General features: G+C 38.1%; 1 protein-coding gene across 1 annotated transcript; it reads left to right on the forward strand.

Annotated features, from left to right (window-relative positions):
- Nucleotides 1-25720: 25720 nt before the first annotated feature.
- Nucleotides 25721-231291, forward strand: RIT2 (Ras like without CAAX 2). Its single transcript, XM_075533236.1, is given in 5 exon segments — nucleotides 25721-25742; nucleotides 27436-27509; nucleotides 27512-27623; nucleotides 231045-231092; nucleotides 231095-231291. Coding segments are annotated over 5 exon segments (453 nt in total).
- Nucleotides 231292-288358: the final 57067 nt, after the last annotated feature.

Here is a 288358-nt window from a genome sequence, read left to right on the forward strand (position 1 = left end):
TAACTGGTGAACAGACATCTGATATTTTCTCTCCCTGGGACAACAAACCTGGAACCCTGGGGACATTGTGATTAGACAGGCTGCTAACCGGAAGGCCATCAGTTCGAAAGCACCAGCAGCTTGGTGGGAGAAGCCGAGGTTTTTCTCCTCCCATACGAAGTCAGAGTCTCAGAAACTCTCACGGCAGTTCCACCCTGTCATTCAGGGGCCCTGCCAGTCGGCATCGACTCCGTGACATTGCGTTTGGATTTTGGTTTAGGGATAGCAAAAGGAGCCCTCCTGGCAGAGGGGGCAGAGCGGGCAATACTTTGAGCTGTAGACTCACCAGTTGCTAAATGAGGCTTCCTGATTGCTTAAAGTTTTACAGCCCCAGAAACCCAAAGTGGCGGTTCTTCTCTGATATGTTACGTTGTTATGAGTTGGAATCACCGTGATGGTAGTGAGTTTTATTTTTTTGCTTTGAATGGAACAACAGAGAAGGTAAAAAGGAAAGCAAAATTAGATTGCTCAGCGCCTAATTTTATCTGTCAAAGTACAAATATGAAAATTGAAAAGCAAACAATTAATACTTGGCTTCCTTAGCATTCCATATAGGCAATCTCCAATAAATGGACACACCCACTGGCTCTTAAACATTATGAAAATTAGTCCTGAATCCCCTGTACTCACAACTAATGATTGGTTGTGATCACGTCACTCTCTGCACGAGGAGCTTTTAAATCATTGAGAAGACTTTGAGTCTCTCTCTCACTAAAGTAAAGCCTAAAGGAGAACCGTGCACGCTGGCTCCAACTCACCTCAGAATTCCACTTTCAGACACAGGAACACATCTTATTTGTAACCCAGGCGTGGCCTGTAGTTGAAGCAGCCCCTCTCAGACCTCCTTTAATCACTTTATCTCTTTTAGATAGCTTAATGGAGGTAGACATTCTAGAAGCGATATGATCTCTCCCTCAACATGGCTGGAATTCTAAATTGTACCTTTTCTTGGAAATGAGTGACCTAGCAAATGAGTCCTACGTTGATAGTTTGAGTGCTACATCTGAAGGATTCTTAACGTCTTGGAGGCTCAGAGAAGAGGACTTAGTGATGATTCCTGGTTAAACCCGGCCCTATAGACATGGTGTATTTTATTTGGAGAGCTAAGACAAAAGAAACACTTTGACTAGGAAATTTTAATATTAAAATTAGGAGATAAGTCATAAAAGAAGATTTCATGTTTCTCTTGAATTATGGTACTCTCTTTTATGTGGAGATCATGCTGAGAAAAAGTAGCCTAGTTAGAGGAGCCTGCACTCTCCAACTCACAAACATCTCTCCTTCGCTCCCACGGACTCTACATTGACCCTGCCAAGCTCAAAGGCGCTGCCATCCAGGAGATTCAGCCTCATAGTGACTATGGGAAAAGGTAGAATTGCCCCGGTGGAGTTCCAAGACTGTAACTCTTAACAAGAGTACTCCCCTAGCATGATTTATGGGCTAGGAAATGTAGTGTGGAATTTAAAGAGGCCCAGAAAGCGAAAAACAGGCATATGTGTTTTCTGCTGATTCAAGAATTACAGAATTGGGAACGAGGCCTGACAAGAGCAACTAGTGTGGGTGACAGAGAAACAGACCCTATGCCAAGAACACATCCTTACATTCCTATGGGATCAGGTGCTATGTCTAGGTTCTTCTTAAACCTCCCAAACTCACTTCTATTAAGTACATTCTGACTCACAAAGAAGATTTCTACTTAGAAAAGACAAAAGGCAATGCACATAAATATTTAATGTGATATAGTCACATTAAAATATTTAGATAATTTAGATGTCAACCAAAATTAAATGACTTGATCAGTTTTTTATATCGAATTGATACATCGAGTTCATACAAACTCATAGAGACCTTGTAGGACAATGGTTCTCAACTTTCCTAATATCACGACTCTTTAATACAGTTCCTCATGTTGTGGTACCCCCACTCATAAAATTATTTTCATTGCTACTTCATAACTGTAACTTTGCTACTGTTATGAATTATCTAGTAAACATCTAATATGCAGGAAGCATTTTCATTGTGTACAAATTGGATATAATGAAAGCATAGTGATTCACCACTAAAACAATATGTAATTATATTTTGTGAAATATTTATTTCTAATGACAAATAAGTGAAGTTTTGTCTTGAAGCATGCTGGAGCATGGGCCACAGTCTTTGCACCGGGCACTTGTATGTGGGCATGGACCTGCCTGGAGACAGATAGAGGAGTGGTGTCTCGGTTCCTAAGATAATTGGAAATAGGTGTTTTCCTCTGGTCTTCAGTGATCCCTGTGAAAGGGCTGTTCAACCCCTCAAAAAGGTTGCGACCCACAGGTTGAGATCCGCTGTTGTAGGACATGGTAGAACTGCCCCTGTGGGTTTCTGAGACTGTAACTTTTTACTAGAATGGAAAGCCCATCTTTCTCCTGCGGAATGACTGGTGTTTTTGAACTTCTGATTATGTAATTACCAGCCCAAATTATAACCAGAGTTTCTTTTGGGGGTGGGGATGGGGTGTGAATCTGAATACAAGGAGAAAAGAGTTAATTATCTGTAAACTGGTACACTGTAAATGGAGAGAAATAAAACAAACATGTATATTACAATAATCCTAGTTCTATTACCAACTAGATATGCAACCTTGGGCAAGTTATTCTTCCTATTTATTATTTCATTGCTTTGCTTACCAGTTCCTTCATCATGTAAGTATCAAATTAGAGATTAAACTGGATATTAGTATTATAAAGTAAATAATAATATACTGTATTACTGTAGCATTTTTTCTCCAAGAAAATTAGCATGAATTACCCTATGAAACTTTAGTTCTGTAAATGAAAAAGGGTAAAGACTAGGTCACTATTTCCATAATTCAAAAAAGTGGTATAAAGCAATAGTTTCTCTAGATTTGGCCTTTCTGGCCCTGGGTTTCTACTTATGCTAATGTGATTTTGCAGGCTTTGATTCTTCAAAAAATTTAGTCTGCTATGGAAATAAGGTGTATACACTCTGACAGAGATTTGTCAGTTACTATGGAAACTAGATGGTGTGGCTCACCAGTGGATTTGTGGTAGTTCCACAATTTCATGTCAACATGATAAAAGAATTCAGGGGTAGAGTCTAGCCTGTTAATCAGTTCACAGCTTGATGATAGCTTCATGTGGGCATAGCCTTCTCATGAGGATTATGAGAACTATCTCTTGATTCTGCCATCAGCAAACGCAGGCCTCTCTCTCTCTCTCTCTCTCTCTCTCTTTCTCTCTCTCCTTCACATTATTGTTGACAAGCCACATGGAGCCAGACTTTTGGCAGCCAGAGCCCTGAAGATGCTTCCACTGCCACTGGATCCGCTAGAGTTTTCATCCACCAGCTTGTGATCTTCCTGCATTCAGCAACATTCAATGTGCTGAAAAAGAATTTGCTGAAGAAGAATTTTATTTCCAACACTAACCACTTGTGATAAAGTAATTCTGACTCAGGGTGAATCTATTTGTCAGGATTGAACAGAGCACCAGGAGCGTTTCAATGGCTGATATTTCAGAAGTAGATCACAAAGCATTTAATTCTATCAACATATGGAATCGTAGCATCATAAGAATATTCTTCCAGTTCTGAATTTACAATAATTACTTCTATGGAGAAAGGACTAATGATTTATCGCACTGAACGGACTCCAACTCAGAGATCCCCTACATAGGGTTTCTAAGGCTATAAATCTTCATGGGAATGAAAACCTCTTTTTTCTCCATTTTTATAGGAATAGGTAGCCTCAATTTCTCCTGTGGTATAGCTGGTGAGTTTGATCTATTTAACTTGAGAACTATCTCCAACTTCTACACAACAGCACCACCAGATTTCCTTAATTTATAATTATAAAACAAAAACAAAACAAGAAAATGACCACCATCCAGTCCATTCTGACTCACGGTGATCTTATGGACAGCACCTGTAGGTTTCCAAGAATATAACTCTTCATGAAAGCAGTGAGCCTCTTCTTCCTCCCAAGGAATAACTGGTGGGTTCAAACTGCACCTCAAGGGGTTAGTAGGCCCAGTGGGTCATTCCCTAGGCTACCAGGGAAGTTATCTATAGGAACAATGAATTTTAAAGAGCATCTGTCTAGATATCCTAAATTGGATTACTAATATTATACTGAGAAATCCATTACACAAGTCACTTGCTAATTTGACCAACAAGCTTAACTTATATCAATGGCTTCAAATTATGAAAATTGATGTCTCCAAGAAAATAGATTTGCCAAAAATATAAACTTTTGATGTGCTAGCATAGAAAAAATAGCTAATACTGAGGTAGGGATACAGTAGAGGAAGAGTTTTTAGGCAAGGGAATGGACTTTAGTATCTCTCAAATCATACCAATTTGGCAGTTTCCTCTACAGATTATATGCTCCCCTAATTTATATTCTTCCCTGACAGGAGTTTTTGGCTCCAGTCATACAAATTGCTCAAAGTGATATACACAACTTTTTCATCTCTCTCCTGCTTCTCTAGTCTCAGTCCAGATACCCTTTTCCCATGCTCAATAACAAATTACTCCTTCTTACTTTTGCATGCTGTTTAAATTACCCATTTTCCTGAATAATTTCAGTAAGCCAAAGATAAGTGTTAGAGGACGGAGTGTCAAGTCTAAAAAAAATGAATGCAATCTTCTGGTAAAAGCTAGATAGAAATCAATGAAATGTGGTTTATGCTATCTAAGTCACCGCTTCCAAAGTTTTACACTGTTGGAATTTTGTTCCATAAAGCATTTTGTTCCAAAAAACATTATTGCTTTGAGGATCAAAATTTTGTGGGAAGGTTCTGAAACTTATATAAAAAGAAAGAAAAGTATAAAAAAGCCTTCACTACAGAATTCATTCTGACTTCTGGTGACCCCATATCCTGCAGACTAGAACTGTTTTGGGGCATCTTTTATGGCTATAATCTTTAAGGAAGTTAAGTGGTTGTTCTTTCTTCTAAGGTGACTCTGAGTTGATTTGAATGGTTCAACTTTAAGCTAGTAAACCGCACGCACTGCCATCAAGTTGATCCTGACACGCTGCAACCTTATGAGAGAGAGTAAAACTGCTTCATAAAGCCAAACGCATCACACAACATCCATCCAGTCGATTCAGGTTCAGATGCCCAGCAGCCCTCAAGGACGGAGGACAATTCTCCCAGAGGATGTTGGAGACTGTCAGTGTTGCAGAAATAGAAACCTTCATCTTCCTTTCTCCAGAGCGGCTGAGAGCGTCAAACTGTTGACCTTGAAGTTAGCAGCTCAACACATAAGGTTTCCTAAATCAAAAGACAAGCAACCGACTATCACAACTGACTGCCATGCAATGGAGTCCAACACATGGCGTCCCTGTGAACAGAATAAACATCCCCTTTGGGTTTACAAGGTTGTAGTCTTTATAGTAGCAGACAGCTTTACAGTTCTTCCATTGAGAAACTGGTGGGTTTGAACTGCTGGCCTTTCCGTTAGCACAGCACTGCTAACCCATTACACTATCAGGGCTTCTTTGGCTCATTGAGGTTTCAAGGCTATCAGTATTTTACGGAGGCACAGTTGGTGGCACAGAGGAGTAGTTGGTGGGTTTGAACCACTGACCTTGCAGTTAGCACTTCAATCCTTAACCCAGTGTGCCCTCAGTTCTTCTTCTAGGTTAATAGTGAAAACAAGTAAAACAAAAACAGAAAAAGGCAAATCACTGCTATAGAGTCAAATCTTGTTCATAGCTACTCGGGGGAAGAAGACGATAGCTTCAACTTGGACTTTGACTTGAATCATCAACCTTCCATAAGCAGTGGAAAATTTCTTCTACAGTGCCACTAGGATTCCTTTAAGCTGGTACATCCCAGCATGGATGATACCACCCCTCTGGAGTGAAAAAGCAGAGAGCTACACTTACTCTGCATGATGGAATATTGCACAGAAATATTCCCCTGCAATGGAGGTGTATGGGGAGGCTGAGTAGTTTGTTTTTCCTGAAAACGTGGCATAGGTCAAATAGGTTTGGGCACCGATGATAACTTTTAGGTGTGTCAAGCTCAAAGTATGGTCGGCAAGTCCATTACTACTTGTATCATTTGCCCCAGGGCCCTCCATTCCAGTCCTCCTTCTGCCACTCCCTACTGTGTGGCTTTGGTCAGAGAACTGGATGTGTCTGAGCTTCATTTTCCTAATCTAGACAGCGCGCCTCTTGATAGTCACATTGCAACACTGCTGGATTAAATCAGATACTCATCAAGTTCCTTTGTAGAAATGGAATTTTTGATTCCCTTTACAAAGAAAGTGGAGTTATCGAGGGCCTATGCCAGGCACAGCCCACTTCTGGTCCTGTGGTTTTTCAGGCAGATGACATACAGTGGCTGGCATTGCAGCTCACCCTGCAATGGGAAAGATCTAGGAAGCAAAGCTATGGATAGAGGAATAAACATCTGTGTATGCATATGTAAATATATTAATTGGTAAACATGGAGGTATTGGCCTATGTACGAATATTGATATGGAAAAACATGTAGGAAGTACACGGACTTTGGGCCTCGGCTCAAGCCCTCCCTCAGCGCAAGAGCACTTTGTTCTAAAAACTTGGCATTCTGTGATGCTCACCCTCCCAACGAGATTGCTGCTGACATGATTGCTGATGACAAAATGGGTGCATAAGCAAATGTGGTGAAGAAAGGTGATTTTTTCCTGGCTATCAAAAGATTTGGCATCTGGGGTCTTAAAGTCTTCAAGTTAAACAAGTGATCATCTAACAGAGAAACAACAAGGTCATATGCAAGAAGCATCCAGGTCTGTGGTATCATCAGGTGCTGACAATCAGGTAACAGGTATCAGAAGACTCAAAACAAAGCAAACAAACAAAAAAACAAAAAACAAACTTATTGTTGCGAATGGGAGGTCTGAGCAGAGACAATAGGACATCCCCTTTGCAGAGGGGATTATGTATTTAGTAAAGCTGTTTGTGGGAAAAATATGAGGCAACCAGAGCACACTATAGCATCAAGGAACACACAACATTCCTCTAGTTCTCTGAGGCTTCCTCAACCCCCTCTATCATGATCCCAATCTTGTATTACAGTTCTGGTTAGACCAGAGCATGTACACTGTTACTGATAAGAGCTCACAGCACACAGAATACCCGTCAGATAAACCCCTCAGTCGCAGAAATGGGAGTAGTAGAGATACCAGGAGGGTAATGGGAAGGTGGGGGGAGGAGGGGAAGAGGAAGAATGAATTATAAGGCGTGATGCATCCCTCCCCGCAACCCGGGGGGATGCACAACAGAAATGTGGGTGAAGGCAGACAGCATTCAGTATAAGATATGATAGCATTCAGTATATGATATATAATTTATCAAGGGGTCACAAGGTTGGAATGTGGGGTGGAGAGTAGCTGATACCAAGGCTCCATAGAAAGTAAATGTCTAGAAAATAGTGATGGCAACATATGTACAAATATGTTTGATACACTTTATCTATGGATTGTTATGAGTTGTAAAAGCCCCCAATAAAATGATCTTTAAAAAAAAGACATGAGGGAGTAGAGCAATGCAATGTGTCTGCATATGCATATATCTCTGCACATATGTCATGCTTCAGCTCTTCAGAAATCTGAAAGAGCATTTCTACTCTGCACAGGTGCTTGTGAAGGTGTGACCTGCAACATTTAACTTGAACCTTGAGGAATGAAAAGGGAGTTTAAGGGAAAAAGAGTTGAGTAAGCAAATATCTGGGCATTAAAATGTATCTCCTTAGGTCATTGTTATTCAGAATTAATACATTAGCCTGCACACATGTACTAAAACACCAGTGTTGCTTTCTTCTTAGGGTGGTAATCGCTATGATTTATACCTTGAAGACCTTTATTCACATAGACAAGCAATAGGGTGACTGTCAGATTAGGGCAAATTGTCTTGAATTTGTATGAAATCCTCTCAAGCAAATCCTTGTCTCTAGTCATTATCTTCAGACCATTGTACTTCAAAAAATAAAGCACCAAACAAATATTTTCATTTTGTTTTTCTATATTATATGCTAGAGCTCAACTCATCAAAGGCTATGTTCTTTTCAGCATAATGTGGGAGAGGAGAATTGTATTTGTGGCCAGACTTGCAGGTCAGTTGTGGGAAATGAATAATAATACCACTTTGGTGTTTTTTTTTAATATATAAAATACAAGGTACTTTATTTGTAACAAAATGACAAATCAAAGCAATGCGAAATGAAACAAATTTAAAATTTAAGACGAGAAAATACTGGATTATGTATTTAGTAAAGCTGTTTGTGGGGAAAACAAAATATCCTCCAGAAGGGAATTAACTGTGTCTTTAGGCTCATGTGTAATTCTGTCAGTCTAACAATAGGTGTTTAAAAGGAGCAAGTCCAAATGGAAAATTCTAAATCCCAATCCTGAGGGAATATGCCAAGTAGAGCCATTAGCTCTAGCTTGCATTGAGCAGAAGGTATAGTTCTAGTAGGACAAGCAGTTCCAAGAATAGCTGAAGCGCACAGGCCCTTACTCTACATCCGGTACTCTGGGAAGTTTATTTATTTGTTTATTTTACATAGAGGTAGCTTCAGCATTTAAGATATATTAATTCACGTGGTCCTCACACAACACGTATGTGGTAGAGCTATTATCAGTCCCATTTATCAGATGACAAAGCTGAGTCCCTGGTCACTATGTAGAGGTAGATCAAGATCAAATCCCAGAGGATTTGACTCCAGAGTCCCTCTACTCCATGCCACTTCTCTGACCTCTTGGTGGTTATGATTCTGTAACACTTTTCAGAGGCCTAAATCATGGGCTTTATTTTGAAAGGCCTTGAAGCCTATATTAGAAAAAATTCTATTAGTTAATTGCTTTATTTCATTTATTCCAAGTAAATCTGTTGTTTAATATGTGCTACTAAGTGACACATTAGGAAGCTAACCTCAAAGTCAGTAGTTTGAAATTACCAGTTATTCCATGGGAGAAAAACGAGATTTTATACTCCCATAAACTGTCACAGTCTGGGAAGTCCTGAGGGGCACACCTGTTGTATTGGGTCCCTATGAGTCAGAATTGACTCAATGTTTTGTGAGTTTGGATTGATGTTAAATTTTATGGAAATTTTGCCAAAATTCTAACACTAAATTGTGTTGGAATTTAGTCTGCTTCTTCTTCTTAGAAATGAAATCATCGTGTGTGTTTTGAAAGTTAAAACTTATCTTCAGCAACTTGGAAGGAGATTTAGGGGAAATCTAGAAAGGACGAGCCTGATGTTGAAGTACCTCACTAGGGTGTTAATCACTCCTGAATCTTGAAAATTAGAATAACTTGCTTTATAATGTCATTTTGATCTTCCCTATTCATGCCAGAATTTACAAAAAATATATTAGTTTCAACTTTTCCGTTTCCTTTGTAGACATTTCTGGAACCTTCAAGATTTCAGCTGCTGATGCTTAAAGTTTCTTGTATGGATTTGCCTCCTCCTTTATCCCACTCCCATTACGTCACGCCTTCCGACATGCACCACACTTTATCTGCTTTCGGATTTATGTCTCTCAAGTGTCAAACGTCAAACATCTACTGAATTAAGTGGACAATAATTGACCCTTTGCTGTTGTTGATTCTTTCCGTTTTTCCTCTAACATAAGTGATTCAGTCTCTCGGTGTTCAATACCCTTGGAATATCTGGAAGGCCGATATTTGAACACCTTTCTATTTATCTACTCGCTGCCTATCCCTGTACTTTCCTTCAGGGTGGGTCGTTTTCCACAGTTGCTGGAGTGTTCGGTAGTGAATTTGATCCTTTAATCTATTGACCTCTTTTTGCATTCGTCTTTCAAATAACCTCAGCCAATCCCTTGACAGTGAAAGACTTCTATTTATTTCGTTACCTCTTTAAATAGTCGTAATTATGATTTTCCACACTCTTTGGTGTCTTAAGATTGGGGTAGCATTTTATTTTTATTACAGTGCATTTCCCCCTCTATTATTTAAACTTTTGCATTGACTAACTTATTTTCTCTCATTCTTAGTGTACCTAGATTTGAGCAGCTTTGGCCTAACCTTGAGTTAATAGAAGAGGAAGTTTTGTGGCAAGTTAAGACCTAACATAGCATTCCACCACTTCTCTGTCAGTTTGATGCTAGCAGCTTTATCACTGGTATTGCAAATAACAGCAGGGCCACCCAAACGAACAGTGTGCCACAGAGTATCCAGATGAAGAAGAATAGCTTACAGAGAAGGAATAGGCTGTCTACTTCTGAGGAATTAGCCATTGGCTGGCGAGACTTCAACTTGGTCCTCTGGAAATGTTGTCAGGTGAGATTAGTGTCTGAAAAAGGACATCATGCTTAGTAAAGTCAAGGGGCAGCAAAAAAGAGGAAGGCGCTTGAGATGAGGGAATGACACTATGGTGCGACACTGGGTTCTGAGTTACTTTATTGTGCCGACCTAGCCTATAAACATATGTGGGGTTAACTGAAGGGATAAATGGCTCAGTAAGACTCACCTTTTGAGTTCTCAGGTCTCTTGCTTTGTGATGGTGGGAGCAGGATGCAACTGCATTATCCAGTTCCCTGTTCAACTGGCAAGGTTCACTTCCTGCAAGGCATCCCCAAGGAGAAGCCGCATGAACCTACTCCAATGCAGCCCTGGGTGCTGGAGCAGCCCAGTGGAGACCCCTGCCAGCGCTGAGATCCTTACACGTTCACTGATTTGGCTTTCCTCCTGCACTCAGCATCACACTGTGTGCTTTGCAAAATGGAGGAGGACTTTGTGGATTGGTGTTGGTCTTATGGGTTAATGTTGGACTTGTGGGCTTGGACAGCAATGGGTTGGGATGTTTTCTTGATGTACACTTACCCTTTCTTTAGATAAAACTCCCTCTTTTACATGAGTTTCTGTGGATTTGTTTCTCTAATGTACCCGAGCTAACACTGGTTCTGATAGAACAATTGTGAGGCTGACATAAACCGGCAGTGCTTTGTTCTGTTGTACACAAAGTCGCTATGAGTCAATATGGATTTGAGGGCAACTACCCACCACCACAACCATCTAGCAGGGTAGCTCGATTGGCTTGATGTTTTCCAGAGTACATATCCTGCATATTTTTCCAACTTACCTAATAATGAAGAAGCCCTGGTGGCAATTTAACGAGCCCTGGTAGTGTAGTCGTTATAAGTTGTGCTGCCAACCATAAGGTCAGCGATTCAAAATCACCAGCCACTTCTTGGGAGGAAGATGAGGCTTTCTACTCCAGTAAAGAATTGGTCTTAGAAACTCAGAGAGCAAGTTGTACCCTTTCCTAGAGGGTTTCTCTGAATCAGAATCAGTTTGAAGCCAGGGAGTTTGGTTTTCAATTGGCGACAGTTCAATCCCACCAGCCATGACGTGGAGAAAGGTGAGACTTTGGGCTTCTATAACCACTTGCCCCTGAGACATGCAGAGGGCAGGGCTGTGCTTTCCTGTCAGGGTTTCCAGGAGTCAGAACTGACTGTGGAGCAGTGAGTATAGGTTTGGACCTTTACGTTTGAATTCATTAGTCATTGTGCCATGCTATTGCTAATTGGCTCAGACGCTTACTAACCCTTTCCTCCATGTCTCTGATATACATTTCATATTTACCTACTGTAAAACATCTCTTCAGAATCACTCATAACACAATAGTCTCCAAATGGATACTGTGCATCCAAACATATTATGAATCATACATTAAAAACATGTGGCTGGATTATTTAGTAATAAACCTTGAAATCAGTCTTGATTTAATATGTTTATAAGTTCCATAAAAGGATGAAAACTGATGGAAGAAATATAACTAACATTTTTCAGTGACAAATTATTTCAGAGTGTTAGATGTTGTGATTAGTTTGAGTTGCCATCAAGCCGGTTGAGAATCATCGTGACCCTCTGCACAATAAAGCCTGACACTGCCTGGTCCTGAGCCATCCTCATAATTGTGCAATCAGAGCCCATTGTTGCCAACAGTGAAGTCAATCCTTTCGTTGAGGGTGTTTCTCTTTGTCTCCGAGCATCGGCTTGACCTGTCCCAGGAACTGATGACGGCTGATAGCACAGCCAAAGGAAACACTTCTTACTCCAAAGAGAAGTTTGACTGTCTTCTTCTAAGACAGATACAGCTGATCATCAGCAGTCCGTGGTGCTTTCAATATTCCTCACAATGTTTCAAATACATCAATTATTTAGTCTTGCCCAACTTTCAGATGTATATGGGGGAGTAGAGAAGACTGGCTTGAATCAGGTTCCTTTCAGGCTTCAAAGTTCACCAACTTCAACACTTGAAAGGGACCTTGTGCCACATATTTTCCCAACGCAATATGTTATTTGACTTCTCAACTCTACCTTCCCTGAGGCTTGACTGTGGATCCAAGCAAAATTAAATCCTTGAGAACTTTGATGTTTTCTACATTTCGCATGATGTTTTCTATTGGTCTACTGTAAGGATTTGGGTTCCTTTTACACTGAGTTGTAATCCATACTGAAGGTGGCAGTCCTTGATCTTCATCAGCAAATTCTTCAAGTCCTTCTAACTTCCAGCAAGCAAGGTTGTGTCATTTTCAAATCATACCCCACCAGAGGTACCTTGTAAGATGGAAGCAGATCGCCAGGCCTTGTCTTTTAAGGCTCCTGTAGTTGAATTTGAACTGCCAAACTTTCAGCTAGTATTTGAATGCTTAATCACTTGTCTCATGCAGGGATTCCAAAATTCTCACATTAATAATTTGAATTTTCTATCATTCAGATAAGAAAATTGATAGTCTGTTATGAAGAAACGTGCCCAGAGGATTCAAAGCACGTATATAGGACTTTCAATTCCATATTCTTCTTTTTTGTTTTAAACAATTTTATTGGCCCTTCTTTCACACATCATGAAATTCAGCAGTTCAATCATATCAAGAAGAGTTGTACAATTATCACTATAATCAGAACTTTTTTTTCTTCCTTTTACTCAATGTTATTAGTGTAATTATTACTTTTTAAATTGTGGCAAGAATATGCACACAAAGCATTCTCCAATTCAACAACTTCTACATGTATAATCCAGTGCCATTCACTATATTTTGTGTCATGAAACCATTATTGATATACTTTTCCAAATTATTCTACCACCATTAAAATAAACGCAATGCCCCTAAGCAAAACCTTTTTCTCCTTCACCCATTGTAAACAGTGGTTAAATTTGGTTTCTTCATTTAAAAGTGTGTGTGTGTGTATTTCACATATCATATACTTCCATAGTTAAGTCACTTTTTAAAAATAGTTGAATATACATCATCACACTCAGTTCTAGTGCTCCCTACTCACTCCAGCATCTATTGTTTGTTTCCCAGTTCCCCTTACCTTCTCTACTTCTCTACTCCCCTTACCTTCTCTAACCATCATATCAGTTGTTGTCTCTACACATCTACTCCAGAGTCCTTGTTATTATTGTTATCTCATATATGCTCTAACCTTGATGCACAATTGAAGCAACAATACCATCGAACACAATACTGGGACATCTGTTTAAGTGTTAAATTGCTGCTTTAAGTGTAATAGATCACAAAAGATGGAGATGATGAAGTCAAGAAAATTATTATTATTGGTACTGAGAAAAATGTATGTGTCTCTGACTTCCAAATAGAAGTTATAGATGCCATGACAATCTCACCAGTTAAATGGGAATTCACTTGGGAATATAATTTTCAACATAATTCTGAGGTTTATTTATTCAACCTATAATGATGATGTGACTAATTAGGAAACCTGATGACATGGTGGTTTAAGTGAGTTAACTAACAGCAGGTCCATTGATCCAAACCCTTAGCTATTCTACAGGATAAAGATGATTATATATATTGCAGTAAAGATTTATAGTCTCAGAAACTATAGAGCAGCAGTTCTCAACCTGTGAGTCACAACCCCTTTGGGGGAGTCAAATGACCCTTTCACAGGGGCTGCCCAATTCATAACTAGCAAAATGACAGTTATAAAGAAGCAGTGAAAACAATTTTATAGTTGGGGGTCATCACAACATGAGGAACACATGTTAAAGGGTCACAGCATTAGGAAGGTTGAGAACCACTGCTCTAGAGGATCACTATGCATTGGCAATGACTCAATAGCAGTTGGTTAAATATCATATGTTGGACTCTGTTGTGTGAAGGCCACTCATGGATGAACGCATTCAGTGCCTTGCCCTCATAGATCTTTAATCCAGACAGGGTACCAAAGGATACCAATAGAGAAAATAATTTAACCGAAAATGAAATATATCTGTGAATCATATTGCTGAGCTTTAATAAGGGATCCAACCACACAATTTAAAAGGATTTTAAGACTGAATTTTCTAACCTCACTATTTAATTATCTATTAGAACACAATGCCATGGTTGCTTTTCTGGACCCTGATTTCTTTATATGTCAAGTAAATGTGTTGTGGCCAATAATTCATTGATTCTCTATAAAGCAGGAATTCTATTATGGGAAGCCAGCAGAATGAAAGCATGGTGGTGAGAAGAGATAACAGATATGATCCCGTCCTATGAGACAGGTCTCTGTTAAGACAGGAAGTGCGTCTTTAGGATTTCATGGGGGAAAGAACTGGGTATATGACATGAGATCAAATTGCATGAGATCCTAGAATCAAGCAGCTGAGTAGAGATTTGATATGAAAAAAAATGTGTAACCATAGGATCTGTGAAAGGAGAAACCAGAGTCATGAGCACCATGAGTCACAGTTAGTTGGACAGGTGGGTGCATGCTGGGTTGATGGGAAGGGAATCCACAAAGCTGAAAAAGATCTGGAAGGGGTAGCGCATCCTGCATTTTATGTTCATCAGGGAGTTGTGATCACTTCCTGACATTATGGAGGAATTGGGCTAAGCTCACCTTTATCTTTTTTGGTATCATTTTCCTCATCTGTCTGGTGAGGAAGTACAAGCTACTCAATACAATATTGAGATTCTACAATTATCTAGATAAAACTGAATAAAAAAATCATAACATGGGAATTGGCTTTCACCGGGGAGTAACACAAAAATAATGTATTTTTCCTTTCAGCTAGTTGAAGTATAAACTGCTTTGTGTGATGGCAAGGCTTTTTAGAGCATTTCTTTTTTTATATATGTGGTATTTTGTTTTACATTTTATTTTCTTTGTTCATTGTGGAGTTCTTGTATGCACTCCGAAACAATTAGCAAGTGAACTGGATCGTGTGGGTTTCTTATTTCCTGTATTTTGGTTGGGCTCTTCCTTTCAGTAGCACGGTGGGAAGGATGAGCGGGCGGTGATGAAATCCTTTCTTAACACAGTTACACAGACTTCCTCCAAGACGAGGTCCTGTAGATTCCATCAGGGGGAACACACTCCTTTAAGAGTGACCTCCAGGATAAACAGGAAACCAGCTGGGATTAGAAATAGCTTTTAATGGATGTGTATCATCAGAGGCAATCATGCAACTTTCAGTCTTTGGGAAAGTATAAATCCAACCGAAGAAGAAAAAGAAAACATATTGCTATGGAGATTGTTTTTATTGTGACAAAACACACACACGCACGCACACACACACACACACACACAGGGGACTTCAAAATGTCAGGAGAAGAAAGTCATTATCTTTTAATTCCATTTCCATGAATCTCTGAAAGCATATGTATATATAATTAAATTAGACATGTCATTAAAATTATACATGAATAATATCAAATGGTATATATATTAAGTGCTAAAATACATTAAATATATAAATATATATTATTTGTATATATTTACCATTTTAGCATTCTTCATGCATAATTTAGTGACCTCATTTATGTGAAAGAAATGTTAGATCTAAAGTCTTCAAAAACAAAGCACTTACCTACCATTGAGTCAATGCATAGTGACCCCATGGGACGTGGTAGAACTGGCCCTGTGGGTTTCCAAGACTAACTCTTTAGGGGAGTAGATGTCTCCTCTTTCTTCCTCCAAGAGCTTGTAGTTTTAAACTACTTACCTCGCAGTTAGCAGCCTAAGGCATAGCGACTAAGCCACTAGGGCACCCAATCCAAAGATAGTAAGAGTCAGATTTCTTCTCTGTTCATTTCTAAAAAAATGCTTGAAGCTAGAGAATGACATAAGGAACATTAAGTTGCTTTTTAATTGAGGTGAATTTAAATGGGATCTAAGTTTACATAAATGTTCAACTACACCTGGCTTGAAAGTAAGAAGATGAATAAATAACTGAAGTGTTATCCATTTAGTATAAAGACTTTATCCTCTTTTCCTTTTATCTCCCTTCCTCCTTTTGATCCCCTGTTTGTAAATACGACTCTTTTTAAAATATAAATCACCCTGGGAATTGTAACATACTATAAAGACACTTAAGATAAGCAATTAACCACATGATAGTTTTATAATTATCTATTGGGCTCTCATCCAACCATCATCCCTGCTGCTTGGAGAAGAGAATGCTGTACAGTCCATATCTCAGATAGTGTGCAGTACTGCAAGGAGAATGAGAACAAAGTGCATGCAATTAATAGAAAAAGAATTATACTTGCCAAAAACTATGACCTGTTGTGTACAGAGCAAGTTTACTTGGCAAGAAGGAACATAACCTGAATACAGTTATCAAAATCATTTTCACAAAACCTGCTTAACGTTTTATGAAGATACTCTTAATTGAGCATAATTCTGAACCAAAAAAATAAACCTAGAATAAACATACACACACAAACAGCCCCTATGTCCAGAATGGCCCAGGCTAGTTAGATTTGGTCTCTAATTCCTAGTTCCCCATTCCATTCTGAAGATTTCCCCTTCAAATGTGGCTTTTATACCTGCACCACTATGTTAAGTCTACATTTAAGCCATGGTTCTTGCTTCCAATGAATAGTTCCATTTAGATATCTGGTGTCAATTCAAATTGTTGTTGCTGTCAGGTGAGTTCAAGTCAACTTGGACAGGTAGAAACTCATGTAACAGTAAAACTGTCCCACTGAGTTTTCTAGCCTATGCTGTGTTAGGGGAGGAGCCCCGCTAGTGCTGTGAGCACACATTGAACTGCTAACTACGGTATCAGTGGCTCCAACCCACCAGCTCCTCTGAGGGTGAAAGATGATGCTATCTACGACCATAAAGATTTTCAACTTTAAAATCCCTTAGGGGCTCACCATGCATAAGATTCCAGTTGGTATTCGTGAGTTTGGTTTGGGTTTATAATCTATTCTTCCACACATCTGGTTGGCTGGGAGTGAGCTCTCAATCCTTCTTTTAGCACGTGAGCACTCAGCCTTTGTGCCACCAACACTAGATCATGTTATTTTCAGGTCGCATTGAGTTTATTATGACTCAGATAGACATACATGGCAATGCAAAACTGACTTATAGAATTTTCTTGGCTCTCAACCTTCTAGAACAAGATTTTGATGGGGTTTTTTGGTCACCCTCACCCCCTACCCCATGGAGTTGCTGCATCAGTGTCAACTTCCTTTCTTTCGGATAGCCACTGACACTTAACCATTGTCACCCCAATCTCTTTGTAAAGGATATAAAATAAAACCAAACTCAGTGCATAGTCAATTCTAGCTCCCTGCAATCCTGTAGGAAAGATGGAGTAGAGCTTCTGCCAGGGGCTCTGAGGCAGGAAGCCTTTACAGGATCAGAAAATCCGAACGCTCTCCCACAGAGGATACCCTGCCTCTTACATTACTTACGTTTTCAAGCAATTTATTTCTTTCAGTACTACTGTGGGACCCAGACTCCAGGGGTACAAAAATTGGAATCATGTTTGTTTGTTTTTTCTTTCCATGGAGATACAGTGGGTTGATTTGTCTCTGACAACCTTCTTGGTAGCTGTATCTAGAGCTTGAGGAAAAAATCATTTAGTTACCCTATACTTTTCCACTTTGATTTCAAATGTCCATAATAAGAGAGAAGAAACACACACACACACACACACAATTAACTGCCATTGAGCTGATTCTGATTCATAGCAACAGTATAAGACAGGGTACAATTGCCCCTGTGAGTTTCCAAGAGTGTAACTCTTTTCAGGAGTAAAAAGTCCCATCTTCTTCCCACAGTGGGGCTGGTGAGACTTCAAACTGCAGCCCAACGTGTAGGCAACACTTCACCAGGGGGAGCACAGGGATAATAAAGTGGACCACAGAAGTAGGGCATGTGTAAAACCACAAGTTGGTATTAGTAACCTTGAATAGTAGCTCACTAGTCCCTCTCCCTCTTACAACTAAACTGTCACAAAGTCTTTCTCTTTTAAAATGTCTTCATTTCTCTTATTTTCCTCTGTTGAGAACGCTCATCCAAACATCCCCCCCCTGATTTTCCGCCCACCCTACCCTTGTGGAGTCTCACTTCAAGATTTATACAGAACTTTTAGAAATTGGGGACACATTCAACTGCCATTCACAAGCTCTACTTGGTGGGGAGTTTGAGTTTTGATTTCCAGTCTCTCAACCCTCCAGTGAACCTATTAGTTCCAGACCATTCTTATTGAATTAGGGATGCTTGTTACTTCTCTACTGGAACATTCTCTTGTGTTCTTAAATCCTTAGATCATCCAGTCCAAAGCATGTTTGCCAAGACCGTCCTAATGTGGCCACACTTGACCACAGAAGCATGTCACCTCTTTACAGGAGCATACGGATACTTCTCCCTGGAGTGTCTTTTCCCTTCTAAAATGGTTGTTCTATGTTCCCTTTCTACTTTCCTCTGTCTTCCCAAAACCTCACACCTCACTACATCTTGCAATTTTTTCACAGTCTGGTTCTGTGTGCCTCACGGAGGTCAAGGCGCTCTGAAATGACTTCAGTTCCTAGTGAAATGTCCATGCCTCCTTCCCTTGGGAGACTTGCCCAGACGATCTTTGTGGGTGTTCTCTATGTTATTAGCTGGGTTCAGCCACATGCAGTTGTGCAGTGTCTCACATTCAGTACACGCTGCACCTAGTTTAGTGTCCTCTGGTCTCTGTCTTAGCATTCTTTTTTTTTTTTTTTTTAACATTTTATTAGGGACTCATACAACTCTTTTTTTTTTGTTGTTGCCCTAATCATTTTCTTTTTTTACATTTTATTAGGGGCTCATACAACTCTTATCACAATCCATACATATACATACATCAATTGTATAAAACACATCTGTACATTCTTTGCCCTAATCATTTTCAAAGCATTTGCTCTCCACTTAAGCCCTTTGCATCAGGTCCTCTTTTTTTCCCCCTCCCTCCCCGTTCCCCTCTCCCTAACGAGTCCTTGATAATTGATAGATTGTTATTTTGCCATACCTTTCCCTATCCGTAGTCTCCCTTCACCTCCTTCTCTGTTGTCCGTCTCCCAGGGAGGAGGTCACATGTAGATCCTTGTAATCGGTTCCCCCTTTCTAACCCACTCACACTCTACTCTCCCAGTATTGCCCCTCACATTTCTTGTCCAGAAGGTATCATCCACCCCGGATTCCCTGTGCTTCCAGCTCCTATATGCACCAGTACACAACCTCTGCTCTATCCAGTCTTGCAAGGTAGAATTTGGATCATGGTAGTTGGGGGAGGAAGCATCCAGGTTCTGGGGGAAAGCTGTATTCTTCATCGGTACTACATCGCACCCTGACTGACTCATCTCCTCCCCTAAACCCCTCTGTGAGGGGATCTCCAGTGGCCAGCAAATGTGCTTTGGGTCTCCACTCTGCAATTCCCCCTTCATTCACTGTGGTCTATATTTTTTGGGGGGATGATGCCTTATAACTTGTCCCTTTGGCACCTCATGATTGCACAGACTGGTGTGCTTCTTCCATGTGGGCTTTGTTGCTTCTGAGTCAGATGGCCGCTTGTTTACCTTCAAGCCTTTAAGACCCCAGACACTATCTCTTTTGATAGGCAACACCATCAGCTTTCTTCGCCAAATTTGCTTATGCCCCCATTTGTCCTCGGCGATCATATCATGGAGGTGTGCAGCCAATGATATGGTTTTTTTTGTTCTTTGATGCCTGATAACTGATCCCTTTAGGACCACGTGATCACACAGGCTGGTATGTTCTTCCATGTGGGCTTTGTTGCGTCCTCCTGCCATACTACCATGCTCCGTCCCCACCTGGGTTAGAGCTACACCTCTTCTCTATGCAACCTTACCCTTGATCATTCCCTACCAGGCCTGCCATTCCCCCCTCACCACCACTTTGGGTCCCATGTTGTTCCCTCATCCCTGTGTTTGTTAACACCGCTTCCTTACCCCTTCACCTCCCCCTATCCCAAGTCCCAGGAACAGTTAGTCCCATTGTTTTTCCTCCAGATAGTTCATCCAGCCTGTCTTATTTAGACAGACATGTAGAGATAGTAACATGCACGAAAACAAGACAGAAGAAAATAAAGCAACATTATACAACCAGACAACAGAACAATAACAATGAACCACTGACAAAAAAAACAAAATAAAACACATCAAGAAAGAAAAGCTTGTAAATAGTTCAAGGATCATTTGTTGGCCCTTAGGCATGTTTTCCAGTCCAGTCTGCTTGGGCACCATGCCCTGGTCCCAAAGTCCACTTTCAGCATTCCCTGGGGACCTTGCCACTTCATTCCCTTGCTGTTCTGCTGCACTCCCCCAGTGCTTTGCCTCGGGGTGGTGGGATCAGGTCAGGTGAAATTCACACATTGTGTCTCCGGTGCTGTCCCCTGTATTGCCCTTGGTCACTGAGGGGCATCATGTCTCATAGTGGGGCCAGCCATGTTGTCCTCTCTGTGGACTGGCTGCTCTACTCAGGAACATCATCCTCATGGCCTGGTGGGCCAGGCTGTGCTCCACTATCTCCTCCTCCCCCTTCATCTGCTCCCGTGTGCTCTGATCAGACATGTCCATCTGCCGGAGCTACAGAATCAATGTCGTCCTTTGAAAAAAATTCTTCTCAGGGGAGGGGCAGGAATCCACTTAATTTTTGGTGCTGGGGCCAGCCTCCCAGACCTCTTCACTGGTTCCCTACTCCACGCCGGGATGTTGCTTCCATGACCCCACTCCTCTTTTCTTCCTTGTATTCATATCATTCTTAATTATTTTTTTTTATCCAGGGTTTCCGAAGTTCATTGTGCACTAGGACCTGCAAAGTAAGCTGTTGGTCATGAACTGCAGCCCCAGGTAATGGCTTTCCCATGAGTCATGTACAATAAAGACAGATTCTAGGTACCCTCTGGCCTCCCAGTGCTCAGTGCAAAATCAGAGTCAAAGACATTCCTCATTTGGGGGGCATTTTAATGAAAAGATATTAAGCATTATCTTTTACATTAAAATATCTTTTCACTGGCTACAGAACAACTCTTTCTCCTGTCTTACTGGTGTCTCCCAAAGTCTAAAAATGTTTGCTTATATTTAAATTTTAAAGTAATATGAAAAAGAGTCTTCAAAAATCTGTTAGTGCAGATTCTGTAAGGTTACAAATGAGGGTGGTGTGCCTAATCTACAACACTTCAAAGAAACTGCTTTCAGCCCCAATTTCTCATAGAACATGTTTACCAGCATTTCCATTAATATGCATTGGTAGGACCCAGAAATTAATATAACCAATTGTGTTTCTGTTGCAAATCTGGCCATCTATACGTTTGGATCTAGTTAAGAATCAGCCTCTCCCTTCATTCTATCTTCTTTTGCTGTTCAAATGACTACTCATTTTTAGGTTGCAAATCTATTAATATTTTGTTTTATTATGTTTATTCTTTTAGGCCATCTCGAAGTTTATGTGACTGTCACATAGAAAGTTTTCAGTAAATATTTGATGATTGAGTTCAACAACGTAGAAGCAGCAAGCCGTAACAAACGCATCCTTAGACTGGGTGAGTGTTTTGTATTGAAAGACTGATGATTGGTAAACCTACTATAATAGGGAACAGAGTGATGATCCCTAAAACCACAAACGTTTCTCAACTCCTGGTTTGTCCTTTGCCTTTTGGACAAAATCTTTAAGTTATACATTATCCAAAATAATAAGAGCTCATTGTTGTTATTTTTGTCTTTTTGTCTCATTTCAGCATAATTTAATTAAAGTGCTGAAGATATCTGATTAATACGATGGTATGCATTTTCTAGCGATTTCTTTATACAGTGGGTTCATATCAATCGCATGAGACTTGTGTGGTGCAGTGAGGTCCTCACAAGGCTGCTACCCACAGTCAGTCATTCAAAACCACCAGATTCTCCCTGGGGGAAAGGGGAGGCTCTATTCTCCTGTGGGGATTTCCAGCGTCACAAAGTCAATGGGCAGCTCGACTCTGTCCTGCAGGGCTGCTATGAGTTCAAATGGACTCAATGGCAGTGAGTTTTAATATGAGATTTACACTGATCAAAAATCCCTGGTGGAACAGTAATTAAACGTTCAAATGCTAACCCCAAAGTCTGTGGATTGAAGTCCTTAGCTGCTCTGAGGGAGAAATGAACGGTGGTTGGCAGCCATGGAGATTTACAGAGCCTTGGAAGCTCAAAGGGCAGTGCTAGGTGTTCTTCAGAGTGGTTCTGAGAAGGATTCAACCTCACAGCAGTGGATGCTCAGGGAGATAAATAAGGCATTTCTTACAGTGGGTTGTGGAGTCAGTTCTGACTCCACGTGAAAGCACACAGCAGAAAAGAACCTCTCCATTGAGCTTCCTCCACTGTAAGTTCACAGGAGAAGGTCACTGGGTCCCTTCTCTTGAGGAGCAGCTAGTGAGTTTGATCTGCTGATTTTTCTGCTGGCAAACAGAAGCTTCACTATAGGAGTGGTGTTTAAAGCAGAGATGGCATTGAGGCTTTCAGACAGAGGACAATGTTGTATGTATGTTGCACTCAACCATCATGTTCATTCCAACACAGGACAATCCTGCTCTCCGTAGGATCTTTATGACTGTGCCCTTTCTGAAGCAGATCACTCACATTCCCCACTCCTAAGTCCCCTTGGCACCTTCAAGTGGGTTAGAACAACTAACCTTCCTGTTACTGGCCAGCACTTCATAGTTGGTACCGACCAGGGACTCCTGGGAGAGCTGCAAAGCTACTCTTACTATAGTGTTTCTGCATTTTGTCAACAGTAAGGCATTCATATCCTATAGCTCCTTAGTTGCTAATCCTTCTCTAAGTTTCCTAGAACCTGCTCAGAGTACTAAAATAATCATGAAGGTGTGATGTGAGATTAATCAAAAAGCCTTTCTTCATTTTCGAAATGAAGAGTATCCTCCCTGTGTTTCAATACAAGAAAGTCTATCAAAGAGAACAGATCAGACTGCTGTGTTATGCTCAGAATTCAGCTTTGAAGATATTAGAAATGCTTATTTTCTTTGTAGCATTTTACACATTGGGCCCATGTCAGATATTTTGCTACTTGTGGAGAGCAAGTGGAGTCCAGTAATGTCTCTGAATAATTAACCAACAAGTTTCATTTATAGCAGGAAGCAAATGAGGGAGATATTAACATTCAGGATGCACAAAACACAGACCACACGGGCCTTTAATTCATGGCTGAATGGCGACAGAAGCAACAAGTTGAACATAGCATTTTCCCTTATAAAATGATTATGGTGTCATCTATCATTAAATGGACGCATAGTTGCTGAGCTTCCGCATGATTCTCTGGCCCATCCTCCTGTGTGTCTTTAAAAAAAAAAACACGTAGAGATGTTAAGTGAAGAACTGGTATGGAATAAGTCAGATGAAAGAAGCATTCTTCCTATCCGTTGCAAGCACTTAATTACTTTATTGGTAGAAAATGTCTCTTAAGGGGAAAAATTAAGCTTAAACACTTTCTTAAGAAGCATATTTGAGAGTCACTGCCACATCTCTCTCTAAGAGAGCTCAAAGAAGATTTCATGCACCATCATACAGTGAAGGCTCTGCTTGGTTGCATTTATACCAGAAATAATAGGCTTAATTTGTATTGTATTTTTAAACATTTATGAAAGCATTTTCAAACCTACTCTCTCATTTGCTCCCTTGACAATGCCTTAAGGGAGAGTCTTAGGCCCTGCCAGACAAAGGAGGAAATTGAGATGCCACAGGGTCATGTCAGATGATAGAAGGCATGCCCTCAGTCAGCAGCGGACCTAGATTTCAGGTAATATCATGCTCAGATTTCATACTTTCTAATCTTAAGGGTCATTTTGAAGCTACAGAGAGAGATACATATCCCACGTGCAGGAGCAAAGTGAAATTAAACAATGAGGTTTGTGTTGCTTTTATTGTTGTTGGGGTCTTCTTAAAATAAAAATATTTGGGCCTTATACTCAGAGATGCCCATTCAGATCAGATGCCAAGCCTGGTGTGCCTGCTTTAAATATGACACTTGTCTTTGGGTGTAAACAACAAGAACAGCAGAGAGTTTATTTCTTCATCCCTTATCATTCTTTAATGTTGCCTTTCTGTTCGTTGCCTGTCTTCCAAATAGAGGGTTGGATTTTTTCCATTTAGTTGATTGGGTTCTTATGTATTATATTGAAAGTCTCTTCTCCACTCTAAACAAATATATATTTAAAAATAAGGCTCTGAATTCTCTATCCCATTCCTTAAAACCAATATATATGTAGAAGAAAATGAATGTGAATGAATAATAAGCATAGATGCCCAGTATTACTTTTTTTTTACATTTTATTAGGGGATCATACAACTCTTATCACAATCCATACATATACATACATCAATTGTATAAAGCATATTGAACATTCTTTGCCCTAATCATTTTCAAAGCATTTGCTCTCCACTTAAGCCCTTTGCATCAGTTCCCAGTGTTACTTATAAATAAATTGATTCCGCTTTTTGAGAACAAGATTCATTTGTCACTGAAAATTTGTAAAGGCAGAAAAAATGGATGACAGGCAGCACTACTGATGAGAATGTGGGGAAAAACACATTTGTAAAATATTGGAGAGGGTTTTATTGGCACACTGTATTTCAGGTGATATTGGCACTATCTCTCACAATTACATGTGTAACTGAGATCTCAGTGTATATATTTCTAAGATAGGCATACATTTTCACAGTATGGATATTTATGAATACATATTGCAGCATTTTTGTACTAGGACTAAAAGGAAGCCATGTAAAGCCCTGTGCATAAGCAACTTGTTAAGTTATGGAACATGAATGAAATAAGCCATGATGCTCTCCTGCAAAGAAAAGGTCTCTTTATTTATGAGGAATGGTTTCAAACATATAACAAGCCTATTAAATTTTAACCAAAGTTAAAAGTTGCATACATTATGTTCCCATATGAATATGCAAAAAATATAAATGTAGACTATACACCAATGTGCTTTGTACACATACATTCTTTCTAGATTGTTGTGATTGTTTGGGGGAAGGAAAAGTGGGAGTTTGAGGTGGGAAGGAAGTGAAATTCATTGTATATAGTTCTCTAATATTTGAATATTTTTCAGGTTTTTAAATATTTTCACTGTCAAGTGACAAATGAAAAGGAAACCAAAGAATTTCAATATTTACAATTATACTTAGCAAATGTTGTCATTATGAATTATAAAATACATTTTCCGAGTTTTGTTTTATGATTTCACTCAAATAAAATTGATGTAAGAAGTTCATTTCTATTTTCTTCAAGATCATATATATTTCGTATTTCAAATGATCTCAAGAGACGTTATTTAGCATATTAAGTTTGTATTTCTCTATTTGATCCCAATCATATGTGAGGTTCCGATGAAGGCAAAAGATTTTCCAAAATCAAAGTACTTTCAACTAAGATGGACCCTGATGGACTTCAAGGTAATTTATGATCCAGTCTAACTTTAGAAATGAAGAAACTGATGTCTGGTAGGAGATTTCCCTCGCGTGTTAGTTGATTTCACTTACATGGTGAAATATAGACTTAATTTAAAGAAATAATAATAATGCTGAACAAGTTAATAAAATCAGGATCATTGAATAAGGATTACTTCAACCATGGACAAACCTTTCATCTTTGCACCCTAATTCTTAGCATTTTGAAAGCATCGATTGAGTCATATTTCATAGTTTGCATTGACTCCATAATGATTGGAAATTTTAAAGAGCTTTATCCATTAACCTAGAATACATTTTCAAAAGAAAAACTTTGTTCATCCAAATTAATCTTTGTTTCAATAGTTGCCCTACCCGGAGCTGGAGATTTTGGAAATCCTATGCTACTTGAAGTAAGCTGACTTTTCAAATACTTTCGATGTAGCCAAAGCTCACCTAATCCTTCTTTTCATCAGTCTCTTATATGCACCCATTGTCCAAATCCCAGTATATTCTGTTATTATTATTATTATTATTATTATTATTATTATTATTATTTTATGTGGTATGTTCCCCAGCCAGGAATTAAGCTATTTTATTTCCCATTGCTTTGATCTAATTAACTTTTCTTAAGTAATAAAAATGGGAGTTTAAATCAGCAGAGTGCTGTGTTTAATTTTAAAAGGTTGAATTTAAGAAAAGAGATGTTGAACATCAGATTTTATTGATGGACTTTTGGTTCTAGGATTTTAATGCATGTATCAGAATATGAGTAATAAGAAATATTTGCTTTAGATGTAATACAATTTCCAGATTGCAATTCATACCAAAAATGTTACTGTTTATTTGAGAGGAAGATGTGATTCATGTAAACTGCAACAATGGAGGGGAGTACAGAACTTTCCTTGGTTGGGGAATTGGCTCAATCTTGAAGACGATGTTGTCCTTCTCCATTGTGATGGAAAAGGACAGAGGAGCCATCAGAAGGTGAGAATTCATCCGTGACTCAGAAATCCATGTGCTTCTGCTGATGCCTTTCAGCAAAACAAATCCAAGAACATCCAAACATATAACTGGGTCTGGGATTATCTATTATAATAACCCATTCCATTCACAAGGATAATTAAAGTTTAACTCCAGGCTATTTTCATATTTTTAAATAGAAAATTAATTAGCTCTTTAAAATCCTTTTGACGTCCTATGGAAGTTTCTCTAGGCAAAATGAAATTTGCAAGGTTGAGCTAACTTCCTTAACTCATCTGTTTTTTTTCTTTACTGGGGGCTAGAAAAATTGGTTTTCCAGTGCAGGAAGTGAAGAAATGCCTGAAATAAGTAATTTAGATTATCACTAGCTTAGATTCAAATTATTTTATTACATGGAGTAAACAAATCTGGGTTTTGTTTTCTAAAATATGGTCATTAAATTAAATATACATGTATATATCTATATAATCCATGTGTATTCAAAAGCACACAAATGCTAAGGTGAACATTTTGTAGTTAAAGATAATCACGTTGATCATTTAAAATTCTGTCATTTTCTACATCTTTAAAGCCATCAAACATGGTTGTGAATATTCCTATTCAAACTACTCAGTGTCATCATTTGTCTATGTTGGATCTTTTGAAATAGATGGGTGCATTCTGTTGACTGTGCAGAATTAAATTGCATAAGCATATTGCTCTTTCCTGATGGCAGAATGCACAGCCATGAGGGTACAGGCTATCCGAGGTGGTAAGGGCATCATCATCAGCTTCTCTATCATGGACCGGACCATCAATCTTTCCAGGAAGCAGCCAAGTTGAAAGAGCTCACTTTTCAGGTTAGCCACACCTATGGAATTCCTTTGGTTCTAGTGGGCACCAAAATCAACCCGGAACATTTCCGCAAGAGAAGTGCCAGTTTTATGTTAGGGCCTATCTTGTCTTCTAAAGATATATAGGACCAGGGTCTTTGTTTTCCAAGATTCCTCATGAGAATTGTGAGAAAGAAATGACACACCTGATTTTTGAAGAGATCATTGTGGAGCTATGTTTCCACAATTGGTCACCTCAATAACTCCCATCCCAAAGAAGTTACTTGGCTTTGCCCTTACCACTCCCTCCCTCATCAGGGAATACCATTTATTTCCCCTCATCCCCTGGGAACCTGGCTGGCTGTGATTATTGTATCTAGGAGTGTGGAACTGAAGTGAAACTCTAACCACAGAGGTTGGGCCTAAAACCTTGTCCTTTATTACTTGAAATTCTTTTTCCTGGCATCGTCTCCGTGTAAAGAATCTCAACTTAAACTTGGAGAAGGTCAAGTGCAAAAGGCCAAAGAATGGCCCTACCCTCCCACTTGTCTCCATGAAGGCACCCCACCCACGGCTAATGTCATTTTGGATGCCCTTGTTCTAGCTACCATCTCAATGTCATCTCATGTGATACCTTAGCCAATGCCACATGGCTCAGATGGATCTCCTACTTGGATTTCTGACTGTGGGCAAATAAAACTATTCTTTTTCATGGCTACAATCTCATCACTGGCATGTTGGTTTATTGTACTGTGTGGCTTGCATGTTGCTTTGATTATAGGTATTTCCTATGGCGACAGGTCACCCAGAGAGACCAGGTCTCAGCGGACCTTCGATGTAGGTGAAAGTTGTCCTCTGAATAAGGAAGAGTTAGATGCATTTGAATGGTGGTGTTCAACTACCAGAGGAACGAACATGTTTGTGTGGAAGGAATTATACCCACAATGCTCTCAGGTATCTTGGACAGTTTATCGGGAGTAACCAATCCCTGGAAAAGGATGTCACACCTGGTAAAATAGAAGGTCTACAGTCCATCTCCTTGAGATGGACTGATACTAGGGCGGAAGCAATACAATGGAGCTTAAAAATAATTCTGAGGATGGTTCAGGAAGTGGAGATGCTTCATTCTGTTGTACATAGCATCACTGAGTATGAACTGACAAGCAACAGCAACGATAGATACTAAAATAAGTTCTGATACAACGAACTAAAGGTTCTGGAGGGGAAATTACCAGCTTTCTTGTAGGATAAACTATCTCGTGATCTATAATGATTATGAATGATAGCCTATAAAGGGTACAACCTCGGAAATCTATGGGCAGTGCATTCAGAAGTCCCGCTTATTATTCAAACAAGAGTCCCCCAGCACTCCTCTAAGGCCTTTGCTGTCCATAATTCCAACATACACCATTTTCCTTCCACTTATCCCCCTGGACCTTTATGCCACAATATGCTTTCTTGGGCCCTTATCATTTCATGAAGAAATGTTCAACTGGGTCCCTATCCCTCTCTAGTAAGTAGCTGTCTATTTCAGCTAAGTTAAAGGCAAACTGGTGGTCTGGTGGGTCAAAAACCCAGTTGCTAACTGAAAGGTCAGTGGGTTGACCCTCCCCTCCACTCCTCAGAAGAAAGATGAGACTGTGTGCGCTCTCTTAAAGATGTAAACTCACAGAAACTCTAAGGAGCAGTTCCACTCTATCTTATATAGGGTCTCGGTGGCTCAGAATCGATACAATGACAGTAGCTTTGTGTGCTGTTTTCTTCCTTTTGTTGTTCAGTGTCCACAGGTGTCCTGCCAGCACAGTGGGTAAGCAGAGTCTCTCAGTTCCCTCAGGAGGAAGGTTCAGTAGCTCTAGGGAGCAATGCTACTTTGTTAAGTCATAACGCAGTCAATAGTGGATGCCGATTATCACCGAGGTCAGTAGATAGCACTGCCAACATCCCTGAAACAAATATCACAAAGATTAAACTCATTCATTTTCCAGCTTCTAAGACTTTTCCTTTTAGGCAAAAGCAAATAAACAATATTTCAAGTAAACAAAGAGTGCAAAACCCATGAAAAATCAAATTGTAATCTTTGTAAAGTGATGCTGGACCAACATCTCCAATACTGAAGTGATGATGTGTAATGTTTCTCCTGGCTGTGGTGTTTGTGATGGAAATAATTATTCATGTAATTGTAGCTTGTTTTAGTCTTTTCAAAATGCTTTCAATTCACACATTATATTAATGTCATAACTGCCCTCTGTAGTTGTCAGATAAGCATTTTCAGGATGACGCTGATGATTGAATGTGCAAGTATTGACATAAATAGAATTTACTCAGTTATTAAGTGGCAAAATTAAAACTAAAACTCATATCACATATTTCATCACATCAATATTTGTTTCTTCATCTAAAAAACAGCGAAGATCTTTGTACCTAGAGCCTTGACTCTACAAAAGTTTTTAGAGAATATATTTAAAGTCATAAAGTTAAATTCCCAAAGACCTTGATGAAAGTTAAACAAAATTCTTTTGTTGAACCCTGAGAAAAGAAGAATTCTCCAGAAGTAGCTCTTTTTCCCTGTTCTATGCTGAAATAGTCTGAAAGGGAGTGGTAATTCAAGTTGTTTCTGATCTTATTTGGTAAATGTTTGCATTCATAATGCATTTGAATGCATGTATGCATTTTTGTGAATCTGAAGGTCATTTCTGTAAAAGAAAAAAATAATGCCTGAGGTTTTCATCATTATTAATCCCTTTGAGCTAAAAATATTGAAGACCTTCCTTTAAACATAATTATTCCTTTGTCTGTCAACTATACTCATTTTAATCTGGCAGAGATAGTGATGCACTTAGTATTTGCCAGAAACTGCCAGCATTATTTAATTGGCCCCTTACCATAAGTCTGAGAAGCAGACTCCTTTGTGATACCTTTGAAACCTATGATTCAACTGTAGCTTCTCTCTGTTCAGCACCTAGCTCAAGGTCACACAGCTGGATTTGATTTAAGAGACAAATCCTAGTCCTGATTATAAACATTGCAAGGTTCGACTGGTGGCCTGTGAACCATTGTTATTTTATCATCAATTACTTTTTTTATATCTGCTTCAGCATCTTAGCAGTTCCCCCAAGTCATGAAATGTTAGCAATTACATTTTATTGGCAAGTTGGATCATGAAAGATCACAACATGAAGGTATTAGGTGTGGGTGGACAGCTCCAGGTCATAGAGATGCCCCTGGATGATTCAGGGGGGGTCTCGATGAAGAGGAAAACCAAGGAAGGTGAGTTTACACTGAAAGACACTGTTTCCTAATCAGTCCGTCAAACAATTTCATCCTGAGTTCATCCAACCTGTTTAAAGCAATAATCAAATGCACTGCCATCAACGTAATCTGGACTTCTGGCAACCATCTATCAGGTGTCCAAGACTGTACATCTTTCAGGGAGCAGATAGTCTGCTCTGTCTCCCACTGAGTGAGTGCTTGGTACCTTTGAGTAGTGCAGGCTTTATCCTCAAGGACTTCTCATTCTTCTCAAAAAGACAATGTCTATGCTCATGAGAGAGGTAAAAAGGCTTTATTAAACAACAAAAATAAATGATAAATAATATGGTGTCCATAGTGCATTAGTTATAGGAAATCAGGAAAGGGTTTTGGCAGCATGCTTTTTGGAAGAGACTCGCTAAATGAAGACACGTCCTGAACAGGAAGCAGGAATCAAGACTAAATCTAGAATCAGTAGAATGAATCTGCTGAGCTGCAAATGAGCCTAAGCCATGGGATTGCTTGGTGAGGGACTAGGGACACCTGCGCATCTAGCACTCCAGGCATCAGGCATCCTAGGACTTGTTTCATAGATAGCACCTGCCACAAAGACCCATTTCATTAAAACATACATGCTGCATAGTAGAATATATTGGATAGGCTGCGGTGCAGTAATTAATTGCAAATGTTACTTAAATTGAAAAATAAAGGAGTAGCACTTCATCCATCTTTAATCATCAGTAAGTACATTACATAAGCTCTGTAAATACAATTTCCAAATGATGAGCATTTACTTTTTAAGGGAAAAGGGGTTTGGTAATTTACCCAATTGTAAAGGGATAGACATTCAAATTCCACTAATATTTATTTAGCTCTATTTATCCTTTCCACATAAAATCCCTGGTGATGCCACGCTTAAGCACTGGGCTGCTCTCTGTGAGGGCTGGCAGTGCCAGTCAACCGAAAGACTCCATGGGAAAAAGACTTAGCAAAATGCTTTGATAAACCTTAAAGTCAAGAAAATCGTATGGGGCTGTTTTTATGAGTCAAGATTGAGGTGACAGTATACACAATATGCTGTTTTTGGTATTACTGCCTTTAATTTAAATATTATAAATGCATTAATTAAAATCTATTACAAAACAGAGCTCAGAGTTTTAAGTATTTCACATAAACTTGTGGTTTGTGGAGCTAGATTTTGAGTCCATATGAATTGTCTTACTTTTATTTTTTTCTTTTTTACCTGTTTTTTCATTTCTTTACCAAATAGTTAATAACTCTTTAATGTGTAGAAAGTAAAATTTTTTTAGAAAGTGGGTATAAAGGGGTGATAATCAGTCACAGAGACAGAAGGAGATCATTGATTTGGGATAGTAAGCATGCAAAAATGCAGAAATGACCACTTGTATTTATTTATATATTAATCACAATGAAAATGAGTAATACATACAAAGAAACTCACTACCATCTAGCTGATTCCAACTCAAGATGACCCTGTAAGACAGAATAGAGCTGCCCTGGTGGCTTTCTGAGACTGTCACTCTTTACAGGAGTAGAAAGCTTTGTCTATCTCCTACAGAGCAACTGGTAGTTTTGAACTGCTGACCTCGTAGTTAGCATCTTAATGTGTAGCCACTATGCATACTGTGTAGAAAATTCAAGATCTTTACCTACCCATTCAGGTCTGACAATAAATTCGATACTATGGTTCAATTTTCAGCCAAATAATAGACAAGTCTACAAGGAAACAATAATTGGAGGTATAGATGCACACCTCAGAATGGTTTATATTGTATGAGTATGGTTGTGTGTGAGTGTCACTACATTTGTTTCTCTAGATGACTGGCCCTGTAACCTATACCCATCTTGCAATTTAAAAGTTTTTAAAAGTCAAAATAAATAAATGTGTGCAAAAACTAAAATTGCATCAGAAGGGACAGATAATTAAAAATTGAATGCATGTATATATTATACAATTATATATAATTATATATAATTATATATATATATATATATATATAGAGAGAGAGAGAGAGAGAGAGAGAGAGAGAGAGAGACTTATAACAAGGACGTGGGCCTCACACCATTGGAGAAGTAGGTAAGTCTGTGGGTCAGATGTTAAGTTGCAGGCTATTCCTGGTTTGTATAGCTACTGAGTGGGATGAACCCAGCAGGAACAGAAAGAAGAAAAGAAAGGTAATCAGGAAGATCGCAGCTGCCATATCCATGGGTGGGTAAGTCCAAAATGTGCATATCAAATTGCTCCTAGGTTCAGAAGGCAACATGCTTAGTCGTTGACTCCAGTCCAAAGAATAGAACACTGATGAGCCAAATACAAGTTCCAGATCAGTAAGAAGCAAAGAATTGCTCGCTAGGGTCTTTGATATGAAATAAGCAACACCACTGAAGAAACATTGACCTTAGTTGCGCTCCACCCCAGTCTTCCCACAACTGCTCCAATGTGCCCAACAGTTCCTATCATGGAGTGGATTTACATTGTGGGATCATATCACGGCCACACTTCTGAGAATCCTGTACCAGTCATTTTGATTATCATGTATATTACCTATTATCACATATAAAATTTATGCACAGCAAAATAATAGGAGGGGTCACCTCTCAAAAATGGATTTTTTCCAACTTATGCATTAAATTTTTTTTTTACAAAATCACCTCATCTCCTTCAAAGTACTCTCCATTACACTGAATACAATTGTCAAATCTGCTATTTCATTTTTGGAAACATTTTTCAAACTCATTTGTTTGCATGGCTGACAGCATCTCCCTCATTTATTTCTCCCCTTCTTCTACTTACTCACTCATGGACACAAAAAGAAGTCACAGGAAGTGTGATCAGGTCAGTAAGCTTTGTTGGGCAAGAGAGGAATGTTGTGTTTTGGGTTGTTTTTTTTTTTTTTTTCCAAAAACTGGCACACTGAGATGACTGCATAAGCAGGTGCATTGTCATGGTGGCAAAAACCAGTCCCCAGTCTGCTACAGTTCTGGCCTTTTTGTCACGCACCATTAATCTATCATTTCAGAATCTCTGACTAGAAAGTTTGATTAACAGTCTAACCTGGTAGAACAAACTCCAAAGGCACTGTCCGCCTCACAAGAAGGCACAGGGAGACATCAGACACTGTAATATATGACAAAATAATAATAATTTATGAGTGATGAAGGGTTCATGAGGTATAGGGGAGTGGGGAGGGAGGGGGAAATGAGCATCAGATATTAAGGGCTCAAGTAGAAGGCAAATGTTTTGAGAATGTGTTGCCAACAAATGTACATATGCGCTTGACACAATGGATTCTGTATGGATTGTGATAAGAATTGTATGAGCCCCCAATAAAATGATAAAAACAAACAAGCAAACAAACAAAAACCAAATGAGTATCATCTTCATCAGTGATTTCACTAAAATAGCTTTTTGGGGCGAGCTGACATTGGTGTCTTCCACTGGCTTGATTGATGTTTGTTTCCTTTCGGTTAAATTGCACTTGATCAAACCCCGCCAGGCATCTAAACTTGATGGCAATGAGGGCGTATGATGCCTGGATGCTCTTGTTGTTGGTCAGTAAGATCCAGAGACACACATTTCACAGTGATCCTTCTCATTCCCAGATGTTCCATTAAAATCAGCTGAACTGAGCTCCAAGATAATCCGGAGATTTTCGCCATCTCTTCAATGGTGTGTCTCTGGTCTTTGAGCACAAGTGCATGAATTTTGTCAACATTTTATATCTTTGAGAAGTTCACAGATGTCCAGAACACGGTTTGACCCCAATCCACATTTCACCTTTTTTGAAATGAGAAAACCGCTGGTACAGGAGATTTTCCTAGAGCGCTGGTTTTGTAAGCTGTGTTTAACATCACCACAGTTGCTGTGGCATTTTTCTAAAGGAGAAAGCAAAAGTTCACAGCCACACACTGTTCTCTTAAAATGACCATCACAAAAAGACGAGGTTCAAGAGAAACTGCTGTTATGGAAAAATTCACTGTGACCACAGAGAACCTTCTCAGGCAATGCCGCTGGGTGCACTAACTCAGAGCGAGCTGTTTGCTGCTTAGTTCGCGAGAAAAGTGCATACTATGAAAGTTCCATGCAGTGGAGCTTATTTCCAGTTGTTTATGGGGGGCACCCCCTGTTATAAAATCACATACACATCTTGAGTAGGAGCAAGACCTAAGCAAAAGAGTGACATAGGGGAAGGTGATGAAAGGTGAGATAGTTAAGTGCGTGGGATATTGTATGTCAAATAAAAACAAAATACTTCTCTTCAAAGGTGTCATTGAGTAGAAATCTGGAGATACGTCAATGTTTGAGGAATGAGCATTCAAGAAAAAGACAAAACTTTTGTAAAATCTTCCAGTTGGAATGTAGCTCTGTTTTTGACAGCCAATATGTCAAGTAAGAAAGTAGAGTAAGAATATAGTGATGAAGTTATCTGAATTTAAGTGTGAAGAGAAGTTATTTAACATAGTTGAGCTGGGTAATAGCATGACTAGATTTTTATTAATCAGTCTAGCTGCTATGGAATTGCCAGAATAGAAGCAAGTGGTCAATTAGGAGATTCTTCTGACAGTCAGGATGAGAAATAATGGTAGCTTGAGGAAAAGTGAAAGCACTGTGTTATGCATACAGTGATTCCATATTCAAACAGCACAGTGACAGCGTGATAGGTGAAAGGATTACAGAGGTTGGAAGACCTTTCACATGAAGACAAACTTTATTATGTTCTTCAGTGGAATCTGAGGTCATCAATTCATTATCAGACAGTAGAAGTCCATAATGAATTTCTCAAGGCATGGTTAAACAATATATTTAGTATATGTATGAGGAAAGTTTAAAAAAACAAATATGGTTACAAAGTCATGGAAATATTATTAAACAAATCATCAAAATTTGAAGCTATTGTTTCTCAACATATTTCCATCTAGATCTATACAGTTCTGAAAATGATAAATATTTTTTAAATTTTTCTAACCCTTCTCTAAAGAGTTCAGAGCTCTTCCTTTAACTCAGCATTCAAGCACCAATTTAATCATCATCACATGACTCAAACCATGCTTCTTCTAAATTTTTTTTGATGAACATGAAAGTCTGCAGGGACAAGATTGGATTGGGCTTTGAGAGGGCGAAGTAAGGCTCTCAGATAAGTACCCATAGTCTAGACCTTGCTATTTTCCAAGAAATGCAGGTATATGGTGATGGAAAAAAAACCCAGTAATAATTGGCATAATTATCCTGTCCTTTACCATACCAATGCAATTTTCCATTTCTTAAAGATTTTTTTCTTTCATAATCCTCCATGATTGTCCTGTGTCCTGCAGGAAAACAGATAAAGATGCCTCCATTGGAATTCTGGGAGCCTGGGTGGTGCAGTGATCACACATTGAGCTGTTATCCCCGGAACTGTCAGTCACACTGAGGTAGAAAGACTGGCCTTTCTACTCTCATATGGGATTATCGTCTGTCTTCCTGTGTGTGAAATCCACAGGGGAAGTTCTATCTTGCTCTATGATGTCTCCATGAATTAGAATTGACTTGATGACACTGAGTTTGGCTTGATTGGGAATTCCAAAAACAGACATGAGAGTTCTCTACACTTACTTCTCTGTTGTGAATGGCATTGCATCAGCAGAGCCCTTTGAAAAGCACTCTTGGCTTGTTCCTTGTTTTATATGGTACCATACAACAAGCATATTACAGAGAGAAAACTGTCTATAGCCTATTCGTGATCACAGAGACATTTGAGCATGTTTCTTTCTGGGGAAAAAATGGAAATCTGGGGAGCAATACTTTTTGACTGGTCCTAACATTATAGACAGCAACAAAACATATTTGCAAAAGAATCTGACTTTTTTTAAAGTTCAATCTTTACACCCAAAAAAACCCTGACACTTGTCAAGACCTTGGTTGTCAGACTCAGTTTCACTACTTCTCATTCTTTCATTTCTCATCTTTACTGAGGAAATCCAATTAGGTGTAGTAATCAAGACTCCACCCTATGAATACACTATGGGTCATCTCTTATAGTCACAGCTTTCCCTACAATCCTCTCTTGGTTGGGCAAGTCTTGGTGGAACTTACATTGTTGTTCAACTTTGCTCTGCCCAATCTGGATTCGTTTTATTTTCTTTCACATATGCTAATTTATAATAAACATCTCACACCCTAAACTCAGTTTCAGAATCTACTTCTGTGAACGAAGCATAATAATACCCCTCTGACATGCCTATTACATAGAGTAAATGAGATAACATCTGTAGATTATGAATCACTGTGCCTGAAAATGGTACAAGCAAACATTCTAGGCACTACTGTCCTGTCCTCATCCATCACTTGGATTGTGGCAATGGTCTTCATGTTATTGTGTGAAAATTAGAAGTCATTAAACTTGAGCGATGGCCTAGAGAGCTTTCTGTTGACAAAAATCAAACTGGAAATAAATGTCCTAATTTTCAGCTTTGAAGCATAGAATAAAAAGTCCAACATATCTGAATATCAAATAAAGGAACACTGGAGAGATTGCTGCTTTCTTCCATTAATTAATGCACTTATAAAACTGGCTAGACTATATATTGACAATACACAGATTTTAAAAATTATTAAGCTAATTTTGAAGTGAAGGAATAGATAAGGTGACAAAATAGATGAGCCGGGTCAACACAGTGTCTGTAGCAATGAGTTCAAGCACAGAGACAGTTGTGAGGATGGCAAAGGGCCAAGCAGGGCTTCTCTCTGTTGGGCACAGGGTTGTTATGTGTCAGTTGGCACTAACTCAATGACACCTAAGAGAAACATCAAGTATAGACTTACTTGTAGCGCAGATGTGCTTCTCAAAGTGCGGGCCTCAGATCAGAATGATTATCATCACCTGAGATCTATTATCAATACAAATTCTTCGACCTCCTTGTAGTCCTATTAAGCCTGGAACTCCAGGTTACAAAACAACAATACTCTCTCCTAGGGTCCAGAGCTGACAGTGTTTCCAGGTCTTAATTGACATATTTGAGACCTAAAAGAGGAGAAAGAGATGTTTATTTAAAGGAAAAATGTGATATTTCAAAGTTAAAAATTAATATTGAACAGCAATGCTGTTATCCTGCTTTATGTGAATAGGTTGGCAGCTATACTGCTATTGTACACTTGAAAGCTTGTGGTATAGTGTAATCTTAATGTACAAAAACAAACTTCTTATAGTAAATCAGATCACCGTTTTTGTATTCTGTAACATTAGCAATAGCTTGCCCCATCTCTCCCCTCACCCTACTTTTCCTTACCTTCCCTCTGTCCTTGATTATTATCCCCTTCAACAAGTTCAAACCAGTTAACTCTTACCAATTACTTTCCCATCCATCTTTCCCCCTTCCACCTCGGGTAATCATCAAAGTTTTATATTTTGATATGAAAACGCTTATCTTATTTTTTTCAGGCACACTGATCTGATACACTGTGTGTCCTCATGTCTTTGACTAACTTCACTCAGAATAATGTCTTCGAAACCCAGCCAGGTCAGGAGACCTATCACAGTTTCATCATTCCTCAGGTTCATAGTCTTCCATTGTTTGTGTGTATCAAAGTTTATGTATCCATTCTTTCACGATGGGCATTTTGATTGTTTCCATCTTATGGATAACTTTTATATGCATGCACCAGGAAAGAAAATATGTGTGAATCGTTTTATTTCAGCATTTATTGGGGTATTCTGAAATAGAACCTGAAAAGCCACCAAGGAAGGCCTGCACTTCTACCTACAGTTTGTCTGTCCACGTGATAGATGAAAACCTAGGTTAGTTAAGGTTATAAAAGGTTATTTTTTGAAGGAAAACTTTTTTTAATTAAGGAAAAATAATTAGTTGGTCCCCTGCCCTTTTTTTTCCTACTTAAACATACATTGATGGAGGTAGGAAAGAAAAATACCATTTTAGTTAATTGCCCCATTGTACATCACCACACTAAGAAAGGGCAATTCAGAAATGAATAAGTACCTACGCTCAAAGCCCCAGAGATTGGAAACGATGATGGAAGTGGTAAGGGACCACGATGGATAACTGGCAGGAAGTTTGGTCCAATGCAGTTCTTGAGTGCAGTGTAAGGAAACTCGAAATGATTGAGGGAAAGACAGTGCTTTCACAAAGGGGACCCGCCCTTCCTGGAAGAAACAATGCTATTTTCGTCACAGCCAGCCAAGATCTGGAGCAGGCAAGTCAGGTTTGGAAACGTAGTGTTCTGTGCACAGCTATTAATGATCCACGTCCTCTGTTTCTCATCTCTTACTATTGCCACAGCGCGAGAATAATCTGCAATTCAAATGATCATAAGCAGTAGCAGGACAGAGGATGGGAAGCATATTGTTTTCTCAAGGAAAACAATCAGCTCAGAAGCATAGTTGGATTTTTTAAGTATATCATCTTAATATTGGTTTAAATTAAGATTTATCCTTTTATCTTCTTCTACAACTTGTTTTAATTAGAAAGGATCAAAGAAGAAAGACCTCGTTCTTGTGATCAAAGGGGTATTTCTTACAAAGAAACTCACACAGCTGTAAATAACATTATTGTAATGTGATTATAGCAGTTTTATGAATCTATTTTGCTGCATATCAGTATTATAAGTGCATGTGCAGAGATGAGAAATTATGAGCGAGGCATTTGGTTTTTATCTTGAGAATTAAAGAAACCGTGTGCTATTTGTTTCCTGCCTGATGGCAGATAGAGCCAGAATAATGGTCAGGGCATATCACTGCATATGTAATGGGAGTTGAGAAAGGCCAGAGACACTCCAAACACAGACCACATGGTCTGCCTGCCTCATAACTGAAACATGGAATTCAATACCGCGGACTTACATTTTCATGCAAAGCAAGAGACAAGGCTGAAAAGTGAAATGCTCCCTGGAGAACATATATATAGGCAGTTATATATATGTGTGTGTTTGTGTGTGTGTGTGTGTGTATACACACACAAATTGCACCCGTTACTTTCGTTTAATAATAAACTATTGCTTATAAATGTAAGTTACCTGCTTCTAGTTTATACAATGCTCTCCTAGACCAGAGGAAGGCCCTTGTCTAGGTTCTGTTTTCTCTCATCATTTTTACTACAAGCCCTAGATTCTGGTTCTTTTACAGCAGAGAAAATAGAAATTATAAATGTGTTTTGTACTTGGACAAAATGTATATACATAGAAATAGTATGCATTGTTTTAACTATTTCTGAAAGCTCAATAAATTATCATAAGGAATATTTATATATCCGTGTGTAAAGATACTCACACATACTTGCTGATTTGACTATGCATATATCTTATACATCCACACATATATTTATATACATCCTAACTTTAGGCAATCAAAGTAGGTGTAGAATTACATGTCGGATCTTATATTTATCATTTTAACTATAGTTCTTAATATGCCTGTTTTCGATTTAGGTTTTTCTGTAAAGTATTTATTCACATGATTTTCTAGAATTCTGCTTAATTTTTTATCTTGTTGCTAAAGTTCAATTGCATTAAAATAGAACTTCTGTTCATCAAAGAAGCCATTCAGAATACAAATCACAAATTAAAAGACAGTATTTGCTGCATACCTACTCGTCTATGTCTACATTCACACAAACATGTTTTGGCTGTTGTTAGGTTCCATGGATTTAGCTCGGGCTGGTAGGGAACCTGCATACACAGGATGGCCCAGCCCCTGCATCATCCTCTACATCGTTCTCTACTGAGAACATACCTGTGGTACATGAGATGGTCTTCTCACTCTCATTTGTAAGGACTAGTCAGCCTGCCTGTGTGTTTGCAATATAGACTTCTGTGTTCTTCCGGCAGTCCACAGTATACGCAAGCTTCTGCACCAACAGTACTTAAGAGGCATCAGTATCTCAGTCTTCTTCGGTCATTACCCAGTTTTCCCAAGCAAGTGAGGTAATTGAATTTCTATAGTTATACACATATGCATATATTCACTGAGATACATATATGTTTGCATATATTCATTGATACACCTATATGTATACATCATTATATGTGTATATGTGTGCATATATTGACGATAACATATAGAATACATGGCTTTTAAAATTACATTTTTATTACAGAATTAATTATTTGTTTCTTCTTCCTTTAAAATGAATATTTCCCCAGATATATTGATGTCACGTGCCCTCCATTATATTGTCCTGTACATAGAATCCCCACTACTTCTGGGTTTTCATTCTTCCTTAATATGGTCCACCACATATTGCTGATGACAGAGGTGGCTGGTCTTTGTTTGCTTGTTTATTTATTTTCCAGTTTTCTTATCTATGAGAGTGTGGTTTGTTTTTTTCTTTAATAAGAATAAGGTTTGCTACAAATAATTTGCAGTATTTAAATTTTGGTATTTAGAAACACTCCCTTTATAGTGCCTTTTCCTAATGAACCTATTTTATCACACGCCCATGGACACATCTTTCCTGGATACAGTTCTCCTCGTTGATTCCATTGGCAGTCAGGACACTTATTTTTCCTAAAAGCTTTGCAACTTCACTGTGTAAGCATCTCTTGAGTCAGAGATGCTTATAGAGATGTTCCATCTCTCTGTCGTCTGCCTTCCCCTTCTCTCGATCTATTGACTCACATTTTTCTGTTCTTTGACATTTTTTCTTTTTTAATCTTAATGAGTCATTTTATTGGGAGCTCTTATAGATATCATAACATTCCATAGATGAATCACATTAAGCAATATTTTACGCTTGCTATCACAATCAATTTCAAAATGTCTTATTTCTTCTTGAACTCTTTGATATCAGCTATCCTTTATCCCCTCCCTCCCCACCCTACCCCTCAGGAACCCCCTTTTCCTCTATAATAATTTTGTTTTGTTTCCATATCTTACAGGATTCAATATAGCCTTCACATACAATTCTGCTGTTCAATCCCATTCAGTGGGGTTATACACTCATCAATGCTGCTTCTCCCTATTCCCCTTTCTCCGCCCCTTCTACTCCCATATCCCCAAGGAACTATTTCTCCTGTTATTGTTTCAGAAGGGTTATCTATCTGGACTTCCTTGTACCAAATACTCTTAAATATACAAATGAACATATGCAAATCTAACATAATTAGTGAGGTAAAACAAATAAAAATTATAGTAGTAAGGGGAGGAAATATACAGAACTAGAGGATAGGGATGTGGTTCAACACTGCTATACCGCAACCTGATTTTTCATCCCTTCTGTGTGGTCCATCTAAGAGGGACTGCCCAATTATCCTACAGGTGGGTTTTGGGTTTCCACTACACATGATGTACTTTTTTTGGGGGGGGGGGAGGTATATTGTTAGAGACTATTGCCAAGGATTTTGTTGATAAATTTTGCATCTATGTTCACGGGAAAATTTGGTCTGTAATTTTCTTTTTTAGTGATGTCAGCCGGGTTTAGATCAGGGTCATTCTCCATAAAATGATTTTGAAAACTGCTGTTCTGTTTTCTATACTCTAGACCAGTTTGAGTAGGATTGCTGTCAGTTTGTATTAGTTGATGGAGGCAGTGGGTTTCTAGAAATTTGTCCATTTATTCTAGATTTGGTATTTGGTCAAGTATAATTCTTCATAATAACAGTAGTCTGTGATTTTCCCTTTTATGACAGTTGAATCTATCACTCATTTCATTTCTTGTTCATGCTATTTGCATCTCCTACTCTGATCCTTTGCTAGAGCCTTAATTTTAGCCCTTTGTCAAATGTATTCATCCTTTGAAATAAGCAACGTCTTGTTATTCTTTCAAGTGTTTTTCTGTGTCATTTATGTCTACTCCAATCTTTATTATTCCTTTTCTTCTGGGGACTTTGACAGTTGTTTCATGCAATCATTTTTCAATCTTTGGCTATTTAGGGCTATCTTTCCTGTTTGACCTGTCTCTCTTTTGCAATCAAGTACTTAGGACTTTGGGCTTAACATTGTGTAATATAATTGCCTCTTAAGACAGTGGCAACTTATCCCAGGTGAGCATCTCTGTGGCCATACTCAGTTATGCCCACAGAAGTTAAGGTAGTAGTTAGTAGTTGAGGTTTGTACTTTCTTTTATAGGTTGGAGAACCCCGTCAACCTCTTTTTTACGCCTTTGATAAACACATGCCCACCTTTGTGTGTGTGCGTGTGTATGTGCGTGTGTGTGTGTGTGTAGTGTGTTTCACGTGATTACTTTTCTTATTCAACAGAAGAGGAATTTTCAATTGGCTGCTTCTTGTTTAATGCTGATATGGCCTGTCCTTGTAGTCATCCATCTGTACATCTTACATCAGAATGCTCATCTAGACTAGCTTCTGTTTTAATTATTATACTTCTCAAAGGTCAGTATTTGCTGGCTGTCTGGATAGCATTATTATCCTGGCCATCAGGATACTAATCAAGCAGATATGAAAAATTATCCAGCTTGGTTTTCCATTTCCTCTACCATTCTGGTGATTACTGCACATGCTTAGCTGTAATTCCTGGGGGCCTGAGATATATATCTTCTTAATATTGGTTCATTATTATTGAATGAATTAGTGTTGTATATTAAAAATAAGGATACAATGAACGGAGGGAAAACCACAGAAAAGCACAGAAAAGAATGAAAAAATAAAGGCACTCTTACCACTTAGGAGTTATTTTTTTGTGCTAGTAAGATAAATTTTTCATGTGCTTTTAAAGAGTGAGAATCAACATCTTATTTTAAGCCACTCCCTAATAATAGCTTCAATATAGATAGTACTTTTTATTCTCTAAGGAATTGTCTCATTTTATGAAGAAAATTGGAACCCTGATTATGTAGAGGCTCAAATGCAAAGCTAATTATGAAAGACCATCAGCTCAAGCCCACCAGGTTGTCGGTGAGAGACAGTCGTGGCATGGTCGACTTGGTCTCCGTCCATAAAGATTGCAGTCTGGAAACAACCTGGGGAAAGTTCCACGGTGCGCTGTAGAGAGTCACTGAGCTGGAAATGACTCAATAGAAACAGGGTTTAATTTTTTCTTTAAATAGTCTTTAAAATATATATATATATAGCACTAGGATCACTATTACAGGAACTGATTTTTATCCATCTATTTATATCTATCTAGCTATCATTTTAGCTAAAGTCAAGTAAATTCCCAGTTTAGTGTACAGGTCTTGTTTTTGTTTGTCTGTCTGTTCTCCAAACTGCATCCACTGGGTTTTTATGTTGGTGTCAGTATTACCCAGCACCTCTTCTAATTCCCAGGAACATGCAGTTCCTTTATTTTCAGTATTGATTTCAGTTCTATCTTGATGATATCTGTCACATATTTATCATTACCATAAAACATCTCTGTGCATTTAGCCGTATTGGTTGTGATACCCATGGTAATATCACTATCGTAGTAGAAGTAGAAATGCTGGTTGCTTTAGCAATAATAATGATTGCTTTCAAAGAGGAAATATATTATGCACTTAAGAAACTACTATTCTTTAAATTTGATGATAATGCCAACAAGTTGAGATTGTATACACCTTTTAACAACAACGTTGAGACATAATTCACATACTTTCTGTTCACCCTGGTAAAGTGCATGGTTCAAAGTTGAGTTGTTTGTATCCTCACAGGGTGTGGAGCCATCATTTTCATCATGACATATTCATACATCGTGTCAAAGCAAGATAAGGGCTGATACTCTTTGCTAATTCATAAGGGCCCTAAAGATCATTTCTTTTTCTAGGCCATATTGATTATCATTTATGTTATCATTTTCAGAATTAAAATGAAAAATTTTAATATATCATTATTATGTAGCTTGCTACTGAAAATACTGTTGACATTAATCTTAAAAAAAGAGAATTATGTTGTAGAATATGACTTTTACTTTTAGGGAAGTGTATTGCAAAGGATTCCTGGTAGTGTAGTGATTACCAGGTTGGCCTACTAAATGAAAAGTCCCCAGTTCAAAACCACCAGCTGCTCCCCAAGAGAAAGATGAAGCTGGCTCTTCCATAGGGAGTTAGAGTCTTGGAAACTCACAAGGGCAGTTCTAACCCTTGTCCTACAGAGCTGAGATGAGCTAGCATTGACTCGATGACAATGAGTTTGGGGTTTGTTGTGTTTGGTTTGGGGTTCTCTTGTGGAACTATGAAAAACGTATTGGCCGCTAACCACAAGGAGAGTGCTTCAAACCCATGAGTTTCTCCTCAGGAGACAGATGTGTCTATTTGTTGCTGTAAAGATAAAGAGTCTTAGAAAATCTAATGAGCAGTTCTACTTTGCCCTACACAGCCACTTTGAGTTGTAATTCACTTTATGGCAGTGGGTTTGGTGACGAATTTTTATTGTAGAATGTCCACTACCCATCTGCAGTTTGTCATATTGTGGTGGCTGTTGTGTTGCCTTGATGCTAGATGCTATGCCACATGGATTTCACAGGATCACCCATGGCAGACAGGTTTCAGTGGAGCTACTAAGACAAAGCAGACTAGCACGGAAGGTCTGGAATTCCAATTGCACACGTTTTCCCTCTCTGAATATAGTGCTGAAATACTAGCTCCCTAAATTGGAAAGCACTAAAAGCACATAGCTGAGACCATGGATTTGAGCCTTCCGGGGATCATGACGACAACACAGGAATCAGCAACCTTCATTCTTGTTAGGCATGAGGTCACCATGAGCGAGGGCCAACTGAATGAGAGCTATCAACAACATCAGTTGTTGTAGAACTTTGAACCGGGAAGGTTAGAGTATGATATATAGAGATACCTGATACCATCAAATAAGCCCTAGTGCCACTTTTGGTTTAGCTTGCGCTGCTACCTGCAAGGTCTGCATTTCAAGTCCACCAGTCTATCAGGGAAAAGATGAAGCCAACTTCTCCCATAATGCTTTATCACCTCAGAATCCTTCCATAGGATTGGTGTGAATCAGAATCCATTTAATTGCAGTGGGTTTGGTTAGTTTTTGATACCATAGAAAGAAAGCCATTCACTAAGAGAGATTTTCATTAGCATCTTTTCTACTGAAAGTTCAAGTATGAGGTGGTTATAAAATGTAACTTAACACTTTCTAAACTATTTTTTTTAATCTGGAATTTAGCTTAATTTCAATTCCTACTTATGTCTGCCTCTAACATGGCCTTGAAGACTAACCTGATTTTGCAGTTGGTTTTCAACTTAGAGGTAGATTTTATGAACAACCCCAGAGACATCATTTTAATTGAAAAAATCATTAAGTTACTATACAATGCCTGTCACATATGAGGTACTTTAATATCTTCCACCTAAAAGAAGCAGAACCCCCTCTTCTCAAATTATATAGCATTAACACTTCAAGAATAAAATATCTTATTAAAAATAAAATCATCTTAAGTTTCTTAATTATACATTTAATTTGAATTAATTAAGACATATATAGCAAGTTCAAGTGATAATTAATTATTAAATCTAATTATTGAATTTCAATATGAATGAACTAAATTGACTTGTGAATTTTCATTAATTGTCATGGAATCATGTTAGCTTCTTATATGTGTCATGAATGTTCTATGAGTCGTATATTACTTACATAGGCATGTTACACACAGGGAGATGTTGTATATGTTTTTGGAACCATAGGTCCATCAGCTTCGATTTAATGCTATACATTTTGAGTTGTATTTGAGTTCTACTATGTGTTTCTTCTTAACTTTTAGGACTAGCCTGTCAACTCATTCCTCTAGTTAAGACACTTGGTCCTTATTTATACACCCATTTCTCACTAACATGCTTATCCTTTGTCACTACCTTTGTATGTCCCTAAGGGTTCAGTTCCATGTTCATGGTCACCTGAATCTGTCATCGTGTCAGATGTCATTTATCGTTAAAACATCAGAAAATGGTACCCATATTTTCTTTTGAAAACATTTCATTAATGAGCATGCAGAATTAACTGCTATTGGGTCATATTTTATACTATTTTCTTCCAGTCAATAATCATGGTGTTGTTGGCTTCTTAACCTGTGCTGTAGATTCCTAAGAGATGCCTTTAGTCTTTTTCCGGTTCCTTACTTCCTATTATTATCTGTTTTATCTAGGGTAACTGACTTCCCTTGCTTACTCAAGACAATCACACTTTTTGCCTGATTTCCTGACTTCCATTGTGGTGTAGAATACTCCTGAAACTTCACTTTTTAAGTTATTTCAATTATGTTTTCTAAATTAATTTTTGAGTAAAAGTATTTTGTATATTTACCAAAATCATAGAGTAATTTGTCAATTATTAAATGCATATTTAATATAGTAATTTAGTAAATGATTATTAGTATATATTAAAATTACTGGAATAATATGTTTCTCTGCTGAATATAATATTTGAATTTCACATTTGTACAAACTGTCCATTTGCATTTTATAAGGTGTTTCTTTTTTAACTTAACCAAAAGCTATTTTAATGTTGCATTCTGCATCCAAATGCCCTTCTGCTCACAATCAATTTAAATGTGAAGATTGACAGAACATGGCATATCAATCTAAATATATCTTGAAAGTATTTCAATTAGAGCCCTTAGGATTATAATAAGCAGGAAATATAAATGTTTTATTTTAAAATAATTCTGAAACTAGAAAACATATTTCTTCTCAATGTCAGAAAATAATAGGAATGCTATAAAAATTATGTGATGACTTTAATTGCAGGTAATTGGCTAGGATCACAACAATCATACATGATAACAATGAGAGTTTAAGTATTGTAATACTACACAATGTAGTTTGTCAATATACAAAAAATAAATAAGAATAACATAAAAAATAATGTGTGGGGAGAAATATGTGAGAGAACGTTTTCATTCACATCCTATTGCTAACTACATGAGCTTGACATTTAGAAATGCTTTCATCATAAAAATTGATCCAAAGATTTCCTCATTGGGATAAAGTGGAAACATGTCTCTCCTTTCTCTGTTTATACCTGTGTCTTCTACTCTTAGATTAAGATAGTCATACCCAAGACCAGACCAGGTAAATATTTCATTTGTTTTCAGAATGACAAAACCAGAAAGAATGCATCTGTAGGCTCCACATTCTCTACTCTTAGAGAATTTATGGTCATGTCTGAACTTTTTTAAGGATAACTAGTTTCTACCAACTATTAAACACTGTATCTATGCAGGGAAATCTCTATCATAATCCAGGAAATATGATTACTATATTATAACAGGTGCATTTCTTATCCATAGTAAAGTATATATTCTATTGTAAATTCAATATAGTTTGGACTCAGATTATAAATTTAATATTATGTTTTTTACTCTACTAGCCCTGTTCATTCCATCTACTTTTTTAAAGAGCAGATTTCATAGTCTAACATATATTAAATCAGAAATACTCAACATCATTGCATTAACCTAATGCCCAAGACCTCTTCAGAATATTGAAAAGTAAAGATTTACTTTAAGAAATAAGGTGTCCCTAACTCAAGCCAGAGTGTTCTCAATCACCTCATATGGCTGTAAAAGGTGGCCCTTGAATAAGGAAGAGTTTAGAAGAATCCATGCATCTGAATTGTGGTGCGGTTGAAGAAGGTTGAAAATACCTTAGACTGCTAAAAGAACAAACACTTCTGTCTTAGAAGAAGTACAGCCAGAGAGCTCCCGAGAGGTGAGGATGGCAAGACTTTGTCCGACATACTTCAGACCTATTATCAGGAAAAACTAGTCCCGAAAGAAGGGTATCATGCTTGATCAGTGAGGGACCATGAACAGGAAGGCTCTCCATCGGGTGGATTAACACAGTGACTGCCACAGTGCATCAGGCATAGCAACAGCGGTGAGGATGGCCCAGAACTGAGCCAGGTTTTCTTGTCATGCAGCCGGTTGCTATGGTTTAGAACCGACTCCCTAGCACCTAACAACAACATATTTATGGATCAACTCTCTTCTGTTTTCTAGCTATATTTGTTTTCAATATAATAATGCTAATCCATGCTCATGGCTCTTAATTTTCTCCTTCCATCAAAACTGTGGATCTTTCAACCACACCATATACTAGTGAGATACATTTGTGTTCACTGAGGCTTGAAATCTTGCTGGTGACTAGGCTTCCATTGGTTTTCCCTGGATTTCTACTAGATTTTGCCCTCCAAGAAGTTCATTGTCTATGATACATTGGCTTTTGGATAGACATATTTTTGTCTAGCCAGATACCTTGCAAAGAACTCATTGTTTTTACTCTGCAGTTATCTCTACTTCGCCCCCTTGTCATGTGTCATGGATGCCACAGGGCACATAGAATAATGACAGGAGTGATGTACAGCTGCAAGGACTCGGATGAGCTGTGCTGTTTTTGCTGAGTGCCTTTAACCTTCTGACACAGACAAAACACTGTGTGAGAGCTGCTGTCCAAACACAGCTCACAAAGGTAGATGATTATTTATAAAATTTAGTCTCTCAGCTGGGAAAGTTTTATGAAGAGATTAATTCTATTGCTTATTCAAATGTTTGTGTCAATTATGTGAATTTGGGGATCTGATCCCCATTTGTGATGGAGATGATTGAAACTAGGAGGAAAAGGAGATCAAAGAGGAATACAGGGAGGAGCGGGACAGCAGTACTTGAAAGAATGAAGTTGATGTATCTGCTGTTGTTGACTTCCTCTTCCTCTTGTCACAGATTTTGTTACAGATATTTGGGCATTCCGTTCTAGCAGAACATATCAAAGCTTTATTTCAATGGCAGAATTTTTATTTCTAACATTTATTTATTTCATTTCCTAATATGACCAACTAGATGTCTATAAGATCCTGTAAACAACTTTTAAAAAGCCTAGTAGAAACCATAGGAGTCCTGATGGTACAATGAATCTGTATTCTACTAAGAACAGCAGTTGGAACCCACCAGTGGCTCTGAAGAAGACAAAATCTGTCACTCTGCCCCTGTAAAGAGTCCTGCCTAGGAAAGCCTGTAGGGCCATTTTACTCAGCCATAGATGGTCACTATGAGTCAAGATTAACAAGATGACACATGGCAACAGGTGAAAACCTTAAGTTTTTAAATGGACAGGCTCTCACTTGTACTAATAGAATCTCAAAGTATGAGGAAGAAAATGCCCCATACTTTACTGAAATAACTCCATCATTCTCCTTAGAAGCAGTTAGTGGGATTGAACCACTGACCTTTTAGTTAGTTGCCCAACATGTAATCCACAGTGCTGCCAGTGTTTAATGCTATCTCTATGCATACAATTTCAGTCAAGTCCATCCATTGTAGAACGTTAGGGAGCCTTGGGGGCGGAGTGGTTGTGCTGTGACTGCGAGGTCTGCAGTTCACCCAGCAGCTCCCTGCAAGAAAGACCAGGCTCTCTACTCTGGTAAAGAGTTACCGTCTCCAAAACCCACGGGGGCAATTCAACCCTAATAGTATTGCCTCGATGGCCGTGAGCTTTTGGAGAGAGAGAGAGAGAGACCGAGACAAAGACAGGGAGAGAAGAAGCCTACTAGGAGTCAAAGCTATATGTAAAGATGATCAGAATTTGCTCTTCTACTTTTTAACTACTCTTTTGACCACTTTGAAAATCAGCCTGCGAATGCTACATTGTGAATGCTCTATGCAGCTGCATTCTAAGTTCCGTGGAATAAATTAGTCTTCATATGACACGAAAATTCATGTAATTCCATTTAGCTGTTTATCTCTAGAAAAAAGGAGATATTCTTAGTTTTGTGTTTTACATGCTTTTGGTCACTAATGCATATTTTCAGTATATGATGGTAAAGTCACTTCATTTCCCATCAGATGTTCATTTATTTTTTATGGCAATTTCAAGTGTGATTTGTTTAGCTTTAAAACATCTCTAGATTCAACCATTAAAGGATGAGGCAGTACAAAGAAAAATAAAATTTCATGTGGATAAACTCTTTAGCAAAATGGATTTCAACCTCTTAAGTAGGATTGTTTTTTCTGAAGCAAGAGGATACTCTAAGAACAGCTTAGTTTTATTTTGATGAAGGGTGGGTGAGGGGAAAGCTTAATAATGATTGCATTTCAATGGTTCCAATTAAACTCATATTAAAATGTGTTCATGGACAGGAATTTCTTAACTACAATAGGTCCAGTCCTGAGATCTATATTTCAGAAAAAGAGCTTTTACAGCAGCTAAAGGAAATGGTGTATACACATGTGAATGTGTCTTTGACTATACTCGGTAGTATATACTAAGGTCTGAACTTGTGTCCCAGCTGAGATGTTCCCCAGGACTTCAGATATAAAAAACAAAACAAAAAACCTTACTATAGATTAGGGGGAAGAATAGCTGGTAGTAAGACATCAAGCCCTAGGCAGCTAATTGAAGGGTTGGCCATTTGAATTTGTCCAGTCGCTCTGCTAGAGATGTGCTCCCATAAAGATTACTGCCTTAAAAACCCTACTGGGGCAGTTCTGCTTGGTCACAGAGGGACCCTGTGTGTTGGAATTGAGTTCACAATACTTAACCACCATAGATCAAAGGAAGCCACCATCAGCTCTGGCAAGATGTAGCACTGATGAAAGCAACTCTAACTCGGGCCTTTTATTTTAGCTAGTCAATAAAAATAAGATACAGAAAATATTTTAAAATTAATTTAGCAATTTACTCAGAGACTATAATAGTCATGCTTTAGAAACTTGTCATATGGAGTTGAAGTACTTCATTACAATTCAATATGTATTGAAGAACGAATGTCTGGCCAGTGGGTTTGATATACCTTGAATTGGAATTGCTTTTAAATATATATCTATGAGTGCAGTCCTCATATAGGATAGAGGCTGAGTGAGCCATTGGCAAAGGCAAGGGAAGAGTATTAATTATTCTGTTCTTCAGCTTGGAGCCCAAACTTTGTATTTCAAATTACCTCAAAGCCATGCACCTAATTAGATCTTTTGTGATACTATTAAATAATTGTCTAATTTGATTTGAGTATGTATTCCTATGAGTCAGAGGACAATCTATGGCAATGGGTTATAATGATCGGGGTTTCAATTTTTTTCCCTTACCCAAGAAACATATTAAGCCATTCATTCCAAATATAAACGGAAAAGTCCCAGACTAGTGGTTTTGAGGTGCCAGCCTAAAATGCAGCTCAAGGCCATGCTGCACACACTACTAAGTCCTGAGCCTTCCTCACAAGTGTTCTCTTTGCACCCACCATTGCAGCCACTTTGTCAAACCAGCTTTTGGAAAGACCTTTTAATGACCTTCTCCATGAACAGGCATGATGGATATTTATCCCCCAAGGATTGGTCTCTCCTGATAAGATATTCCAAGTACATAAGATAAATTCTTGCCATCTTCATTTCTAAGGAGCATCTTGGCTGTACTTCTAAGGAGGATGCTTGCTCTTATGATACACCATGGCACATTCAATATTCTTTGAAAACATAGTATTCAAAAGCATCATGTATTCCTCCCTATTGGTTGTTAATTTGTCATATGCATATGAGGAATTTACAAATACCTTGGGTTGGGTCGGGCTCATCTTAGTCATCAAAGTGGTATATTTGCTCATGGGCACCATATAGAAGGCTTTTTGCAATAGATTTGCACAATGTAATATGTCATTTGATTTCTTGACTGCTGCTTCCATGAGGGAAATATGGATCCTAATAAAATGAAACCCTAGAGAACATCAATCTCCTCTTTGTTTATCTTGCTCTTAATTAGTGGTACAGGTGTGAGGATATTTGTTTATTTTACATTGACTTGGAATCCATATTTAAGGCCGTGGTCTTTGATATTCATCAATAAGAGCCTCTAGTCCTCTTCCATTTAGCATGTAATATTGGGTCATCTGACATGTAATATTGGGTCATCTGGTTATCTGTTTGTTGATGAGCCTCTTTCCAATCCAGACATCATGTCCTTCTTAATATAGTCTAATTTGTCATATTACTTGTTCAGCATATACATTGAGGATACAACACTGACACACATATTTCCTGATTTTAAATCATGTGGTTTTCCCTTGTTCTTCTCAAACAACTACCTCTTGGCGAGTACATGTTCCATGTGAACATATTTAAAGGTTCTTGAATTCTCATTCTTCAAAATGTTAACTAGAGTTTGTTTTGCTCAATTTAGGAGAGTGTCTTTGCATGGACAATAAACACAAGTAAACATTTTTTGTTATTCCCTGTTTTCTGTCAAGAGCCATATGCAGTTAGCAATAATAATATCCCTAATTACATGTCCTCTTTTAATCCTTTATTGCATGTTTTGCTTCTATTTTTATTTAATGATCTTCATAGCTTTAGGTTTTACTTTTGGATTTCCCTCAATAGTTTTACTGAGATATAATTCTTATATCATACACTTCCCTAGCTCAGTCATATTTTAAAAGAGTTGTATATGTGAGGGGGTATGCCCCAAAAGGGGGGAAAAAATCTCCACTAGGCGGAGCTTTCTTAGTACACATTTTTCCCACTAGGAGAGCATGCAGCAGCAACTAGCTGAGTTTCTGTATCCAGTAGTTTAGTCTGGGAAGGTCCTCTCTGGTCACAGTGAATTTTATTGTAAAAGCAGTTTCACTTGAACTTTGTTTTTTATGATGGCCAATTTAAGAGAACAACATGTGGCTATAAAATGTTGTTTCCTGCTCAGGGAAAAATCACACAGAAGCTGTTGTGATGTCAAACGCAATTTAAAAGGACAGCACTATGGGAAAAACTCAAGGTTCTTTTTTTCTTTTAAAAAACATATGAAATAATGTTATAAGAGCTGTAAGAGCCCCCAATACAATGTTGTTATTATTGTTCTTGTTTTTAATGATGAAATGTCGATTGATGACTGAGATAGTTAAGGTTTATTGTGCCAAACTAGTTGATAAACATATGTGGGATTAATTGAAGGGTGAAAAGATAAAGAGTATTGTCCTAGTTTTCAGGTCTCTTGCTTTCTGGACTGCAGCTGCCTTAGCCTGCTTAATCTGGCAAGGCTCACTTCTGGCAAGACATCCCTGAGGATAAGTCATGTGGACCTACCTTAATGCAGCCCTAGGCGCTGAAGCAGCTGTGTGGAGACCCCTGCCAGTGCTGAGATGCTTACATGCTCACTGATTTGGCTTTCCTCCAGCAGTTGGTATCATTGCATGTCTTTTGTGAAATGGAGGAGGACTTTGTAGAATGGTGCCAGATGTATGGACTAATGTTGGACTTAAGGGTTTGGGCAGCACTATACACTTACCCTATATATATAAAACTCTCTCTTACACACACTCTTTTTATCTTAAATATCCAAGTTTCTGTGGATTTGTTTCCCTAGTTTACCCAGACTAACGCAATGATTAACTTAATTCTGGATGTCCCTGAACTTCTAGAATGGATGAAAAATGTCGACTCAGTGCATTTGCAGTTTTTCCCACGAGGTCAGAGTGTTAATCAAGCTCTCTATATAGATGTTCTGAAAAGAACCATATGTAATAGTGTGCGACAAAAAAGTCCTGATTTGTGGCAGAAGGGGGACTGGTTTTGCCATCATGACAATGCACCTGCTCCCATAGCCTTCTCAGTGCACAAGCTTTTTGGAAAACAACAACAACAACAACAGTGTGTCTCTCTTGCCCCGCACCCCTGATTCAGCTGACCTTGCTCCATGCCACTTATTTTTGTTTCTGCTAATGAAGAATGGGACTAAAAGAATGCAATTTGACGACATAGAAGATGGGAAGGAAAATATGAGGGAGGTGCTGTCAGCTTTCCAAACAGATGAGTTTAAAAATAGAAAATTCTTAGAATAATTACAGATTTGACAAATGGGTTCAGTGTAATGGAGAGTATCTTGAAGGTGATAAGGCTGTTTTGTAAAATAATAATAATACATAGCTTTGAAAAAGGTCCCATTTTTCGGGGTACCCCTTCTACTTCACCATAATCAGTTCTAGTGTATTACCTCCCCTTCTGTGTTCATTATTTGCTCCCCAATTCCCTTCAACACCCACCATCCATTCCTGGAGAAGTTAGACATAAGAGAGATAACAGAGGAGATCAAATGACCAAGTATCGTATTACACCATAGTTCCATCCACCAGAATCAAGTTAACAGTAATCTCTGTCTGATAGTCAGCCTGCTTGATTCACTCAACTGTGGCCAGAGGGATCTGCTAGAGGCTTACTCTGAATAAGCTCTCTGCAGACGGATTTGGGGGTGCCACTGTAATCTGCAGCCTTCAAATTGGATGTTCACAATTTAAGTCCTGATACCTTTCCCTCCTTTGCATTTGAATTTGGTTATTTGTTGTGTTTTGATCAAAGAGGGTGATTTGACGTCCATGTTACTTAGTTGACCCCTCACTTAAATGGCTGCTTTTTTGAGTACAAGTCTTTAAGATTGTAGACACTAGTGTTTTTTTTTTATAATCTGAAATCATCAGTTTTTTTCACTAGCCTTTGCTGTGTCACCTAGATGTTCAATGATCCCTTCATGGGTCAAAACATACTAACTGTATTACTACTAGGAGTAGAATTAGGTGGGGACCCAGAATCCATTCATTTGTCCATGTATCATATGTAACTCTGGTTCAATTTAAAGATCTCTATATCCATTTGTGACAAAGAACACTATCAATCATCCCCCTGGAACATAAAGTAATCCCAACGATATCATCGTTCGTTTATCTAATTTCTTACAATTTAGCATACTGTTGAGAAAAAAATGGTAATGCAAGTATAGCCCAGCTCTGAACCACAATCTATGAGTTGTTGATTTGTACAGATTGAGTTCTAGAATGATTGAGCACTGTTTACATTGAACATGGGGATCGATGTTAGGGAAACATTTACAGTGACAGTAATTTACAAGGGCAGATTTTTGAATATCAAATTAATAATGCGATATTATATCAAGAAGGAGCGGTGGTGGTGTAGTGGATAGCATTTGGCTGTGCTCCACAATGTTGGCAGTTTGAAACCAACAGTGGCTCCTTCAGAGAAAGACTGCACTTTTTACTCTTGTCAACACTTACAATCTTAGAAATCCACATGGAGTCAGGAAGGCAGGGAGGTAGGTGAGAGTTATACTAAAGCAAAGAGGGCATTAAAATAATAAGTATAAGGTTTATCTGGGCCATCTTTCAGTGGACACCTGCTAAGCTAATTATCCTAACTAATGTGCAAAGACTTCTAAGTCTATTGTCTTGAAGTAGCCTTCATTTATTTCTTCTTCTTTAAAAAAAATCCTTTTATTGGAGGTTCTAACAGCTCCTATCACAATCCATGCATACAGCCATTGTGTCAAGCACATTTCACATTTGTATGTCCACTTTCCTGTTTTTCATCCCCCTGGGGGCATTATATAGAAATCATTGTGATTGGTTGGCCCTTTCTACCCCCACCTTCCCCTAATCTCCTGGAATTGCTACTCTCATTATTGGTCCTGAGGTGTTTTTCTGTCCTGGATTCCCTGTGTTTTGAGCTCTTATCTGTACCAGTGTACATGCTCTTGTCTAGCCAGATTTTTAAGGTAGATTTGAGGTCATGATAGTGAGGGGGAGGAAGCATTAATGAACTAGAGGGAAGTTGTATATTTTGTCAGTGCTATCCTGTAACCTGACAGGCTCCTCTCTTCCTTGTGACACTTCGTTGAGGGGATGTCCAAATGTCAATACAGATGGGCTTTGCATCTCCATACCGCCCTCTCCCTCACTCACATAGATATGACTTTTTGTTCTGAGTCTTTGATACCTGTTCCCATCGACACCTTATAATCACACAGGCTGGTGTGCTTCTTCCATGCGCTTCTTTGTTGCGTCTCAGCTAGATGGCCACTTGTTTATCTCCAAGTCTTTAAGATCCCAGACACCATATCTTTTGATAGTTGGGCCCTATCAGCTGTCTTCACTCATTTACTTATGCATCTGCTTTGTCTTCAGTGATTGTGTCTGGAAGGTGAGTAACAGAATACCAGATTATTAGAACCAAGTATTCTTGTGTTGAGGGAGTACTTGAGTCAAGGCCCAATGTCCATCTGCTACACTACTTAACATACAAATATTTTTACAAATATCTATTTCCCTAAAATTACATATAAATATATTTACATATGTATATGCCTGTATTTAGATCTCTATAAATGTTTTTTGCCTCCTAGTTCTTTATTCCATTTCCTTTTACTTTCCTCTTGTCCCACTATCATGTTTGACTTTCATTCAGCGTTCATTAATTCCTCTTGGTTACACTGCACTTGATCATGCCCCACCAGACATCCTATGCCCTCCTCACCATCAATTTTAGATCACTTGTTGCTCCCTTGGCCCTGGGTTTGTTGGGTCCCTTCTTTCTTTCCCCGACACCTCATCCCCCGTGTCCCCTAGAACCATTCTTCTGTTGTTTTCCTCTCTGAATTGTTTATACTGCCTATTTTACCTAGATAGACGTGTAAAAACAATAATAAAACAGTACAACAAAAAGAAAAGCATATAAATAGTTTCAGATTAGTTTGTTGATCTTATGAGTGTTTTCCAGTGAAGTCTGATGGGGTGCCACACCTTGCCTCCAAATCCTATTTTGTGGATTCCTAGGGGACTTCATTTCTTTGTTTCACTTGCTACTCTGTTGCAAGCCCTTAGTGTTTAGCCCTAGGTGTTTTGGGGATCAGATCAGGCCCAATTCCTGTGTGTGTCTCCAGTGTTGTCTCTCATAGCACTATATAGGTCAGGTAGGAACCTCATATCTTGTGGGGAGCAGGCCCTATGGTCCTCTCTGTACATTGGTTACTCTGAGCTTGCTGAGCCAGATGTGTTCCACTCTCTCTTCTCTCATTCTCTCCTTGCTTATTAGGTTACCCCTGTGTGCTCTGGTCTGATGCACCCCTCTCCGCAAGCTGTAGCTTCAGTGATGTCTATTGTAGTGCATTCTTCTGGATTTTTTTTTGTGGGGGAGTCCACATAGCTGGGATTGGGAACTGCCCCACAGACTTCTCTGTAGGTGCTCTGTTTCATACCAGTATATTGCATTCACATCTTAGTGCACTGGGTTGATCTCTGGCTCCTCTCTCCCTCTCCTGTGAAGAAATAAATAATGTCTTTCCCTTGGGTAGGTTAGTTCCCTGTTCCCCCACTACGCATGTCTTTTTTTGCCTCTTTCTTTTCTCTTCCTTTTTAGTTGGCTGCCATATGTATCCCTGCATTATATACTGCCCCTCCTTATATCTTCTTATGACTCACAACATGAAATCAATCTTGTCCAAGATTAGGATTTGAACCACTGCTCTTTTTGAATTGCTATTTGATAGGTATATTTTTCTCCAGCCTTTTATTCTCATCTTATTTTTGTCTGTAATCTTGAGATGCATCTCCTGTAGGCAGAGATCAATGGGCTGTGTTTTCTAAGCCAGTCTGATAGACTCCATTTCTTAATGCTTGAGTTTAATCCATTGATTCCAGGGTTATTACATCCTCCTGTTGACTCTGTGATGTCATCTTGTATCCTTTGTGTTGTTTTTTTCTTACCATCCTTTCTTATCAGTGTATTGTGTGTGTGTGTGTGTGTGTGTGTGTGTGTGTGTATGCCTCTTCCCATTGTTGAGCCACTGCTATCTTGGGGCTATTTTAAGTTTGCTGACCACTTGGTAAAGTTGTTCTATGAGGCAGTCTCTTACTTGTACTTGGTTAGTGTTGTTCTGCCCATACTGGGTCGGCAAGGATTTGTTGTAGAGCTGGGTTTCTTTTAACATATTCTTTGAGTTTTTCATTGACCAGGAATACCCTTATTTCTCCATATATCCTGATAGATAATTTAAAACGATAGAGTATTCTAAGGTTTGCATTATTTTCTTTCAACTTTTGGAATATGGTACTCTACTCTTTCCTTTTCTTTATAGTATCTGCTGGTAGGTCTGAGCATATTCTTATTTAAGTGCCTTTATAGGTGAATGCTTTTTTTATCCCTTTCTACTCTTATGATTTTCTCGTTTTCCTCAAAGCTGGATAGTTTAACTATCATGTGCCTTGGTGATTTCTTGATAATCAGACTAGCTGTTTTTTTTTTTCAGCCTCCTGAATAGTTTTCTGCTTTTCATTTACTAAGCTAGGGAATTTTTACTCTATGAATGCCTTCTCTATTTTTGCCATTGACATATCTGTTGTGTCTTCATTGTATCCAAGTATTCTACTGTTGTTCCTATTTACAGCATCAGATATGGTTCTCAGCGTTTCTTTGCCTTCTCTAATTATAGTGTTTTATTATTTTTCCCATTTGGTGAAGTCTGCCTGGTTATCCTGTAGATCACTGGTATAATTCTCTGCATCTTCAAGTCTGCTGGAGAAGTCTGTGAGTTTGCTATTGTCTTTTGTAACCTCTTCACTTTACTCTTGTATTTTCCTTTGGTTTTTATCACCTCTCTCATTTCATCCTGTTTTCTGTATTTCTTTGCTCATATCCTGTATCACTCTAAGCATAATTCTGAAGATTTCTTTCCATCGCAGGTCAATATCTGTCTGTTATTTGAATACCATTAGATTCAGGTTATACTCTGATATTTGATTTCGTTTTTCCTGTTTCCTTGTTGAGGCCGTTGAGGCAGCATGCTGTTTAAATGTCATTTTGGAAGAACTCAGTTCATTTTTTTCAGGAGTCAAGGAGCCCTTGGCTCTCTCTTTCAGAGGTTGGTATGAATGCTTCTGCAACTGCCTTTAGCCAATTGCCCTGGGGGTTGCACTTCACCTCTGTCCCACTGGGTTTTCCCTCTCACCTAGCCTCTAAGGTTGTTTGGAGGGATCTGTTGTTTGGAGGGAAGGATGGATGGCCCTCTCAGTTGTCAGGCCCTGAGGTCATCCTGTGTTTTGCCCTAGTAGCTCTCTGGTTCCGTAGGGACCCATTCACAACCTGTGTAGAACATGGTCTGAAGAAAAATGCTGGCCCCCCACGCAGGGGAGGGTAGTTTGAGGGTGGGGGTGGGGTGGGAGAGGGGTTGTCTGTTCCCTGCTAGAGGCACTGAGGACAGGAGGGCTAATGATAAGAAGGGCCCAGTCATGTCTGTTAGAGCGCAGAGTACTGAGGGTGGGGGATTGCATATGGACAAGGGTAGACAGGAGAATTCTGGCTCACCAATGGGCAGCAAGAGGGTTCTGTTCCACTTGGGTCCACAAACTGTACTTGTACGAGCCTCTTTTGTGTGGCTGGAAGGCCTGAGGTGCTGTGACCGGGTGCCAGCCTCTGCCTGGTATTTCTTCTTATACCGCGGAATTTTGGTCTTAAGTCTAATGACTACAACTAATTTTGAGATAGAGCCCAGTTTACTCAATGGGGTTTCAATAGAATCCTTCTAGAACGTATGCAATACCCTCTTTTAAATTTTACTGGGATTTCTGACAGCTACATATCAATTACTGATTCAATTAAAAATAATGTTTCCACCACAGTTTTATTTGCATTTGATAATGATGATATTGGTTGATAATGTCCCCATTCTGTTGTGTAACCTTTCTATGGAATAGACACAGGTGAATCTCTTCTAGGTGACTGGCCAAGTAGCTGTCTTCCAAATTGGGTGCATAGGGGAGTGAGAATTTCCAGAACTATAACAGTTTGTTGAAACATTTCAATTGATATTCCATAAATTCCAATAATCTTATATCCTTCCCATGCTTTCAACATCACTTGGGAAGCTTCTCCAAAATTTCTCCAGGTGGTTTTGGATCATACGTTGTCTCTTGAAATGATTTAATATTGAATTACTCTGTTTGGGTCAAATGACGGTATATTTCTTCCATCTTCTATTGATTTTTCCTGCATTTTCCACTAATTTGGCCATGGAATTGTCCAACATTGCAAACAGAGGCTTGAGTGTTTCCTTCAGTTCTTTCAAATTTTGAGCGTATCCTGCACTTTCGAGTCCCTGGTGTCTAGTTTCTGAACAAGGACCCCTGGTGGTATAGTGGACTATTCGTTGGCCTGGAAACTATAAGGTCCGTGATTTGAATCTACCAACTAATAAGCAGGGAAAAGATGTATAGTTTCATAAATTAACAGTGTCAATTTTTGTCCTATCGGGTTGTGTGAGTTGAAATTGATGCTATGACATTCAGTGTTTTGTTGTTATTGTCATTGCTTTGTTTTTGTCTTTGCATATATCATTATGCTTTACATTATCTTATGCAGGCTTTTTTAATCTTGTTTACAGTTATTTTACTTAATTCCCTCCATTCCCTTTCTTACTGAACAGTCAAGCGTAGCTTTGAAGTCTCTTTAGATATGTATTTGTCTTTTTCATTCTTTCTTGTCTTTTTAGTGACCTTTTGTCTTTTTCATGTACAATTGTTTTCATATGATCCACAACTTGTCTAGTCTTCAGTCAGTAGTGTTATATATGTCAAATTGGTTCTTGAGATTGTCTCAAAATCCAAATAGGATAGACTGAAAATTTTAACTTTCATCTGAACGTACAAATGAGCAGTTATGGTCTATTCTACAGTTGGCCCCAGGGTTTGTTTTGGCTAATGATATTGGAATTTATTTTCCCTTTAAGGAGTTATACCATATATACTTGAGTGTAAGCTAACGGGTATATTAGCCAAAGCACCTAATTGTACTACAAAAACTATATTAAACATGTGCTGAAAAACTAGTCTTATACAATAGTATATAAGGTAATCAATTTGATTAATTTGTTTTCCATCTGTTGAGGTCCATGTGCTAAGTTACCATTTATATTATTTAAAAATATTTTTTTGTCTTGAAAATTCAATCATGTTTTGTTTATATCACCGATGTTACATTTTCTAACTTCCAATCTTTCCTCTTTGTTTTGAATTTTCACATTCCAATCACCAGTAATTATGAATAAATGCATACTAGTTGCATGATTGATCAATCTGAAGAAGTTCACTGTACTTTTCAATTCATTATAAATACAAACTAAAAAGTTGACAACATAACTTATATTAAATATAATTTTTTTTCATTTTAGAATGCTCCCAGAAATATTTGTTTATCTCTCACCGAATTATATACCAGGAAATTGTTCAATGTATTAATCTAACGTGGTTATTGAAATTTAGCATGATACAGCTAAGGTGATTTATCTTAATATTATTTTTTTATTTGATGTCATTTAAGTTGACAGCATGGACAAGACAATGGGAACTACTTGAATGGGTCTATAGAACCAAGCTATATTAATATCCTTATCTATTATATAGGAAATACCTGAGGACTATGTTCTGGGCCATTTTTGTTGACTTTTAGGAAATTCTTCTTTCTTTCTTACCTTCCTCCTGGCCACTCTCTCTCACCTTGTTCCTTTCATCATCCTTCCTTTTCATTCTCTTTCAAACTAATACTACTGTTTTTCTCTTCCTTTCTGCCTCCCTTTCTGCCTCACTCCTCTCTCTCTCTCTCTCTGTCTCTCTTTAGTTATTTAAATAATAAAAACACTAAGTTCACTTTCAAAAAGGTTTCAAACTGTCTGGGAACACTAAATGGTTTTCAAAAATTGAAAGTAAAATTTTTTATTGTTTTTTATGCTTGTGTTTGCTTTTCATGCTACTTGTGAGTAAAATTTGTGAAAGTCAGAAGCTGTACACAGTGAAAACTTACAAACAAGGGAAAATTCAAATATGATCTACTAAAACAGGTGATAAAGAAGTGATAAGAGTGCACTGTACCAAAGGCAGACCAATTTTGAGAGCCAGTAAGATAAGTGAAGTGGTTTCACCCTAATAGGATGGTAATATCGAATCGTCGTTCTAATAATGAGCAACTATGCTTCTCACTACAGAACATAGACTCTTAGAATTAGAAGGCAATGTAGTGATAAACTATTGTGAAGCTTTTATTTTGTAATTGGAAACTACTAAAGTCAAATGATTGTCCTGAGGTAATCTCAGAGGTAGCCAGAAATGATGCCTGGATGACTCAATTTCTGGATACACATAAAACCCCAAAGAGCCTGATCATTTTGAGAAGATGGAAGGTGGGCTCATTGTTTCATGTCTTCAGGTATGTATCCTTTGTAGAAAACAAAACAAAACAAATTCATAGCATAAAGGCAAATATTTAACTGTGTCAAAATTCTTGTCCCTACTTAAGAGTATTCAAAGTATTAGAGTATTAATAGGAATTTCATGTTCTTTCTACATTTCTCTGTCCCTTTGTTGTCAGCATACGTTCCTGCTTATGTTACATGAGATACAGAATGCATGTTTATTTTCTGTAATTGTATGTATAAATGTTTGATAGCAGTATACATTTTTAAAGGGAAGCTTGTCAATAATGTGTATACTATTTATCTTTGGTTTTATAATACCTTTGTCATTCAGTATTATAAAAGAAACAGGTCACTGACATTCCAGTTGGAACGTTGAAAAACCATCATCTTTTTTTTTTGTGATCACCCACTTTAAAATAATGTCAAAAAATAAATATACATGGCATATTCAAAGGCAATTTGTTTTATTTATTTTCAAGAAAGCAGCAAAGAAAGTCATAGAAAAGACTTTTTGAAGTTATATAAATAATATAATACATTTAAGGTGGAGCCAAGAGAGGCAATATAAGTTAGATGTTTAATAGCTAACTGCAAGCTTGGCTAGTCTAACTCACCAAAATGCCTAAAGGCAAACATGAGGCTACCTGCTATTGTAAAGAGTTATGGTCTCAGGCATACTCTATATCATATCTATGAGTCAGAATAGAATCTCCAATTGTGGGTTTAACATTTTTGGTTTTAGGGAAAGTGCAGTGATCCCATACCATTGTGCATGTGGTCACCATGAGTCAAGGCAGACTCCATGGCAACTAGCAGCAGTAGGGTGGAGTGAAATTGGACATTTCATATCTGAAAATGTAAGGAATCCTAGTTATTTAAATGTACTGATATATTATAATTATCCTTTGATGACCACTGAGAAACGCTGGATTAGGATAATTTCTTCATATATGAATACACGAGGAAATCAGATCCCCTAGGTGGTTATGTATTTTGGAAGCAATGTCCATTAACTTATTCAAAAGAAACAAACAAAAGAACCCCAACTCAATGCTTTTGTGTCAATTTGAATTTATAGCAAACCTTTCTATAGTTAGAACTGTATTCATGGATTTCTGAGACAGTAACTCTTTATGAGAGTAGAAAGCCTCATCTTTCTCCCACTGGCCTTGCAGCTAGCAGTTCCACATATAATCCACTATGCCAGTAGGGCTCTAACATAAATAGTGCCCATTCTATTAATATTTCATTTTTTTTAAATTTAGTGTTTTCTCTCCCTTACCTCTAGAGTTTTCCAAATAAACTCCCCCCACGACCAGATGATGCAATAAATAATTTTTGAATGCCTATTATTGGCAAGATTGTTATTCAAGATGAAAATATATAACTTCTTAGTTTAAGCATTCACATTAGTTGTTTAAGAACTTTAATTGTATGGTAAGGGGATAATAAGATTGAAATTCAGATTTATAGCCTTCATTAACAATATTCTGAGATTGTCAATTGAATAAAAAGAAAAGACCTGCAAGGGAACTCAAGTTTTAAGGATAGCACACTTGGCAGCTAGTAAGTCAACCTGTTTTGTTGTGTTCCATAGGAGAATTTCAATCATCTCATTAATCTAATCTAAAAGTTCCGAATGCTTACTTGATTAACTGCAACTACCATCTGTGTTATACCTGTGACAAGCACAGTCCTCTCCAAGTTTTCCTATCCCATCTGGCTGTGACCTGGCACGAATTGGTGGAGATCCTAAATGAGAAGTCTTTCTTTCTTTCTTTCTGTCTGTCTGTCTTGTTATTTTCATTAGCAGCTGTCTGAGTTACCCAGTGATGCTATAACAAAAATACAAGTGGGTGGTTTTAACAACAGAAATTTATTTTCACGGACTTTAGGAGGCTAGAAGCCTGAACTTACATTCTCGGCAAATGCCCTCATTCTGCCTTTTCTGGAGGAAGGCCCTTGTTTCTTTTCTGTTTCCATTTTTAGTTCCCTCTTAAAAATTCAGAAGGGCCACTCTACAAAACCAGAACACTTGTGATTTTATATATGCATTGATATGTGACTATGTTTATACAGCGAGAAGGAGCATAACAATATAATGGTTAATTAGTCCACTTAGCGGTGTAGAGGACTCAGTTCAACTCACTTTATTGGAACAGATAAAATACTGAAGATCCTTCACCTCATGTGGGCTGCAGGTCCAAGATCAAGGGTGTATCCAAGAAACTGAACCATAACCTTTAGGTTAACAGCTGAACATGTAACCCAGTTGCACCACCCAAGGACTCTGGTTCTTGCTGTTAGATGACAACAAGGTATTTTCTATTCATAACTACCCTCTGTAGCACTTCCCCAGAGGGTTTCTCGGTTGTTTTCTATACAAAGATAGACAGACAAGTCTTACTCTCTGGGAGCTACTGACTGGGATTTGAACACTACTCTGGCTGCTGGCTGCCAAATGAATATCCATTTGTACCACCAAGGGGTTCTTTCTTTTTTTGATTTAATAAATCTTTTTATTGGGGCTCATACAACTTTTATCACAATCCATACATACATCAATTGAGTAAAGCACCCTTATACATTCGTTGCCCTCGTCATTCTCAAAATTCGCCTTCTACTTGGGTTCCTGGAATCAGCTCGTTTCCTTTTTCTCCCTCCTTCCTCCTTCTTGCTCCCCCTTCCCTCTGAACCCTTAATAGTTTCTAAATTATTATTTTAGCTTATCTTACACTGTCCGGCGTCTCCCCTCACCCACCTTCCCATTGCCCATCCCCCAGAGAGGAGGTTGCAGATAGATCCCCAAGATTGGTTCTCCCTTTCTACACCCACTTCCTTCCTGGTGTCGCCACTCTCACCGCTGGTCTTGAGGGGTTCATCCGTCCTAGATTCCCTGTGTTTCCAGATGCCTACTGCACCACTGTGCATCCTCTGGTCTAACCAGGTCCGCAAGGCAGAATTGGGATCATGATAATTGGGAAGGGAGGAATGGTTCAAGAACTAGAGGAAGGTTTTGAGTCTCATTGTTGCTACACTGAACCCTGAGTGACTCATCTCCTCCCCACTCCCCCTCTGCAAGGGATGTCCAGCTGTCTACAGATGGTCATTGGGTCCCCACATGCACTCCCCCTCATTCACGGTGATGTGATTCCCCCCCCCTGCCTTGGATTCTTATGGATGAGAAGAGAACTCACCAACTCTATTGAGGCAAGAAGTTATGAGAGAAAAGCACATTAGGCAGTTTATTACTTCATCAGTTCCTAGTACTTTGCTTTTTTTAACTACTTATTTCCTTTATATTGATTTGTAAGAGGATAACTTAACCTCCTCATTGATGTGGTCAGTTAAGGGTATCTTATTGTTGTTAAGTGCCATCAAGTTGGCTCTGAATCATAGCAACCTTACGAACAACAGGAAAACGTCATTGTGCAGACATGTGCCATCCTCATGACTATTGTCATGTTTGGGTCCACTGTTGCGGACACTGTGCCCATCCATCCCGTTAAGTGTTTTCTTTTCCCCCCATAAACTTCTACTTTATCAAAGGAGTTCTGGTGGTATAGACGGTTACCCATATGTTGGCTGACTGCAAAATAGGAAGTTTCATTCCAGGAGAAAGATACAGCATTTTGCTCGTAAAAAGATTTGCAGCTTTGGAAACTCCAAGAAGCAGTCGTGCTCTGTCCTCCTCCTGGGTCATTATAATGTGCAATTGACACAGTGGTGATAGACTTCACTAAGCATGCTGTCCATTTCCATGGGCTGGTCCATCCTCACATGGCCAAGGCACCTGAAATGAAGTCTCTCCATCTTCTCTTCTAAAGATTATTCTAGTTGCATTTCTTCCAAGGCAGATTTGTTTTCCCTGACAGTACATGGTACTTTCAGTATGTCTCTACAACACCAAAGTAGAAATTAATTTCTGCTTCTGATGTATTTCTTTGATATTGCATAGTTTTGATGCCCCAGACCAGATGCATAGTTTGTTTTGTTTTTGTTTGTGTTCTGAATGAAAGAAAGTTTTAACTTGAAAGAATATGCTTTCTTCATTGAATGTTGTATCTTAAACATTAAACATACTCTATTTCTTGGAGGCAGAAATGGACCATATTTTGGCAATAAAAATTGTCTCTTTGAACAATTGTCTTTTAACCATGAAACTGGATGGTATGCTATACAACCAACATTGAACATTCTTATCAGAGATTATAGAAAAGAGTCCAGATAAAAAGAAGAGAAAAATCAAAACAAAATAGTATCTCCAATGGTCTTCATCCCTCTGACTTTGTGGATTTTTAAACCTAATAAACTCCTAAAAATACTACCCCCAAATAATCTTTAAATCTTAAGCGAAGGTTTCTCAAGAGAAGCTGTTTTCTCTTTAAAAAACAAAACAGATGCATCAGGTCCTCTTTTTTTTCCCCCTCCCTCCCCATTCCCCCCTCCCTCATATGCCCTTGGTAATTTATACATCGTTATTTTGTCATATCTTGCCCTATCTGGAGTCTTCCTTCCCCACTTCTCTGCTGTCCCTCTCCCAGGGAAGAGGTCACATGTGGATCCTTGTAATCAGTTCCCCCTTTCCAACCCACTCACCCTCCACTCTCCCAGCATCGTCCCTCACACCCTTGGTCCTGAAGGTATCATCCACCCTGGATTCCCTGTACCTCCAACCCTCATATGCACCAGTGTACAGCCTCTGTCCTATCCAGCCCTGCAAGGATCTGGGGGAAAGCTGTGTTCTTCATCGATACTACCTCACACCCTAATTAACCCATCTCCTCTCCTAAATCCCTCTATGAGGGGATCTCCATTGGTCGACACTTGGGCCTTGGGTCTCCACTCTGCACTTCCCCCTTCATTTAATATGATATATATATATATATATATATAAATATATATATATATATATACACATACATATATACATATACACATACATACACACACTTATATCTTTTTTTTTTTTTGCATGATGCCTTATACCTGGTCCCTTGGGCACCTCGTGATTGCACTGGTCGGTGTGCTTCTTCCATGTGGGCTTATTTGCTTCTGAGCTTGATGGCCGCTTGTTCACCTTCAAGCCTTTAAGACCCCAGACACTATCTCTTTTGATAGCCGGGCACCATCAGCTTTCTTCACCACATTTGCTTATGCACCCAGTTGTCTTCAGCGATCCTATCATGGAGGTGTGCAGTCAATGATATGATTTTTTGTTCTTTGATGACTGGTAACTGATCCCTTTGGGACCACTCGATCACACAGGCTGGTGTGTTCTTCCATGTGGACTTTGTTTCTTCTGAGCTAGATGGCCGCTTGTTTATCTTCAAGCCTTTAAGACCCCAGTCACTATCTCTTTTGATAGCCAGGCACCATCAGCTTTCTTCACCACATTTACTTGTTCACCCACTTTGGCTCCAGCCGTTGTGTCGGGAGAGTGAGCATCATAGAGTTCCAATTTAATAAAAGAAGGTATTCATGCATTGAGGGAGTGTTTGAGTAGAGGCCCAAGGTCCTTCCGCCACCTTAATACTTGACCTATAAATATAGACACATAGATCTATTTCCCCATCCTCCTATATATATTTGCATGTACATGTCTTTGTCTAGACCTCCATGAATGCCCTTTGACTCCTAGCTCTTTCCTCCATCTCCCTTGACTTTCCTCCTGCCCTACTACCATGCTTCATCGCCACCTGGGCTAGAGTATACCTCTTCTCTAAGCAACCTTACCCTTGATCATTTCCCACCAGGCCTGCCACTCCCCCTTCTCTACCATTTGGGGTCCCATGTTTTTTCCTTGTCCCTGGGTTTGTTAACACCACTTCCTTACCCTCCCTACCCCCCACCCCAAGTCCCCCCAGAACTGTCGGTCCCGTTGTTTTTCCTCTAGATAGTTCATCCGGCCTGTCCTATTCAGACAGACCTGTGGAGTCACTAAGGGGCTTAAGTGGAGAGCAAATGCCTTGAGAATGATTGGGGTAGGGAATGTATGGATGTGCTTTATACAATTGATGTATGTATATGTATGGATTGTGGTAAGAGTTGTATGAGTCCCTAATAAAATGTAAAAGAAGAAAAGAGAAAAAAATGATTAGGGCAAAGACTGTACAGATGTGCTTTATACAATTGATGTATGTATATGTATGAACTGTGAAAAGAACTGTATGAGCCCCAATAAATTGTTAAAATAAAAAAATAAATTAAAAAAAAAGAAAAGTAAAAATAAAATTAAAAAAAAACAAAAACAGAGAAACCCTTTTTATGGTAAATTTGGTGAGTTTATAGAACAAATCTGTTTTGCCTTCAACAATTCACACATACTTGTTTCACATCATTGTGTAATTCCACAGTGTCACAGCACTTTCCCTGTGAATTCCCTTTCCATTTTCTTCTCTGACCTTTTCTCTTCTCTGAGATTTGTCCTTAGGAAAATGCCACTCTTTGATCTTCAATGAGTAATTGTTCTCAGGAGTGTGTGCTTCTCCTGTGTTCCTGTTATCTATATAGGTCTGTCTGCTGTTTGCCTGAAAATTGGCTCATTGGACCCTGAAGCTTTCTAAAACCCAAACAATAGTTTAACTAACCTAGTAAAATTTCCTAGCATAAGCTGTGTTGTCTTCTAAGAACTATCTCCATGGGCAATAAAATAAGAAGTGGCCCATAAGGTAGGCGAGTATACATGATTCCAAAGAAAAGTAGGAATGGATGTTTCAATGGGATGGTTTTATTGTGCCTATAGAGTCACTATCAGTTTTAATCATATAGTAGAAAAGCAGAAAAGAAGGAGTAGGTACAAATAAGTGATTTAACTCAGGTCATATGCGAGGGTGAGCTTTGGGTATACAAGAGGTATTTTGGAATTTTAGATATAGGATTCTTATTATGGTACATTTTAGGATTAATAACTTGAAATACTCATTAAGCAACAATATTAAATTAGTGTACATGTTATAGCAAACCCGTGACTGAGCCTTTTTAGCCTACTGCAGGTTTCTCATATGTTTAATGAAATTATGTGTTGCCCACCTATGAATCTTCATGAATTTAGCCATATGTTACCCTGGCCTCTGAAGACATGCTTGACCAAGTTCTTACATCATCAAATAAGCCTGAACAGGGAAACTTTCTATTTCATGCTAGTCAGATTTCAGGAGAGATTCACTATGTTATCACACATGCAAATTACAAACTATAAAAACCTCATTAAGATGATTAAAAAGAAGCCCTGGTTTTCAAAAGAAATCATGGTTCCTCTCTTAACATTCTTTATAAGATATTTGCTAATTAAATACTATATCTGCACACAGTTATTTTGAATAACTCCACTAAAAATCTTTAAAGTTTAGAATACTTTTATTTAACCTAATGTCTATTTAAGTATGATTGGTCTATTTGAAATTACATCTTTTCCACTTCAAAATAATAATTTAAAGTTAATGAAATGAAACAAAATAGCATTCTTAAAGAAATTTATAAGGAAATTCTGTGATTAAAATCTGTGATTAAAAATTTTACACCATAATTTTATAACATGTAACCTTAACAATTTCTAACTGTTCTGTAAAGTAGCGATGCTGGATCCCCCAGGTCTTGGATTTTGGATTTCAGCAGGAATCAACATGGCAGGTGGTCTTCCAAAAATGCAAAACATCGGCCCTACTAGTGGAGATAAATGATTTTTACCCAATGAAATCTGGAGTGTCTTCGTGGATACTTCTATTGCTTCCTAATTAAAAAGCAGCCAATGTTACAATGACCATTATTTGTAGTTTAATTTTCACCTTGCCCTCCTATTATTTTCAATGTTGATTCATTTCATTTGCTGCATTAATTCTCTGTACAAGTAATTCTTTTAGCATTCACTATATAGCTTATCATTATAAAACTTGGCAATTGACTCATTTGCCATATATATTTTCAGTATATCCAGAAATGGTAATAAAACCTAAGTGTCTAGTTAACTTCTCTAACTTCTAAAATTAATAACAATTTCCATAATATCCCAAGTGTTCTAGCACTATGACTTGGACATGAACGAGCGCAGTAGCAGAGATGGCAATTGACTCTCTCTCTTGCATTTACAACCAGTACCACCAGGACCGTTTCAAATCAGAGTGATCCTAGGTAAGATTTTCAAGGCTTATAAATCTTTGCAGAAGTAGACCGACTTATCTTTCCTTGGTGTGGCTGGTGGGTTTGAACCGCCAACCTTGTGATTAACAATGCAATGTTTACCGAACAGCAGCACCAAGATCCCTGTCTATTCTATTGTAGGAGCAAAGTATTGATGATATAAGTTCATAAAATCAGAGATCTCAATTTATTGTCTACATTTCCTACTTCTCTATTTAATATAAACTCAGTTTTGTAGTAGAGTCTACTGAGACTCCACTAATGGTTATTTAACAGCCTCTGTCGGTACGGTGACTATGGACTTGACTTCTAACTGTAAGTTGGTGTTCAGATTCTGCAGTCTTTCCAGGGGAAAAATATGTGGCTTTCCACATCTGGAAAGACTAAAGCCCTTTGAGTTTCTGAGATGATCACTCATTGTGGGAGTAGAAAGTCCATCTTTCTCCCGAGGAGCTGGCTGGCGGTTTCAAAGTGTTCACCTTCATTCGCAGCCAAATATGAAACCAGTACACCAACAGGACTCCTCTGTAACGATTGTAACCTTTTGGACAATATGGGGGCAGTTCTGCTCTCTCCTCTAGAGAAGTTATACGTTGGAGTCAATCCACTGGTACTTCATTTTAGTTCACTTACTATTAACTCAGCATTTTGTTTTGGTCCAAAATTCAATCATTAAAATCTGTTCTTAATATTAATCCATCTGCTTCAGCTGGGCAGTCTTCAAGATACATTTGATGGGAAACAACTGAAAGAAATTGAAATTCATTTTTGAATTTATCTTTTAAAATATATATACTGTAACCAACAGGATGTCATTTTCAAAAATCATATAATTAACAATGATGGAATAAACAAATTGATTAAAGGTAAAGTTGCATTGCCAATTATTGTAATTACTGTCAGTAAGTTACATACCTGTAAAAATTTGAATTGACTAAAGCGCTGAAATAGTTATAACAATCATAAAACAAAAGAGTAGTTGCTAAGGCTGCTTCTGAACAATTAAATACCATATAGGGTTCCGTCCCTTAGTTTCGATGTTTAGGGTCAAAATTTCATGAGACATTTCGTTTAATTAGCCTAATAACATGTTTAATACTGCTATTCCACCTTTAGCTTGTTGATTAGTACCTATTATCTTAACAGTTTGAAGGCAGTCATTCAAGGAGAACAATGGGTTTCCTTTTACTTGGAAATACAGAGGACAAAAAGAGTCAGGGGTAGGAGAAGGTGACATAGTGAGTTACAGGTTGGGCTGCTAATGACAAAGTCAGGAGTTCAAAACTTCCAGCTGCTCTCAGGTAGAAAGATAAGGTTTCCTATTCCCACCAAGAATTATAGTTTCAGAAACCCATACTGGCAGGTCTTCTCTGGCCTACAGGTTCACTATTATTAGGAACCATCTCGTGGAGTAATAGTGGTCTACAGGGTCACTATTATTAGGAACTAACTCGTGGAGTAAGTTAGGTCACTTTGAATTATGGAATGTATAGATAACTGCTTCATGAACAACTGCCTCTTTTGCATGGTACCAGAAAAAAAATTTATTGTTGGTTATCATTACTGAAAATTTGATCAAAGATCTTGTAGAGAAATCCTAAGTAAGCAAGGAAGGAATATAAAATTGTCTTTTTTCCAAATCCTCATAGTTTCAAGACTTTTTGAATAACAGAATATACCCTGAAATTATTGCCTTAGAAAATCTTCAAACTTAATCGATAGTATTTCCTAAAGTCATCTTAAAACGGAACAATAGTTTAGCTGATATAGTAAGAAAGTGTCTCTCTTGAGCATAAAACTCTGTTAAGAATGATCTCATTGGCATCAAATTGACAACAGGAATTCATAAATAGGATGAGAAATTTAAAAACCAGTGACTTTATATTAATAAGAGAGGAACACATCAGAGAAGGAGGGGAAAATAGTTGTATAACAAAGTCATTGAATTGTACATAAATAAAATCTTCAATTTATATATGTCTTGCTGTCTATATTTCAAACCACGTAAAAAAATTAAGGTATTTTAGGAAACTAAGAAGCCGTAGGTAGCACTAAGTATATAAATAAATAAATAAATAAATCGCCCAACTCAGTTTAAAGTAAAAATAAAAGAATTCATTATAAAGAAGAAAAACAATCCTGAATGAATATTTTGCACACCATAATTACTAATAAAGCATTTCCTAAGGTGGAGGCAAGGCAGAATGCCAAGAGAATTAATACAATCAATTGATTTACAGGACTAGTTTTTTACAAATCTATGAATTTTTCAAAACAATTAAATAAGAGAGATGGTACCATAAACCTCTAAATCCGTCATGAATTCCAAGAATTTATCAATTCAAATAAGAATTATCAAAAATCCTTACATGTAGTTTAATTGATTTTGATATTTGTTTTCAATACCCATATGGATAGTCTACAATAAGAAAATTAATGGGATGGTTTTGCCATTCCACCAGCCCTGTCCTATAATACGGTTTGCGGAACTGTATTTCTAATATACCTCAAGTATCTCCTATTGTGGCCTACACAGGTGCTGCTCTTCTTGTCTTATTTCCATCAATAATCTGTGATTTTTAGAGGTATAATTGAATCCAATCTGCCATCACCAAAGTGAATATCCCCTTTTTAAGCTATTTATGTTTTTCATTGTTTTCTGTTTTGATATCTGTGTGCTTCCTTATTTACTGCCAGCAACATGTTTGATAATCAACTGTCATCTAACCCTGCTTTTCAGATGAAGGATCACACCATCCCAATTGACTTTAGAGTCAGCCCAAAAGTTTGCTCATGGTGAGAAAAACCTCAGTGTGATGTTTTGAAAAAACTTTATTGTAACAGACTATGAGTGATCAAAGCAGAGGAAGTAAAAGCTTTGATGTCAGATAATCAGTGATTAACACAGTTCGCTGCTCTTTGAAATATTGAAAGTTTGCATCTACTGAAAAACATATCTGGAGAAAGACCTTTAAATCCATTTTGGGAAAATCCACCATTGAGAATTTTATGGAGCACAGTTCTTCTCTGACATATAGAGGTCATTATATGTCAAAGTTGACACCACAGCTACCGGTTGACCAAACTAGACTGTGAAGTGCAAGAAGGCTGTCTTTATATGATATTGTGATAGATGTGTGTCAATTTGGCTGGCCAAGGTGTCTCGGTGGTTTGACATGTGACCGAATATAACATAATAAGTCCATAATGGGATCTTCCCTGAACAATTAATAAGCTGTAAGATTAGGGTGGAGTGAAACCATCTTAATCAGGTTATGGCCCTGATACAATTGAAAGGACATTTGGAGCTGTGATTCATTGTTACATATTTACTCTGTGGAGAGCTTGCTTTCTTCTTGCTGGTGTGGATCCTACATTGACATCTGGCTCTATAAACTCTGGTTCTTTTAACTTGAACCAACACTCAGCCATATTGACTGCCAATTCTGGAAGTCACCAACAGGCTCCATTTGACCTGCTGACCTTGGATTCCTCAGGGTCTTTCTTTTGTATCAGACCTTGAGCCACTCTAATCAGAAAAATCTCCAGCTAAAATTTTGACCCAGGAATATGAATAGTATGAGTCCTTTTCTTGATACAAAATCTCTCTCTCTCTCTCATAAATATATAACAGCAAGTATATATACAAATGCTTCATAAGCTTTTCTGGGGATCCCAAGGTAACATAGAATTCTGCGGATTACATTATAACAGAAGGTCCACTTATTTTTCTCCAGTAGTAATCTTTTGTAATGTTACTTAACCAAATTTTTATCTCAGGCCATCAGTTGTCACTTTACCCCTCTGTACTTTAGGATAACAGCAGGGAACTCGATTGCTATTTTAGGTAACGTAAGGCCACACTATCAGAACTCTCCCAGAGAATGCCAGAGAATGAAAAAATACTTCTTGTAATAGGGGTGAGGTTGCCATGTAAATATTTGAGACCAAGGGAGGTATCAAGCACCTATGGAATGATACAATTGAGAAGCCTATTTCACATTAATGGCCATGAAAAAGAAGAAAATGTAGCATAAAACTATTAATGGGGGGGCAGACAACAGAAAAGTGGGGGAAGGAAGACGTTGAACAGTGTAAGGCATGACAAAATAATAATAATTTATAAAATAACAAGGGTTTATGAGGGAAGGGAAAGTGGGGAGAGAGCGGAAAAATGATAAGCTGATACCAAGGACTCAAGTAGAAAGCAAATATATTGAGAATGATGAGGGCAACAAATGTACAAATGTGCTTGACACACAATGGATGTGTGTATGGATTTTGATAAGAGTTGTATGAGCCACCAATAAAATGATTTTAAAAAATCCAAACTATTAATCCCGATAAGAGTTAGACCTTCAGTTCTTCGTATTTGTTCCATGGGCATGTATGATGATTTCCAAAGGGAACTTTTCTCAGCTGATGAGTATTATTTGTGGGCTTCCTGTGTTGAACCTTGGCTGTTGACATTAGAGAAGAAAAAGTGTGATTTCCTCAACTAGCACATTCTCCTTGCTTGAGAGAACTCAACTGATAATCCTGGGGGAGAGGCAACCTTAGAAGAGAAAGTTCAAAAGCTGTCAGTTCTCAGGAAGAACTGCTTAGATCTTAGTTTACCAATGTCTTCATAGAGATTCCTTTGAGATTAAACTGAGAAGAGTTTGAAGAATTTCTTTCTAAACTGTGAAATCTTAAAATATCTCAACTCAATGGTTTGAAGCCTATCAATTGGAATTATTTAGATCAGTACATAAAATCTGACGACCCTAGAGGTGTTGTTCATTGTAGGACCTAAGGTGATCCCAAAGGCACCACTCTGATCCGAATGAACATCACGTTTTAAAATTGCCTTTACACATTCTCGTTTCCTGAGGGCAAAATGATAGTATTTTAACTCAAAATCTTGATGCCTCCTGTTTTACTACTAATCTTTGAATTAAAGGGAATAAGTCAGTTTTCGGAGTCAAATACCTATGTATTTGGGATCACCCAAGATTTGAATAAAATATTCCCTCTTTATATGCCTTGAATGATAGACTACTCCTTTCCAGGAGTATTTGCATATTCACAACTCGCCCATTTCTGAAAATAGAATTGGGCTTCCACTGAGAAAATAGATTTTTTTCTTCCTCTCCTACGATGGAGAAAGCAAAAGGAAATTTGAGAAACCCAAGCATTCACATAGAGTATCCAATTTGCAAAAGTGCTATTTGGAATCTGTCTCCTGCTGAGGTTCTAATGTCCATTTTTTTAACAGGATTTACACATGAAGTATGATAATATTTGGCAAGGATATTAACATAGTCATAGATGGAACAGATACAGAATGCCTGAAATTAACTACAAAGCAATTACAATGGCATTATGCACTGTGCAGTAGCCCATTAGATCACTAGCTTCCTCCTTGCATGCCTTTATTATCAGAAGCAAAACTAACACAGCCTCAGGAGCATTCTGCAGAGCATTAAGGCATTTACTTATGGAATCATATGAGGCCTTCATGGGCTTAGGAAATACACTCATACAAACTTCAAATCCTAATGTGTCTTTTATTATTTTTTAAAACCACTAAATTGATAAGCCATAAATATATAATTTGTGTTATTTATATAGTTATATGTTCAGTAAGTATACAGTGAGAAAGTTTTATTCCTTAGGTAATTTTGTTATAGGTTTATGAAATGTACTTTAACATGCAATTTTGTATACTATTGAATATTCATATATGTGAATGTTAATTGTGTAAAATTTATGTAAAATTATGGAGCAATCTTATCGAGGAAGAATATGTCACGCTATGAAATACCTGGTATAACCCTCATTCCAAATAGGATTTTATCCAAATCATTTTAAATAACAATTTATTCAGTCTGAAAATGTTCTACGTAAAACATATTAACAAATTTCCTCTATGTATAATTCTAAACTAAAATAGGGAATATTTTCTACACCAAAAAATAATAAACTTTATGTAATTTCTCTCAGAGTAGTGGTTCTTATTCATTGCTCTTTCTTCATAGACATACACATCCAAACAGAAACAAATAAAGAAATATGATGAAGGATGTTGTGCAGTTCCTCACTGTTTTTAGTACCTAAAAGAATGCCTACTCTATATGTGGGCCTAATAAATATGTGTTAATATGGGGTGTATTTGGAAGCATGAAGAGTAGAAGCAGGTATGGCAATAAAGGTTGATTTTCAAAGCACATAAACTACCGTGACCTTTTTGATTACTAAGCTTCTAATTCACTGTCAAAAAATTGCTTTAGGGTGGAAGAAGCAGAAAAAATCTGAAAACATTCTTAATTTTGCATAAAAAGTAATCATCGAATAAATACAGACTCATAACAATCCTTTTAGGACAGAGTTTAAACTACTTTACAGGGTTTCCAGGACAAAATCGTTATGAGGGCAGAAGGCTTTATCTTTCTCCAAAAGTAGTGGTAAGTGGGATTGGGCCTCTAAACTATATGTTTAACCCATTGTACCATCAGGGGTCTTTAATTATTCATAGCATACTATACTATAATTGCAAGCCAGCATACCTATAGGCTGTTCTAGAAGGTCTGTGACCAGTGCTGATTGTATGAAGCTCAGTATTAGGCTGTGGACCTTCTCTGGTACAAACCCTCTCTTCCAAACTCTTTATTTGCTAGGAGCACAACTTGAAGCTCAGCTAAACAGTGCCAGGAGCAAGAAACAATCATTTTACTATTAACATGAATTCTCTTCATGATGTGAAAAATTTATCACCTTTGACCAATTGCTTAGTCAACTCTACCAACTAACCAGTACATTAATATAAAGCACTGTTGTGCATTAACTGGTAGGTGAACTGGATTGATGGTTTTTTCTAGTTCAAAGAAGATGAATCCTATGTCCACCATCCCAGATAAAAATATTGACCATCACTGAATTCAACAAATGTTCCTATACACGCAGTTTATTTTAAAATAGAAAACATGAAGGAAAGGACAATAGTCAATCACATAAGAAAGAATGCACTGCAATATAAGATAGAGATCCCTCCATTTCTGGCTCACAAGCATTTGCAAACAGATGTGAAGTGTAGAGAGAATGGAGCAGTACTGTCTCTAATTCATTAACTTCAATGGCTCAGTAGCTGGATGATTTCCCATCCTAGAATACTGGCCCATTATGCCTGTCTTTACTGCCCGCAATAAACTTGAATGACAGAAAACAAATAGTTAAAAACTAATCAAATGGAAGACAAGGGCCCAATGTGACATCATTTATCTGAACTAGGGAGGCATAAATGGCTGCTTGAAGTTAATTTGGAAAAATCATGAAATGCTTGCTTTTATAGCATAGAAGAAATTAGATATTTGTAGTCATGTGAAAGCAATGCTTGGCTGTAACTGGATAATGAGCTCTGGAATGGTCCATTCTTCTGCCTGGAAAACAATTAATAATTAAGAACTGTGGTTATATTATAAATAATCTAGACTAGAGTTTCAGCTAAGGAGGGAAAGCAGAATGGAAACTCATTGTGGACTTGAATGATAATACATGCAGAGTCTTATCTGACAAGATGTTTTAAAATTTCTTGGTGCATGTCAGACCTAGTCAATCGGACACTGGTGATTACAATGCATTACTGAAAATGGTAAATCAACAACTTTCTATCTGATTTAATAGACGTCATGCTGTAATCACCTGTATTAGAAAAAAATACTCTTTATTTTGTTAAACTCCAGACAGCTGAGTGCGAGAAGGAGATGGAGGCCATGTTCTTGCTCTCATCCCTCCTTTTCTCTCAATATTGCCCAATGGCTATTCAACAATCCATAATCATTACGTGGGAAAATACAACAAATGGGTTCATAATGACTTGTTCATTTGACCTCATATCTGTTTGTTTTACAATAAATCAAAAACAAAACTCACTGCTATGGAGTTGATGCTGACTCAGAGTGACCCTGTAGGACAGGGTAGACCTGCCTCTGTGAGTTTCTGAGGCTGTAACCCTTTAAGGGAGTAGAAAGCCCCAGCCTTCTCCCCAGGTTTGGCTATTGGTTCTGGTTGCTGACTTGCAGTTAGTCACTCCACCACCAGGGCTCCTTTGTCCCACAATAGTTCTTCATTAATCAAAGAGGCATTCTTTACCTTTTCCCCACCTAATGGTTAGTGGAAATACATAAGATATAGTGTTCATCCTTGGTAAGCACATGATCTAATAAGCACAGAGAGCATAACATTGAGACAGCCCACGACAAGTTACAAACAAGGAGAGCAGATAAAGAGGCATCCAACCAGTGGAATTATCTTAGATTTTTTTTACCAGAAAATATGGTAACTGACTTTAGAGTTTAAACATTAACTGATATTAATTAAATGAGCAAAGAGATATGGGATTTGAGTATGCTGCAAAGGGAAAGACCACGATCCATTTGAAGAATTTCAGATCTGTTATGACTGGGACAAAGCAGGAATATGGAAGAGAAAAGAGGTACAGATAGTAACTAGGCTAGCCAAGGCTCAAGAGCTGATCATGGAAAGTCTGCCATAGAGATTTACCCAAGAATTTACAATTTACATTTCTAACAAAGAAGTATTACTAGAAATAACTTATTTACATTTTAGGGAAGTTTAGTTATTTTGGAGATCAGAGAGATTCCATTGAAATGGTTAAACCAGAAACAAGAGTGGGCTGGCGCAACTAGAAACGCAAATATTGTGAGAAGTGAAGAATATTATGGCAATATAATCATTTTATGCATTGTGAAAGAAGGGGAGAGCAAGAGGGATTGCACTTCAAAGATATTGCGATAGCAGGGGCCAATGAGATTGATTGACCAATTGGATGTGGAAAACAAGTGAAATTTAGATGTTAAGCTAACTCCTATTTTTTCTTATTTATACATGTGTATTTAATTAGCCAGTTGGTTGATATTCTATTCATAATTAGATCCAAAAAATCAGAGTAATAGCAAGATTTATAAGAAGTGATGAGATAGTGTATTCTGTATAAACTCATATCTGCAGGTATAATCCCTGTTCTGAAGCACAGGAGTATAATCTGGTTTGGAGATTCTGATTTAGAAGTAAGACATCAGCATATCCAATTGTGGAAGTCGGATGAAATCACTGAGAAGGAAAATAGGACAGGCAGACAGAAAACTCTCAGAAACATGATTATTGTAGGAGGAAAAATGGAAACAGTTTCAGAAAGTAAAATGAGAAAAATAGTCATGAGAAAAGGTGAAGAACAAGGAAAGAAAAAAATAGTGCAGGTGGCATTGTCATATCTTAAAGAAGCCATAACAAAATACTACAAATATTCCTCTTTAACAGATGGCTATTTGATGGCTATCTTTCAATTCTGAGGGCTAGGATTCTCAATTTGTTGGATAGATGGAGCTATATTCCTGTTTTCTCTCTTTTGCTTCTAGGGAGAACATCTTTTGCTGACTCTTTCAGCTGCTGGCAGTCTCATATTTTCCTTAGTGTTCTTAACTTGTGGTTAATGCAGTCTTATGCACCCCCCACTGTGTGTCATTGTTTCCCTCTTTCTCCTCCACTTTTATTAAATACTACTCAGAAGTAATTATGACTAGGACCCATTCTACTACAATATGACTTAACTGCTAATATTGCAAGAGAAAATAGGTATGTAAACAAAGATATATTCAAATATGTAGGGGTTAGTTGGATGGATGGATGGATGGATGGAGTGATGGAGAGATAAAGAAACAGATAAACTCAAAACCAAGCCCACTGTCCTCAAGTCGATGCTGACTCCTAGCTAGCTACCCTACAGGCAAGGGTAGGACTAACATAGTGGGTTTCTAAGACTGTAACTCTTTAGGAGGATAGAAAACCCAGTCTTTTTCCTGAGGGTCCAGTATTCAGACCAGAATCTTGGCAAATAGTTGGCACTTAAAAAGTATTCATTGATGGAAAACTAACAATAGCAATAAGAAAAATAATGTTATTCTCATAGCAATATCTACAACAATGACAGTAAAAAACATTTAACCTTTCTGTCACCTTAAAAAAGCCCCTCTTGAGACAAAAGCAGAATAGGGATTAAGTATCCAACCAAAACCTAGAATGTTAGGAAAATAACATCAATCAAATGTATATGATCTACACCCGGGAAACCTTGTGGTCACTGTTGGCTCAGCATTGGACTGTTAATTTTAAAAGTCCATGATTCAAAAGCATCAGTTTCTGTGGGAAAAATGAGGAGGTCTCTGATAGACTTAGAAAATCCATTTTTGGGGACCGTGAGTTAGAAAAAACTTCATGGCACTTGGCATCGATGTAATTTGAGAAGACTTCAAAAAGTGGGTGGAAAATTGAATGAGAATTGATAGAATTTTTCCACAAATTTTTCTATGCTCTTCAAGAAACATGCAATCTGCAAGGACTTGCATTTTCCCTCACTCTTTCTAGTACTGGCATGCGCTTTATTAATCCACTTCTCTGAATTTCACATGACAAAGTTTAATGAATGGGATGTCAATTATGTTTTGCAAAATATTCATGTGTTTAGGTACAGAGAATTAAACATCTACACTCATCAAAACTAAGGTAGTGCTGTTGGACAAGCCCTGGACTGAAAACCAGACGGTGGTGGTTCGAGGCCAACTGCTGCTCTTTGGGAGACCAGTGAAGCTGTTTCCCTGTAAATAAGTTTACAGACTTAGAAACCCTTCGTAAGGATCACTACGAGTTGGAATCAATTGGGTGACAGTAGGTACCTGTAAAAACCACCAGAATAAAATACTGTCACTGAACACTGTTTTTCCCAGGTCATCGACTGTTACTGTTGGCCAAGAAATGTAGTCAAAACAAATATTTTATTTAAAATAAATGAACATGAAAGATGGATTTCTCAAAAATGACTTGGGACAGTGTTTTACAGTGATATTTATTCACTTTATAATATTAACAATAATGTTATTCAAGTTATTTTTTCTTTTCCTTGTGATTGCTTTTCTCACAAGTGGTAGAGAGCAGAAGAGCAAAGAGGCGTGAAATTGAAAACAAAGTTAATTTAAGACCTGATTCCTTCTGTGTCTCCTCCTAGATAGTCCATTCCTTCCATTTTCCTAAAAGGCACTAAGGTGCATGCACAATTGTTTTCAACCAATACGTGGATTTTCCTAAAATTAGTTAATTAATTAAAATGCCTCATACACAGTTAGCTTTATACACAGGCTAATTAATTATGATTTTTGAAATGCATTGTGCATATTTGCATATGTGGTAGAAGGGAGATAAACTGAGATTCAGAGGATCTAAATTATATATATAGGCAGACCGTGCTTGCTGACATGTTATTTAAGAAAAACTTACACTTGACCTTTTATGTGATGTAAATGTGTCCTCACTTTGAAAAGATTGAACTAATCCTAATCCCTACTCAAAATAAATCCTTCATCACAATCACCTTAATTTACTCCCAGTACAGCCTTTAAATCATGAAAACCATTTAGAGCATTTTCTGGCACTAAAGTCAATCCAAACCAACTGCCACTGAGTTGATTCTGACTCAGAATAAAACTGCTCTTTTGGATTTTTGAGACAATAAATCTTTCAAAGAACAAATAGCTTCATCTTTACTCAGATGAGTGTCTGCTGGGTTTGAAGTCCTTTCCTTGTAGATAGCAACACAGCTCCTAACACAGTGTGTCACAGGTCTCCTTCTGGTCCTAACTCTCACTGCCATTGAGTGGATGCTGACCCCAGTGACCATATATGACAAGGTCGAACTGTCCCTGTGGCTTTCTGAGACCATAACTGTTTACAGACTGGAAAGCCCAGTCTTTCTACCATGGAGTGGCTGGTGGTTTTAAACTGTTGACCTAGGGGATCCCAAACCAATGTGTAATCAACTAGGCCACCAAGGCTCCTTTGTGGCACTAAAGTCAGGCTAATTAAGAACTATATATAGTTGTTCTGACTTACCTACAGATGTAACTTTAACTTAAAAACACCATTAGAAACAGACAATGTTCATAACTTGGTAACTGTCTGTGTTTACAATCCTAACTTGTTTTGTTTTAGACTCGAGTTTTAGATATAGTTCAGTGGTTGAACTGACAATTGTGTTTGTATATCGTTTGAACTTGTGTTTTATAGATGTTTTAGGAGGTATACTAAGATACTCTTGCAATATTATCTCTTTCCTAAGGGCAACACTGATCATGACATCATCCGAGATTAAACATCTGGGATAAAAATATGGTTCCTTTTTTAAAAGAGGACCTGATGCAAGGGGCTTAAGTGGAGAGCAAATGCCTTGAGAATGATTGGGGCAGGGAATGTATGGATGTGCTTTATACAATTGATGTATGTATATGAATGGATTGTGGTAAGAGTTGTTGGAGTCCCTAATAAAATGTAAAAGAAGAAAAGAGAAAAAAATGATTAGGGCAAAGACTGTACAGATGTGCTTTATACAATTGATGTATGTATATGTATGAACTGTGAAAAGAATTGTATCAGCCCCAATAAATTGTTAAAAAAAATATGGTTCCTATCTCTTTCTTCTTTTTTCAAATGCAAATAGCACTCAAATAGTCCATGCTATTCCTAGAAGTCTGTTTTGGTTAGGTTGGCTAGATCACACTCTTCACCATGAGGTCAGACAGAACAGAAAGGCAGGCAGGCAGGCAGGAGAGGAATAAGAGAGGGAAGGAGAGAGGGAGTGTTTAAAGGAAGGACATTAATAAGGTCAAACTAGTGGGGGTAAGATAAATAACTGAGACCAAATTGGGTTATATCCGTAATTGGATCTATTATTTATTCATTTTCCCTGAAGCTATCAGTAACAGGAATAAAAATTAAACTCATCTCCAATTGTGTTTTTCCTTAAAACTTTAAAAATGTGATTTTAAACAATTTTGCAGCTTCATGAACTCAATATATTATATAAAATAGTATAGAAATGGCATCAATCAAACTTTTGCCTGCATACTCCAAGGCAGTCACATCTTTCCACATATTTAAATGCTTGGTATTCATGGAGAAATTACAAAAATATCATACAACACTTCTTATCAGTTCTTTACAATATAGAATGCTCTTTATTTTGCTGTCAGAAAACTCCACAATAATCCTATGTATATATATATATATATATATATATATATGTATTCTGTATATGTGTGTATGAATGTATGTATAATTTTAAGTAGAAAAGGCAGTTGGAGTTTAGGAAGAGAACATTAGCATGCCCCAAATGGAGATCTGAGAGAAGCACAATAGCTCCCTAGAGGATGAGAATGCCATGGTCAAGCGTCAGCGAGGATAGAGACCGTTATAGGATGAAGGAAAAAGACTAAAAGAGTGGAAGGATGGGAAGAGGAGATAGACCTCATTGGAAGAATAGCTGAAAGATAGAAGCAATGCCCAGGAATGGCAGTAGGCTTTAGAGTACAGCTATGCAGTTTCCAGTCACAGTGACATGCTGACGATTCAGCCTCTTAGATATGTTACGTATTTTGATTTTAAGTCACTGGGCTCATGGCTTGATCACTTTCCATTTCAGAGGAGTAACGTCCTTGCTCTCTGCTGTGATTCTCAGGCCTTGGGCAACCCTGGGTGAGTCCTCTCTGCTCTCCATATGGACTTTAATTCTTTCTTCCAACCGTGGTCCAACAGCATGTCACCAGAAATTCAGTCGACTGCCTTTGGTGCCTACGACAGTTAAATACTCTAGGGAAACTTTGATTTACATAATTTGGCCATAATGTCAGTAGATAACCATTCCATGGAGTAGGACATCATGTTTGGTAAAGTGAAGAGAGAGCAAAAAACAAAACAAAAAGGAAGGCCCTTCAGGAGATGGATTGATCCCATGGCTGAAGCATGAGAAGAGCTTTGAGGCTGTTGTCGGAGCGGGCAGTGTTTCGCTCTGCTGTGGATAAGGTCTCTAGGCAAAGGAACAGACTGTGACAACTGACAACATCAACAGTCAAATGTTATCACGGTTGTTCTCCTCATTCATCTCACAGTGTGATGAACCTCTCAGGTCAAGACCAAGTTCAAAGAAGTATAATACAAGTGTCCTCATGATTTTACAGCATCAAGTACCTGATACATGTCCTTGTCCTGAATATACATGAATAAGAAGAAAGCATTTGACCAGGCAAATTTCTTTTTCAGTTCATAAATATCTTCATATCGAAAGGTTTTAACAAAGCAAATGAGGACAAGGATTCTTCTAGTATAAAAATTCCCATTTTAGTCACATACAAATATTAGTTGTGATTATGCAAACCAGTTTGACTAAAACATGTATCCTCAACAAATCTGCAAGTCTAAATATGCAAAAAAATAGAGGAAAACTTCTTTTACATAGACCTCAATTAAATTACAATATTAAGTAGGCTGCAGCAGGAGTCCATTAAAGATTTAGTTACCTTCTGTGGCGAACATTAAGAAGCTATTACTCAAATTCTATTTAAACTGTTAAAAGGAATTAAAATGTGTAAGAAAGACCATTACATATCACGAGCTAATTTTCTAACGAAAGCTTAGCAGCTGATAGATTGTTTAAGTCTCTCCAAGGTTTCAGTTTCCCACTCAATAATTCAGAGGCGAGAGCAGGGTTATGTTGACTCATAATTTGCTCCTGTCCGTCTCTCAGCAGCATGATGCAGTGACGGGGCATCAGGCCTCGTTTCCCGTTCTCTATCTAAAACTATGCTCTGCACGTTTAATTCAGCTGTTTTACTCCCCAGGCCCACACATGGCTCACCTCATGCTTTCTGATTCCCAGTTCGGCAGCCGGCTGCCCTGTGCTATGAAGATGCTTCCTGCTGGAAAACCGTCGAGAAGGACAAAGAAGTTATGCTTCTTTTCTTGCCTAGAAAGTTCAACCTCCCTCCTTCCTAAAAACAAATTACTTGAGGAAGGCTGGGTTTCTTGGTCCTAATTACATTTTTTTGAGGAAGATATGTGCTTTTTTAAATTTTGCAATTTCTGCCTTCATGATCTTGAGTGTTTTTGCTGCAGCGCAAAGGGGGCGTGCTCTGTGCCTCCCTTCACTCTGTTCATACCGCATCTTGCCTCATTTAAGTCAAGGGCCAGCTTGCAAAGAACAAAAGAAATCCTTTATTATTTTTGTGTAAAATAAAAAGGAGGGACATTATGGAGAGTGAAACTATTCCCTATGTTGCCTCTTGACTCTGTATTCATGAAAGTTACTCTCACCCTCATAATCAATGATCCAATAATAACTCATTGAATGCCATCTACTACTTGATCCGCATTTCTTCATGTAGAGAATAGAATAAACTGATAAGAAGCATGCTATGAACTTAAGTATAACCATTCCAATAGTACGGAGGTTGCCTGCCCATAAAAGCTATATTACAATAAGAAAGAAACCGAACTAGATAGATGGACATCCTAACACCCCAGCAATATTCTGACATCTTTCTACAAAACAGCCCCTGAATTCCCATTACAAAACCATTTCCCCAACTCCCAGTCATATGGTGTCAGCCCCACCTTCAGCTCAAGGGCTGGGCTTCTTCTAAGCAGTAAGTACATCTTTTATGGAGGACCATGTTTCACAAATTGTGGGCCTTGGAATCGCAGATAGTTTCAAAGGAAATCCAGCAAATACTCAAAACTATATTACATTTGATTGCATATTTGTTGAACTGTTTTGTTTTTTTCCCAATGGTTGGCATTATACAAAATGTATTTTCAGCTAAAACCAATGTGCAACTCGAGATAAGAGTGAGGTGCCCAATATGATTCTAAGATCTGAGAAAGTGTGCATTAACCCCAGTCACATGCATCCCTTTAATAAACAAATGTCTTATCTTCAGAATAGTCATTAAGAGTCTTCCCCTTCAAATGTATACGCATATTTTTTGGAATAGCTACTACCAAGTAGCCAGTTGGTGCTGTCATGTCAATTCTAACTCTTGGAAAGGCTGCTCTGTGTCAATATGGAGCTGTGCTGCATGGGATTATGGGAAGCAGTTAACAGGCTTTTATTTAGAGTTGCCTCTGGGTGGACTAGAATCTTCAACCTTTCCATTAGCAGTCAAACATTACTATTCACACCTAGCAGGGATTTTACGACATGGTTGCACCCAACTGCTTAACTTTATAAATAGAACTATTGTCTCTATTATTAATATTATTATTATTATTATCGTTCTGAGGCATCATGGAAAAACTATGGAGAACAGAGTGTTGCAAACAGAAACGTTTGGGGTTCTCCTAGATAACAGTGAGTTATTGAGGAGCAGGCACCTCAGGTAACCCAACCAATGAGTTCTAGACCCAGGGTGTCTCCTCCATAATGTTGAGGAGAGTCTCTCTTTCTTCTGGCAGTAATTTTGTGTAAGTCCACTGAGTGCACATCAAAGATGAAGCCAACACATTGGACCTTAAGGAAGAGGTAGAATGTAATTTACTGTAACAAGGCATATATGTGAGTCTAGTTCAGTCTCTGGACCTTTAAGCTCTACGAACATACATGTTTCTGAGAAGTTGTAGCCAGCTTGAGCAGGTGTTCTGTCACAACTCAAGTGATATAAGAGGGGATACTAAAAGAAATAAATCCACCGAACATTGGATATGCTGTTTTGTTAATATAAAAAAATTTAAATGGAAGGACCATTGTTACGTGCTACCTGGAGACAACTATAGATGACCCTAATGTTTATTTTCTCATTTGTTTTGTAGCCTAGCAAGGAAAGTGTTTCCCTGGATTGAGTGAATCTGTGGGATAGGCCTTTAGCTAATGTCCATTTTCCTGACATATGAAATTGCTCCTAAGGCCTGGAATGTGCATGCCCTCGCATGGGTCCTTGTCCCACAGATTCCTAATAATAGTTTTGCTATTAAGGAAAATTAAGTGCACCGCAGCCACAGATAGGCTGACCTACAAATACTTTGCATGTTAAAAGTTTGAGGTCTGCAGTCTCTCTGGGAGAGTTCTGTTATAAATTCAGCCTGCCTCACAAAGCAGGCTGCTATATCTTTGAAAATGAGATAACCTGCACCTAGTGATGCATTTAGGGGATACAGTAATGATCTAGGGATGAATTAAGGGATTGCATTTTCTCTGCTACTTCTCTCTTGTATAACTCTTTCCCATTCATGACACACTGCTATCAATAGCCAGAAAAACACTCGGCACAGGGCCTAAATAGCTTTAGAACAGATATGATTTGTTCTTAGGTATAGGTATTGTTTTATTTAGAATAAATCAGATTATTTATGGATCCTATTTTATCTTTAGATTATAAAATATGAATGTACTTAATTAACCAACAAGTATTTGTGGATACACATCTTCCCATCATATATAGGTTCCTATTACTTTTCTTAAAAAGTGTAAAATGTATCTTAAAATGTAGTTTCCCACATTAAATTTAGGGCTAGGAATAATTGAGGACAGAGTAAATTCTAAAATGTATGTTACTGATTACTAATGTAAAAAGTTAAGAAATATTAAGAGGTAGATAAGAGCAGTAGATATCATAGAAGGCTCAAACTCAGAGGTGCTTTGCAAACATAACTATCTAATAATCTCCCAGTATGAGGTCATTATTGTAAGAGTGACTCATGGTGTGGTATAGACCATCAAGAGAATATCATATCTATTCAATAATTGGTAGCTGTGTGGTAACAATGATACAAGTCTTGTTTCTATTGATGAGAAAAATTAATCCTCAAAGATAGAATACTTAGTTGTTTAAAGAAGATTAGCCTTTCAGGGCTTAAAGAATTACTTGTCCACCATCATAAAGCAGTCTATTGACAAAAGAGTTGCAAGTTATCATCACTTAATTTAAGGCAAAATTTGTACCTTCCATGTCCTTGTCAATACATTATTTTCTCTCATGGTTGGACACCCAGGTTGCCACAGGGTCTCAATTTATAGCAATCTATTACAATCGGTGGAATGAGGTGTTCTTTCTTCTGGGTCTACCTATTGTTAAGTTTTTGGCCCAATATTTTCTCACATCTAAATTTTCAATTAGTAATATTTTAAGGTAAATCTTTGAATAAAAATATTTGATGCTTTTTGGAATTTTAAAATAATTCTTAATGAGCACAAGCCAGTCTTAGGGAAAATAAGACTTATAGATGTTAGAATGTTTTCATATAGCTGGGAAGACCTCTTGCTTGAATGGTTCAAATTATTAGCTTATTCAGCTGCTAATCACAAGATTGGAGTTCCACGCTCACGAAGTGTCACTTTGGGAGTGACGTCTGGTAATCTACTTCAGAAAATTCAACTATTGGAAGTCCTAAGAAGCATAATTTTAATATTATATGTATTTGGTTGCATGAGTAAAATCAGTTCAATAGCAACTGATAGTATTGTTATGTAGACTTCTAGTGATTACATTACTAAGAAGAATTCTGATTTTCTGTATTTGGTTTGCATATAAATCTATAGAAGAAGACCACTGTAAAGTAGCCCAAAAAGAAACAATACTTTATGACCATTAAGTATCAAGTTAAATAATCTCAAGCTATTATTAAAAAATCAAGTTTGGGTTGATATTATATGGAAAAGAGAATATTTGTTCATTAGGATTTAAGCAAGAAAAAATTTACACGAAACACACTTGGGATACTGTTTGAGGAAAGTTTGTCAATTCGAGTATATACTAGACTGCCCAGCAAAGAAATCAGAGCCCATCCATTCAAATTGTTCAAGTCAGGACCATCACACATATTTTATAATGTAATTACTCATTTGGAAGACTAGCTCAACAAGGTGGCCATTAACATTTCAATCAGATGTTGCCAATAATAAGTAAAAGCATGCCACCCTTCTGTGTGAAAACCTTTAAGTCATTTATGCACCTTTGCTGAACTAATTGTTCCTCTGGAAATTAGCAAAGGTAGAGCTATTGCCTCATGAATCATATATACATCCTCAACAAATATTTGTGATTTCTAGTATATAATTTAAGATCTTCTAAAAGTGCAGTCTAGTAAATAATAAATACAACTTAAACATTTTGATGAGATAAATTACAAATTAAAATAGATATTTAGATCTGTCACTTACTGAAAATAAGACTTAAGAAAATTGCCTACCAACTTTCACTCAGCCTCAGTTGCCTCAGTTTCTTTAAAATGGAATTTGAAAAAGTAACATGCAGTTATCTCATATTACTAATACATTAGTTAGGGCATGGAAATAAGAAGACAAGTATGGCAAAGTCTATCAAGGAAGCAAAGATTGAAAAAACAGGGATTCCTCAGTAAATTTCGCTTTACTCGAGTTTATTTTTAAGAGAGACTCTTTGGATGGAATCCTATGCATCGCTGAAAAACAGGATGAAACACCTCACCACATGGGGGGACCTGGAAACCATTATTCTGTGTGAAGTTTGTCCATCACAAAAGGACAATATTGTATGCGTCCACTATTAGGAGGCTAAGTGTCAGAATGAAGGTAAATTTGTGATTCCAGCTCATGCATTCATCTACTCGATTTCCCAAGCAATGAAATTGAGAGCCTGCCATGAACCACACACCATCTTTCACCCCTAAAAACCACTTTAATAGAGGAGACTTCACCTTAGCTGGGGTCAGTTTTGCTAGATGCAGGGAGAGGACAAACAACATTCAGCTGCTGCCATGCAACATCGTGCTCAGGTTAGCCCAAATCAACAGACACTTACACTAGAGAGATACATGATCTTTACTGTAAATTCAATCAAGGTGGAGGGAAGGGACATGTATGTCTTAGAGAAGGCTACTACATTTCTGTTGGTAGGTAAAAGGGAAGAAGCAACCTCCTATTGGAGGGAAAAATAAATAATACTTACATAAAAACCTAGGAGAGAATATGCCTCAAACTATATGCCTAATTGGACATTTTTATCTAGTTTTATCCAGTCTTCGGTAATCCAGGCTGTGTGCTATGGCCTACTGGGACCATAGACTATGCTCTTTTCTTTCTTATACTCTGTTCTTTTGAGGCAAATAATATCCTTCACAGTCCTTATCAGAAGGATCCAATGTGGAAATCCCACTATAAATGAACTGGGCTTTACCTCAAAATCACCTGTAGATCTTGGACTTAAGGCTGAAGAAGCAGGTGACTTCTATCCCATGTTTACATATCAGGTGGCCATTGGTCTTTGGTTTGCATCTATTGCCTTGTGTATGAGCAACGAATGATGGCTTTCAGCTACCAAATATTTACTTTTCAAATGCCCTCCTTGATTTATTATGACACGTATTAATCTAGTAGGAATGGTTCTTCCTTAGTGAGTGAGTACTATTGAAAATTTTGCCCTATCACCGACCCCAGGTGTTTGTGTCAGTAATGTTCTGTCATTTGAGAGTTTCATACGTACAAATCAACAATGATGTATTTTGGTTCAGAGCCAACCTAAACTCCTTTTCTCAACAGCATTTTAAATTCTACTCCATTGGCTAAATTGATGACTCCATCAACAGAATTACCTTATGCTCCAGGAGGATGACTGATGATGTTCTCTAACATAACATGATAATGATGTCTCTTAAGTGAGCCCAAGACCGACGTAAACTATAGTGATATAAATGGATTTGGGGCGTGCACATAATTCTAGCCCCAATGTAAAAACAACAAATTCTATGGCATGGTTATGTTTGATGCTTTCCCTCATGAAGATATCACTGAAGATATGGGTGCAATAGCAAAGTGTGGCAAAGAAATAAAAGGTTCCTGACTATTAAAAATAATGGTGTCTTGAGTCTTAACAGATAGTCTTAAGACAAGCAGTCATCTAATGGATGCATCAGCTTACTCCACATGGAAGAAGCAAACCAGCCTGTATAATCCACGAAATGTACATGATTAATAAAGCTGAAGGAGGGAATGTCATCGATTTTTAATTGGAAACATCTGGTTTGCAAAAAGCGACAGGTGACAGCAGAAGCCTAAAACCCATTTGCAGATGACACATATTAAGCTTCTGGTGCATCTTCTCTGACAGGAATCAAGGGATATGAATAGACTGGTGATCAGATAGAGAGCAATGTAAAGTCAATTATGACAGATATAGTTAGGTTAAAATTAACACCTTAACATTTGATGTCTCTTTGGGCCCACTTAAAGTTGTTTCAGTTTTAAAATAAAGTGAAGGGATAGAGAAGTGGATTAAGACATCCGTGAGTCCTTTCTGATCACAGCCCAGGGATATCAATAGCCTTGCTGTCATGCAGAGTGAATTGGAAACTGAGTTGTTGCAGATGTAGTTAAGTCAAAATTTAACACTATATCTTTTGACCTCCCTCTTGATTCATTTAAAATGTATTCTCATTTTTCATGTGTTTTGCTTTATTTCTATTGAAGTTTTCCTTCAGTTTTACTTTGTTGTTTTCATTGGTGTGTTTTGGGTATATGAAATATAGGATAGGTAAACTTTTAGAAACAGTAACTGAATCAATGATTTCTTGAGGGTATGGTCAGGGAGGTTGAAAGAAAATGGGGAGCTAGTAACGACTGCAAGGAATAAGAAAATGTTCTAAAATTGATTGTGCTGATGATTGTACAACTCTTGTTAATACAATAGCTGTGGTGATGATTGTCCAATTCTCCCTAAGACGATAGAAGAGTAAATTGTATGCTTTCTGAATTATATGCCAATAAATTTTCTACACACAGGCACACATATGAGGTGGTAAGCAAAATAAAAAAGCAATGTCACTGGGCAGACAGATGTTTTCCTGTTATGTATTTTTCCAGATAGGCAAGCACCCAGAAACTTGCTCTGAGTTAGTGCACCCAGTGGTATTTCCTGGGGAGTTTCTCCCTTGGCACAGTGAATTTTTTGGTAAAAGCAGTTTTCTTAATCTATTGTGTGTGTGTGTGTGTGTGTGTGTGTGTGTGTGATGGCTGATTTAAGAGAACAGCGTACAGCTGCGAAATTTTGTTTCCTGCTGGGGAGAAAGTGCAGCAAAAACTATTGTGATGTTGAACACAGATCATGAGGACAGTGCTCTGGAGGAAAACAAGTGTAAGAGTGATTTTGTCATTTGAAAAAAGGTCAAATGTAGATTGATGACAAACCTCCTTCTGGATATCAATCAACTTCCCCAAAATGTTGACTCTTAGTGTATTTGGAGTTTGTTCCACCAGATCAGATAGTTAATCAGGCTTTTATATTTAGAGGTGTTGAAGATATTTCATCATAGTGTATGACAACAAAGGACTTATTTGTGGCAGAAAGGGAACTGGTTTTGCCACCAAGACAATGCAAGATGGCTGCTCAAGTAGCCATCTCAGTTTTTGGCAAAAAAATCCTTGCCTCTCTTGCCCCATGCACCTGACTCACCTGACCTTGCTCCAGGCGGCTGATTTTTGATACCACGAATGAAGAGGAACATGAAAGGATAGCAATTTTACGAGGTAGAAGAGGTGAAGAAAAAAACAAGGAAGGTGCTGTCAGCCATAGAAACATGAGTTTGAGAAATGTGTCCAAGAATGGAATGGCAGATTTGGCAAAGGTATTCAGCATAATGGGGTGATAGGTTGTTTTTTGTTTGTTTGTTTGTTTGTTTGTTTTTAAACATTTTATTGGGGCTCATACAACTCTTATCACAATCCATACATACACATACATCAATTGTATAAAGCACATCCGTACATTCTTTGCCCTAATCATTTTCAAAGCATTTGCTCTCCACTTAAGCCCTTTGCATCAGGTCCTCTTTTTTTTCCCCTCACTCCCTGCTCCCCCCTCCCTCATGAGCCCTTGATAATTTATGGATTATTATTTTGTCATATCTTGCCCTATCTGGAGTATCCCTCTCCCCCTTTCTGCCATCCATCTCCCCGGGAGGAGGTCATATGTGGTTCCTTGTAATCAGTTTCCCCTTCCAATCCACTCACCGTCCACTCTCCCAGCATCCCCCCTCACAGCCCTGGTCCTGAAGGTATCCTCCACCCTGGATTCCCTGTGCCTCCAGCCCCCATATGCACCAGTGTACAACCTCTGCCCTATGCAGTCCTGCAAGGTAGAATTCGGATCATGGTAGTTGGGGGAGGAAGCATCCAGGATCTGGGGGAAAACTGTGTTCTTCATCCGTACTACATTGCACCCTGACTGTCCCATCTCCTCCCCTAAACCCCTCTATGAGGGGATCTCCAGTGGCCGACACATGGGCCTTTGGTCTCCATTCTGCACTTCCCCCTTCATTCACTATGGTATATATATATATATATATATATATATATATATATATATATATATTCTTTTTTTGCATGATGAGGCATCATGTTTTTGTTTTTTTAAATAAATCACATAGCTTTGAAAAAAATCCAGTTTGTGGGTAGATACCCTCTCATACACATACAGAAATACATGGCTAATAGAAAGTTGATGAGGAATTTTGCTTCACACACACACAGTTGAAAATCATAACTAGAGTTTAACATCTGTTTTGTATAAATTTTCAACTAGCAGTGGTCACACAGGCAGCAAGGCTGGCATCACCAAACTTTTGTCTCTATATTTATAGTTAATATCACAACATGAAGCCATTTTTAACTGTAGTTTTGAGTATTGTATGTCAATGTTATTTTAGAGTTCTTTTGTTGTTTGATGTGACTTGATAAGTTGGTGGGGATTTGGGAATGATAAAATTGCTTTACCATGTAAATGAATGGTATTTGAAAATCTGTGATTTGCACCTTTTACTGTTTTTCCATCATAGACCAAAAAACCAAACTCACTGCCATCAACTCCCCTTGTGAGTTTTCTGTGAAGATTGTAACTCTATTTGAGTAGAGAGCCCTGTCTTTCTCCTGAGGCGCATTGGTGATTTCACTCAGTAGACTCTGTGGTGAGAAACACAGGTGTAACCATGGTGCCGAGGCACCTTCAACTTTCAGGTAGTGAGGGAAACTGTAAACCACCAAATGGGCCCTTGGTTATAAATGCTTCTCTCTATGTGTGTGATTAGTCTAGAGAAATGACTTACTGACTTCGTGAGTGGCTAAAAAGCATGCATGGGAAACATTCATTTTGTTCATTCTATAGGTTGGTAAATCATGTTGTACAAACTGATAAGAAAGACTCTTATCTTGCCTCCAATTTTTGAACACTTACTTTTACTGTTCTTGTGAATAAGAATATACTCCAATTGCAGCAGTGCTTCTCAAAAATGCTACCCATTGGAACCACTGTCAGTTTTAGAAGTGATCAATGCCTGAGTCACCCCACCAGAAAGTTTGATTTTATTTACCTAGGGATCAGAAGCTTGCACAGCATCAGGATAATTCCAGTATGCATCCATTGTGGACAAGCAACTGCGGCAGTACAGACTTCGTTGTTGTTGAATCGCCTGAACTGGTATATTGATTGCCTATTGGATGAGGTGCTTAAGGGTAAAATCTAATTATATTGAATTCTATAAGACAGTGGTTTTCAAAGTTGGCCTCCATATGAGATACAACAGCTGTGAACTTGTTAGAAATACAACTTTTAGATCAACCTAGATTTATTGAATTAGAAATCTGGGTTCAGGGCCCAACACACTGTTTTAACAAGCCTTTTGGGTGATTCTAATGCATTCTGACTTGCAAGTCACTGTTAAAGGATGCATGAATTTTATAGAATCCCCACAAAGCCTGTTGTCAGGAGCCATGCTTAATTAATATTCACATGTTAGCAGGATTGACAGTGCCAAAAAAAACATAGACAAATCTGTGGGAGACTATACAAAAAGCATCGTCCTCTCAATTAAGGTTAAAAAATAGTCTTCTGAGTAGCCTTCAAGAATGTTTCAAGTTGAACAAGAAGTGGCGATTCTGACAAAATAAAATAGATATTTTTATACTTACTCAACATTTGAAGGTGCTGTATTAAACTTTTAAAGCAAGGAATGCAGTGAATAAGAGCCCTTCAAGGAACACAGAAGTAAGCATAAGAAAGCAAAATAAGACAAAAGAAGGATACAAAATGAATACCAGAAACATGACTTTACAGTAGAGAATTTCAAAACGGTCTCAAGATACTTGAAACCAAAAATGTTAGAGAGAACTTCTGAAATAGCTGGAATAATTTATTTCTCAACTGAAATGAATCACACTATAGATAAATATGATCCAAATAGAGTTGAAGCTTAAATTTAGAGAGAGCTATAACATTGTGTTCCTACTGCAGTGGGAAGGAGAGGGACCTCCGTGAAGAAAGGCATCCCTTTTCCTTCTCTTGCAGCACAAAGTAAATACTGTTGCACTGGTCATCTGGGATAGCACTGCGGATGAATTCCTCAGGAAGTGAGATCAATGACGTGGTGAAGAAGAAGTGCACTGTTCACAAGAGGACATGAAGGGGATGCGCTTGTCTGACGAGGGGGAGGATCAAAATGAAGAGGCGTCCGAACCCTGGTGTAACAGAGATTTTAATGCTAAATACAAATGATCTTGACTCTCCGGTGTAGACAGTTGACACACTCAGATGCTAACCAACTGGTTTCCGGTTCTAGCCCATCCAGAAACGCCTGAGAGGAATTGCTTGGTGATCTACTTTGTTAAAATCCTCCATTCACAATGTTATGGGGTGCAATTATACCTGATAGACCTGGGCCTTCAGCAGCTGGAGCTGATTCCACATAAGATTCTTGAAGGGAGAGGATTGTAAATGCTTCTTGCTTCTCTAAATGGTTTTTGCTAATTTTCACTCGGCCCTCTTACCAGGTGACTGACTGGGAGGGATCGGATTCGTGCTTGGTTTTGTCTTCCCCTTTGATGTGTTGTTTAATAAACTAAGTGACATTACAAGTCTATTTCCTCTACAATCATTAAATATTTCTTGAACAAGGACAGGAAAATAAGATGCCTGCCTTATTCCTAAGTGCAGAGCACTTGATGAGTGTTTCATGTAGCTGAACTCTACGGTGAGTTCAATTCAATTTGAAAGAGTCAGAAGAAGTTTGGTGGGAGCGCTGTCAAGCTAAGGGTCTGGGGTTAATGATCAGCTCTCTAGGGTCATAGGACCACAGAAATAGGTGGTTATTGACTAGACAGAAATTATGGGGAATGACTTTTGGGCAGAGGATGCAGTCTGAAGAAATTAATCAAACTGCCTCTTTATAGGAGATGTGTATGATCTTATTTTCCAAAAATGTATGACTCTTGTGTCTGGTGGCGGAGGAGTGGGGGGGCGGTGAGGGGGGACGCTGTGGTGGAAATTACAACATACTGCGTTTGGGAGAACGAAAAGGAAGTGTTTGAGCTTGGGTTCAAACTTTGTATAGTCTATGTGCAAATTTGTATAGCCTATATCAGTATTAGTCATAAGAAACCATCAAGAAAGCTTGTGACAAGCTCACAAGAAGCATTCATAAAGCTCGATGTCTCCTTTTTCTTATTAGCATTTTCATAATGTCATATTACAATTTTTAGTGACACAATATTCATTGTTACTGCTAAGTTCCAGCGAGTAGATTCTGACTCGAACCAATACCCAGGCTTATGCCATCCTCACAATTTTGTGCAGGTCTGAGCCCATTGCTGCACTCACTTTGTCACCCATCTTGTTGAGGATCTTCCTATTTTCACCGCCTCCCTACTTTGCCAAGCAAGACGTCCTTCTCCAGGGACTAATCTTTCTAAATGTCATGTCCAACGTCATTGAAACAAAAGTGAAGTGTTTCTCAGGGGCATTTGGTTGCACTTCTTCTGAGACAGACCTGTTTGTTATTTTATAATGTATGGCGCTTTCTATATTCGTCAGCAGCACGGTCATTCAAAGGCATCAGTTCTCTTTCGTCTTTCTTGTCATGGGTAAGGGAATGCCCCAATGCGCCATCAGCCAGCTTAAATATTTCACATGCTATTCCAACAATTCCTGGAGCTTGTTCTTCACGAATGCCTTCAGTGCAGTTCCTTCAACACGATCCATTCTTGAAATGAATGACTGTCTCATTCTTTCTGAACAACGACTCTATGCATTCCTTCTGTCTTCTCTTGATGTGTTTTGTATCATTCAATATTTTGCCCATCTACTCTTTCAATATCACATTCACTTCTTAAATGTTTTCTGCAATTCTTTCAGCTCAAGACATGTTCAGCGTGTTCTTCCCCTTTGGTTTCCTAAATTCAGGACATTGCTCATTTTATTATCATACAAGTGTTAATTAGCTCACAATTTTGCTATTTGTTGCTTGAAATGGACCTAGCACGTGTTCTTAAATGGGTGATTGAATGACATCTAGAATGTCTCACAGATGTGTGAAAGCATCTTCTGTCAAATTCAAAGTAATAGATTATCTCTGCCTATTCATCTGCAATGCTTGGAGACATCATGCCAAGGCAACATGGGAAATATTATGCTAGAGAATAATAATCATTCTCTGTGTGTTGATGATCTTGGTAAAGAACAAGATTGGTTCTTAGGCAAAAGAGGACTTCTGTAGCAAGTCCATGTGATGAGGAATGGACCAACCCCTGGTAATCCTTGCTTAGGTGAACATGGGGAAGTCCCTGAAGCAGCTGACTTGCTCTCCACAATATGTCTCCAGAGGTTGTACTGAATTAGAATCAATAGAAGCATAGGTCTTCCACCGTTGAATGGTAAGGGTTAACAAGAAGAACCTCTAAGTGTGAGCAGTAATGGTTAAGGCTCAAGTAGTCTACTCGATTGATAACAGAGCCATAACCAGCCTAGAGTATGAAGAATATAGTCTCACATTTGAAAGTGAGAACTGGAAATAAGGAGTCAAGCAGTCCAGATTTCCATCTTGTCAGAATAGCATATCCAGCACTCAGGTTAAGACGAGCAATTGATGATCCACCTAGGAAAGGAGCCAGTGTTTGGGACTTTGGAGTAAGCAGACTTTTCCATGAATCACCAAAGACTGTGGGTAAAAGATAAAATGGGGGTACTGGGTCTAAGGCAACATTCACCTACTAATGCATATGTAGGCTTATAACAAATGACTTGCCTCTCGAAGGCTTGGTAGAGGACTGAGAGAGCTTGTGCAATGAAGTCACTGGCATTCCTGGCATGGTGTGGGTAGAGAAGTAGCGTAGGGACAGCCACAGGAAACAATGAGCACAATTCTCTACAAGGCAGACATGAAATTCCAGCTTGAGTGGCATAAAGTAAATAGCACAGGATTCTTTCAACTGCCTCTGCCGCACCGCAACGAAAGACGCAGAATTTCATTGAGTCAATCTCTCTTAAAAGTGCCAGACTGATCGAAAAATGAACGTTTCATCCTTCTTGTGTGTCCTACATTCAAAGTGAGCATCCAGACCTCTGATTACTTCCTATGGCCTTAGTTCATAGTACTATATTTTCAAACAAAGAATGCACATGCTGTAAATATTTTTGGAAATCCAGGCAACCACGTCACATGCTAGATTTTGTGCAAGCAGGATGTGTTACATTCCAAAAATACAATATGCCACCATGCGGTGCATGAAGTGAAAATACTATTTACTCTATTCATGATAACAGGAGTTGAAAGGGTTGTATCGTTAAATGACTATCTTACACAGCAATTTCATGGGGATTTGTAATTTGTAGATTCCCCCACACCCCAATTATTCAGGGGCATAAGGTAGAAAAAGATGAAATCGGACAGCAAATAAAGTTTTGTTAATAGTATAGGTACCTAAAGTGTTGCTATAGCTTCTACTTCTGCTGCCAACCCTTTAGGCTATTTAAGAAAAAAGAGACAAGCATGATAGCGAACTGATGTGTAAAAGTTAGATTTCTCTCAAAGGTTATTTTGTGTGTTTTGGGGTCAGGGATTTATTGAAAGTGATGATTGATTCTGCTTCATAGTGTCATCTTTGTATAGTTTCCTCCCCCCCCCCCGAAATCCTTATAAATGGTTTTGTTATTTGATTTGTGTGTTAAGTTGCTAATTCTGAAGATCAGGGTTTTTTAAAATGATATATCATCAATAGATACTCTTTTATGATGGCATTAGTGTCTGATGTAATTAGTTTGCCTTCTGTCTTCCAATTCAGAGAGATCAATTATTTATTTGTACTTATCTAATTCATTTAGTTTTTTTCCTCTTGAAATATGGGTCCTTAGGTAGGTATTTGGAGAGGATTAGAGAATATTTTCTGTAACATAGTCACCAATTAGAATCAAGGCATCTTGCTGTACTCACAGTTTATAAATTAGGGAAGTAACTTTTGTAGGACTGTGGAAATAGGGAAGGAATTGAAAATAACTTATTTTCTTTTTTTTTTTCATTTCAAGGGACTGTGTTTGATTTCTATCTAAGTTTCCTAGTACTATAACAAAAATGTCATGAATGGAGGCTTTAAATAACAGTAATATATTTTCTCACTGTTCGGGAGGCTGAAAGTCCGGACCCGGGTCATGACTATGAGGATAGTTTCCTTTCCAGTAGACGTGGCTATTCCTGGATTCACTGGAGGTAAATCTCAGATGGCACCCATCTTCCCCCTTGTTAGCTGGTCTCTGTGTCTAATATGATAACGCCAGAATTGTTAGGTTGGGATTTCACCCTACATGTCTGTGGCCTCATTGGCATATTAAATACAAGCCTCTCTCCAAGCAAGATTAGACATATAGGTAGAGCTATACATTTTGAGGGTCATGATTTAATCCACAATAATATCCAAATGTAACCTGGAAGACAGGTTTCTTCTGTTTCAGAAGACATCCAGCACAGTTCTTTGTTACTGCCACCCAGATGATTTTTTATTTTCAAAAGAATTGCAAAATACTATAGGTGGCAGAGAGAGTTCTCTTCTCTTCACTAAAACCAAAAAGAAACACAAAATAAAGAATCAGAAGATTCAGGGATAGTATTACAAAGGGAGATTTGGGGATGGTAAATCCTGCTCTATTTAAACTATGACCACTGTGGGTGAAGAGTCTCCTGATGGTGTCAGGCTTCACAGAATGATCCTTTTAACTCCGTATACGTAACTCTTTGTTTATGACCAACAATTGGGTTGATGCTTCAAGTTAACTCTATAGTAAACTGATTCCATAATGGCCTGTTAGATACACCCAACAGCACATACAGTTGGAATTAGTGGTCTAGCAACTTCCCTTTGCCTAGCCATCACAATGAAGTGTTTTTGTTTCACTTTTTAATAACATCATATGCTTGTGAACGTTTAACATTGAATTGGACACCCTGGAGAAAAATCGATGTATTTAAACTATAAAGTTGGTGAAGAATATTGAAAGTATCATAGACTGCCATATGAACAAATAGATGTGTCTTAGAAAATCAGAATTTTCCTCAGAGGAAAAGATGGAGAGATTTTATCTCATATGCTTTGGACATGTTGTCAAAGGAGATTGTCCCTGGATAAGAACATCATGCTTCATAAAGAGCAAGGGTGGATGAAAGAGGAAGGCCATTGATGAAATGGATCGGAACAATGCCTATATCGAGGGCTAAAAGATGAGAATAATTGTGAGGATGGTGCAGGACCAGACAGTGTTTTGTTGTATATCATGTCACTATGAGTCAAAATCGACTTGCGGGGACCCGAAAACAACAACAATAAAAATTCTGCAGTCAGTCTGATTCAGTATATCTCTATTGGAACAAGGCATTTGCATTTCAAACAATCGCCTCCTGGGTATTCTGAAGTGGTTACACTTTGGACTGTAATCCGCATGGTTGGTAGTTCAAAACCTCCTCTGAGGGAAAGACTGGACTTTATCCATAATCTTGTAAACAGTTTCAGTCTCAAAATCCCACAGGGGGTCATTATGGGTCACCATTAACTCAGTGGCAATGAGTGGTACCATTGAATCAATTTTTGACTTCCATTTAAACTTCTTTGACACAGAATACCCATTACAATATTTTCTAGACTATAATCTTTTGTTTGGTTGGTTGGATTTTTAGACTATAATCTTGGTGGAAGCCGATGGCCAGGTCTCCAGCACAGAGCAGGTAGCATTTTAAGAAATAATCTTTTGAGGAGAAACAGGGTTACTTCCAAAACAGATACATAGACCAAAGGGCCTATGGCTATTACCAAGTCAAAACTAATATTTTTGAAGGGGGGCCGACAGAGACGCTTAAAAACAAAGCACTGTGCTGCCTGGTGCCTACTAGAAAGGCAAGGTGAGGGCTAGGTCATCAGTGAAGAGGCAGATGTGGTCATGGATGTGGTCAGCCATCCCAGTAACGTTGGGGGTCATTCCTTTGTGTTAAAAAATTCAAAATTGGTCTTTTGAATATCTGAAAGTCCAACACACACACACACATGACTCACAAAAATAAAGAAAGAAGAGTGTGTCAAAGGACCTGAAAATTTCAATTGCAAGTCAAACAACATTATTTCCTTGGGCTTTTCTGCTGCAAAAGGCCTTTAACGTGTTAGAAAACAAAGACGTTTACTTTGAGGATTATGATACATCTGACTCAAGCTATTTTTTTAATCAGCCCCCATGTCCGCAAAGCTAGACAATGAATAAGGAAGACCTGAAAATTGATGCCTTTGAATTAAGATGCTGGTGAGAAAATGTTGAATATACAATTGTATTCCAGCTATATCAACAAGCCTGTGTTGAGAGAAGTAGAGCCAGAGTGCTCTGTAAGGAAGCATGGTGAGAATTTGTTTCATATTTTGAATATGCTCTGTGGTACCACTCCCTGGAATGTCCTGCTTCATAAAATAGAGTGTCGGCAAAAGTCAGGAAGATTTTCCAGGAGAGGAACTGATACAGTGGCTAAAATGATGGGCTCAAATACAGCAATGACTGTAAGGACGATTGAGAACAGGGTGGAGTTAGATGCTGTGCATGATGAATTGGGACTCGCATGATGGCACCTAACAAAACAACAATAAAGGACTATTTCTCAATTGATATATTAACATAAATTCTGTACTCTGCTCAGGAGGTTATTGCAACATATAAATATATACAGGTATTTGAATTAAGGCTTCTGGTCAATTCATTGAATCAAAATGCTTCATCTTTTTTTCTTGTACTTTCCCTCAAAACATATAGAAAACAATAAGAAGGAAGTTTGTGAGCTCCAAACTGGCACTGGTTGGGATACATTAAAGACCCTTAGTACTAATAATTATTCAATAAATATTGTATGCCTTCCATCATGTACACAGATCTAATTATAGGTATTATGGAAAATACAATGAATTAGGGGGTTTTCCTCCTGCTCTAAGACATTTCATAATCTTTTTAGAGAGGTTGTATTATGTAAAATAAAGTGTTAAATTAGAGTGAAAAATGATACTCACACATGAGTTATTTTAGCCAAGGTTAGCTAGAGAAACAAATTCATAGACATTCATATGTGTATAAGAAACGGCTTTATATGAAAGAGTGCTTGTATATTAAGAAAACATACCCTCCAAGTTGAGATCAAGTCCATAAGTCCAATATTAACCCATATGGCCAACACCAGTCTGTAAATTCCTCTTCAGACTTACATAACACAGGAATGACACCAACTTCAGGAAAATTAAAGGCTAGTGGGTGTAAATTCTTATGGATCCAGTGGTGATGAAAGCATCTCAGTGCTGGCGTGGGTCTCCATCTGGCTCCTCCAGCCCCAGGGCTCTGGCTTCATTATTTTGTCTCCATGTGACTTGTCAACCTGAATGTGTAGCAGAGAACCAGTGTCTAGCTATTTTTCTCTGTTGCACCTACAAAAGAAGTCATCGAGCTGTTAACTGATTGACAGGCTGGACTCAACCCCTTTGCAAGCTTACAGATTATGTAATTGCCACAGCCCACCCCTTGTCAATTAGACTCTTTTACACAACTCTTTAGCCGTAAATAATTTTTAAATAAAACAATAATAAAATCATATCTGTACCTAACAGGATAAAACTAAAATGCATATAAGCCAATATGTGCCAGAGCCTCATTTAAGCATAATATTCTATAAGTGAACAGCACAATAATATTCTTTGCTTAACAATTGCAGTTAAGTAACGCCTACACTTTAATCCTCTGACTATATTCCCCCACCTATGAAAGTTTGTAAGTCAGCCACTCCATGACTTTTCATCTCAATTTGGGGTATCCAATTACTGTACTGCCCATTTACATCAACCTAGTGCTCTGAGGAGACTATCATATTATTTGATGTGAAGAATCTTCATTCCAGTTGGAAATTTGTGAAGTCCGCATCTATAAGCAAAGTCAAATTAGGACAGGTTGTCTATAAAGTCAGCAGCAGTATGCAGCAGTTCACAGGCTCAAAAATCTTCTCATCTGGTCAGGTTCTGGTCAGGTTTTGGTCAACTAAATCTGGGCTGCCTCATTTAGCCTCACCAAGGTGCCCATTGGCTGCCTTGCCTTTGGACCATGGGCCCATCACAGATTCTCAACAACCCAAGCCCCCTTGTGCTAGGTCATGAACTTCAGACCAGTCAACTCACTCTCATTTCCTCCTCTACTCCTGTGAACCAGTCCAAGGGTGTCAGAGGCCAGACCCAACCCGTCTCTTTATTGCTGCATGTCTTCCCCTTCCACACAACAACTGAATCCAGGTGGTCACAGAGCAAGCACTTCAGTCTGCCCACAGGCTCCCTTTAATGTTCAGGCAAAGAGAGACGTTTTCTTCATTTTCCAGCTTCTGACAAAAAAACACTAGTTCAAAATTCAAAAATCAAAATAAAGTTTAACTTCCAATACTTTTTCCAGAAAACAACCTGGTAAACTGCATGGCCACATCTGACCTCTGGCTAGCCGAAGAAGAAAAACTACCATGAGGCAGAGGTCAAACACGCACCCACTCTCCATCTTCATAATTTGTTTCTCTAGTACCCTACTCCCAATGCACCGTAATGTGTTAGTCTGGGTTGACTAGAGAAACAAATTCATGAAGCAACAATGTTGATAAACATAATTATGAGTTCAGACAGTTTGGTTATTGTACTGTAAAACACAGCACATGGTGCACAATACATAGCAAAGGATACAAATATAAGATGTATAAATGAAAAACCTGTGAAAATGTGGTCAAGTTTTAATGGATAGATGAAATGCACAATTGATATTACAATTTCACGAGTTATAATTGGAAATGTGATCTTGAATGGTCAATTCTTATTTTTTGATTAATACAACTGTAGTAGTTGCTTTTGTCATAATGAAAGGGGCTGACACATATTTGCTGTCATAAACTATACCATCTCTCATTCTTATTACTGATGTGTGTATAATGGTAATATTTTGAAAGGAGAAAACAGATTATTTTTTATACTTTTTTCCACACATACATGACATTTTCCATTATCAAGTCAAAGCATCCATCTGTCGGGGTGGAGAGTGGTGATGGAGAGTGGCATTGGGGCTGTGACATCAAGAATATAGACAAAGTCTGTGGTAATAGGATTAGTAGGATTGAAAGTAGGGCAAAGGTGAAAGAAAACATTTTTTCTATATTTCTGTTTAGCTTGCACCTAATGCCAAGGAGAAGTGGCATATCGAATACATTAAGGGTCAGAGTCAGACGAATTCTTGAAGGCCATACCTTTAGATGATGCAGAATGAGGCTACTCAGTAGCATCTTCCCATAATTTAAGTGAACTCAAAACCAACAGAGGGAGATGGTCACATGAAGAGGATGAAACAGCATGGCCAAGCAGAGAGAGAGTCGCTTTCATATTTCTCAGTTTTTGCCTGGTTGTCTGCCATGAGAATAAAGACTTTAGAATTAGCACACCAACTATGGGGGCTAATGTCCGGGCATACTGATAATTACCACAAGGACATGAATTATAGAATTTGAAGCAAACCCTGAATGAAACATGTCACAAAAATCAAAGCCATGACAGACAAGGGGAGGTTGAGTCAACTAGGAATCACTTACACAGTGCAAAACAAAATCAAACAAATTGGCCACTGAGCAGTAGAAGTCATCGACTGTCCTGAGATGAAATTCAGGTCAGGCACACATCAGCAGATGCTATCCTGTGCATACCTCAGCCTCGGAGGAGGATGGAGAACTTCCTTTTACCTTCTCACTGAGTTCTTCAATCCTCTTCCCTAAACTTGTACCCCATTTGAGAAAAAAATGACATACATAATTAGCACTCACTTTTAATTTAAAGAGATTTTTGGATTGATCAGCATCTTATGAGCTTTAAAAGAATCCTGATGGAAATGTGGTCAAGTCTAAGTTCTAACTGAAGGATCAGTGGTTGAGCCCACCAGGCTACTCTTCAAGAGAGAGCGAAGAAGAAGAAGAAGTAGGAGAAGAAGAAGAAGAAGAAGAAGAAGAAGAAGAAGAAGAAGAAGAAGAAGAAGAAGAAGAAGAAGAAGAAGAAGAAGAAGAAGAAGAAGAAGAAGGAGAGACTCCTATAATAATTGCAGTCTATGAGACCCTGTGGGCTTGTTCTCCTCTGTCCTATAGGGTTGCTATGAGCCAGAATAGACTCTACAGTATCAAAGGGCTTTGGGTGATGCAAATAGTTCATAAAACTGTTTATTTTATATTCTCATTGCCAATGGGCATGTTTTATGAATGAGATCATAGAAATTTTAGACTGATGTGTAGTGAATCACTTAATATGGTCCTTCTAGCAATAGTCTTTTTAATAATTACCAAACGACTGGGTAAGGACGTGTAAACATGAAGTGCTTGCAGCCCACCAAGCTTGCTATAGTGTAAGGAAGGTGCACGACACCCTCAGGGTCACACCAATAAGGTTCATAGAGCCCTTTCACGGGGATTCATTACTTGGCCATCCTCAAAACCAAACCAAAAACACTTCCATAGAGTCAATTCTCACTCACTGCCAATGCTGTAGGATAAGGTAGACCTGCCTGTGTCAGTTTTCAAGACTGCAACTCATTAAAGGAGCTTTTTCCCGTGAAGCTGCTGGTGGTTTTGAACTGCTGACCTTGCTGTTAGCAGACCAAATGCATTAATGTTTGCCACCCTGCTGTATATAGTGAGAAATCTCAGATGCACAAGAACAATCTCTTCACAATTAAATAAAAATTAAAAGCCAGAATTGGAATGTATCCTTTGGACCAGGGTTCTTTGCATTGAAAATACTCCTGATTAAGTAGACAGAGCTGGGATGCCACAGATGGTGAGATATAGCAAGAAGCAGAAATAAGGAAATTGCGGTTGCAGAGACAGCAGACAAAGAGACTAGCACAAGACCGAGCAATGGGCTTCTCAGCGCAGAGTATAAGAAAGCTATGACACATGAAGACAGGAAGCTTGTTTTGTAACAATCTTAAGAGCACAGAAGAAGCCCAAGGGCCATGGGACAGAGAATTGAAGGGCCCAAGAAAGGGGTATCTACTGGCACTATTGAGAAGAAGATGTTCTGTTCTGATTGAAGAACGATTTTCAGAGTCATGTATGATATTGATTTGTAATCTGCTATTGCCCTCATAAACCCTATAATTATTAGTTATGTCTTATGAGTTCTGTGCTGCCACTGAAATGAATTATCAAATCCAACAGAAAAATAGAGAATGACATGCTAGCATGGCAGTCAGAACTCGTAAAAAAAAAAAACACCCAAAAAATGTTGGAAGGTGAAGTCATGTCTGACTTCAAAGATGACCTTGTAAAATTAGAGGCAGTCCAATCTCTTACCATATCATTGATCCATTTAAAGAAATAATAAAACCAAAAACACTTGTATGTTTCTGTATTCTTGTGTATACCCATTGTCACAGAGTGGATGCTGACTTATAACGATCATTTAGGACAAAGGAAAACTGCTCCATGGGGCCCCAGTGCTGAAATCTTTACAGAAGCCAACTAAAGTGTGCTCTTTAACCACTGAACCATCAAGGGTACACATTTAAGCACCATTTGGCAAATGTGTGGCCTGGACATATGCACACACACACAGGTATGCACATGTTATTTCCAAATAAAAATATAAATTCTTACATAAAGAGATATTGAGGAGGGAAAATAATTTCCTTACACAGCACACAACCTGAACAGACACTCAACATTTTAGGATGATACGTACCTAGCTTTACAGAGTGGATAATTTTTTTTTTATTTTGGTTCATCTGTAGCCTAAAACCTCAGCCTAAAAGCTTGCCTACTGACATGAAGCCACCTACAATGCATTGGTCAAAGCCATCTCTGTCCACTGAGGGGAACACAGAGACAGGCAGAAATTGTTCTGCATCTTAGGTTAGTCTCTGTGACTAACGTGCTTCTAATCCTAAATGAGCTTGGGTGGCCAGGTAACAACATGGCTATTCATACAGAGGTAAGACCAGGCCCATCTCTGCATTCCGATGCTGCATGTATGTCACCACCTGGATGCCCAAAGCAGCTTGACTTGAGCTCAAACTTGTCAAGTCTTTCCTAAAAGATACTAGGTCAGCTTTGGGTTTCACTCCTGTAGCCAAAGGCTCTTTCTCAGTTGAAGGACCCAGAGTAGCAACACATGCCATGCATTTTTAAAAAAAATCCCTGCCATGGAGTCAGTGACCTTAAAGGATGTGTAGAACTGCCTCTGTGAGTGTTGAGGACGACAACTCTTAATAGGGGTAGAAACCTGGTCTTTCTCCCGCTGAGCATCTGGTGGTTTCAAACTGCTGACCTTGCAGTTAGCAGCACAACCATTATGCCACCACGATATCCCCCATAAATGCATATCCCCCATAAATCTGAGGCCTGAGGATGCAGCGGATCATGCATTTGTCTGTGAAGTCAACAGTTCTAGACCACTTTATGGGAGAAAGATGAGGCTTTCCATCCCCATAATGATTTCCATTCTCAGAAACCGACAGGGGCAGTGCTGATCTGCCCTACAGAGTCACTACAGAGACACTGGGAGTCTGAATTGACTGGGTAGCAATAAAGCTTTTAGTTTGTTTTCCAAGCATGGACGTGCCGCATCCTGTATCCCCGTTTACCAAAGCAAGCGCTGCAAGCAGACCTGTGCCTAGAAGCGTCTTAAGTGCGGCCGCTTCGGTGCAGCAGGTCTACTTACTGCTGTCTGCTACAGAGCTGGAACCTTTAGTCCACAGCTGCCTGGGACGGCTGTGGACTATTCCAGCAGCACTAGGCTCATATATTCAAAAATATCTGTTCTATAAGCATGCCACTTTTCCTATTATTTTGAATTGATTCATCCAACTCATGTGTGCTGAGGATTGTTTTTTACTAGCTTGAAAGAGAAGGTGTATAAAACCACCAATTACATAGAGCAATGGGAAGTCTTATGAAGAACCACTCCATCAGGCAGTTCACTGTCGTGGGAGACCACGTGGCTGAAGAACTCTGAAAATTGGAATGATCGGTGAGGTGCTTTCATCCAAAAGGTCGGATCTATAGTAACACTGACATTTCAGGTTGGATACATATTTGCTCTTGGTCGAGAACTTTTGCATTATAGGATGTTTGACAGCAACCTTGGCCTCTCCCTACTAAACACTTGTTGTTTTGTTTAAAGGTCTTTGGTAGAGTTGAGGAAAATTCCCTTTCCCCACGTATTGAGAACACATGTATTTTCATAAGGAAAATGGAAATGTAGTGTTTTAAGTGAATTGCTACTGTTGTGTGCCGTAGTCAATTCCTGCTCACAGCAGCTATATAGGTAGGGCAGAGTCGAAACGCCCATCGGATAGCCTAGGGTGACTTTTACAGGCGATGAGTGCCGAGTTTCTTCTCCCTGCAGAGTGCCTGTGAGTTCAAACCACTGAACTTTCACGTAGCACGACTTGCTTATCTAGTGTGCCATCAAGCACCTTGAATTGCTCCCAAACTAAAAGAAATAAAACCTCACTGCCACACAGTTGATTTTGACCCACAGTGACATATAGGACAGGACAGCACTGCCACTTTGAGTTTCCAAGACCATCAGGTCTTTATGTGGTTAGAAAGCATCATCTTTCTTCTGCAGAGGGCTCCAGTCAGTTTTCAACTGCTGACCTTGGGGTTCAAAAACAACAGTAACCCTTTGCGTGTCCAAGGGCCTTGTTGAAGTGTTCTGAAGGAATTTCAGTGCCCCCAGAACTAAATTACAAGGCTGTTGCATCACTGCTTGTCCGCCATTCCTCCTGATAGTTCCCTCCTCAAAGACAGAACGCTATAAGGAATCCTTAACAATTATTAAAAGTGTGCTAATCTTAGGATTTGATTAGAATAACCTACTATCTATAACTACCATCAAGTCAACGCTGACTCATAATGACCCCCTGTGGGTTTCCAACACCATAACTGCTTATGGGAGTAGAAAGCCCAGCCTCTCTCCTGAGGAGCTGCTGGTGGTTTCCATCTGCCGACCCTGTGGGTCTCAGCCCAAGGAATAACCACTATACCACCATGGCTCCTGCCTCTAATACGCATTTCAGTATTTATCAAGTATTTTTATATCATCTACTTTTTTCAATTTAATTATTAATTGAAATAAACAGGGTAATTATATGTTATAATTACCAGGAGACAGATCAGGATTCAAAATATTCTTCTGGGTTAAACTCTGTAAGTATCATCTAGACTGCTGACTAAATATTTGAAAACTGTTTAAAACGAGAAAGGAAGAACTTAGAAAGATTTACTGCTACGTAATCTAAGGAAAGCCAAGAAATGGCACCTGAATGGTGACTTTTAGAAGGTGTAACTCTGTAGAGACCTTACCTTTTCTACTTACATGGTGGGTCAATTGAATAGATGAATTTATTCCTTTTTTCTGTTCTCATTACGGGTTATGTCAGAAAAAAGTGAGTTATCACAGAATTTTATTGTGTGATACATTTGGTGAATTATAGCAGTGAACAGAAGATAGTTAACCTCTCTTATAATTGTATATCTTGAGTGACTATTCTGCCCTTTTCAAGTGCTTCTAGAATAAAAATTTACCTCTTAATATCTATATAAATTTCAAGATGTAAATGCTGAAATAAAACAATTTTTAATGGAGAAACTTTTCAATTCAATAATATAACCTGAAACAACAGCAAGCTCCCACCAGTCTTGCTAGTATAATAAATCCCAAAAAAAGTGAAACAATATTTGATATAAATATGTCTTAACTTTGTAAGTCAAACTGATGATTTTCAGAGAAGAGAAAAGTCAGTTTATTCTCCTGATATCTCTTTCTTAGCTACCCTAAAAGACTATTTAAATATAAGCTCTCCCAAATTACACACTATAATTTGGTTAATAAGTTAAATTAAGTTTTTTGTTTGTTTTCTACATCTACTATAGTAAAAGAGAACTCTAGATAGTGAACCCTTTTAAGTGTCTCAAGAGAAAGAATTGAAGGAGGATATTTACAGGTCTGGACTGCATGGGTTGAATTTTTCTTGCAAGCAGAAAAGAGGTAAAGGTTTGAAATTGTTCACTTTATGACTTATAGATTCAGATTGATGGATATAGAAATGTGAAGTTATTAAAGTAAGCTTGCTAAGAATGTGTGAATGTTTACTTCTGGAATTATGATGCTATGGACGCCTTCCCTTTTCCGTTTACAAGTTTGTCTTCATATGAAACTATGTTAGTTGGGTCGTAGGCACATCTTTCAGGAGCAAATCTTTCCTGGTCCCAGCAATTTAGTTCTCCTGCTGGTTTTCAGTGGTTTTTGTTTTTATTTTTGCTTTGAGTGTGCCAAGTCCTGCTGTCGTTTAATACGGGGCCAGGATAGAATGTCTGCTCCCAGAGAAGAAAAATCCTGGTGGTTTCATGTTCAAAGAGTATTCTGAATTCAGAGAGTTACAAGTAAGAGCCTAAAAGAAATAGGGAAAAAAAAAAGAAATAGGGAACAGAACACTCTGAACAGAGCAAGAAGTCCTAAAGAGCCCCACATGGCAATGCTCTACTTCTGTGCTTACTGGGAAATCGAGGGTGGGAGGAGGGTTGGAATTTTGTTCTCATTTACCTTCCTTGATTATCATGCGAGATTTTTCACATTCTCATCTCTTATTATATGCTTATTATGCTAAACAGCTTAGGCAAGGAGTTATAGGGATAAGATATGAATAATAAATAAAGCCTGCTAATTAAGCAAAAGTTATATCTAACAATATGAACTATTTATGGAGAATTGAGATGTGAATTAGGTCAGTTCCAGATACTAACTTTTTGGTTGACAACCTTAACCCTCTGTGTCAGCAGGGTTCCTTCAAAAAATCCCATAAAAATCCAAGCTCAATGCCACTGAGTTGATTCTGGCTGGTAGTGATCCAGTGTGGCCCCATAGTGTCCCTATAGCAGCCCTATAGTCTCTGAATCTACTCTATAGGATGACATTGCCCCCTGTGGATTTCAGAAGCCTATGGGAGCTTCACATATCTATGGAAGCAGAAAATCCTCATCTTTCGCTCTCTGAAAAGCTGGTGCATTTGAGCTGCCAACTCTGTAGTAAGCAGCCCAATGTGTAACCCACTGTGCAGTTTTGGGTAAAGCACTGGGTTGTTAATTATAAACCCACTAAGCTCTCTAAGGGACAAAAAAATACAGCCAGGCCAGGAACCCCTGTAGAGGATGGCTTTGAGTCAGAATGACATTGATATCAGGGGCTTTGGTTTTATTGGGGCAACTCCAGGGACTTTGGGGTTTACAAGTTGGACTTCTATCCACAGTTTGGCTCCACCAGCCACTTCCCTGGCAGATGATTAAGCTTTCTATTTACTTAAAGAGTGACATCTCAAGAACCCACTGGGGAAGTTCTACTCTCGTCTACAGGATTGCTATGAGTAAGAATCCATTCAACAACAAAGGTTAATAATGAGTAACCACTTTGTACTAAATCCAGGGACAGAAATCAGAGGAAAGAAAGTAGTTTAAGACATAGCTCTTGCAGTCAAGGGGTTCACAACTAATGACACAGATAGACCAGATATGCACAGAATAATTGGGCTTTTTTTGTTTTGTTTTCTAAGTCTATAAAATAAATCACTGAATTTCATGGTGCATATAAAGGGCCAAGGAACGAGTTCTCCATCATGTGAAATAATGGAAGGAGATAGAGAAGAGACAGGTTGTATCCTCAGTCTAATTTCAATAGCACCTCCATGAGTAAATTTACTCCTTCAATTATGTAAAAAAAACAGAGTTTCACTCTAAGATTTATTACAACCCATTCTGGTTTAATATCTTATACATACCCATCAGAAGTTTAGGAAGAAACAACTATTTTATTTTTGTAGAGATAAACAAACTAGAAAATCCATGCAGTCAATTGAATTATTGAACATGTACCGTGTCTGGCATCACTTGGGTCCATATCACCAAGCCTGGTAACTCACGGTGTCTGCCCTCCCACAGCCCACGTGGACCTTATCCTGTGCCAGAACCACGCAGAATCCTCAGTAATGTTTATGATGAAGTTTAATCATAGATGAGTGAGATGTAGTTTTACATTTCTTAAATGTATTGATTTTTGGATTATAAGAATACTAAAAACACAATTGCTCTGTTAACATTTTTCTACACTCGGTATGATATTAATATCATTAGCAACTGAGCAAAAGCTTTTGTATGTTTTTCTTCCTTTTTCTTTCGTTACTACTGCATTCTCAAAAACTGAAAACACGAGAGAATGAGACTTGTTCATAAGTGCTAATGAGCACCAGGTTGCTGCTGTGGCTGGCTGCCATCTAGTCGGCCCTGCTTCATCGCAGCCCTCTGTCCCACAAACACAGGACTGCCTACTCAGACAGCCCTTCTCCATTGCTTGTATGCCGAAGCCCAGTATCACAGCCCCTGTGGAAAGTCATCTCACTGCTGTCTTCGTCTGCTTCACTGCTCCTCCACTGTATCAAACATGCTACCTTTCTCCAAGGGATGATTTCTGCTCTATGTTTGACCTTTGGACAGTCCGTGGTACTTCCAATACTCTTCTCTAACACCATAGCTCACATGCATTCATTCTTCTCCTGGGGTGGAGGGGGCGGGTGGCCTTTTGTATAAACACTGGGAACTGTTGTTCTCTTGTCTTTCAATTTCACCCTTGCGGGGACTCTGTGTATGCTTCCAAGCGTGGCCCCATGGGGCCCAGCCTTGAAAGATGTTGGTGTCCGGACAGGTTTCCAATGACTTGGATCCTCATTATTCTACTTCCACTGTCTTGTGATACAACTGTTTGTCACGTCACCTCTCTGCCTCCCCAGTCTGCCGCTATGTGAGTTGGAAGAGGGTTCACACTTCCATCAGACTTCTGGATTTGAACTGGACTGGGTTGAGGTGTCTTGCTGATATAAATTGCTTCTTCATGTAAAGTTCTTTATTGTGCATAAAGGAGTGTCAGTAGATTTTTACCCTCAAAAACTTAGCCTAGCACAGAGTACCAACTTGGGTGGGGTCGGGGTTTATGAACAAAATGTGGTTTATTACATGCAAAGGAGACCTGTTGGTGTGTGGGGTTTGCTGCTAACTACAAGGTCAGCCATTGATCAGCTGATCTGCATGACAAAGATTAGGCTTTCTGTTTCCATAAAGAATTACAATCGTGGAAATCCACAAGGACATCTCTAGCCTGTTGTATAGGATATCTGTGAGTTAGAATCTACATGATGGCAGTGAGTTATTATAGGCAGAAGCGTCAATGAACTTGTGACAACCAAATGTCAACTCATTAAATCCTTCAAGAAGTTACCAGGTAGATTTATATGTTGCTCATTCTGATATCAACAGTGAAAATGCAAGTAGTTCACTTTAAATCTACACAAAAGATAGCTATCACCCAATTATACTGAGCCCATATAAAATTCTAAAATTAAAAAAAAATTCCCAAAGATAAGTAATAAAGTACCAATTAATACTTCAATTTGAGAGAGACATGCCTATTAAAGGGCAATTGTACACAGCTTTAAAGGACATGTGCTTTGGTTGTAGAGGGTGTGTGACAACGGCTCTCAGATGTAGTGCATTTGGAAATGGAAATCTAGTACCATTTAATTGAGCTCCACTCCTCTCTCTCCCACATTCCTGAGACAATTAATGGTGGGCGTGAGAATTACTATGAGGACACATGACTTAATCTCAACCACGTGTTTAGTCTATTCAATTAGACCCCGAAAACATTTAGTACTTGATCTTGTTTGTTGCTGCTTAGTATTTAACTGGGCCTTCAATTTTCTTTCATTTCAATCTAAACTTACCTTGTCTAACGTTTAGAACATACTCATGCATGTAAAAGCAACCTCCAGTAGACTAAAAAACAATACATCTGAAGTTATTGACTTTAAAGATGTACATTTCTCCATACATCTGAGAAAACTCACACCTGCTTTGAGCTCCCTTGCAGGGATGTTATAAAGATTGAGGTATTTGCTAACATCAAAGATATTTGGGTTTTTTTTCCATGTAACTTGCATTTTTGGTTCAAGTCATTGGGAGCCTGATACCTAATAGGAAATAGCTAAACTCTATACAGATTATCAATAGTTGCCTTTTCAAATTGTCTGCCTATGGATTCTCCCAACAAAGTTCTGCTATAAAATAGCCTTTCTGCTTACTCAGATCCCTCTGTCTTCTTATTCTAGATGGACTAAGTTTATCCACACCCCATTTGCCTTTTATTTCCCGTGATTCAGTCTGCCTCCTTTGTTTTCTATTTTATGGGATTTTCCTTCCTTGGTGAATGGTGCCAACAGGAGCTGGCCAAGTACAGGCTTGAGCTTACTGCACTGACTTCTGCTTGGCCATGGAGAACAGGGGTCCACACCTCTGCCAGAGTTCTACACATGGTGTTCCTACTACGGAATGAGCAGTTGTTAAAGGTTAACCAGGACGCTTCCAAATGGTTGTGGGGAAATTCCATCATCTTTTCATTCCATCTGTCCACGAACATTTTGAAACCCCCTCAGTTCTCATCCATCAGTGCCTGCCCTACCTGTCAGCTGAGTCTCAAATTGGTTAGGTAAATTATGTTGGATGGTCTTAAGGAGGAGTCATCAGCAAATGTGTGCTATACCTTGGTAATAGACACTGGCATGTTATGTTGCTTTGAGTTTTTCTGTTTTTGTTATTTTTTGCTTTATGATGCTGGATTTGTCATAACAAAATGTAGATTACTTTTTTAAGAGACCAAAAGCCAAGGCATAACTTATTCAGATGGTTGCCTTAAATGTGCCAGGCATTCAGAATAAACAAATTCCTTCCCCTCCCCCACAAAAAGGTATTGATTTCGATAATCTATAGATTTGTTAATCATGTTATCTTACATTCTTAGCTCACCTATCTAAATCTTAATTGTTCCTAGCTTTGTAGCCCTTGTTTATTAGTGAAAGCACCTAGCAGGCAGGCAATTTCCAGAGCATCTGAGTACGTAATCAGTTAGCAAACACTTACTGAGTACGTATGTACCTGTTGTGTGCAAGGTCCATGAAAAGGACAACAAGATGATTTGCACTCCAAGTCTGCAGATTTTTATGGTGTTTATACCATAGGGGAGTTAAATAATTACTGTTTAAGAAAGAAGTGTACAAAGGCACTAAAATTTAAAAAGAATACTGTACCATAATCTGTTACTATTTTCCTTTCTTACAGTACAATGTATTTTAATAGATGCCTTCAGGAGTTCATTTAAGAATAAATTTCCATGGCAGAGCATTGCAGGTTAAATGGAATATGACTATTTTATCTGTTTGTCATGTCCTGTGATCTCTTCTAATTCCCCTATCAGGGCTGTCTATAGCCAGGCAGAGATTAGGGGATGATTTTGTAAAGATACCTGAGATCGTATGTATCCTGCAGTGCCTTTCTTTGTGGCCACTTTCACAGAGCAAAAATGACCACCTAGGATTTAGAGTTCCCTGCAGTGAGCTTTCTCATCCCTCAAGGGTACAGAGAGGAAAATAACACTGAAAATAACTGATCTAACTATCCAGGCAAGGTCTGTACATGATTCTAATAGCAGGAATTCATAAATACTATTGAGCACAATTTTGGAGGTTTCTTTTGTTTGCATAATGTTGTTGGTGTCATTTATTTTATTTATTTTTAAACAAAATTTCGCTATGCCTTTTTATCTACCCCTCAAATTATAGAACAACTCACAGGATAAATGTGCTACTGTTAGGTGTCATCAAGTCAGTTGTGACTTCTGGGGACCCTAGGAATGACATAATTAATCACTGCCTAGTTCAATGTCATCCTCATGGTTGCCGTTAATGCCTCAGTCCATCATTGTAGACAATGTGTCGATTCATTTCAAAAGAAGGACTTCCTTTTTTGGACTGACATTTTACTTTCTCAAGCCTGACATCCTCTAGAGGGACTGGTCTTTCTGATATGTCCTAAACACTTGAGATGAGCTCATATTGTCTTTGCTTCCATGAATATTCCGACTATACAACTTTGAACACAGGTCTGTTTGTCCTGGCGGTCCATGCTACTTTCCATGTTCTTCGCCTTTATCCTAATTCAAATGAATCAATCTTATTCACTGTCTACGGTTCGCATGCATGAGACCTAGGTCAGGTGCACGTTGGTCCTTAAAGTGACATCTTTAGTCTTTAAAACTTTAAAGAGTTTCAACTTTACCACTTAAATCAGACATATTGATTGAGATTGTCTGATAGTTTCTGAATGATGTAGAAACACCTTTCTTTGGGGTGGGCACAAATAGGGATATCTATTAGTCACTTGGTCAGGCAGTTGCCTATAAATTCCTTGGCAAAGATGCATGACTGCTTCTAGTATTTAGTCAGTTTTAAAAAAATATTTCAACTGGTGTTACATTGATTTCTGGAATATTGGGGTTTGTGTGTGTGTGTGTGTGTGTTTTGCTAATACCCCCAGTGCAGACTTCTTTATTCAATATGATTGCTTCTCTATCATATTGTGGTAGACGGGTTCTCTAGAGAAAAGAAATCAGGACACTTGTGATTATATATATATATATATATATATATATATATATATATATATATATATATATATATATATATATAAACAAGAAGCTAATTAGTCCACAGATCAGTGCAGAGGGTTCAGTTCAACTCACTACTGTGAGATAGTTAATATACTGGCAGTCCTTCAACTCACATGGGCTGTGGAATGCAAGTCAAGGAAGCAGACATCTGAGTCTTCTGTAGAGCAGTACAGGCAGTCCACGCACAGGAAACAAACACCAGGGCAGGTCACCAACAGTCAGCCAGAGGACAAGGTCCTACAGTCCCCAGATCAAGTGATGTATACACCAGCTGTGTGATGAAGCAAGTCTTGAAGGAACCTCAAACTATAGTGACGTGATACACAGGTTGGTGCCCTACAGATAGTGTAGCTTGCCACTTGGTGCAGAGAACTAGCTAAAGCAGCCACACACTGGTCCTATCATCAGAAAGCAAGAGACAGAAAGGCGAGGCTGGTAGAGCCATTTATCTCCTTGCGCTTCAATTAAACTGCAACACTATTAATCCCACATATATTTATTGGCCAGGTTGGCACAATAAACCTACCTATCACACATATGCTACCTCTTAAAATTGTTGAAATCCAAGCTATTCTTTTTGTTATGCAGGATAAATTATGATTATAAAATACACTGCTGGCTTAGTGTCAAGATTAAGCAAATCTATGATGTTACTTAAAAAGCTAAACTATGTAACAGATTGACTGACAAAATTAAAGCTATCCCTTGTGAGTACTCTGCTTCTTCAAGAAGTAATCTATAAGAAACAAAATGGTAATCAATTACTTCAAAACAATTATGAGAAAATAAGGAAGGCATACAAAAATGAGCATGAAATGAAACTACATTAACGGAAGCAGTAAAAGCAAGGAAATGTTGGAAATGCTTATGCATTCATTCGAAACAATGTGTCTGATGCAATCAATAAGTAGAAGCTGTTGGTTTAATGGGAGCCTAAAATTCTGGGTAAACCCTAATGTAAAATAAAATAAAATATTTTAAAAATTAAACAAGATTCTCTGTCAAAAAGTAAATTTGACACTGGAACTGTCTAACAAATGGAAAGAATCCAGTGGTTCTGGAGAGGGAGGAATGACAGTGTTAGAGGCTATTAAGATGGCTTTTGACTTTGACTCAGAGTAACCCCATGTACAACGCTGTCCAGTCGTCCACCAGCCTCACAACAGTCCTTATTTTGAGACTTTTGTTGCAGGCAGTGTATCAATCCGTCCTGTTGCGGCTTTGGCTTCCTCACTGCCCGCTCTGCTTTACCAAACAGCATGGCTTCCTCCAGGGATTGTTCTTCCCAGGAACATGTCCGACGTACATGAGACAATGTTTTGCCATCATTGCCTCTAGGGAGCATTCTGGTTGTACTTCTTCCAACACAGATTCGTTTGTTCTTTTGGCAGCCCCTGATACTTTCAATATTCTCCATTGCACCATAATTCAAAGGCATCATTGATCCTTCTACAGGCTACCTTATTCAATGTCCAACTTTCACATGCATATACATACGTGGCAAATGAACAAAACATGGTTTAGTCAGACACGTAGTCATCAAAGTGACATTCTTGCTTTTCAACCCTTGAAAGAATTCTTGTACAGAAAACTTACACAATGAAATCTGTCATATGAGCTCTTGACTGCTGCTTATAAGACTATTGATTGTGGAGCCAAGCAAGAGAATAACCATTTCAAAATTGTCAGGGTATTTGAGTAACCGTACTCTCATTTGTCTGGGCTTTTGCTATCATCTGAGTAAAATAATGGAAGCAATTTAACAAGATGAGATAAAATGTTGGCTTGGCCATAGGTGCCACCTTTTAATCTATGAATTATTTTCATTTTGTCACTCATGGACACTTCTTAGGAATAAACTCCCAAATATGTGGAGACTTTAATGGAATGTACTATCGGGCTTCTGGTTTCTAAGAATTACAGGGTTGTTGAAGAAACAATGGGGGAGCTAAACACTCTGTTCCTAGCTAAAATGTTGTCAATCCACACACCAGCCACTCCATGGGATCACGATATGGCAGTTGGCTTCTGAAAACCTTAAAACCATACGAGGAAGCTCTACTCTGTCATTTAGGGTAATATGTGTTGGAACTGACTCCAAAGCAATGGTTTTTTTGTTGTTTTGTGTGGTGCTTAGAGTGAACAATACACACAGAGAACAACAGAATGCCTAATGGATCTTTAAGGCAATCAAAGCTAGATGACATACGTGAGGATAGGTTCTGGGCAGTGTCAGGAAGGAAAGGTACTGGCCCAAATGAAACTTATATTCTGTATGAAGGGTGCATAGAGGTGCTGGGCATGACTGGCTTTATCTCCTACACCAGTCAGAACAAAACCCCAAAAGCAGGTGACTTAAAGAACAAAGATTGATTTTCCAGATTTCTGGAGGCTAGAAGTTTAAATCCAGGCCTTGGCAGGTCTAGTCTCTTCATCTGTCTCGTTCTCTGCCTCACTCTCAATCTTTCTATATACTTCAAATAAAATCTGTTCTTTGTCTCTCTCTTCATTGGTGGTCTTTGGTGTTTCTTGGCATTTGTTGGCTTGTTGATGGATCATTAGATACTCTCTTCTCACTGTATGTGTGAGCCTTTCTATGTCTGATAACTGATAATATTTTCAAAGGAAAACTAGATTTCCCCAAACACATCACACTCACTGGTATAGGACTTGAAAGTCAAAAGAAAATTAAAATGTAAGCAATGAGTCTTATATACATTTCTTCTGTGAAAATATTTCCCTTTCATTTTTGCACATCTATCTACATCTTCAACTCTTTCTTTAAACATCTTTTTCACTAAAAATATGATAATGGAAGCACATTTCATCCATTCTCGATAAACTCCCCCACGCGTGTGAAATACCTCCAGCTTCTAGGACTATCTTTTCTAGTGACTGTTCTTCGTATAAAAAGACTTCATGCGTAAAGGCTATTAACACATTCATCATGGAATGTACTCTGCCACCAGATTTATGTCCAGACAAACCTTACTCTTTACAATACAATCCATTAACTGTGCATAAACATGTTGGAGCAATTTAGATAATGTGGGTAATGGTGAAACTGAGTGATAGCCCTGCCCAAGGGTAAAATGATTCAAAACTGGTGGCATTTTGAATTTCCTGGCCAGATGTTAACTGATTGTTTTTGATAGCAAATTAAACAGAGAGAGGTAAAAGGGGGAGCATTCCAAAGAATTACCATGGCCAGATATCTTTCATTCTGAAATGTCCCTGTGTGACCCCAAAGGGAATTCATTGTCATGACATTTATTATGTTTATTCACACACATGCACATGAATATGGGAACATTAGCTTAAAGAAAAATATGCATTTTCTGGAATATTTGCAGAATGGGAGGAAAGTGTACATTTGGCCTTAATTTTAGAATGCTTAGCATATGAATTATGAGCTGTCACGGGTCAAGGGAAATTAGAATTTATCAAATGCAGCCCTAACTACATAGATGAAGAAATTGAGGTCCACAGAAGTTAAATGGATCATACCAGGTGAGGGCAATATTACTGGTTGAGCTAAGAATCTAAAATACATTCTCCCTTCCTATGATTTCTCTAACTCCCCATGCTCAGCTGAGTGAGCAATATATAATAAATACTGTATAGAATTTTTTAATCCAGTTTTTTTGGGTTTGTTTGCTACCTCCATTTAAGCATAATTTCTTTTTCCAGGGACTGATCCATCCTGATAGCATTCCCAGAGTACATCAAATAAAATCACACCTATTTTGCTTCTAAAGATCGTTTCAGTTTTTCTTTTCCCAAATTAGATGTGTTCATTTCTGGGTTATCATGGGCCTTTACTAGATAAACCTGCCATGAAATGTTTCATGATTCAGAAAGCTCTACACAGTATTTTTCATGTTTTCCTAGTGGTTGAGAAGATAATTTATTGCTTTGGTAGTGCTAATGTAAATATGAATGATAATATATTTCTTGAGCACTACTTCCTACCTCACAAGCAGTGAGCACTTCTTGTTGTTAGATGCCGGCAAGTAGGTTTCAACTCATCGTGACTCTATGTACAATGGAACAAAACAACTGTCTTCAGCTTGAGCCCATTGGCATATCCACAGTGTCAATCCATCTTGTCAAGAAACTTCCCCTGTTTTAGTATTCCTCCACTTTACCAAGCATTAGGTCGCTTTCCAGGAATTGGTCTTTTCCTAATAGCATGTCCTAACTGTATAAGATAAAGTCTCCTCATCCAAGTTTCTAGGGAGCAATCTGCCTGTACTTCTTCAAAGACAGATCTGTTCCTTCTTTTGAGAGTCCATGATAATATCACTGTTCTTTCAATATGCCAGCACTAGAATTCAAATTCATTGATTGTTCTTCAGTTGTCTCTATTCAATGTTCAGCATTCACACTCAGGTGTGGTGACCAAAAATACCATGGCTTGGATCAAGCATAGCTTAGTCTTCAAAGGATCATCCTTGATTTTCATTATGTTAAAGAGATAAGCACTTAGCATGAATTATATCTTCATTGATGTTAATCCTCCCTGTGTGCCTATACAAACAAGAGCAAAGTTAACTCTTTTGAGTTCTCTTTCACTGATTGGGAAAACTAAGACTCACCATGCTGACTTAAAACTTGCCTAATGTCTTCAAGTTGACAAGTTGTTCTGCTAGGATTTGAATTTGGATAGTCTGACTTCAAAATAGATTTAGATGCACCAGCAAACACTTGCTGTCACTGGTAATCTCAAGAGTGAATGCTTTTGGCATCTTGTGAGAGAAGGCATAGAAATAATATTTCATTGAACATATTTGTTTTTGATAAATTATATTTATCTGTTATTTTGTTTTTCTTAAAATTCCCAGGCCTCCAAAATATCTTCAGTCATCAAGCCTTTTTAATTAATAGTATTATGGTTAGATGTCTTCAAGTTGTTTCCATGTCAGAGCAACCCTGTACATAGCTGGATCCTTTACCAGCCTCAAAGTAATTTCCGTGTTTGAAAACACTATTGCAACCATTTTTCTAATCCATGTCTTTGAGATTCATTCCTTTTTCTTCAAGCATAATGTGTTTCTCAAGGGAGTGCCCCCTCTCCTGCTAACACTTCCAAAGTATATGAAAAGAAGTCTTAACCATGCGTGCTTCTGAAGAGAATTCCAGTTGTGCTTTTCCCCACAAGGATTGCCTTTTGTTGTGTTGATGCACTCAATAATCTTTACTGATCCCATAATCCACACACTTCTTTAGCCTTCATTATGTATTGTCCAACTTTTCCATGCAGATGAGGCTTTTGAAAAGGCAGTGGCTTGTATAAAGAACAAACTTGGTCCTCAAATGATATCATTGCTTTTTAATCTTTTAAAAGACATCTTGCAGCACATTTATACAATGTAATATGTTCAAGGGTGTTGATTGTGGGTCTCAATAAAATGAAATTCTTGACAACTTCAATATTGTAATAGAGGGCAGGAGTGTCATATCTGACCTCCTTTGATTTCAGTTTTATCCCTCCTCTGATGAGGCAGGAGTAAAATGTGCCTCCATGCTTTATCCTCCTTGGGGAGAAGACTTAGTGAGAGCAGCCACATTAAGAAGTTATATGGCCAGACATTGAGGGTAGTGGATAGAGTTTCAACCTCTGCTCAAGCCCTGCCTCAATGCAAGGACACTGTCCTAACAATCTGGCATTCTGTGATGCTCACCCTTCCAGCACAATATCTTAAGACAAAGTAGGAACACAAGCAAATGTGGTGAAGAAAGCAGGTCGTGCCTGGCTATCAAAAATAGTGCACTTGGAGTCTAAAAGGATTGAAGTTAAACAAGAAACCATCTAGCAGAGAATCAAGAAGTCCACAGGGAAGAAGCACACCACCCTGTGTGATCATGACGTGTCAACGGGATCAGGTAACAGGCACCAGAAGACCCAAAACAAACAAACAAAAAACCATATTGTTGAGTATGAGAGGGGTTGGCACAGAGACCTCCCTCCAGAAGGATCACTGAAGGGATGAGTCAACAGGGGCAGTATAGCACCAATGAAACACACAATATTCCTCTGGTTCCTTGAGGCTTCCTCACAAACACTATCATGACCCCAGTCCTGCCTTTCACTTTGGGCTAGACTGGAGCTTGTACACAGGTACAGATAAGAGCTCCTGACTCACAGAATTTAGGTCAGATAAACCCCTCAGAAGCAGAAATGGGAATAGCAATACCAGGAGGGTAGGGGTAAGGAGGGAAGTAAGGGGGAACTAACCACAATGATTGACACATAACTGCACACACACACCAGTGCCCCCTGCCACCCCAGGATGAACAACAGAAACCATGGGGGAATGGAGACAGCAGTCAGTATAAGATATGAAATTTAAAATAATTTTATACTTTATCAGTGGGTCACAAGGGTGGGGAGGGTAAAATGAGGAGCTGATAACAAGGGCTCCAATAGAAAGTAAATGGTCAGAAAATAATGATGACAACATATTTATAAAAATGCTTGATATAATTGATATACAGATTGATGTACAGATTGTTATAAGAGCTGTAAGGGCCCCCAAGAAAATTTTTTAAATTGTCACACCACAAGAAATATGTTCTTCATTTATCATGAGATAGCTTAATTGTCTATGAAGATTTTTGTTCTCTAACTAAAAAGGTGTATTCCATAATGAAGACTGTAGTATTTTATCTTTATCTGTAAATGCTTTAAGTCCTTTTTATTTTCTTTCAGAAGCAAAGTAGTTTAAAGAGCTTTGGAGGTGCAAATGATTAAAAGCTCTATAGCTAACTGAAAGGCCGGCAATTCAAACCCACCTAGTGATTTTGAGAAAGGCCCAGATATTAGAGGGTGAGTTTCTCTAGGAGGTACAAGAAACACTGTGGGGTTGGCTCTTTTTTGTCACACAGGGTGACTTTGAGTCAGAATTGCCTGAATGCCACGCAAAAACAAGTGTTCTTAGCACAAAAGCTTGGTTGCTTGGTCAATTGATTGATTGATTACTTTTCATTTTTTAAAGACTATCTATTTTATTAAAAGGCTGGAGGCTCATGCAGCTCTTATAACAATCCATACCTCAATTGTATCAAGCATATTTTATACATATGTTGCCATCATTATTTCCCACACATTTACTTTCTATTAAGCCCTTAGTATCAGCTCCTCCTTTTTCTCCTCCCTCTCCCCCCAACCCTCATGACTCCTTGATAAATTATAAATTATTATTGTTTTCATATCTTGAACCTACCAGTTTCTCTTCCCCCATGGTTTCTGTTGTTTGTCCCTCTGGAGGGGACATGGGGGGGGGGGTATGGTTAAGTGTCCATTACTGCAATTGGTTCTCTTTTCCTCTCCCTCTCCCCACCTTCCCTCTACTCTCATGGTATCAATACTCCCATTCCTGTTCCTGGATTCTGCTCTTATCTTTTTTTTTCTCTTTATTTTATTTTATTTATTTATTTATTAGCAATTTATTGGGGCTCATACAATTCTTTTCACAGTTCATACATATACATACATCAATTGTATAAAGCACATCTGTACAGTCTTTGCCCTAATCATTTTTTTCTCTTTTCTTCTTTTACATTTTATTAGGGACTCATACAACTCTTATCACCATCCATACATATACATACATCAATTGTATAAAGCACATCCATACATTCCCTGCCCCAATCATTCTCAAGGCCTTTGCTCTCCACTTAAGCCCCTTGCATCAGGTCCTCTTTTTTTACCCCTCCCTCCCCATTCCTCCCTCCCTCATGTGCCCTTGGTAATTTATACATCGTTATTTTGTCATATCTTGCCCTATCCGGAGTCTCCCTTCCCCCCTTCTCTGCTGTCCCTCTCCCAGGGAAGAGGTCACATGTGGATCCTTGTAATCAGTTCCCCCTTTCCAACCCACTCACCCTCCACTCTCCCAGCATCGTCCCTCACACCCTTGGTCCTGAAGGTATCATCCACCCTGGATTCCCTGTACCTCCAGCCCTCATATGTACCAGTGTACAGCCTCTGTCCTATCCAGCCCTGCAAGGTAGAATTCGGATCATGGTAGTTGGGGGGAGGAAGCATCCAGGATCTGGGGGAAAGCTGTGTTCTTCATCGATACTACCTCACCCCCTAATTAACCCATCTCCTCTCCTAAACCCCTCTATGAGGGGATCTCCATTGGCCGACACTTGAGCCTTGGGTCTCCACTCTGCACTTCCCCTTCGCATGCTCTGGTCTGGCCCAAAGTGAAAGGCAGGACTGGAGTCATGATAGTTGAGGGAGAGGAAGCCTTAAGGAACAAAAGGAACATTGTGTGTTTCATCAGTGTTATGCTGCACACTGGGTTACTCATCCCTTCCTTGTGACACTTCATCGCAGGGATGTCCCATGGTCGACAGCTGGGTTTTGAGTCTCTGATCCAACCTCCCTCGTTCTCAAAAATATGGGGTTTGTTTGTTTGTTAGTTGGTTGTTTGTTTGGGGTTTTCTGATGCCTTTTACCTGATCGCATCAACACTTCATGATTGCACAGGCTGGTGTGCTTCTTTCATGTGGACTTCTTGCTTCCCTGGTAGACAGCCGCTTTTAAAACTTCAAGCCTTTAAGACCCCAGATGCCATATGTTTTGATAGCCATGCACCATATGCTTTCTCACCACAATTGCTTATGCACCCATTTTGTTTTCTGCGAGTGTATCAGGAGGATTAGCCTCACAGAATGCCAGGTTTTTAGAACAAAGTGTTCTCACATTGAGGGAGGGTATGAGCAGAGGCCCAAAGTCATCTACTACCTCAGTGTATTTCCTTATAAATATACGTACATTGGCCAAAACCTCTATTTTTATGCATTAATGTATTAACATATGTATTAACACCTATGCTTATACCTCTAATCATTGCTTTGCTTCCTAAATTGTTCCTCTGTTTCCTTTTATTTTACTGCTGCCTCACCATCACACTCACTCTTCCACCTCTTAGTGATTCCTCTCAAGTGAACTACTGATACTCCAACACCGCAGGATCTCTACGTCCTCCTCATTTTTTATTTTAGTTCCTTAGTTATTCCCTTGTCTGTGGCATTTTTTCCTCACTGCTCCCTTCCCCCACCTCCTTCTCCCCTCTCCCAGCAAGTCCCTCTGGTTGCTTTCTCCTCAGCTTTCTTCCCACACCTATGTAACAGAGACAAAACAAAAAGAAAACAAAATATTGAATAAATAGAGAAAAGCAAAAAAAAAAAAAAAGAAATAATAATAAATGTTAAGAAACAAAAAAGCACACATATATAATTCCAGGTCTGTCCACTGACCTTTATGACTATCTTCCCACTGGTCCTGGGGAAATTCCAGGAGCTCCCCCACATAGCCTGAAGTCAATTTTGGGGCTCCTCTGTGTCTTTGTGGCTTTGCCTTGCTCCCATTGCTGATCTGTTATGTTCCCTTCTTGGTTCGCTCTGCTGTGGGGTGCTCAGATTGAACAAGACTGAAACCAAGGAACTCCCCACATTGTGTCCCCAGTATTGTCCTCGGTCGCAGTGTGCTCCAGGAAGGGACATCATGCTTTCAGCTGTTGTGGGCCCCACAGTCCTGTCTGTGCCTTAGCAGATCTGTGCAGGAATGTCGTCTCTGGGCTTGGTGTGCAGATGTGGTGTCTGGACCATCTCTCTCTCTTTTTCCTTCCTGGTTTGCTTCCATGTGGGCATACAAGACAGCTTCTCCCCCTGATCTGTAATTTTAGTGCTGTCCTCTGTAGCACATACTTCTAGAGAGGGGGTGAGTCTGGCTCTTCCTGGGGCCGGCCCCGTTGCCCACTGTTTTCATGCATTGCTCCACTGGTTACATTGCCCTCAAGGTTTGTTGCACTGCGGTGGGGTCTGTATGCACACTCCTAATTCTGTGGAGACATAGCCATAGTCTCCCCCTTGGTGAATTAGTGCCCTGCTCCCCCTGTGATATCGTCTCCCTTCTCCTCCCCACTTGTCCCCTCCTTATTCCCCTTCTTTGTGTTGGAATAACATGTAGCTCTTTGAGTTTGGTCTGAATACCTGTACCTCAGTCCATGTGGTGTGAGATAAGTGGCTTTTCTTCTGTACCTCGTTTGCTAATTATACTTACCTTGGGGACCTCATGTACTTTTCCTTTTGTGATTGGCTAATTTTGCTTTGTATAATTTCATCCAACTCTTCCCATGGAACAATGTGCTTCATGTTATCATCAGTGCTTTTTAGTTTTCTATAGTAATCCATTGTGTGTATGTGCCAGAATTGTTTTATCCACTCATCAATCCATGGAAATTTAGGTTGTTTCCAGGTCTTTGTGATTGTGTATTGAGCATCAATAAACATTGGGGCACAGAGGACTAATCCTGGTTTATTTCTTACCTCTTCTGGGTATATGCCCAGTAGAATGATAGCTGGGTCATAAGGTAGCTCAATTTCCATTTTGTTTAAACACCACCATATCATTTCCACAGAGGCTGTATGTAGCTACATGACAACGAGAATTGGAGGAGAGATGCTATCTTGTCACATTCCCCCCAACATTTGTTGTTCCCTGGTTTTCAGATTTGGGCTAACCTCGGGGTCTTAGAGAGTATCTCGTGGTTGTTTTAATTTGCATTTCTCTGATGGTTAATGATTAGGAGCATTTTCCCATATGTTTAATGGCAATTTGGGTCTCCTCCCCAGTGAAACTTTGATTCCAATCTTCTGCCCACTTCTTCAGGGAGTTAACTGCTTTCCTCTTTTTACAGATTAGGAAGGTATTATAGATTTTCATAATAAACTATTTCTCTGTTCTGTCATTGCTAAAAGTCCTCTCCCAGTGAATGGGTTCTCTTGTTACTTGTTACATGTGTTTTATCCCTGGTATATCCTACTTGTCAATTTCAGGTTCGCTTGTGTGTATAACCATTCCAATGCAGTAGACCTATGTATTCCCTATGCCAAGGTTCTTAGGTTTGTCCTGATTCCTTCCTTGATGGTTCCGATATTTTTGTCTTTTACTTCTAGGTCTATGATCCACCGTGAGTTTGTTTTTGTTCATGGGGTGAAGTAAGAATCTTATTTCATTTTTCTACAGGTGGATATCCATTGTTTCCAGCACCACTTGTAAAAGCGGGCATCCACCTCCCACCCAATGCCTTTTGGACCCTTGTCAAAGATCAGCTGTCTATATGCTGATAGGATTATCTCTAGGTTTTCTGTTCTTTTCTATTGTTCTGAGTATCTGTCATTTATAAAGTGTGATGCTTTTTTGGTCACTATAGCTAGGTAGTAGGTGTTAAAGTTGGGTAAAACGAGCCTTCTGACTTTGTCCTTATTTTTTGAGGAGTTTTCTGCTAATTATGGGCTTCCTCTTTCTCCATATGAAATTGGTGATAAGTTTTTCCAATTCTTTGAAGAAGATTGTTTGAATCAGGATAGGTTTAAACTTATATAGAGCCTTGGATAAGATTCACATATTTACTATATATGGAATATTCTTCCATTTGTGGGGGGTGATTTTGGTTTCCTGTAGTAGGGTCCTGTAGTTTTCCTTGAATAAGTCTTTTGTTGTTTAATTAAATATATCCCTAGATATTTCCATCTTTTCTTGGCTAATGTGAAGGGTATTGGTTTCTTGGTCTCCTCTTCCATGGTCTTGTCTGATGTATATAGCAAACCAATAGACTTCTCTTTGTTGATTTTGTATCCTGCCACTCTTCTATATTCCTCTATCAGTGTCAGTACTCCTGTTGTGGAACTTCTTGGATTTGTTACCTGCGAATAGCAATAGTTTCATCTCCTATTATCCCAGTTGCATACATTTAATGTCCTTCCATTATCCTTTGTTGTTAGCTAGGACTTCCAGTAAGATGTTCAATAGATGTGGGGACAAGGGGCATCTTTGTCTGTTCCCCTTTTTCAGTGGGATTGTTTTCATCTTTATCCATTGAAAATGATGTTGGCTTTTGGTTTATAATAGCTTGTATCACTTGAGGAATTTTCCTTCCATTCCTTGGTTCTTGAGTGTCTTAATTGGAAATGGGTATTCGATGTTTTCAAATACTTTTTCTGCATTTATTGATAGTGTATTTATAGATATTTTCTTATCAATATAGTGAATAATATTGATGGATTTTTTATGTTAATCCATCCATGCATCCGTGGAATGAACCCCACCTAATCATGATGGCCTATCTATTTTATATACTTTTGTATTCTATTGGCTAATATTTTGCTAAGAATTTTTGCATCTATACTCATAAATCTGTTGTTCTCTATTCCTGTGGGATCCTTGCCCCGTTTGGGTATCAAAGTTATACTGGCTTTGTAAAATGAGTTTGGGAGTAAGCTATCTTATTCTATGCTCTAGAATAATTTGTGGAGGCTCAGTGTCAGCTCTTCCCTGAATACTTGGTAGAATTCATCTGTGAAGCCATCTGGACTGGGAGCAGCTTGTGTTGGTAGTTTCTTGATAGCCTTATATATTTCTTCCTTTGGTATGAGTCTGTTGAGGTTCTTGAGCTTTATCTGGGATAATCTAGGGAGGGTTAATTTCAAGTTTTTTCCATGTCTTGTATATTGTTGAATTTATTTGGAATACAGACTTCCATAATACTCTGTGATTTTCCTTTTAATTTCCTTGGGGTCTGTTGTGATTTTGCCTGTTTCTTCCCTCATTCTGGCCACTGATGTTTCTTCCTTCCTTTCCTTGCTTAGGATTGCCAGCAGTTTGTCGATTCTTTTCATGCTTTAAATAAGCCAGCAATTTACTGTATAGGTGTTTTGCATTGTTCATTTCATTTTTATTCTTGTGGTTCTTTTCATAATCATTCTCATCAGTTTCAAGAAACTTCCTATACTCCTCTCTAATCTGGCCCATTCATTACACGGAAGATCGTAATTCATCCTCCCAATGTTTGTCCTTTTTTTCCTGGTCATCAGTGTATTGATCACCAGCTTTATGTTGCGGTGATCCCAGAAGGACATCTCTATGTGTTTGAATTTGCTCAGACTTAGCTTGTGCCCCATGTAGTCTGTTTTTGAAAATGAGCCATGTGCACTTGAAAAGAATGTGATTTTACTTGCATTTGGATGGAAAAATCTATAAATGTCTGTCACGTTCAGTTGCCTAATTATAGTGTTTAGCTCTGTAGCCTCATTGCTGAGCTTGTTTTCTGGCATTCTATTTTTCTCTGATTGTGCTGTATTAAACTCACCCACTATGATCATTGAATTTTTGATTAATTCTATCATCTTTTGAATAGGTTGTTTGATGAATTTTGAAGATCTCTCATTAAGCATGTATATATATTTATAATATGTTATGGTATATATATGATATGTTATATATATATATGATATGTTATGGTATATATATATGATATGTTATGGTATATATATATATATATATATATATATATATATATATATATATATATATAATGGTCACTAGTCTACTGATCCTTTGAGCATTATATAGTGTCCCTCCCCCTTGTTTCTTGCTATGGTTTACACCTTGAGATCATTTTTTTCAGAGATTAGAATTTCAAGCCCTGCTTTGTTTTAAGGTGTCATTTGTCTGGTATATTTTTGGCCTGCATTTTATTCTTAGTCTATTTTTGTCTCAGAGCTTAAGATGTTTCTCTTGCTGGCAACAGATTGATGGGTTATGTGTTCTGAGCCAGTCTGCTAGCTATTAATGGATGAGTTGAGGCCATTGACATCCAGTTTTTATCATGACCTATAGATTCATTGCTGTCATCTCACATCTTTTGTGGTGAGTGTTTCCCTATCCCCTTTCATATCAGTGTGCTGCGTTTGTATTGGTATGAGGGCTTCATTCTTACCTTCTTTAACCTCTGATGCTGTTATCTTGGTAATTGTCATCAGCAAGTTGGCTTTTGGGTGAATTTAAGCTATTAGGTGGTCTCCTGATTGTGCTTGGTGGAGGTTGGTTTTCTGACCATAGTAAGTTGGCGTGGGTTTTCCACAGGCTTTAGTGTCTTCAGGTGTGTTCTTTGAGTTTTTCCTTGTCCTGGAAGACTCTTACTTTCAGTGTCTATCTTAATAAATAGTTTGTCAGGGTACAGGATAATTGGATCGGTGTATTTTCTTTCAGCTTTCAGAAGTTATTTCTCCACTCTCTTTTCCTCTTCATGGCATCTGCTGATAGATCTGAGCATAATCTTACCTGAGCACCTTTGTATGTGACCACCCTTTTTTCTATTGCTGCTCTTAAAATCTTCTCTTTTTCTTTGAAGTTGAATAGCTTATCTATTATATGCCTTGGTGAGTTCTTCCTGGGATTTAGACAAATTGGAGTCCACTCTGTATCCTGTATGAGTGTCTGCTTCTCATTTATTAGGTGGGGAGTTTGCTTCCAGAAATTCCTTCACTACATGAAGCTGTTTAACTCTTCATTCTGTCTTGTTCTGGCAGACTAATTCTTTGAACATTGTTGCTCTTCATAGTATCTGTCATTAATCTCGGGTTTTCTTTAGTCTCCTTAATTATCCTGTTTCACTCTCTTTCCCATTTGTGGAAGTCTGCATGATTGTCCTCAAGATTGCTTCTAAGATTCTCTGCCTGTTCTAGTCTTTGGATGAGATCTGTGATACTGTGTTTTGCTTCTGTTACCTCAACTATTAGCGATTCTAATTCCATTTAGTGTATCGCCTTTATCCCCCCCTAGCGTGCACTTCAACCCTCTATTATGTACTTCATCTCCTCTCTCATTTCGTCCTTCTTCTGTCTTGCTTCCCTCATATCCTGTATTATTACATCAAACAGTCTTGTGAAGATTTCTTTTCTTTTTTGGCAGGTTCATGTCTGATTTTTCTATGAGTATTAATAGCCTCACTGTTGTGCTCTGTTTTTCTTGTAAAAGGTGCTGAGGTATGTTGCTTTTTGCATCATTTTGGACTAACTGAGTGCCATGTTTCTGGGAGACCAGGGGCTTTGAGTTCTTTCTGTTTGTGACTTGTAAGAGTGTTTTTGAGGACTGTCTGTGGCCAACTATGTTGGATTGATATATAGGAAAGCTGCCATAACTCAGTGGCTAGCAGCAGTGGGACCCTCAGAGTTTGAGCTGAGGCTGGTGACTGTAGGTATGCCACTGGTTGGTTTGGGGGCAGGCCTGCAGCATGGTCATGGGGTCTGGTCTGTGTCCGGCCACTTTTGAAGCCATTCAAAGACACTCTGTGGTGTCTTTGTGCCCAAGACTGGTTGAGCCTCTTTTTTTTTTTTTAATGTTAAAAAACATAGGCTGAACTCTGGAGTTTAGCATTCTGGCTACTTTATCATGTTAATTAATGGTAATAGACAGAGTTCTTCAGGGTTACATTCAAAGATACACAAAGGACCATAGTCTGAGACTGAAAGCATTTTTATCTTTTAAAAAAGTTCCACTTTTAATAATGGGTTTTTGAGGTTCCTGGTATAAGAACTGTGTCATCATGTCACCCAGGAAAGGGGGACCAATTAGCGGAATGGTTCTGGGGTCAATTGGATCTCAATTTGACTCTGGTTGCCCTTCTGTGTCCCTCCTGTCAGCATTGCTGGTTGTTCTCTGTGTAACTGAATTCTGTCACCAGTAAATATCTTCAGCGGCTATTCAATTGCTACAAATTATTGTCTACCTACCTATCATTGTCCACACTGGCAAGCATGGAGCTAGGGCAAGACATGAAGGGGATTGCCAATGTAATCACTCCATTACTGGCTGAGGAGGGGATTTTGAAAGTTCTAGAATGCAGGTGCAGAGCAGCTAGCAATGTGGGGAAGACTGAGGATTTTGTCTGAGGACAAAAGGTGAGGTTTTGTGGTCAACTCTCAGAAGCCCTCTGTGAGCCTGGGATTATCATCCCTTTGAGATAGCAGTCTTTGGAAATTACTGCTTGCCACAGGACTAGGACACAGGAAAGGGTGGCAGACCTTGTCTTTCTGGACCTGGCAAAATATTAGTGGAGCCTACAGGCAGGTGCAGTGAACTTAAAGCGTTTCAGTGAATTGTGATGAAAATAAAAGGAGGGCGTGAGAACTGGATCCTAGTACAATGAATCTGTTTTTGGCACCCAGACTCCCATAATTGGCCTCCTTACCTCTTAATTTTCAGGTCTGACAGCAGGAATGCCAGGAGGGTGATTCTTCCGGGACACCATCCCATCTTGACTCTCCTCTCTGCTGGGATAGGTGCTATAGTGGTACAATGGAAGAATACTAAGCTGTCAACTTAAAGTGCTTGCAACCCATACGGTGGCTCTGAGAATAAAATACCTGGCTTATTTGCTTTTTGGTTCAGCAGGTTAACTTTATTCTATAGGCAATGAAGAATGATGCACGTTTTTAAAAGAAATTTTCCCCTTCTTCAAATATTTTTGTAGATTGGAGAAACTGAAAAGCATAGAGCAAAAATTAAGGTGGACACTAGGCATTCAAAACAGTGTTGATGATTTGATAGTTATAGTTTGACATGGATTTCTAGATCCGATGTAGATATATCAACAACCTACCCTATAGTTTTAGGTGACTGAGGTCACACTATATAGACTCATGATTTTTTTTCATGCATCATGAATATTTACCAATTTAAAGTTAAAACACATGGGTATTTTGACAAAAAATATTCAATATGCTGACTCAATTGGGAAAGGAAGCAAATTAACAAACAAAAATCCCCTTTTCAGGAGAAAAAACTCACAAAAGATAAAAAGTGGTAGCAGGGTTCTACATGAGAATATTGGTAGAGTTACAATTGAAGTATTGCATTCCCGGAATACTTAATTTAAAATGAAACACAAAGCCAGAGTACACTAAGAGCAATGCTCCTAAAAGAAATTACCAAGATGCTGTCACTGTATTTAATATATTGCTATAGTACAGCCAAGAGATGTATATGTACATCAATGGCTATCAACCAAAAGCAAATACCATCACACCATGCCTTGCCCATCTGGCTACCATCTGCCACCAACTTAACCAATCTTGATGTGTACTTCTCAGAGGTGATATCGTAATTCCATGTCCACGATGCTTTTCTAAATTATAACAAAAATATATAAATTGGTTAACTCACTAGCACAACTTGATTGATTTTTAAAGGAGTCCTGGAGGGAGCTCTGGTTTTAAAATGATTAAAACACTTGAAAGGTTTGGTGGTTCAAACCCACCAGTTGTTCCACAGGACAAACAACCAGACATTTGCCCCATCACAAGGTATACGCTTAGAAACCTTGTGGGGCCATTTTACTCTTACTCATGGGGTCATCATGGGTAAAAATTGAGTCAGAATCTCACTAAACTGCTGACAGAAGGTTGGTGAGTCTCAGCCATCCTGAGGGACCTTGAAAAATAGTCCTGGTGACCTGCGTTCCAAAGCCATTAACCTTGAAAACCCTATGGAACAGATCTAATGGGATTGGCCCAACTTGGAATAAATACAATGGTAAGTTTTAATGACCCTAAGCACCAAATCTGGCTTAGACATTGTTTTACATCAACAAATAGCAGAACTGGTCATATTGGGGGTGTTGTTTGTTTTGGATTGTTTTTATGGTTGAAAGGAGCTCTGGTGGCATAGTGGTTAAGCATTACACATGGTTGGCAGTTTGAAACCATGAACAGCTCTGAGGAAAACAGATTGAGCTTTCTACTCTCATCAAGAGTTACAGTGTCAGGAACCCAAGCTCTGAGGTAGCTTTGACTCGAAGGCAGTGAGGTGTTTCTTTTTGTTTTTCATTTTTTGTTGGGCGGTTTGTAGTACTTTTCAGCCATAGAAAACTAAGGCAGGTTATATCTAGTAGACATTCTATGTAGAAGTGATCAGGGACTCTACATGATGATTCTGAAAGAATATATGCCTCAGTCACTACTACTAAACATGATCCATGATCATCACCTCTGTAATTCTTATTTATCCCCATTCTAACCATATCATTCTTCCAAATGCCATGTTGACACCATCCTTCTCAGACATGCCATTAATATGTTTGTTGTGAAATTTAATATACTCTCTTCATTTAATACCTATTTTACTTCTTTACATCAATAGAAAGGGAGGTCTACCTCACCACCCACCCACACAAACCTTTTTCTCTTTGCCGGGTTTTCAACTTTATTTCCCCAGGGGTTTTATCCTGAAAAATCTTTGTTTTTTTTGTCCACACATGGTTTCTAAGCAATAGCTGAGATTCTCATAGTTATAAGTGTATATGTCATGGTAACGCCTATTAACTTTTTACTAAGAATATTTTTTAACTGAGCTAAAATTTATGAAGATAAATCACGTATTGTATAGGTCCCTTGGATTTAAGGCATTCAAACTTGAAATCATATTTTGTCTCAAACCTTCTTATATATCTACAGCAATAAACAACATGTCTTTGAAGATGCCCTAAAAGCTTAATATTATCCTTACCTGTTTTACCATTTCCCCCAAAATAAATGAGTCATTTTCATGACTCAAATCATTCAATATTAATATATTGAGTGCATGTCATAATTGCTAATTGTTTATATCTTTATCAGCCACAGGTATCATCTTACCATTTCCAAGATTTTTTTCCTTTTTTTTACTCAAGTAACCTTAATTGTCTTTCAGATGTTTCCTTAGACATCAATTCCTCTGAGAAGCTTAATCTCCTTTCTGAGATTTCCCCCTAAGCGCAGAGCCCTGTTCCATCACTATTACTGTAACCATTGCTTCAAAACTCAACAATTTTCTGATACTCAGTTCTCAGCTGCATAACTGCCGGCATTCTATAGAAATGGGTTACAATAACTTTTTAAATTGGGGAAACTCTGTAGTTGCTTTCTATATGCTACTGTCACTGAAGTTGACAAAATAATAAATGGTGAAAATTTGGCTTGACTCTGGAGCTTTGTATATATATATATATATATTCTTGTCCTTTATGATTCTGCATGTCTGTGTTCTCCACACTAAGCTTCCAGACTGGCAGTCATGTCCTGCAAGGGATCTTAACTTGAGCATCAAACATTTGTATGCAATCTGTTTGATCATGTTTGCATTATTATTTTGAGCTTAATATTTGTTTCTGTGTTTTGATATCTTATTAGAAAGAAGTTAGGAGAAGTTAATTAGAGGTCATGTCTGCTGCTGGAAAATTCTGAGAGTAGAAGTAGCGTATTTCAAAGTATGAGTTTTAAGTATGTACTTTTAAGGAATTGTCAGGGATGATATTTCTCACACATTGCTGTTTTCCTCCTCTTTCTCCAAGTAAAGCACAAATGGATTCTCTTATTGGAGTTCCTGTAGCCCTGAGCTGCCTCTACTGCTACACTCATCATGCCTTGAGTTACCTGTTGACATCAGTGTTTTAACTAGTGTTTTTGCTGTTAGTTGTGGTCTCATTAATTCTGGCTTATGGCAACCTCATTCAAAACTGCACTCCAGAAGGTTTTCAAAGTTGTACTTGTGGTAATAATTTATTTTGTTAGAATTAGTACCAGACTAGTCCAAATGAGATACAGATTAATGGTGTCCCAAAGGTCCAAGATGTTATTCAGCTCCATTTTCCTTGGCTCCTCCACTGTGTTCCCTCTTGTCCCTGAGTTCTGTGAATCACATAAAGATCCCCCAGAAACTCACTAAATGTTGAAGAAGTGTCTCACGTGGTATTAAGGACTGTCCAGTTCCAAAACAAAAGTTCTGAGACAGATGTTAGCCAAATGCAGGGTCCAGATTCAGAAGCCAAAAATATCCACAGGCCACAAGAGGTCTTCTTGCTTCTACCAAAATTCTGTTAGGAATATGAAGGCCTGGCTTCCCAGATGAGAGCATGTGTGTAAAGCTGCACAGTGGCACCATCATCGATCTAAGGTGAATGCAGGATGTAGTCTTATTCACACCCAGAATTCAGTTGGAGTTTTATGAATGTCCTCAAGTAAACAGAGTGTTGACTGATTCAGACCCAGTGCTAAAGTTGGGTCTTAAAGATACTGAACAGAAAACAAAGGATGTCGCTCAACCTACACCCTCCACCAAAGTCAGGACTCAAACCTGTCCATCAGCAAAGTTAAGAATGTCCTCCAAAATGTGACCATCGCCTTGTAAAGACCAGGCATAGAAAACCTGGGACCATATTATGCCATATAAGGAACCATGGCTGGAAGAGCCACATTAATTTACCTTACTATGAGAAGCACATCACCAAATCTGCCTTTGAGACTCTGACTGGGTTGGACTACTAACCTTTTGGTTAGTAGTACTGGACAACTTGTGCCTCCAGGGATTATTATTGGTTCATTCTTGCTGACATAGAGTGAATGCTGACTCATAGTGACCACCTGTGCACTTCTGACTCTATAATGGATTACAGGTGTAGAAATCCAGACTTTCTCCCACAGAGTTGCTGCTGGTTTCAAACTGGCAACCATGTGGATCACAGCCCAAATCATAACCACTACACTAACAAGGATCTTTATTATTAATCTATTGTTATTTGACTGCAAGAATTTAAAGCTATCTTCCATTATATCCTCAGTCTTTAGTGTATTTAGATGATAAGTATGTCTATAAACTTTACGTGATTCCAAGCAGACAAGAGAGTAGAAATACAAATGGCTCAGAACCCAATAGGGACTTGATACAGTCACTGAAATTCTTGGACTTCAGTTTTCCAATCCTTAGAACAATGTTAAGTATTATCAGTAGAGCATTTTTCTTCATGCCTGAAAGGTTATAATTTTCAGAGACAAATGAAATGATCGATAGAAAAAAACTTGTATTAGTGTTTACAGGGTCATGCTTATACCATTAGGACTCAATCATCTCCAACTCTTGACTTCACTTTCTTTGAAATTATTTCATTTTCAAACTCTCATTTCTTGATGTACTTCTCAAGATCTATGACAGTAGGAAAGAGGACTTTTCTTCCCAAGGAGTTTTGAATTTCAACAAAAGTATTATACTTGATTTTCATTTGTCTGAATGGGGTCCAGTGCATTGTCATTATTGCACAGAGAGACATAATTCACTGATTGGCTGAGGCCTGGGTCAAGTGCTCACTCCTAGCAGAAGTTAAGTCAACTTCATTCAAATATTACACATTGATATTAGAGTTACTGGTAGATTTGTTCATTATCCAGTCAGTTCCTACTCAAAGGCACTGTTGTACAATAGAAGGAAACATTTCCAAGTCCTGTTTCATCCTAAAAATTAGTCTATGTTTGAGCCCATTGTTGCAGCCACTGTATCAATAGATCCAATAAGGGTCTTCTTCTTTGTTGCTGCCCTTCTGTTTGGTCTAAGCATGCTGTTCTTTCCCACGAAGTGGCCTCTCCTGTTAACATGCCCAAAGTGCATCAGATGAAGTCTCACCATACTCATGTCTAAGGAACATTTTGTCTATGTTTATCTAAATGGCCCTACTTTGGCTGTTGTTCTTAATATACATCCTGAATATATTTAGAAGACATCCAGTCTCCCCATCTCCATCAGTATCTGAGAGCAAATTATAAAACATTGCTATAATAATCATTGAAACCTTTATTAAATGAAAACATGTACAAATTTGAAGCTATTGTTTCTCAACATATTCTTCTCCTAGGTCTATATATTTTGGAAGGTGGAGTTTCCAACTTTCTAAACTTTCCCCTAAAAATTCTTGCCTCTGACTCTTATCACAGTTTTGGAATTTTTATGATCTCAAATAATGATCGTCCTAATTTTTTAAGTTTTAGGATAAAAAGAGATCTGAAAGTCATGGTCAGGCTTATACAATGGGTGGTGTAGATTTTCTTTAAAAATATTTCTTCAAAGAATGAGCCCCTGCATTGACATTATGAAGATAAAAACTTTTTCTCACCAACAATGTCTCCCATTTTCTCAGTATTTCTGTGATTTTCCTGCGTCCTTCAAAAAAAATCAATCAGTATTACCCCTTAAAAGCCTACAAAATATTCACCATAACCTTCTGAGATGACCTCTCTGTCTTGAATTTAACTGCCTCAGCAGATCCCCTCAGAAGTCACTTTTTAATTGGACTTTTTTTAGGGCACTTTAATGAGAGTAAGGCAAGAATATTGCTGATAGAACTTGTCTACATCCATTCACCAAACTGAAGAGACTTGTTTAAATATATTGGGAATACTGGAACTCTAGAAGCAATGTTTTTTGCTTACCCTAGAAATATACATATCCATCCAATAGGGAGCTCTGTGGTGTAGCAGTTATGAGTTGGGCTGCAATAACATGTCCTGAGGTTCAAAACCACCAGCAGGTCTTCCTGAGAAAGACTGGACTTTCTATTCCCATGAGTCTCATTCAGAAACCCAAATAGGGTCACTACGAATCAGCATTGACTCCAAGGCAGTGAGAGGGAGTGCTATATATCTGATATATGCACATATATATGCCTTTGTGCTTAGTTATTATCAATAAAATTATATTTTTGAGAAAATATATTTATATTTGCATCACCTATTTCTGACTAGTTAATTTATATGTTTTTGTTAGAGGATGACAGACATTCATAATAGGGAACCCAAAGCAATTTTATTCCTAGACAGCTTAATAACATTCCTGTGCACTTTCCACCAGATGGAAACTGAGTTAAGTTGTGGATGATATATTTTAATGGATCAATGAATGCAAATAAACATAATAAATGGCCATCAGACCTGAATCACAGCCGAAGGTGACCATGGCAGATATTCCCTGAAGGAAGACTTCATTAATAGGTAAATTAGTTTCTTATCAGCTCCCAGCTAATAAGTGATTTTTACCTAGCTCAACTGGCTGGAAATTGCCAGGCCTGATGGGAAAAATCACAGAAATTAAGTTTAGTAGAACTAAATATGAACCCCTAAATTTTTTGTTTTAAGGAACTGATTACATGGATATAGGGTGTGTACAGTGTAGGATACTGGACGTGTATGAAAAATGCTAGCAAGTTGATTGAGAAGACAATTGAGTATAACCTGGTGATAGAATTCAGGTGATTCCAAGTTTTGCTAAAGAGCAGTTGCTTGTTCCCTGGGTCTATGCTTGTTCTATACAATTTAGAGTAGTTTTGTATTTATAAATTTAAGGGAAGGTTCTCCTATTTTTAATTATTATTTAGGGGAGTTCCCATCACAGAAGTAAATGTGTAATTTAGAATGGTAAAAATATATATCAGTTCACCAAGAGGATAGGGGATTATAAATCTGGCACAATTAAATTATACTTAGTCTGTTGGCCGAATGTAGTGATGAAATGGTAGGCATGGAAACAGAGAAAGAAGGGTATGTCCTGAAGGAAACTTCAGGTGTGCAGAGACCCAGTGTATAGACATTTTAAATTTGAATCTAATTTTTAGGTGTCAAGATATAAAGGGAGAAAATTATGGGTTATATATTGTTATCATTCAATGAAAGAAGCAAACTATCAGGAGCAAGACGTGTTTTCTAGAAATGAAATATCAACCAAATTCAACACATATTTATTTATAGACGACTAGAGAACAGTAAGATTTTTTAATCCACAATTTAAAAATGGCATATATTTCTAAAGAAACCTCAAGTTCTTATTGAGTCTAGGATTTATGGATGAGGAGCTGCTATAATGCCAACTGCAAGCTGTTTTTCTGCAGGTTTAAGATGAGGAAGTGAAATGAGAGAAAGGGAAATATATATGTCCTCTTGCCTGTATACTTGAATTTTTAAAATATTTTAATAAGATTTTTCAAGAAGATATTTATTAGCACTGGCTATTGACAACATTATTTATTGTATTGCCTGTTCTATACATTTAGAATAAACATATGCCAAGTTCTGCTTATTTTCTACTCACAGATTCACATCCAGGGCTTTTAAACAGAGATGATAAGTGGAATTCACTGCAGAAATGTCCGTTTGAAATTTGGGAAAGGGCTTAGGCTTCATCCTTTCACCCATAGGGTTTTGGTTTCCTTGTTTTAGAACTCAGACATATTGACTCATTTCTATAAAACTCACTTTCCCCATTTAGGACTGATGATCCCTCCTTCCAAGTGTATGGAGACTAAAAGAAAATACATGTGTGTCAATCTCTTATAACTGCGCATTTTGAATCACATAATCAGTAGGTTTGCCACCATAAAGCATCAGCAATAGAAACAATATGACCAATTTAATGCAAATTTCAAATAAACAACACTAATTTGAGTGAGGTGTACTAAATAGTGTATGGTGTTCTGTATTTTAATGGCAAACTTAATATTAAGTATTTGCTAAATGGTGGCTTTTGTGTGGCTAATGCTACATTGATAATACTTGATGTGTTCACCTCGTAAGGGTTTTACAAGCAAACTAATAAAGACACGGTACATTCATGTGATGAAATCAGTCGATTGTGATGTATTTTCAAACTATGGAATTTAATTGAGGGAACTTTTTATCTCAATCAAGACCTCAAACCACAGTGTTCTATTAATGGCCTATTATAAAGTCAATGCAGGCTAAGCCATAAGCTAGTTTAGGTGGAGGAAATAGTTTACACTTAGAAAGAGAGAAAACACTTGCTTCCCAAGTCCTGCCTTAACCTACTATTTCAGTGAAGTCAGACCTCTAACTGTATTTATCTGACTTTGTTCTCTCTAGCCTCCTTAATGTCTATTGATTCTGCTGCCTTTATCACTTTCCATCGATTGGTGGGTGTCTATAGTTATGCATTAGGGATATTGACCCTGAAGGACGAGCCCTCTAATGGGGGTCAGCTGAAGTCACACATGGAGCTTGCACCTCTTTGGATTTCGGTTAATTTGTTTATTGGAATTTTACTCTTATTGTCTAGTGTGCAAGAATTTGCTTGGGAATTAAGGATATTTTTTAATATATCTCCTAATATGTAATGGGAGCTGGGTGGCTTAGGTCATAGGAGCATCTCTCTTGTCATTCAGGGCTGGGGATGTTGATAAGTGTGGTCAGGAATTAATTGCCTGAAACAATGCTGAAAGTTGCACGGCTGGTCGAGGTGCACACCAACTATGGCAAATTTTTCCTACCTAAGTAACAGGAGGATGTGCGTGCTACTTTCAATACTTTATGCAACTCTCATGTTGCATATATTCAGTGCCTGCTCTTTGGGGTTACAATTAGACACTATGGACTTGAAAATATCTAAATAAACCAGGGCTTTGGACTGGTTCATTCCAGGTCTAACCTCCAGCTGAGAACCTACAGTTCTGCCACAGATATACAGAATCAGAATCTACATTTAACAAAATCTTCTGTTCATTTAGAGAAGAATTACCTGTTGGTCTTGCTCAAATTTAGATTCAAATTCATTATGTCTATGAAGGAAATTCAAATTTTTACCAGGGGTTTGAACCAGAATGAACCTTTTCAAACCCCTAAAATAAACCCACAATCTTTAGTTTTCAAATTCATATGTAGAGTAAATTTTAAATAGCAACAAAAATAAATGGAATTTGGAGGTAGATCTAGACGTTTTGCTATTTTTGCTGCAATAGTTAATTATTAGCCACGTTAGCATGGACAAGTTACTTGACCTCTTTGAATTTCAAATTTCAATTTTCTCAAAGATAACCCTTAAAGTAATGTCTCTTCATTGGTAGGGAGGGTAAATGATGATCCGTATGTAAAATAGATCTTACTTAGATATATTATTATCATAAGCACACATTTATATTACATGAAAATAAAATAACAGATATCATTACTATTTAGAAGATCAAGAAAAATGTCTAAAAGTCACTTCTAAAAAATAAACAGCTCAAGCACATCATGGAACTGTCAAGAAATTGTAATTGCTATTGAGATTGCTTGGCTCCACAATCAATGCTCATTGAAACAACAGTCAAGGGGTCAAACAGTGCATAGTGCTGGGTAAATATGTTGCCCAAGAATGCTTTGAAGAGTTGAAAAGCAAGGATGTTACTTTGAGGACTAAGATGGTCCTGACCTAAACCATATTTTCCATCATTGCATCTGCATGTGAAAGTTGGGGATGGAACAAGGAAGATTGAAGAACTGATGCTTTTGAAATGTGATGCTGGCAAAGAATATTGAAAAATACCATGGACTTCCAAAAGAACAAATGCACCTCTTAGGAGATGTACAGTCAAAATGCTCTCTAAAAGCAAGGATGGCGAGGCTTCGTTTTAGGTACTTTGGACATGTTATCAGAAGAGACACGTCCCAAGAGAAGGACAACATGCCTGGTAAAGTAGAAGAGCAGTGGAAAAGAGAAAGGCCCCCGACAAGATAATTGACACAGTGGCTGTAACAGTGGGCTCAAACTAAGGGCAATTTTGAGGATGGTGTAGGAGGACCAGGCAATTCTGTTTTCCAAGTCTGAAAAAATAAAAGGAACTTCCTAAAGCCTCATTTTTCATTGTACAACAGAACTCAATGAAGATTTGGGGAATAACAAAGAAAGATCTGGTCCTTTATCTGGCTTCTGGGGCTGGTGTCCCATGTGGCAGTATAACCCTGAGGGTTGTCCCTACCCTGCCAAGTTCCTGTAGACCTGTGATCTCCCAGCTTCCTACTTCATCCGCCAGTAGCTGCATGAGTCTGGAGGGGCCTCCACTAGCATCTGACCCACAGATATGAGTTGGCATGAACTGGATCTCTTCCTTGATAAAAAGTTATTTCGTGATATAAAGCTCTTCTTATACATGTGAATGTCACTGGTTTTGTTCCTCTAGAAACCCCAGCACCTCAGCTCTTCCTTTCTTGTGCTCTATTTCCCCTATCCAGGAGGATCTTCCTATTGAGTCAATGTTTGATTGCATCCTTATGCAGTTCACCTGAAATCTTTGAATAGAAATTCTAGTCCAAGCAGTCCATTTTACTAATTTCAGCACTCTATGTACATATGTACAGAGGGAAATAAAGAGTTTGAGACTAAATGTTTAGCAACTTTATAACAACTTCACATCACCATGATATGCAAAGGAATTGTCAGTTGAATTTTTTTCTTGGAAGATAGCATTTTCATGGATGATCAGTTGGGATGTCAATGAAATCATGTGGTGGACCACATATCTGGAGTAATATATGTCCATTTGGGACAAATTGTGGGTGGGTAGTTCCTTAGAAACTATATTACATTAGAAAACATTGAATTAGTAAACTTTAGTTGGCCCAACCAAATTTTCTTCCTTGTCCTGTGTTTATAATATACAGAGTCGAGTGGTACCCACGAGCATCATTTTTAAGATTCCTGACATTGAAAAAAGAGTCTAGTTAAATCTTTATGAAAATCACAGCATTAAAAAAAACAACTATGTGGAACTCAAATCCAAACTCTCCAAGGTCAATTTATGTAGTTGTCACTTTAAAACTCCACTGCCTTCGAGTCCTATTCACATGATGCTACATTGGATATCCGAGGCTGTATATCTGTACTGGAGCAAAAAAGTCCATATTTCTCTCACTGATTGACTGATGACTTTGAATTGTCCACCAAGCAGTTCAATGCTTACCATATAGCACCTATTACTCAGACCCAGGCGTAATAGAGCAAAATGCTCCTCAATCCTGAGCCATAAGCAGAACTAGTTGTAGATAAGACCATTGTAATGATAGGGCTCTCAATGGTTGATTTTTAGACACAGATCGTGAGACTAGCCCTCATAGTATGGATACCCTTCAAAAACATGCTCAATAACACAGCAACACAAAAAGTCTCCCCTGACAGACTTGGAGTTGTTGTGCCTGCAGTACATTGGCTGGGAATCTACTACTCATGAATGGTGAGTGTTTTATCTTTGAATGACCACTATCTTTGAATGTTGCATAAAGAATTAATTAGCAGACATCGAAAAGTTTGTGGGAGAATTCCACAATCTCTTCACTCCATTGTTTTCCCTTATGAACCTGTTGACACTTCCTGTATACTGTATGAGAAAATATTTTGGTAATCTGAAAGAAAGCAATAAGCTTCCATCACATTACTTTCTCTCTTCATAAACTAAGAAGGCTGTTGGCATTTCCCCTCGCTAATGCGTGCAGATCAGATCATGTAATTGTACAAGACCAGTGATTTCTTCATTACCTGTACCTTTTGCCAACAATGTGAAGTGCAACTATACACATGTACTTCACCTGATGATATACACAGAATCCAGCTCATTACATCATTGGGAAGAGGTGTTGGAAAATCTCAATATTATCAGACAAAAAAAACCTTGTGGTCATCTGTGAAACAAGCTATGTATTCCTCATAGAAAAGTTCAGGTTAAAGTTGAAGACAATTAAAACAAGCCCATGAGCAAAAAATAAGACATCGAGTATATCTCACTTGAATTTAGAGACCATTTCAAGAGCAGACTTGAGATACCACCACATGAGTTGTTGGATGATATCAAGAGCATCATACAGGAAGAAAGAAGAAAACCCACTGTCATCAAATCAATTAGAATTCATAATGAAGCAATATGACAGAGGAAAACTGTCCCCTTTGAGTTTCTGTCTCTGTCAATCTTTATGGGAGCATAAAACACCATCTCCGTCCAACAAGATTTGAACCACTGACATTGTGGTTAGCAGCCACCCAGACTTCTTACACGAAGAAAGAAAAACTCATTAAAAAGACAGCAATGAAAGAAAAGTCCACGGTGCATATCACAAGAGACTAAAATTTGCTCTTGAATATTGAATAACTAAAGGAAATGGAAGAAATGATGAAGCTAAAGGGACTTTTGCTTCACAAAAATTGAAGGATTCCATGTAAAAAATATTGAATGATGTAGGAAGCAACCAAAGAATATAGAAAGACTACACAGACTCATGGTACTAACAATGATTCATTGACATTCAACCATTTTAAGAGGTACCATTTGATCAAGAACCTATGGTATTGAAGGATGAAGTCCAATTCACTAAAAACATTAGGAAAAAATGAGGCTTCAAGAACTGATGGAATCCGGTGGAGAGGTCTGGGAGGCTGGCCCCAGCACCATAAATTAAGTGGATTCCTGCCCCTCCCCCGAAAAAAATTTTTTCCAAAGGACGACATTGACTCTGCAGCTCTGGGAGATGGACATATTTGATCAGAGCACACAGGAGCAGATGAAGGGGCAGGAGGAGAGAGTGGAGCACAGCCTGGCCCACCAGGCCGTGATGATGATGTTCCTGAGTAGAGCAGCCAGTCCACAGAGAGAACAACATGGCTGGCCCCACTATGAGACATGATGCCCCTCAGTGACTAAGGGCGATACAGGGGACAGCACCGGAGACACAGTGTGGGAATTGCACCTGACCTGATCCCACCACACCGAGGCAAATCACTGGGGGAGTGCGGCGGAACAGCAAGGGAATGGAGTGGCAAGGTCCCCAGGGAATGCTGAAAGTGGACTTCGGGGCCAGGGCGTGGTGCCCCAACAAACTGGACTGGAAAACGCTCCTAAGGGCCAGCAAACGATCCCTGAACTAACTACAAGCTTTTCTCTTGTGAACTGTTTTATTCTGTTCTTTGTCAGTGGTTTGTTTTTGTTGTTTTGTTGTCTGGTTGTATACTGTTGCTTTGTTTTCCTCTGTCTAGTTTTCGTGCATGTTAGTGACTCCACAGGTCTGTCTGAATAGGACAGGCTGGATGAACTATCTGGAGGAAAAACAACGGGACCGACAGTTTTGGGGGGATTTGGGGTGGGGGGGTAGTGGGGGTAAGGAAGTGGTGTTAACAAACCCAGGGACAAGGGAAAAACATGGGACCCCAAATGGTAGAGAAGTGGGAGTGGCAGGCCTGGTGGGAAATGATCAAGGGTAAGGTTGCTTAGAGAAGAGGTATACTCTAGCCCAGGTGGCGATGAAGCATGGTAGTAGGGCAGGAGGAAAGTCAAGGGAGATGGAGGAAAGAGCTAGGAGTCAAAGGGCATTCATGGAGGTCTAGACAAAGACATGTACATGCAAATATATATAGGAAGATGGGGAAATAGATCTATGTGTCTATATTTATAGGTCAAGTATTAAGGTGGCGGAAGGACCTTGGGCCTCTACTCAAATACTCCCTCAATGCATGAATACCTTCTTTTATTAAATTGGAACTCTATGATGCTCACTCTCCCGACACAACGGCTGGAGCCAAAGTGTGTGAACAAGTAAATGTGGTGAAGAAAGCTGATGGTGCCCGGCTATCAAAAGAGATAGTGACTGGGGTCTTAAAGGCTTGAAGATAAACAAGCGGCCATCTAGCTCAGAAGCAACAAAGTCCACATGGAAGAACACACCAGCCTGAGTGAGCGAGTGGTCCCAAAGGGATCAGTTACCAGGCATCAAAGAACAAAAAATCATATCATTGACTGCACACCTCCATGATAGGATCGCTGAAGACAAATGGGTGCATAAGCAAATATGGTGAAGAAAGCTGATGGTGCCCGGCTATCAAAAGAGATAGTGTCTGGGGTCTTAAAGGCTTGAAGGTGAACAAGCGGCCATCTAGCTCAGAAGCAAATAAGCCCACATGGAAGAAGCACACCGGCCAGTGCGATCACGAGGTGCCCAAGGGACCAGGTATAAGGCATCATGCAAAAAAAAAAAAGATATGTGTGTGTATGTATGTGTATATATGTGTATATGTATATATGTATGTATATATATATGTATTTATATCATATTAAATGAAGGGGGAAGTGCAGAGTGGAGACCCAAGGCCCAAGTGTCGACCAATGGAGATCCCCTCATAGAGGGGTTTAGGAGAGGAGATGGGTTAATTAGGGTGTGAGGTAGTATCGATGAAGAACACAGCTTTCCCCCGGATCCTGGATGCTTCCTCCCCCCAACTACCATGATCCGAATTCTACCTTGCAGGGCTGGATAGGACAGAGGCTGTACACTGGTGCATATGAGGGTTGGAGGTACAGGGAATCCAGGGTGGATGATACCTTCAGGACCAAGGGTGTGAGGGACGATGCTGGGAGAGTGGAGGGTGAGTGGGTTGGAAAGGGGGAACTGATTACAAGGATCCACATGTGACCTCTTCCCTGGGAGAGGGACAGCAGAGAAGGGGGGAAGGGAGACTCCGGATAGGGCAAGATATGACAAAACAACGATGTATAAATTACCAAGGGCATATGAGGGAGGGGGGAATGGGGAGGGAGGAGGGGAAAAAAAAGAGGACCTGATGCAAGGGGCTTAAGTGGAGAGCAAATGCCTTGAGAATGATTGGAGCAGGGAATGTATGGATGTGCTTTATACAATTGATGTATGTATATGTATGGATTGTAGTAAGAGTTGTATGAGTCCCTAATAAAATGTAAAAGAAGAAAAGAGAAAAAAATGATTAGGGCAAAGACTGTACAGATGTGCTTTATACAATTGATGTATGTATATATATGAACTGTGAAAAGAATTGTATGAGCCCCAATAAATTGTTAAAATTAAAAAAAAATTGAACTACTAAAAAGAAAAAAGTCATAAAATTAAAAAAAAAAATTCAACTATCATAAATGTGTAAGGTAAACCTAGTACTAAGCCAATTTTGTATGGAATTTATTTGCAAAAAGCAAATTTCAATTTTAAGATGTCAAATGGAATGTAAAATGATATACTATATTAAAGTGCTACAATGAAACGCAAAAAAAAAAGAACTGATGGAATATGAATTTTAATGCTTCAAAAGCTGATGTACTAGAAGTATTCACTAGTCTATGCAAAAAAAATTAGAAGATAGTTACCTGAAGGAGATACATATCAGTTTGCATTCAAAGAAATATAACCCAGAGAATGAAAAATTACTTAGCAATATCATTATATGATGAGCAAGTAAAATTTTCCTGAAGAAAACCCAACCACAGTTACAGCAGCCTATAGACATGGAACTGCCAGAAATGACGCTGAATTCAGAAGAGGACATGGAACAAGGATTATCATTGCTAATTTCAGATGGATCTTGGCTGAACGGATAGAATACCAGCCAGAAAGAGGTTTGCTTGTCTCTCATAGTTCTCCAACTATGCAAAGACATTCACCTCAGTGGATAAAAAAATAATAAGGATAAGATCAAGAATAAGAGGAATTCTAAACAACTTCAATGTGGTCATGCAGGACCTAGATCTATGCAGTACATAGATCAAGATGCAGTGGTTTGAAACAACAAGAGAGTACTGAATTGTTTAAAATCAAGAAAGATATGTTATCCTGGTTGTATCCTTTTACCATAGTTATTCAATATGTATAATCAATAAATAATCTGAGAAGCTGCATTATAAGAAGAAGAATGCAGCATCAGGATTAGAAGCTAATTAATAATATGCAATGTGCAAACTATACAACCATGCTTGCTGAAAGCCTAGAGGGCTTGGAGCACCTACTGATGAAGATTAACAACTGCAAACAGTTCCAATTACAACTCAATTCTAAGAAAACCCGAATCTTACAAGTCGACAATATTCAACATCATTGTAAATGGAGAAAAGATTGAATTTGTCAACAATTTCATTTTATTTGGATGCACAATCAAAGGTCCTGGAAGCATTGAAGATCCAAACAGTCACTTGGAAGTACTCGGGTGAGTCTGACCTAAACCATAATATTTCAAATTCCCTAATCTGCACATGAGTGTTGGATAACGAATAAGAAAGACCAGAGAATAACTAAGTCTCTTGAAATACGGTGTTGATGGAGAATATTGAAAACTACCATGGGCTTTCAGAAGAACAAAGATTCATCTAGGAGGAAATATAACTCAAGTATTTCTTAGAAGTGAGGATGGTGAGACTTTATCTGAGTACTTTGCACAGGTTACCAAGAGAGATTTGTGCTTGGAAAAGGGCATCATGGTTTGTAAAGTAGAGGATCCGTATAAAAGAGGAATGGCCTCAACAAAATGGATTTACACGGTGGTAACAACTATGGGCTCAAACATAAAAAACTATTGTAGGGATGATACCAGACGAGGCACTGTTTCTTTCTGTTGGACATAGAGCCACGATGAGTCACAGCTGACCCATGGACACCTAACAACATGTCATTTCTATTGGTTTCACTTCCTTTTTGGTGTTTATAAGCTCAACAGGAGTAAAAGAGAATTATAATCTCTAAAGTTTCATTTTAGAAACTTTCAGAGGCACATAACTGAAGAAAATCTACTTTTCTTCCTCACTTCCTGTTCAAATGCTGTCTGCTTCCTTTTAGACTTTCTGTGCCCAAGGCTCTCTTGTTGTCTCTGCTCTCTCTCTCTCTCTCTCTCTCTCTCTCTCTCTCTCTCTCTCTCTCTCTCTCTCTCTCTCTCTCTGTCTGTCTGTCTCTGTGGCTACTTCACAGACCTGGGCTCCTGAGTCAGAGCAGTGGATTTCAAGGACAATCCTAACCCATCCATTCTGCCCTGTGCAAATTTCTTTACCCTTGTTCAGACACTCATGAGTTTACCGGGCAAGACAAATATGTCACTATCATGACTAAAGTGCTAAACGAAGCCACATGACTTCTAATAACCTCATATACACATGAAAGGTATACAATTACAAAGCAATACTGTAGAAATGATTCATTTTCCTTATGGTGTTGGTGACAAATGTGGACTATACCATGGAGTGACAGGAGAACAAACAAATCTATCCTGGAGCAAGTTTAGTTAGAATGCTCTTTAGAAGCAAGCATGGTGAAAATCGTCTCACCAGGGGAGTCAAGGGTGTGTACTATACACACTGACACTGTCAGAGGAGTTGACATAAAAATGAAACATCAGGTTTCATAGTTGTAGCAATGATGATGGTCAATAGGGAGGGGGAGGGCAAGGGAAAATGCCATTAGGGTAGTGGCACTTGTCACTCAATGTCACTCAGTGCAGTAGTTTGGCGCGCACGCGCACACACACACACACACACACACACACACACACACACTCATCACCATTCAGTCAGGGAGGGGGTTGGATTGGTGCAGTGAGTAGGGTCTAGATCATGGCCAATGGAGAAGAGAAAGAGCTTCAGGGAGTCCTGGGAGATGGAGTCATTTTCCTGGAAGGGGGCATGGTTTTTTGGGCTGTCCTGACTGGGTTGAGGGACATGGGTGTTGGCACTATAACTTTCCACAATTGGTGACTGCAAGCCTTGTTACACCATTGGAGGGCAAATCATCATCTTGATTACTATGAACATTTTATCAGACTGACCTAAGCACTGGAGAAGGATACCATGCACGGTAAAGTAGAGCATCAACCCAACATAAAAAGACCATAGACAGAGTAGATTGACAGCGTGGCTGCAATGACAGGTTCAAACCTATCAGCCATTGTAAGGACAGTACAGGACCAGACATTTTCTGCTCTAACTTCTATGTAGCTTCCTTTGAGAATTCATCCTGGACCTAACCACAAGGGGGCCTTAGACCAGCTATGACTGGAAGGATCAGTTTCTTGGAAAAATTAAAAGGTCAAGGACAAGATGAAAATTTTCTTGTTTTAGTTTGACTGTTTTGTTTGGTGTAGTAGATGCCCTTGTGGATCATGACTGTCTTCAGTTCCTTTTAGGCGACAACTCTTAGTTGAGGATGGGCATCACTTGAGGAACAAGAACATTACACATGCAAAAATAAAGATACTTAGCAATCGGCTAACTATCCCGAGTCCTCATACAAATTAGACAATTAAAAGGCTGAGAAAGGAAATGACTTGATTAATTGTACTGTTAACAAATGCAATATTGTTAGTGCTTAAAAAAGGGAGGGATTCAATTTTAGATAATTATGTGTATTAATTTTATTTAATGGTATTACAGATTTTTAGACAGCATTTGAGAAGTATGAAACTATAGTGCGAAGATAAAGAAACAAACATAAAAATGGAACTCACTACCATCCAGTTATGGCTGACTCCCAGCCACCCGCTGTGGGTTTCCAGGGGTCTCTGAGTCTCACACTCTCACAGGAGCAGAAAGCCAGTCTTCCTCACCTTGAGCTGCCAGTAGTTTCCACCTGGAAACACATGACCACGACACTGCCAGGGTTCCAGAGAGTAGGATGAAAGATAAGGTATTGAATCATTCCCAGGCCTTGTGAAAGGACCTGCTACACTGACCTGAATCTCTTCATATTCATGGTCTATGTTTTAAAGGTTGTTGCATTAAAATGAAGTTATAAATTTGTGTGTCTTTCCATGCACATTTCCTTGCATCGTGTTGTTGTACCCAGTGAATTGTCAATAAAATCCTTTGAATGGGAGAGTAAAATCAGATTTTAAAAAGAGAATGTAAGCCATATATTGGACTAATGGAAGCTTGGAGGATTTGCCTCTTAAGTGTGTGTGGTAAATAAGGTCCATTGATTTTACTTGTATATTAAGGGTGATCAAACTGGTGGTGTGGTGGTTATGTGTTGGGCTGGGATCGGCATGTTCAGCAGTGCAAGACAACTAGCAGCTCATTGGGAGAAAGACTGGACTTTCTACTCCTGGAAACAGTCACCATCTCAGAAACCCACAAGAGGTCACTGTAAGTCAGCATTGACCATAGAGCAGTGAGAACAGTGGTCAATGCTGAGCATGGATTTCCAGAAGCTTCTTAGTCTGAAATTAAATCAAGTTACAAATTGTTACAAGTAGGGGACTTTAACTGGAAGCTGCATGAGTTACAATTACATATGAACCTGGAACAGAACGATTTGTCTTTTTTGTGAAATGGTAAAGTGAGGACAATTTGAGGACTTCTACTTGACCAGCTCATTCAGCAAAATTAAATGAATTTTGTTTTGTGCTTACATAACTTTGCAATTATGTCTGTTATAGCACTAATCTATGTCAAAAGTGTCAAAAAGCATTCTGAAAGACACAATAAATTAAATACGGCACCTATAGCTTCTAGCTTAATTTGCAGGTACATAATTAAGTGGGAAAATATTGAAGCTATCTTTATAAGTGTGACCTCTCTGGAAAAAATTACAGTACTCTATTATGTATTTAGCATCTTTTATTTTTTTAAATCTCTTTCTATAATCCAACTTCCTTTTTCTCTATTGCTTACTACAAATTCATTCACATACAAATAGTCTTGTTTTCACAGGGATAATATTTTAGAAAGCTATCCATAATTATTCTGGAAGATTAATTAGAAAAAAATCCACAACTTCTCCATTAAAAATAAATGATGCCGTTGTAAATATCCAGGTGTATGATTAAGTTTGACCCTCCAAACTCAGTTAAAGCATCATTTTACAAATATGAGCAAAACTGACCCTTACATTAATCTCACTGCCATTGAGTCAATTCTGATTCATTGATAGAAAAATTAAGGTCCAGTGATTTAATATCATTGCCTGAATCTACAAAATAAATTCAAGACAGGGAAAAGTCTTGAGTGCAAACATCTTGTGTCTCAAGCTAGAAAAATTTCAGCTTTATCATGAACGAAATCCTATGACCTTAAACAAAACAATCAGTCCCAAATAGATCTCCTATGAACTTCCTGAGAGGGTTTCCCCTTCATTTATCCACAATCCTGAAAAGGGGTCAAAGTACAGTGGTCAGAGAAGGCTTTGCAGCTGGCAAAGTTGACCCCACACGTTAGAAGATAGTAGGCAAGTTACGTTACTTCTTGATGTTTGAATTTTCTCTCTACTCAAGCAATATGTATTTTGAATGATTACTGGAAAGATTAATATTGATTTCACAAGAAAAATTACTTAACAGCCTACCTGACACACAGTCAGATGGGTAGACGATCCTTTCCTGTTTCTTTTCTCAAGTATATGCCATGTCACTACAACTATAATATACCTTAAGTTTAATACTTCCTTAAAGCAATGCTTTTCCAAAGCCAGAGAAAGAATCTGTGCTTAATAAACAACTGTTTATTATATCATATTAAATATGCTATGGAAATGTATTGTACTAATCAATAAGAATCCATTAGTGACTAACTACTCTAGTTTTATTTGCTGTTGAGAGAATTAGGGAATTTGACCCAGGAGAAGCAGATTGAGCCTCCATGTGACTTCCAAACCGCATGAAGGACTAGTTATTGTACTTATTTTAGTTACATGAGAGTAGTCCCTGGTTGTCACCAGGACTAAGCGCTCAATTATGAGCTGAAATGCGTTTTCGTGAAATCCACCTAGATGAGATTCCCGATGAGACTTCAGAGTCACAACCTTAAAAACCCTTTGGAGCAGTTCTGTCCTGCATTCATGTCATCACAGTGAGTCAGACTCAGTCAATCACAACTAACAGCAATGAATTACACGCGATCATGTATGTGAACACATATGAACAAGAAAATGGCATACGCACAAAGTAAAATCACTCTGTTACTGACAGTTTTTCTTCTCGTATAAAGGACATGATTTGCATTCACAGATTTTTACACAGCATTATGAGAACAAAGTGTATAATCCAAACCCAAAGATATTAAAAAAGGAACAAGGCTGGAATTGTAACCTGGCAGTCTCAGGCATTCTCAATCACACTTGTGCCAACTGTATTAAAGATACCACATAGGATCTTATATATGCAGTACTTGGCAAGAAGACTCGCTACATATTTACAGGGGAACATTTCCACTGCATTCTGACAACAGGAATGGCTTTAAAATCAGCTTCTAAGTAAAACAAACGAAGAAGGGGGGAAAATCCCTCTTTTTTTAATAACTGTTGGTGGGGCAAAGAAGTAATATTTATTTACATTTATTTCATTAACACTTCCCATTAGGTGTTGAGATGATTTGCTTTACCACATGTCTATTCCAATACCGACTGTGTCTGCTTCCAACGCAGGATTAGGCCTGGTGGTTGGGCTCCTTCTCATTGTGGTCAAATACTCGATGATTGTTTTATGTTACAAGAGAGACCCCAATCTCAAATGTAATTTAAGGAGCACACAGATAACAAAAATACACAAACACGTCATCTGGATGAGAGAGGTAATTAGCATGAGATAAAAATGGCTTCTAAGGATTCAAAGTCAAAATTCTAGATAAACAGTGATTGGAACAAAAGGAACTGTAACAAATTCATGATCGGTGGCAAATCAATACATTACAGTCATAGATGGAATTCGGAAGTAGGGCCGGGACCATAATTAAAAAGTACATTGTTGGATCACCTTCTTACAAGATTGGTCTAGAACCTTTTAACCAAGGCAGTTAGGGCAAAACTGCTAGGCCTTGACTCATGATCACGTACCCCACTGCACTGTCTCTAGTACAGTGGTCTCTATCAAGGGCACACCTAGGCAAGCCCTTAAGAAAGATTGCCCTTCCCTGGGCGAGCTGAAGAGGGGTGGAGCTAATCTACCATGCAAAGTACTCTTCCTGAGGGCAAGATTATCTATATCCTTGGTTAATCATCAGAAAAAAACTTGATGGAGACAATCTATATCAGGGCTCCGAAAATGCATTTTGAGATATTACTGCCATCCGTAGCCTTTGCAAACCAGGGTTCTAGGAATTTATGCTCAATTTTTCACCCAATCCACTGATTTCCCACTTTCTTCAGCAAGTCCTATTGAACTGTTGCTTTGATGAATGCCTGTTCTGAAGCTTTCTCCATCAAGTTTACATATAACCAAGGATGAGAAAGTCAAATGTGAAAATAGGAGGTCCATCAAGAACCCTTCTGCGGCATGGGCTTGTAGGGAACGTGGGTGGGATCAGAAGAAAATCAGCTAGTTTTCAAAGCTAGTCAGCCTAGTCTAGAAACCCAGAAATAAAAGCAAGGTCACTGCCTTTGCTGGGAAGGGATGAACCAAGAAGAGTTAAGAAAAGTAATTAATCATTCATGTTGTTTCCTGACCTTGATGCATATTGGAGGCTTGAGCATGGAGCGAAAGAAAAGCTGTAGTCAGCCCCCCTGGGACATTGCTGTTGGGGTTAGTTTGCATGTGATGTGAAGCTGTGCTCCATACCAGTGGTGGGATTCAGCCAGCTCCCACCACTTTGGCGGAACTGATAACTAATTTTTTTTGTTGAACTTGGAAAACCAGTTGTTGAAATGGAACTTATAATCAGGGTTCTTAAGTTAGTGGTTGGGGACCCACCAAGGTGGAAATCACAACTTTACATTTCTTGATCTTTTCTAAAGTTTATCTGCAAAAGATCTTTGTGTTAAGCCCCAAATGACCACAAGATAATATGAATGAAGTATGCCATTCCTGAAGTGTTCAAATGGCTGGAAATACTGTCAGAACCATTGCTGTAAGTTAAGCAGAAGTGGAAAGGGGTTTTTCAAAGATGAACATAATATGTTCAGGGAAGAGAAGTCACTCACGGTTTCTAATATAACAAACACAATGGCTATTGTCTAACTGGCCAACATCTAATGGAATGGGCTCTTATTCCTACAGAGAGTAGATGGTTCAGGATCAATCACAGCCAATGATGTTCAGATTAAAGCGAAGACCATTGTGAGGATGCCATGCAAGAAGCACTATGGAAATATATTAAATAATACTTTTATTGTTTTGTCAGGCACTATTTAACATTTTTTCATGAATATTTTAACACTGTTTTATTATAACAAAGTCTAGTTTTCTATAGCTCTTTTATTGGGCCCATAACTGTGTAAAACAATCCAATACTTTGGGTATGTCATTTTTACACTTAAAAAGGTCATCGGGGTAGCAAACTGAATGCTAAATTGTTTGAATCCCACCCCTGTCCATGTCTGCAAGGATTATTTCAAATGGAAGGCTCATTATCATCAACTGAAGTAAGAATAATGAGGGCTTTTTCTGCCTAGATGATCTTTCCTCCCGTTTGACCTCCCTTCACTTTTTTAGCTCTTTTATGCTTCCTTCTGAGCCATAACGATTTCCACTCCGACAATTCCACCTTTGCCTTTACAAAAGAAACACACCTTTGTCTCCGTATCATATAGGGAAAAGGGTCTGATGATCCATCTCTAAGCAAAAACAACCAAAACAGTTGCCACCGGCCCATTGATGTCAGAGTAGAACAGTGCTCCGTAAGGTTATCCTCGGCTACTTTTTCTGAAATAGACTGCTAGGACTTGGTTTTGGAGGTGCCTATGAATAACTTGAGCCTTTCAATGTTTTGTTTATTAGATGCATGTGTCACCTATTTGCAACACCCATGGTCTCCAAATCATCCCTATTAAGGCAAATGTGTCCCAATTACTAGCAGTTTAAATTTAAGAAAAGAAAACAAACAATTCTTAATCCAAAAGTAGGAATCTTGGGGGAAAAATAACAGCTAGTTTTATAGGGATTGGGCGTTTCCTATTGTTCTTCAAATCATTTTTTTCTTTGAAGGATATTTGATTATTGTTCTAAGGCCAGGTTTATGAGAAAATAATGGGGTTTTACTTGGGGATGGTCTTAAGCACCGATTATCTAATTTGATTTGAGAAACTATCCCTGCCTTCCAAAGTGTACACAAAGTGAAGACTCAACTATCAAGTGCATTCAATTACATAATCTGTTCACTTTTAAATGATGGCTAGTTTTAGGCAAGAATATGCAACTCAGCAGGCAAAACAGATTTTGAAATCATTACACTTAGGAATCATGGTCAAGGGTCAGCACACTTGAATGTCATTCTACAGTAAGGGAAGTACTTTCAGCTACCAAGTGTTTGTGCTCTGCCCTCATGCGGAAGAATAACCCGGGAGGACTATCAGAGAAAGAAGCCATTTCCACCAATCACTTTCAGAAAGAAGATAAACGTGGTGACTCCGCGTGTCAGTTTTTACGTAGAGACCTTGATTATATTCAGTTGATTTAAGGATCTTAGAAAGGAGTGATGAATGGAAACCAGCCCAGCCCTCAGACTCTCAAGAGCTATCACTTATAAACCCAGTATGAATTCTTCCTTCATACTTCTATTGTGTTCTACACACTTACAGGACTGTTACACAAGATGGCCGGAGCAAAGTGGGAACGGTTCTCAGTTTCACTCTTTGCCAATCATGTTCACAGCCTCAAATAATCAGGAACTGTTTGCCTTTAGCGGAAGAGTACTGGTTGCCCAGTGGAACTGCACTGACCTGCAGTCTGCAAGTAAGCAGTTTGAAAATGCCAGCTGCACAGCGGGAGAAAGACGCAATTTCTGCTCCCAGAAGGAGTTGCAGTCTTGGCTTGTCCTTCGGGGTCCCCATGAATCCGCGTGGATTCCATGGCAGTGGGCTTATTTTGTTTGTTTGGTTGTTTTGGTTTTGTCTTGGTTTTAGTTAGTCCTAGCAGAGCTTACATTCTACGTTTAAATTTTAATTTTCCTCCAGGAATCTCAGGGAATAGACTGTAAGTAATTTTTCCCAGAGGTGCTTCCTCTAAAGCAGCAGTTCTCAACCTGTGAGTTGCGAGCCATTTGGGGGTCAAACCACCCTTTCACAGGGGCACCGAAGACCATCGGAAAACACATACTTATTTCACAATATAGAATTACATATTGTTTTGTGATGAATCACTATACGTCAATTATGGTTAATTGTGGTATGCTCAATTTGTAACAATGAAAATACATCCTGCATATAAGATGTTTACATTATGATTACTAACAGTAGCAAAGTTTCAGTTATGAAGTAGCAACAAAAATCATTTTATGGTTGGAGGTCACCACAACCTGAGGAACATTATTAAAGGGTCGCGGCATGAGGAAGGTTGAGAACCACTGCTCTAAAGCATGCCTCAAAAACTGGTTGAGACCTTCATTGAGTGAGTTCTAGTGCGTGTTCAAGTATGAAAATCATACTAAATATATTCTATTTCAACCAATTTATAACAGAGCATTGTTCATTGTCATTTTAAATAATCATCACGAATATAAAGCAATTGTCTCCCAAACACACATCTAGGATACTTTGTTAGGCTAGATTGGCATCTCGCTTTGGTAACCCAAAACAATACCCATGCCTGTATATGTTCACTTTGGGAGAAAGTGTTCTATCAACTTGTCATTTAAGGATGAGTGACAGCTGGGTGGGTATAAAGGGCAAGTATCCACTAAATTATACCCATCAACATCACATGGTAGAGACAAGATACTTCTTAAGAATGATATCTGAATACAATTGAAATTACAGTTCTCATTCTTTGACAATTTCTAGTTATTTTCTTTTTTCTCTTTTTTTCTCACTTGTGTTTTTCATCTTTGAATCAATTGACTTATTGTTACTTAATTATGTCTTCCCTTAATCACTTTTAAGGAGCCCTGGTGGAGCTCTTGGACAAGTGAGGGACCCGCATTTTGGTGATTCAAACCCTCCAGCTGCTCTGAGGGAGAAAGATAACACTGCTTCGATCCCACCAGGATTTACCACCTCAGAAATGCTGTGGAGCAGCGCTTCTCAACCTGTGGTTCGCAACCCCTTAGGGGGTGGAACCACCCTTTCACAGGGGTTGCCTGATTCATAATAGTAGCAACATGACAGTGATGAAATAGCGAGGAAATCATTTTTAGGGTTGGGGCGGCCACAGCATGAACTGTGTGAACGGTAAGGTGGAGAAGCACTGCTGCAGAGGGTTGCTAGGTTTTTAAATAGATCCCATTCCAATGGCTTTGGCTGTGGGTTAATTGCGTTTAATTTTTATAATAATGTGACTTTTGCATTTTATCTTCTATCATTGCTCCTAATATCATCCAATTTTATTTTTAATTCATATTCAACAACTGATTTATTGAATGATAATTTAATATTCTAAATTATAGTTTATACTCTTTTTCATTTCTACTCTCTCCACTTTTGCTATTATTTGTTGTGGTTTGCATTATTTTTTTATCTATATCCACATGCAACATATATGGCTTCTTGTGTTAAATTTTTTCCATAAGTTTTCTGGTGTCTGCTCCTTTTGTGGATTTTTAAAAGCATGAAGAGAAAAGTGAAACAGTTGGTTTGAAAGGGGCCAATCTAATTCCACATAATTAAGATCTTCCGCCTTTTGAGTCTTCTTTCAGGATACCATCAAGAGTCCATTTTTGTTCCATGAAGGATTTGCCCCATCATCATCTAACCTGACTGATTGATTCTCCAACATTAACTGTACAAACTTAATTGCTTCAACAGCCAACAGGTCTTGCTGATTAATTTCTGCCTAAATGAAGGACCACATGTCAACTAGTCTGAAACCCAAGTTGTCACTTTAATTAGAAGCCTCTCATCATGTAACAGAATGGTAGTCAAGAAATTGACTGGTAAATTAAGCAATGTAGCTCCCTAAGCAGATTATATTTAAGGATGATTCACATATTGCTCATTGTGAAATAATTTACGTACCTGTGAGATTTAATTAATTCTGACGAATCCTGTGTTTGATAATAGCCACATTTAATAGTCGCTAACTATTTTAAAGATTAATGAATACATAAGTACAATACATTAAGTCTTGACCACTCACTCATATCTAATTTCAGCTGTGTCATTTTTCTTATTGTTTTGTGTGAAAATTCTTTACATCACTATGTTTGCCGCCCCCCTCTCCCTTTCAAATAGATTCTGTGTTCTGTTTTCTATGCTGCAAAGGTGCTCACCTCGTTTTTACTGGACTTTTCATTTTTACTTTTTTGGAGCCCTTTGTTGGAAAGAAGTATTTGATTTTTATTCAAATACATACACAATTTTATGTATTATATGTACAATTTATATATATATAAATGTTTGAATCTGATTTAGGAGATCCATACTACCCGAAGCTCATAGAATATATCTTCTATATTTCTTATTAATTGTCTTAATCATGTCAATTGCTTTTATCTTTTATGAGTCCATAAAGAAATTCAATTTTCTTGTGTGTCCTACAGAAAGGGAATAGTCTAGCATTGTTCACTAAACCGCTCTCATTTTTCTAAGAATTTCTAATATCTCCTCTAAAACTTGACATAATTCATGTGCTTGTTTTTCATCTAAACCCTGTATTTGATTGCATGTTCTTTGATTAATCACATCCTGGTCTAGATTTTAAAGACAAGTAAAATTGTATTTAATATTAAAATCATGAAGCGGTTTTCTTTCTGGGTTTTTGGTTTAAGAATTTCATTTTTGGACTCTTCTATATTAATTTGAAGACAAATAAAACATTAATTTAAGTATAATAACCGAACTTTGTTTGTTTTATGTTCTAAAAATATTTAGTCATTTTTCTCTATAAAAGCAAATAGTTTTGCCATATTTACTTCTAATTATATGGAAGGAGTTCAAAAGGTTCATTAGAATGATCCATTTTCTTTACATTTTCTTTTCCACTTTCTGAAGCTCCCTCACAGCCTATTTTATTTTACTAACATTATTTATTTTGTTTTATTTCTCTACCTGCATTTGTAACATATACAGGTGCTGTTGGGTTTTTAAACCCTTTATCTCATATCCAGCACATTTTCTGAACACTCTTTGTAGTTCTCACATCTGTTACCAGGAGGCAGTTCAAGGTCAAGGCCTCCTCAGTCAATTTTCTTGCCCTGCTCAGAAGAAAATTCAAATGCAGACAGCTTTCAGACCAGAGTCAGAAAATATTTTAATGAAACAAGTGAGTGTATGAAGGTTGTCGCTTATATGAGGATCGTGAGTAATGTGAACCTCCCTCCCCACACCCTTTCATTCTCTCTGTGTCCACTGGTAAGAAGTCTGTCTTATCTGCCCTTTACCTTCCTTAGTATTGTGGTGGTTTGGAGGAATTGTGTCTCTACCTCCTTATTGTGCTAGAAATCCTTTCATTGTTAACCTTTCCCCCATAAATAACATAACTTTTTTATAAAAATGGTGAGTGTGTTCTAAGTAGAATTTATTCTCTAATAAATAGTGTGTTTAATGCAACCCTTACATTTGTTCTTTCTTTCTTTCCTTACTACCCTTGAAAGAGGCTTCTGCATAGCGTCCTCGTGTGAGGAAAAGGATTTTTTGACACGTTTTCACTTTTATAAAACTAACTTGAATTCTCAACATTAAATATGATGACTGCTCCCAGTTTCTTTAATAGATTTTGCTTCTGGGTTTTGATATAGGATGTTATCAGGTAATGAAAAGGCTAGCAAGATGTTATAGCGCATGTATAAAAGAATAAAAGAGTATCAAGCAGGCAATCAATTATGCTGAAATGAATTCACAAAGAGAGATATCAAGAGGGTTTATTCACAGGATAGTATTAAATTGCATTCCACTAAACACAAAGTATTTGCATATCTATAATAAAGACATATTTGCATTATTGTCATTTTATCCCATCTTACAAAGTTGTAAAGTAGCTGAGACAGAGGAGGCACCTTGATCCCAGAGAAGCTCCTCTTGTAAGCTAGACAATCCCTTGAAAATCCTCATTTTCAATGAAACACACTCAATATCTTTTGTTCCCTTCCAAAGTATATAATAATTGTTCACGATACATTGTGTGGATTAAGATATATAAATTAGGTAGAACAATACCAGGCATAAAATAAAAACCATATGTGTTATATACTTCTAGATTTCATTTGTCATACTTTTATTAGTATTTGTATATCTATAAACATGATTAATATTTGGCACTAGTTTTCTGTTCCATATTTGTATGTGTGCATTTATATATATATATATTCTTTTTTTGTGTGTGACAGTATAGGAACGATGTCTTTTGAAAATGTTGTAGGGAACATCATTCCACGTGTTACTCCTTTAAGGAAAAAATATTTTTGATCCTAGCATTAAATATATGTGGTCTTCACTGAACAAACTAATAATTTCTATCTGAAATGCCTTAAATTATGTAGCTGGATATGAATGCATGTTACTCTGCCTTGTAAAAGTGTAGAGCTTAATTTATAATCTCCTTTGGTTTATCTTTAAGAATCTATGGTATGGATTTGGCACGTGGCATATATCTTACTGTTTTCTTTTCACCCCCTCTACCCTATTTTTTCCTTTATGTTCATTTAGTCTTACTGAATTATTTATACTTATCAAAATATTTTTGATTATTTTGTTTTAGAAAGTATGGAAGTGATCAATATATGTTATTAAATGGAGTTTCATAAGCTTGGATGGCCAAATCATCAAGTTCTTTAAACAGGTTGATGAATGCAGTAAAAAAAATGTAGAAATGGGTGTGTGTGCAGAGTGCCAGGTGTCTGCAATTAATGGAATGGATGAGAGCAATTTAATTCAATAATTTTACTTTTACCCTGGAACTGGAAGCTAATTCAGCTTTCAGTTCTCCACAAATGACCTTCTATCAGATGCAGACGTAACTTGCTGCAGTGGTAGAGATAAAGTCCTGATATTAAGCACACTGCTCCACGCGCCTCTCTTAGCATGTCCTCCTTGGTTCTTTCTCCCTGCAAAGAAAGACCAAACACAAAAGTCAAAACCAAACCAAACCAGAAGAAAAACCCAAAAGCTCAGGGTTTAAACTAGCTTTAGCTAGAATTTCACCTGGGAGAATAATTTGATATGAATATCATTATTAAAAAAATTCCAGTGCTTCAAATGGATTTTTAGATTAATATATCTGCTGAGATGTAAAATTACCTGATTTATAACTATGCATTATTAGATTTGAATGTCAGTTATTATCTCCTCAGCTTAATACTTAGATTACCATATAATTTTATGCATCTTTGAGGGGAAAAAGGTTAAAAAGTAGCATGGATATGAACCTTCTGCCTACTGTTACAAGGGGAAACACAGTATCCTGGGTAGCTGTGAATATTGCACAGCCTTATATTGATGAAAATCAAGCAAGAAGGGACTATGGTAATGAAAGTGACAGACATCTCCATAAGTCATTCCTATTTATGACTACTTTTTGTAACATTCTAAGTGACTTCCATGTGATGACCTTCCACCCATTCTTTTGCTTTTAAATTGTGAATGTGTGAAATTAAACTAAGGGAATTTATCAATTCAGCTGTCACTGTCTTCAGTGTATAAAATTCAAGGTTAACAATATGCTACATGCTAAAGGAGAGAGAAAGGGGGTTCTAATCTTTTTCATAAGCCCCTAAATTCCTGAATCTAGAATTCACTAAAGCAAAGCAAAAAAAAACCAAACAAACAAACAACTAGTTACTATGGAATTGATTCAGTGAATAGAGGCCCCATGGGTGTTGGGTCAAAACTGTACTCCACAGGGATTACAATGCCTGGTTTTTTCCGAAGCAGATCACGGGCCCTTTCATAAGAGTGAAGTTAAAGTCTTCTCATGACCCCTTTACCAGCACTGATTCCATCTTACATAAGCAAGCCAATACGAGGGGGCTGAATGGGGATGAGCTAAAGAACCCCTTTGAAAGGATGCTGTCTGCTGTGGAATTGCCCCTTATAGCTCCAGAGTTTCCCACATAGCGATACTCGTGTCAGACACACAGATGATCAGCAAACATGCTTGTGCGAGAGTGGGTAAGAGAAAGAGCAGAGCATTGCTTCCATCTGCCTTTTCCTTTTGCTCATTTTGCCCACTGGGTGCTGTGATTTGACACAGTTTCCTGATCCGTTAACATAAAAAAAAAAAGCCCAAAAAAACTACCTCATCCATTTGCTCTAAATAAGATGATGAATGCAAAAACTACTGGTCTTCTATTAATGCATAATGTGAACTCTATAAATCACAGTCCTTGTGTTGACTATTATTAGTTTTTATTCCAATCCAGTCTCATTTTACAATTTGGAACCTTCAGGGAACAGATGATAAATCTCAGCCTCAGGCACAAATATCAAGTGCACTAAAAGTAGCAACTTGACCTCTTAGCTATTTCCACCATAATATGCATTTTAATATTGGTAATTCTTTAATGTCCTAACACTGGGTGCCAGAGTTATTGTTTTGGTTTGTTTTAAACAAAGAGCTTATGCAAACACAAAAGCAAAAAGATTCCAACCCAGAGAAGACACCCTAAAGAACAGAGCAGAATTATGCCTTTGTGTCGCCGAGGCTGTATTCTTTATGGGAAAAAGCTTCTTTCTGCACCTGCAGAGTGACCGGTTGGTTGGAACGATGGCCCTTGCCATTAAGTAGCTCCACAGGCTATCCACTGTTACTCCAGGGCTGCTGGCCTATACAAGGTAGATATTTAATAACTGTATATGACACCAAAATGCAGAAAAATAACAAGCACATTTTCCTTTTGTTGATATTTTAGACAACTTGGTTAAGGGGAAAAAAAGCAACATTCAGACCCCTTGTCTTTGAGCTGATTTCAACTCATAATGACGGTAGGGCAGAGTCGAGCTTCTCTTGAAATCTTCCCAGGCTATACATCTTTACCAGAGTTGTACTATCAAACTTTCTGTTAGCAAACAGAGTGCTGATCTACTATGATTCCACGGCTCCATTGTGTAAAGGAACTGCCTAAATATTAGCCAGGATTAGTTGCCATTTTCATAATTTTGAGGCAAATATCAAAAGCATTTTTCTTATAAAGGTCCACACAGATGAAATGGGCAGCTCTAAAGCTTTATTTGGCAAAGTACTGCAGTTGGGGGAATGGGAGTGGAGCCTTTTATGTGATTGATTAGAGATGTGAGTAATTTTTGTTTTTACCTGTCCTAAGGCATGCGCTGGGGTTAACTGATTTGAGGTCATTAATACATTTGGCCCATTAATACATTTGGCCATTTACAGAGTTTGGATGTCACATTGGCACTTGCCTGATGTTGATGGTTTTATCAGTACCTCTGGGGAAGCTCCACTGATGGGCTTGGCGTCATAGCCTTTTCTGGTACAGTCTTAACACTGGATGTCATGTTTAAACTAAGCATCTCAGGATAAATGCTTGTTTTATAGACTACAACTCCAGTTGTTATTAGTTTTGGATGTTGGCCAATATTTTGCATTCAGAATTTCATGTGGAATTTTGGAAGCGATGAAATCCCAATACTTACTTTCAAATTGCTGCGTGTCTTTCATTTCTAGAACATTTTATGTGGTTTAATATAGCTTCAAGGCATGATGGCATTGTTTCTTGAAAAAATGTATTCATATTAGTAAACCTTTTTAAAAGAAAGAAACTTGGCACAGAACACTTGGAGACTTCATAAAATCCTAGAATAAGCAGGACAATCAGGGATGAGTAGGCAAAGGGGGGCTACATTGTGGACCCTATGTGTTTTGCATTGTCTTTACTAAATTATCTGCTGCAGTGAATTGGTGGATGCAATTGGACAGTGAATTCAGGCATACCTGAATTCTTCAGGTTCATGCAGCTACTGATTTTCTATGTGATACAAAAGAGGGATTAGCTCTTTAAAGACCCATAGATGATAACTGGAGCAGGATGAATGAGTTGATTATATATGTGGAGCATAATGTGTTATGAATGAAAAAGTATTTTATTTAAGTACAAAACCTAATAATACAACCTCACTGTGCTGAAAAAGACATCATCAAGACAGCGTAACTTGCTTCAGAGGAAGGGAAGGAAAACCATACCTGGAACAATAAGGTTTCAACAAGAACTATTTTGCAATTAAAATTTATTGGTCACAATATTGCCTATTTGACATTTTTTCTTACATAATATTCCAAACCTCTGGTGATTTTAGTGAAATGGAGTTAGGAAGCATCAGCATCTAGGTTTAGAATACAAATGTAAGGCGATTGTGACACTTGCATTGTTTTTTACATAATCCTATTTCTCGGTGAATGCAAATGTGGTATGCAATGATTTGGATGCTGCTACCCCCTCTGGCTTCCACTATATCATCACAGCACTCGCACCGAATGGAAGGAATACATGTTTTGAATAAAAGCATCTCATTTTTGTTCAAAGCCTGGATTTTTTCTCATCTCATTTGTATGTCATTTTCTCCAATAAATGATTTTCTGATCTCAATATTGGTATAACATTCATACGATTTTCTATCCACTTCTAAATTCTATATTTTTATCACACTTAATATTTAAATGGAAATGAGGAAAGCGAACAAAATATACTTTAAAGGCTTAAACTATATGAGCCCACTGGAGATTGCTCCACTAGCCCTCACTGTCTGGTACTGGGAATTACTCTGCTAGGGGAAGCTAGACCTTGCGTTTTCAAATCAGATCAGGGTTACCTATGGCAGATAGAAATCAATGAAGGTGGTTAAAACATGCTAAAAAGAATAGTCTGGTTATCTACTTCTGAAAATTAGCCTATGAAAACGCTTTGGTCCACAACAGGATCTTGTTGATGTGGTGCTGGACAATTAGTTCCCCAGTGGCTGCAAAAATGGTCTTGGATTGACCAGCTATTGGGAAGACAGTGCAGGATGAGGCAATGGTTTGTTCTGGTGTGCTGAGATGTTGGCCATTCTACTGCAGCCTTACTGTCATCTTGAGGCTACAGCAACTAGCAGCATGATAACAGATATATTCCTCCTATTCTTCACTTGTAAAACCATCATAATTGCTAAACGAATACATCATCTTGTGTCACTATTCTGCCATTTTGCTCCCAAATTTTCTGTATTCTAGTCCAGATGCTTTCATATCCTACCAACCAGGGTATGTGGACCATGTCTTCTCAGACACCAGTTCTCACTGCACTGATTTAATAATAGTGATTATTTTGAAAAAAAGCATCTCATCAAATATAAAAATGAGTAACATTACTCTAATATGAACTGTAAATAAATAAAAATGTTGTATGTAAATAAATAATCAGAATACATTATGCTATAAAAAGGTTTCAGATTAAGTAACATAATTTTATATGTGTCAAGATTATTTACTACAAATTACCACTTATTGGATGTGAGACTTATGTCATTTGTTAATATAATTTCTTACCCTCTCAGAATTTATAAAAAATAGGTATTATTATGTCTTTTTAAAAATAGACAGTCCTCAAGTGAGATACATCCTATTTAATGTACTGCTCACTTGTCATTAAGTATTATGTTAATTTGTCAGCACTATGAAATGATTGAACTAATCCCTACTCTCATACAGAAAAAAGAAAAAAAAGAAATTATTATCATAATCATAATCATTTTCACTTGCTTCTCATGTATCTTTTAAATGACTGAAAAGGCTCCAAGACTTTCTTCACTAAAATCCAAAATTTCACTGCAGGTCAACTCTGACTCATAGTAATCCTATAAGATGGAATAGAACTGCCCTTTGTTTTCCTAGGGCTCTCTCTCTTTTTTTTTTAGGAGCATACAGCCCATTCTCCCAGTGAGGAGTTCAGTGGTTCAAATTACTGCCCTTATGGTTAACACCCAACATGTAACCAACATGGTCAACATGGCTCCGTTTTTTGTACTACAGCAAAGCATAATCAAAACTGTATGCATACGTTCTGATTAACCTATGAATTTGACTCTAAGGCCCAGGATATTATTCATAATGAGAATTTTAAGGTTATATGACTTGTCTTGCACTACATGATTACTACTTTGTCAAGCAAAATTTGAAGCCCATATTATTTTTCCTCTTTTTTTTTAAGCCAGTGGTTCTCAACCTGTGGGTCATGACCCTTTCGGGAGTCAAACGTCTCTTTCACATGGTTGCTTGATTCATAACAGCTGCAAAACTACAATTATGAAGTAGAAACAAAAATAATTTTATGGTTGATGGAGCTTCACCACAATACGAGAAACTGTACTAAAGGGTCGAGGTATCAGGAAGGTTGAGTCTAAGCAAAGCTCCAGCTCTTGGTCCTCATTTACTGTTAAGGGGAAGTTATCAGAATCCCCACACAAAATGACTTGGATGTATAATCATTTCATTTCCATTATCATTTCAATTACCTTCAAAAGCCATGCTAATGTATTATTTTATTGGAATACATGTCATAATTATTATTAAAAGTAATAAAGGTTAATTTTTTGATGGAGGTAATTTCAAACCTACATAAATACCCAGTTAATTATTCAACCACATTGCTACATGATTGTGAAACCAATTATTACAGATTAAATTGTTATTATAATGGATTTTTTAATACTAAATCAACAAAACCGAAAAGCCCGATTCATAATCTTTTATTCTATGATACCATTTAACTAGAGATAGTTATAAAAGAGAATCAACTTTGAGTACACAGTCAATCAAAGGATCATTTCAGCTTCAACTGCATACTGAATGCTTTACCTACCAAAGTGACTTAAGACATAACAAAGGCTAATTGACACACATTTCCTCTCTCTAATTTTTGCATGTTGCCAATATAAATCCAAAAATGTCATTTTCCAATGAAATGATAATTTGTGCCCAGGCTGTGTCTGAACAGCTAATATCAGCTTGATCATGTATGAATCAGGAATTTAGTCAAGTTCTTTCATTCGATTTTCACAGAAACAGACAATATGTAAAATATTTGATAATTTTTAAAAAGAAGAATATTTGTTAATCTAAATCCAAGCCCAAAACCCACAGCCATGTAATCAAATCTAACTCATAGTGATCCCCACTCATAGTGGAGTTTCTGAGAGTGTGAATTTTTTTATGAGAGCAGACAACCTTATCACTGGGTTCTTTGAATCACAGTTTCCCACTGGGTGGTTGATGGGTTTTATTTTATTTTTTTGTTTCAGGAAAAAATTTATATGCACATGTTGCTATGGACAGGACAATATTTAGGCATGCAAACACTGGTTTATATCTCAAAGTTTATGGTATTTCTTTTTAAAAAATCATTTATTGGGGGCTCTTACAGATCTGATCACAATCCATTCATACATCCATTGTGTCAAGCACATTTGCATCATTGAACTTCCAGTGTTCAGGTGAAAAGTGCCACACCTAACCTACAGGGAGACCAAATTCCTTTGTCCATATTCTCAGTCTTGCTAATTAAAATAAGGACTTCAGATCAGCCTCATGTCATTCGCTGGGTGCTTATTGGCAATATGGTCTTTTAGACCTCATTTACAGACCCAGTTGATTCAAATGTACATTTTTACCAAAGACCACCAAGGTCTTTGGTGCACATTAACATATGTGAGGTGTGACGTGGCTGATAGGAGGCAAGCTGCTAGGATGGGAACTCTCTAGAACTGTCATTTCTCCAGGCTATCACAAGTTGACCGCCTTTGACAAAGTGCATTAACCATTGTCAATGGGTTATGTTAGTGAAAATGGTTGATTTTTTATCTCTGATAGCGTTTTGTCTTCCACAGTGGGTGGACTCCCCTGGTTTTACTTTCCACCTTTAGAGCGGGCTGATGGCGTGTGGACAGTGCAACTCAGGGAACATGTTTCTCTGCTTTTCTGAGTGCAAGCATTTTCCTTAAACGATTTCAGCCCAAGAGTTTCTCTCAATTTAGCACTGAATTTATAAAGTAATTTATATACATATGTGCTTCTCAAGATAATTGTGAGCATTGCTAGCTTAGAAGCAGAAGAGCGACACATCCTGCTTCCTATTGTGGTGTTTCTGTAGGAGTCAGGTGCCTTTATGGGTTAGTTCATTGGGCCACTGACCTCAAGGTCAGCACTTTGACCCTACTAGCCACTCCATGAGAGAAAGAGAGAGCATTCTGCTCCCTGAAAGATGTGCAGCCTTTGAAACCCACAGAAACCATTTTTACTATGAATTTAAGGGCACTAAGGGTCCAATTCAACATCAAAGCAGTGAGAAGAGTTAGATAGGAATTTGGATATTTGTAACTAATTATTCTCATTTTTTTTCATAGTACATCAGCCAAAGAAGGTCTCAAATGCTTTACTTTATCCTTGTCATAGAGATGGATGGTACTGTTAGGAACCAGCTCTACCTTGGTCATATTTTGAGTACCCAAGATCTTAAATTCAAGGCAGATTGAAAAGAGAATGGAGAATGAGAGATATCATAGATGTCAGGTGGATATTAGTATAAAGCAAAAATAAAAGTGAAAAAGTTATATGCATTTGTTGACTACACAAGACATTCTGCTCTATGAAGCTTAACATTAATTCAAGGAACAGAAATGTCCATCCCCTAATTGTGCCTCAAGTTGCAATACTGAAGGATTCCATGGAGGGCATAATGGTTCCATGTTGGGCTGTTAACCCCAATCATTCCAAACCACAGGAGAGTAATGGAATTCCAGCTCGAGTAAAGAGTTACAGTCTGGGAAACTCACACACAGTTCTGCCCTGTCCATAGGGTTGCTATGAGTAGCACTGACTAGATGGCTGTGAGTTTCGTTTGGTGTGGGATAAATATTGAAAGATGCAGGAAACATCAAAATATGAATGAAAGAATACATAGAGTCACTATATATATAAACTGGTCAACATTCAACCACTTCCAGAGATAGTTTAGAAAGGAAGAAGCCACAACCTTTACTGAAAACCTTAGTGAATAGCACGGCCCTAGAGGTTGACAACATACCAATAGAGATGTTTTGACAGACTGATGAAATACTGGAACAACTTCCTCATCGATTCCAAGAAATTTGGAAGGCCAACCAAATGGAATAGATCCATATTTGTACACATTTCAAAGAAAATTGATTTTACAGAAATCACTAACTGATTCTGTTAAGATCACATGCAAGTGATAAAGAATGTGCTGGAACTATTTCATCCATAGCTGCTGTAGTACATGGACTACTGCAGAAATGCCGGATTCAGTAGAAGATAGGGTACAGGGTGTAGATCTTTTCTGATCAGAAGGATCCTGTCTTCAAACAAAGAACACCAGAAGACATTTTCTTTTTCATTATTGATCATGTAAAATATTTGACTGTGCGGATAATAATGAACTATGGATAAGTTTGAGCAGAGTGGAATTTCCAGAGCACTTCATTGTACTCAAGTGGAATAGCTAAATGCACCAAGAGGGAACCATTGGATTCAAACAAGAAGAAACTACCTGGAATATGATCAAGAATGGTGTGTGCCAGGGATGTAACTTTTCAATTGAATACACATTTCGTTTTTGTTATTCAGAGTAGCTGGTCTACATGAAGAAGAAGTGAGCATCAGGATCAGAGGAAGACATCAATAACCTGCAATATGAGATGACACAGCCAAGCTCGCTGACATAGAAGAGGAATGGAAGCACTTGCTGATGACCATCAATCACTGCAGCTCTCAGTATGGTTTACAACTCAGCGTAAAGAAAACTAAAATTCTCACAAGTGAATCAATGGTGAGCAGCATGATAAAAGAAGAAAAGATTGAAGTTGTCAAGGATTTTCTTTTGCTTGGATCCTCAGGGAATCCCGTAAAAGAAGCAGTCCAGAGATCAAGTGATTTATTACATTGGACAAATATGCTGAACAAGACATTCCCAAAGTTTTGAGGAGCAAGGATATCACTTTTCAGACTAATATGCACCTGACCCAAGTGACCCATTCACCCAAATGACCCATTCACCTCATGCACATGGAAGTTGAATAATGAATTATGAAGATATCAGAATAATTGATTCATTTGAATTTCAGTATTGGTGAAAACTACTGGAAGTCTCATGGGCTGTCAGAAGAACCAGGACATCTGTTTTAGATGAAGTACATCAGAATTCTCCTTAGAAGTGAGGATGACAAGAATTTGTCTCAGACACTTTGGATGTGTTATCAAGAGAGACCAGTCCCTGGAACAGGACATTATGTTTGGTAAAGCGGAGGGTCAGAAAGATAGAGACAACCCCCCAATGAGCTGATCTGACTCTGTGGCTACAATGATGGATTCAGACATAATCAGTGGGAGCATGGCACATGGGCATGCGGTGTTCCCTTCTCTTTGGCATGAGGTTGTTATGTGTTACCACAAACTTGATGACACCTGGCAACATCAGCAATTGTGCTCACGGGAAACCTGGTCATAGATCAAGTGGCAGTCCTTTTATTAGAACAAAGGAAAACTGCTCTGTCAAAATTGGAAAATCTGGGCATTCAGGTAATATTATTTCACCATACTTATTCAATCTGTATGCAGTACACATAATATGAGCATCTAAACTAACAGGAATAGCAAAAATTTTAGTGTTGATTATACTTCAATATGGAGAGAGCAGAAATCTCCATAGGCAACAATATGACAAATGGAAAAATATTTGAAGTTGTCAAGGATTTAATTTTGCTTGAATTGAGAATCAATGCACATTAAAACTACAGTCAAAGAACTAAACACTGTATTATATTGGGTATATCCGCTACAAAAGAAATCGCTAAAAATGATGTTACTTTAAGGACTTGATCTAAGCTGTGGTATTTTCTGTCACCTCATACACATGGAAAATCAGATCAATGAACAGGAAAAATCAAACATGAATGAATGCACATAGATTACGGGATTGGCAGAGAGCACTTTAGGAGTGAGAATCTCAAGGCTTCGTCTCACTTACATTGACCATGTTATTAAAAGGGACAAATTCCAAGAGGACAGCATGCTTCATACAATCGAGGGCCAGCAAGTACACAGAGGACCCTCAGTGAGATGAGTTGATGAAGTAGCTTCAACAATAGCTTCAAACACAGTCATGATTGCGAGACTGCTGGAAGGAACGGTGCAAGAACAACAACAAACTTCGTGGTTTGTTGTCCACAGGGTCACTGTGGGTGGAACGAATCTATGGCCCCTACCAACAAGACAGGATTGTGGTGTTTTTAAACTGAAATAACTCGCAGTAACAATGTTAGTAAAGCTTTTTTTATTTACACTTAAGGAACTAAGGACTAAATATTGAGAAGATGATCTCAAAGTATCATAGTTAGCTATTCATACAGTCAGGGAAACTCAAATTCTTGTCCCTTCTCACTATTTCATTTTATTTTACTGTGTAAGACAATCACAATATTATGTGAACATAGGGATAATGCCTAATTTATTATTTGGTAGAAACTTCCAGGCAAATTAAGATACATGATTGTCTCTGATGCAATGGTGATAGACACCTGGCTCACATTGGCTCTGCCAACTCATGTCAATTTGGGAGAGTCAATCGTATACAATTCTTCCCAACAGCAAGTTGAGTAATATAATATTTATGCTTTCAAAATAGCCATGGCAGGAATATTCATGCCATGAAAATTGGCAAATTCCAAAAATTCTTTGTTTTTCTTTGAATTACCTACTTACTGACTTAGAACTTGTAGATTTATGTAGAATAACCTATCCTGGTACACAGACACTTCATGTTCCTTTAGTTTTCTGATGCTTGCTTGAAAAAGTGAAACAATGTCCATGCTTTCTTTGGATGCTTCATTTAATTTTTATGCCATTTGTTTATTTTCTTTATCCACCACTGTAGAAATATCCTGTCGATCATTTGTGCCTCTTCTTTGATGATCATATATTTAAAGTTTTAAATTGCAGTGAATAATTCAATTCCATTTAGATTTTTCAACTGAAATATAAGCCTGTAGTTTTTAATTAGGACTCATTTTCCGTATTAGGATTTAGAGCTTTTATCTGTTTAGTAATGTCTCTCTTTTACTAATAAAAAGTGAAAATTTCCCATTATTAAAGAGGAAATCACAGATTTAAGCATTCAATTGTCTAGACATTTCTGAACTGTCCCTGGATCTGGAGTCTGAGTGACATTCCTGTTTTCCTAACTATCGTCCTTTCTGGTTTCAGGTATTTGCAAGACCCATAAACCCTAGTCCAGCTCTTTCTGACTACTGTTCTGCCCAGAAATCCCTCCTTTGTATGTTCTTGCCTCCAAGAAGTAGTCCTTCAATGTGCAAAGTTTGTAAGTTTTTCACAATATCTTCTCTTTTTGATGATGTACTCTAATCATTTTATAATCAAGAGAAACCCATAGATAATGGAAAAACTACTCAAAAAACAAAACAAAAACAATGATAGCATTTACTGGCTTTGTTAAACACCATTGTCTTGTTCTTCTATTGATCATAATGGTAGCTTCATGCCAGCTGACAGTTCAAGGATTAATAAGAAAAAAATCAAGATACTAAAGAGGACTTGTGGCCATCCGCTCTGATTTCCCAGCACCTGAACTGTGCACATTCTTAAAGCTGCAGGAGGAGAGTCTAACATTTCAGACTGGGAGAACAGACGAGCAAAGGGAAAAAGCCAGAGGAGGCCAGGAAGCCTCTAGGAGAGCTAACAATGAGCTAGGGTTTCTGAAGCACAGGATTCAACCTAAGAGAGCAGACAAAGCCAGGAAACGGAAGCCTGACAGTGAGTTTGGTGACATATTGTGACAATTTTTGAAGGTTTGGCAAAATGAAGCCTTTACATTTCATTTTATAATGGTCTGGGGAATTCATATTGGAGGCAGTGAGTTGAAATTAATATGTTTTAAAAAATATTTTCATGTAAAGGAGTTGGTCTGAAATTCAGCATCCATTTTCTCTTAGATAAATCCATGAAAATGTTCCAGGAGTAAAGAGATTTACCATCATTGGAGGGCTGTTTAAAAAAGAAACCATCATTTATAGAGAGGTCCTTGAAATCCCTTGCTTGAGATTAATGGACTGGTCATTGCAAAGAATAACCTATTTCCAGGTAGTTGGATGAAGATGACCTAATAGTTCTCTTTCATCTTGGAATGTGATGGGACTGATTGCATTAATTAGGAAAAGATACTGTATAATGAAGCCTGTCAAGAAAAAAAATTAATAGGTTACTTTAATAAGTTTTTTCTGTGATTTGTGTTGCTGATATGAACAGCAATTATCCAGCTAAGTAATGAGCCACTAATGAGCATGTCTTTCTTAGATTATGTTGCTCGTGCACTGGAGGAGCTATACTGTAAAGGTGAGCAATGGTTTCTACAAGCAAATAATTTCTGCAAGATTCCAGATATATAACACAAGACCCTCAAAGAGTTCATGAAAAATGGAGTGAAAACATAATGGAAATTTTCCATGAATTTTATGAAATATATGTATATTTTAATATATATTATATATATCAAAATGTGTAGCTATGAGTTTGTCACTTATCCTCCATCTGGGCCTATATGCTTCTGAAACCAGTGTTTCCATTTCTGTAATCCTACCTGGGAGAATTTTTATGTTTTTCCACATACTTGTGTCGAAATAGCAGTTTTGGTACCCTCCAGGGACACCTGGTTGACCTTTTAAATATTCTTTGAGTTTCAGGAACAAAAAGAGTCAAGATTAGGGCTGACAGCTGATGAGGTTAGATTTTCCAACAACATTATCTTAGAACAGCTCTTGCTATCCTGAGAGAATCAAGAAGTATATTGTCATTACGGAAAAAATGTGCTTGCATAAATGAACTAGCTTTTTTCCTCACCAGCGTGCTTTTCATTTTTTGTTAAACTCTGTTATAATAAGTCTTGATGGTAGCCCTTTGTTGTTAGCTTTGGGGCATCCCACAAACTGCCAGCTTCTGAGATGACTTCTCTTCTTTGAATGTAACCGGCCAGGCAAATCCCACTGAGAAACATTGCTCGGATCAATAGTGTTTTCTGGCTAGTATTGGTGCCATCAAGACTCATCCTGGCTATGCTTTCTTCCAAAAAAATCTTCTTGCTTAAAAAATGATCAGTTCTTTTGGTTAGGCATTATTTAAGCAATACTATTTAATTATTTTAAATTTGCCATTTGCCTGTCAGTTCATAGTACTGTGGTGGCTTGTGTGTTGCTTTCCTACTGGAAGCTATGCTACTGGTATTTTGAAAACAAAACAAAACTAGAGTCTCCACATTTCAGTAAATCTTCCAGACTGAAACAGACTAGCAATAATGAAAAAAATTCATTCAGAAGCACTAGCCAATTCAATCTTTATGAATAGCCTCAGAATTAATTGTCTGATAATAGTGCTAGGAGGTGAGCCCTCAGGTTGGAAGACACTAGAAATGAAACGGAGGAAGGGTCACCTGCTCAAAAGTAGAGTTGACCTGAATGACCCAGATGGAGCAAAGTTTTGGTACCTTCCTTTGCTAGAGAGACATGACTCAAAGTGAGACTAAACAGATGCAAACATTCCTTCATGATCAGATTGTGGAATGTACAAAGTGCTCATCTAAGAAAACGGAAAGTCATTGAAAAGGAAATGGATCTATATCTAGGAATTAGAGAGCTGAAATAGACTTGTATTGATCATTTGAATTAAGTAATTTTATGGTCTGCTGTGCTGAGAATATTAAATCCATGCGGAATGGTATCACATCCGCTGTCAAAAGATTTCAAAATGCATCTAGAAGCACAATACTATATATGATAGGATAATATCCGTATACCTACAAAGAAGACCAGTTGATATAATTGTTATAGAAATTTATACACCAACTGCTAAAGATAAGGATGAAGAAATTAAGGAATTCTACTGATTTTTCAGTCTGAAAATGATCAAAGATGCAATAAACATTCACTGGTAATTATTGGTGATTGGAATTCCAAGTTGGAAACAAAGAAGAAGGATGGGTAGTTGGAAAATTTGCTGTTGATGAAATGAATTTTGGAACACCAACACTTTTTTCAGCAACATTAACATATGGACCATATAGCACACACAGGAAAATGAACTCCAACTTTAGCAAGAGACAATGGAGATACTCAACAGCAATAGCCTAAAGAAGGCCAGGAGTCAACTATGGAACAGATAATGAGTTTTATGTTTTTTTGTTTTATCAGTTGTTTTAATACACAACTTCAGGTTGAAGAAAACTCGAATTAAAACAAGTACTCAAGAGCCAAAATGATTGCCACAATTGAAAAATAGTAATTACAAGAAGAAGAATGAGTGCAAGGAAGAAGAAAATGTTCCACAATTGATTGTGGTAATAATTGTACAACACTTCTTGATGTGATTGAACTATTGAATTGTATGAGAAGTGGATGAAGTGCCAAAAAAAAAGTTAGAAACTCCACAGGAATTTAGGGATCATCTCAAGAGCAGATTTGACACATTGAACACTAGTGATCCAACACCAGATATGTTGAGATGATATCAAGACTATGATATTTGAAGAAATAAAAGGAAAAGTCATCCAATGGTGCCTTTGAATTTATGGAATCATTGCCTGTAGTTCACACAATATGACTTGGCAACCTCGTGGGGAAAACCTGCACTTGGTGTGTACTGACTCAAACCTATGGGGCAGTAGAACTACCTCCAAGGGTTTCTTAGTTCTAAACTTTTTTAAAGCTGACTGCTCTTTCTTTCTCTGAGCGAGTGACTGTTGGGTTCCAACTGCTGACCTTTTGGTCAGCAATCAAGCACTTTACCCACAGAGCCACCGGGGTGCCTTCACTGGGATTTGTAAGAACTGCGTTCACGTCTCTAAGTAGCTGTGGAAATTTATCCATCTGCTTACCTTTTCCCAATTTTTTTGTTGTTTTCATTAGCATAAATAATTTGCTGAGGATTTTCTCTTATTTCCCAACTCTAAAGTTTTAAAACTCCAATTTGATGGTTTCCAAATAGTAATATAATCAGAATTTTTCTTAAATTCAATATTTCTACTGTTTTTATTTCTAATTATATAATGCAATAAATACGTATGCTTTTACATTTTTGTTTGACCAATCCTACTTTAAAACTATCATAAAATTATTTGAAAATAGTCAAATGCAGTACAATTCTCCTTCTCTATTGTAAACACATCCTAAATTAAAGTGCTTTTTTTCCTTCATACTATTATTATTTTTTGATAGAATATTATTGGCAGAGGACAGATACACTTGGGAAATTCATATCTGTGCTGTAAAGCTAGACAGCATGTATGGGTCAATAGCAGTATTGCTTTCAGTTTACTAATTGGTACTAATAGATAAATTATATAAATAGAACAGTAGAATTATACCTAGTTATGGCTAGAACATATCCTGTATTTAGTGGATTTATATACAGGAATAATTTACATGAATAGATGATGTATTTTACCTTTCAGTTACTTACAAAACAGGTCAATGTAGTTTAAAAAGAGAAAAATCCTGAACTAGGCTGCTAATTTTCATTTTAATTTGGCTGTTGAGCTAATAGCTCCTCTTTTCACTACCCACATGAAAAGATACTATATTACGTTAGGTTTTTTCCTCTTTTTGTAAGTTTATCATCATTACTTCAAATGCTGTGTAAATCTGTTGCCACAGAGTTGTTTCTCTCTCAGCCTGACTCCATACGACGGCAGAACTACCACAGAAAGATTTTCAAGACAGTAAATGTCTAAAGAAGCGACTGTCACATCTTTCTCCCTCAGCACGGTGGATGGGTTCAAACCACTGAACTTTGGGTTAGCATCTACAGGCTTAAAAACTGTACCATTAGGGATCCTCTCCAAATGATGTACATGCACGTTTCTTTCAGTGTTGATGATTTGATCATGACACCCTAACTAAAACAAGATGTACCACTCTGATGTCCTACAGCTCTTCTCTTTAGAGTACTTCGGTCGCCACAGAAAATGACGGCTTCATAGGTTTCCAGTGTGTGTCCTTTGCATGAGTGAACATGCCCACTTTCTTGTGAAGTAAATCATTTTCCAGAGTCCCTTAATTATTTTCCCCTCGGAAATCAGACTTCAAGGTTTGTCAAAGAGCGTGTTAGTCTGGGATGCAGAATTTTTTTTGTTAATACTGGGTTCTCCAGGAATAATTCAGTCTTTCTAGTCAGTTTATAAAACTCTGAGAAACTAGAAGAGAGACTGAATGATTTTGCTTTTGCTCTATTAAGCAACATAACCTTGACAGATGCCATGCTAAGGCTTTCAGGAATTCATTAATCCTTTGTTCGCATTTCTCCCAGCAGACTAGGAATTCTGACTCTCTGGCCAACAGACAGCTCATTAGAGTCTGCTCGGTCCTTCTTCAATATCATTCACATATGCCAAAAACAAACCCAAAAACCTAGTCTTTAGTTGATTTTTTTTCCCTTTCCCTTCTTTTCATTTCTCTAGTGGTCAGAGTAATCAAACATCCTTTCTTAACACCTTTAGTATTAATAGCTATCTGCACCAATTCCTGCAGAAAATTTCCCAAACTCACAACTAATTTATCTCCTTTCAGAGGAGATATGTATTCACTTTGTATTAAAATAATCTTGTTTCCAGCCTTTGTGCTTCTCAGTCACTACTACTTCCTACAGAACAAAAACACAACATCTAGAAATATTGGTTTGGTTTAGTTTTTATTTGATTCAGGTTCTGTGATATGGTTTTCAGATATGCTGTTTTAAAATCTCAGTTGATTTAGCAGCACACAAGCAGTATATTCAAGGTTGTCTAAAGGAAATGGCATGCACGGCCTGTTGTCATAAAACAGCAACATCAAATCAAAACAAAACGAAACGAAACCCCAGGAGCGTAAGTTCTTTGTCTTGCTAAGAAAATCTTAAGATTAAAATGACCCACCAAGTGTAACATGGTTCTGTTTTTATTAAAATTACAAATTCATAAATTGAAAGACTCAGAGGCATGTGATTTAAAGGCCAGTCCTGTGGGGGTCATGAAATCAAAGCATAGAAGACACATGAGCAGCCACAACCAACACAAGGTTTTTAAAACTGCCACGCACCCCAGTGATCACATTAAAGGAATCATCCATCAAGGTTCCCATGATATAAACCTGTCTCCTGAATTTTATCAGGATTGTTTAATATGGATTGCACTAATCTATAATTCTAATTGTAAAATCTATAGTGGCAATATCATAACTATAATATTTACAAATGCAGAAGCCATTTGTTGCTAAAAGGCAAGCAAATTGCACATCATCCTTCTGCAAAATAGTAATCTAGACTTGTGGCTACTATGTAGAGCTGATTTAATTGTGACTCACAGTAACCTTACATATAAGAGTACAACTACTCCATAGGCTGGGTTAGGCTTTCATCTGTACAGTATCAGATCACTGCCTTTTTCCTTTCGAAGAGTCCTTACTGGGAGCAACCTTTTAAGTCGCAGCTAAGCACTGACGCAGGAAGACCCCCTGACTCCTTTAATCTGGAAAGATAGCACCCTGAATCCCACAGGTCTCTGAGAATGCCTGAAATCTTTTGAAGAGCTCACGACTATCCTAGTCACTGTTCCAAGTTGTTATTAGCCTTGGTTACACTGTTAAAATGTGTTCTGTTGACAGAATACTAAAGATGAGCAGAACTCCAGGCTTGATTGCAGAAACCAAAGCAGTGACACTTAAATGTACTTGTATTGGGGTGGTTCATCACAGCCAAGTAATTAAAAAGAAAAAAAGTCAGTGGGAATTAAGAATGTCAATGATGATGTAGTAAAATTTATTAATTGAATTAAATCCCCACCTTTGAGTGTTCAGCTCTTTAATATTCTGTTGGCAAAATGGGAATTCCACTTAAGGACCTGCAGTGGCCCACAGAAGGCCTGGTGGCATAGTGTGTTTAGTGAGTTCAGTGGTCTGAACCCACCAGCTGCGTCTAGCAGGAAAGTGGCACGTTCTACTCATAAAGATTTGCAATGTCGGAAACCCTCCAGGAGAGTTTTACCCTGTTCTAGAGGATTTCTGTGTGGGTGAAAGATATGGAAAGTCCCAGGGATGTCAAAAGCACAAGCACATTTGTTTTGGAAGAAGTATAGCCAAAGCGTTTCTTAGAAATCTTGGGATGGCGAAAGTTCACCCTAGGTACTTGGCACCTGTTGTCAGGAGAGACCAGTCTTTTCCCTGCTTTTATTCTTTACCCAGCTGATGGCCTTTTCCAGGGACTGGTCTCTTTTGGCGACAGGTGCCAAGTATGAGATGAAGTTTCTCAAAAGATGGATTGACTCAGTGACTTCAGTGATGGCCTCAAACATAAGAACAATTGTGAGGACGATGCCGGACCAGGTAATTTTTATTCTGTTGTAAATGGGTTTCTATGGGTCAGAACTTAGTAAATGAAACCTAATACCAACGTAAGGTCACTATGAGTTGGAATCAATGTGGTGGCAGTAGGGTTTTAGCTGAAATGGCACACATAAGGACATCAGTAGCTTTGAGTTCTCTTTGTGTCACAAGTGAAACCAGGAGGAGGTTTAATAGCACAATTTTATATTGAAATCATGACTGACAACCTGTGATTGTTTATCAGTTAGTATCTGTTAGAAACTTTCTGCAAAGTTAAATCCATCCTTCAAGGAAATTAACACTACTTATAATGAAGGATGTTTCATAAGTTATAGTGTATATTTTAATACATATATGAACATTGAAGAAACATGACCATGTGTACTAAAGCATTATCAATGTAAAGATATATATATGGATAATAATAATTTATTGATGCATGCTACAAAACAGGATCAGTTGATTATTTAAAATTTTTTTTTCCTAACCCTAATTCTAAACCTAACCCTAACTTTATTATTTTATATAGTATTATATGAAACATTTTATGTGCTAACATTTTTAATATAATGGACTTTATAGGAATGACTTCATACTGTACATTGCACTTCAGTCAGTTGTTCATAACCTGGGGACTGTATATATTGTGTAATCAAACATATAACAACTAGAAGATCAGCATAGCTGAATATTTTCCAAACAACCACTGCACGATGTTACAAAATCAGACATGGATAAAAGGGCCAAAGTGTAAGAGACAGAGGTGGATGTAAATGTAAGAGGGTATGAAGAGTTTATTCATATGGTTTCAGATAGAGCACTGCAAATCTCTGGTGGTATGACGGCAAAAAATATACACCATTATCTGAAAAGGCTATTGAAATACCCATCCATATATCTTCCAATATCATCCACGACTTCAACGAGACAGGATATTGAAACATATTAAAAGAAGAATCAGAAATCAGAATCTAGCTTTCTTCTATCTGGCCAACCATTATTGAGGTTTGAGACTAAGTAAAACAGGACCATTCTTCACACTAAGGGGAGAAGTGTATCATTTATCTTTCAGAAAGTACATTTGTACAACATCTAATAGGTTTTACACTATTTTAAATAGTTCATATGACAAAATTTTAACTTTTAATTTTGTATATATCAATAGTGCTAGTCCATGTTAATAAGATTTTAGTGGCTAATTCCTCAGAAGAGGACCATTTATTTCTTTTTACTCATCTGTTCGTCTGGAAACATAACTGCAGTCTTTTCACCATGGGCAACCCTACTGGTATCTAAAAGACACAATGAATAGCAACACACACACACACACACACACACAAACACACATCACAGCAACACACAAGCAACCACAGTACAACAAAGTAATAGAGGAGAGAACATTGGTGGAAAACAGGGAGATTTCTAACAAGATGGATGAACACAGGAGTGGCAGCAATGGGCGCAAACATAAAAGCACTCAGGAGGTTATGGCAGGACCCAGCAGGGCTTCACTCTATGACACGCGGGGTCACTGTGAGGGGAAGCCACACCACCACAACATACCCCACATAAGCAAGACTCCGTGAGAGTGTTAAGAACTCATAAAGCATAAAAGGATCCTATCCTCAAGAAACTAAGAACCATTGATCTAGAATCTTGGTCTTTAGTCCCATATTTTCATCTGCAGAGAAAGGTGGATAGCTTCTTCTGTTCCTGTTTTTGGTTTTTTATGAAATCTACAAGAACTTTATCTGGTGAATATCATCTTAAGAGCCCTCCACGCTCTCTGCCGCTAGCCCTCACCCTCATTTCCAGTGCCTTCCAAGGGCCTGGAATCCTGCCTACCCTAAATCACATATCCTTTCCTGATTAGCATGGATCAAGGAACATAGAAAGGGACAAATCCTGGGTTCTAAATTGCAACCCTATCTAGAATTAAAACATGCATCAGAAAAACTCAGCTTGGGTCAGTTTCTGCTGATAGAGAATCCTACATGATGAAGGAATACCAAGGGAGGTCACAATCGGTAAGGCATTCTTATCTGAGGACAGTCCAAGAGTTGATAATTCAGATTCCCTTAGGGATGAGTAAATGCTTGTGGATTTGCGAAACATATTTATCTTTCATGTTCAAAGAAGATAAGCATTACTTATTGGGGTGAATGTTCCTTCTTACACAGTTTATATATGATCTGTATTTTACTATCATTAAAAGGCTGCTGCGTCTATAAACAGTACCCTTGGGACAAGCTGCCTCTAAAGCTTGTACTCTTCTCCTATGATAACCCGCCATGTCTGACTCAATTCTTCAATTCACTTGTCAGCGACTTGTTCCCTTATAATTAAAACTGCATTGATATTCTTTGGCTCATGATTTCCTAGATTGTAACAAAAAGTGTTGTTAACTGACTCCTTTGTTTAAAAGCAACACAATAAATAAAAACCCACCTATGCTCTGTCCTGAGAACTGCCTAACTTTCTGCCACCAAATAGTCATAGACTCTTGTTCTTAAACTTGCAGCATCTCTGGATCAGTAATTAAACCCGAGTTCTAGATAAAATAAAAAAAAGTTAATGAATGTTCTCATTTTAATCAGAGCAATGTGTGTGCAAAATTCTGTATACATCTATGAATACTTTGGGCAGAAAATAACATCCACTTGAGATATACCAAAACTTGCATTAATTGCACCATAAAACATATTCTGTTGTGCCTTATTGCTTAAATTAGGTGAAGTTTCCAAGGCAACCTTTGTGTCCTATAATATCACAATGCCTAAGACTTGCATACTAAATCCCATGCCCCACTTACAGAAAGGCTAAGAGAAAAGCTTCACAGAATAAAGCGTGCTCACTGCTGACCCTCCAGTGCGATCCATGCAGTAGGCAGTAACAAATGATGTTACTATGAGAGCAAACCAGGTCAGGTACTGGTTATTTCCTGTGAAGTATTGACAGTATATCAAGGCCTTTCTGTGTGGACAATAAAGTTACTTCACGAGCGAGCATGAGGACATGACGTTTTTATTCCCCTATTGTAGAGGGAGAAAAATTATTCCTGATACACCTTGGAGCGTTTAGCTTGTTCCTTCATTGTTTCTTAATTAATTTTCCATGGTCTTTTGATAGATATCAAATGATTTACTGGTGGGTAAAATGTTTTCAAGCAAGGAGGTTAATTTGAGGACTAAAGGGCACCTGACCCAAGCCTTGGTATTTTCAATCACTTCATCTGCATGTGCTTGTGGGCATGGGAGTAAGGAAGACAAACTGAATTTGAATGGTGGAACTGGCAATGAATGTGGATAGGGCCATGGACTGCCAACAAAGCCAACACATGTGTCTTAGAAGGATGACGGCCAGAATACCCCATGGTGGCAACATCACAAGATTTCATTTTACATACATTGAACATGTCAGAAGAGAGTGGCTCCTGGAGAAGAAACCATTTTGGGTGTTGGTGAGGGACAGCAAAAATGGGAACTTCCCTCACCAAGATGGATGGACACAGTGGCTGCCACAATGTGCCCCAACATAAGAACAAATGTGAGGATGAGCAGCACTGGGCAGTTTCAGGTCGTTGTTCATGGAGTCACTATGAATCAAAGTTGACTCGATGCCAAACAAACAACAACAAATACAACATGGTGTCTTACTTCTTGATTCAAAAATCAAAATGTTCATAATGTATTGGATTAAGCACACCAATCATGACAATTCTTTCTAGCTGCTATTACAGCTAAAAACAAGCAAACAAAATGACTGGATTGTTGTTAGCAATGACTTGATAACAGCACATTTATTTATGTATATTACTATGAGGCTTTATTTATAGCTCTGACACTGGCGAACACTCCTGGGTTGCTCTGCCCCTGCCCCCCTCACCAAGGTATTCATGTTCATCTCGTGAAATTGCTATCCTCGCGCTATGCTCTCTACTCCTGCAAAGAGTTGCAGTCTCTGCAGCCCACAGGGGCGGTTCTTCCCTGACCTACAGGGGCATTGTGAATCAGAATCAACTCACTGGCAGTAGGGTTGGTTTTTGGACACTTACCATAGAAGTGTGGGTAATCATATACATGGAAAATAAATAATCATCATGTTTTAATCTGGTTTCTTATTATCTGGTGACCTAAACTCTAAAATTTCCACTTACTTTCATGTATAATGTTAGAACTGGGGACTGGAAAATGCAGTAGACGATCCCATTTAGAAAATTAAGCCAATGAAAAGATCGCTGTGGGGTTTAGGCACTACTAAGTCATTCCTCACAGAGCAGCCTCAAGTACAACAGAAGAAAACACAGCCAGGTTCTCCAGCCGCCTTAAGATCGTTACCAGGTGGGAGCCCATTGCTGTGTGTACTGGGTCAGGCCATCTTATGGGGGACTTTCTTCTATTTTGGTTGAACGTCTGCAAAACGAGATGTTTTTCTCCAGGCATTGGTTTCTCTTGAAAGTGTGTCCAATATCATACTTGCTTCTAAAGGATGTTCTAGGAAGACTTCCTCCAAGACAAGGTTTGTTGGCTTTTTTTGGTGTGTGTGTGTGTGTGTTTTCACTCCTTTACTCCTTAGACATTCTAAAATCCTGCTTAACAGCCTTCTGTTAGGAGTGGTGGAAGTCGCATTATTTACACACACACACACACAGACACACACACACACACACACACACACACACACACCAAAAACCCAACAGCTTCTGTTGATTCTACTCTGACTCATTAGAATTTCATCTCTATCTTGGTACAGTTGTGCTCTATAGTGTTTTATTTATCAGATAATTTAAAAAAAGATCAGCAGGTCTTTCTTCTGAGGCACCTCTAGGGAGACTTGAACTTATAATCTTTTAGTTAGCAGGCGAGGACATTAACCATATGCATCACTCAGGTATTCTATTCCATGATTGGAATAAGGTTTTTTTTTCCTTCAAATTTTTATGATTATTGACCATTTACTTTGCTTGTTGAGGGGCACGTTTTCTTCAGGCCTCACAGAGTGGAAAAGCTGCCCCCCCTTACATGGAAGGATGGGGAATAAGGGGTTGTTTTATGTGTTGCATATGCAGCCACATTCAGATTGAGATTAGGGAAGTAGATTTCTCTGAAAAAGGTGTTGCGTTTCTTCTGGTCATTTGTTTCCAGTCCAATCCATGAGCCAGTGATGACCTTCAGAACACTTTGGAAGCAAAGCTCCTCTTCAGGCTTCACATGTGGTTTGTCCCCTGTTCTAGGAGGCAGTCACTATGGAGCCCTCTAAAACAATCATTGAGAAAGCTCTACTTTAATTAGATCTTTCCCAGCAATACTTTATTCAAATGAGACGTCTTCCTAGTCCTCTGTTATTCAAAGGCTTTTACAGTCCTAACTCTCCATTTGATTTCCAGCCACGGAATCTGGTAGCCACCAGTCACCCACTTGGTTTTGTGTCCTTGAAATGTAGCTAACCTAAACTGACATGTGATGGGAGTGTGAAGTACACCTTGGATATGGCCCCTTAGTATGAAAAAATAGGTATCAAAAATGTGCTATTATATTGGTTACATTTTGAAATAATATTTGTAAACATTTACGTACAAGATCATATTAAAATTAACTCCATCGGTGTCTTTTCCCTTTTGTCGTGTCTTATTTTTGTTGTTGTGCTTGAGGGTGTGCACAGCAAACCATGCCATTCAATGCTTGTTATTTCTACCATTCAGGAACTTGGGTTCAGTTCTCTGAGTTGTTGTCATTCTTGCCCACCTCTCCTGAATTGCCCCTCCTCGTAAACTCACTATGGAGTCCCAGAGGAGAAGGGTTAGTCATTGCACTGTGGACTACCCGGTCACTTGGAAACCACCAGTGGCACCCCAGGAAAGTGATGGGGCGTTCCACCCCCACAAAGAGTTACAGGGGGAAACTCACAGGGACAGTCCCACCCTGTCCTATAGGGTCAGCATGAATAAGCATTTACAAACTCACTGCCCTCTAAGTTTTGACTGTAATATTTTTAGTTGAAATTCTCAATTTGATCACACGTTTAGATTTTAAATTAGAAAAATTTTCAAGGTAGATGTAGACACTTTGTGCTAGTTAAGTGAAATGGTTGTTTGGGTTTAAGAAGACGTCAGGGGATGCTTTTGGCTTGAAGTTTAAAGCTTATCTCAGGACAATCATTTCAGAGGTTCCAAGTCTCCACAAGAAAGTCTGGAGAATGGAGAATTTTAAATTCTAGTCTGCGTTTTCCACTTCCTTCTACAGAGCCAGAGATTAAGATATTTAGGAAGATTAGCCAGGCGTCATCCAATGTTCCTTGTCTCATGACAAAATAAGGGGTTCTTGATTGGCCAGTTGTGTGATAGACACATTCACAGCAATGACAGGGATAAACAAAAACAAACACAGCTTCTGGGAATGTTTACATACAGTCAAACATCTCCTAATATTTGGTGCTTTCAATTGGAGCTTTAGGGTCGGGATTCGTGGAATATTCCACTTAATTAGCCTAGTAACTTGTTTAAGGCAATGTTGCTTAAGACAGCATTTCTGTTATACATCCTAGTGCCTTGTCTAGTGTCTGGGGTGTTTACAATTTGCAAGCAGTCATGCAAGGGGTAGCAACTGGTCTCTGTTCACTTGGAACTCAGAGGACGGGAAGTCAGGAATAGGAGGAAGAAATCCAATGTGTGACTAGTTACCTCCCTGAACAACTGCTTAATTTGAATATTTTGGATGAAACTACTAGACATTTTTACAATTAGTTATATGGCTTGTGTTATAGTTCTATTATTGCATTGGTATAATAGTAACTCTCCTAGTAAGGTAAACATTGTCTGGATGCTTTCCTTTACCTTTCAAAGATATGTTGAAAACTCATCCATTATTAATTTCATTTACCTCTCTATGATAACCCAAGTACAGATACTGAAACCTAACACACACCTCTAAAATCTCTGACATGCTTCCAGTCTTGCCTTAGAACCACCAATTCCTTAGGCATATGAGTTCTCTTAAAAAATACTCAAGGATTTAAAAAGAAAATAATCAGTGGAAAATTCTTTATGTATCGGTTGAGATTTATTCTAGCATATTAACTATACACATAAAGAAAGTCTTATGTGATGTTAAATACCATCAAACACTAATAGTATATCCTGTCCCAGCTCACATCTTATTCCGAGAAATCAACATCATCTTACATTCAAACAACAACCTTAAAGAACAAGAATAAAACAAAACAACACACATTTAGAGTAGACACAGTGATGCTGACCACGGTAATCTCTATGTTTCTTTTTAAGAAAATTAGTATGTAAGGCACAGCTGGTTAAATCCACATATAGTTTTGCTCCATTAATTTGGCATCCAGAGAACACAATCAAGCAACATTGAGTTTACAGGGATTTGAGTGAATCAATACCTATTTTAACTCTAAAAATACATAAACATTTTATAGGTTCACTTTATTACATTGAACCTGAATATGTCTCAACTAACATGCTATGAACATATTATAATTAATAAGGCTATTACTAAAGCGATTGCTATGCTATGGGGTGATTTATAAATAATTAAAAAACACTTACCAAAACAATGTAAGATCTGCAGGAAAAAAAATATGGGTATTTCTACTTCAAGTGAGCTATTTTCTATTTTTCACACTTACTTAAAATGCAATATTATTAGGCTAGGAGAAAAGAACAAGATAAAATTACACAAAAAGCATATTGAATAAACATTAAAATGTAAACCAAGTGGTAACTTTTTATGTCTTGAATTGTCTTTACATTTAAATAACATGCATCTTATAGTCTTAAAATATTAAATTCAGGTGTCTGCATGTTGGCTTGATTTTCAGAGAAAGGCACATAAAGATATCTTATGTCTACCTTTCTATTCCTTCAGTTGTAAGATATGTACATAGATATATAGATGATATTGTTGATATCGATATAGATTATCCACATACATCATTTATATAGGCAGGTACCATTTCTCTAAAGGCAGCTTTAGTAAGTTGAGCTGCAATATTATTTTCCTTGACTTAAAAGTACTATAAGGATGTCAATACTAGAATAACCCATCCCCACCTCCCTGCTATCAAGACAATTCCAACTCATAATGCTCAGGGTTTCTGAGATGTCACGATATTAGAAAGCCTCATCTTTCTCCCGCAGAGTGGCTGGTGGTTTCAAACTTCTGAACTTATCATTAGGAGACCACTTTGTCACCCACTATGCCACCAGGGTTCTTTGCATAGAATTAACAAAATAATTGGAAGTTTTAGTTTTTCTGGTTGTATCCCCAGGGTTAAAAATTTGCTTCATATTGTGTCACGTTGTCAAAATATTCTTGTTGTCAAACTTTAAAAAGTACTACCATTGAGTCAATTCTGACTCATGGTGACCCTATAGGGCAGGGTAGAATCACCTCTGGCGGGTATTCAACATTGTAACTTTCATGGGAGTAGAAAACCTCAGAGGCCTGGTTAGCAGCCCTACTAGAAACCACTCAGCTACCAGTGCTCCTCTTCTTGTTGGTAACTCTTTATATAGTCCAGCTTCTCAAATTATTTGCGAAGTAAACATATTGACTAGATATGTTGAAACAATACAACCCTGACTTCAAGCCAGACAGTATCCTCTGTTGTGAAGAACTCATGGTCTGTTTCAGTTTCCTCATGAACACAATTAAGTATTCTAGAATCTCCAATCGTAAAAATTTTATCCATAAAATTTTATGATTCACACAATTGAATACGTTTACATAGTCAACAAAGTAGAAGTAAATTTGTTTAAGTATTCTCTACTTTTGGCCAAGAACCAGTATTGAACACCTATCTTCCACATCTTCTTTTCAATATGGCTTGAATTTTTCTGGTATTTCCCTGATTATGTATGTTTGTAATCACTTTTGAGTTATCTTCAGCAAAATTTTACTTGCATGTGATATTAATGGTATTGTCCAGTAATGTCCACATTCTCTTGCATCAACATCCCTTGGAATGAGCACAAATATGTATGAATCTCTTATAGTCCTTTGGTCAACGAGCTGTCTTCTAAATTTCTTGACATAGCCCAATGAGAGCTTCCTGGTTTGTATACATTGGTTGAAACCTCTCAGTGGGTATTGAGTTAACTTCTGGAGCATTGTTTTACACCAATGGCAGCAAGGCAGCTTGGAATTCCTCATTACTTTTGGTACTTTTGGTACCTACTGAAATTTATCAATATTGACCAATTATTTTGGAGCATTGAATCTGTGTTTCCCTCCCTTGTTTCTTGATACATCTAGCGTCATTCAATATTGTATTCATAGACTCCTTCAAATTTGTAACTCAAGGTTTGGATTGTTTTTCTTCAGTTCCTTAAACTTAAGGAATGACAGGTGTGTTCAGTTTTGGTCATCTAAGGCCTTGCCTTTTCTCATCTCATTAAACTCATTTTTGTTGTCTTCCAAAAACTACCCTTTGAAATCTGTTCAGTTTTATTATGTCGTCATGTCCTCTATTTGCTGTAACGACTCTGCATTCAACTGTAAGTTTCCGTGTTTATTCCAACATCTGTTTTGGTCTTTCCTTTCTTTATAATCTTTTTGATGTGCTTTTGCTTTCTTGATCTAATATGTCCTTGATATCATCCCAACTGGTCTGGACTTTGGTCATTAGTGTCCAGTATGTCAAATCTATTCTTAATAAGCTCTCTAAATTCAGGTGCTATTTATTTAAAGTCATACTTTGACAATTGGGACCTTGTTTCAATTTTTTCGACTTTCATTAGAATTTGCATCTCTGCAAATAATGGTCTATTCCATGGATATACCAGGATCTTGTTCTGATTGATAACGTTGTGCTATCTCATTGTCCTTTTCCCCAGATGCAGTTGATTTTAGTGGTATATATTCTACTGAACAAAGTTTGAATCATTGTATATGGGGCCGATATAAATATCTGTGAATTCAAATACTTTCCATTTCCATGCCTAAGTAATTTTAGTACTAAATTATTTGGATATCTCTTGTTTTTAGGGTTATAATATGAGATTGAGAATATTTGTAATAGCCAGTTTAATTCACCCAGAGTTGAAAATGTAAATAAATAAAGAATAATTTCAAGTTGTGAAATCATTGAAATTTACTAGTAATCATAAGAAGTTAAGATTTCCTGAATATTAAATATATGTGTAATGCCTAGAATTGACATTTATGGGATTTCTTTTGAAATATATCATTGAATAGAAGATAAATGAAACTACTATACAGATGCAGCATGTAAGATTTTTCATTGTTAGGTTCTGTTGGATCAATTTCTACTTACAATAATCCCATGAGAAAAAGAATCATGCTAGAATCTCCTAGGATCTTTAAACTTAGGGGAGAATACAGTCAGGCCTCTCTCCTGTGGAGACATCAGATAGTTTAAACTGGATGGTTGGCAGTCAAGTTCTAAACCACTTGTTGATACGTGCACTTGATACGTGACATCAGACCAAAACAATGTGTAGCAGAATGGACACGGCCTGGTCCTGTGCCATCCTCACAATTGTTAAAATTAAGCCCATTGTTTCAGCCACTGTTTGAGTCTAATTCCTTGAAGGGTTTTGTCTTTTTCACTAATCTTTTAACAAGCATGGTTTCTATTTCTAAGGATTGGTCACTCTTGCTAACATGTCCAAAGCATGTGAGATGAAGTCTCAAAGTTCTTGCTTCTAAGGGATATACTTGATGTATTTCTTCCAAAATAGATTTATTTGTTCTTCTAAAAATCTATGGTACATTTAAAATATTCTTCATTAACAGCACAGTCCAAAGGCAGCATTTCTTCTCATATTGTCCTTGCTCATTGTCTATCTTTCACATAAAAATGAGAGAATTGAAAATACTCAGATTTGGATCAGGACCCCCTTAGTCCTATAGCTAACATTTTTCCCCTTCAAAGATGTCTGTGCAACAGATTTGCCCAACACACCCCAACATGTGACTTCTTGACCGTTGATTCCACCAGTGTTGACTAGAGATGTAAATAAAATGAATACTTGATAATATCAATCTTTTCTCCCTTTATTATTATGTCCATGGGCCCTCCTGTGAGGACTTTTGTTTTCTATACATTGACTTTAATACATACTGAGGACTGTATGCTGTCTTTGATATTTATTAATACTTTGCCTAAGATCATATAAGGTTTGCAATGATTAATTACTTAGAAATGTGCTAATTGGTCCTTTTTCCTAGCTTGTTCTTCATCTCAAAGCTCTGCTATGACTTGTTTATCATGCTTGACCCTGCTGCTATTTCAAATACAGATACAGAGCTTCCAGCATCACAGAAACACACAAGCAGCAATAATGCAGCAAATTGCAGACAAGTGAAGGTTGTACCACCAGGGCTCCTACACTGCCAGAGAGGAGACAGGAGCAGCTCCCCCATGGGGCTTCCAAGGCTCTAAACCTGCACAGAAAAGGACCAGCACATCTCTCTCCTCTGGAACAGCTGGTTGGTTTGAGCCATTGCTCTCCCACTGTGTCATCAAGGACTAATCACAGCACCTCCAGAGTTCTTGACTAAGGCTTTTAAAATACCAAAATCAAACCCACTGCCATTGAGTGCATTCAAACTCATAACAACCCAATATAGGTCGGCAATCTGCATGGGCTCGGGGGCCTCATCTTTCTCCCACAACTAGCGCTTACCCGGGTCAAATATTTTGCCTGAGGTCACAGTGCAAGGAAAGGACGTAGCCATGATTCCTGGTGCATTATTGCACCTCACTGTTCATAATTTTAATTACTGTGCTATGCAGCCTCTTTTAAAACATCCTACACTGAATGTTTTAGCAGATTTTGTTTTGTTTTGTAAATAGACCAGGCTTAAGGTTTTAAATTGGCTTACCACAAAATCATTTAGGATTTTAGAATCCCCACAGAAAGATGAGGGGCCCAGGTGCCACAGTGGGTTGTCTTTCGACTTCAAACCAAATGCTGGGCAGTTCAAATTCACCAGCAGATCCACAGAAGAAAGATGAGTCTGCCTGTTCATGCAGAGATTTACAACTACAGCAAAACCTTATGGCACACTTCTAATCGATCCTATTATGTTACTCTAAATAAAATCCACTTGATAGCAGTGGACACGTAGAGATGTGACAGGGGAGAGATATCTATTTAAGCAGTCTCTTCATAAACAAAAATATCAGGAGAGTTAATTCAATAAGAGATGTCAGAAAATGAAGTTTCCCAAATGTGGTTTAAGGGACCACTACATGGTGACAAACCAATGAAAACACCAGGTCCTAAACCCAAGAAGAGTTTACAAAATAGTGAATAATTTTATCCTTTCAATCCTTTCTCTTTTGAACAGTGTTTTCTCATCCAAACAGAAAATTATAGTATACAATATTGCTCATTTTTCTTCCATCAGTGCATCCGTCCATAAGAATGATATCCAAGTCCACACACAAGAATATGGATAATATTATCTAACCAGTGCCAAGAGCACTAAGTTGCTAACATTATTTCCAGAGTTTTTCTATTCATTTAACCTAAATTTTTTTGTGAGTGATCATGTCATACTACCTGTCATACTGAATGTGTGGTCCCCTTTCATTCAACTGAATTGATTTTTAAATAAGTTCTCAGGCATTTTATATTTTAATAAGTTTTTGAACTGAAATACAGGACATAATATAGATCCTTATTTAAGTTTTAATTGAAATTCCTGCTTTCATGAGTGACCCTATTATCAAGTGTATCAAGTTCTGAATCTGATATTCTGTGTATTCAACATTCAGACCTCCCAATTCGTGTTTTTTGGAGGTTTCAAAGTCTTTTATTAATCAATTAAGTAAAGGAATAAAATTGGGCAGGGGCAGAACTGAAAGAGACCAAATCCCTGTAGCTCCTGGCCTTTAACATATCCAAAAGGATATTGAACAGCAGCCCAGTGCCACATCTGTAAGCACATTCCTTAACAAACTACATACAATTGTAATACCATCAGGAAGCCTTTCCCTTATTTTAAAAGAGACCATCTTAGGCACACGTTCATACCACTGTTTACATCCAGCTCTTTCCCTTGCAATTTAGGAGATGGGTCTCACAAAGAGAGGAAATGATCCGTGTTTGGTGCTGGTGAAATTGTGCCACTAGGAGAAGTCCTCAGAGCTACTGATGTCTTATGTGTGCCATTCCAGCTAAAAACCTACTGCCATCAAGTTGATTCCAACTCACAACGACCTTATGTTGTTATTAGGTGTCATATACGCAGTTCTGACCCATATGAAACTGTCCAAAGAAACCATTTAAAAGTTGCAGAATAGAGTGGAGCATAGGATTTTGGAACACAACATAGGGAGAGTTAATGCATATAACGGTCTAGCTACAAATCCTTAAAGAAATCAAGGAGTGTGGATTTATAGGAGAGTGGCTAGATGTTGAAAAACAATCCTGTAAATGTGGATAGAGTTGTTAGTAAAGGTTAGTTCACACAGGAGACAAATCAGGCACTGTGTTATTTTGATCCCTACAGCAGCAGTTGTCTATCGCCCCAAAGGCAAGGAGTAAGATGAATAAAGTCTGTTGTTACACTAAGGGAATGACCTGTTTTATAAACAAATGGTCACTAAGGATGTTCAAAATGGTTGTTATTTACTCATCTACTCTTTTGATTAATGCTTATTAAGACAGAACATACATAAGACACTCCACTGATGCCAACAGTAGAATGACAACTGGAACATGTACCTTCTTGAACTTTAGGGAGCTGATGCCCTAGTGGTAGAAAGTGACATGAAAAGCATATGAAGATACTTATTTACATTTTGATTATTATATTCAGGGAAATTCAAGTAAGAAAACCACCAGTGGCAGTGGGATCGTGGGGCTATTCTGGGAGAGTCTGGGGAGGTCACATCATGTGGAGCTGGAGGTCTAGGTGTGAAGATTGCCAATGAAGAGGTAAAGGAAGAAAGTGAGTGTGGTCATTTATGTTCCAAAGACATCTATTACAAATAAGGAACTAGAAGAGGTAAGGGAATGTGGGAACTGTATTCTTCGATGGAAGTAGATAGAAGGTTAGGCAGAAACCAGGTTATGCCAGGGTTTTGAGAAATTTTATTCATCAAGAAAAAAGGACGAACCTGTCAGGGTACGATGTAGCAATGATGAAAAACACAACTTTCCTATGCTTGCCCTCCGCCCCCCCGCACCCCCTCCTCCCGTCATGATCCGAATCCTACCTTGCAAGTCTGACTAGAACAGAGGATGTACACTGGTACAGATGGGAACTAGAAATGCAGGGAATCCAGGGCAGATGATCTCTTCAGGACCAGTGGTGTGAGGGGCAATACTGGGAGGGTATAGGGAAGGGGGGTTGGAAAGAGGGAACTGATCACAAGGATCTACATGTGACCTCCTCCCTGGGAGATGGACAACAGAAAAGTGAGTGAAGGGAGACGTTGGACAGAGTAAGATATGACAAAATAATAATGTATAAATTATCAAGGGTACATGAAGGAGGGGAAAAATGAGGACCTGATGTGATGCCAGGGGCTTAAGTGGAGATCAAATGTTTTGAGAATGATGAGGGCAATGAACGCAGAAATGTGCTTTACACAATTAATGTATGTATGGATTGTCAATTGATCTATGCATGGATTGTGATAAGAGTTGTGTGAGCCCCTAATAAAATGATTTTAAAATAATAATAATAATAAAACAAGGAATAAAGTCGTGAGGTCATCAAAAAAGAGTCCAGGAGAAAAGAAAATGCTCTAAAATTGATTGTAGTAAAGAATGTATAACTACTTGATTGGCTCAAACTATTGACTTATGTGATATACAAATGAAGTACCAATAGAAATAAAAAAAGAAAAACGATGTAATCATCAAAGAAAATACGTGTCATGATTGGATTTATTTTACAGAGCTCAATCAGCCACAGAGAATTCAAAAGCTAGCTTAGAGTGGCTGAAACAGGAAGAGGCAAAAACAATTAGGAGGATATTTCAATCATTCAACTGGGGGGAAAGGAAACTGAAGATTGTGATGAAGAGAGCGAAGAAGAAGAAGAAGGGACTTCAGTATATTTTTAAACTTATTTTGGTGTTTGAATAGATTTGAAGGATGACAATTTGCGAACGACGGGGAATGATGCATTTTTCTTAATACAAAGAGTTTCACTACGTAATTTCTGATGTGATTTCCATGAAAGCCGGTAATCTTATTATTCTGACCTACTTCTATTGTGATTCCATGAGAAGAAATTGCCCTTAATTCTATTATCTCAGCAACATAGGGAGGAGGGGGTGGGGAAAGAATTCCAATTGTTTATTTTGTACATTTCTGCCACCTCAGGAGGCCTGACAGAGCTACCCTACTAATTTATTTTTCAGAATCCTCACTTTCCTCCTGATAACTGTTGAAGTTAATATGTTGACAGTATGACAGTAGCAGAGGATAACAAGTAATTACAAACAAACACTAAAACTAAAATAAACAGTTTATGGAATGAGACTGACTGCATCACTCTTTGGGTTGATCATGATTAAAGACCTGTAAAAAGCTTCCCTGTTGATTCTCCAGCACGCTGAGATGCTAAGGGGAAGGTTCTTTACGACTCCATCTGCATCTGAGTTACCACCAGGCTCTCTGTGACAGTGGGACAGGAGATTTTCAATCACGCCTTTGTGAATAAAGACAAAAACATTTCTGAAGCAATTGTCTGGAAATCAGTGGCAACCCAGTTTTCAACATGCAGCCTGGGCCTTTGATTGGCCAGGTGCCAGGGGTTGGAAGGAGGGGCTGAGGAGAAAATATGGTAGAAATGACCATAAGTTTTTTGACATGTTCATTTTCCTATAGTCCCTTCTGAAGGGGCAATCAAATGGAAGGTCTGTAATTATCTTTCCAAGTTAGTATCTATGTGCTACACTCTATTTTTTTTAATACTTTATTTTAGCTCAACAGACCTTAGGGGATAACAGCCAACTTTATAATAAACTATTGGACTTTGAATGAAAGTAAATTAGCTTCCACGAATGATATATAATCTCAGACTTTTTAAAGATAGAAGGGAGAATGTTATTTTCCAGAAGTGGCTGCAGTTTCAACTTTATATGACTGTGGAGTGAAGTTGTCTGTGATATTAAGTTCACAAATCCTGCTTTATGTCCCCAGAAACAGTAGTGAATCTGAAATGAAAAATCTTGAGACAATTATTTAAGCCTTTCTGAATTCAGAGTAATTTCCTTCACATTGGAACTATTGAAAGATAAGTGCTAAATGACTGAAGATAACATAATAATCTTAAAAACATATATGATGGAAAGGGAAGCTAAAGTATTATTGAAATAATGGCACAAAATGTCAGCGTATAAAAGGCATATCTTCTACAATATTTTATAATTGCCTTTACATTCTCCAGGAATGGAAATTTCATGATATAGAATAACAAAATCTGTACGCCTGGAAGGAAATAACAGAGGTTGGCAAAAGCTCTACACATTTGGGGGAAAAGAGTGTAGAAAATCAGCTAATTAAATTATATAAACTAAAATGCTGGTTAGGGGTGGAGGTATAATTGTAATTCAAGTATATCTACTTGTATCTTGTGATATTTCACATTATTCAGTCACCATAATGATGGGGATTATGCCTTGCCATCTTGGTGTTTTCAAAAACCTTTCAGATTGGTGTTTCAATAATTAAAACCTTTACATTTTCCCACTAATATTCTGAATGCTGTTTTCCATTCTTACCTCCTATGTAAATTCACTATATCGAAAGGGAATAATTATGGAACTCAGCCAGCCAGGTAAATCTATTTTAAAATTCCCTGGGGCAGTATGTGTTTAGTTTCAAAGCAATGGTGCAAACATTACATTGAATCTACCTATGCTGATTACTTTTGAGTTTTAAAAGCAAAACCCATTACCATTGATTTCATTTAACCCATAGAGACCCTATATATAGAAAGAAATGGCCTCAACTTTTGCCCATGGAGTGAGTGGTGGGTTTGAACTACTGACCTTCTGAGTCGCAGTTCAATGCTTAGTCACATTGCCAGTGACCTTTGAGGTTATATGTTCCCATCAATATTTATAACCTTGGAAACCCCACATGGGATCGCTATGAATCAGAATCTGCTTGGTGGCAGTATGTTTGTATTTATAGGTTTATCTTAGAGTGTTGGGTGGTGCAAGTGAGTCAGCACTGGGCCACTAGCTGAAAGGTTGATGGTTCAAGTCCACTCAGGGGCACTTTGGAAGAAAGCCTAAGTACTACACTTCTGAAGAATCATCATTCATCATCCTCTGGAGCAAATCTGACTCTGGCACACATGGAAATGACTGGGTGGCAACTGGTGTTACATGCTTACCTCATTGAAATCCCTCAATGGCTTATTAGGCATCAATTATGATTCCATGTTACAAATGCATGACTTTAGATTTAGAGAGATAAAAAATAAGGTACCTGGTGAAGATTAAGAAAAATTGAATTGTAATTCACTTGACTTTTAATGACTGTCTATTCACTCTACTTTGTTGGGATTCTGAGATTATTCTTCACTTTAATCAAGGAAGCAGGAACCATGGTTGGATGCTTCACCCATTGTGTCTCAAATAACCTTTTCAATCTGCTGTATTGTGGCCATATATTGCAGCCGTAGCAACTGAGCTACCTGGAGATTGAACACACATTTGAGGGAATAGTTGATGAATTCTTTGTTTTGTTTTCTTTTTCACTGCAGTTTCAGTTAAAGTCTATGGTGAAAATTAGTTTTTGATTTAACAATGCATACATATTTTGTTTCATGACACTGTTACATCCATCATTCCTTCTTTCCAGGTCCCTCCTGCTTTCTGAGCTTGGTTTAGGGAGAGACAGAAAGAACACTGGCACTATTAACTAGATAGAGAAACAGGAAGAGAAGCGGATTGCAAGGAATTATGATAAGTTGAATGGAAAGAGGTTGAAAATAATTGTGTGTGAAAGAAAAAAGAGAAGATTGATATGTGTGGTAATCACATTTTAAGTTTTTCAAAAATGCATTAACACATAGATATCTTTAAGAATTACATTAAAATTGTGCCGCACCAGACTGTGTGAATTCCCTCTGTTTCTATGGAAAACAAATAAAGGCACTCTACCCCACAAAGATGACGAGTGAGAGACAGCACAATGAGAAGTCACAGGTCAGCCTCTGTGCCCAGCACCTGCTCACTGGTCACAGACTGAATATGGATTCCCTTCCCTGTCTCTCCTTTGACTCTCCGAGAAAGAGAGATGTTTAAAATGGTAATATCAATTTTATGACTGCCTTCGACATGTTAAAGGTTTTTCTATCAAAAATAAATGCCACAGGAAAACCTATGTGTGCCTCTCACCAGTGTCAACTTACTTGACAGTTATTTTCATCATTTTTATTATGCATTATTTCTCATAATGTTGAAAGAAATCGCCACTCCCCAGTTAGCAAGGCAGCCCTTGAAGATTTTTTATTCTTCTTTTGATAAATGACATGATATGAATCAGCTTTTATTACACAATAAGAACTGTTTCCGATAATAAGAATGCATCATACACCCATTCCATTGCCTTTATTAGATTTGGGTTTTTCAATTTTGACTGTTTGCCCTCAGACTTCCATGTGAAACTTCATTATTTTTTAATCAGAGGTAAAATCAGAGGTATAAACCATGTCTCTATGATCTAGTGACCTACTTTAGCAGCAACAACAAAAGACAACCCATGCGACTTTATATTTCCATTCTGTATTGTCAGGAGAATGTTTGTGAATGGAATAACATAGAAATTAATGAAAAACTGACTTTATTAAATCCATTATTTCATTTGAGGGTAGAAAACATAATGTTGTATATGTCATTTGTGATTTTATAGAAATAATCAATGTGATCTCCTCTTAACTGTCTGCCCTAGATAGGTTTTCCTGATTTAAAAATGAAGACTCTAAGAATTAAAAAGTTAATTACTTGCTCTTGTGAACAAGTCAATGTTAGAGCCAAGATGATTCCATTATTCTCCTTGAACCTGGTGTTCTCTGTCAAGTTCACATTGACTGTGTCTAAAAGCGGGGTTGCACCCTAACCAATACTGCACTCCAAACTCACTGCCATCAAGTCGATGCTGACTCATAGCTACCTGAGTGGAGAGGGGTGAATTGCCCCCATTGCTTTCTGAGTCTGTAACTCTTAACAGGAATAGACAGTCCTGTGTTTCCCCTGCACGTAGCTGGTGGTATTGAACTGTTGACCTCACTGATTGCAGCACAATACAAAGCCACTATGCTGCTAAGTGTCCTGGCAGATGCTATAGTAGGATTAAAAAGAGCAACAGGTGGCCCTACCCTCATTCCCAAGAGAAACTATTTTTCCTGGGGGTAAATAAAATGTAAGCTCACGAAATGATTCTATCATTTCTTGCTCACTACTTTAGGTCAAAACTGGGGAGCACAGAAAATTTGAGATGTTACTGACAGATAAATTGCTGTGTGTAAACAATTGATAACGCTCAACATTGTGAACACTATCATTAACTTATATGCTTCATATAACAAAGGAGGATGCCACTCTATCTTGAAACAACCTTACTTTAACTTGTTTTGGATGCTTATAGAAGAATAATAGTGGAATTGGCTTAAAATTTTTTAAAAAATAACTAAAAACAGAAAAATTCACCAAATATCTACTAATGATTACTGGGTACGTGGTCTCATAATTCTAAAAAAAAAAGGTAATTATAAACAAATCTCTTGAAAATAATTTTAAAATTAAAACACCAAGTGGCTAAAATCAAAACTCATCTGTAACAAATAGTGAAAAATATCAACTCTGCTAACATTATGCAAGTGAAAGGGAATTTGAAGTCAAATTTGCATAGAAAGCATCAGAAAAATGAAATACAGTGCAGTGTCTCAACCAGTTCCATAAAATTGTGTTTGATCATCTTAAAATGTTTCTACTTATAAGATAGTAAGGCCAAAATATAGTGATTAAGTTCACGTAAACTTGTTTCCTAAAATATAGATAAGGACGTATATTTTAGTACATCATATTTAATAAATATGTAGCAAACAGATTGCATTGGCATTGGGTTGATTCCAGCCCAAGTAATGCTAGAAAACAGAATATAATGGCTCCATAGTTTCCAAGAGATCTCTATCCACGCCAGCATAGGCCCTCTTCTTTTTCCCATGGAGCCACTGGAGGAATCCAGCTCCTGCCCATGTGGTTAGCAGCCAAACCAATAACTCCCTGTACCACCAGGACTCTGTATATTACTGGGAGATTGTCCTTCTAAAAATAAAATGTAAAATTAAATCTCATGAGTAAATATGTGACATATTTAATACTTCATTCGTACCTTCTCATTTGGAAATTTGGAATTTCGTTATGTTTGATCATTAATTAGACCACATCTAATTAACCAAAGTCAGGGAAGATCAGAGAAGGAATTCAACTTAGGCCTGTTTGAAAAGCAAGCACAATCTTTTGTTAGAAATCATGAAGCTAACATATTGTGATACTTTCTAAAAGTACTATGGTAATTCAAAGGATATTAATGGTTATAGAAATAGTTGAGAAAAATTTAATGGGAAGTATAAGATTTGAAATAAGTAAAGAGTGTGAGTTAAATTTTTTAAAATCATTTTATTAGAGACTCATATAATACTTATCGCAATCCATACACACTTCAATTGTGTAAAGCACATTTGTACATTCATTGCCCTCATCATTCTCAAAGCATTTGCTCTCCACTTAAGCCCCTGGCATCATCTCATTATTCCTGTCCCTCCCTGATCCTCTCTCCCCTCATGAACCCTTGATAATTTATAAATTATTATTTTGTAATATCCTTCCCTGTCCAATGTCTCCCTTCACCCACTTTTCTGTTGTCTGTCCCCCAGGGAGGAGGTTATATATAGATACTTGTAATTGGTTCCACCTTTTCACCTCACTCTCCCTCCACCCGCCTGGTATCGCCACTCTCACCACTGGTCCTGAAGGGATCATCCGCCCTGGATTCCCTGTGTTTCCAGTTCCCATCTGTACCAGTGTACATCCTCTGGTCTAGTCATATTTTTAAAGTAGAATTGGGATCATGATAGTGGGGGGTGGGGTGGGAGGAAGCATTTAGGAACTAGAGGAAAGCAGTAGGTTTCATCATTGCTACATCACACCCAGACTGGTTCATCTCTTCCCCGAGACATTTCTGTAAGGGGATGTCCAGTGGTCAACAAATGGCCTTTGGGTGTCCACACCCCGCTCCACCCCCTCATTCACAATGATATGATTTTTTGTTCTGATGATGCCTGATACCTGATCCCTTTGGCACATTGCGATCACATGGACTGGTGTGGTTCTTCCTTGTGGGCTTCGTTGCTTCTGAGCTAGATGGGCACTTGTTAACCTTCAGGCCTTTAAGACCCCAGACATTATATTTTTTGATAGCTGGGCACCATCAGCTTTCTTCACCACATTTGCTTATGCACTCATTTGTCTTCAGAGATCAGATTGTATCAGGAATGTGAGCAAACAATGATATGAATTTTTTGTTCATTGATGCCTGATAACTGATCCGTTCAACACCTCGTGATCACATAGGCTGCTGTGCTTCTTCCATGTGGGCTTTCTTGCTTCTCAGATAGATGGCTGCTTATTTACCTTCAAGCCTTTAAGACCCCAGACGCTATATCTTTTGATAGCCAGGCACCATCAGCTTTCTTCACCACATTTACTTGTTCACCCACTTTGTCTTCAGCAATTGTGTCAGGAAGGTGAGCATCATGGAATTAAAATTTAATAAAACAAAGTATTTTTGCATCGAGGGAGTACTTGAATGGAGGCCCAATGTCCATCTGCTACCTTAATACTATACCTGCAAATATATGCACATAGATCTATTTCCCCATTCTCATATATAAGTATATTTACCTATGTACATGCATTTATTTAGACCTGTATAGATGCTCTTTGTCTTGTAGCTCTTTCCTCTATTTCCTTTGACTTTCCTCTTGTCCCACTATCATGGTCAGTCTTCATTTGGGTTTCACTAATTCCTCTTGGTTGCATTACCCTTAATTAGTTCCCGTATTTTATCAGTTCATAAAATTCCCATGGTGTTCCATCAATTTTTGGAGCGTCGTTTTTGGCTAATACTTTCAGGTCAGCTGGGAATTATTCCTCAAGGACACATAACAAAAACAATGTGACGTCTGTATTGGGCTCTTTTTTTTTTCTATCTCATTCTTCAAAGTTGTCCCTGGCATGTTTCGGATGAATTTAAGTCATATTTAATGTAACTGTTCCCAGAGATGGAGGTTGGCAAAAGTATTAGAAAGTTAAAGTCGTGTTATGGCATTTATTCAAGAAAGATTTGCAGAAGAGACTTACAGGAGACACCATTCACAGCAGAGTCCCTTGAGTCTTATAAAGTAAGAGGTTTTTGTAGGGTTGATATTTTAGTCAAGAGTCCAGATGTATTTCTTGGGGCAAATTTTCTGCAAGTTTATGCAGGTGTGTGGCTTTTACTAGCTCTCATCTGCTCCCCCTTTTAAATGGGTGCATGCTTACCGTTGGATCACGTTGGAGTCGAAAATTCCAAATGTAGTTGGTAGCAAGGGCATGGAACATGTAGGACATTTAGGTGGACATGAGCACAACTCATTTCTTCTTTGCATCCGGGCTAGTGCTGAAGCCACGATTTTGAACCACATAGAAGTTTCGAGTGTCCTTGCTGTGGATCCCTCTTAAATCTGTTGAAACCAACCTTTTAGGTTGAGAATGTTTGTGGTATTAAAGACAAGTAAGTACAGACTTTATAGGTGTCACCAGTTATTTTACAATATCACATTGTCTTGCTCTTGTTTGGGTATATTATGCTCCTATCAAGGCATTGTTTCTGCAAGACATGGCTTCTCCATTTGTTTCCTATTTCCTTGGTTAATTTAATTTTTACCAACATTATTTCTTCTGTATACTTTCTCCTATCTTCAGCACAACTATGACCAGAGAAATTTAAATGCAGGCATCAGGCCTTCTGTTCCATTGTACCCATTGACTAACTTCTCAAAAAAATTGAAAATATTGTTTTAAAAAAACAACCAACAAATAAACAAACCTTGAAAGAATAGTGTTTTTTTAACTTTTTTATTTCTAGTAACACTTAAATATACAGTTGTGTTACCTTTGATTTAGTATTCATCAGTGAATTTTAAATACACAGGTCTAATATAATTGAACTACTCAACATTAAAAAAAACATTGTTTATACCTGTTTATCTTAACATCTCCTTAGTGTTTCTTCCACACCTTTCTTTATTTATACAATTATTTTGGTGGTTTCTCTCTGGACAATATCTGCTTACCCATTTCTTCCCACTTAGTAATGCCTGGTTCCATTTTCTATCTGTGGTCTTTTATTGTCATGTCAGTTCTATATTGGTCATTCATTTTCTTTAGCATTTCTAGTGATATGTAGTATATCAGGCACTTAATTCCATTCATAGGTTTAGAGTGTGCACATGCAGTTAGTTATCTGTGGATCGGCGAAGCACTAGATGTAGAACCAAACAAGTTAGACTTATAAATATTTCAAAGACAGCATCTTGAGACTTCATGGGGGTACACTGAATCCTGAAATAACTTGGATGGTCTATGGTTTGTGGTTGATTGATTGCACCAACAATACTTGCTCTTCTGGTTATCATTGGCAGTTATTGTCGCCTTGACATCATCACCTGTCCAGACTCCCTAGGTATTTTTTTCTTGTCGATCTCCATTTCCTTCCCATAAGATAGAAAATTCCACCTCCACTGTACCCTAAGTCTAGGTATCTCTATCTTGTATTTGGACATTTAGATGCTCTACCAGAGAAATCCGGGCCATAGTGCATTTAGGCTTAAATCTATACTTGCTGAAGCTAACCCACTTGTCAGTTGTAATTCTACTGATAGACATGGACCTCAAGAGATCTTAGATTATTCTTAGAATATGTCTTTTATAGATGATGTGGTGTTGTGTATGGTACAGCTCCCTTTGTCTGAATTAACTTAAACTTTTTAAGGCACTATTGCCTTATACTACATATGCATATATGAGTGTCTATATATCTATCTATATGCCAGCCAGATATAAATGTGAATACTTCAAAATCCCCCAATCAAATGATCTTTTAATATAAATAGATAGATAGATAGATAGATAGATAGATAGATAGATATAGAGTTAAAGGATCATGGATTTTTTCCATGAACTTTTTGAAGTCCTCTTATATATGAAATAAATATGAGTTTCAAAATAGGTTATCACAATCCTTATTAGGTACGGAAAACCTTTAGTTAAGGAGCTAGGAAGATTTGGGTGACATAGACATAAAAGTGTACTGAAATCATTAACAGGTATTTGTATTCAGAATTGTATCAGCGACCATTCCTAAAGAGTTGTGGTATTCATAACCAATAAAAATAAGGACTAAGTTTCTGATCTGCCCACTTTAAATACAAAACAAAATAATTTGCACATTTTGCCTATTATTTGAAAGATGTTAAATTAATGCTCTTCTGAAGCTTCAAGCTGTCATTTAGAATATTTTCAAATTGTTATTGCAATTATTTTATGTTTTACAGTTACCGAAATAAAACTTGTTCATGAGGGCAAGAAAAACACAAGGAAAGAAGAGAAAATGTTATGAATAAATCAATGGGAAACATAACAGGTGGGGATATATGCATAGTCCCACTACCCACATTCAAATGGAAGAAGTCAGTCTTTTTTGGTTCCACCCCTATTAGAATATTGTTTACAATGATAAACAAATGGTTTCATTTCAACTTGTATAACCCTCCTTGTCCTTGCTTGTCTTCCAGATTGTGTTTTAACAAATATAACATAAAATATATCAACTTATTACCATCAAATTGATTCCAAATCATATACTCCTGTAAAGAGTTACAGTCTCAGAAACCCCCAGGAACAGGTCTACCCTGTCCTATAGGGTCTCTATTAGTTAACAAATTTGAAAGTCATTAAAAAGCAATGAGCATGAGAGACAAGAGGCAAGTGAATTCAAATCCTGAGAAGTGAGAGCTAGATTATATCCACTATATATTTTTAAACACACAATTATTAGTATTTATCATTTGCTCAACTCAATTCTACTCTCCCTCTGAATTCAGAGTCTTGGAATCATGAGGAATATGGTGACAGATGTGTGGAGCACAGGCTTAACCTTTAGCAAGGCTGCTGCTGAGTCTCCCAGGGAGAGATCAGAGAGGCTGCTCTGGGCTGATGGCCAAGCTTTGTAAACAAAGGAATGGATCTTGTTCACAGGTTTTCTATCTCTGCTTTCAGTGGAGTGAAGGCACACATTTCCATCTGTCCTTCTCAACATTCTGAGGGAAAACATCCACCAAGAGAGTATGCTTCTGTTGTATGAATGCAGATATTTAAGCAGAGTATTCGAATAAGTGGAAACAAGGGAAACAGATTGGGGATCTTTCAGGATGCAATAACTGGAAAGACTGGAAAAATTATTTACTGAATTTATGGTTCTTACCCTTCACTTACCAAATGCAAAAATATCAGATATATTTCAGAATGAAATTGTGTTTTGTGTTGTTTTAGAGTGAACATTATTTTCCCTCATACTTAGGGTTTTGTTGTAATTTTGAAAGAACATGAAGTCTGTAGCAGAGCACAGCACTCAGGTTTTCATTTGAAGTCCATCCATAAAATTTGATCACCTTCGCCAAGGTACTGACTCTGTCATGACTTCAGTCTCCTCATGTGTCAACTAGGAGGAGTCACATGCTCCAAAACCTACTGCCAGCGGGTCAAGTCCACCTCATCCGACTAGATGAGACAGAGCAACATTTTCCTCTAGATTTTCTGAGATGGATAATCTTTAAGGAAGCTGATAGCCTTAGCTTTCTTCCTCAAGGTGGGCATGAATAACCTACCATGCAGGTTGAAACCCAATGCTTAAGTCATGGTGCCACTAAGGCACAAGTATCACCTACAAGTGCTGCATGAATCAAATCATTTAATGCTTGGAAAGCATTTCAAACAGTACACCGGGTACATCACAAATACTTAGTGCATGTTGACTATTTTTAAGTCGAATCACATATATAATTTATTTACCCTTCTCCCATTTAATGGATGAAGCATCGCGGTCAAATATGAATTAAATTCCTAAAGGTCAAAGAGTCGACAGCAGCAAAGTTAGAGTTGTTCTTTGTGCAAAATTGCAGTTGGATTCACATCAGTGTCGCTCTTGCGTATGGTCCATTTCTGAATCACATTGACCATTCTTTACGAAAACCTCCGTTATCTTATTTTATCACTATTTTCTGTGTGCTTTTATTTCTCTTCATTGCACAGAGCTATACATTGTAAGGGAAAGGATTATATTGATGTTTCTATTGTATCTTTATTGTGGCAATTAAAAACAAGGTGTCACCGTTACCTGTGGTGTATTTTAATCAAAAAAGATCTCAATCAAATTTATCTTTTGCAACATATTTGAGTGAAATTGAGTTCTTTTTGTAGGCAGAGAATACATAAAAAATAATTTAAAATATCAGAGTCACTGAATTTAATGAATGATAAACAGGTCATTATAGTGCCCCCACCCCTCTTGTGTACTCTCATTAGTTATTCCCTCTTGGAAATGTCCAACAGCATTCAAATGCTAACAAAATAACTAAGACAAATCCATGAGACAAGGAAGTGCTTTTCAGAGTTAAATAATTCTGATATCCAAATCTGCAATGAATCTATTGCATCCAGGCCACAACTATCAAATGGAGGGATATATCTGGCGATGGTGATTGGAGAGTCATTGGCATGATGCAAGTGGGGATGGTAGTCTGGTAGTCGTTATAGCTGTGTAGGAAATATATCTAGCTCTGTAGTTTTAAAGCACACATTAGATGTACCCTCTATGGTCTTGGCCAATAAATTTTAAATGAGGATGATTTCCCAGTCCAAAGCATTTAATTGCTACTTTGAGATTTCTCCTGAATTTTCATTCTCTCTATGTAGTAACAAGCATTATTAGCATTTTGGCTGTGTCCCTGACTACAATGAGCAGAGTCAATCTATGATAACACCTAGTATATACCAAAAAAATGTGTTGTATCCCTCGATTGTGAGTCGTGTTATTGCAAAATAATCTAATTGATCTTGATGTACATATGAGTATAATTTTCTCAACAAAAATGGCAATTGTGGCTTGCTTCTTTAGCAAGGAAAAATACATAAATGAGTGCATACGTGTGCTCAAAATACATAATGAACTTTGAAATCTCATTCTCTGCCACCAGATTTTGCATGTAAACTCTTAGTGGAGAACCTGCATATGGTCATGGTAGTACATGTGTTTCTCTCACAACACTTAGACGATTTTGACTTTTCATAATCTAGTCTAAATATCTCCTGCTTGGGCAAATAAAATCAGAGAAAACTGAAAAAGAATATGTACAACTAGCTAGAAATCTATTTTTCTCTCTAATTTCCTTCTAATAATGATCTTGAAATATAAATGAACAAATAAGTTAAGGCTATTTTACCATAATGACAAATGGTGCCTTTGGTCTGGAAAACAATAATGATAATGAAAATTTATTCAATGTTTACATCTGAGACATATTTGGTTAACAGTTTGAATTATGGGTCTGCATCAGAAGGCATAATCTGTTGTGGTAGTTGGATAATCTGGTGTCAATTTAAGGATTAAGAGTTTAGGGGTGGATTAAGAGTTTAGCCTGTCAATCCAGAGATAGCCAATGAGACCTCTGTACGGGCATGGTCTTCTCAGAATTCTAGGAACTGCTGTATTTTCCTCCTTAGAGGTGGGAGACACACTCTTTCTCTCTGCTCACTCCCTGGGAAACATTGCAGCTGACATGACACATGGAACTCTGCGAATCCCGGAGCTGGAGACGCCACATGTAGCTACCCTGATGCAACCAGACATCTGAAGTCAGAGAAGCTGTGGGAGACCCCTGCCAGGGCTGAAATGCTTACAACGCCACTGGATCCAAATTCTTCCTATCCACTTTCCTGTGATCATCCTGCATTTGGCTGGCATCATTGCATGTGTTATGTGAGTCTGAAGAGGCCTCCATAGATTGGCATCAGACATATGGGCTAATGTCAGACTGATGGACTTGGACTGGACTGGGTTGGGATGCTCTCTTAAGGTACAATTACCCTTTATAAAACTCTCTCTTATACACATATGAGTTTCTATGGATTTTTTCCTCTAGTTTACCCAGACTAACACATCTGGGAGACATTAATCACGTTTTTGTGCAGTATCTTACTTTTTAACTAAAGTAGAGGCTTTCCTAGGAAGTACCGTGATTCTGTTAATTTGTGGGCAGAAAGAGAGTATGCTATTCTCCAAAGGAAAAAGAGAAGAAATCTTTTTCTGTCTTTAGGGATTTTCCATATATAACCCAACTAATTACAAATTGTTTAAGAGACTAACCAAGCTATATTCCCTCATGCACGTAGCAGAGACAAAGGATTAAGTAATTAAGAGAAAACACAGGCAAGAAAAGGGGGATGAGCAGAGAAACAACAACTTTGGAGTCGATTACTTACATGTAGACCCTAAAACAAAATTGGTCTTGAATTGAACTTTGAGGTGAGAAACATTTTGTGCATTGTCTCCAGTCCTTTCTTTCTGTTAACTTTTATTGGTTTGGAAATATCTCTTTAACTGTGTTTAAAGGACCCGCTAACCTATTGGCTCCTAGTGACACTGATTAATTGCTTTTCACACCATTGGTAAAACCGCCTATACCATTACTCTCTTGTGCATGTGAGCGCCAACGTTTCTACATATTCTTTGTAACATGGAGAACTTATGAGACAAATCAAGTAAAATGAAAACAGGGACCTTGAAGTCTAAAATAAAAGCATTGTCAGCCTTTATGCTAAGGAGTGGCATACATCTAGGTACTTACCCTGTATAATCACTACAGTTTTATATAATTATCCTTCAAAACACTTAGCATAGTTGTAACGTTATATTCAATTAAATAATTAATTGATATGTTTTACCACTGAAATGTGAATTCCTTGAAGACGAAAACAATATTTGATTTTACTCAACCAGGACATACTACAGACCTGGCATACACTGAATTCTTAAAATAACTTTCCTGACCCAGCCCCAGCCCCAGTCCCAGCCACAGTGCTGCTGAGTCCCTTCAGACTAATTACAACCCCATAAAGGGTTTCCGAGGCTTTGTACACCTTCACAAGGGCAAGAAACGTCATCCTACCCCTCAGAAGGTGTGGGTTTGAATCACAGTCCGTGTGATTTTCAGCCCAATGCTTATCTGAAAGTACCAAGAGAAAATGAAGACATATTTTTGAGTCTGGTGATCTCTACACTAGCTAACCATTGAAGATGCCATTAGTATGACTACCTTGATGTAGCCTATTCAAGGTTTTATATAACTGCATAATATTGAAATCAAAAGTTGGTAGTTGTATTATTAAGAAACCATTAGTAATAACAGATCACCAAGTAAACTAATTTAATGATGACCCATAACAAACAGGCACACATCAAAAAATAATGCCTTAGTTCCATTAACTGTTGATGTGGTGAGTTATGCATTCAGTGGTTTGATGCCACCAGTCACTAGGTGGGAGAAAGATGAGCCTATGGACTTCTAGAAAGAATACATGCTTCAGAAACCTGAGGAGACAGCCGTGCTTGGTTCCACAGGGTTCTGGGACTCAGAATCCACTCAATGGCGATGTCCTTGGTGTAACTGGAAAACTCAATTTGGTTTGCATTAGGCATTACTAGAGTCAAATCCCCCAACAATACCATTGAATTTTTGTGTTTCCTTCTTTCTTTACGTTCCTATTCACTTACTCTTTGGTTGGCACTTCCATTCACCATTCTAGCCCTTTATACCAAAAAAGCATAACTATTTTCTAATAGTACTAGCAAGATTCTTATCCAGACTTACACTACTTGACTTAACTCACAAAAATTTTTTTGGCCAAAGAGATGAAGTTCTCTGACTAGGTTAGCACTAGTTGCTTAGCCTTCAAGTCAGAAATAGATTCAATTCTATCAACACAACTGGATTGAGAACTGGACAAGTAGAACTATCCCCAAAGGAAATTGAGATGATATTCACAAAAGGAAAGCTGGCCTTTTCAGCAAACGTCATGAGCAAGTAAACCAGGCACCTGAGAATTTCTGTTGCACGAAACAAGGAGTCAGTCAATGATAATAAAAAGAAAAAAAGGGGAGAAAAATGTTCAGGGTCATAAAATATCCTTTCTACTCTGTTCTGCAGTTTTAGGCATCATCCTTTTCTGTCCTTTAATTAAGGCAGGCTGTGGAAGTCATTCATGGAAACAGGACTCTCTCTAGTAACTAATTAGGCTAACCTCCACTGAACTCCAAGCCATCATGTTTGTGCAAAGAATGTCTAAGGAGCTATCATTTCACCTGTGGCCAAGATGTGATATCCACGGAAACCTTGAACTTCTGAGGATTGGTGATTGGTAGGCTCAGGCACCTAGAAGACTATTTATTGCTAGGCTACCTGGCATCCTGATTTCGATGATCTTTTTAATAGTAACTCTCTACCAAATCTATGCTGGGCTGATCCCTGTATCATAACAAACTCATCAGAAAAGAAACTTTACAAAAACAACTAGCTTAGTGCAGATGAGAAGCATAAATATCCAAGGAGGATGATTCAAGAGCATCGCCATGAACATAGCATTTTAAAAAATCATTATGATTATATGATCTCTATAGGATATATCACCCCCTACAGAGGTAAAAATACAGTGATTACACATACATACACACATGCCCATCCTAAATACTATATGCATATTCTAGGTGTATATCAATAACACATATAAGTCAACATGAAAGTGTGTATATATATATGTATATACAGATATATAAAAGAATAGTCTCTCCCGTAGGCTACTTCAGGAGATCACTAATGTCAGCACACTTTGTTCTTCCAGCCTCTCTGCTCTCCCTGAACCTTGTGTTTTGCTTTTATCCTCTCGGTATGGGAGGGCTGACCTTAGCAGTGAGCCGGCCGTCTTAAATATGGCAGGCCATCTATCAATGCCTCCCCAGGCTGTCGGAGTTCCTTTTAATCTCACTTGTAATTTTCCAGGGGAGGTTTGCAAAAGGCACAAACAGAATTTTAATGTTGTAAAGCAGCTTCGTAGACAGTAAATATTTCCTTGTTCATGAAGACAGACTGTACTTTAACTGGCCTCAGAGAAGACAAAGACGTTTTCCAAGTTAAGGCTTAGTGTACCTAAATTGTCCCGGAACTGGGTCATTTGCATTGCTCCTTGGAAATCATCCTCTCTACAGATAGTTACATCAGAGTCATAAACATATTTTTTATTATTGTTAGATTCTTGGTTCTGGAATTTTTTTCTTCTTCTGCCACAACCAAAGTATTAATTGCCTTCATAATTGCAAAATATTCAACTCACTAATTTTCAAATGATTTCATTATGCATTCCAAGCATCAGATTCAGAAACTAATGACAAAATTAATGGATAGTCTAAGCCCCCATTGAGAAGAAAATATAGGCCCAGGCAAGCTTACTGATGAAGTGTAGACTGAGTGCCCCTAAATAGTGAAGCTATAATGACTTCAAGATACAGCTAGATAAATGGATTCTCAAAGAGCTCAGATCAGCCAGCAAGTAAACACTATAAACTAAATAAGCTTGCATCACAAATTAGTTTAGTGAGAGCTTTTGTCTTAATTATTTATGCTAATATTTCATAGCTTTCTCAAAGATGGCATATACTCAGTGAAATAAGGTTAATAGAAAATCTTCGTAAAACAATTCCTTATACAAATCTATAGATGACGGAAAAATTAGGGATGCTGTGATTCTTTGACTTTAGTTATGACTCCAATTCTATCTATAAATATTTACTAAAGCTTTGATCTGGTGCTTTTCTGAGCACACAAAATGAAAAAAAAATAGTTTCTGACCCCAAGGTATGCAGCATAGGAAAGGAAGGGCATTTAACCCTTGAGCTATCTGGAAAGGTATCTGGGAGCAGTGGTGGAAGAGGGACGACGATAGTGTTTCATTTCAAAGATATACAACACAAGAGAATAGCACCTGCGGCACTGAGTCAAGTCCAACACAGAGTGACTGGCTAGGACAGAGAGAACAATGTGTTAGGTGTAATCGCATGGGAAGGGATGCCAGGTCTTTTCTCCTACTAAGGGACAGATGAGTTGAACTGATGTCCAGTTGCCACCAAGCACTTAACCATTACACCACCAGGTCCTAGAGGTTAAACTTTTATGAGATAAAATGCATTCCTGCTTTAAGGTATCTAGATAGATGAAATAAAACATTATTGAAAAACAAGTCATTTTTTAAATTCCCAAGTTATATATATATAAAGAGTGGTTAGCACCTGGATTAATATTAATTTTATTCTTTGAACTAGACCATAAAAAAGGAGATGTGAGGTTGATGCAGGAGGAGAGATACAAAGGCATGGGAGAATGGTGAGCAATTAGGAGGAGTTCAAGAAATCACTAACATTTTAGGGCAGAACTTTCCTTAGAGGCAATCTGGTCTTCTCCCGTGAGTATATTGAATAAAAATGGGGCCCTGATTAGTGTGGCTCCTGTGTGCTTTTTCAGGATACCATTTAGCTCATGTTTAACATGTTGATTATGTAGAAGTCGATTTGGTGGCCAAAATGTTCAGTTCTAGACAGCAGGGGGAAAAGAAAAGAGTCAAATTATGTATTGCATTGAGAAAATCTGATGACATGACCTCTTTCAGTGGCTGTCTGTCTGCTCCATGTTCAAGACTGTCTGCTCCCATAAAGATTTATAATCATGGAAACTACACATACTGTTACTATGAGTATGAATTGACTTAATGGCAGTGAGTTTGGTATTAAATTTTAAAAAAAGCATTATGGTAGGACATATATCTGAAGAAAGAGCACCAACAATGCAGTGGGTTACATGCTGGGACCATCACCATAAGTTCAGCAATCGGAAACAGTAGCTGCTTCAGGAGAAAGATAACAATTTCTACTCATAAGATGTGGAGTTCTTGGCAACCCAAAGAGGCACTTCTACTCTATCATACAGGATCTCTGAGTCTGAACTGACTTGCTGCCAATGAGGTTGTTGTTGTTGTTGTTGTGTGTGTGTGTGTGTTATTAACTCATACACACACATACATAAAGAATGGAATTCTCTAAAGAATAAGTTGAATAATATAAGTTGTTTTACTGGAGTAGTTAGAAACAATTGTTTGTTAGATTTAGGAAATAACAGTAGCTAGGTATCCAAGTCAGCTGGAAAATTATTTCAGTTACAGGAGCCATAGAAGTAAAAGGAACATGTTCATGCATCTCAAAATACTTACTTTTAGCAAAGAATGAGAAAAATACTAAACCATGATTATTAGAAATTGAATAATAAGAACTAAATGATTGGAGAGTTTAAAGGAAGAAGAAATCCTCTCAGTCTGTAGGATCAGCAGACCTTCAAGGGCTAAAGTGAATACTTAGTATTTCAAAGTCTTAGGGGTTAGTGGAAGGCCGGCTAGTGGGACAAAACAGGTGAGAAGAGCCGGGGCATAACCAAGTGGGACAGTGGAGGAAAACAAGGCAATTATAGAGATCTACAGGCTAAGGGAAAATCTTGCAGGGAGCACAGAAGCATCATCCCTGTTTCTCGACCAGTTGAGGCAAAAAATCGCCTTTCTCTGCACTGATTGAACATAACTGTAGTTATTTCAGCAATAAGAGACTTGTTATTTTACTGAAAGACTTTTATGATGCATTTGTTAATATATGCCCTAAAGAGGGCGCAACCATTCTGAAGATTGCTCTGGTAAGGAATGCAACTGCTATTTCAAAAAATAGCTCAGACGAGAACCACCCCACCACCAACACCCCATCCTCTGTCATTGGCCATAAAGTCTGGTAATAAAAATTGGCTCCCCTATTTCTGCATAAATAAGCAAACAAATAATCCCCAATAAAACCCAAACTTCCAAATAAATAGTGTATGTACCATTTATTAAACATAAGGCATGTTAAATAGACCATTTCATATTAAGCCCATTTTAAGATGAGTTCTACATTAGAGAGCCTGAGTAAATCAATTAAGATGACTCAACAAGTAATCACCTGATCTGGGAGCTAGAACATAGATGTCTTTTGATGTCAGAAATCATTCTTTAAGATAGGTTATTTCTTTTCCTTCAAATGTAGTAAGACCTGCTGCTTTGACTAACGTAGACCATATTCCCAGTTGCTTCTGCAGAGAACAGAGTGCCGACAGTGTCAGTGAGCTGACAAGCCACTGTAGTGATAATATTGTTTGCCACATGCTCTGACATGACCGGAATCTGGGAGAGAAAACAGGTGTCACTGACTAGAGATGCCAGCTCAGGCCGCTTGCTCCTTAACAGACTTGTCAAGAGTATGTACCTTCCTTGCCTGGGCATGCCATGAGTCCAGCTGTTGAAACCGGTCATGTTGTTCATCTGGGGGGGAACAGACCAACTGAGCTTGGGAAGTCTCAAGTAGAAAGAGTTTTAAGGTCACAGAAGGTTTTCCTGTAAAAGTGAAAAGCTGTCATCGGTGCAGCCATTTGAATCTAGATATAATATCTTCCTAATCCAAAGGGATGGGAACTGGCAGGGATGCATTCAGTGATATCAAACAGTGTTGTCTAATGGAACAAAGTGAAAGACAGGACCCCTCATGCCTAGGTAGCTCATCGGTACTCTGAACCTAAGGATAGCCATTCATCTCCTTTCTTTTTTCTCCCTTCTCCGTGGAGACCTGATGGCCCCCAGAAAATCTCTCTTCTTCCATTCTGTTCTACATTAAAAGGCACTTGTATCCTATCTTCAGGTGTACAGTCTGTGCCTCGATGAACCGAGAGATAATGTGGTAAATAAAACCCATAGGTTTAGTGCTCACTTTAATATTGAAGAATTGCTATCTTATAAATATAGATCTCCTCAAACTCAATATATATAAATGGTTTTATTGGCGTAAGTGTTATTCTGGGTAGACTAGAGAAAAAAAATTCATAGACACTCCTGGGTATGAGAAAGAACTTTATATACAAGAGCAAATGAATATTGAGAAAACACTCCAGCCCAGGCCAGATCAAAGTGAGGGGATTCTGCTTGGTTTTTAATGAAATATTTCAAAAGGAGGAGCAGGGAGCTCTGACCACCATCAAGAAAGAAGAGCTGGGAGTAAAGCAGACCTTCTGGACTCTAACTCCTCAGTTCAGGAGATACCATTGTGATATCAGGGCAGTGACAAAGGAGTGGTACCACAGAACCAAGGGCAGGAGCTTGCGGCAGAAATGTGGGCCTGAGAGAGCTAGAAAAATGAGTGTCTTCAGGCAGGATTCCCATTTTTGCAAAGGGGTTCCTCCAGGTTCTTAATTAGGGGAACTATATTTACTGATCTAAGAGCCAGAGCAAAGCACCTTTGGGGTGAAGCTTATAAAGTGGTCTGTGAGTATTTATGAGCAGTGCTAGAGGATCATGACCACACTTCCCTGAGGAGGACAGAAGTTAAAAGGCCTCATCTCACAGCTAAGAGGCCAGGGACCAGAAAGAGGCATGTCTGGGGGCATGGTTGAGAAGAGGTACTTCTGACCATAAGAACTATAATCTGAGCTTTTCTGTAAGTGAGTGATTACCTGTCAACTTTCTTAATAAAGTCCATCATCATGAACATGATCTATTAGTTCTGCTAAGCTACTGTAGTGAATTCCTGAACCAAGCAGAGAAGTAGTGTGTGCCTCTGGCGGACAACTGGTGTGAGCATTGCTAACAAGGTTGGAGAGTTCATGTGTGGCTGCCTCCCATCTCAAAGGAATAAGCGCTATCTGATAAGTATGATTCTCCTTTTCCCTAACGAAGTCAGATATCAGCCCCATGCCATTCTTACCCTCTTCCAAGTCACTTATTCACCCACCCAATGTATTCAAGAGAGAAAAGATGTTTAATGAAATGTCCTATGGACAAAACACCGAGGTATGGCCAGGAATATAAATTTTCATGGTTGCATGGCTTTATATTCTGCAAAGAACCCTGAAGTTTAGGTCATTACATAATGTATTGCTTAATCATAATTGTTGTACATATAACCAATATAATACATAAGTTTAATCTATTTTTGCCTCACTGAATTTATTAGTGCAAAAAAGTACAGTATTTTTGGTGCTTGAAGGATAACATTTTAGCCATTTAGAAAACCTAGCTGTCCATAATAATTTTCCCTAATAATTTAAGTGAGCTATTCATTTAATATACACAAGTAACACATTTGCTTAGTGCACATATGTAAACATATCCTTAGGAATGTCAACACATGTCTGTAGACTTAAGCCTATGGATACTTGCATATATATTACCTGGACTGTCTACATTTATTGTTTTAAAATTTTAATGAGAAAATAAAAGGGTAAAGTCCTTAGGAGAAAAATTCAAAAAGAAGCCAAGTATAGCTGTTAGCAAAATATTTACATTAACCTTCTCTCTTCCCCTTCATAGCAACTACTGGCTACCATGGCAACCTTGCCCCCCAGCCTGCCAGAGATTCTCAGATGAAAAGCAAGGGCCTTGGAGACTTCAAACATATCTTATACAAAGCACTCTAAACCCTTTACCCTGGAGCCATTACCATCTTCAGTGTCAGAACAACTGGTAGCACACACTTAATTTACTATGCCCCGCCATTCTCACCATTAATTTAGCATCTTTCCAGAGCAGCAAGAGAAACAACATCTATTGCATTTCCTTGTGCAGAGCATGCACTCAAAAATGTTTTCTTGTTGTTTTTATTACCTGATTTGATAGGCTTCACACAAAAGCTCATAGATTTAAGAATTTAGGTAACAAGCTCACTAATTCCTCTGGATTGTGCTCTTTGTCCTCTTTTTCCTCCTTCCAGCTGTAGTTTAAACCACATTAACTGCTGAAGATCCCACAAAAGCACCATCATCACCTCTGCAGCAGGCCTCTTCATTGCCTTTACTGAAAACTCCTCCCTGTACACCAAACCCTAACCCCCCCCCCCCGCCCCCCAACCAACCTGGTGGCCTCTGTGGTACTGCGTTCCATTAGAAAGCTGGGAAATTCTAGTGCTGGCTGAAACACCACTCTTAATACTTGAAGGCAAGACCTATGCACTTGACATACATAGAAATAACCTGTATATTACCAGCATGTATGTATGCAAGAGACCTGCAAAAGCAGAAACTCATTATTAAGGTTACCTAGTTGAACCTATGATCAATTGCAGACTTCTTTTTCACGGATTCAGAAAAGACAACTAGAGAAATTACAAAGCCAGAAAAAAGTATGTTGTGATAGAACATTCTAGAAGCCTACACTTTGGTCTGTCAAGTTTATTTTGTGGCTGTGACCCCAGCTAATGCACAGACATCTTTCCAGTGTTTGTTTTACTTTCTCCTTGCCTACCATTCTCTCTCTCTCTCTCTCTCTCTCTCTCTCTCTCTCTCTCTCTCTCTCTCTCTCTCTTTCATTCTGTGAGAACTTTGGCATGACCTATTAGCACTTACTTTCTTGTGGAAGATAATATATATATATATTATTATTATGATATATATATCAGATTAAATAAGATAGTATACAAAAGAAATGTTAAAAATGTTAAACACTCTTATTGTAACTGTGAATGAAAACTTGGAGGGTCATTCATAGAGTTATCGTTTATTAAAACTTATTACATAACAGAACAAAACCATGAAAGTCTAACAGCCTAAGTTTAGCAGTTCTTCCATTAAGTTAACAAATGTGTTAGTCCAAAATTTCCCAGGAAAATCTGCTATGAGACAAACTACCTTGATGATATAAATTGTATTTGTGTAATGAAAACGAGTAGCTCCACAGGAAAGAATGATGTGAGCCACAAACCAGGACACATTAAGAAAATATAAAACAACTCCCAAGTCATTTGCTCTGTACACTCTATGTATTAACAGTGCCCAGTAGGCTGACACATGAAGATTCTTTGCTTGCAAAGCTTCTCCTGAAAACAGTCAACCTTCTTTTTCTGCCAATCTTTCCTCACTCAAGGTTAGCAATTACAGCACAGCACTATCAGAGTTTCCTTTTGTGCCATTAAGAATGATATAGCTTACTAAGCAACCACCATTACCCTGACTACCTTTGCAATAATTTCATTTAATTTCACTTATTTTATTTTTATCGAGTTCAGGAAAAAGTTAAAAAGATGTAAAGGGGTAGGAATTTACTGAAGTCAGCAGACCATCAAGAATGGAGCTTTAATTGGCCAGCACACTGTGCAGCTCACTGGCAGCTGGGCCTGGCCTACAAGAAGCTAGTCTTGCACTGTGCCCCAGTTGTCTCATCAGCCCCCCAATGCAGCTGTGGCTGTGCTCTAATGCCTCCTCTGGCAGATGGGAAATGGCATTCCAGGGAGCACCCGCCACATTACATGGTGATCTTCTTCAATGAGAAAGGTCACATATATTAAAAGAATGGTTCCCCTGGGTTATAGAAATGTACTACTCATTTATGAAACATTTTTTTTATTCCCTCTGTTGTTTATTTTTTCCTACCATTGCTTTCTGAGACCTCCAGGTGGCACATTAAATTACAACCTTGACTCCTTTGCAATTGAAGGGCACTACATATTAGAATGGACTCTATGGCAATGAGCTGGATCTTTGGGGTGGGTGCTGGAGTCAGGCATTGCGATGCTAACTTCAAGATTAGCAGTTCAAACCCTACAGCTGCTCCACAAGAAAAAGTTTAGGCTATCTGCTCCCAATTATATTTAGAGTCCCAGAAACACTATAAGAGGTCATTGTTATTCAGAATCCACTTGCTAGTAGTGGGCTTAGTTTTCTAAGTTTTTGTGGTATGTTGAAAGGAGCCCTAGTAACCAAAAAGTAGGTCGATTGGACCCACCAACTGCTCAGCGGGATAAAGATCAGGCGATATGCTTCCATAAAGTACAGCCTGGGAACCCTCTGAGGTAGTTGTGCTCTGTCCTGTGAGATCGCTATACATCGGCATGGATGGCAGTGAAACGAGTGTAGTGGTTTGATGTTGCAAGAATGTCCGCATCAATTGCCAACGCCCACATCTTTCTGTAATGTTCTGTAATCTTGGTCATTATTTTTCTCATTTCTCCATATTATTTTAAATTTTTTGTGTTTATGTATATATGGTAAATCTATGTAAGTTGTTTGTCCTTTTAGAATAATCTTAGATTATAAAACTGTTTGTCAAATAATCAATCGTGTATATATACAAATTAGGAAAGGAAACTAGAAAGATCCAATGAGACAGCTAAGAAGGAATGGAAACCACACAGAAGGGTGGAGAGTCATCTGTGGGATTGATTTTTTTAATGAGGGGCATGACCTTAACTGAATTATTCACCCTTCTCAACCCAAACCTCTAAATATGGAAACAAGATCATGTAATTTCCTTCTAATTCTTCTCCTCTTTGCCCTTTTTCTGCACCTTCTTCTCTTTTTCCACTATGCTTATTTCCTAGTAGCTATTGAATTATGTGAATGAATACCAATAACTTAAAATATTTAATTTTTGGACTCTTTAGTACCAAATTCCAACAACAAAAATTTAATTTTGCTTGAGATTTGGAGATAGAAGGTATAATATGCTGAAGAAGTGCTCTGTTCTTGAATTCTGATCAAAGTAATTTTTCATACACAGTAATCATTATTTATTATGTCAGATGAAATTTATTTTAACATGAAAATATTTACTTGACTTCACAGTTTTATTTTAATAATTTTATCTAAGAAGTAAGTCACAGATCTAATATGATTTATTTAAAGAAATAGAAAGAAGATCAGCAGTAAAATATTTGAGTTTCGTTTTCATTTGGATCTTATTAATATCAATGTACAAATGACTAAGTTAGTATTCACTTAAATTATATTAAATTAATATTCTAATAAGGGGTCTGAGGATTATGCAAGTACATCTCTTGCATTGAAATACAGCATTTCCAAAATAATAAGCAACCAAAGAGTTAAATGCAATTCAATCTGTGACAGAGCATTAAATATTCAGTATGTCATGTATTTAAGTACTGTTTTGCTGTAGATGAATTGAATCAGAATCTTTGACTGCAATTGGTTTTCTAATTTTATCTCAATTTGAGCTTGATTTTTAAATTAAACTTTCAATTGAATTTTGGTGTCTAATAATTTACTTGTGACTTTTATATTTTAGGATGACACATTTCATGCATGTGTTTATGTGAAGATAAGTACATAGGCCAGGGGTAAGCCAATAAGTATTACACAAAGTCATAGAAACTTCTATTAAATAAAAATATGAAAATGTAAAATTATTGCATTAAACATCTCCAGCTATATATATTTTAAGGTGATGTTTCCATATCTCCAACAATTGCCTATAAAATTATGTACTCTGACTCACACTATCAAAATGATACTTTTAACTTCCTTGAAGGATTTAATTCACGTGCCTTTGAAATATTTTTAAGACAAAAAAAAATTGAAGGACAAAGACAGGGCTGCCTAATGGGTGGGAGAAAGTATCCCAAAAGAATGGAGGTACATCCCTACACACCATCAAAGAATAAGCAGGGACATTGTTGCGATCAGAAATTTAGAGCTCAATGCTTTCACCATACGTATCTGTTTTTCTGAGCACATGATCTGAAAAGCAGGACTATATGAAGATGAACACTGCATTAGGACTGAAAGAAGTCCAATTAACAATCTTCAATGTGCAGTCTTGCTTACTGGAAGCACTTGCAGATGAAAGCCAAAGACTGCATCCTTCCATCTGAATTGCAACTCAACATTAAGGAAACCAAAATACTCACAACTGGGCCAATGGGCAGCATCCTGATATAAGATGAAAAGATTGAAATGGTCAATAATTTATGACCACTTGCTAAGAACCATAATCGATATTCCTGGAGGCCATAGTCAAGGTTGCAATACATTGAGTAAATCTGGTGCTAAAGGCCTACTTGAGGTACTGAAAAATAAAGATGTTATTTGGTGGGTATAGGTGTGCCTGAAACAAACCACTGTAATTTCAATTGCCTTGCATGCATGAGAAAGTTGGATAATGAATAAAGAAGACTAAAAAGGGATGCCTTTTAATTATTATGTGTCAGTAAAGAGTATTGAAAGTTCTGTGGATTGCCTGAAGACAGACACATCTGTCTTGGAAGAAGTACAGCAAGAATGCTTCTTCAAAAAGAGGATGCTAAAACTTTGTCCTATGTACTTTGTACCGGCTATCAAGAGACCAGGCTTTGTAAAATAACACCATGATTGGTAGACTGGAGGAGCGTCAGCAAGTAGGAAAATCTTGGATGATATAGATCAAACAGTGGATGCCATAATTTGTTCAAATATAGCATTGATGTGAATGGTACAGGCCTGGGAAGTGTTTCATTCTGTTTCATTTAGGGTCACTAGGTATGTGTCTAATTATTTTTCCTTAGGTATTCATCTATGAATAAAATTGTTTAGAAAAGAACCAACTTGATGTCACATTATAAGAACAACAAGAAATGATGATAACATTTATGTAGCTCTCTTGCTTTTGCTATCACAGATCATCCTGTTTTGAAAATTTGTATATTTTGGTTATGTATGTGTCTAATTATTTTTCCTTAGGTATTCATCTATGAATAAAATTGTTTAGAAAAGAAAACACTATATAAACAATATACACTAGGTTAAAACATTTTTAAAAAGTAAATAAAATAAAAATTAGAAAATATTTGGAACTGAATGATAATGAAGCTACAATATACCAAACTGTGTGTAAGTATGTAAGATACTGTTTGGAAGGATACTTTCCAAACCAACCCACTGCCATTAAATAGACTAAGACTTCATAGCCACACTAGATAAGGGTTGAGTTTCTGAGTTCTTCTTATTCAAAAGGGCTGGTGAATCTAACTGCTACCCCTGCAGATTTTAGCCCAATGATAAATTCACAAAATTCCAAAGCTTCTTCATACATGCCTTAGAAACAGGGGAAAAAAGTAAATATCTAAGATAAGAATATGTATCTATTTTTTTGAAGCGCCGGTACCGAGGGCTCAATAGAAAGGAAATGTCTAGAAGAGAATGACAGCAACATATGTACAAACCTGCCTGATTCACCTGATGTGTGGATTTTTATCAGAGTTGTATGGGCTACCAATAAAATGATTAAACATATATGAATATAAAATCAAATAAATTTTAAAACCAACAAATAATATGTACCTCAAAAAATTACAAAAATAACTTCAGAGGAAACCTAAGGAATGTTATAGAAAACCCTGGCAAAGCAGATTAAAGGAGAGAGAGGGCAGAAGTAAACAAAATCATGAATGTGAAAGTTCATTTCCCTTCAGATCCTACAAGCATAAAATAGATAATAAGGAAATATTATGTACGCTTTGTGAGAAGAGGTCTGACAAGTCAGATAAAAATATACATACCTAAAAACACGTATGGAGCAGCTCACTAACAGAGAGGAGTGCAGGGCTGGCCCCAGCTCAAGATATGATGTCTCCTCCCTAGATGTCAGCTCTACAGAGGACAGCACTGAAGATAGAGTCCGGGAGAGTGAATTGTCTGTCCTGTCAACATGGGAACAAACTAAGAGAGAGTAGACCTCATTCTGGTGCACCTACCCTTGAGGGCAACATTCCTGCAGTGAGCAGCTAATTCACAGAGGGAAAACTTCTGACTTAGGGGGAGGTGGAGTGGGGGCAGCACATGGCACCTCATTTGAAATGGTTGGGGGATACTCACAAAGGTTGGTAGTTAGACTCGAAACTATTTGCATGGTCTCTCTCTCTCTCTTTTTAAAATGTCTGTCTATATAAGATAGGCAGGATAAGCTATCACAAGAATGCAGCGATTTGACAAATGGTTGGGGGTGTGTGGCATGGAGAGAAGGAGGTGGGGGGAGGGGAGTGGTGAGTCAATATCAGGGACAGGGGAATAACAAGGGATCCAAAATCTGCAGTGAGGAGGATGCAGCACTCCTGGTTGTGTTTGATCAATTATAATGTATACAAGAGGAATTACTGAGAGATGAACAGTGGGTTAACATGAAAGTGGGGCAGAAGGAAAGTTAAAAGAAATAAAGGGAAGCTCAAGGAAGTTAAAATTATATATAGGTATAAATATAGTTTTGTATACATAAAAATATAGCTGTATCGTGTGTGTGTGTGTGTGTGTGTGTGTGTGTGTGTGTGTAAATACAATAAGGAAGCAGATGGACTTTGGTCCACTACCTAAATCTTACATCAGTACAAGAAGAGTTCGTTCTAATATTGTGGCAATGTATGATACCCACCTTCCCAACACAATTGTTGGAGACAAAACGGGTGTGTAAGCAAATGTAGTGAAGAAAACTTAAGGTGCTAGGCTACAAAAAATGTAGCATCTGGAGTTTTAAAGCCTTGAAGTTAATCAAACGGTTATCTAGCAGGGAAGCAACAAAGCCCATATGGAAGAAACACACCAACCTATGTGATCATGAGTATCGATGAAATTAGGTATCCAAAATTCAAAAACAAGCAATCAATTGGTGTGAAGGAGCCTAGACAAAGTGGAGACCCAAAACCCACCTGTAGGATAACTGGACAGTACCTCACAGAAGGCCGCATGGAAGCGATGATATATATGGAATGCAACATAGCATTGATGAAACACCTACCTATCCTCTAATTCTTTAATATTTCCTCCCCCAACTATTATGGCCTTAGTTTTACCTCACTGATTTTGCTAAACCTGTATATGCTCATTGGTATAATTAAGGTCATTCAATGCATGAAATCCAAGACAAATAAGCCCCTCAGAAACAGTAATGGGAGTAATGATTCCCTGAAGGTAGGGGAAGAGAGGGGGAAAGGGGAGGAGGGGTAATGACAGTAATGATGACTGTATAACAACATTCGAGGGAAAAGAAAACAGAGTTGTAAGTGAATGGATACATTTGATGGTGTAACATATGACAATCATAATATGATGAATAGATTAAGGGTTCATGGAGGTGGTAGGGTGGGGAAAAGGGATAAATGGTAGCTGATATCAACGAGTTCAAGAAGAAAGAATATGTTTTGAAAATGATGGTGGCAGGAACTGTATAATTATGCTTGATCTGATGGCACTATGGATTGTTATAGTGTCTGTAAGAGCTCCTAATAAAATGATAAAAAACATATGTAATTTTACCAAAATCTATGGAAGAAAAAAATAGAAAACATGAATAATCCTATCCTTTAGAAATAAAATTAGATATGTCATTGAAACTTTCCCAATAAAATTGCCAGGATTACAAAAACCTTTTAAAAAACGTTTTACCTTTTTCACTTTTACTTTTCAAACTCAGTGTTACCAAGTTAGCAACCATCAGCACAGTCTAATAGTCTAATATTAATTTTTGAGTTAATGCCTACTTTCGCTGCTTTTAGTCTCACTATGTAAACTTTCTTTTAGTTATCAAATTTCACTCACCTTTCAATCTTTCCATGTGCGTCAAAATAAACTCAAAATCAAGTTACAACAACCACAATAAAGCTTTCTTTTATCTGTAAAGATTTTAACTGAAATTAATTAAAAGGGGAAACAAATCTGGTTTCTGTGTCTGGCAACCGTTATCTCTTTATATTAGAATGTGTACTATATGAACTGATTGCGACATATCTGTGTGCTTCATTCTATGATTTCTCTTAAATTAAGTGATCCTTCCCTACTTCCCATGCCTCATGTGAATGCAGTGTTCATCCCACATCATTGTTCTTTGGTCTTCTCCATATGGCTGACTTTGTCCACTGGGGAGTGGGCAAATGTCTCTTTGCCTCTCGCCCACTTCCCTTTTGTCATGGGAGCACCATTTTCAAGGTTAGGGTTGCTCTCCCAGTCAGAGTCCCGAAATAGGGAGATGAAAAACAAACTTGAAAACAGCCATCAATGTAGAGTTGAGCAAACACAACCTGTTTCCAAACTGATAACAGAAAAGATGGACAAGGTTGAACACTGTTTTGTAACTCAGACACTTTGAGGAAGTTTTAAAAATAAAGTATAATGTAATGAAAGCAGATTAATATAGAAAATGTATCCAACATTTGGTGTTGCTATCAAAAACCCAAAATTTGTAGCATTGACTTCTGAAAAGGGAAAATTGCTACATGAGAAAATAAATAAATGGCAGCCCATGTTATTCATCATACAAATATTTGCTACACCATAACCGGTGATAACTTAGAAACTGGAGACTTCATTCATGACTATTGAATTATTAAGAAACTGAAATGTTATTTCAGTTGATTCTTTATAACTGTATATCTTAAATTACTAATACAGATGAACTCTATAAAAAAGGACTAGATTTTTATTTCTACAAGAATGGAAAAGAAAGGAGAGGGTCCAGATTCCATTTGTCTTATGAAGTTAAAAATATACCAGTGACTCGTTTCTTTCTAACAGGTTAATATGTCACAAACAATTTTGAAGAAGTTGCTTTGAGAGTTATATAGAATCAATTATACATCCCAGCCCAGGCACTTATTAGACGTATGGAGTGGTGAAATAGTTCAGAAAAGGTGCATTATACTGTGATTATCAACAACTCCAACACAGCATTCGCTTGAAGAACAATAGTTCTTTCTTAGCTGCACCATATATTCAATATGGTCTTCACAGGGGCTCTGCTCTAGAGTCAGTCACAGTCACTTAGGTTCCCACAATGACAGAATGCCCATCCCACCATATGCTGCCACATAGCAGGAATAGAGAACACATGAATATGTAAATATGTCTGTAACATTCAGAAAATAGATGTGGCTTCGCCACGAGCCAGAATTGACTGGACAATAACTAACAACAAAAACATTGATTAAGATATCAATCACATCACACTAAGGAAAGACAGTCTTAATCTTATTTTCTAAGAATAAGCATAAATAATCTGAAGACAATGTACCTTCAATTTTGAGTAGGATTTTCTTACCACGCTACGGTGAGTGTTGTCTAATGCATGAATGCTGCATGTACTAACCTGTTCAGTAAAAGTTTGGAAGGTCAAGTCTACCGAAGTCATCACAGAAGAAAATTTGGCAATCTACTTAGAAAATGTCAGTCACTGTAAATATTATGCATCTATTTCGCATCAGCCGATTCTAACTATACACCACAAATAGAACCACGAAAAGCACTTGAGTGGCACTGGTGATGCTAGGAATGCTCCCATGAAGCAGGAAAATTATGACATTAAAATAATAAAAAGAAAAGGCCTGGGTTCCATGGTTGTAGTTATTCACCATTTCAAGGTAATTAATCCATTTTCAAAAAGGAAAAGGGGAACTTACGGTGACCTTGCTACAACTATATAAGTAGTGGGGAAACAGGCTTTTTGAAAAACACCCTTTGATCTCATATTGAAACTTATTCACTCCCATGGGTCAATTTCATCCAAAATATCTACAGATCTATCTAGGAAATATCAGTGCTATTAAGTAAGGTACAGACATTAGAATAATCAACCATTTGAGATCACAAGGGCAGCATTTTCTCAAGGGCAAAGTTCAGAAGGGTCAGAAAAGAAGAAAGCAGAAACATAAAGCAGAAAGAAAATAGTATGTGATGTTGCATTGAAGAGATTAAGAGATTGTAATAAATGAGATAAATGTGCATGAATTGTTTCATGTAAAACTGAGGCTATGATCTGCAAATCTTCACACCATTCACAATAAAAAAAAGGCACACCTATTTAGTGCACATGATTTGATAAAATTTGAAAGTCATTTCATGACAAATGAAAGCAAAAAGAAAGTGAATAATCTTCAGCTGGATAATTTAATGCAAGCAAAGGATGGTTTGATAATTTTAGTAACCAGAGAAGCAGCTTTGATAATTTAGTAACCAGAGAAGCAACTTCTGCTAATCAGAGGCAACAAAGAATTCTCAGGCATCATTAAGAAAATCATTAAAGAAAAATAGTATTTCCCTCAATATGATTTTAATACAGGCAAAAGTGCTTTACTCTGGAGGAAAGTGTCCCGAGTGCATTCATTATTAAGGAAAATAAATAGCTGAATTTAAGATAGGAAGGGATAGACTAATTCACCGTTCTGTGTACAGTTGGTCAAGATTGCCCATATCTATAAACCTGCTAACAACTGAGCCTTAAATGGAAATGATAAAAACCAGCTTCCAATCTTTTCTTTGCTCAAAAAGACTTCAACAAAGATAATAGTACTTTCAGTATTTGTTCCATCGACACTTTGTGCCTGAAGTCAGGAAATGCTTTCATCGAAAGTTCTTTTGCTACAGACTATGGCCTCTGGTCACACGGAACTCCACGAGTTCACAACAAATGTATTTCTATATAAACTTCTCCCGAACACGATGTCTCTAACTCAGTCTCTTGATTAGGGGATCATGTGGACTTTAATTCTCATTACACACCTACTCTGTGGAAAGACAAGCAAGCACCGTGGAAAAGAACTTTAATCATCATGAAAGGCTGGAAAGATTATGGTATTGAAGACTTTATCATCTTTGCACAAAATAAAAAAAAACACGAAAGGTATCAAACATGAAAAATAGATTCCTTAAAAAAAAAAAAGGTGTCCTGATGCTGTGCATGACACCACCAGAATCACGACAGAACCCATCAAGGGAATCATGGAAGCGATTGCAGATATAACACAAAAGATGGTGGGGAAAGGATTCAAGGTAGATAACTGAGCTTAACTCTAATAGGCACTACCGCAGGGCAGTGCACAGAAGAAAGCTTGATGGATATGAAGGATCTGAACCAGTGTCAGATGATGAGAAAGAAGACAGAGGGGTGTCAGACAACAAACTGACACGAAGAAACTGGCAGAAACGTTCCCAGTGTTCAAGGCTGCTTCTGAGTTATTTTATGATTTGGGCACAGCCTCTTAGGCAATTTAAAATGGAAGAAAGATTGATGCCATATAGAAACATTTTTAGAGAAATTTAAAATAAAAAAGTCAGACAGAAATTATTCTATATTCCCATAAAGTTCCGTGATGCTTGCCCACCTCCCGCTGCCTCCCTTTCCATCTCTCCCAGCTCTTTAGCTTCTGCCACCTCCAGACACACGTGCACAAGTGTTTTCTCATTCTTGTCCTTTTCATAGCAGCACTTTCTTTCTTTCTCTTACTACATTATAAGAATGCATTATGTAATGCATATAGCATGTGAAGTATATGCTAATAGACTGCTTATATTACTACTAAGACTTCCAGTCAACATTTGACTATTTGTAATTTTTATGGAGTCAAAAGATAGACGCAGATTTTCTACTTCATGGGTAGGGATTAGCGCCCCTAATTTCTGGGTTGTTCAAGGGTCAACTGTATACTAAAATATACATCTGTGTATTAAAAATATACAGTGGAGATAGGGGAAGAAGAATGCATTTATGGTTTCTTGATAACTTCATTCTGACTTATTCTTAATTTATATTATTGGACTAAATTTTAACCTTTTTGTCCCAATTTCTTCAGCATAGGATAAACCGGCGTGCATTGTTTTAGTTGAAATTAGCATTGAACATGTTAGAGGCATGTTTAAAAATACATAAGTGTTACTTATTCACAGTTATAGTTCAATACTTAAAACTTTAACGTACACTTCATTCTTGAACAGACATGCTCTGCACCCCTAGGGAGCACTTCTCCTCTGTCCTGTAGTGTCAATCAATAAGAATGGAAATCAACCTGAGGGGCCTGGCTGCATTTTTTGGAGGGTGCTTGGTTTGGGTTTGGGTTTTTAACAGGACTCTCATTTCTCATTTAATTTTTCAGGACAGATATTCTCAGAATGATATATTGAAATAAATTCTCACATTTTATAGTTTATTGTGTAACTACAGGTCATGTAGGGAATATCATTTTGACTAAAAAAAATCTCTCCTTTCTTGTTTTGAAATATGGTTTATTTCCCTGTCAGGTCTCTACAGAAGAAGGCTTGAGTCTGGCCCAAGGAGATAACTGTGCTTTACTGAGACTTCTGCAGCCCTCAGATCCTGCATCGATGATGCTTTTCATGGCTTAGTGAGAAAAATTCACAAAAAAGAGTCTATGACCTCTATGATGGAAAAGAAACTGAAGAGAAAAGACAGTTCGTGGAAGAAGTTAAAAGGTTCCCGGAAAAAGAAGAGAGAAAACATGCCATGCCATGCCTCTTTCTAACTCTCACATTCTCCTACTTTCTGTGAGGTTTATTTGATGAACAATTCCAGATGTTGTACTCTGCTTCAATATTGCTTCTCTCTCTCTCTCTCTCTCTCTCTCTCTCTCTCTCTCTCTCTCTCTCTCTCTCTCTCTCTCTCTCTAGTTTTGTTTTGCCTTTAACAGTTGGATGGATTTTGTCAATCAGCTGGATATGCTGTTTAGGTTTTACAATATATTACTAAATAAAATTGACATTCTAATTGCCTCATTTCCCTTTAAAGAGTCTAGCTTCATTTGGTATGCTGTCTGGTTATAGAGGAAATATTTAAAATTGCAGCCCGAATGATAAAAGGCTCCAGGGATCTGCCTTTGCCTGATAAGATTCTGGTTGTTTGCGTTTCAGGAATCTCAGTAAATAATGAGGAAGCTCAGGAAATAATTCAGAGCTGAAGTCTGCAGCCTGGTATTTTCCTTAAGTGAAGAGGCCATGATATTTCTTCTTGAATGTTCATGAGACAAACTATAGGTGAATTAATATCAGGAAGAACTGGTTGTGAGCCATTGGAGATGTCAAAAAACATGAAATATCTTCCTATTAACAATGCTCTGTGCCTGTTAAGCTTTGGCAAAGTTGTCCCATTTAAGTCACTGATCTGTGGCCAAAGGATATTGCCACAGAGCAGGATGAGAACGGTTCAGGGATTTGGTGACTTCCACGTCTATAAAGGTACACGCTATTTTCTCTCAGGGAAGAGGTCCTCTTGGGACTGACTGCTTTGTCTGCATTAGCAGTCTACAAGGCAAGAAGCTAGGTAACTCCAGGTGTCACACCCTCCCTCCCCTTACTCAAACCAGGAAAAGGCACCAGTTAAAGGGTTTGTTTGTTTGTTTGCTTGCTTGCTTGCTTGGTTTGCAATGGTGCTGTAGTATAAAATGGAGACGCTTATTCCCTCTCGGTCCCCATTATGTCAGTCGCCTTAATGAAATTTGAGCTTCAGAAAGAAGACTAACAGATAACAACATTCTGAGTCTTTAATAGGCAAATGTTAAGGGGGAAAGTATAAAAAAATAAAACAACAACAATAAACAGAGAGCTAAGCATGAAACGGAATCGATCCAATCAGTTTTCATGGAGTGGGAGAAAATCCCATCATCAATTAGAGCAAAAGAAGAATGAGGGTCATACAATTCAACATCCATCATGACTTCTAATTTTACTCACTGGGCCTCCCCCCTTTAATGAGCTGTAAGGATGCAGGAATGCATCAGATAGACCGAGGCAGGGGAGGTTCAGAGGAAGGACCTTGTGGGACAAAGGGTCATATGCACTCTCCACTGCTTAGGAGACACCAAGCATCTGTGAAGGGCGGGGGAGACCTTGAAAGCAGATCGTGGCAATGGCAATGGCTGCCTAACATGATAAATACAAGTGAGTCTCACAAGGGAAAAATGTTAAATTAGAAAATGTTTTGTTACACATGTATTTAATTTTTTTTACTTCTATTTACCACTCCCCCTACCCCTCTCAGAATTAATTTGATGAGCACTTAGATAAAGGAGACATGGTACTTGGTAACATAGATAAAGTTTCAAAGGTATTTGACATCACCATTTGCTTTTCTTTCTTTTTTTTTCTTACTCCCACGATTGAGGGGATGTATTAGTGGAGTTAACCAAACCAAACCAAACTGACATGGAGTCAGTTTTGACTCCTCGTGACACTACTGGGCAGAATAGAACTTTCTCTGTAACTCTTGAGACTGCAGCTGTTTGCCAGAGTACAAAGACCCACCTTTCCCCACAGAGCTGCAGATGGTTTTGAACTGCTGAGTTTGTGGGTACGTAACAGGTACCACCAGGGATTCCCTGGGGAGATCACAGACTACTAAAGGGAGGATCCCTAAAGAACAAGGTCCACAGCAGCTTCGCTCCTCAGCCTGGAGCCCAGGTGCCTCTTTCCAATTCTCAACTTCCTGACCATGGGGCCCCTGAGACCTATGCCTCCAGTGACCAGGACTCCTGTCTGTCACTCTGTCTCACAGTCTCATCGGTTCTTCTGCTCTGTTTCATGGTACCTTACCATGGTCTCTGGTCTCAGCCTGGCTCCTTTGCTCTATCTCATTGTCTCCATGATCCAGTGCCTGGTGCCTCAGTGATCATTATTTTCAAATGGTCAACTTAAATAGTCAGCCTTTCAGAAACTATAACTGTGGGTCCTTTTCCTGCCTGGGGCCAATACCCTTTCTCAAGCCTTTATTGATTTCATTGCTTTTGTTCCTACTAACATTGTGACCAAATTCACTGTTCTTACTTACAATCATTTCTTAGTAGCAGCTACCATTCTGTCCTTGAGGATATTTTTCAACTCACATGTCTTTATGGAGAGGATCATGGCTCACAACGTTCTCCTTTTGTACTTTCAGCTCCTGTGCTTTTGACTCCAGAATTTTCTGTCTCATTTTCTCTGTTCCTTCTCTTGCTTCACATTCCTCTAGTGACTAGTAACTCACTAGTAAGACTAGTAAGTGACTAGTCCCAGGAATTGATTTTTATGGTTTTGAATTTATCAGTAATGTGTGGATATGGGAGCTATGACTAAGGCCAACATTATTATGGACTGGAAAGGAGGTCATTAGAGCATCGCCCAGGGGCCTGAAAGATTATGAGATGGGTATCACTTGCACACACAGAGGCACACTTTAAGAGACTTTTGGACTAGTTTTTGTTCCCTAGTGTTGTAGTGCTTACATGTTGAGCTATGTGTAAGTCCGGGTAGACTAGAGAAACAAATCCATTGAAATTCATATGTGTATAAGAGAGTTTTATATAAAGGGTAATTGTACATTAAAAAAGCATTCTAACCCAGTCCGGTCCAAGTCCATATGTCCGATATTAGCCCAAATTTCCGATAACAATCTATAAAGTCTTCTTCAGACCCATGAAACACATGCAATGATGCTGAATGCAAGATCAAAGGCTAGTGGGTATGAAGTTTGTGTATTCAGTGGTGTTGTAAGCATCTCGGCGCTGTCAGGGGTCTCTACGTAGCTTTTCCCGTTCCCAGGGCACAGGGTCTATCGGTGAAGTGCCATGGGTCTTGTCAGTAGAGTGTCTACAAAGGAATAAGCAGTGAGAGAGAGTCTCTCCTACCTTCAAAGAGCAAAAACAGGATTCCCCAGAATTCTCAGGAGAAGGCCAAGCCCACACAGAGGCCTCATTGTCATTGGCTATGATCCAAGTGACAGATTAAACTCCACCCCTTCACTCTTAATCCTCCTCAAGTCCCTCAAACTGACACCAGTTATGTAACTACCACGAGATCCTAAACTAAAGGTCTGCAGTTCAAAACCAGCAGCCACTGTGGGGGAGATTTATGAGGCTCTCTACTTCCATAAACAGTTCACAATAGTGGACACTTACAAGATCACTTCTACCCTGTCCTATAGGGCTGTTATGAGCAATCATTGACTCCATGGCAGCGGGTTTGGTTTTATTTTACGGGACTGGACCTGACAAGTCATTCCAGAAGAATAAAAGCCAGGCATCTTTGTACAAAGGTTATTAATAACTTTCTTTAATATAAGTCAAAGAGCATAAACTCTAATTTCTGGTCACTATCTTTGACAAAACTCTAGAATATTTAAATTGCTCTTAAAATCTCAGAGAACCACAATATACACAAGACTACATGCCAAGCAAATGTCAAAAAACTACAGAACAAAAAGCATAAATGTATACCATTGACGAATTATTCTTTCAGCATTTTTATCTAATCCATATGCTCAGCAAATACGATGAAACTATCTGAAGAAGAATATAGCACTGGAATTGAAGGAAGACCCATAAAATCCCTGAGATATGTAGATGATATGCCTTTTTTTTGAAAGTAAAGAGCATTTGAAGACTTGCAGATTAATATCAAAGACTGCAATCTTCAGTATAAATTATACCTCTGTGAAAAGAAAATAAAGGTATGCAAAACTGAACCAATAGGCAACATCCAGATAAATGGATAAACATCATGATAAATATTTTAATTGCCACGAATTTTATTTTACTTGGATCCACAATCAACCCTCATGAAAGCAGCAGTCAAGAGATGTCAACTAAGTAATAATTTATAAACCATTAAGGGTTCATGAGGGAAAGGAGAGCAGGGAGGGAGAGGGAGGGACAAAAGGAAAACGAGGAGCTGATTCTAGGAACCCAAGCGCAAGGTCAATTTTGAGAATGATGAGGGCAACAAATGTATAAGTGTGCTTTGCACAATTGATGTATGTATAGATTGTGATAAGAGTTGCATGAGCCCCAATAAAATGGCTTTAAAAAGAGAGAGAGGAATGTCAACTAAGTGCCCATGGAAGAAGCACACCATCATCAGGTCCCAAAGATTATAAATCATATAAACCCATGTAGATTAAGGTTATGGATAGCAGTGGGAGCCCGAGATTGATTTTGGGGAATTACATAGAAAATAATCCTCCCTTGATCCATGGTTGAGAGATAGGAGCAAAGTGGTTACCAAAGAGAGTATTGGAGAGGTGACCATAGATGACCAAAGCATAAATCTGACTGGAACAGTTAAAACCTTGTCAGTTGATCACCCCTCTGTTTCTTGAAGGACCTGATTTGAGTTTCAACTCTGTCTGTGTTTTGTTGTTTTCTCTTTGTTTGTTCATATTATGGTGTCTCCCAGAGGTGTCATGCCACTGTAGTTCACCCTCTTGAAGGTGTGTTATACGCCATTCTATGTTTTAGGATATGAAACCCAGGATTGATGAACCTACAGGGACAGCAAATAGAATTAGGGTTTCATGGGAACTTGACGGGGGGCGGGGACACAGGGGGGAGGGGAATACAGTAGTGATAAAAGAGAAACAATGCCAAGAAGTCCAGGAAGAAAAATAAGGTTTGGAAACTGTTTATGGTAAAAAAGATTATATAATTCAGCTTGATGTGTTGAAGTACGGAATGATATATGTATGAACTCCCATTTAATAATAAATTGAAATAAATAAATACATATAATTAAGGCAAGAAAATGGAGGAAAAGAAAGCAAATGTTACATTGCATTGAACAAGCCTGTTGCAAAAGACCTCTTTAAATTTGGTGGGTGGGGAGGGGGTAACAAGAGACTACTTCGAAAACTAAGGTATGCCTGGCTCAAGCCTTAATATTTTCAATCACCTCATATGCATGAGACAGTTAGATTTAAAAAATAAAAACGGAAGAAGTGATGTCTTCAAATTATAGTGCTGGCAATGAATGCTGTCTGTACCATGCACTGCCAGAAGAATAAGCAAATCTATCTTGGAGAAGAACAGCCATTACGTTCCTTAGAAGAAAGGATATAAACCATTTTCTCACATATTTTGGTCAAGTTGTCTGGAAGAACCAGTCCCCAGAGAAGGACGTCATGCTTGGAAAAGCAGAGGATCTGTCCAAAAGAGTAAGATCTTTAATGAGCTGGGTTAACAGAGTGGTTGGTACCCTAGGCTGAAGCATGATAGTTACAAGAATGATCGGGGCAGGGAGCATATTGCTCTGATGCACATGATACCTCTAGGATTTGCAGTGGACTCCATGGCACCTAAAAAGAATAAGAGTTAAAATGTCAACATGTTGTTTAGTTTTGACAGCAAAGAAGAGAGTCTTGCGATGGGGAGGTCAAATCACAGTAAATTTCAATGGATACAAAAGAGGAGGTAAAACTTGCATTTTTATGTGAGGATAGTTAGCTTTAAGTACCATGTTGTACCCGGGAAACTGGGATATACAGAATAGAATAACCAGGGGACACGGGTTGGGCATCTTTCTTTTGAGGGTGAGAGGGAATGCTAATTTACCGTGCAGAGTATAAAGTCAGAACAGAACACTAAACTCACCTGGTGCTAATATATCCCAGGCCATGTATCTTTGTGCTTTTACTCAAGACCTACTTCTAATTGCCCATTAAATATATGACTTGGTGTCAATGTCTCCCTTCAAAAATACTGGTCCAAATCATTAAATTTTATAGAAGAAAAGCACTTCAATAAATCAGCTTTTTAGACCTGTAGAAAAGTAGTGCAAAGTTTTAATGATAATGTCAATGTGATTTGTAACTCATTTAAACAATTTCATGCCATCATCTTAGTATTCCCTTAGGTATTAAAAAAGTTAAATAAAATATTTTAAATGATTGAGCATCAAGCCAATCTGTAAATCCTGAGGACTCAGTTTCCTCCCACAGAGGAAGACTAAGGTCAGAGGAAAGGAAAAGTCCGGCTACATACTGTCCATGAAGTGAGGAACCAACCAAGTCTCCTCACCCTCCTTCAGTGTTCCTGTTGAACTTTAGAAACTTTAAAATCAGAAAACAATATAAAAGCCAGTGGTTTTTCTGTTTATCAGGCAGTTTTACTTTTGGATAAAGAAGAAAAGGAGAAGTAAGATGGCTTGTAACCATTGCAGTCTTGTTAGATATCAGTCACTTCAGACACCAGATTTTTGTGAGAATAATTTTAGGCTAATTTTTCTGGCACATCTAGCGTAGTCACTAACACCATGATTATAAAATGTACTGTGGACAGCCTGTGTTGCAATTTGGACATCCTTCAGCTTTCTCCCAAGGTGTAATTAAAACCAACTAATAAATGAAATGAAAATATGGACTCTCAAATGGAATCTATAGTGTCTCTTTAAAGAAGATAGAATATGAGGACCGTTTTCCTTTATTTCCAGGTTCCTGAAAGCAAAGCTAGCCCAAGCCAATCCCTCCAGGGTAGTGCATTAGACAAGGGAGGGAGGAGGGCAAGAGCAGCAATTAAGAGACATTTGCCAAATGATTTTAATTTATTGCCACTGAGAAGTGCTGTGCTTATTGCAATTAGACTGCATGTTTATGTAGAAGAGCTAAAGAGAGAAATAAAAGCACTGTCAGCAGGACTTTGCCCCAGAGATGCCCAGAAAGCTCAATACAAACATGAATTATAGGCTGAAGAGCTTTCTGTTTACATTGTCCCTGAATCACAAACGAAGTCTGTGACTTTGGGTCAGCCAAGCCCTTTGCCTTGCAGATCCCTAACCATTTTCCATATTAAATGAGGATAGGTTCAAGGACACAATGATAGACACTCTTGAATGGATTGTTTTGGCCTTTAGCATGCATTGTGTCATTTATGATATAGCATACCCCATTGGTTTATTTGTTTTTATAAGGATAATAAAAGTGTAACCATTCCACTATCAGTAGAAGAAAAGATTCCATATAGTAAATATATAACCAAGGAAATAAAATTAAAAACACAGATGATTCAGATGTTCATAAGCCCCTAATTCACCAATAGGTAATTGAATATTTATTATGCATACCATCATCTACTCAGAAACTTTGAGGATACATTGTGTAAAATACACTTCGATTGGTCTTTTTAAAAAATCTTTCCCTCCGTAGTTAAGACAATATATGTACATAAAGAACATATAATCTGAGCACCTAATATGTATCAAATATTACAGGATTCTGTTATATCAAAACAGCTGTGGTCCATTCTCTTTTGGAGCTTACAGTCTCACCAGTGAGCAAGATGACTTTAAAATATTTAAGGCTTTAATTATGAAATTGAGCTGCAACTAACACTATAGAGTTAAGATATAAAAATTTTGTCTGCGGTAAGATGATAAGACCTCGTTGAGGGATTCAGTGGCTTCCTGTGTTAGACAGAGTTCTCTAAAGGAAAAAAAAACCCAGAATGCTAATAATTTTATGTCTCTATATACAGATACATACATAACTTAAGAAACAAACAGTTAATTAAATTATAAAGCAGTACAAATGACTCAGTGCAACTCACTCCCATGAGACAGTTGTGAGACACTGGCAAACCTTCACATCTTGAGGGCCACTGGGTAGTCATCTGTAGAGCAATTCAGGCTATCTGGGCACAGGCAGCAAACAGCAAGAGATGTAAATGTCAATGGTGTGGCACAGCACATCCTGAATGAACCTCAATTTACAGTGACACAGTCCATAGATTAGTGTGAGGATAAAACAGAACATGGGGTGATGAGCCAGTAACGGTAAGAGATCATGTAGGGCTACATGGGTGAGGATTGATAGGATGAACTTTAATCCAAAGGTTATTAAAGTGACAATTTTAAAAGAAAGTCCAAAGATTATTAAGTGATTTTAAATATGGGGAAAGATAATGAATATTTGGTCTTTAAAATAGTATTTCTGAAAGAGAGGTACCAAGATGGTGTCCAGGTAAAATAACCTGCTGGTGCTCCTACTGTTAGATTAGAAAATGAAGAGGTAAGGAGGTCAATAGTGGGAGGCATGGTGTCAGAAATGCAGTTCAAGTGTACTAGGGCCTGTGGTGTAGATCTGGTCCTGTGGTTTGGACCCAACATGCTATTCAAGGGCTCACTGAAACACTCTAAATTCACCATCTCTGCCCACAGGCTCCACTACTGCCTCACCAGGTTTGACTGGACAGCATCTACAACCTCTCCTGCAACCAAGATCTGAGCCCCACAGCATGCAGTAGATTACTCAGACTGCTATCTAAAGGTGGCCATAACCTTGAGCTCATGGAGATTCTCAGAGAACTAACAACAAGGGCCATCCCTGGAGGTCTCCTCTCTGCAACCCTCCCAGCTCTTGAATTCACAGGATTGACATTTCTCACAGCCAGAGACAGAGGGACTGCATTAGCCATTCCCTTTCTCCCTCTCTTCAGCTCCCTGACTGCCAGTATGGATAAAAAGACAAAATTAGACACCAATTTGCTGTAATTGAGAACACTTAGGATATGTATCTGAGGTAGAGTGTAGATCCCCAGTGTACATGTGCAGAGCTGTGCAGGAGGGGCCAGAGTGACACAGGGGGGCAGCTGGGGCAATTCAGACCCAGTGACCTCCAGTCCCACTTGGCTATTCTGGCCCTTTTCCCCTGGGGACAGTATGGCACAGTCCCAATACCAGGGAATGCTACAAACCAATTATTTAAAAAAAAACACTTAAAAATTAAGGCTGAGCATGATAGTGGGCCAAGAGGAAAGTAAAAGGAAATAGAGGAAAGAACTAGGTGGCAAAGGGTATTTATAGAGATCCAAAGACTGGAATGTACATATGCATATATGTTTATATGAGTGCAGGGAAACAGATCTATGTGCATATATTTATAGGTTTAGTACTAAGGCAGCAGATGGACATTGGGCTTCCATTCAAGCACTTACTCAATGCAAGAACACTTTGTTCTATTAAATTGGCACTCCATGATGCACACCTCCTGACACGATGGCTGAAGAAAAATGTGTGCATAAGCAAATGTGGTGAAGAAAGCTGATGGTGCCCGGCCATCAAAAGATATAGCATCTGGGGTCTTAAAGGCTTGAAGACAAACAAGCGGCCATCTAGCTGAGAAGCATCAAAGCGCACAAGGAAGAAGCACACCAGCTTGGCTGACTACGAGGTGTAGAAAAGACTCATTATCAGACATCAAAGAACTAAAAATCATATCAGTGGGTTCCCACCTTCCTAACACGACCACTGAAGGCAAACGTGTGCATAAGCAAATGTGTTGAAAAAAGCTAATGGTGCCCGGCTATCAAAAGATATAGCATCTGGGGTCTTAAAGACTTGAAGATAAACAAATGGCCAGAAAGCTGAGAAGCATCAAAGTCCACATGGAAGAAGCAAACCAGCCTGTCTGACCACACGGTGCAGAAGGGACCAGTTATCAGACATCAAAGAACGAAAAATCATATAAATGGCTACCCACCTCCCTGATAAGATCAGTGTAGACAAACGTGTGCACAAGCAAATGTAGTGAAGAAAGCTGATGGTGCCCAGCTATCAAAAGATATAGTGTCTGGGGTCTTAAAGGCTCAAAGATAAACAAGTGGCCATCTAGCTCAGAAGCAACAAAGCCCACATGGAAGAAACACACCAGCCCGTGTGACCATGAGCTATTGAAGGGAACAGGTATCAAGCATCAAAAACAAAAAATCATATCATTGAAAATGTGAGTGCATGCAGAGTGGAGACTCAAAGCCCAATGGTAGCCAACTGGACACCCCTTACTGAAGGGTTGTGGGGAGGAGATGAACCAGGCAGGGTTCAGGGTAGCAATGATGAAACATAACTTTCCTCTAGTTCTTAAATACTTCCTCCACCCCACTATCATGATCCCAATTCTACTTTACAAATCTAGCTAGAACAGAGGATGTACATAGGTACAGATAACAACTGGAAAAACAGGAAATCCAGGACAGATGATGCCTTCAGGAGCAGTGGTGCGAGTGGCAATGCCTGGAGGGTGGAGAGAATGTGGGATAGAAAGTGGGAACTGATTACAAGAATCTACGTATGGCCTCCTCTGGGCGGATAGACAGCAGAAAAAAAGGTGGGGGGAGATGTCGGACAGTGTAATATATGACACAATAATAATAATTTATGAATGATGAAGGGTTCATGAGGTAAAGGGGAGTGGGGAGGGAGGGGGGAAATGAGCAGCAGATATTAAGGACTCAAGTAGAAGGCAAATATTTTGAGAATGATGATGGCAACAAATGTATATATGTTCTTGACACAATGGATGTATGTATGGATTGTGATTAGAATTGTATGAGTCCCCAATAAAATCATTTTTAAAAAGATATGAAAACAATAATAATTTATAATTTATCAAGGGTTCATGAAGTTGGGAGGGTTGGGAAGGGAGGAAAAATAGAGGACTTGAGACCAAAGTCACAAGTAGAAAGAAAATATTTTTTAAATGATGATGGCAACTTATGTTCAAATATGCTCAATACAATTGCTGTACGGATTGTTATAAGAATGGTAAGAACCCCAATAAAGCAATTTATTTAGACAAACAATATTACTTGCTATAGAGAATGAATTGGAAGAAGAATGCAATATATTGCCACACGTTCATTTTATCATCAGTTATATAATCTAATATTTATAATTATTTAATGCAGAATTTTTTCAAAAAGTTCACTCTAGAGAAATGTAACACTTTCATTTTTTATAGCATCTTTCTTCTTTTATTATACATTCCCTCCTCTTTACTGAAAATATTGACAAGCTCCTGTTCAAACAGAACAGGCTCATTCAGAGTGTCCAATAGACTCCTTTCAGTTGTACCTTGAAGAATAGGGCTACCCTAAGTCAAATTGCATTGATAGCCTCCATCTCCTCACTGTGTTTCCTACGATGCTGATATTCTACAAATCAGCCCTTTGCATTTTGTGATACCTTGCTTTCCAAATTACTCTCCAAACATAAGGTGCCTTTCTTATATTCTTAGACAATAATTGCAAAACTTGGTTCAGGTGAGATGATTTTATAGTGTTATGTTTTGTTTTGTAGTAGAGAAGCCAATCAAGTGGCAACAAGAGGAGGAAAAGAAAATCAAAGGTGAATATAACAAGTCTCATTAATAGAAAATATGAAGACAGTATTTTGAAGAAGAACACAAGGCTCAGTGCTAATCAAACTGTTCCAAGTACAAAAGAGGCTTGAAAAGCTGAAGTTTATATGGAAAATAAAAGGCAGTATGATCGAGGTCATGTGAATTCTTTGGAATACACCTTCAAGTGTGCCATGTTTTTACATTTTCTGATTATACAGGATTGAATAGAGAGTGAATGGCAACTATTGACCACCACAATGGGGGAGGAAGAGATATGTGTTGGAGAAACTGACCATGGAGCAGATTTTGAAAGTGTAACTAGGAATATGAACAATGATTGGTGTTAAAGTGATATCACAATTTCTAGATCTGGCAAAGTGATACCCACAAATTTTCAAGAAAGTAACAGAATGTCTCAGTATGGGGCAGAACACAGTAAAGAAAACCTGGGGTGGGTAGCACTTGAAGCTAAGAAGCTAAAAAGTGTCCCAGATGTTTGCAAGAAGTAAATTTATTTGACAACTAAATGCTCAATAAATTAAGATGATTAAAAAACAAAACAAGCAAACAAAGCACCTAGAAGACTATTCAGTAGACACCTCCTTTAACATGGATGTAACGTTTGGAAAGTCTATTCTAGAGGGACCACATGGAACTCAGTAATGTTCCCAGTAATAGCCTCTCCTCTGGGAAAAAAAGAGAGATGGCATAAATGCTCAAAACTTCAAAATCCACTGCCCTTGAGTCTGACTCATAGCGACACTATAGGACAGAAGAGAACTGTCCTCTAGGGGTTTCAAGCCTGTATCATCTTTATGGAAGTAAACTTGCACATGTTGTCCTTCCAGAGGCTTTCTGGTTAACAGCCCCAGTGCTTTCACTATGCATGATTGTGGCTCTTACATAAGTATAAAACAAACAAACTCAGCCAAACTTACTCCCTGGGAGTCCCTGCGGACTCATACAGTTCTAGGGAAAGGTGACTGTGAGATAAGTACTGGGCAAAATGATTGTGTTAATTTGGGTACTTTAGAGAAACAAATTCACAGAAACTCTTATGTATAAGAGAGAGTTTTATATAAAGGGTAAGTGCACATCAAGAAAATATCCCAACCTAGTGCTCCCCAAACCCACAAGTCCAACATTACCCCGTATGTCCAACACTAATCCACAAAGTCCTCCTCCATCTCAAAAATACTCATGCAATGACCTCGACTGCAGGAGGAATGCCGAATCAGTGAATGTGTCATCCTCTCAGCGCTGGCAGGGTTCTCTACACGGCTGCTCCAGCACCCAGGGCTGTGGGGTAGGTCCATGCGCCTTCTCCTTGGGGATGTCTTGCAGAAAGTGAGCTTTGCCAACTGAAGCAGGGAACTGGCTAAGGCAGCTGCACTCTGGTCTGACCATCACAAAGCAAGAGACCCAAGAACTAGAACGGTGAGGCTCACCAAGCCATTTATCTCTCTGCCCTTCAGTTAATCCCACATGTGTTTATCGGCCAGGTTGGTCCAATAAATTTTAATATCAATAATAAAACCGGGTCCTTGGGGAATTTTCTTTGTCCACTTAGTGTGTTAGCATGATTCTATTAATCCTCTTGAGTATATCCCATTCTTAAGACCCAGTGACTTAATTGTGTTCTTTAAAACTGTCTGAAACCTCACTAATTTCAGAATGAATAATCTAAAGCAATCAAGTAATTAGTATAATATTAGATAAGAACAAACAACTTGAGTGGTGAGTTTCAAGGACTTACTGTGTAACATCTAAGTGGTAAACATCAATTTCTTAAACTGTAAAAGGGAATGATAAACCTGTTTAATATGTTTAGCATAAAGAATCAATTAAAGTGCATGTATTAAAATCTATTCTAGAGTATTTTGCATAGTGACTGATAATTAAGTAGGTGTATAAATGTAGTTTGAGTTACAATGTAGTTTTGCTATTTTTCCATAGAGAGATGCAAAAGGCTTATTATAACTGTACAGGTATACACTGTGGCAGAAGATATACCAGTCTATGTTGGAAACAAGCAGTGACTTTCCACCTTTCCTTGGGTGCACAGTCAAGGGGCCTGAGGTAAAGCAAAGTTGCTTTGAAGCTCTGAAAATATGAAAATAAGGGGAATTATGTTAGGGGAAAAGTAGTCAAAGGGACAGTTAGTTCTTCGGCTATAACCTTAGCCTAGAAGATACCACTAAAGCTTCATGCACAGAAAGGGCAGAATGTTGCCTTCTAATAACAGCCAACACCATGGAAAGGCACATCATTGTTGCTCATGCTTTGGTTCTTTTTTTTAACATTTTATTAGGGGCTCATACAACTCTTATCACAATCCATACATATACATACATCAATTGTATAAAGCACATCTGTACATTCTTTGCCCTAATCATTTTCAAATCATTCGCTCTCCACTGAAGCCCTTTGCATCAGGTCGTCTTTTTATTCCCCTCCCTCCCCACTCCCCCTTCCCTCATGAGCGCTTGATAATTTATAGATTATTATTTTGTCTTATCTTACCCTATCAGACATCTCCCTTCATCCCCTTTTCTGTTGTCCATCCCCCAGGGAGGAGGTCATATGTAGATCCTTGTAATCAGTTCCCCCTTTCCAAACCACTCACCCTATACCCTCCCAGTATCGCCCCTCACACCCCTGGTCCTGAAGGTATCATCCACCCTGGATTCCCTGTGCCTCCAGCTCCTATATGCACCAGTGTACAACCTCTGCTCTATCCAGATTTGCAAGTAGAATTCGGACCATGGTAGTTGGGGGGAGGAGGGAGGAAGCCTTTAGGATCTGGGGGAAAGCTGTATTCTTCATTGGTGCTACATCGCACCCTGGATGACACATCTCCTCCCCTAAACCCCTCTGTGAGGGGATTTCCAGTGGCCGACAAATGGGGCTTTTGGATCTCCACTCTGCACTTCCCCCTTCATTCACTATGGTAAGATTTTTTTTTTTATGATGCCTTATACCTGATCCCTTTGGCACCTCGTGATCGCACAGACTGGTGTGCTTCTTTGCCACATTTGCTTATGTACCCGTTTGTCCTCGGCGATCGTATAAAAGAGGTGTGCAGCCAATGATATGATTTTTTGTTCTTTGATGCCTGATAACTGATCCCCTCGGGACCACGTGATCACACAGGCTGGTTCTTCCATGTCTGCTTTGTTGCTTCTGAGCTAGATGGCCGCTTGTTTATCTTCAAGCCTTTAAGACCCCAGACACTATCTCTTTTGATAGCCAGGCACCATCAGCTTTCTTCACCACATTTAGTTGTTCACTAGCTTTGGCTTCAGCAGTTGTGTGGGGAGGGTGAGCATCATAGTTCTTAGTCAAGTAACTGATCTTCAAATAACTCAATGTATTAATAAAAGAGAAAGTGGTTTTTACTGGTATTATAATATCGATAAACTTATTCCATGTGCTATAATTAAACAGATGTTCAAAAAAGCCATTTCTCACATTTGTAGAGTACCTAACACGTTTACAAATAATCTTCGTTATGGTGCACAAATCTGTTGTGTTCTGTTTTAATTACTCAAGAAAATGGACTTTAAAAGGACTTTGATGAATGTTGAATAAATGATTAGGCAAGCATATTCCCAAAGATCTGTAACAGTACACAACAAAAAAGGAAGACAGAAAAGTATATAAGAAAAACTATCTCATTACAAACACATGTATTTTATCCATGGTTCATATTCCACTCAACTACAAAAGTAGCATACTTCAATCTTCAGAGAAAACCCAAACGTTGAACATTTTGAAAGAAGGAATAAACAGTAAACATGGATATTATATAGATGGTTGTAGGTGGGCCTTCTAAAAAAAGTAAACACTAAGTATGATGATTTGTTATACTAGAAAAAATAATTCATGATTAATTATTTGCTATGCAAATGGATTCTTTAATTGCATTGGTATTTCATTAACCCTTACCCTGTGCATTTATAATAGCTTTATATTTGGAGAAAGTAAAAGCACCGCCAAGCATATCCAAAGATGAGAAGTCAGTAGAGGACAAAGCAGAAAAGCAAGGGGGTCAAAAGTCTCGAGCGAGATTAATAGCATTAATGCTAAAATTGAAAAAGACCAATAAGAAGACAAATGACTAAGGGAAAAAATAGGAAGCACATCTGCATTTCATATGAAAAAATTAAGATGCAATAATTTAGAGAGAGCAAAGGGAAACTCAAAAATTACAAATAGTTCTAATTAATCTTATTATTTCATGATTTATCATAACTTTGAATCTTTAATACAGATCCTAAATTCTTTCACGAACTGACCCATGACTGTTTCTCCTATCTAGTCTCACATTCCCTCATCCTTTGTGACTTTTTGCTAAACATAGACCTCATATAATACTGCAAAATGAATTCAATGTAAGAAACATCTATTCGATTTGGAATGCCTTCAACTTTGATTAAATGATAAACCAATTTAGAAGCAACTTCTCTAGACTTAACCTCACTTCTCAGTGAACAGAAGTGGATTACACATCATTGTTGAGGAGTTATTATTACCATGATAACTTAGACAAATCAAAAATCATCTAGTGGTCCAGAGATTCTTGAAGTGCAAAATGTTGGTCATAAAAAGCCTTTGCCACAGGTGACATTTAGGGTGGTTCCTGGTGAGTTATGTTGATATGACACTCACGCTATGGAGCACCCACATTCCTTTGAGCCTGTACTCTGGCGACCTAATATTTGAGTGGTTTCCTCATGGTTGCAAGTCATTATGATGTCACATCATCACATTGTTTTAGCTATTTTTTTTAAAGAAAAGAGGTTCACCCATTTTATTCATAGAGCCAACACCTCTTAAAGAAACAACTTCTCTAGACATACCTTACTTTTAATGAAATGGGATTGGATCACATGTCATTGAGCAAGGGAATGCTACTACCTTGATTAATGGATTTCAGACAAATTAAAATTGGCCTTCTATTCAAATTTTTTGGGAATGGTCTAGCCTTATGGAGAGAGGGATCTAATCTTGATGTTTGCCTTCTCATTTAACCTACACACCTACTTTAGAAGTATCTGACACATAGAGGGAATGACAAGCCGAGGTGGTGGCTTTTGAGCAGGCCACCACCTCTGGCTGTCATTCCCTCTATGTATCAGATACTTCATTTGAAATTATGTAATTTAACTAGTGGCATTTCTTATGTTAAACCTATTTCATTTGAGCATGAGTGTGAATGCATATCGTTAAGGAATGTAAATTACGATGGTTTTATACATTATGTGTTGTCTCTTGTTAGATCCAGACTTAACACTAAATATTTAAATAAATAAATATCCCACTGATCAAATAATTTATCTATAACCATTTGTTACTGATCTAAGTAAGCAATTACCAAAACAGAGAAAAAAGAAGTGTTTTCTCTCTATCTGACCTACTATTAAAGCAATAAAGAGAATTTATTATTTAATTTTTACCATCTCCAATATTCTGATTAGTCTGTATCATTATACTAAATATAATTTTGTGTTTTATATAAAATAATATATTTTTACAATATTAAAGACATATTTCACTTAATATAGTGGATAAGTCATTGAGAAGTGATGTGTATAACTTCATTTATATAAGCTTAGATGGTGAAATAAATATTTCAAGTACATTTGATATATAACTACATATACATTTTATATCATCAACATATTTATATGTAATTTAACATATAATGTCCTTCACTAATTTCTTTATAAACATGATTTAAAATTACTGCAAATCCGTCTATCACACACATATACTGCATATTACTTAATATGTCTTCTAATTTTGGACATTTAATTTATTTATGGATTTTTAATAGTTTGAGCATGACAGTTCAGTAATTTATACACAGGTTTTTTTTCTTTCTTTCAAATTATTTCCTCAAGATTTTAGAAGAAATGATTAAATGTACCCAATTATTTTCTGGTAAGATTAGGTTATAACAATTTATATTTCCTGAAAGGCAAGATGAACAGCAATAAGTACAGCTAGACTTGCTTGAAGGAAAGATACAAAGCATTGGCAAATTACTTTAAAGGTTTAATTTTGTTATAATTCTATTTGCATACTGGAGAGATTTTGATGCCTCTTTCCCCCCTTGTTCAAAGTCTGGTTTGTTCAAAAGTCTGAATTCACCTCACCACATGTTTGAGGAGTGATCGTGTGGCACAAACAGATGAGCACTGACTATTGGCCGAAAGATCGGCTTTTTACACTCACCCAAAGGCAGCTCACAAAGCTGGCCTGGTGGTCTGATTCCTAAAGGCTATAGCACTGAAAGTTATGTAACAGGATTGAGTCATCCTAAGTCAAAATCAAGACAATAACTATTAACAACAATCATAAAATGTCTAAGACCAAATGGACAGTGCAAAAGCCAAAGTGAACACTAATACAGGTGGCTAGCTTTCTGCTCAAAAACGGAGTTAGGTAGGGCTATACTTGGTAGTTGGAAAGACTTCAGACAGGAGAAAAAGCCATTTCCCATCCTGATAAACTGGATTGCAGCATCCTCCAGTTCTGGCAGGGTACATCCCCACACCATTCATTGTTGCTTCCTACACTTTTACAGACTAGTTTGTTTTAAATCTAGCCTAAGAAATACTGTGGGGCTTCAAAATAATCTGCTTCTTGGAGAAAAATGATGGCAACTCAAGTCATAAAACAGCCAGATCATTGGGAAATTACCTGAGCCTTGTCCTCAAACTTGTCATCTGGTAGCCCATGTATGTGTTACTTCTTCATCCATCTACCAAACATGATAATGCATCACTCCTCCTCATAATTTGTTCTTCTTTACTCCCTCTTTGAGCCATGTGAAAGAGAGATGGAAGAAGCTAGAGTGTGTCCGGACCTTCCTTCGCAATTGCACTTTATGCAAAAGTAAGCAGATTGGGTTATAGTTTTTAAAATATCAGGAACCTACAAGAAAGATACAAAAATTGAGAGAATTCATTAAAATGATGAAAACTAGGTGCAAGGAGTCTAGTGTGAAAACTTCTTCTGAGATAATAGGTAAACAATAGATACCAGAACAAAGCAAGAGATGGAAGAGGTAACAATGGGAAGAGTTGATGATAGATTAGAAGCGAGCATTCTTGGTCCTTCAATTCATCTGTTTTAAAGGAGTTCCTGATGGTAATTTGGTGTTCATTTCTCTTCGCACGGGCTATTTAACGTGGTGTTTTGAAAGGCTCCATATGAAATAATAACAGTTGTGTTTTTTGCTGTCACAAGGCAGAATGCTTATTTTATCGTCATTCATCCATCCCTGACATCATTTGGCATCGTGCCATGTGCAGAGGCCCGAACAACCCTCAGAGAGGCCTGCCAGCGTCAATGGCATTGGCACAATTCACAAGGAGTGTGTCACAAAGAGAAACAGTGTCAGCAGCTTAGAAGGCACTGGGGAAAGTGGGCATGTCAAAAGCCTGTCTGAGTCATTTAGTTAGGTTCATAGGAATGTAGGGTATAATGAGAACACTTCTGGTGCTGAAGAGGTCTCTGGCTAGCCTGGGGCCCATGTACTTGAGTTGGACTAGTCTCAACTGGAAAAACACTGAGATTTCTGGCCCAATCAACTTGACACAAAACCTAACTATTAAGTGCACAAAAGGATCTGGGAGAATCATCAAAAATCTGAGAAGTAACTGATGAAAGATCTGCCTGGTTTCAAGGTAGTCAGTGGAATAAAATATGTTACACTTCTTATAACAGAGTAGTTTTTAATCTTTCTTCAGTCTTACTCTATCTTGACAGTTCTGGGAAGACACAAAACTCACTGTCAATGAATGGATGGGGACGTATAACGACCCTATAGGACAGGATAGAACGGCCCCTTTCGAGTTTTAGACTATATCTCTTTGTGGGTTTACAAAGCCCCATCTTTTTCAGAGGAGGGGCTGGTGGTTTTGAACTAATCACCTAACCCTTAGCAATCCAACATGTAACTATGATACCATCGAGAATATTGGTGAAAGCTATGAGAACCCCAAAATATTAGATGCTGATTAAACAATGTGATGACTATAAATTAATTTATCTGAATTGCATATTAAAGAATGTTGATGTGGTACATAATTTGTTTTATATATATACACATATATATTTACTTTAATTAGAAAGGTAAAATCTATGTATAAATATGGTTACCTGCCTATACTGATATACCTAACCTTTAATCTATTCCTACAGAACTACAGCTACAAACATCTACACATAACTATTCGCAAAAGCACATAGACTTAAACAATACATATACACTTGCATGAACTTCAGAGCTACCCTGTAGTTGATCTACATGTAGTAAGTAAATGAATTTATATCTTTTCCAAGGATTAGGTAGCTTCAGTTTTTTATGATTGTGTATAACTTAACTAAGTAAAAGTGTAACTCATCTAAGTAAAAGCATGTCTCATCTAAGTAAACATATTGTAACAGAACACACTTATAATTCAATGGCATAACATATATAACTTAAAAATAGTTTGCCATATTTTTCAAACGTAGTTCTAAAGTACATGGACAAGTTGTTAGTAATTAGACCCATTTATTAAAGAGCACATCCCAGTCTACATTATAGTAAGTGTAATGAAAAATGTTTGTTTACGAAGGATATTTTTAAACTTCATACATACCTAAATATATCATACATATATAAATATAATATTTAAGTGTACTGCATTGAACATGAAATTGACTAAAAGGACAAAAAGGATGAAGTGAGAGATAAGCAAAGGGATGGCTTTTAAATATTGTTTCAAACTTAATTCTGTCATAGAAAGAAATAAATTATGTTGCACGTGCAAGTTTTCACTTTGTACCAAGAGTAAAGAGCTGTAGAATCATAAAGCCTAAATACCAAACTGAACAAGATACTCAGAAGCTAAGTAACCTCAGTCAAGTTATATTAGAACTGTCACTAGACATGAATAAGTAATGTGCAAGAAGTATTTAATAAAACATCTGTTGGTAAGTATGCATTAAGTTGGACTTTATTTCAAAACCAGCGGTAATCATACTATTCATTTTAAATGTTAATTCATGAAACAGAGAATGAACACGTTCAAGTTGTGATAACAAAAGTGCACCACCAAGATCTAGAGAAATTAGCCCTTCAATAGAGATGGCAGTGACTGTCTGAAAGATTCGTAATATTGCAACATGAGGCCCGTGACTTAAACTAGAAGTCATTTTACAAAAGCTTTTACCTGTTGGCCCCTGGGTAAGTGTGTTAGACTTTGGCCATTGTGACTACAGAGAATTACATAAGTTTCAGGAAGATAAGATGATTAGGTGGAAGGCATGATGATCAAGAGTCTTCAAATGGCTAATGGGACTTGACACTAACATTTTGAATTACTTTTAGAAAATAATTATGCCATTTGGCTTAAATTCCTTACATATCAGATACTACAAGCAAAGACTAACCTTCATATAGTGTTTCAATTCCTACAAAAATGAAAAGTTAATGCATTTGCATGATAAATCAATATATAATTTACTTTATGCCTTTGAAATATATGTTAATAACTTGGAAGAATTCCAGATTAGGTACTACTAGATAAACAATCTCCTATCTTTCTTCCAGGTCTCAAAATTTTATGATTTCAATATATTTGATCAATAGACCTGTGTGATTAGTGAACAGCACTATAGACTATTCACAAAAACTTTTTTCCTATGTCATTTAATATCTACAAATAAATTAGATATTCAAAACTACTTGCATAAATGAGACTAGGGTGTAAAATAAAACTTTACTACCTTTTAAAGGGCCATCCCTCCGCCCCCTACTTTTTTCTTAGGCCATCACATAAGCTTTCACTCTGCCTAAGAATCAGAACACACATAAAAGTAGCTTTTGTGTGATCACACCAGGGTTTTATCTATGTCATTAAATTCACATGTCAGATGGCTCATGTTGTAAAATCAAAGGAAGGAGATTGAATGGAGCACTTTTAAAAATCCATTTTATTTGGTCCACAAGGAAATTATTTTCTTTAATACACACCTGGATGGTACAATAGGACTAGAATACTAAAAAAGTCAATTTCTTTGTTTACCTATAAATTAAACTTAAGGGGAAAAAAACCATAGTTTATATGTAAGAAAAGTTTAGAGTATCAGAAGATAGAATTAAAAGGGAATTTAAGTATCTCAAGATAAAATGACAGATGAGGTAACATGTTCATATGATTTAGTCACAGTAATCAATGAGGCAGTACTAGAGTCTGAGAGAAAACCCAGGGGCTCATGCTCTTGGGTATCAATTGAAAAAATGTTCTATAGCAACATTAAGAACCTGAGGCAGTGGTTCTCAAACTTCATAATGCAGCGACCCTTTAATACAGTTTCTCATGCTATGGTGACCCCCCAACCATAAAATTATTTTCATCCATGCTTCATAACTGTAAGTTTGCTACTGTTATGAATCAGGTGATCCTTTTGAAAGGTCCATTCAACCCCCAAAGGGGTCGTGACCCACAGGTTGAGAACTGCTGACCTAAGGGGTCACTAAAGGCCAAAGTCTCTGGGGTTACACCAGTCTCTATCTGACCAGCAAGCCCAGTCTCTTCTATGTCGGTCTGCACCTCTCTGAAGTACCTTGTCCTGTGACACTGGTTGGGTGGGGTAGCTAGAAGGTGTTCTCTGATCCTTCTGATGCCAGGGTTAGAGACTGGTGTTTGTGATCAGCCTACTGGACAGATGGCATCCGTATGTTGTCGGGTTCTCATTATCCTCCTTTCCTCCAGACAAGGAAAGATCAATCGTTGGAATTTAGAGGAGGGTTCTCAAGCTTTTAAGACACCAGTCACTACCCTCAAACTCACCCCAGTGACTCAATTTTTAGCCAAACATAGGCTTATAAAAGGGACCAATAACTCTGGTGAGGTACTCACACATTAGTATAATGAACCATTATGATCCAAAGGGCATCATATCCTGCAGAGAAACGCAGGGAGGAAGTGAGGTGGGCACAGGGAGGGCGCTGCAATGAGTGAGATGGAACACGAATTTTAACAATTGTTTAATCTAAACTTGATGATCTGCTTTGTAAACCTTCATCCAATCATAAATTAAAAGTTCAATAAAAAAGGAAAAGAAGTGTTTAGAGTCCAGTAAACACCTATCTGTCTGGAAGGGTCTGGTTTTCATAGAGTCAAAATCATTAAAAATAAAAAAAAATCTTAAACTTAATTTGTTATACAACTCAATTCAGCAAACATATATGGAGTATTGCGACAGTTAAGATACTTCCAGAAAGAGATAATACTCTTACTTAAAGTGATAAGGAGGTTTAAGAAGAGGACTATCATAAGACCTCTTAAATGTAATTGCCACTGAGTCAATTCTGACTCATAGCTACCTTGTTAGACACAATAGAACTACCTCTGTGGCTTCATAAGACTGTACGTCTTTACAGGCATAGAAAATCCATCTTTCTCCCTCAATATATGCCTTTAGAGAAGACCAGCATCAACAACAGTGCAAACAAATATCAAAAGGCAAGCACTGCGTATAAATTTAAATAATCCTAAAAATCATCCACAGACCATGCAGAAGGGAACAACAACAATAAACGTAACGGCGTTTTTAAATAGTTGCATGCCAAGCAAGCATTGATAAGCATTTATGTGAACTTTATCATTTAATCTGCAGATTCACTCCTTGAGACAGGCAAGTATTAGGTCCCTTTTAAAAATGCAAGCATACAGGCCTTGTCCAGGATTCTCCCTTGCAATGAGCAGCGTCTGGATGGTATGCCTGCAATTCCACTGGAATCAAGCCAACGTATTTAAAAATCCAAGATATTCAGCAAGTGAGATGTGCTTTGAAATTCTGAATAATGCGATTGAGAGGAGCTTTTATTTAATCCTAGGGAAAACCACATTCGTAGCCTTGATAGCCTGAAAGCATAGTTCCAACAAAAGGTAATTTGGGTTGGATTGTACCCCTGGATATCTAGAGAAATACAGTATAGCATGGTTCAATCGATAAACTGAGATGAATTTTGGAGATCTGACACGGAGGTCTACACAGAGACACCAAATAAATGGATGGAAAGTACTTGTAAGAGGGAGCTTCATACAGTCACTTCTGAATTTTTATTGCTGCTAAAAAACATTACTCCAAAACTTGTACATATAACACTGAAACTCAAAATTGCAGTATTTTATGTAATGGAAAAGCTAACTACCCACTTCATATGGAGATGGAAGAGATTTAGGATAAGAAAATAACTTCTCAAATAAAAAGAGTTATAGTCATGGTTAAAAAAAGAACAACACCTTTTTTTTGCAGATGTGCTTTATACAATTGATGTATGTATATGTATGGATTGTGATAAGAGTTGTATGAGCCCCTAATAAAATGTTTTTTAAAAATTAAATTAAACTTTCCCCCACTAAAAAATAATTAATTTTTTTAAAGCAAAAACATAAGTGGTGTTCTCCTACGCAACCTGAAAACCCATGACAAATGCAGAAGTCAAGGACATACACAGGCCAAAGGAATAAGATAGAAGACCCATAAATAAATGCATCCAGCTACAGACAACTGATTTTTGACAGATGACCAAAGCACACTAAATGGCAAAAGGACACTCACTCTCCCCAACATTTCTGGGAAGTATGAAACAAGACTCATTCCTCACCCCATGAACAAAGATGAACTCAAGATGGATTAGAGACCTAAATGTAAATCCCACAGGCAGAGGATAATCAAGGGAAAAAATCAGGACAATCTTATGGGCCCTATTTCAAGGCATACCCGGGCTACCAAACATAATAAAATAAGCACACAGAGCAGAAAAAAAATGATGACTGGGGTCTATTAAAAATAAACAGGCACTTATACACATCGAAAGAGTAAAATGAGAGCTCACGGACTAGGAAAGTCTTTAACAATGACAACATTCATTAAGAGTATTACAGCATTTGTGGGCATGATATTAAAACAATACCTTTCATCTTTAGCTACCACTTTTAATAGTTTCCTTATTTATGAGCATTTAAACCTCCTGCTTTAAAATGTTAGACCATGTTTTTTCCTTTTACAAAAAAATATGAAAAAGATTCTACATACACTTTAGAAGTATTTCATGGTTTTAAAAAATAATAATTAAGTAACTTAGGTTCTTGTCCCTAGGATAAAAACATCCCAGAAAATCTAAGACATAGACATGTGACTTTGGAAAATTACATGAACCTTTTGTTCTCAATATGATTGCTTAAATAGTACCAACAAGCTATATGTAAATACTAGAGATTTTATAATCCCACTGTTTCATCCTATTGCTGAAGATACCAAAGTTCAAATATGGAGCATAGTTTATCCAACTTGCAGTACTGGTTGTCAACTTGATATTAAAACTCTATCTGTTTCTATTAATACTTCATCATACTGCTCTTGCATGTGCTTCCTAACTATCCATTTCCCTTCTCATTTTTCTCAATTTGAACCGAAATTCCCTTAACTTTACCTTATTGTTCTCATAATTTTTACTGTGACATTTTCAGAGAGTCTAGTGGCAGTCTGGAAACAGCTACATTTCTAGTGAAAATGATAGAGTGCCCGGTTTTTGATTGGAGACACAAATCTGCAGACATGATCTCAACATCAGTATCACAACTTGAATAACCTTTCATGGGAAGAGGGGAAAAAAAGAATCCAAAAGTGACTGTTAGTGTTAAAGGGTCTTTGTCCATCTCTCTCTGAATACAATGTAAAATAACCAGAGGCTTTTTAAAGGAAGAAATACGATCAAAACACAAAAGCAAAATTCATTTGCCAGTACTTACAAATTTAGGCCCTATGATTTCTAAAGAGATGTGATCTCTGGTACCAGTACTTTGTCCATAATGGAATAGAAGAGTTGTGGAGATTAGTCTAGGGGGAAAATTATTTTGGTTTGTTTTAAAATAAAGAATCTCCTTCCTCCTTTCTTGAGCCTAACTACTTCAAACCCTGTATAAAGACTAACAGCTGTCCAGTGGAAGACGAGATAAATATGAAGAATGTAATGACATACCTTTTCCTGGCCCTGCAAAGAGCAAATGAGTGATTACACTAGATGCACCTGTCAAACCCAGGCGCAGTTGCTCTGTGCATGAGAACCCACGCATCCTCTTCATCTAGCCCCCCCACCCTCCAATTCATGTTAGCAGTTCTGGAAAGAAATAGTGCAGGGGTGGAAAAGCAGGATGCATTATGGATTGTGTTTTCCTGACAGGTGCAAAAGTTGTGGGGAGTTCACTCCAAACCAGTATAATTAATCAAGGAAATGACAAAATTCAAGGAAGTATTAACTTTATTTCCTTCAAGTTGAATTCTGACAATTGTCCTATTTAGTTTCCAGATTACTATTTCTTCATTGAAACATGCTGTGCATGAGTGGACTAATTTTGCGCTGGAAAATCCTTATAAGGAAGTACGTCCTCTTGTTCATTGTTCTTTGCTGAGTTCACCACTGGGGATTCCATACTGAAGCAGAAGACACTTGCTCTGGGCTTGGAGTCCGGGATCTTTTGTGAAAAGAACAGCAGCAGCAGGGAGCAGGGAACCAATGCGAAAGCATTGACTCAAGTAGTCATTCAACGTCTGCTTTCTATACACAGCTACAAGATCGAGGAGACTTTCCAAAGTGGAAAGGTTACCAATCGCAATTAGAGCACTATAAATTATTTATCTTCGAAGGATATTTAACCATCTACTATACATGTACATATCAAATTCACAATAGTTAAGTGAGGAAAAGTAGGACATAAAACTATATATGTAGCGTGATCACAATTTAAATAATGTGTGAACTCAATTTGCATAAAATGCATAATTTAACTTAAAGTATGATGATAAGCAGACACGCCTGGTAGAGTTGTTTTGTGCCATTAAGTCTATTCCAACTCGTAACAATCCTGTGTGAGAAAGTACAATTATTTCATAAGACCTCTTTGGCGCTAATATACTCTGGAGCTCAATGGCTAGATCTTCTCTCCAGTGGAGAAGCTAGTGAGTTTCATCCATGACCTTTAAGGTTAGCAGTCAAGCACTTTAATCCGTGCACCATTGCATTTTTTTACGTATGCAACAATAGTATATACACTTATATGTTGTACACATATACAAAAAACGGCTTAACTAAATTACTGTATCTGAAAGTTTAGCTATAGATTGTAACCAAAGTTGAACATTATAGTATTAACACCAACCATTTGTAAATTTAAGGACCCCGGTGATGTAGGGGTTATGCATTGTGTTTCTATCTGCGTGGCCAGCAGTTCAACACCACCAGCTGTCAGGCAAATGATGGGTTGGTCAGGGAAAGAGTTGCAGTCTCAGAACCCCCCATGGGGGAGTTCTCCTTTGTTCTATAGCATTGCTCTGAGTCTCACCAGCTTGAGGGCAGTGAGGCGGTGTAGTAGTTATAAGTCAAGTTAGTAGCCATCATATCAGCAGTTTGAAATGACCATCTCATCCTGTGAAGGAAGATGAGATGTTTTGCACCCATAAAGATTTACAGCCTTGAAAACTCCTGCGTGTGGGAGTGGGAGGCAGCTCCCACTGTGAATTGGAATCTACTCAGGACAGTGAGTTGTGTGTTGCTGTTGTTTCTAAATTTGCTACAGTTGGCGTGTATATTAGTTTCTTGAGGCTGCTGAAACATAACATTCTCTCATAGTTCTGAGAGCTGAAAACTTGATCAAGAGGTCCCCATGGAGTTTGTAGAGGAGAATCCTTACTTACCTTTTCCAGTTTCTGTTAGCTGCAGATATTCTTTGACCTGCCTCCACATGAACTTCTGCATGTGTCTATGTGTATTTCCTTCTGATCCTTCTAAGAACACCCTCAGATTTGAGGCCCACCCAAAGCCTACAGTGACCTCATTTGGGTATTCTCATCTTAATTACATCTTCAAGGACCCTATTTCTAGGTAAGGTTATATTTATAAGTATGAGGGATTAAGACTTAGGACTTCTGGAGTAAACATAATCCAACTCACTGGAATAGTCCTTTTGTATTCAGGAGAAATTTTATTTTATATCTTTATGGTCCTGGTTACAATAAAGATGGAGATATAAATGGATTCAGGGAAATTTGGACAATACCAGGCTTCATCAGCTATACATTCTCCCACAAATTTTTTAAAACTAGGGTAAGCTCCATGACAGAGTACACAGCCATAAAAACACACCATTAAATCTGGTTTCACAGTGAACTAGGTCGAGATTATTTTATTAATACTTTTTAATCTCATTATGTCAGGAGAAACCAAAATCAGAATATGTATACACATTTCTAAGTACTATTTTTGTTTAATAGTGTTTTGGCTCATCCCAGGCTGCCTCAGATCTCAATCTATAATGCTAAACTCTACAAGATTCAAGTATTGCTTTCTGTTTATGAATTCTCCCTCTTGTCACCCTTTATTTATTTGTTATCACTCTCATTTAACATTTTGTCAGGTATTGTTTGTTTATTCTGTCTAACCTCAAGAGTTCAGATGAGGGGACAACACCATAATTATCAGCAAGGTTAGGAGATTGACAAAAGCTCTATTCCATGTCTTGTTGGAATGCTACACCTTCCAAAATGCTTCCTTCAATCCTCCAGGTAACCTCTCTTTTTCTCTGGTGATCTATCTGTGCTTCTCAAATAATACCCATTATATCAAGACCTTTGTTACTGCAATTTATATCCACTTTATGATGTAGAAAATACTCATGTAAGAGAGGGTTAAGAGTAGTGGTTGACAGGCAGATGACTTGGATTTTCAGTTAGGCTCTATAACCTACTAAATGTTGGGGAAGTTAGTAAGTCTAGAGCACCTTGGTTTATTGCACTAAACAGCACCAGAATTTGTTCTGCTTGATAATGAACACTGAACAACTTTGTAAACTACATACCACTTCAAGGCTTATGCAAAATGCTTATGTAACCATCCATGATTGATCAATAAAGTGTGGTATATTATCATTGTAATTTACAGAGCACATAAAACAAGACTTGGTACCTACTGCATAATTCACAAATAATTGGTATATTGGGCAACAATGACCAAGAGAAGACCTTGAGAATGATCCAGTCCTGAATGTCTGCTAAAGATCATTTCGTTTCACTTAAAAAACACATTTTACTGGGGGACTCATACAGCACTTATCACAATCCATACATGCATCCATTGTGTCCAGCACACTTGTAAATTTGTTGCCATCATCATTCTCAAAACATTTGCTTTCTACTTGAGTCCTTGGTATCAGCTCTTCATTTTCCCCCTACCTCTCCCACAATCTCACACTCACGAACCCTTCATAATTTATAAATTGTTGTTATTTTTCATGTCTTACACTGACCGGTCTCCCTTAACCCACTTTATTTTGATGTGTCTTCTGTTCCTTACATCCATCTCTTCTTGCAGCAAGTTGACAGTAACTTGCCTTATTATTGGGCAGATTTCCACCATTTACAACCCCGTTCACCTGCTGCCCTAGATGTCTTATTGACAGCTCTTTAAAAGCAAACCTGCCCCCATCGAAGCACAAGCACCACAATTCTTCTTGTGGATCTTGTTCATCTATTTACAAGGCAACAAAACATATATAAACATCATTGCACTGACTCACAGGAAAATATGGTTGTAACAATCTTGGTTTTAGGTCACGTCAAGAACAATGCATCTAAGTTTCAGAAGAAAGAACACTACAAATAATGCTAGCACCCAGCAAACATATAATAATGTACAAATTATCCTCATGAGAACTAGTAAAAATAATAATCTTGTGATTTTATTTGATATTGCAATGATGGCAGTAGTTAAGAGGATATTTGTTTGAGGAAAATTATACATTATGACTTCTGGGAAGTTGGCGATGGAGTGACACATACCAGAGGGACTCCAAAGAATTCATCCTAGGAGCGTTCATTAGAGGGAAATTCAACTCTGCTGGAATGCAGGAGGAGCATCATAAAGATAAGTAGGGACAGACCCACGGGGTTTTGAGGGAATGGCGGCTTTTGGCTTACCACAGTAGAGGCTAGCTGGGGCTTGACCTTGGACAAGCCACTGTCTCTGCTGGAGCTGGAACTATTTGGAGCCGGTAGCGGGGCTTGATCTCAACACAGCCACAGTTTGCTGCAGCCTTCCTCGGGGCAGGGACTGGACCCTTGCTGTTCCATGGGCAGGGATAGGGGTTCAGCTACATTGTTATTTTGTTTTCATCTCTTCTCTCTATACCCCCACTGCCTAGGAGGGCTGGGAAGGTTTTTTTTTCTCAACACAGCCATAGCCTGCTGCCACTGCCTCCTTGGGCTGGGACTAAACCTTTGCAGCTCCATGGGCAGGGATCTGGACTCAGCTACATTGTGGATTTTGTTTCCCTTTCCCTTTCTTCTCTATATCCCCGCCACCAACCCAACCCCCAACCAATCTCACCGAATTACTTTTTTTTTTCTCTTCTTTGTCTCTTTCCTCACACTCATACTCCTGAACTCCAGACCACTCCCCTTAGCCTAGGCATTTACGCTGGTGCCTCACCCAGCTAGGTGAGCTCCACCTTGTGCAGCTAGGCCAAGACTGGGGAGAGCCATGCTGACCTCCACCAGGGGATACCTTGCCCAACTTCTTACTGGGGAACACCTATCTGTGTACCTGGGGGAATAAGGTAGCTTGGCCAACACTCGGGAACATTTCAAGCTGCTGTAGGAACCTCTTTCCAACCTCTGCAACACCAAAGCAGGCAATCCACCACCCTTCTGGAGAAGTCCCCTGAGAGGGAAGCCATAGGAGTATAAAGTGGTAGGTCAATTCCTTAATGAAATTAGCTGTAGTCAGTTCAAAGAAGCATTCCTAAAAGTTACCAGCGAGAGCCAGTGCTCTTCAACTCCCTGGAAAATGGCATCTGGCTCCTCTTAAACATGCAACGCAAATATCCATCAGCCCCAATGACCTCAATGAAAAAACTGAAGAAACAAAGCACAATGGCAGAATATTTCCCGAACATAAAGACATGTATAGAAGAAGCAGGCATTGAGCTGCCAGAGAAAGAAAATTTCAGAATGCTGCTTGAAATCATGTAAGATATGAGGGTAACAATACATAAAAAGAATGACGTGAAAGAGGAGATAAAGGCCCTACACCAAAAGGAAATACAGGAGCATAGTGAGGAGAAAACAAAATCCAGTAGCAGAAACGCGGACTTTGAGGATCAACTGCAGGAAGCAGAGAACCGCATCAGTGACTTGGGGGACAGCCAAGCAGACTTAACAAACGCGAACAAAAATCTAGTAAGATCATTAGAGAACCTGACAAATACCTAAGAGCTATATCTGATGCTATGAAGCAGACAACATTAGAATTATTGGCTTACCGGTGGAAGACACACAAAGAGAAAACAGTCCCAAGATAGCATTGGCTTAAGGATGGAAAGAAGTCAAGAATCACACACATACACACACACACACACACACACGTACAACACACTAATCACAAAGGAAGGTAGGAAATCACTAAACACAAAAGGTATAAGATGACATCACAGTCTGCAGATGAAGATAATAGCCCTGAATCAACAACCTGAAGTCAGGCATTAAAACACTGAGACTAGCAGACTGGCTGAGAAAACACAAAGCTGTGTGTTGCCATGAAAGGGGACACTAAGGAGGATTTCTTAATCAAACCTTCAGCCCCCAGTCAAAGCGCTGTCATTCATCATCTCTAAGGTTGGAAGCATCATTATTGACAAGAAACATCAAGGCAACTATTCCGTGAATCGTTGCATTAATTCTTTTCCAGGACAGTTAAAACCCCTGTCTTATATAAATTTTATAAAGTCATGGGACAAATTATTATCTGTCACTTTAAATCTAAATCATATACATTTAAATAGACTTAAAATATACAAATAACTGAAAAAGCCAAGAAATTCATTAGTTAGCCATGTACTCCTTACTTATTTATTTCTAACAACAACAACATCAATAAATCTGCTTTATTTGTTCCTTCATGTACCTACCTCTAAAATATATATATACAAGACACAGATAAAGGGGATTAAAATCTTCTCTGAAGTCCTTTGTCATCAATTGTGGTATCTCTTTTCTCAAAAACTCATAACAAAGTTCTTCCGAGAGCAACACTGATAATGTCCAGATAATAAATGTTCTAAGGGTGTATGAAGTTATGTGTGTGCATAGCTATTCACAGCACAAAGTGTTTCATTCGGGAACAAGGTTAATTTCAGATTCTGTGCTGGCTCTTTGGAATCCTCCAACCAAGACCGAACTGACTACATTGTCAAACACACTCAGAGTGCCTTCACCAAGTACCTAAACCTTCGGCTCACTATCAATGAATCTGTCATTACCTTTCTCAAAAGCAAAGCTAAATGGGTTGCCATTAAGTCATCTCTACTGGTGGCACCTCCACATGTGCAGAGCCGAACTGCTCTTGGGTGAGCCTTTTTAAACATATCTTTAGGCATGTCTTCCACGGACCTCTAGCTGGGTTTGACCCACCAACCTCTTGTTTAATAATCAAGGGCTTAATGAACTCCACCATTGAGTGATTAATTATCCTGCTACAATTCATTGTTGTTGTGTTGGTGCTGTTAACTAAGTTGAAAGCCTACAAAGGAATACTTTCTCTGGGAATCATAACCCACTTTTCATGCTCCAAAAATGCCTTTTACTATGCCGTACGTAATACACATAGCGTAAAGATATCTGTCATTGTGATTAGGATGAATGATCATTGAAGGAATGCACCAAATCTTATTTATCTTGCCTTTTCTATAGTTTTGTGCTTTTTTGATGGATAGGACATACTTAAATATTTGTTGAGTTAAATGCAGGATATTTATTCTCATTGGGAATTCATAAAACATAAAACATCCAGACAACACAAGTTCAAGAGAACAGTAGGTCTAAGAGTAACAATAAATAATTAAAATAGTTTTATAACAGAATAGAGAGCTCTGACCTTTTATTTGCATTTTTTCTGTAGTTTGGGCTTGGAGAAAATTACCATGTTAAATTAGCTAGAAAATATGAGAAAGATGCTGAGAGGCTATGGAAGAGTAATGATTGCAAGATAGTATGTCTGGTCACACTGTCTAAAAACCTTCATTAATTCCATTAATTTTTCTTTTATTTTTTTTTCCTTTTAAAAAAAAGCATTATATTGGGGCTTGTACAACTCTTATCACAATCCATACATCAATTGAATCAGGCATGTTTGTACATACGTTGACTTCATTCTTTTCTAGACATTTACTCTTCTTTTTAGCCCAATAGGTCAAATTCAGAAGTGTAAGAAAGAAACAGAGGCACAATGCCTCTAGGTAACCTACAACTGCAGCTCAGAATGAATCTATTCAGGATTCAAGGTGCTTACCCATTGTAGTACGTGTTTTTCCCCCAAAGGGCAAGGCCGGTGAAGACAAAACTGCTTCATAGACAAAAAGGTTTGCCAAAGGCTCTTTTTGCTGCTCCCTGTAGATAAGAAAGGATTTGTATTAAATAAAACCTAGGTTGCTGGAAAATTCTGCACTGAGGTCATTAGCCCCAATTAGCTGAAATACAAGGAAGCTAAAATTCATGTTTCCAAGGTTTCCTTTTTTTTAAATCTATGAAGGTATTTTTTGTTGTTTTCATAAATTATAACTCTAGTTATGAGAATTTTTCTATCGTGATTTAAATACATGAAATATGTTAGACAACATGCCAGTCTACATGTATTTGATCCACTCACCAAGTTCTTAATAGTCCATTAAATACATTTCAAAAGCATTAACAACAAAAAATCAGTGAAAGGCAAGGATCCTCAATTAAGCACCCACAATATCTAGTATGAAGGGGATCAACAGAGGGTTTTCAACACTTAGTTCAAGACCGGCAAGGGGTAGGTAATTCAAGCATTGATAGGCTCTGCACAAAACACTTATTTTAATATTAAAGAGGCCCTAGGTGTGTAGTGGTTTTTCATTGGGATGGGATCTGCATAGTTGGCAGTTCAAAACCACCACCAGCTCCATGGGAGAAAGGCTGGGCTTTTTCAGTTATAGTCTCAAAACCTACAGGTGTTGCTTTGAGTCAGCATTGACTTGATGACAATGAGGTTTGTTTGGAGTGTACCATTAGAAAATAGGCCATGAAAGAACACTTCATTTTCCCCACTTTATCAATTTTCCTCTTTAGTTGTTCTTTAAAATGAACATGTAAATCCTTAAGAAGCCCCTCTATAGTATTAAAATTTTTTTTGAGTAGGAAACAATTATTAAAACATTATAGACAGAATCCTGTACATAACTCCTTTCCTAGTAAGTTTTTTTACCTGGCTATCTAGGTTTACCATGTTGGAATTTCAGATCTGCTACAAACTCCGGGGATTAGAGTCCCTGGTACATCTTTCTTTTTAGTGTGAGAACAGTGACAGTTTTGCTGGAAATGATTCACAAGTTTGCCATTAGTCGATCCAGAGGTCGTAATTTCTCTGAATGCAACTTGTTCCTATTTTTTTGTTTTATGACCCTTTTAATGTCTTAGTCTGGATTATCTAGAGAACCAAAACAAATGAGAGAGAGAGAGAGAGACAGGGGGGGGAGGGGAGAGAGAGAGAGAGATTTACTTCTAGGAAATGGCTCACACAATTGATGGGACTAAGAATTCCCAAATCTGTGAGTCAGATAGGAGGTTAAAGACTTCTATGGGGTACATGTTTTCAGGGGCTGATTAAACCAAAATCTGCACTTTATAAGACAGATTGGAGGTCCCTACTGATCTATGTCCTCCCAAATAAAGTCAGACACTGAGAAGATTACTGGGTTGTAAGAGCAAGAAGGAGCTTAACCAGGATGTCCATCATAAAGGGGCTACAAGCCACATCTTCAAAGAGATGCTTCACTCAATGATGGACTGTTCACATCAAGTCATAGACGGGAAGGTGCTTACATAGTTTCTGCAAAATAATGAAAAGCACAATTTAGGCAAGTAGTCAGGTAACATTAACTGCTAGAGTGTCTGCAATGTAGTGAGTTATTTTAAATGACTCTTGTCAATTCTGCTGGAGTGATTGAACTATGGAATGATATTATATATTATGTATATTAATAAAAGTAATAAATGTCCTATAGACAACATTAATTGTTCTTACATCTGTAACTTTTGTTACTGTCACCAAAGAGTTTTCATTTTCCTGATGGGTCTGGATAAGAAGGAAGGGATGAAGGGAGAGGACAATATTCATTCAATTATCATTCAGCTGTGAGTTACTTTTCACAGGATTAATTATGGTTGCCATTCTGCTGAATATAAAAGGAGCTATTTCAAAAGGAGGAGCTGGGGTTATGATTACCAGTGAGAACAAAGAACCAGGTGTGAAGCACATTGCTTGGACTCTGAAATCTCTGCATATTGAACCTCCTTGGTCCAGTAGACAACTTTGAAGGCAAGGAGTGGAAGAAGAGCAGCAGCAGCAGAACAAGGAGATAAAGCATGAAACAGGGCATCGGAATTCTCAGGCCAGAGCAAGGAAAGCTCAGTGCTCTAGTGTAAGATGCTGGGTGTGGCTTGTGGTGCCTCCAGTTACTGAACTGGGGAAACTGAGTTTGCTGACCATGGAAGGTAGAATGCCAGCTCTCTGCTCCCAATGTGCAGTGTTACAACATACTCAAGGGAGGCATTTCCATTACAAGTTAGAGGGGGTGCATAAAACGATAATAGGAAAAAAGCAAACCCCAAACCTAAGACAATAAAAGTTACTGGGCTTCAAAAGTGGGAATTAATCATATTTCCTCTCAGAACATCTAAGCAAACCCCATCCTCTAGATTCTGGTTATTGGCCAAAAACTCTGGGCCAAGCTCACCAATATGGTCACTCTGCGCCCTCAGCTTTGGGTGGTCCAATTTTCTGGAACTGAGATGATAAAACTCCAACTCTAAAGCCTAGCAGCCTGTGATACCATCCTTTGAAATCCAGGACCCTGTGGTCCCACCTTTTGAGATCAAGGCAACAATGCTTCCAGTGCTCATTCTAATAGTTTTGCTGACCTTTGAAATGTTCTAGATTTTTTCCTTTATTTCAATATGACAGACATTCCTTCATTGGCTAGTTTTCTACCCATAGAATACTAAGAGGGAGGCCTGGTTCTTTCCTTACTCTATATCTCTGTCTCCTTCAGTGTAAGCTGATGGATTGTCGGCCGTGGTCATTGGTTAGCGCCATCACTCATAGGCTTAATCTCTTGAACCCCAGATTGTGTAATCACCTCCTTGGTGAACATTCTAGAACAGGCATCTTCAGTTTATACAACATAGTTTTTCTATTCTTTAAGTTTTGTTTTAATTTTATAAAATTTCACTTTAAATCCATGTTTTCATTTACATTAGACTATGAAGATTTCGCTCAGAAACCTCAGCCAAATGCCCAAGTTCATCCTATACAAGTTCTTTTTTTCACCAAACAGTTGAACCTAATTCAGATAGCTCTTTGCCACTGCATAAAAACACATCACCATTTGGCCATTGTGCCATCGTTCATTGGGATTTTTTTCTCCAAAATCTCACTTGAAGCATGGTTAATGTTTGTATTTCTAGCAAGGTTTTGTTGCTGATGCTATATGTATGCTGTAACACAATGGAACCATTCCCTATAGCCCTCTTTACCTTCTTCTGAGCCATCACCAAAACTGTATTTTGACTTCATATTTCTATCAGCAGCCTTTTCAAGCTAATCTAGGCTTCTCTTTCAGACTTTACTCAGATCCAATTCCCAAATAGCATATATATATATGTATTAGAATAGCACATTCTGCTTATTACATCTATTTCCCCTGTATTTATACAGTATTGCTATAACAGAATGACACAGTATTAAATTTAATAACCCAAACATAGTCTAAATTCAGGGCACTGATACTAAATGAAAAATATCCTTCCCTATTGACTGCAGGGTAGGTCCTTGTCTTCTCAGAACTTTCCTATCTTAACGCTCTTCATAGGGCTTATAATTTCTCTTCCATGGCCATTACTACTTTTTCTGGTTTATTCTTTTTAATATCTTAGGAGAGACTTATTTAAGACATTTACTTAAGATACTTATTATTAAGACATCCTCTACTAATTATTTCTCATTAGCAGAACAAAGACAATCCATCCAAAAAGGGGATTGCAACCACAGACATAAAGGTAAGGGTTTACAACATGCATTACTGAGGTTTTAATACACGAAGCCATTAAATTAATGTTTACACATGATATAATAAATACCGAAAAAGAAGAGACACCTTCAACCAATGATCTCAGTTCTACTTTTTAAAAAAAATGGTCCCCATAAAAATTAAAAATTAATTCAACCCCAAATAAACCAAAGAAAGGAAAAATATAGATCATAGCAGAAATTAGTGGAACAGATATCATAAAAACCCCTTGCCACAGAGCCAATTCTGCTTCATAGGCCCTCTTCAAGGTCTGATCCATAAGGCTTACCAGTCTGTCCATGCTCACAGAAGCACACACTGCCACATCTTTCTCCAGCAGCTGATAGGTTGGCACTGCCAATCTTTGGTCAACTGTCCAATGCTTAACCACTGTGCTCTCAGGATTCCTCAGAGGAGGGGTACTATTGATAAAACCTACCGATGATTTAAGAATAACTTGTAAGTACTAAAAGAAAACAGAAATAACTTGTAAGCACCTAGCTGGCCAGGTGAACACTGATAACCCTCTGAATCCCTTTGTTGGAAAGTAAAGGATGGGGATTGCCATTTGTTTTCACCTCTCTCCCCCTGCTCCCCAGACCCTAAGGTGATTCTCAGCTACCCTTCATGGTGCTTCCACCATAACAAGCCACATCCGACCTGTTGTCATCAGCTCATGTATACCGCAGGCTCTATAGAGCAGGACTGCTTGACAGAGTTGACTTGGTTTTAATCATTACCAAAGAAACTCCCCAGAATGTATTCTGGGTGGGTCTTCATCTGTACTGCTTCTAAGTGGGCTTGAACCACGAACTTGTAGGTTTAGTGGGTAGATATAAACCATTTGCACATAGTGTTCTGTTCCTCCTAAAAACACTCTTACCCATTATACATGTCTCTGATATATGAAAACAACAACAACTCAAGAAACCAATATTTTCACCCTAGTCTGAAGTTACAATTTGTCTCTAATGAGAAAAATGAGGCAAATGAAGCCGAAGCATTGGCAGGCATTTATTTGAGCACAGATTTTTTTTTTTTTTAATCCTGCCTTAACGCAGCTTGGCCACAGATGGAGATGCTGGCACCGCCCCGGGAGGCACAGAGCCAGGCTCCATTCCATTTGCGCCTGAACAAATGTCTTCCCCTTCCTTCACTGGATAGTTATCATTATTGATTCTTTCCTTAGATGCTTCCCACTGCAACAGCAAAAGACAGGGATGAGTAATTGATAATTCCAGGAGGGTTACGTTCCAGTTGTCACTCCATTGACTTCTGTTGGCAAATTGACACTGTTTCCAGTCACAGAGCACCCTCCTTCCATCTAACCATGCTTTTCCCTAACTGCAAATAGGAAGTTATGAGAGGAGAGCCAAGAGAATTTATTTTGAGCAAACTGTTTTAATCTAATGTGATTGAGCACAGAGAGACTCAGAATGCACGTTGATTATATACATTGCTTATGCATGCGTACACAGAGTGTGTGAACAGTCTTTTATTTTGAAAAAGTTTTCCCCCCTCAGAATTCCATTCTTGCATTTCGCTAGAGCTCTTTTCAAATACAGAGAGCAACAAACCACACCCATATTTTAATGGAAACCAAGGCCTCTGTCCCTTTGTTTCTTCACAGAATGAGGGTTTTTACAAAGAAGCAGGGTCCAGAGGTTTGAGAAAGCACATACTCAAATAGGTCTGAATTGGACACCATGGGCATTGAAATCCCTAGTTTATTCAGAAACAATGGTTTTTGTGTCCTACTCTTTTCAAGGTCTGGATTTCCCAGAGAAGGCAGTTGGATTTCCACTTTGAGGAACAAGTAACTATTGGAAGATTGTCACTGAATGAGTGAAGAGGGACTTAGAGGTGAAGGTTTCTGAATAGGGCTTAAAATGTCCACAGAAGGTCATCTCTAGACGTCTCCATTCACTTACATTCTTTATCAGATCACGGATTGCCATTTATTAGATGTCTATAGTCTCTTCTATCCCACCCCCCAGACACATATAAAGGTATATCCCTCAAAAACATGCATCGCCATAAAGAATTAGGCTGAGAAAAATACACACAACTACATGCACGTATCTTCACATCATAATGCACTCCATCTGAAGGTGAGACTTTTATGGCATATGAAATGTATATTAGGTTACCTTTCAATGACAAATAGCACCGAGGTTGTCAAATAATTTAATACAAGATGTCCTCATTAATTCAGCCCTGTGAGACTGTGCACTGAGCAGATCAAAGCAGCTGAAGTGGTTTGGTGGCATTAATCATTTAACATTATTTTTCCCGGTATGGATATCCCTCCTGCACAAGGAACGTCTCTAAAGTGCTTCCAAAAATATGTTACTATGATCTCTGCCAACCCACTTACTCGCTGTATAATGATTTCCCCCTTAGTCATTTCCCTTCACTGTTTTGTTTTATTAGTTGAAGGAAGGTAACTTTTCAGTACACCCTTCGTGGATATGCTGAGGGCATGTGGAGGAGGAGGCTAGCTTCAAACTATGGTTAGTGTAACAGCAAAGGGAATTCCTTAACTGGGTCAACTAAAGCATTTAAAATGCTCTCCCACCATTACAATCCCTCAGCACTGGCAACTGAGTCAAGTTGATTTCACCCTGCATTGACTGTTGGAGTTCTTTTTGGCTAGTTCTTGTCATATGCTTACAATAAATATTGCATTGATAGTTGGTTATAAGGCACATTTCCCTCATAAATAAAGTTTAGTACATGACTATCTACGGATGAATGGATCAAATAAAATGTGGTACCTCCAGAAGTCAATGGTTGTAGCTATGGTTTCTGCTGTTAATTGTTGGTTCTCTTTAATCAGGTTAAGAACAAGATGAAATCATAACTTTATGTGGATGACCCATAGTTATGGGTTTCATCTTCAACTGTGGGTGAAACCAGCCCTTCAAAAACATATCAGGGGTCCAATAGGCACAATTGCATGGTTATGATATACAAAGATTGTAGTAAAGTCATAGAGAATACAAGAGATAGAACATAAGGTAAAATAAAGGAGTCAGACATATTTCATGGTAGCATGCTCACCTCCTGGATGGCCATGATCTCATAATACAGGTCCATGCACAGTGTGGATAGAGGAGAGGGGAGAAGAGAAAGAGAGATTTATTTCTAGCAAAGGCTTATATATCTTTGGGGGCATGTAAGGCCCCTAATTATAGGTAAAGGCATGCATCACAGGAAGGGGTTGTACTACAGGCAATACAGTAATGGGAGGGGACACTCTAAGAGTATACACGCTACAGGAATAGGAGGGAGTAAGGGTATGCATGTGACAAGATGGGTGGATCCTAGATTCATGATGGCGGTCTGCCTTGATTATCCTTGAGCTAGAGACTTCATTTGCTCCAAGCTTTCCAGAGAGAGCAGTCTACAGTCCTTAATAGTAGAGAGTGAGCCCCACCTATGGCAGGACCAACAATAGGGTCTGCTTGCTCCAGATGGCTGATGCCTGCAGGGAGAGAACTTTGACAATCTTAAACCATTAGTAGCAAGCTGCGCCTGAGGTCTGGCATAGATTTGGGGGAGAGAAGCTGGGGAAAACTCTTTTTTGTATCCCACATTCAACATCATCCTCTGAAGAAAGTTGACAATTCGTAAACTGCCAATTTCTTGGGGGATCTGTCCCCATAAACTTTTCTTAACACATCAATGATTTCACCATTTTTAAGCCTCACCATAAATTTCATGTTTTTCATGCTTCAATTTAATCAGCATTCATGATGTCTAGGAAGGGCTCTTTATACTCGACATCCTTCCTGGAGGAGGATGTTGCTACACTTGTCTTCATGATGCAACTATGAATCTCAAGCCAATGGCAAACTAGAGAGTCTTGAGTGGTATGCCTAACATGCAGCCTTTGAATCACAGTGCAGTTCTGTACCTAGTTTCCACAATGGTGAGAATGACTCTTTTTTTTCCAGTCAATGTACTTAAAAAATGTTCACAATGTCACTAAAGAGCATCTGTTTGAATCACATCAATCTAACTACTGAGAAGCAAATTCCACTATTAAAAATGTATTTCTCATGTACATCAAGTTAAGTAGTTCATCAAGTTAAATGAGTTGGCCAATATACATGGATATAATTGTTGCTAGAAGATGGATATATTCCATTTATTATAACACTCCTCCCTCCAATGTGGATTCTGAGTGCCAGCAAACATTCATGGGGCTGAAACATGTCCTTCCGAGTAGATGCACGAGAGAGCACCGTGTCCATGGTATAGTATTTTAAAATAATTTTAGATATTAAAAACGTGCTAACATAGATAAAAGATACTAGACTGGAATTGGATAGAAGAGGAATCTAGCCTGGAATTTGTTACAAGTGCTTTTGTGGTCTTAGAAAATCCTAATTCTTAGTGTCTGTCCTTCCTTCTCTCCTTTTCTGCCCAATTTCTGCACAGGTAATTGCATATTCTAGTTGTAAGACTAAGCGCCAAGCAACATTGCATAGCACATTGCACTCCATGGCACGTCAAACTGGTATAATCATTAGCATTTTACAGATGGAGATGAAGCTCGCAGAGGGAATGTCCTGGAACCTCTAATGGACCAAATATGGTTGGTATTCTGTGGCCAAAAGGAAAAAAAAAATTCGTTGTCTCTCATTTTTTTTCTTCCCCGTGATGTTCTGTTAGAGAGTTATTTCAATGTATAGCCTTCTTACTCTCTCATAACCAATTGAAATGTGACTAAAAATATTTTTCCATATGTTTTCTCATGGTTATATCTCCCTCCCCTTCTGATTTAACGATGCAGCCAGGAGGAGTCCCTAGGTGACACAATTGACTAGAAACTGAAAGACTGGTGCTGTAAACACCCTCAGAAGGTGCCTCAAGCCAAGCTCGGCAGTCTGCGTCTGAAAGGTCGTAGCTTTGAAAACTGAAGAAGTTCTACTTTGCACTATGCGTGAGAATTGACTCAGTGGCTCCAAATAGCATGAACCCAAGTTCACAATCAAGATGTGCACACAATATCTAAGGGCTAGTGTGGTACTGAGTCAATCTCTTATGCTTGATCATTCTCCTTATACTTGATCATTCTCTCCAGTTGATGTCACTTCAATGAACCTTCTAAATCCCTCAAGTAATAGCTAGTCATCCTGTGAATATACCCTACAAATTAGCCAAATTCAGAGAGCATCTATGAACATACCTGCCATTCACCCTAGCAATAGATATTTATACATAAATACAATGGCCCAGTTTTGTTTTTATAGAACAAAATCTGTTGGAAAGTGGAAACATTGGTTGTGTTATAACCTGATCAATATTTTTATATCATTTTATTGGGGGATCTTATACCTCTCAGAACAATCTGTACATCGATTGTATCAAGCATATTTGTACATATGTTGCCATCATCATGTTCTAAACATTTACTTTCTATTTGAGCCCTTGGTATTAGCTCCTCTTTTATCCTTCCTTCTCTCTCACCCTCCCTCCTTCATGACCCCTTGATAAATTATACATTTTTTTTCATATCTTATACCAACCGCTGTATCTTTACACCACATTGGTCATCCCTCGGCTGGATGGGGGGCATGTGTCCATCATTGCAATGGGTTACCCCTGCCTCCCCCTCCTCTCCTGGTATTGCTACTCCCATTTCTGTTCTTAATGGGTTTATTTGACCTAGATTTGGTGTGTTGTGAGCTCTTATCTGTACCAGTGTACAGGTTCCTGTTAGCTAGAACTGAAAGTCAGGATTGGGTCATGATAGTGGGGGCTGAGGAAGCCTCAAAGAAGCAGAGGAATGTTGTGTGTTTAATCGGTGCTATGATGTGCCCTGGTTGACCCATTCCTTCCTTGTGACCCTTCTGTGAGGGGAGGTCCTATCATCTACACATGGGTTTTGGTCTCTGTTCCAACCCTCTTTATTCTCAACAATATATGTAGGGTCTTCTGATTCCTATTACCTTATCCCATCAACATCTCATGATCATACAGGCTGGTGTGATTTTCCAGGTGGGCTTGTTGTTTCTCTACTAGATGGCCACTTATTTAACTTTAATCCTTTAGCCAAGTACCATCAGCTTCTTCACATTTGCTGATGCACCCATGTGTCTTCAGTAGTTGTGTTGGGAGGGTGAGCATCATGAAATGCCGGGTTGTTAGAACACCGTGTTCTTGTGCTGAGGGAGAGCTTGAGAAGAGGCCCAAAGTCTGTTCACTTCTTCCATGTACTGTCATATAAATATATGTACATAGGGCAATACCTCAATTTTTATGAATTAAGATATTTATGTATGTACATCTATGTTTATACCTCTATCAATAGCTTTGCTGCCTAGATCTTTCCCTTGTATCCTTTAACCTTCCTATTGCCCCACCATCATGCTCACCCTTCTAACTTGATCAGTCTTAAACTGTTCAAGTGACATTGGTGCCCAATATAAATGATACTCCACTATGAAGGAGGTTAACCCTTCCCCTCTTTGATATAGTAGTAGTTGTTTAAGTGCATTTAGATGATCAACATTACATCTCTAACCCATTGGTTTTAAAAACCACCCATTGTTATGATCATCCCCTAGATGATCCTCTAGTGGTGGCATCTCTGGTATTGTTATCTGTCTGTCATGTTTGAAGTGCATATTCAAAGGAGAAACACGCTCAAAACACATCATACATTGGGTTGAGGTCTATATATACTTCTGTGACTCAGCTCCAACTCAGCTCATCTTTTCTCTGACTCCACCTAAAATTGGACTCCATCATGGCTGGCATGCACTTATCATAAGGCTTCCATTAAGCAGAACAGCATGCTTTCTAGCATGCCAACGTTAGAAATCGTTTGCTCAATAAGAAGGGAGGGAATTTTGTTTTTAAAATTGGAAAAAGTCACACATCTAGGGAATCAAGGGAGAGAACCCAGTGAGTGTATTTACATGGACTTTTACTCTATATCAAATATAATTCCCAGACTGTATTTGCCAGTTTTCTCCAGTGCATTCAATCTTCTGTATGAAAGTCAGATAGCTCCTTTCTTAGAATCATCTTTCTCAGAGTGGCCTTTGATTATTTCATTGTGTTGTTGTCCAGGAACTAACAACAAGTGCAAGTAGTTATGGCCTTAGTAATAGTAGTTTGGTCACCATGGTGACCCTACTGACGCAAGTGGTAGGGATGCTCTGACTTCTTTTGTGTTTCTTCTGAAGCAAATAATAGAAAGTCCATGTTAAGCTGTATTGGTGATATACTCTCTGCGTTGCACCTCCACTGCAGGCAAAATAACATTAGATTTCTTTTCTACTTTATTTGGTGGACAAATAAATGGACACAAGTACACAACAATAGGTTAGGTAAGTGTACACTGTAAATGGAAATAAGCCACATTCCTAAAGTAAGAGACTTTAAGAAGGAGACACATATATGGTATTCATTCTCCCACAATCCACTTCAGGTACCTGATGGTAGATATACAGCCACTAGATACCAATGATGGAAATAATGTGTTGATTCTGCTCATGTAAGAAGGGAATGATGCTCCCATGGTTGAATCCGGGACACTCAGTCTTGAAAGGGGCCTTTCCCCCAAGAAATTCCCACACCACTGATTTCTCTGTCTCTATTTAAACTGATATCATTTTTCTACCTGAAATTTGATCTCCTCTGTGGCTGTGAGGGAGGGGATTATCATTTGCTTAGATATCAGTCACTTTGTCCTTTCCAGTGATGTTACTGTTCCGTTTGTAAATGATCTTTTTAGCTCTGCTTTGAAGCAGCATACTGTGGCTTAAGGCTCTCAGTAGCGCAGTCGTGGTCACATGTTAAGCTTAATTTTTCTCACTTCAATTTAGGCACATACACAATATAGTTTCTAGATTCTCACTCTTCTCCTTCACTTCCCAGTAGACATCATAATTCATTACCCGCCATGGCATTGTCAGTGGACACCAGGCATATTTGTTCCAGTGCTATTCAAGATTACATAATCAAATCTCTGGTATCAAAGATTGACATAAAACATAGCAGTGCAATACTAGTTTAATGTATGCCATCTAACTGATTGCCTCTTTGAAGTCAGCCATACGGTTTCAGGTCTTTCACCTAATGGAAGAGACCCTACTCACTATGATTCTCAATGGCCCTAACTTTCTTACAATGAGTTAATTTTGTTCAGCAGATGTGAACAATGAAAAGGATCAATGCTATGCTAAGCTTCAACACATAATATGCATCTTAGTCCGATAACACAACCAACCGCTGGTCAATTCTGTCTAGATTCATACCAGCGATGAAGCAAGTTGTAGAAGCCTTATAATGCCTAGAAATAAATGTCAATTTTGTGTTTCTCAAATATATCTATCCATCACCACTCTGCTGGTTTGTTGTTCTGTGGTGACTTGTGTGCTGCTATAGTGATGGAAGTTATGTCCCTGGTATTTCAAATGCCATCAGAGTCACCCAAACTGAACAGGTTTCAGTGGAACTTCCAGACTAAGAACAGACTGCAAAGAAGCAGCATGCTGTCCACTCCAAAGGAAGGAGGCACAGGGAACTTTATGGGAAGCTTAAGGATAGAACAAGACATCCAGTTCAATTTGCATTAGTATCGAAAAGAGCATTTCAAGACTTATCTTGAAGTAAAATACTGTCTGTGATAAGACATAGCTATCTTATATGTGTATAATAATAGCTATCCAAATACAAGGGAATAAGTGTTATTCAAATTTATGCACCAATCACTGAAGCTAGTGATGAAGAAACTAAAGAATCTTATCAAACTCTTCTGTTTGTAATTGGTCAAACATGCAATCAAGGTGAATTAATAATTGTTGGGATTGAAATACAAAAGTTGGAAACAAAGTATGGTAAGATTGCATGTCACATACTTTGGACATGTTGTGAAAATGACCAGTCCCTGGAATATCACATCATGCTTGGTTAAGTAGAGGGGCAGAAAAAAAGAGAAAAGATGTCCATGAGACGGACCAGCAGAGTGGCTGCCAACAATGAACTTAGGCAGAAAAATAAGTCAGAGAATGAACCAGGACCGGCCAGTGCCTCCTCTGTTGTACACAGTCTATGAGTGGGAATGAACTCCACAGCCCCTGATAACAACACTTAAGTCTATAATTTCCCATTCCACTTCCGTATTTTACAAAGCTCCTGTTCATAAAATCTGTAGGCTTTTTTTACCTATTTATATTTGCATTTATACATAGCTTTGAGACTCAGAAAGTTGTCCTTAGTAACAAACCAGACTTAGTAGAATTTATAACTACCATATATACCCATGTATAAGCCCATTTTTTCCAGCATATTTTAATGAAATTTTTGTGGTAGAATTAGGTGCCTCGGCTGATATTCTGGTCAGCTTATTCTCAAGTATATATGGTATCTTTCCTAGAAACTTAATAGAGAAGATCATTAATGTCTTCTGTGGTAACTGCTTGAGTTTCCATGCTGATTCCCAATAGGTTCAAAGGATAGAGGACCATATTTCTTTCTCGTGTATGGGATATACCTTCCTCACTCACTGCCATCAGGGCAATTCTGAATCTGAACCACAGGGTAGAATTGCCCCTGTGGGTTTCCAAGACTGTAACTCTTAATAAGAGTAGAAAACCTCATCTTCATGGAGCTGCTGCTGGTTTCAAACTATAACCTCAAGGTTAGCAGAACAAAGCATAATCCATTATGTTATCATGACTCCTGAATATTTTTAGATGCTCACTTTTGAAACTCGGTCCTCAGATTTCCAATAAAGGGCTAGTTCTGCGAGAATATCCCAGAGCACGCATAGAAGCATAAGTGGCTATTCAAGGCTACAGTTATTGATAGTTTTGGCCAGAAGTCATTGAAGAAATCTGCCCAATAGGTGTTTGTCCACAGTCAGGTTAATGCATTTCATACACTAAAACAAGCAAACAAAACTCAAATGTGCTCTATACTGGAGCCATTTGAGTACCATCTGAGTATATATTTATATCATATCAAAGTTTACATCAACTACCGCCATGCCTTGTGACTATTGAACATTTATGAATTGTTTTTCTAATAAGAATTCTATAACCTCAGTTACACCTAGGGTTTTCATATTTAGTAAATAAAAGTACAGGACATCCAGTTAAATCTGAATTTCCAATAAACAAGCAATATAACTATTTGATTGGGAGAACATTTAATCAAAGCTATCTTTTGCTTATTTGAAGTTTAAACGTAGGTGTGTCCTATCTTTGGTTTGACCACACTAGTTGGTACTCTCACTTTTTTTAGCATCATTTTATGTACCTCATCCCCAAAACATTGCCTTCAGTAACCAGCGGAACATTTGAAAGGATTTTGAAACGTTTGCTAATCATGAAGAATGACACGATTATTACTACTATTAATGCCATCACTGCCTATTTTTAACTTCTTGGGACCAATATTTATTTACATATGACTACATTTAATCTAGAAGCCTCTGTGGTATAATAGTTACACATTGGGCTTTGATCTACAATGTCAACTGTTCAAATCCATCTGCTACTACTAGGGAGAACGATGGGGATTTCTACTCCCATAAACAGTTACAGTGCCTTTCTGCCCTGCCCTAGAGGGACGCTGTGAGTTGGAATCGACTCAATGGCAGTGAGTTCTTTTTGCATTTCTGGTGTTTAATCTACTTCCAAATTCATTATTTAGCTATTTTAATAGGAGGAGCTTTACACATTTCGAAATGGACAAACAGAATGTTCTGTTTTTCTATTAAGCATGCTTTTAAGGATATGTTTTGGTACCTATGGTCTGGGAACAATTTTCTTTAGTTTCCCCTGCATTGATGGATTGTCTCTTTCTTCCCTACAAACAGTCATATGAAACAGGGTTCCAAGTTGTCTTTACTCCCTGAAACATCCCAAGCATATGATGAAGTGGCAAGCGTCTGGTCTCAGACTCGGGGATTTGAGAAGGCGGGAGAGGCTGCAATTTGACTCCACTCAGTGAGATCCCTGGGGCCTTCGCGAGTGGACCATCTCAGGAAAAAGTGCCTCCAAAGCTGGTTTCCTCTCACCTCCACTTAATTTGACAGAATTTAGGAAGTATTAAACACCACAAATCACTAGACTATTTGTTGAGAATAAGTTACTTAGTCTTTTCAAATAAAAGTTTACATTTGAGGAGAAGAAAAAGAAAGAGTAATAATAGAAAAAATGTTCTGAGATTGTTGTCTATGATCCAAGGTAGTCAAAGTTCCATAGTGTCGATTATGTTATCCAGATCTAAAATCAAATCAAAAGACTCATCAAACCATCAAATAGGTAATCATGGTCTAGAGAGAACTGAAGCCCTTAAAGAAGAGAGGTTCTCGATTTTGATTATTTTGTAATTTAATTCGTACATTAAAATGCGGTATAACAAGATACGTTCTTTGAATCCCAGAAGGTCTGAAAACAAAGAGAAGACTGAAGAAGGCCAAAAAAAGGCCACCAAGTTGAACCTGACTCATGAGAGCTCTTTATAGGACTTTCCAGGCTTTTTGAATCTTTATGGGATCAGAAAGTCCCATCTTTCTTCCTGAAACATAAAGAAAAGTGCAGAGAGAAAGTATTTCTGAAGAGAGACAATCATGTGAGAAAGTGCTTGGATAAAGAAAAAGCTTACAACTTTCAAAAACCTCTCAAAAAAGCGGGGGGGGGGGCAATATGACCAGAGAAAGATTAAAATAGATAATCCCCATAAATCTTGAAGGTCAATTTAAAGATATTGTTTATAGAAGCAGAATGGGTTTTGATTAAAATAAAATCACGGTGATAGGATACAGTGGATGTTTTCTTCACATATCTGAGAATTAAGGAGTAATGGGGGATCGAGGTTTAAAACAGGACATCTAAATCAAGAGAAAGCCATTTTCATTACAAGGCAGAGGCTACAAGGATGCCAACCTTGGCTATTTTGCCATATCAACTCTGTTTAATTCACCGAGTCTGCAGGCATTTCTCCTGTTGTCCTAGTCCTGCAAACCAGCACATGGAGCATCGATACAAAGCCTGGATGATGATGTTTGACATTTCCTATACACGCACCTGCTCTGAAAATGATGAAAGTAAATTAAAAAAAATATTTTATTAGGGGCTCATACAACTCTTATCACAATCCATACATATACATACATCAATTGTATAAAGCACATCTGTACATTCTTTGCCCTAATCACTCTCAAAGCATTTGCTCTCCACTTAAGCCCTCTGCATCAGGTCCTCTTTTTTCCCCCCCTCTCTCCCTGTCCCCCCCTCCCTCATGAGTCCTTCATAATCCACAGATTGTTATTTTGTCATATCTTGCCCTATCCGGAGTCTCCCTTCACCCCCTTCTCTGCCGTCCATCTCCCAGGGAGGAGGTCACATGTGGATCCTTTTAATCAGTTCCCCCTTTCCAACCCACTCACCCTCCACTATCCCAGCCTCGCCCCTCACACCCCTGGTCCTTTAAAGTAAATTTTAAGTGCAATGTTGGAACCATAGACAAATCTGTTTGGTGATAGAGAAGAAAAAAAAAACAATAATTCTGTAAGGACATCCTTCTATAGTGTTGTACTCATAAAATAAGCATCCCACAGCCATATCAAAACCAAAGACATTGAGTTGATAGAGTAGAAATGCTCATGGGTTCATCAATTCCAATGCTCAGCAAGACTTCAACAAACAAGCCACAGTTTTATTTTTGATTCTTTTTCCCCCCATGTCCTACCTTTTATTTTCTTTAAAAATCATTTTAGTGATGCTCATACAACTCATCACAATCCATACATATGTCAATTGTGCAAAGCACACTGATACATTCGTTGCCCTCATCATTCTCAAAACACTTTCCTTTTGGGCTCCTGGAATCAGCTCCTTATTTTTCTTCCCCCCACTCCCTTCCCGTTTCCCCTCCCTTATGAGCCTTTGGTAATTTAAAATTTTTATTTTATAATATCTCACACTGCCCGAGGTCTCCCATCACTCACTTTTCTGTTGTCTATCCCCCAGGGAGGAGGTTATATTCAAATCCTTGTAATTGGTTCCCCCTTTCTAACCCCTCTTCCTAGCATGGGTTATGGGTAGTTCAAATAGTTTGCATTCAAATGCTAAGCCTTAGCACACAGTTAATCTGATGGTTTGAACTTACCTGGTGGCATTGTGGGAAGTCTCGGCAATATTTTTATAAAGACCCACAAAGCCAAAGACAAACTCACTGCCAATGAGTTATAACCAATGCATAACAACCTGTGGGACACGGTAGAACTGTCCCCTATGAGTTAATGAGACTCTGACTTTTAAGGGGAGTAGAAAGTACCAGCCTTCTCTCACAGAGACTGGTGGTTTCAAACTGCAGACCATGCAGATTTTAGGCCAATACAGAACCACTACACCACCGCGTTTCCTAAAGAGGATGGTAGAATTTCTCAATGTCTTCCTCACTAACTTTTGTTCTTGGTGCATACATTTTCATAATAGGTATGTTGATTGGATTTTATTGAAGGTGAATAGATAGATTCCTATCACAAACAATAGTGTATTTAAAGATTGATTTTGGAAAGGTGATTCTACATTCCTTCCATAATTTTTTGATGCTTTAATATTGTGACCGTTCAATATTTTGCAAAAAATCCTTCAATATTTCAACTCAAGGCTTGATTATATTTTTCTGTTCTTTCAGTTTAGGTAACGCCGAGTGAATTCTTCCCTTTGGGGTTTCTACCTTCAGATCCTTTCGTATTTAGTTATATTGCTATATGTTCGTCTTCTCTGCAGGCATTTGAAGTCTTTCCTGTAACTCTGGCTTCATCATGTCTTCCTTTTACTTCCAGTGTGCTCTTCAAAAGTAAGTTTCAGAGTAGCTCCTGACGTTCATTTTGGTCTTTTCTTTCTTTCCCGTCTTTTATTGCTATTGTTGTTGTGTTGACTATTTATTGTGAGCTGGCTGCAAGTTTACCAAGCATGTCATCGGTTTAATAGTCAAAAGTTCATACATATTTTGTTTCAGGGTATCCACTGCTATGACTCCCGTGTTCCATCACACATTCCACTTCCTCCTGGTTCCTGCAGGGTTGGGCATAAAACAATATTTATGTCTGTTGCCTTTTACTCTTGAAAACTACCCAGGGGCTTCCCCAGCCACTCTCATTTTAGCCAACCTTCTTATTGTTTACTGCCTTCCTCTTCACCCGAGTGAACACGCGTTCACCCTAGAGCCAGGGATTGCTTCCGGCTTCAAATATTATTTTTCTTTTCAGTGTGATCATTTTTCTTGACTTTTTACAGCAGAGCTCTCATTTCCTATTTGCCCTCTTGTAATTGATTGATTTAACTCAGCATCATGTCCTCTAGGTTCACGCATGTTATGAAGGATTTAACAGATTCGCGGACATTCTTTACATTTATTGTAGTTGATGGTGTGCGTGAAAAAGCTTTTCCCCAATAATATTTTGAGTTTTTAGTGACTCATAACCTGAGAGGCTCAACTTCTGGTACTATCTCACACAAAGTTCCCCTGTTCCTCTTAAAATTTTCAGGAATCCAGGACAGATGACTCCTTCGGGACCAATGGTGAGAGTGGCAATGCCTGGAGGGTGGAGAGAATGTGGGGTAAAAGAGGGAACTGATTACAAGAATCTACGCATAGTCTCCTCCCTGGGGGATTGGCAGCAGAGAAGAAGGCAGGGGGAGATGTCAGACAGTGCAATATATTACAAAATAATAATAATTTATAAATTATGAAGGGTTCATGAGGTAGAGGGGAATGGGGACTTAGGGGGGCAATGAGCAGCAGATATTTAGGGCTCAAGTAGAAGGCAAATGTTTTGAGAATGATGATGGCAACAAATGTACTCATGTTCTTGACACAATGGATATATGTGTGGATTGTGATAAGAATTGTACGGGCCCCCAATAAAATGATTAAACAATTTTTTCAGCAGTCAATCTATTCAACTTCCTCACTCTTCCAAATTGTTCATATTCTGGAATTTCTTCCGAAACATGACCTTGAAGGGTGACCTTGCAATGAACGGAAACACCAGTGCCATAGTTTCTAGTATCTTAGTGACACACAGCCAACACAGTCTGAGAAATTGATAGCCGAGTGTCACGGTCTACTGTCAAAGAAGACTGGGATATGTCTGGAGTCCTACTGCAGATATGTTGTTTTTAAAAAAAAAAGTCGGGCTTGATTTTTTGTATACTTTTATTTGTATCAGATATTTAGAAGAGTGTAATTGTTTTAGAAGAATATAGTTTAAATATATACAGAAAATTTAAATGTAAACTTTTGTGTTAGTCTTGGTAGACTAGAGAAACAAGTCAACAGAAACTCATATATACACAAGAGAACATATTCTATAAAGGGTAAGTGTACATTAAGAAAGTATCTCTACCTAGTGCTGTCCAAGTCATAAGTCCAATATTAGCCATCTGTCTGACAAAGTCATCCTCAATTTCACAAAACACACACAATGACACCGACTACAGGAGGAAAGCTGAATCAGTGGGTGTGTAAGCATCTTGGCGCTGGCAGGGGTCTCCATGTGGCTGCTCCAGCATCCAGGGCTGCCTTGGGGTAGGTCCATTTGTCTTCTCCTCAGGTATGTCTCTCAGGAAGTGAGCCTTGCCAGCTAAAGCAGGGGACTGGCTGAGGCAGCTGCACCCTGGTCCAATCATCCCAAAGCAAGAGACCTGAGAACAAGAAAGGTGAGACTCACCAAGCCATTTATCTCTCCTCCCTTCAGTTAATCCCACATGTGTTTATCAGCCAGGTTGGCACAATAAACCTTAACTATCTCACCCTTGTACTCAATCCTTCTGTGGAACTATGGGATCACAATAAATAGCAACTGCAAGAGTCATGAGAGGGAGGTTTCTGTATGAAGGTACTGAGACAATTTAGTCTGACATTCAATACATGTGTCATCACAAGTCTTCTCATGATAATGTCTACCTCACAGAATATGGTGCTAGTTTGATAAAATTAAATGATAAAATAAACTAACAAACAACAATAGGCACAGAATGAGAACTCAGTGGATGAGATTTTGTGTGACTATTGCTAGATCTCCCCAGAGAGGCTTCATCTTGTGGTAGAAGTCACGTTAAATAGTTTCAGGTTACCCAGATCTGTCCCTTCCCAACTCCTTTGAGAGTCAAGGATTAGAATATGTTTGTCAATGACTGTGGGATTTAAGGTTCTACAGACTGTTATTCCTTTTAATGCTACAAGGACTTTAGTCCTTCCTAATCGCCTGCCATTCGTATTTCATCGGAAAATAGTACACACACAGGCATACACACATGGAAAAAATTTAGTTGATATAACCCAGGTACCCAGAAGAGCCCTGATGATGTCATGGTTAAAAACAAACACTTATCTGTTAACTAAATGGCTGGCTGTTTAAACCCATCAGCTGCTCTGCTGCAAAAAAAATGTGTCAGTCTGCTCAGTAAAGATTTAAACATTGGAAACCCAGTGGGAGCAACTCTATTTTATTCTATAGACTCAGTACAAGTTGGAATATATTCAACCCTAACCATTTTCCCCTATATGACTAGTGGAGGAAACATGGAGGTACTCGAATACTAAAGCCAAGGTGGGTAGTTTGATGTGGTTCCAAGGGAGAATGTACTGGGGAGCTTTTTCCATAAGGATTACAGGCAAGAAAACCCTATCGAGTAATTCTACTCTATCACTCAAAGTCCATCTCTATGAGTCAGAATTTTGCTAATGGTACTTAATAAAAACACTCATAAGACGCATTGCTGGAGTTCCTGGACCTGAGCCAGATATCACCATTGGGACGTTTTTTCTCTTTCCTAAGAGAAAATCCATATCATGAATATTCATGAGAGAAGAAACGAGTGTGATGAGAGCAAATAAAATAATCTGTCCAATGTAGTCAACTTCGCCTGTCATCCAAATGGAAGAAGAAATTAGATGGGAAAGATCCGTGATCCAGGAATAACCTTGAAACACAAAGAAGCCTTACAGTCAAATGTGCATAACCCAGCTAGTGTTCTGACACTTGACTGATTGTATAAATTGGATGTCTTTTCCTTGAAAAACAAAGAGGAAAATGCTTAAAGAAAACCAAGTTCTACTTCCTCCTAGAGGGATGCCTCTGTTTTTGGCAGGGTTGGATGACAGGAGGACAAAATCAAATTTCTAAAGCGAGACAATCAAATCAAAGACGATTGAAGCTTATTGAGACATTGCACTAGAGTAAGAAAATTGGAGTGATTTTGTAACCAATGCACCTAAATCAGTAATATCTGTATCTTTCGATGGAGAGGAGAGTTAATATTTAATATTACACTTACTCTTGTCAAAAGGAGGGCAGTAGGAACAAAGTCACTGTTTCTAGAAACATGAATGCCTTTTGCTAATATTTTTGAGTTGTAGCTTTTTTGTTTTCTCTACACAGCATTGCTAAATAATTTCTGAGGAAGGGTATGGGAAGCTGACATTTTTCCAATCTTCTGAGGAGTGGAACAGTAATAAGATGAATTAGAAAGAAGTATGGTCAGAATTTATACTAAGTATCCAGGGCATTAGATACATTTGTTTTCAAATTTCAAGGGAAATTTGAAGAACAATTTATTTACTTTTTTTCTGGCCAGGTAAGATGCTATATCTCAGACTGCAGAAATGGTATGTTCGTTTGATCTTAGAGGTTGAATCTTTATGGAGATAAAAATGCCAAAGGAAATTAATAATCTGCAATGGACCAAAAAATAAGGCCAAACTGTGCATAGGACTAGATCAATGTTTCTTGGTTCACTCTTTGGTGTAGATGGTCTCACAGTCTGGACTTTGTGAGACTCGATGAGTAAGATGCAGTCTCAGGCCTCAGAGCACTTGGGCTCAGCTTCTTATCATGGAGGTGTTCTACAAGATAATAAGCAATGTTCCTCCAAATTCATGTGATAAAAATGATTGCTTTGCTAAATTCTATTATTTTGATAAGGGAAGTTTTTGGTGTGTTTGTTGGTTGTTGAGAGTACAACAGAATTACAATTGTTTCACAGAAAGAGGTGCAAGGTGAAGGTGTTACCAAGTCACTGAGTCAAAGTTGTTTTGCTTTGAAATATTCAGCATCTGTAAATGCGTAAGAATACTCATTTAATTTTCATGCCACAACATTATTGAACTTCTCTAGTATTGATTACTTCTCTCATGTGCTCAAAGGTAATATAGATATATATTTCTTTTTCTGCTGCCACCAGCACTGTGACCAGTCCAAATTCTGTATGTTATATATTTCTGTAATCATTATATGATTGTTGTCAAGATAAAGATGGTGACTGTCCCCAGGATTGTGCAGTACTAGTTTCCACTTTTAGGAGTTCTGGTAGTATATTCATTTCTGTGTCGGGCTGTGATCTGCAAGGCCTGAAGTTTGGAACCACCAGCCACTCAGTAGGAGAAAGGCTTAGCTTTCTACTCCCATAAGCAGTGCCAGTCTCAGGAACTCCAAATGGGAAGTTCTATGCTGTCCTATAGGGTCTCTGTGTGTTGGCATGGGCTGTATGGGAATGATTTGATTAGGTTTTGTGTAGGGCTGCAAACCAAAAGTTCAACAGTTCGTAAACCCTCGCCGTGCCACAGGCTAAAGATGAGGCGCTCTATTCCTGTAAAGACTTGAAGTCTCAGAAACGCACAGAGGCAGTTCTGTTCTGCTGGAGAGTGTCACCATGAATCACAATGGAAGTCTTGACCATGAAGTTGCAAGTTATCTGATATTTTTCCTGGAGACTTTAACAGTAATTTTACTAGAAAATAATTCCATTTAATCCATAACCAATTTGCCTCACTTGTAATTAAATAAATGAATATTATAAAACAAGTGAGAAGCTATTTCTCATCTCTCAGTTTGACAAATCATAATGTTTTTAGAGTTTTTATTGATATAAATTCCCATCTCATACAATTCAATTATTTAATCACATTAAAACTAGTTGTGGAATCCTTACCAGAATCCAATTTAGAACATTTTCTGCTTTCTTTTACTTATTATTAGCCCCCCATTTCCCCCAACCTCCCTGTCATAACTGTAAGATATAATTATTCCAGTTACTACCTATATTTATTTACCTAACCTGGATTTCATATGTTAAAAAAATCAACAACTACAGCAAAATAAACCAGAAAATTCATAATGAAAAAAGAAAGAAAGGAAAGCATAAATATTAACAGTTAGAACAAATTTAAAATGGGATGAAAGGGACAATGTTAGATTTTAACGTTACTATGTCTTCATTAATTCACATGATAGTGAATTCTATCTGATAGCAAGACTGTTCAGATCCCTGGTAAGAGGGAATTCATCAGAGGCTTAATCCACAGGATGACCTTGCAAAGGGATTCTGGGATATTCATTATCATTCATACCCTTCTGCAAACTGGGTGTTCAGAATTTAATTTTTAATAGGGTTCCCTATTTCAGTATTTGATGTTATTATTTATAAACCTTAGGTCTCTAGGAGACTGGTTTGCTTCTCTCTTCTGGACTTAACCTGACACCTCACTTAGATAGCTATTGGTTTGAAGATAGTGTTTAAGACCCAGGTGGCTATTTATTCTGATAGACCAGCACAGTATGATTTCTTCATCACACTTTGTTGCTATAGTACCCATATCTTCAGTGGCTCTTCATGAGTGCAAGTATTGAATAAGGCCATGTCATAAGACCTAGTTGTTCTTAGATTAGGGCTACAATTAAATATGAGCTCCAAATCCATCCATATATCTATGATTTATATATGCCCTTGGTCTGCTTCAGAAACTTCTTTATCATTTTAATGGGGATCATAATAAATCATTCTCATGGGGCATATGGTAATTCTATTGATAGTATCATTAATTGGGTAAATGTGATAGAACCTGAAATACTTTTGAGAGAAGCAATATATATACATATTGTTATGTATGATCCCATTGTTGCAGCCACTGTCTCAATCCATCTTGTGAGGGGACATAGTCTTTTCCACTGCCCCTCTACTTTACATAGCATGAAGTCTTTCTCAATGGACTGGTCTCTCTGTCTACAGTGTGTGAGATGAAATCTTGCCATCCTTGTCTCTAAGGAGTATTCTGGCTGTATTCTTTCCAATATAGATCTATGTGTCCTTTTGGCAGACCATGAGACTTTCAATATTCTTTGCTAGCACCATAATGCAAACACATCGATTCTCTTTCAGTCCCCCTTAGTCTATGTCCAACATTCACATGCATATAACATGGTTGAAAAGACCATGGCAGGAATCAGGCACACTTTATTCCTCAAAGTAATATCCTTGCTTTTCAACACTTGACACAGGTCTTATGCAGCAGATTTGGGATAAAGTCAGGGTTTTCTATTTCTGTAAAGAGTTACAGTCTTGGAAACTCACAGAAGCAATTCCACCCTGTCCTCTAGGGTCCATGTGAGTCAGCATCAACTTGATGGCAGTGAGTCTGTACAGCAAA

This window comes from Tenrec ecaudatus, chromosome 15 (genome assembly GCF_050624435.1).
Source record: "Tenrec ecaudatus isolate mTenEca1 chromosome 15, mTenEca1.hap1, whole genome shotgun sequence".
NCBI lineage: Eukaryota > Metazoa > Chordata > Mammalia > Afrosoricida > Tenrecidae > Tenrec > Tenrec ecaudatus.